At 36.7% G+C, this 242,436-nt stretch overlaps 3 protein-coding genes, 1 long non-coding RNA gene, 5 other non-coding genes and 2 pseudogenes across 15 annotated transcripts; all 11 read right to left on the reverse strand.

Moving 5' to 3' along the window:
• Positions 1-8,371: 8,371 nt before the first annotated feature.
• Positions 8,372-152,585, reverse strand: BMPR2 (bone morphogenetic protein receptor type 2). Of its 4 annotated transcripts, XM_036023049.1 has the most exons (15): positions 151,513-152,585; positions 78,524-78,691; positions 77,244-77,414; positions 47,129-47,239; positions 46,044-46,135; positions 43,906-44,136; positions 43,132-43,246; positions 38,623-38,783; positions 37,784-37,931; positions 27,951-28,087; positions 22,409-22,581; positions 18,690-19,969; positions 17,372-17,374; positions 9,557-9,658; positions 8,372-8,794 (listed from the first exon to the last, which is right to left on the reverse strand). In XM_036023049.1, the coding sequence occupies exons 1-15, from the start codon at positions 151,586-151,588 to the stop codon at positions 8,787-8,789; spliced, it is 2,976 nt and encodes a 991-aa protein (XP_035878942.1). In that variant the 5' UTR covers positions 151,589-152,585; the 3' UTR covers positions 8,372-8,786. The 4 variants fall into 4 exon arrangements, with proteins under 4 accessions (XP_035878942.1, XP_035878941.1, XP_035878943.1 ...); XM_036023048.1 differs by lacking the exon at positions 8,372-8,794 and having other exon boundaries at positions 9,222-9,658; XM_028510586.2 differs by lacking the exons at positions 8,372-8,794; positions 9,557-9,658 and having other exon boundaries at positions 10,003-17,374; positions 151,513-151,590; positions 151,695-152,585.
• Positions 28,778-30,386, reverse strand: LOC114494001 (annotated as a pseudogene).
• Positions 145,032-145,260, reverse strand: LOC118500023. The gene is made up of 2 exons (XR_004902548.1): positions 145,186-145,260; positions 145,032-145,141 (listed from the first exon to the last, which is right to left on the reverse strand). It is a non-coding gene; the product is annotated as an uncharacterized LOC118500023 (long non-coding RNA).
• A 7,338-nt stretch (positions 152,586-159,923) lies between the features above and the next one.
• On the reverse strand, positions 159,924-160,030 carry LOC114495777. The gene has a single exon (XR_003684453.1). It is a non-coding gene; the product is annotated as a U6 spliceosomal RNA (small nuclear RNA).
• An 18,210-nt stretch (positions 160,031-178,240) lies between these two features.
• Positions 178,241-178,975, reverse strand: LOC114494786 (annotated as a pseudogene).
• Positions 178,976-197,245: 18,270 nt separating this feature from the next.
• On the reverse strand, positions 197,246-221,018 carry NOP58 (NOP58 ribonucleoprotein). 4 transcript variants are annotated; one of them, XM_028509479.2, is made up of 15 exons: positions 220,735-221,018; positions 218,130-218,206; positions 215,546-215,598; positions 211,265-211,386; positions 209,726-209,862; positions 208,217-208,281; positions 206,948-207,082; positions 206,061-206,206; positions 205,500-205,626; positions 204,104-204,267; positions 203,176-203,310; positions 202,855-202,916; positions 201,475-201,608; positions 199,385-199,569; positions 197,246-199,089 (listed from the first exon to the last, which is right to left on the reverse strand). In XM_028509479.2, the coding sequence occupies exons 1-15, from the start codon at positions 220,777-220,779 to the stop codon at positions 199,039-199,041; spliced, it is 1,638 nt and encodes a 545-aa protein (XP_028365280.1). In that variant the 5' UTR covers positions 220,780-221,018; the 3' UTR covers positions 197,246-199,038. The 4 variants fall into 4 exon arrangements, with proteins under 4 accessions (XP_028365280.1, XP_028365281.1, XP_035878944.1 ...); XM_028509480.2 differs by having other exon boundaries at positions 198,803-199,089; positions 199,385-199,554; positions 220,735-220,985; XM_036023051.1 differs by lacking the exon at positions 215,546-215,598 and having other exon boundaries at positions 198,803-199,089; positions 220,735-220,985.
• On the reverse strand, positions 205,269-205,353 carry LOC114495895. Its single transcript, XR_003684554.1, has one exon. It is a non-coding gene; the product is annotated as a small nucleolar RNA SNORD11 (small nucleolar RNA).
• LOC114495896 lies at positions 205,920-206,003 on the reverse strand. Its single transcript, XR_003684555.1, has one exon. It is a non-coding gene; the product is annotated as a small nucleolar RNA SNORD11B (small nucleolar RNA).
• Positions 215,361-215,445, reverse strand: LOC114495888. The gene has a single exon (XR_003684548.1). It is a non-coding gene; the product is annotated as a small nucleolar RNA SNORD70 (small nucleolar RNA).
• LOC114495887 lies at positions 216,135-216,223 on the reverse strand. The gene has a single exon (XR_003684547.1). It is a non-coding gene; the product is annotated as a small nucleolar RNA SNORD70 (small nucleolar RNA).
• Positions 221,019-232,316: 11,298 nt separating the features above from the next.
• Positions 232,317-233,726, reverse strand: LOC114495512 (60S ribosomal protein L4-like). Its single transcript, XM_036023053.1, is given in 1 exon segment — positions 232,317-233,726. A coding segment is annotated over 1 exon segment (1,278 nt). The 5' UTR covers positions 233,675-233,726; the 3' UTR covers positions 232,317-232,396.
• Positions 233,727-242,436: the final 8,710 nt, after the last annotated feature.

Here is a 242,436-nt window from a genome sequence, read left to right on the forward strand (position 1 = left end):
GTGGCTCTGCCTAATACATAAAAACAAACACAGGGGGGCTGCTAAAACAAGGAGACAAAGAAACATGGCCCATATGAAAGAACAGATCAAAACTCCAGAAAAAGAGCTAAACAAAAAGGAAATAAGCAATTTACTAGATGCAGAATTCAAAACACTTGTTATAAGGATACTCAAGGAACTTAGTGAGATCCTCAACAACATAAAAAAGATCTAGTCAGAAATGATGGATATGATAATTGAAATAAAGAACAATTTATAGGGAATCAACAGTAGATTAGATTAGGCTGAGAATTAGATCAGTGATTTGGAATATAAGAAACCAAAAAACAGCCAATCAGAATGAGAAGAAAAAAGAATCCAAAAAAATGATGGTAGTGTAAGGAGCCTCTGGGACAACTTCAAGCACACCATTTGCATCAAGGGGGTGCTGGAGGGAGAAGAGGGGGAGAGCAAGAAATTGAAAACCTATTTGAAAAAATAATTGCAGAAAACTTCCCTACCTTGGTGAAGGAAGTAGCATTCAAGTCCAGGAAGTACAGAGAGTTCCAAACAAGATGAACCCACAGAGCCCCTCATCAAGACAATCATAATTAAAATATCAAAGATCAAGGACAAAAAGAGAATCTTAAAAGTAGCAAGAGAAAAGCAGTTAGTTACCTAAAAGGGAGCTCCCACAAGACTATCAGCTGATTTCTAAAAAAAAAAAATCTTTATAGGCTAGAAGGGACTGGCAAGAAATATTCAAAGTGATGAAAAGATCACTTACAACCAAGATTGCTCTACCCAGCAACACTATTATTTAGAATTAAAGGACAGATACAGAGCTTCCCAGACAAGGGAAAAAAAAAAAAAGCTAAAGGAGCTCATCACCACCAAACCAATATTATATGAAATGTTAAAGGGTCTTCTTTGAGAAGAAAATGAAAAGATGAACAATAAAATGACAATAAATACATATCTATCAACAATTGAATCTAAAAAAAAACAAAATAAACAAACATAACAGAAACAAAATCATAGATACAGAGAATGTTTTGATGGTCGCTGGGGTGGAGGGGTGTCAGGCAGATGGGCAAAAAAGGTGAAGGGATTAAGAAGTACAAATAGGTTGTTATAGAATAGTCATTGGGATGTAAAGTAAAGCATAGAGAATAGAGTAGCCAAAGAACGTGTATGTATGACCCATGGACATGCACAATGGTGTGGGGATTGCCTGAGGGCTAGGTGGAGGGTGACAAAGGGGAATAATTGGGACAACTGTAATAGCATAAACAGTGAGATATAATTTATTTTTAAAAGCACATTTTTTATTTATTTTCAGAGAGAGGGGAAGGGAGGGAAAAAGAGAGGGAGAGAAACATTGATATGTGAGAGAAACATCAGTTAGTTGCCTCTCACATGCTCCCAGCCAGGCTTGGGAGCCTGGCTCACAACTCAGGCATGTGCCCTGGCCAGCAATTAAATGAATGACCTTTCAGTTCATAGGCCTGAGCTGAATCCACTGAGCCACACCAGCCAGTGCCAGTGAAATATAATTAAAAAATATATATTTGCAGGCCAAACAAAACACAGCTTGCTGCTGAGTTCAGCTCTAGGCTCATCATGGTTCTTACTCTTTTCCTAGAGAACAGAAATTAAAGTGTTCTCCTTTTGGCCTGGTTGGTGTGGCTTGTGGATTGAGTGCCAACCTGTGAACCAAAGGGTCACCGGTTCAATTCACAGTCAGGGCACATGCCTGGGTTGCAGGCCAGGTCCCCCAGCAGGGGGTGCACAAGAGGCAACTACACATTGATGTTTCTCTCCCTCTCTTTCTCTCTCCCTTCCCCTCTCTAAAAGTAAATAAAAATAAAATCTTTAAATAAATAAATAAATAAGTGTGTGTGTAAAATATTCTCCTTTTGTATGTAGAAAAGAAAAACTTATTAAGAGGAAGATCTAGATAGAGCATGATTTACTGAGATTCTACATACCTTAGTAGAGGCTATTTCCAGAATTTTAGTTGAACTGTGAATTACAGAAATCCCAGTTCTACGTTGCAATGTACTGATATGAAAACAAACAAACAAACAAACAAATCCTGGTTCTGATTTCTTACTTTAATTCTTCAAATCTGTTTTGAGCTGGAAAAATAAAATATTTTTGTGTAAATTTCTTTGAAATGATGGAGAACCGCCCCCCCCCCCCCCCCCCGCCCGCCCTGACATAGATCAAAAGTAAATTACTGACCTTTTTGGCCAGTAATTGCCTACACAGACTATGTGAGGATATCATTCTTGATGTTCCTAAAAATTTTCCTGTTGAAAGAGGTCCTGTTTTAAAATACATGAAAGTCCTGAATTTGTGTGTTATAGTAGAAACAGCCTTCAAATCCAAAAGGATTGCTGTTTGGGAGATGGAGAAATAATTTGTCTTTTGAGAACATGAGAAAATAGTGGCTCAGATTTAGGTTAAAAATAGTAATATTGAAAATTAGCCAACCTTTCTAAAATAGGTAACCTGAAGTCATGTTTGAGTCAGATAGAATCTATGATGCTCAACACTCCCCTGATCATTTGGGGGTATTTTCAGTTAGGACAGGTATAGTGATGTCTCATTCTTCCCTCACTATTTCATTTTCACCTTTCATAAAAGAATTATCAGTAGCTGCATTTACCATCTAAAATTTCCAAGTAAGTTCTTATAATTAGGGAACTGTCAGTTTACACACCTGAAGGTATCTTAACAGAAACTTAGAGAACATATGAGTTTTATAGTAATAGAAAAATGGTATCCTTTTTTCCTTCTTAATATATGGAATAATACTGAAGGCTGTTCAACAATTCTTAAGAATGCAATTTTAAGGTAGAAAATGATCAGAGAAAAGGAAATGAGAAAAATCAAGAGTTCCCTCAAAAATTAAATATTAAGGAAGCCAAAGTCAATAATGATTTTAAAAATTTAAATACTAAATTTACTCATTAATTGCCTTCATAGAACTCTGCTAAACTTTGATCGAATCCTGGCAAATTCCAGTATTCCATGAGACTTTTTAACAACTCTAGATTAGACACCTCTTTCAAAGTCTCAAAAATTTTAAGTTATGTTTCAGTCCAAGACTAAAGTGAATTCACAACAAAATCATATTTGTTAAGTTCTGGCTTCTGTATGTGTGTTGTTCTGGAGAGAAGAGGTAGCCTTTAAGACTTTCTCATTGCCCAAACCGTGTCAGCCAATAAAAACACTGGACTCTCTTAATGTAAATAGTGTTCACAGAGCCTTCCTGCTTATTATTCATAATCAATAGGAAACATTATGAACCAAATTTGAGAAGAGACATCTATCTAGACTTTGAAAAATATGGAGAGGCCTCCAGTCTTTGAACATGAAATAAGAGAGACGCCTGGTGGTCAATGTGGTGCACAGACTTGACCTAGGCACCCCAGCATCAGTGATTTTACTGTTTCCTTAACAGGACTGAGGAAAGTAAGAAGTAAAAACACTATAGTAAAAACCAACAAGATAAAAGCATTTAAGTGAAGGATCTACTTTCCAAACCACTTATTCTAATTCATTTTTTATTTAAACCGTGCTGGCTGAATGTAGTTTATGGATAATATGGGTACTCATTTAACATTATATATATATATATATATATATATATATTTATATATATTACATTCACACGTTCTCTCAGTGCTATCATTTATCATTTTTGGTAAATTTTAACCTTAAAAATGTGCCACAAATCTCACAGAATAACTTAATAAATGACCTGCAATTAAATTACTTTCAAGCACATGGAGAACTCAGAGGGACTAAGATGCTTATTAAAAGAAGTTAAAAGAGAATCTCCTTTTAAAAAATTATAAAGACTATTTTGGTATCAATATATCAATTAAAATGGTTACTTCAGAAAAAACTCGTAAGTCTCTCACTGAAAGCTGACAATCTAGTAAGGAGATAAAGTAAACAGCAGCTATAAACTATAGAGTAGAGTGAGAAAAAATAAAGCTGAAAATGGAAGTCGTTGCTGGATGGTAGACAATCTGGAATTTCAATTGAGGAGCTTGAACCATTCACCAGTAACCTGACAAGAGTACTGACAAGATGATTGGCAGCAAAATATAAAATGACTTGGAATAGGAAGATATAAATAAAACACTAAATGCCAATTGTAACAGGTCACAGTGGGGTTTTGAAACTCAGTTAAGAAAGTGCATTGGAGTTAAGAGGAGATAGATTGATTGTAAGAGTTCTTACTTTTAAGTTTCATTGAAAAAAATGTTCACTTTTCTAAATGTAAGAACATGTGACTCCTAGAAGGCATCACCAATGTTATGGAAAGGGGTTTAAGAAACTTATTTACTTCAAAAACTAAAAGAAATTTTTACTTTAAAAAACTCAAGTAGTTCTAGTGTTCTTAAAGAGAATAATTTGTTTCCTTAAATATATTTTCCTCAGGAATTTACGCATATTTTTCATGATCTCTTACACAAATTATAGAGTGGTTCAATCTATGGAAAGGTTGCTAAGGAAAGGAAAATCTACCTTTGTAAAAATCAATAAACAGAATCCTTATTCAAAGTGAAGCAGGAAGGCTGGAAGGGGGAGCTCTCACACCCCACCTGATCACAAAGCCCAGGAGGGGAACCTTTGTGTGTGTAACAGCCGTTTATGTAACAATTTTTCCTCTCCTTTATTTTCTTCAGACTTGAACATGGCCCACCATAATTCCATGTTCCCAATTGCAATTCTGTGTTGTTTTAGAATAAAAGCTGGCTGACTTTTTGTTTACAATCAGCACTTTAATTTTTTCCATTTATCACAATTACCAACAAAACAAACACACATTTGAGATGCTTGTTTTCCTTGTATGGGAAAGTTTCTGGGCTTTTTTTCCTTCCTTTCTAATTAAGCAGAGAGGGAAGGAAGAGCTCTAGGACTGAGAAATTAAGCTGATTGAGAACTTCATGGGAGAGGCAAGCCTGGGTAAGAGAATGGTAGCTCTTAAAAGATCACATCTCTAGTCAACACACCCTCCTCACTACCTTTCCACCACCCACCATTTTAAGTCCATTCTTGATACTCATTTTTACAGAGTAGGGACAGGGCCACCCTCAAAATGTCCTAGCACAATTCTGTATGTGACAAATTGTCCTAGTAAGGTACTAACTCAACAAGAACAAATTGAACTTCTGTGTGACTTACCTAAGGCTCTGTTCTTTAAGCATTTCTACACATAACAGGTAAAAAGTGTCTGCACATATTTTGGGAACCCATTTGAACACATGATGACAACCTGTTCTATTTTTAAAAGCTGTAAAGGCAATCTCCTCTATTAGCTGCACACTCCTGAGATTTTTTATTTCTCTGAAAGATGACCAGTCCTTTACCAAATTAGACCTTGAAGTTACTGTTTTTGTCTCACCAATGCTCCTATTAGTGGTCCCACTGAATTCTCTTTAACCCTGACCCAATCTACTTCCTCTTCCCTACCATCACTGACTCAACCTTGGTTCAAGCTCTCCTTATCTTTTCTCAATACAATACTAGCCTCCATGTTTCTATATTTAACTCCCCCTCAATCCATCTTTGCATACTACCTGCTGAGTTACCTAATTTGAAACCCCCTGTTTAATTCTTTCATTGACTTCCAGAATAAATCCAAACTCTTAGCATAGTATGCAAGCCCTTCTGTGACATAGTCACATCTGAATCATCTAGGTTCCTCTGGGTCATCTCTTTCCATACTTTCCTTTAGCCTCTCAAATTCTACTCTTAACCAACATCCTCCCATCCCCTTGAAAAAGCTCCACCCTCTCAGGCCTCTAGAACTTTGTGAGTGTTGCAACTTCTGTTTAGAGGGCCACTGCTCATCTCTCAACTAATTCCTACTCATATTTTAAGAATTAGGAAAATTACCTCAAAAAGGGGAAATTGCCTCCGACTCACGAATTTGGATTAGGTGTCCTTGCCATGAACTTCCATAACACTCTGACCTTTCACTCTGTCACAATACTTAATATCTGTACTATAATTTTCTCCAAATCTACCTCGAACAACTTGAGGGTTGGACTGTATCTTTATGTCCTACAGTTCTTACTACACATTAGGTGTTCAAAAAAGTTTTAAGACTTTATTTATATATTTTTAATATAATTGATTATGCTATTACAGTTGTCCCATTTTTCCCCCTTTATTCCCCTCCACCCTGCACACCCCCTCCCACCTGCATTCCCCCACTTTAGTTCATGTCCATGGGTCATACATATAAGTTCTTTGGCTTCTATATTTCCTGTACTATTCTTAACACCTCCCCCCATCTATTTTCTACCTACCATCTATGCTACTTATTCTCTGTACCTTTTCCCCCTCTCCTCCTCCCACTTCCCTGTTGCTAACCCTCCATGTGATCCCTTTTTCTGTGATTCTGTTCCTGTTCTGTTTGCTTACTTTTTTTTTTTTAGGTTTGTTTGTTAATAGCTGTGAGTTTGTTGTCATTTTAGTGTTCATATTTTTATCTTCTTTTTCTTAGATAAATCCCTTTAATATTTCATATAATAAGGGCTTGGTGATGATGAACTTCTTTAACTTGACCTTATCAGGGAAGCACTTTATCTGCCCTTCTATTATAAATGACAACTTTGCTGGATAGAGCAATCTTGGATGTAGGTCTCTGCCTTTGATGACTTGGAATACTTCTTTCCAGCCCCTTCTTGCCTGCAAGGTTTCTTTTGAGAAATTAGCTGACAGTCTAATGGGAACTCCTTTGTAGGTAACTGTCTCCTTTTCTCTTGCTGCCTCTAAGTTTCTCTCCTTATCTTTAATCTTGGCTAATGTAATCATGATGTGCCTTGGTGTGTGCTTCCTTGGGTCCACCTTCCTTGGGACTCTCTGAGCTTTCTGGACGCCCTGAAAGTCTATTTCCTCTGCCATATTGGGGAAGTTCTCCTTCATTATTTGTTCAAATAAGTTTTCAATTTCTTTTATTTTTTTTTAAGATTTTATTTATTTTTTAGAGAGGGAAGGGAGGGAGAAAAAGAGAAACATTAATGTGCGGTTGCTGGGGGCCGTGGCCTGCAACCCAGGCATGTACCCTGACTGGGAATCGAACCTGTGATGCTTTGGTTCGCAGCCTGCACTCAATCCGCTGAGCTACGCCAGCCAGGGAGTTTTCAATTTCTTGGTCTTCCTCTTCTCCTTCTGGCATCCCTATGATTCGGATGTTGAAACATTTAAAGATGTCCTCGAGGTTCCTAAGCCTCTCCTCATTTTTTTGAGTTGTTTCTTCATTCTGTTCTGGTTGAATGTTTCTTTCTTCCTTCTGCTCCAAACCCTTGATTTGAGTCCTGGTTGCCTTCCCCTCACTGTTGGTTCCCTGTAGAGTTTTCTTTATTCCACATAATGAAACCTTCCTTGCTGCCTGGATCTTTTTTATGCTGTAGAAGTACCCAGTGAGTACCTGGAGCATCCTGATAACCAGTGTTTTGAACTGTGCATATGATAGGTTGCCTATCTTTTTGTTGCTTAGTTGTATTTTTTTTGGAGCTTTGAATTTTTCTTTCATTGGGTCATTTAAGGGGGGGGGGGTATCTGGGTGCGCCTGTTACATAGCAAGGGGTGGAGCCTTATGTGTTCACCAGGGCAATGCAACCCAGGTCACACACAACCCAAGTGACCCTGTATGTAGGGGAGGGGTCTGAGAGGGAACAGTGCTGTTTGCTCTGCTCTTGCCTGTTTTCAGTCACTTCCCCTGCTACCCACAATCAAATTGGGACCTTCTGGTGCTGATTGCTGGGTGGGTGGGCTTTGTGTACATTCTAGGACCCTGTGGATCCCTCCAGGAAACTTTCCTGTGAGGCTGGGAGTTTCTCTTGCTGCTGCCTCAACCCCCGCAGGTGTTTTCTGTCAGAGGCTTTGAGGCTTTATTTCCCTGCACAGGAACCCTGGGTTGAACCCTGTCTTGCTCCCCAGTTGTTCCTCCCAGTTTATCTGCACACAAATGTGGGACCATCCAGTCCACAAGCCACCACCTTGCCCAGTCTGCCAGCCACCCCCTTGCCTGCCCTGGTCCTCCATCTGCTGCCTTGCTGCAAGTCCTCTCCACCCAGCAGCCTATCTCCATCCCCTCTACCAGTCTGGATAAATGTTTAAGTTCTTGGTTGTTGGACTTCCATACAGTTCAATTTTCTGTCAGTTTTGGTTATTTTTTGTTTTGAAATTTGTTGTTGTCCTTCTTTTGGTTGTGGGAGGAGGCACAGTGTGTCTACCTATGCCTCTATCTTGGCTGGAAGTCCCAAGTTTTTGGATGCACCTCTGAGAAAGGAACTTATTGGTCACAATGCAAATTGCTTTTCATTTGCAGTTTCTCTTGTGACCCCACACATTTGCTCTCCTTTCTAAATCTATCATGCACGTCTGTCAGTGTAAACTTCAAATTACCTCTATCAAGGTCCTTCCCTTCTAAGAAACTTTTGTCTCCCTACTGTCTATGACAGTAAGTCTAGACATCTGGATCTGGCTTTCAAAAGTCTAATTACCTGTTTGGACTTACTTGTTCTACTTTATTTCCAGTCCCTATACTCCTTTATCTCTGGTCACTTCAAATATTCTGCCTTCACTTTTCCTATTGAAATCCCACTTGTCCTTTCAAGATCCTGCTCAATAATCATTTCCTCACTGAAGTCTTCTTTGGCTCTTCAAACATATATTGAATATTTAGCTTGTCACTTATCTGGGCACTTACATGTCATCTTGTTGGGATGTAACCATTTCCTGGGTAGGCCTTCTTTCCTCCACAGGATGATTTAAGTTCCTGGGGGTGAAGGGAAGGGCAGGAATCATATACATTTTTATATCAATGCAACAATAATGATTCAATTTTTAAAAAGTAATAATATATTATACCAATAAAGTGAAAGCCACCCAAATATAGAATTTGGCCTTTAATTTGAAAAACAGTAGACAGTAAAGAGGAATATTAATCACTAGCTTAAATTAGTCCTTTGAAAAGAAGAATGTTAACTTGGAAGATGAATCAGATGGGCACAGGTGCAAATAAGAATAATTTTACTTGTGGTTATTGAAACAATCAACAGGTCATTGTTACACATATTTTCCTGGTCATCATATTTTCTGTAAGGACATTTAATTACCATCTTAAATATGACCATAGTAGGTTCTGTACAGAATTACAATGGTACCCTATAACATACTATACATTGTAAGATTTGGAATGTGAATCAAAAGGAAAAAGGTATCCCAAATCTATTATCTCTAAAATGTTATTTAAGGTGACACAGAGCCAATGGAAGTAGGCTATGGTTTTCCTCAAGCAAAAATTCTTTTCGCATCTAGGTTAAGTGATCTAGTACTCTTCAATCATGGTTGTCCTATGGATGGACATAGGATTCTACTCCAGGACACTTTGTTAATACACTGAATTAACATAGAGTCAAAAACTCTTATCCCATTTTAACAAGGCCTCCTGAAAATACAAAGATCTAACTAAAAAGATTATTTAATGATGTGAAGCATGAACAGAATGTTAGGCCCATAGAGACCATTGTTTTTGTACCTGGGAGCTTTTCAGTAACTTCAGGTTGCTTCAAGTTCTTAGATACTACCACTGAGCCATTTTCATTTTTGAGTTTCTCATGCCATAACCAGAGACTGAAAACTGTAGTTCAAGGCAAAATGGAAAATACATTAGAATCTCATTTTTAACAGTTCTGTGGCTTTGAACAATGTATTTAATCTCTCTCAGCCACAGTTTTTAAATGTATAAAATGAGGACAGTAATATGTATTCAATATGATTACTGGGAGAAATAACTAAGACAGTGTCTGGCATATAGTAGGTGTATAACTGTTACTGTAATGTCAGTTGATTTTTTTGATGTATCACACTGAACAATGAAAAGTCATATTAGAACATTTAATATCTTTACGCAAAATACCTAGAATATTACACTATCAATCATAATTTCTGGTGACATCATAAAATCAACAGATACGATTACTGTTGTCATTAATATGATCTTTAATAAATGGAATAATGCACCATTTACAGCAAGCCTTTTTTAAACCTAAAGAACTGTCTTAAAATCTCCTTCTCCAATGTCTCTATATCAATACAATCTTTTTGTTTAGGTTTATATATATCAAAGCATTACTTACAATTATTCATAGAAAACTCTTTAGTGGCTTAATGTCAGCTTTCATAGTGGCATCCATAGATAATACAAAAGAAAAGTGATTTGCTTTATTTCATACACTGACCCATCAAACACAACTTATACAGCATAGCAAGGTCTCAGACAGCTATACAAAAGCAAAATAACTGAAATTATTCATAAATCCATATATGATATTTTATCTGTAATGTAAGAGAAAAACACACCAACAAAAGATACCCGTTAACAAGAAAGAGGGTTCTGAGGAACTGACAATATTTTTCAGCCTTTCTTATTCCAGAAAAGCATCCTCAGAAATGAATACTCTGTAGCTTATCTCTCATGTCTGTTCAGAAAAGCATGGCAGCTACACATCTCCGTGTTCCAGCTACAATACCCCAAGTTAGTGTATTTTACAATTATTCACTTATCTTCATTTGAAAACTATCAACAGAAGATTAAGGATGATTCCAGCTTATACGAACACTTATACAATATAATCTCCATGACAACAAGGCATAAAAAAACTGTTTAAATAAATAAATGTGACCAGAAAAAGAGAAGCCACAGAAGCCAAGCAATTCAATGTTAAACTAGGACCTATCTTTGAATTGCATCTTTTAGTAATTTAGTTTTCTCTTATTGTTAAAATTTTTTTAAAATGTGTTTCCCTACCACATTTACAAGGATTGGTAATAAGGTGGAGAGCCTGAGACAAGAGACTGGTTACAAATAACTTTACTGCTAGGATTTTAAGTATATACCATACCAATTTGGGGCCTGAACTTACCTTTTAAAGAAAAATTTCATTTGGCTCTAACAATGGGATAAATAGGTTATCATAAGTTACCTTCTCAAAATCACCTAAGCTGTTACTAAAGCCACAAACTCAACAATTCACTTTTAGAAGAGTTTTATAATGTTAAATTACCTCCTGAGAAGACGTTATCTCAGAGGAACTACCTTACTAAGTTCTTCCATTAAAAAAATAAAATAAAATAATTTGTCCCATCATGTACAACCATTTGACCAAAGAACATGAATGGTTTGAGGATGGTGCTTCAATTCTAAGACCTAAATATGGTGCTACATGTAGCCAAGTAGTTGAATCATTTCCATCTCTCTTCAGTAATTGTAGAACTGGGCATGTTTTTCTGCTTAATGATATTGTGTCTATGTAAATTAAGTAAAATTATAATATGAAACATTAAATGAACTGTGTGTACAATAAGCACTTTAAATAATCAACTGGATCTAAGTGTTTGTTTACTACTAGTTGAAGTTTTGCAATGTGCAAAGGGATGAAAGGGGCCCTGAGTTTTTAAGTAATATTATGTCTTTAGAGTGAGTCTAAACAGGAAGATGTTTCTGAAATCTTAAAAGTACAAATAACATAAAAATAAAACATATTACCTTTTAAAACAACAAAAAACCAAGTTGTAGTTTAAAAGTTATTTGCTTTAAAATTCAGTCATAAACTGGGCACTCTAATGATGTGATTTGTTTCTAAAGATTCCTCCTCTCTTACTCAGATTTTAAAATCTGGGTTTCAAAATAAGTCTAAAAATATGACTGTCACATGTTTAATAATAACACTACAAACATCAAGTAATAACAGAATTGGAATTTTTAAGATATGATAGATTTATTTTGGGCATAATTTTAATACACAGCATAAATTCTTCTTACATATTTACTTTCAAATGCATCAGCCATGAGATAAAATCCTAAATTTTACTTTATATTCACAAACACTCAACTTTAACCAGTCACTTAAGAATTAAATGAAAGCTGTTATGGTCTAGTCTATGTTGCAAAACAATGATAAGTATTTCAAAAGTGGTCTGCAAAAATGTTCATAGATAATACCTGATTATTGTAGGATTTGCTTTTGAAAGTTAATGTTGCACTTTGTGTTTAATATTTGATACAAATAAATATGTAAAACACGTTTTATGTGGCTCAATCATAATGCTAAGCTTGCTGCAATATAGATGAAATGATATACAATTCTGTATGCATGGCTTTTTAGTTATAACTAATTAGAATATAAAATCTAAAACTCAACAATTTAACAGAAAATGTTAGATGATACAAAATTAGGTGATTTGCTGACAATTTGATGGCTCCATTGTCAAATGGTAACATCCTAATTCTCAGTTCTATCTTATTGAACTATTAACCAGAATAATAAATTTGAATATAACATAACCTATAATTTTAGTGTTCTTAAATATAAAATTATTAAAATAGGACTGAGGATAAAATGCTAAAGAAACTAAAACAATTTTGTCTGAAGAACTGAGACTGAAGGACTGAGAAGCCTGAAGCATATGGAAGAATACAATGTTGAAGAGGATAGCCTATGGCTTTTTTTGTTTTTACTACTGGATAAGAGAAATGGGTATAAATGAAAACAGGAGAGAAGCAGAATAGATAGGAAAGAAAACTTTCCTGATACAGAAGATTGTGAGTCACATAACCAAGGGATAGAATAAATCAGACACAAACTAAGATGTGATTGAAGAAAAGTAATGTTTAGGTGCACTACAGAACCATGTCTTCTATTAGTTTAATCTGGGAACCTGTAAAAAAGCCTTCTTTTGATAGTAACGTTTGTGTAACTAACTCAACTGTGATCTGCCAGATTTATTTAATCAGGGACTATATTTAGGAATGGTCATGCAAGGTAGTTTTGGCTAAAGTTTGCAAAGTTCAGAATCTAAAAGTTAAAATGCAATATCTACTGAAGAGCAAACTGACAGTAAAAGGTATGAATATTTAGGAATATCCTAGTCTGAAAAGACTTCTGGGGTATATGCGGGAATGTTATGCAATTTCTAGAGTTAACTGGTCTAGATAATCAACTAATGTTGATTGTAACTTTAAGGAGTAGCTTGGGAGAGAAAGTAATATATAAAGCAATCTGAATAATTAATGTAATTGCCTGTACTTCACTGGTAATAAGTTCAACATAAATATTTAAAAGTTGTATAGAAATATAAGGAATCTCAAATTTTAGGAACTACCTCCAATTAAATATTCTTTTCTATAAATATGAAAAAAGAAACAAAAAGTTTATTAAAGTATATTTCTATTTTAAATGACTTTGAAAAGAGAGGTTTACAGAGAATGGACAGTATATAGCTTCAGCCTACCAGGTATGCCATATGGCTTTAGAAGCTAAATTTGAAAATATTTTAAATAAAAACACTCATCAAATTTTGTGGTAATTCCCACTGAAACACATATTTAAGTGTTCCTACCTTTCTTTGTTTTCACATTCAAAACCAATGTACATTTTCTGAAGCATGCAGATACATGTAAGGAAATAATACAAATTGCTTTATTAGAAGGACATTATCCTTGTATCCTTCTTACATCCACCTCAATTTGTTTTCTGGATTAGTAAAATTTTCCAAAGTCAGTAAAAGCAGAAATTTTCAAGATGGAGTCAAAGGACTGATGAAACTGAAAGTCCATGTTAAACTAATTCCTCCAAATCAAGTATGGAATCGATTTATGAAAAAGTCTCTGTTCCTATAAGCCACCTTCACTTTACCCTTAACATTTACTTTACCTTAGTTATTCAATATAAGAATGTTATGAGTGAAGAGAAGTGAAATGATTTTAAGATCATGATGGCAGATAAGGGATTGAATTTTGTCTTGAATTAGTCATTATTTCTCAAGCAACAATCAGCATAGATAAATCTATATACCTTCTATGGCTGCCTAACTTTTAAAGTCATTAAGGTATCTGGATTTGGCTTATATACAAGCCCCAATTGTGCTGGAGTATAATGACTAGATTTCTTACAAAATGTCAGTACATTATACATATTTTCATACAGTATGTAGGCTATATGGTATGGATGAGAGATGTGGAGAGAGGCAAACCTAGGTTAAAATCTATCTTTGTCTATTACCAGATGTTGACCTAGGGCAAACTGCTTAGTTTCTCCTCGCTTCAGTTTGCTCATCAGTAAACAGGGCATATTAACTATAATCCTTCCATGGTTGCTGTGAGAACTAAAAGATAGTGTTTGTATAACCCAACATTCAGCATACAACAAATGGTCAATTAGGACATTTCACTCCTGCATCTTCCCAAAACTTTTTTATGATATTAGGGCTCCCCCCCCCCAATTATGCATCTAAAAATGGGAAACATTTTTATGAATAATTAAATCATTTTTGTCTAAACACAATTCAAATCAAGATTTTTCAGTGGCTACGTTGTGGTGTACAATTACAATAGTTAAGGGAATATTAGACTTTGATTATCTATTATTATACTTTGAAGGTTGTAATACTCTCTTACAAATTAATTTAATGTTTTTCATTAATAGCCTTTTATTCAAAAGGAATCGAATGTTTTTATACATGCAAAATATTGTGATAGCAGTTTTAAATCATTAGCTTTAAGAAACATTATTAAATGAATAAAATTGGCAAGTATTTTAAGTAATTTTGCGTGTTTGTATATTATAAACAGATTCTAAAATTAAATCAGTCTGATGTACAATTTAATTTAAAATTTATTAAAATGATTTATACTTTACTATTTTTTTAAGAGTCTACTAAAAAACTGGGGAAGAAATTATTCATTTTAAACATGTTTGCATTAAATGGGATACTATAAGGAGTTCTTTAAATTTGGTACATTAATTTTTAAAAGTATTTTATTACTAAACATCAAAAAATGTTGGAAAACTTATAATCAAGTGGCCCAAATACAAAGTATAGTAGAATGAAACATAACTCTTCCTCTGTGAGGAAAAAATCAGTTAGATCTCAAATGGTCACTTACCCTCAGTGCTTCTAATTGGAGGACTATCATTTATTTTTATTCAAAGATGTCCTATAAATGTTTGAAAATAATATCCTGAAATACACACTGAAAGTCAAGGAAACTAAGTGAAAATTTACTGGGAAAAATATGAATAATTTGTTATGTGATAAAATAGTTAACTAAATGGAAAACATTTTATGCCAGAAGATTGAACATATATTAAAGTTCTGAATCAAAATAAGGGCCAATAAAACATAAAAGGTGGAAATACTGGGCATTAATAAAAGAATCTTAGCTAAGAATTCAAAACTGTGTTCAGCAATCTAGCTGAATACAAGCTAAGTGCTACAATATCTAACTCAAGATTCTAGCAGATGGCAAACAAAAGAAGGCTTTTATCTATAAGTCCTAAGTATTTTGGACAGCAAATTTGGAAATATAGGCTGTTTTTGACTAAATGATGACAGAGGAATATGAGTAAGAAAATATTTTTCAGGGGATTTTTGTTTTTCTCTTAGCTTTTTATCCCCCAGAGAAGTCCTAGAACTTAATTAGATAATGAGTACCAAGTACTCCAAGAATCTGTAAAAAATAAGATTATCACTGTTTGCAAATTGATAGAAAATAATTTGTGCTTATAAAAAAAGTCCCTTACTTGACATAAAGTGCTTTATTTCAAAAAAAAACACGCAGAGGTTGTTGTTTTAGAGAAGATTATGAGTAATGAAGAAGCAAAAGAAGCTTTAAAAAAGTATGACTTGAAGGATACATAACATGTTATCACTAAAAGGTATATTCCAATATAATATAAATAATAAATGCTGCTCATATATCAAAAAATCATGTGAATATTGGCAAAAGGAGAAATTAGGAAAATAGGAGTAGTAAAAAAACAGTTTTGAGAAGAGAGAGGTAAGTCTCCAGCTGCTCAAAGATGACAGGTTTGGCAGCAATCCTTCCTTTCGCAGGGATCTCGCACGCCAGTCGAATGATTTTTTCCACACAGTGTTTTAGGTCATGGGAAGAGGAGAGGAATCTTTTTCAGACAGTCACCAGGCTTTGCTTGGGAAGAGGATATAAAGACACTACAGGATCAAAACTATGGATTACTTTTGAAGTTATTTTAAACAGGAAATGTAATTTTATTTGAGTCAAAGATTGCTTACTCAGAGAATAAAGGATATAACACTATATTGCCTTAACCATCTACCTACTTAAAAATTCCATATAAGTATAGCTATATAAGTTTTCTGATAAAAATGTGCTTCTTAAATAAATGAAAATGAAATATAACATACATATAAAAATAAAATAAAAGAGAAAAGGTTAATATTTGACTTCTATTTTGTTCTATGCTCTCTTATAAACTTCCAAAACCAGAACCAAATATGTTTATTAAAATGCCTGGAAGGAAATGTTTAGGATTTGGAAGGTTAAAAGCATTTCAGATTAGGTTTGGTAGTTCCATCTTTACAGCCCTTTGAGACAATGTTTCTGCATTTTTCATAAGGAGAGAGAAAGCAAAAAATCAGGTTTCTCTTCTGCAAAACTCACAGTCATAGAGCAGACCTGACAGAAGTTTGGGGGAGAAAAATGTTCATATTTTGGAAGAGTGTGTGCTCTATTAGGAAGAGAGCTTACAAGAAAGCTTATTTGTGGCCTACAGACTATTGCACATTCAAACAAAACACAAGGGAAAAGAATGTTCAACAGATAATATGTTAGGAACATAACAACATATAAAATAAACTAGCTTGTGCCCAGAAATAAAATATGGATACCAGACACCACTGAAGTCAAACCTGTCTTAATCTGCTTCTGTTTTAATGACCTTTAGAAACTGTTTCAAACTGATTATCAGTAATACATTGTTTTTGCTTTTTTTCTTAAAAAAATATTTTGAGACCACTTTTGATACACACACATATAATTCTGTGGTCATAACAGACAAATATAACTTTAGCGAGACTAAACAAAAGTGCAAAACTTAAAACAAAATTAAAAAATATGGAAGCATAAGCTAAATTTTCTGCATAGCTGAAATCTATTTAAAGCAAGTCCTTACTGTAGGGGTGGGAGGGGTACTAACAGGAAGATAAAGCAGTTTTTAAAAAAAAAGTCTTCTGCGTGTTAAATGATGCAAAAAATAATTTCACTCCATAGGCCTGAAAACATTTCACAGACAGTTCATTCCTATATCTTTAGACACCATGGTTGTAGCAGTGCCTCCTTCTGCAAGGTAAACAGCGGTGCTAGATTTGGAATGAACTGCTCTGTCACTGCCATTGTTGTTGACCTCACAGTCCAGTTGTTCAGTGGAGATAACCCAGGTGGAAGGGCGCCACCGCTTTAGAGAATAAGGAGTTTTCACACGTTTCTTGATCTTTTCACCAGATCCTGTTTTGCCATCTTGTGTTGACTCACCTACTAAAAAAAAAAAAGTATAGAAGAATGAACTATTATATAAAGAAACCATTAAAAAGTAAAAAGTTAGGATTACAACTCAAGAACAGGTCAAACTAATGTCTGTAGGAGGTGCTAATGAACATTTCTTGAAATTGATGATAACAGACAATATTTTCCTAGGCAAAAATTAAATAACTTATTTTTGAGACTCTTGAAGCCCAGTGTTTTTATAAGCAGTTAAATTATTCTATAGGGCAAAGAAGAAAATATCTAAAAACCACAAAAAGCAAAAACAGAGGAGAAAATTCAAAGCTCTCAGCTGTACTCTCTAATCTTTTGGTTACTGGTAGCAATCCTAACTTGGCAAAATGCATTTAATCATTCAACTTAATGCTCAAAGTGAATGAAATTATAAAGGCACTTGGCATATGATATTTTACAGAAGAATTACCTGAATTCTAGAATACAAATTTTCTAGTAATTCCCTCTTCCCATCTGACAAGACATTTTACTGATCTGGAGCCCACCATAGGTGAAGCAGTCTATAATACAAACCACTCAAGCAAGAGGCTAGATTCTACTGATCAGTTTTTGAGAGCTGAATAATCCCTTTCAGCCCATTCTGTAGTCTTTGACAACAACCATAAAACATGGCTTTGTTTTTCCCTGTAAGTACTGTCTGTCTAAAAGAGAAATTATTTTGTGTAATGACCACTGTTACAGATTCTGTTGAGCTCTCCAAGTATCCTTTTAGGGCCAGAAACCAAGTATCAAGTTATTTGTTTAAGTTGTTAGGGGGCCCATAACACAGTGCTATAGTCACATGAGAGACTCAACATATAATTCTTGGGAAAAAACAATAATAAAAAAACCAACAGCAATTTTATAGTAACTTCTCTGAATTTTCTCTGGACTTTTCAGATTTATTAAGTCTGATAAAATCTAAATGTGTATTTAATAGATATTAATATGCTCAACAAACTTTCAAAACTTATACTGACATCATTTTACTTGGAGGTTATAATTGTTGAGTATCTATTTATCTTAACCATTCATAGCAAATATGAGTTGCATTGCAAATCAGCAGCTACATAAAGTACATATTACATTGGTACTTATTCTATTGTGATACTGACTTTTTAATTATCGACAACAAAAGAATTACTTTTTTCTTTACAATAGTCTAATTACTTTTGAGGCCCAGCCAAATGGCTTATTTCTAAAAGTGGTAAAAATAAAAAATTGCTAGTTGCAACACAATCTGATTCTATCTAAGTAGTTACTTAAATGGTCCAAACAGACAAGCAGGAGAAATTACATGACCCTGTCCACTTACATTGCAAACCACTGTCATCAAGAACATTTGTGGCTGAAAGATCCAAAGAATTAGGCCTCTGTGCTCTTCTGGGTTTTGATGGTCCAGGATCTGCTACTGTGCTTGGAACACCCTGTGCAAGAACAACTTGCTCTAAACATGGATTACTGTTGTTGTTATTAGAATTAGTTCGGCCACCTTCCAGTGGACGTTCCCTCCTGTCCACAAGACGATCCAGAACACCTTCATCATGGCCAGCCTGTTGCTCTCGCCTCAATAAAGGTTCATGTTCATCAGGGCTGGAGTTAATATTCAGCCTGGTATCCTCACCAATGAATTGATTCTGCAGCATTTCTTGGGCCCTAAGTGCCACTGTGTTGGCAGTCTGGCCAGATGGTACTGCCCCATTGGCATACTGAGCAGCAGCAGCATGGGAGTTAACACTGTGGTTTCTACCTGCCACACCATTCATGGTGACTGTAACCACATGAGGTTCTACAGCATTAATTGTATTCATCTTGGCAACTCCAGTTTCTACTTGTTTCAAATTGGATTTGTGCTTGCTGCCAAATTTCAGACGGGGCTCCTTTGTTGAATTTTTGGTGTTTAAAGGCAAACTAGTAGGTCTCTTAGGAAGGTTCTGTTGCTTGGGGAGAGGATAGAGCTGAGCAGGTGGGACATCAGGAATTAAACATGCTTGGCCATTGGCAGCCTGTGTGAAGTCCTGCTGTCCAGTCACTTCTACTGCAAGCTTTATTAGTGGGTAAAGCAAGCTAGAACTGGTACTGCTCAGTGGGTCTGGCCCACTGAACTGTTTAAGAGAATGCTCCATGAGATTCTCGTCTGAACTTTCCTTGAGGTTCTTATCAACTTCTTTTGGGTCTAGCTTGTTGGTCTCCAAGTCTTCTTCTGTCAGCTGTAAGCAGACAGGGGTTGGCCCAATTGGCTGTGAAATATTTGTGGCATGAAGATTTGTTTCATCTGAGTATGGCATCTCAGATATAGTGGTCATGCCAGTGCTTGGAGTGAGGCCAGTGGTGTTTGTGGTGGTTGTGTTGGTGGACAGGCTGGTGACACTTGTTTCAGGGCTGGGGATTCGAGCTTGTGCTTGCTGTCGTTCATAGTTAATGGAGTTTCGGTTCTTTTCCCCTGTAGTCAAAGGTGTGCTAGACATTGAATGCTCAGAGGAAATATTCTTCACAATGCTGTCAGTGTGATGGATGGAGTCTTCAATGTATGAGGAAGAAGAATAATCTGGATAAGGGCCAATCTTTGGCACACGCCTATTGTGTGAAAGGTTGCTTAAAGAAAGAAAAAAAATGACATATTGACAATGCACATTTATGACAAACTGACTCCAAGTTTAACATCTCTGATTTTAAAGGAAAGGGCTTTTTATTTTATTCCTAATCCACATCATTCTAGAGGTTACTAAAAATTCTAATCAAATAATCAAGTGTCAACTTACTAAATGCTAATTTTATGATTTAAGCCTACTGAAAAATATATGCAGATCTAGGTGTGATTTTTATAGTTATTCATTATTTTGATTTATAGAAGTTATTTAAAAATCTCTCCTATTGTTTTACAACATTACCAAATATATTTTTATGAATTGTATACTTGTACAACCAGATACAAAGTTTCATGAGAGGCAGACCCATGGCATATATTTCTTTTGTATGCTCATAATTCTAGATACATAGTGCTACTGAACAAATGTTACCAATTAAGTTCCAGTGGCCAAATGGTAACAACTAATAGGTAGTTTCAAAGTGCTTCCATGAAGAGATACAGTCTATCAATGGAATGTATCTTCCTGGGTAGACTGAGCCACATCAATGAAAGTCCTAGAGCTTAGAGTATAATGCAGAATGTGACGCTCAGATAAAGGATCAAAGATTCAGAAATGTTCTCCGGTTATCAAGGGCTCTTCACAGTCACTGGCACAACTTGAGAGTGATGGTTTTTGAGCATCACACTGTATGTAATATATTTGTTATTTAAAATAAAGATCAGGGTTAGCTTTAACAATCAAAGTATAAACACTGGGAATATTAATAGATGCAAGTGTTATAGGAGAAAAGCAGCAGCTAAAGGAGAGGAAGTACTACAAAGAAAGACTGATGAAGTTATGAGGGGAGTGAAAAGAAGTGGTAGGAAGAAGTAAAAAGCTGATGTACTGCATAAGAAAAGGAAGTTCAGGAGGTATGGAGGGTAAGAGTCAATACAATGAAACCTAGAGTGGAATGACTAGCATGAACTATGATTAAGCCACCTCAAATAGCATACTAGAGAGTCGGTACAAATAGCACACTAGAACACACAGATAATACAAAGATAAGGTACGAAGAAAGCAGAAAGCTGAAGACTATCCTTAGGTATGTGTAAAGTGAGAAAATTTATGTTTAGAATTGCTACTTTCTACCTTCCTTGATTTGCTGATAAAGAAAGCATAAAAGTTTATATACTGAAGGTAATTTAACCTAAACATAACTAGTGTAAACCCAATTTTGGACTTATAGTTCATAATACAAATTATTCTTAGAAATTAGAACAATCGCCCTGGCTGGCGTAGCTCAGTGGATTGAGCGCGGGCTGTGAACCAAAGTGTCGCAGGTTCGATTCCCAGTCAGGGCACATGCCTGGGTTGCAGGCCATGACCCCCAGCAACCACACACTGATGTTTCTCTCTCTCTCTCTTTCTCCCTCCCTTCCCTCTCTAAAAATAAATAAATAAAATCTTAAAAAAAAAAGAAATTAGAACAATAGAAATAGCACAGAAAATGATTCAAGGGTCAAGTGTATTTTTATCTCATTTTTTTTCTGGTAATTTTCTCCTTGATGCATTTCTGAAAATTTTTAACTTGTATTAGATAAAATGGCAAATTTGTGGGAACACTTTTCCTCCAATCATGAAAAAAAGAAACACAAATAACACCAGTCTGAAAGTTCCAAGTTTTAGGAATTTTTTTTTAAAAGTCCTTTTAACCCTGACTGGTGTAGCTCAGTTGGTTGGGCATGTTCCTGCTAAGCGAAAGGTCACTGGTTTGATTCCCAGTCAGGGCATGTGCCTGGGTTACAGGTTTGGTCCCTCCCCATCTCTCTAAAAATAAATATTACAAAAATAAAAAGTCCTTTTATTTAGAACCAAAATTCATAGTTCTAGCAAAAAAAAGTCTCATAAAATAATGCTCATGATGGGATGGAGAGCTCGTATGCACTGCTCTCATGTGAAAGTAGTAGTAGTATATTCTCTAAGAAAGAGCATTGGATAAGAAGTCTAGAAACAACAGTCTCCATTGAAACAGGTTAGATACATAGGCAAGGTAATAGGTTCCATTTCCTTTAAACAAACAAACAAACAAAACAGCAGAGGAAGGAGGAATAATAACAACAAAGGATAAATATGACAATATATATAGAAGTACTTACATACTTTTGTAACTATGAAAATATTTTACCTTTGTTATTGTGGGGAAGTTGGAGCATTAAAAGAGAAAAACTAACCTCTTTTTCTACATCTTTAGATATTAAAACTCCACAGATTTCATCTTGCATTTATATCAAACAAAATCTTCGTAATAGAACAGGAATATTGAAAGAAAAAGTACAACTTTAGATTGGATGAGTTAATCACTGTACTACTGGACTGGTTTAAGAGAATTTATTTCCTGTTCTCTATTTCATCTCAGTTTCTCAATACTGACTGATGGATGCCAGACCCCCTTGGTTCTTACCGCTCATTCTGCATAGCAGTAGACATTGGATTGACTGTTGGGCTCACAGATTTGTTTCTTTCCCATATCATCATAAGTTCAGCCATCCTCTCCTCAGCACACTGTGCAGTAAGCCGAGCCTCTGCATCCTGGTCCCAACAGTCTTCTATTGTCTCCTTGAGTGATCTCACTGCCTGTAATAAAGCACATGTCAAATACTGTATCTTAAAAGAAAAAGTATTGAGTTTCTTAATGACACGAGGTAGAAGAAATATCAATTTTCTTTAACAAATATTTTACATAGCTCCAATAAAGTCTTTTAGACTTCAGAGATTTGTAAAGTGTCACATTTCTCAAACAGTAAGTAGCAAGGAAGGAAGGAAGCTTTAACCTAACTCTTCACCTGAGAACATGTTTCCACTGATTTTTACAGAGGGAGGGAGGGAGGGAGACAGAGGGAGAGACATATATATATGTGGTTTGAACACACCCCAGTTGGGGATCAAACTGTAACCAGGAATTGAATAGGCAACCTGGCTGTTAAAAATTTTGAGGAGAGGAAATATGAATAAAGAAAATATTGAGGCAAAATCAGGTAAGTACTTTGACAGGGAACTCTATAGTAGAAATATATAAATAATGATATCTAACATTTGGGTAAACAAGATAAAGGGGGTATCATTAACATTGATGAAGAAAGACAAACAAGAAAGAAAGAAAAGAAAAACAAAAAAACTTTAAAACTCTTTTCTACTTAATGACAGGAAAATGCAAGTTGGGGTTCATAGGTGGGTCATAAAATCAGATTACTGGGTTGGGACCAGATTTAAAATAAATGACTACCAAATCCCCAAACTAAAACACTCTAGACTAGAAAATAGAAAATACCCAGATGTAGAGTAGATAGTAAGATTAAGCCTCTTACAATACCATGTCATGATGTAAACATGTATATTTCTTTTTTTTTAATTGGGTCTTTTTTTATTTTTTTAATTTTATCTATTTATTTTTAGAGAGGGAAGGGAGGGAGAAAGAGAGAGAGAGAGAAACATCAATGTGCGGTTGCTGGGGGTTATGGCCTGCAACCCAGGCATGTGCCCTGACTGGGAATCAAACCTGCGATACTTTGGTTCACAGCCCGTGCTCAATTCACTGAGCTACGCCAGCCAGGGCAACATGTATATTTCTTAATGTGTGAGAAAAAAATTCTGAATTCTAGATCACATAAAAAATTTGCAGATTTTGTCAAGAGAGAAAATGGAAAAACTGAAATAAATATGAAAGAAGAACTGGTAGATTCTGGAATATACAACATATTTTAGAAGACTGGGTTTAATGGGTAGAGAAAGAAAAAGACTAAAGGAAAAATCCAACTGTGGAAGAGTTCTCAACTTTTATGTAACAATACATTAAAACCATTGCACAAAAGATGTTATGCAGAACTAAGATTAAGGGATAAAGAGAAACTGGACAAGTGATTTTAAGAAAGGAAAGAGAACAAGCCAGTATTCAAGACAGATTAAGAAAGAGAGGATAAGAATTTGGAAAAAAGATGAAAAATATGAAGAATGGTGATGTGGTTGAAGAAACTATACCTGAATGTTTTACATATGAGAAAAAGGCTATTAAAAAAAAAAACAAACTAGGGCCTATAATTTTTGTTTTTCTAATTTAAAATATTTTAATATTAAAAAAACCTTAAACTGTATGTGTGATTGTTACAACAGTACACTTTTACTATAAATTCTAAAAGTATAGAAAAGGTTATTCATAAACTCAATATTCAGAGGTAACTATGGTTAACATTTTCATATAGTTTCCTCAGAAAGTATTTTCTATACTTTCATTTTCATCAGAAAAACTATTCTTTCCCCATTTACTGACTGATCTATGCTTTTAAACTAGTTTTTTTACACTCAATAATATTTGGAAGATTCTCAGTTTTGTTACTATAAATATATTTTTTTAATTTCAATGCGACTATATAGCAAAAGTGTCTTAGGCACAGGGGAATTTCTCTCTTTTTATAAACTATGCACTTGCCATCTGACTCTAGTATTGGATTGTCACTACAGACAAGCTGTAGCATGGACTGTAGCACCTTAAAGCTAAATGGATTCGCTGGAAGTGAACCAAGCATTATTTTATCCCTTACTTAGCAACCTAGTTTAAATCTGGAGTAAATAGTTTTCAAGTAAATATGCATACGAGGCATATCCCACAATGGTAAGGTTGACAAGAGAGACTTCAAAATGATGAGTTCAACATCTCTGGTAAAATAAACAATTTAAGGAAGATGAGTTGTATTTTACTAGATAAAATTTCAAAAAGAGATTTTCTTTTCCTTTGAGGGATGCTGCACTATAAGCCTGGCACGTCTAATGAATCCTTATAAAGGATTCAGCCTCTCACCTGCCAGGGACCTCTTAAAGATCTATCCTACTTTCCATAGCAGGGACTGCAGTTTGGAGGCAATCTTGGGAATATGTGCTTGGCAATAGGTCTTCAACTGCCTCAAACTTGAAGCAGATTTTAATTTCATTTGAAGTAGAAGCCTTCCTTGAAGGTAAGATACTGACAAAGATGACCAGTGGAGAAAATATTCAATCTAAATACATCTGTATGAAAATATAGAACATCTCTCTAACCTCTCTCTGACATGCCACCACCCCACGTAAGTCATGATACAGAATGAAAATATTCTAATCCTACTAAGACAGCCTAAAATTAAAATGTGAAAATCTATAGTAAAAAAGATTTAAGTTGATTAATGAAATTTTCTTTGTTCTTGTTCTTTAACTATAAATCAAGAAAATTGTACAAAGTTTCAAAAATTCAACTTTATACCCTCAGAGATAATCAGATTCCTATTACAGTCTTAAAACAAGAACTAACTGCTCTGGGAGGGTAGAGGGATGGAACGAAAAAGACAAAGAACTCATGGATACAGATGACAACATGGTGACTGGGGAGGGAAGTGGACAGAGATGGAAGAGGGTATGGGGGGATAAATAGCAATGGAAAAAATATAATGAAAAATAAACAAAAAAGTAAAAATAAAAATCTAAATAAAAAAGAAAAGATTACTCTGGAAAAAGCAAACAATAACAATTTCTAGAAATTATAAGTATGAATGTGGAAAGCAAAATTTTAATGAACAGATAACAAATAGAATGATAAAGGTGAAAATAAATGAGTAATTTGAAAGGTAAAGCTAAGTAAATCTTAAACAATGTACAACAAAATACTGGAAAATACAAGGGAAAAAACCAAGACCTGAAATGTCAGGTGGTCCAATATTTGTCTAATGGAAATTTGAGAAGAAAGAAATACAAGAGAGGAAACAACTTTTAAAATAAAACATAATAGAACAACTATAAAGGACACACGGATAATAACAAGGTGGGTAGAAATGGGCAGGAGGTGGGGAAGGCTGGTTGGTGGGAAAGCATGAGAGGAAAACCCAGAAAACTACTTGAACAACAATAAAAATCAAAAGTATTTAAAATACAATACAATACAATACAATACAATGATATAAGAAAATTCCTCTGAAATGAAGAAACTTCTGAGTTTTCAAGCTGAAAACCTGTCCAGTAGAAAGCAAAAGGTATGAAAAGATCCATGCCTACACACATTCAGGTGGAATTTCACAATTCCAATAATACAGTAAAATGCTTAAAAGCTTACAGAGAAAACAAAACAAGATAATAAAATAAAAAGCAATAGAATGAAACTGGGCCTGGAATTCTCAATAACACACTGGAATACTACAGCACAATTGAGTAGTGGCTGCAAAGTTGTGAGGAAAATTATTTTGATCTTGAAAAGATTACCTAGCCAAATTATTACTTAAGTGTGAGAGCAAGATAGAAACATTTTTGAATGTGCAAGAACTCATAATATTTACTACCCATGCACATATCTAATACACATTACTTAAAGAGGAACTTCCTCAAAGAAAAAGTGATTTACAAGAAAGGGAATGACATGAAATTTTTTAAAATGTTGCTTCTTAGTAGAACCTCTAAAGAAAAATAGAAAAAAAAAAGATGACAAAGAAAAATCAAAGAGAATCCAGTGGATGGTGACTTTTGAAATACTCTTCCTTAAGAAGCAGGGTTTTACACTAACTAACATAGTATTTCTATTTCCTTTTCTATGAGTCTAAGCACAATACTACGTTGTGCAGTGCATGTTTACATAATCGTAATTCTGCAAAATTCTAATGTTATTTCATTTAAATATTTAAATCTGTAGACAAAACAAAAATTTATTTAATAAACAGATACAACATTACAAAATTAGGAAGGAGTAAATGAAAGATAACAAGAAGTAAGAATAGATATAGCACTTTAAGTTATAATGGTAATTCTAGGAGAAAATTAAACATAAAACAAAAACTGCAGAACAATGTTAACAGGAGTTATTGCTAAAGAGTGGTGGTAGGGGCAGGTAGTCTTTTCCACTTCCTTTTTTATGATCTTCTATTTAGTTGGGTTTTATTTACAATACACGGGTATAACTTTAATTCTTTAAAAAAAACTGTTTAAAGTATGAAATACAGGGTACTCTCATCAAAAAGGGGTAATAATACAATGGAATACTGACTAAATGGAGAGAAAGAGAAACATTTATATGTATGGACATGAAAAATTGTCCATAATAAAAAAATAAAGCTTCACAAATGACAGTAGATAACGAGATAAATCTACTTTTGTTTAAAAATATATATATATGAGATATACTGTCCTGGCTGGGTAGCTCGGTTGGTTAGGGCATCATCTTGATATGCCAAGATTGCAGGTTCCATCCCTGGTCAGGGCACATACAAGAATCAACCAATGAATGCATAGAAAAAGGGAACAACAAATCAATATCTAACTGTTTGTCTCTCTCTCTCTCCCTTTCTCTCTCTCTAAAATCAACCAACAAAAAAAATATATGAGAGCGTAGGTACATGTGTGCATGTAAATATTTATAAGATATTTTTAATGTTGTAGCAACAATTTACTGAAATGATGGGTGCCTTTGAAGATATTGTTGTGAATTGCATTTTTAACATACAGAATTTATAGGTTGTACCTTGTTTTCTTTTTGGTGTAGCTTAAATTTCTATGAGACACTGAATATGTAAGTCTTCACAAATTATCATTTTTGGTACCACACTCAAGAGAGTATGATGGAATTTCAATAACCTTCAAAATGTTAACTTGTTAATCATTCCACTTTTTACCCAATCTGTCAAACTTCACACACAATAATTATTTCACACAATTTTATACTTGGAAAAAACTGAAATTCAAGAGGGGGACTTTTTAGGAAAAACCTGAAATTGGAAAGGGGGGTTTTTCAGTTGAAAACCTTAAAAAGGGGAACTTTTTTAGATTGAAAAACTAAAGATTTTTTAGGTTTTTTAGATTTTAAAACTAAAATCAAGTAAGATGAATTTATGCATTAGACAACTCTAAAAACTATTAACATTATTAATAGTATTTTTGCTTCAAATAACATTAAAACACACTCAATCATAAGTTGTCTTTTTAATAATTTAGTTTCTTACCAGGCTGTTTTCTTTCCAAGCTTCTGGGAATTTGGGTCTCTGTTTTTCCCTAGACACCAGAACCTGCATATCTTCAAATGTGGGATGGTTTCCAACTTCTGTCTGAAAAGCCATTTGGTATTCTGGTACAGATTCACCTGTAAATTTTTTTTAAAGGATGGAGTAAAATTTCCAATTATCATAAAATGATAGAATAATGGGAGTATTTCTAATACTACCCGAGCAAAGAAATTGTGTCACAATCTTTTTTTTTTCACCCTTTCAGACATATTTAGAAATTCTACAGAGACCCTTTTGTGGGTATAATGCATTAATAATAAATGTTTTACTTAGAATAGTCAGTCTTAGTTTGATAAATTATTTTTTGGTAAGTTAAACAATAGTTTCAATGATGAAAAGCTATTTTTATGTGGTTTCTAGCACTACTAAATTTGGAGGGAAAAGATTTTGTATATAGAGAGAGTTTGTCCAGAAAAATTTCATTCATTGTTTTTTAAAATTTAAGTATATTTTATTGATTATGCTGTTACAGTTGTCCCAATTTTTTTCCCTTTCCCCCCCTCCACCCAGTACCCACCTTCCCTCCAGCAATGCCCTACCGTTAGTTCATGTCCATGGGTCATGCATGTTAAATTCTTTGGCTTCTCCCTTTCTTATACTCAACACCCCCCTATCTATTTTGTTCCTACCAATTATGCTTCTTGCACCACTGCTTCCTTTCTTCCCCTTCCCCCTCCCAGCTGACAACCCTCCAAATGATCCCCATACCTATGATTCTGTTCCTGATCTGGTTGTTTACATAGTCTGCTTTTGCTTTTGTTTTTATCTTTCCAATTCAGTTGTTGATAGCTGTGAGTTTGTTGTCATTTTATTTATTTATTTATTTATTTAGCAGCAAGACTTTATGGTTAGGCAAAATAACAAAGGTTACGGTGAACTCCAAGTTATACACTTAGCTTCTAACTTTTGTTGAGACACATGGACCTGTTCATGGCATCAGATGATTTAAAGGGATGTCTGCTGACATCAAAGGTGACTCCTGAGAGTGACTGCGGTTTGCAAATGAATACCTTGCAGATGAATACCTTGTTTCGCAGGCCGGCAGTCAATCTACTGAACCACACTAGCCAGGGCTAGAATTTCTTTTTATCACACTGCAGTTTTCCTTCAAGATTTGTGTTTGGTTGGTTGGTTGGTTTTATCATCAAGCATCAATACTGCATTACCTGTCGCTTTCCAGTCTTCACTGGGCTGCCATGAGACCACTGCATTATCCACACAGGGCTGGAGCTGCTCCTTCACCACAGGGTAGAGGTACAGGTGCTCCATGGCCTCTTTGGCAGTCAGTATCTGTCAGTGGTTGTATTGTAGAAGTTTGTCCAGAAGATCTAGGGCCTCCGGGCTGACGAGGTGTCTGTTCTCACTATAGATAAAATTCTCCCAGCATTTCTGTGAATGTTGTCCCAGGATATTCATTGGAAGTGCAGATCTAGGTCTAGGTGATACTTCTTCAAATACCCATACAGCTCATCTGTACCTGGAACCTTGGCAATGTGAACAAGCTGGTTGTAGTTGTCCTGTCTGTGAAAGAAGGATTCCTTTTGAAAGATCATGCTCGCTAACATACTGCCCAAACTCCACATGTCCAAGCTATAATCATACATCTGGTAGCTACAAGGAGCTTGGTCCCTTGAAGTACCTGGAAGCCACGAGAACACTGTACTCCTGAGCAGGATGGGTGAACTCTGCAAGACCCCAGTGCAGCTTTTTCTGTTGGTGATCTATCATGACATTCCGAGGTTTCACATCCCTGTGCATGATTCCCTTGCTGTGGCAGTAATCCAGAGCTTTAAGTAATCCGTACATACATAACTGATATCAAAGTCCGTCAGGATCTGGTAAAGTTGCTCAAAATCTGAATTATTGATATATTAGAATACCAAAGCTGGTGTCTTTGACACAGTGTCCTTCGCAGTGTCAATCAGTTTAATGATATTTGTTCTCCATGAAGGTTCTCCAGAATCTTAGCCTCTCGTTTTATTTTCTTTTTCTTCACTGGCTTGAGAATTTTTACAACCACTCTCTCATTGTTGGTGATGTTAATGGCTTCAAATACTTTGCTGTACTTTCCCCAACCAAATTTTTGAACCAGTTGGTAATCATTTTGATTAACTCAGCTTGGGACATGAGCCACATAGTCCCAGTACTCTTGGCTCCTCAGCTGTTCACCTTGGTGTAGACCCGGGCCCTGCTGTCTGCAGCTGGGCCAGACAAGGCAGGTGAAACCAGGGGCATCGCTGGGAGCCAGAGGAGGAGGAGGAGTCAGGCAGTGGCGGCAGCTGAGGCTGCTGGCTGGGCTGTTGTCATAAATGTTCACAGTTTTGATCCACTTCTTTTTCTTAAATAAGGCCTTTTAACATTTCATGTAATAATGGCTTGGTGATGATTAATTCCTTTCGCTTTAACTTGTCTAGGAAACACTTTATCTGCCCTTCCATTCTAACTTTTTTTTAAAGATTTTATTTATGCCCTGGCTGGCATAGCTCAGTGGATTGAGTGTGGGCTGGGAACCAAAGTGTCCCAGGTTCGATTCCCAGCCAGAGTACATTCCTGGGTTGCAGGCCATAACCCCCAGCAACTGCACATTGATGTTTCTCTCTCTCTCTCTCTCTCTCTCTCTCTCTCTTCCTCCCTTCCCTCTCTAAAAATAAATAAATAAAATCTTTAAAAAATAATAATAATAATAAAATAAATTAAAAAAAAAGATTTTATTTACTTACTTTTAGAGAAAGGTAGGGCGGGAGAGAAACAGCAATGTGTAAGAGATACATGGTTGCCTCTCACATGCCCCCAACTGGGCACCTGACCCCACAACCCAGGCATGTGCCCTGACCAGGAATCCAACCAGCGAACTTTCGGTTCACAGGCCGGGACTCAATCCACTGAGCCACACCAGCCAGGGCTGCCCTTCTACTCTAAATGACAGCTTTGCTTGGATAGAGTAGTCTTGGATGTAGGTCTTTGCCTTTCACGACTCTGAATACTTCTTTCCAGCCCCTTCTTGCCTGCAAAGTTTCTTTTGAGAAATCAACTGATAGTCTTATGGCCACTCCTTTGTAGGTAACTTTCTGCTTTTCTCTCATTTCTTGTAAGATTCTCTATCTTTAACCCTTGGCATTTTAATTATGATGTGTCTTGGAGTGGGCCTCTTTGGGTCCAACTTGATTGGGACTCTATGCTTCCTGGACTTGCATGTATATTTCCTTCACCAAATTAGGAAGGTTTTCTTTCATTATTTTTTCAAACATATTTCCAATTTCTTGCTCTTTCTCTTCTCCTGGCAATGATGAAAATGTTGGACCTCTCAAAGCTGTCCCAGAAGCTGCTTATACAACCTTCGTTTTTTTGGATTTTTTTTCTTCTTGTTGTTCTAATTGGTTGTTTTTCACTTCCTTATGTTCCATATCATTGATTTGATTCATGGCTTCATCCATTCTACTGTTGTTTCCCTGTAAATTGTTTATTTCAATTAATGAATCCTTTGTTTCTGACCGGATCTTTTTTATGCTGTTGAAATCCTTACTAAGTTCCTTGAGCATCCTTATAACCAGTGTTTTGAACTCTGTATCTGATAGATTGCTTATTTCCATTTTGTTTAGCTCTTTTTTTCTGGAGTTTTGAACTGCTCTTTCATTTGGACCATGTTTCTTTGTCTCCTTGTTTTGGCAGCCCTCCTGTGTTTGTTTCTATGTATTAGGTAGAGCTGCTTTGACTCCGTGTCTTGCAGTAGGTGGTCTAGAGTGTCTAGAGTAGGCGGTCTGTAGTAGAGTGGTCTAATGTAGTAGGTGCCCTGTAGGGTCCCGTGGCACAGCCTCCCCTATCACTCAAGCTAGGTAGTCAAGGTACACTCTTTGTGTGGGCTGAGTCCACCCTCCTCTTGTAGCTGAACCCTGGTTTCTGTTGGCAGGTCAATGAGAAGGATTTACCCAAGCCAGTCTGTTGCAAGGACTGGCTACTGACCACCAATCTGTCCTCTGTGGAGGATCAGCTGTGCAAGGACAGGGTGGTGGTTCTCTGACGTAGTCTGTAGCTGTCCATGGGTGTGTAAGCTCTGGGGTTTCTGGAGTGGTGCAGGCCAAGGTCAGCCCCCACCTGTGTTTTGCCCAGGACCACCCTTCCTGAGCTCTAAAGCAATCTGAGAAGATTGCTACTCATGCTGGGCTTGGAGTTTCCCAGGCAAAACCAAGCTGTGAAACTAATCTGGCTGCTGCTAGTGCCCGGCCTAGAGCTCACTGAGGACAGCTGTGGCTTGTTTGACAGGATTTAGGAAGTTGTGAAGCAGAAACCAAGATTATTTATTCATATGAAAAGTAGCTTGGGTGGGTCCACAAGTTGGGTGGGGTGGAGTCTCTGGAGATCTCCAAGGCACATCAAACAATGTTAGCCAGGTTGATGGAGTCTCAGATATGGCACCAGCCTGCTGGCTCTGTGGCTCTGCAGGGGGCACAGGGGCTCAGAAAAGGGACAATGGCCTCTTGTCACCTTGATGCCAGACATTTCAGCCTTTCCCAGTATGCCACTAGTGCCCTTCTAGCTGCCACCGTGGCGCTAGAGGTCAGAGGGAGCAAGTCTGAGTAGGTGAGTCTGTGTGTGGATTCTTTAAGAGGAACTGCTTGGGGCTCAAGAAGTTTCTTCCACTGACTCAATCCTCACTGGTTTTTGAAGCCAGAAGTTGTGGGGACTTATCTTTCTGGCACTGGAAGCCTGATGTGGGTTGGGACTCCTTGCCCATAAGATATCCCTCCTGAATTTTTAACCACCACACATGGATAAGAGACCAGCCTGTTCCATGACTGCACCCCTCCTACCAATCTCAATGGATACAGTTTCTTTAATACCATAGTTGTCAGACTTCCATTCACCTCAATTTATGACGGTTATAAGTGATGGTTATTCTATATTTTAGTTGTAATCTTGATGTAGTTGTGCAAAGAAGTGAGCCATGTCTACCTATGCCACTATCTTGACTGGAAGCCCAGTCATTGTTAATATAATGAACATGGTTTGTGAGACATCGATGTCAACTGGCAGCCAAGGAGAGTGCACTGGAATGCGCATTCATTAACAATGACGACTTCACTGTACTAGTCAGTGGAGGCAGTAGACGCTGTTGAGTGAACATGCGTACTGTGTGGTCATCACATTCAAGATGACTAAGCAAGTAGAGCAACGAATCTGCATCATATTTTGTGTTAAGCTTGAACGTTCCTCTGCGGAAACTATTCAGATGATTGAGAAGGCCACAGCTATGGGCAACTGGTGATTGGAAGCTTCATTACAACAACGTGCCTGCTCATGCATCATGTCTCATGCAGAGTTTTTTGGTAAAACATCAAATCACCCAGGTGACTCATTTGCCCTATTTTCCATATTACATAGCTAGATACCCTCTGGATAGACCTTGTACACTTAATATTTAAAAATATGCTTGATCTCTTATCCCACACAGGGATCAGGAACAATGAATATGAGATGTCCAGATCTAGTGCAACAAACATGTCTGTAGAACCAAACATAATGTGGAGGGTTTTATGGTCATCACATCTAATCACATCATTTTTGTTATTATAATACTGCCAGATTGTATCAAATGTCACAAAAATTTTAACAATAATGGCCATTTGACAGAGAAGTCAATATACTGATTTTTTAAAAAATTTCCTCTTAGCAAGCAATATCTATATCAAGGATTTTTAAGTGTTATTAATTATTCCACCCTATTCATCAACAAGCACAATCAGGGGCTTATAATGAAAGGCCTATCATTTTTTAAAAATGTGATCAAATTAAACTTAATAAACATATTGAGCCACACAGAAGACCTTTGGGACCAACACTTAGAAAACCAATGGCCTAGTAAATATTTTGGCGAAAAACTCGGGAAAAATAGAGGTCTTTCTTTTCCTTACCCCTTCCGCCAATTTATTAAAATGACAGGATAAATTACAAGGAAGAACTCCATGATAAGCACTTAGGTTCTAATCCTGGCTTCCTCTCTACTTCAGAAAAGTAATTTTTAACTCTTCTATGTTTCAGTTATCACCTCAGCAATATGGCAATGTCCGCCCTTGTTACTTACAAGGAGATAATACAAAAGTTAATGACTGAGATAGAAAATACAGTATGAAACATGTAACTTAAGTTTTATGTTTCAATTTGAATATTCAAAAGAACATATAAATACTTGTCCTCCACCAGTATTAAAGATGATTTACAAAGATTAATTCTGTAATCTGTGCAGCAACCCAAATTATTTTGGAATATCATACTATCTATAAATATAAGTGATATCTTTACATACTCTAAACATTTAAGCAGATACTTATTTTTGATCAATAACTGTCAACATTAAACTTGAAAGACAAAACTAAAGGATTTGATTTTGCCAGTTCGTATATCACTTTCATAAAACCTCATGTGATAAAACCTCAACCCACACCATCAGTGAACTTAGTTACTAGTTTATCTTATCTGTCTTTTTGATACATATACACAACTCACATAATACCTTTCAAATGTGATTGATTAGTTTTTTTCCTCTAAACGCTGGTTTAGTAAAATTAAAGTTCAAGTTCACAGTTTTACTTATTTGTTTTAATCAGTTCTAAATTAAAATGAGAAAACTTGCTAAATGAAATTGATGAAAAATCTTGTTTTCTGATTTGAATAACATTAAGAATTATTAAATTTCTACTAAGTTTTGATGGTTCTAAATCTAATTGTTCCATAGATGCTTGTTTAGAGCTAATTTCTATTAGGCACTGGAAACACAAAGATGAATGTTCATGACAACATTATCATGGAAGAATTATCATGGAATGTCTTGCTGGATTTCTTAAAACTTGATAATTACTGAATTACTCAAGGGAAGTTTTATAATCCCATTTCCTTTCAAACTGTCTAAAATAGATAAAATATCTAAAAATATCAGATGCCATCCCATGTTTCTCACTTCATTGCTACTTGTTAATCATGCCTCTAAAGAATAATTATCCCTCCAAGGAAGCATTGAGGAATTTTTGTCCCTTTCTTAAATTATACTTGTTTTCTTTCTTCCTTTTTCTTTCTCTTGCCTTTTTTCCCCTTCCTTCCTTCTCAGTCCTTTATATAAACTTTGTAGTATTTCATTCTTCCTTTGTAAAAGAAATACCTAATTCATTTAAATTGCTAATATTTTACAGAGAGTCAGCCTACATAGTGTTCCCATTTATTAATAAAACATGTACTGCATTTGGAGGTATAGCATAATAGTTTTAAAAATGTTTTAAAAAATTTTATTATTATATGCTATTCTTTAGGCTTATTAGTATATTTATGGATCCTTTTTTTCAACTTTCCCCCTATTTCATTGTTAAAATTTTTGAGTGCCCTGTAACCTCTACCTGTGCTTTCTTAATGCGTCTCCCTCCTATACTCTATAATATTTGTCTTCTCTATTCTACAGAAACTCCTCTAAGAATACCAGCGACCTCCTCTTATTCAAATTCAAAGATTATCTGTCAATTCTATTTCCTTTCAATGACACGTATTCCTGTCAAATCTTAGTTCTTAACACTTTCTGACGCTGACTTCCCAGATACTATGATTTCTCAGTTTTCTCACTATTTTTCTGACCATTTGGCTTCAAAACTAACCTATTTGGGGGCTCTCCTAATATTCAGTCTTTATTCAACAATTTTTCCTCTGTCTCCATGTGTTCTCTTAGGGGAATGTATCCAATCATAAGTTCTCAATTACCATGTGCATGTACACAATTCCCAAATAATCATTTTAATCTTAGCTCTTCATTCTTTTTTTTTTAACCCTCATCCAAGGATATTTTCATTGATTTCAGAGAGAGAAACATGAAACAGCTGCATCTCACATGCACCTGACAAGGAACTGAATCTACAGCCAAGGTTTGTGGCCTATCTGGGGATCAAACCTGCAACCTTTTGGTGTATGGGATGATGGTCCAACCAGCTGAGCCACCCAGCCAGGGCTCCTTTCTATTCTTTGAAAAATTATCTTCAGTTATCTGCCAATGCCTCATCCAAAAGTCTTCATAATTAACTACTATTTCCAGTGTAAGCTAGTATTTTTTTGCTAAGTTCCTGGCTGCCACCCTCACTGTTTCTCAAATCTCTGAATATTTCTCAGTTCCTTAAACTTTCTTCCAAATGTTAATCAAAACCACAGGTTCCTTCTCTACATTTTTTCTCACATGTGCATCTTCTCCCTCATTTCCATATCCAAGATTATAGGGTATCTAATGCAACTCTTCTTTCTCCTTTACTTTTATCGTTTATTGTGGTTAAATGTATATAATATAAAATTTACCATTTTAACCACCTTCAAGTGTATAGTTCCATGGCACAAAGCATATTCATGATATTATGTAAGCATCACCACCATTGATCTCTAGAACATTTTTCATCTTTCCAAACTGAAACCCTGTATTATTAAATAATAATGCCCCATTTTCCTTTTTAAAACTCGTTCTAGTTCTATTACAACTCATCCAAGATTTAATTGCTGTTCTCTTTTCAAACATTGAGTATTGCTCTTTATTATTTATCAAAAACAATATTCTTTGAATGCAGTAGTTTAAAAATATTGTTGATGTCAGTGTACTAATGCTATGACTATAAGAATCATTTTAGTCAGACATACTTCTAAAAAACAACAATCTGGATTAGAATATTTTAAAAAACATATATCACCTAAATTCTAATAATACAAATAAAAAGTTTCAAAATTCCAATACTACCAAGATTCTACTACAATTCCTGCTATTTGCAGAAAAACATCTCAACTGAACACTCTGTATTGAAAAATATACTTCTAAGTAAGACCTATAGTTAATCTAAATAATTATTTTATTTCACTGTATTTTAGAATTATAAACTAGTGTTAAATGCTTAATGTTTTAAGAGCAAAATATTCAACCCCACTAATTTCTGTTTTTATTAAATAATTCTATTTCATAGATTTGTCCAATGTTAGTTCAGTTGACAGTTTTTCTTTTTTTTGGTGCTTTTAATAGTGTTTTTCCTATAAAATAGAGACAATAAATATCAAATCATTTTGTATATCATCTAGAAAAATGCAATGCACATATTGGTAATGTTTCTATATGACAATTAGGATAGTGATTAAAAAGTCCTAACAAAAGGAGAATACTTATAAGCTCATTTGGTTGTTTCAAGTAAGCCTCAAAAAAGCATTTATGTCAAATGAGTGTTCTTTCATTGAAAGGAAGGAAGAAAGGCAGGAAGGCAACAAGAGAGAAAGGAAGAAAAGAAGGAAGAAAGGGAGGGAGGGTGGGAGGGACAAAAGAAAGAGAAAGAAAGAGAGAGAGAGGAAGGGAGAGAGGGAGGGAAAAGAAAAGAAGAGAAGAGAAAAAAGAAAAGGAAGAGTTATCCATTGGAACACTCATTGCTTCTAATTATTTATTGGGTCAATTCAGTACACAATGTAAGTGTAGGTTTTCAAATGCTCAGAGGGTGCATAAGGCAAACAATGACTGCTAAAGTAATCAGAACCCAAACTAAACACAATTAGATAAGTTATTATGAGCAATTAATGAAATTGCACTCAGATGCAAACATGGAGTCCTTTTAAAAAGTTTTTCCTTCTGGCTAATAATATTTCTGAACACTAGATGGCAATAAACTAAAAGTTTAAATGAAAGTAAAAACAGAAAAGTCGACTTACTTAATATAGATAGGAAAAGAAGCTATAATTACTTCACTTCAAATTCATATATCAACTTTTGGTAGCACATCTCTTACCTGGGAAGAGGTCTGTGCATCTCATAAATATCTCCCAATAGATTAGTCCAAGAGCATACATGTCTACTTGTTTCAAAGCTGATTCACAGTCCCTCAGGTTCACAGCTCCTTCTAGAACTTCCGGTGCCATATATCTGATTGTGCCAACCTGATTTTTAGAGCAATATTTTTTAGAAACAGAATGAAAGGCATATATTAGACAGAAGCTATACATAAATTTCATATCAACAATGTCAATGATAAGTTACTTTACCCTACCCATGTCACTGAAACTGTCTATACCAGATTTTTCAATCTATAAAATGTCCTTCTTGATAAACTATGACAAGTATCCTATTGAACAGAACCAGTCAAAAAGAATGAGCTAGATCTTTCTATGCATATCAATATTTAAAAACCTGTAAGACACTGAGAAAACTACAAAACAATGTGTACACTATTTAATATTTTTAAAAATTCACAAAACATGAAATGTAAATATATGTATAGATATTGGTAATGAACTCAGAAAAAGATCAGGAAAGAAATGTTATATGTTGTAATAGTAATTATCAGAAGGAAACTGTCCTATTTCACCTTGATAATTTTAACCCTTGCTTCAAAAATCAGTTCCTACCAAAAGTTCCTTCTAATACTTATCAAAAATGAGGTAGAATGCCAGTGGACTTCCATGATGAATTGATGAACTTTATGCAGTGTCTTTTTAATTTTGTAATGCTTAATATGCTACAACTGGTAGTATCTAGAATAGTTATCCTGAGTAGTTAGTGAATTCTCAAATGCAATTCATTATGTTTTCAAAGTATGCCCAAAGTGTGATACCTTTTGTATAAACTCACCTCACTTATGGCTGCATTATCTTCTTCCCCTGGGCGCACCAGTCTATTTCCAGTCAGCCTCATGGACAACCCAAAGTCACTAATAACACAGGTTCCATCATTTTTCACCAGAACATTTCTGCTGTTTAAATCTCGATGGGAAATTGCAGGCTTATAATGATCTGTTTGGATAATTTCAAGTATTTATTTATACTTAAAGAGCACTATTGGATATAAAGTGAGCACCCAAGTAATAGGGACTACCACATAAATAAGATAATGTTAATTTTCTACCTATTAATTTTCTAATAACAAAAAAGGACATAAGAAATCAAAATTTCAACTCACAATATCACTATTTCTACTATATATATTTTATAACATAACTCCCATTGTATGTATAATTAATTAACCTTTAAATTTCAGCTGCAACTAATAGCCAACATGCTGCTGCTTCTAATTTTAGCACATACTTGTTATTTTCTCTTCATTTTATGGTAGCAAAAGACGGCAACAGAGAAAGGGATATTTGGTATAAACAACAACAAAAGTCAACATACCTGAAACAGTGTTGATAAAAAAAAACTGACAGGCCTCCAAAATTTGTGTATGTCCCTTACACTTTTCTCCTATGATTTAACAGATCAAACCTGTGACAGAACATCCCAGTTCTGCCCTGACGTGCAGCCATGTCTTTAAGCCCACCTCAGTCCTTCAAATCAAACTAGAAATAGTTTTACAATAGACTGGGAGAACAAGTGATGGAGCTGGTATTTCTCAGCAAGATATGAAAATCTGTTTTCTGACTTTACAGAGAAGCAAAGAACTATTATGCTTATTCTATTACTTGTTTATCACTAGACTGTATGTTCCATGAAGGCAGAAAGAATGTATTTTTCCTGAATTCAAAAGGGTTGACACAGAGAAAATGCTTGCTGACTAAAAGAATGTACCTAACCTAAGCCCCTCATTAAAAACACCACATAATTTTTTCCTTTCTGTAAGGAAACTTGACATAAGTCTTTCATTAGGGCCATAGCTCTTGAAATGAAAAAAAAATTATATAGCACAATTTCTAAATTTTAAAATAACTCACTAGTTATACAAAGAAATACAGCAATTTAAACAAAGTTAATGATGTTTATTGAGTATTTATATTGAGGCACAGATAGACTCAGTATTTATTTATTATTCTCATTAACAATTATTAGATTGCAATTTTGCCAACAATGAAACTAAAGACAGGAAAATGATTCCTTTCATATAAAAAAAGGCAACAGCACTAGAAGAAAAAAATAGTAGTTACCAAGTTGCTTTATCTAAGAGTTGATTTCCTTTTTTATTTATTTATTATTTTTTTAAGATTTTATTTATTTATTTTTAGAGAGGGAAGGGAAGGAGATAGAGAGAGATAAACATCAATGTGTGGTTGCTGGGGGTCATGGCCTGCAACCCAGGCATGTACCCTGACTGGGAATCGAACCTGCGACACTTTGGTTTGCAGCCTGCACTCAATCCACTGAGCTATGCCAGCCAGGGCTTTGATTTCCTTTTTTTAAAAAAGATTTTATTTATTTATTTTTCGAGAGTGGGGAAGGGAGGGAGAAAGAGAGGGAGAGAAAAATCAATGTGTGGTCACTTCTCATGCACCATCCACCCCACCCACCAGGGACCTGGCCTGCAACCCAGGCATGTGCCCCAACCAGAAATCAAACTGGCAATCCCCTGGCTCCCAGGCCCACACTCAATCCACTGAGCTACACCAGCCAGGGAAAAAGCTGATTTATTTTGCATTTTCTCCCCTTCTCATTTCCTAGGCCCACCTTCCAAAGCTTATATTAACATGGCTCAACTCAGCCCCTAAATAAAGAGCTGCTTTTCTTATTCTGGATAAAACAATAACACAAATATATATGGCATAATCTCAAGCTTATATTTATATAAGAAAACTTATGAAGACATTGTAAAATGTTTGTATAATAATAATATAAAATCAATACTTAAACTAAAAGATTTTACACATAAGGAAGCCAGGTTAATAATGGGAAGAATATGCAGTGGCTCAGTGAGACAGCCAGAGGGAAAAATTGGGTAGTACATTCTGAAAAAAAAAGAAAGAAAAAGAAAACAAAAGGAGAGAGAGAAAAATGAGGAAACCAGGAAGAGAGGAGAAGAGAAAATATGAAACAAGATAGAATTTATCACCAATGCAAAGGGTAAAACTATAGACTGTCCTTTTGAGGCTTTTCTCCTTTAAAGATCTCCTCAGTATTCTTTTTAATCTTTTTTTATTGGAGGTGAGATGTTACATAGAAAGGAAAATATACAATGATTTTGCCCTGGTGTAGCTCTGCACCAAATATCATAAAGGAAAGTGAGGACATAATATTAATTATGATTTTTAAAAATCTAAATGAAAAAGTTTCTGTGGACATTCATACAGAGAGAGAGAGAGAGAGAGAATATGATACGCAAAGGACATGGAAGGATATACATGAACTAGTTAATAGTAATTTTCTGGTTAGGTTTGAGTGATCTGTACATGATCTTTCTTAGATTTTTTGTGGTAATAAGTTACATTTTATATTATCACTAGGAAAATATTCATAGGGAGAACCAATTACAAATAAACAGGTTCAATTCCATATATTCTGGAACAGCTGAATAAATAATAATAGCATTATTCCTTATTACAAAATTTCTATTCTAAATTGGCAGTATTGTATCTGAAGATAGTGGGATGAACAGAGTTCTCTGAAAAAAAATGAAATGACCTTTTAAATGTTTTGAAATATTCAGACTTTTTAAAATAGTAAAGCTGTAAGTTCAAATAGCTACTGAACATATTTTTTGCAATAGCATGTATGTGTGTATACTCATTTTTTAAAAAGGTAAACCAGTAAAAATATTAAGTAATGTTTAAGAGTAAGATCTGCATTTAAATAAAACTCTTATTTGATGGCAGTCATTTTTTCAGCCAATGTTTTCAACTTGAAACCTTGCTGCATTAGGCAAGCCTTGACAAGGGGGATTAGAATGGTATTTTAAGTTCTGTGCTAAGCCAGCTCTTTAAAGGAGCTATAATAATACTTAAGAGTAAGGAAACACAGTCCAAATGGTTAATGTGCTAAAGCACTAAAGTGAGTGAGTGCATCAAGTTGCTGACATAGGTAATGACTATGATCAATTCTGTATTCAGGAAAAGCAAGATGTCAAGATAAATGAACTGATAAATCATTCAGGAGAAATTATTTATATATGAAGCAGAAGCTAAAAAAGATGATCCATGCTATTATGCAATGAAACAAAGATCTAAGAAATTGATACATTAAGGATTTTCTTCACTACAGAGGTCAGAGAAACTGAAAAAATAATGTTCTGGGCTATAGCATGACAGGAAAATGCTGTAAGGCATAAAAGCCTAAGAAAACACAAAGGTAGACTTTTGCAGCAAAGCTAATTTAGAGGTGCCTGTGATATGAGGTGTATCTTGAAACAAAGTGAGAAAGCAAATGTATTAAGGAGATGCTCTGAACAACTAGCAAAAATGTACATAAAAGCTGAAGAAAACCATAGTTCTGAAACACTGGCAAAGACTGATTCCTCACCATGCATTCTTCTTTTCCTGGTTAGTAACAGAACACAGTATTGTCTGAGCAATGAACTCAGCTAAAATAAAACAAAACTATACTCTCAGCATCCCTTGCAGCTAACTGTAGTGACTAAGTTCTGGGAAACAAAATATAAACATAAGAGTGAAACTTCTGGAGACAGAAAAAGGCAATTCCTTCTTCCTTTCCCTCCTTTTCCGTGCTTATTAGAATAGAGTGTAATGAACAATGAGGTGACCTTAAAAATATAAGCCATATATAAATAATGGAGGAGAAATACAGGAGCCTGGTGCTGCCAAATTTTAGACTGTCTCCCTCTAGATTCTTACATGAGAAAGAAAAAAACCTATTCTTATTGAAGCCTGTTATTTTTCTCCTGATAGACTTGACCAAACCTGGCTCTGCGAAGCACTGACTTATAAAAAGATACATTTAGGTTTTATACTAAAGTCCAACCAACCTATGGAATAAAGATCTATCTGAAGTTAAAACTAAACAAGTGATAATGTACTGTAGTTCACTTAAATAAGCAAAATAAATACAAGGAAAATATAATACAGCCTAGTTAAGAGGTTCTTAACCAAGATTGACAGATGAACTTCTGAGAGCTTAAAACCCTCTAGAATCAAAAGAACATACTTAAAAGAATTGCCTATACATATATCTTTGCAGGGAGAGTGTTCGGAGCTTTAATTAAATTCTCAATGGCATCCATAACTCCTCTAGAGTCCTTAAGTTCTTTTTCTTATTCTTCCTATTAGATTTAAAATACATTTCTCATAGTAAATCTTTCAAATAGCTGGCTAATAGTAAAGTTACTATAGATAATATATGCTTTTACTTTGATGATATGAATAAAATTTCTCTTTGTTAATCCTACTCTACATGAGTATCATTCATTTCCCCTTCATTGTCTTACCTCCTCGTGGTAATTCTGTATGAAGATAAGCCAGTCCTCTAGTCACAGAATGAGCCAGACGGCATGAGCTTACCCAGTCACTTGTATGGAGACTAAGATACTTGCATAGAGATCCCTGTATAGAGGAAAAAATACAACAACAACAAAAAAAATGAAATTAATATACTTGAACATAAGAAGGCAAGTTAGCAGCTTTATAAAGGATTTGCATATGTTAGGATTCCATGAAGATCTAATACATTATGACATTTCAGAATCTTGAAGGAGTTAATAAGACATTTCTGTGGGTAGAGTGGAGGAGAAAATGAAAAAACTTGAATGTAAAATTTTTATTTTTTCAACATTAAAAATTACGGTTATTTCATAAAAGAGTCCTTTAGACTCTTTCTTTACACAGTATCTCTTCCCAGTACAAATACAAATTACATTGTTATGTTTTATAAGCACAACCAGGAGATTTTTGTAAGTATATGTGTCAGTGCTAATCAAGGTGTTCTTCCACAAACTATTTATTACCAATCATTCTGGGATAAGGAGCTTGCACCAGAATGAATGTCAGTCAAAGCACTGCTTCATTCATCAAGAAAGTCTTGTGCGGGGCATTTGTTGGGGGGGTACTAAAAAGTTAACTAGTGACTTAGTTAATTTGCACTCTGGTACAAGATCCTTATCTCATTGTATACCCTTAGTAATAACCAGTGTGCAAACAGGCAATGCTCTACTAAATAACTGACTGTTCATATAAATGCCAGTTTATATTTATTAAGAACTTACATTGGGATAATACTCCATCACAAGCAAATACTCCATGCGTCCATCTGCAGTGACTCTCTCATCTCCAACTATAAAGCGAGCAATGCTATCATGTTCCATCAAAGGCACTCTGTAAATGTTCTTCTCATTGATAAAATTCTGACGATTTGCAAAGGAAAACACTTTTACAGCAACAGGACGCTCATCTAAGGAACCTTTATATACTGCTCCATATCGACCCCGGCCAATCAGCTGTAAATTTGTTTTGAAGAAAGCAAGGTATTAATTCAAATCACAATGGAAAAATCAAATTTACTAAATAAAGTGCAAGTCTACATGTGTGCCATAGTTCTCTATTGCTCAAAGGTTAAATTACTCCATTATCAAGGAACTAATAAAGTGCACCTTTTAAAATATGTGACTGAAGAAGCTCCTATTAGACCCAGCCCTCCCAAACACAGCAACTATAAACTCTAAAAACAAGTTGTAAAAAGAAACTAAAAGTGCTGGAGAATGAACAAAAGGAAATAGACTATGAGAGGAGTCAACACTGAAAAGAAAGGAATAGGATATGAGGATTTACCCAATTTTATAGCTTTTAGCCTGAAAACAGGCTGAAATCAGTTTTGTGCAGTGGAGCTAAAAATGCAATAGGAAATCCACAATCTCTCTGGCCCCAGGAACAAGAGGACAGAATTTGGGGTAACCACAGCTACAGGAAAGTAAGGAGAGAATTCCAGAAGGAAGAATCAAAGAGGGGGAAACTGAATGAATGCATGGGACAAACTCCAGCCAGAGACAAAATAACTGAACTGAGATTTGAGCTTCCGCCTGAGATGAGTTTGCAGTATGTCTAACCAAGATAACTGCCTACTAAAACAAACATTGAAAGTGAACACACTTCAGAAGAATCTAAAGAACACAGGCTCTGCACAATATAACATTCACAATGTCTAGGATATAATTAAAAGTTACTTAATACACAAAGTACCAGCACAATGCAATCTGTCTTTTAATTTTTGGCTGCTGGAGTTTTCTCTTACTTTACTGAAATAGGTTAGGGATTTACCATAATCTATTTAAGGGTATTTGTTATATTTCACTCAGTGTGTCTAGGTTAAAATTTAACAGATAGATTGTCCTTTAGAAAGGCTGTATAGTTAACAACCTTTTAACCATTCAACATATGGTCAAATCAGCAGTGTTTGAGAGTGGTTCATTTACTCAGTCCAGGATAAAATCCTATGGTTTTAATAAATATTTCTTTTAATTTACTGATTTAGACATCTAGTTATAATACATATTTTAGCCACACTTCTATTGTGAATTGACAGTTAATCCTTTTTGTCCATTTTTATTATTTATTTCATATTGATTTATATTAGCCCTGTATAAATTCTTTGTTTCTGTGTTGAATTTAGCTTTTAACTTTGTTATATTTTTCTCTCATACGGAAGGTTCTTAAAATGTTTTAAATTATCAAATCTACCACATCTACTATTTAAACAGTCTCTGTAGTTTTAGGACCATAGTTATCTATTACTTAACAGTCTCTGGTTTAGGGATCATAGTTTATTTATACTAATAAAGAATAAAACATTAATCATGATAAAACTTTTAATACAGACTCTGAGAAATTACCAAATGAAAATTAAACTCTATGGAATACATAATAGTCCTATGTGCCTATAAAAATATATACTGCATGCACAGACAAGTAATATTTATTTTGCCTCTACTATGGATTCCTTGCCTGGAACGTTCTCAGAATTTCATGACTTTATTCCCATACTTGAAAGTTCAAGTCTGTACTCGAAAGGTCATTTCCTTTCTAAATATACTTTGTTTTAAATAACTCCCTTTCCATAGCTTTCTTATTTTCTTATCTGTTTTATTTTTCTCCATAGCACTTACTACTGCTTGATATAATATAGATCTGTTTACCTGTTTGTAGATTCTCTCCTGCCAGAATATAAGCCTCAAGAGGGACAGCTTTACAGTTCAGCTACATTCTCAGTGCCTAGAATAGGACTTGGCACTAAATTGGTACTCAATAAATGCTTGTTGAATAAATAAACAAATGATTTAGTGAATGAATGAAGTCACTGTCTCAAACATGGGAGCAGAAAGAACAGTTCATAATCTAAGAACAATCTTACCTCCAAAAGTTTCAGATTATCTAGGTCAAGAGAGGGCTCTGATGCTGCTGCCTCCATCATGTTCATACTGTGAAGACCTTGTTTACGGTCTCCTATAGGAATAGACAAAAGAAGTTACTGTGTGCTTCTCTTAAAATGAAGATTTTATTATACTTTTTATTATATTTCCATTAAAAAGAAGAGCTACAGAATGGTAGGCAACAAGACTAATGCCTAATGTCAATGGGAGTAAAATTATTTACTAAACTAGGAATTATCTATAAATGAAGATGAATGATGACTAAGGTGAAAGCTGAATTCTGTGAGATGATTCCAGGAACAGACTTAGTTTAAAACCTTAAAGAATACTACCAAGACAGTTTCATTAAAGTTATTCAAATTAATACATAAATGATTTCCTAAAAAGCTCATCAAACCTAAAGTTTATTAGAACCAACTGAATATTTAATGATACTGAGAAATTATTATTTTTAAGGTGTAAAAAGGATATTGGGGTTATATATATATTTTAAGTCCCTCTATTTCAGCAATAATACTAAAGTATTTATAAATAAATGGTATTGTGATTTCTTTAAAATAATCCAGTGGCTGATTGTGGAACAGAAAGAAGGTATTAGTGGGAAAACTGGGGAAACCCAAATAAAGCCTGGTGTTTATAATTAATAGTGATGTACCAATGTTGGTTTCTTAGTTTTGCCAAATGTACCAAGGCTATATAGGATGTCAATAATGGGTAAAGCTGTGTAATGGTATATGTACTATCTTTGCAACTTTTCTGTAAATTAAACTTTATTTTGAAATAAAATAATTTGAAAAAGCAAATTAAATTAAAAAGTGGCATAGACGAGTGCAGTGAGTGGAGCTATAGATGATATATAGATGTAATCACTAAAGCTGAGTGAGGGGTATTTTGTATACATTTGAAGATTTATAAACACTGAAGGAAAAACATTTATTAAGAGAGAAAGATGTGAGCTACTGTAGCATGGAAATGTTTTTTAGCATGGAGATTTTAAAAAGGAGAAAATAAATTTCAATTAAATAGCATGTTTAATAAACAACAGAACAAAAGGTGACATTTTTACCTGTCAGCATCCTGTATCCAAAGTATAAGGCAACTATCAAAACAGCTAATACAGAGACTGATGCTAACGCAATGATTATTGTCTCATCTCGGTTAAATGAGTGAGGTGGACCTAAAAGCAAACAAATTTTAAAATAGTTATTGTTAAAGAAGATGTGGTACATAGAAACAATGGAATATTTCTTGGTCATAAAAAAGAATGAAATCTTACCATTTGTGATAACACGGGTGGACCTAGAGGTATTATGCTAAGGGAAATAAGTAAGACAGAGAAAGACAAATACCATATGATTTCACTTATACGTGGAATCTAAAAAACAGAATAAACGAACAAACAAAACAGAAACAAACTCAAATACACAGAACAAACTGATGGGTGAAAAAGATGAAAGAAGAAAGAAATACGAATTGGCAGTTACAAAATAGTCATAAGGATGTAAAGTATAGCATAAGAAATATAGTTAATAGCCCTGGCTGGTGTGGCTCAGTGGATTGAGTGCCAGCCTGTGAATCAAAGGGTCTCAGGTTTGATTCCCAGTCCAGGGCACATGCCTTGGTTGTGAGCCAGGTCCCCAGTAGGGGGCATGTGAGAGACAACCACACACTGATGTTCTCTCCCACTCTTTCTCCCTCCTTCTCCTCTCTAAAAAATAAATCTTTAAAATAAATTTTTAAATATGAAAGGCTGTATCAATACATAGTCAAATCAGTAGTGTTTTTATATCAAAGGAAATATAAAAAATATATTTTAAATATTTTATTTATTTATTTTTTTAGTGTGTGGTTGCCTCTCACACGCCCCTTACTGGGAACCTGGACCACAACCAAGGCATGTGCCCTAGACTGGGAATCAAACCTGAGACCCTTTGATTTACAGGCTGGCATTCAACTGCTGAGCTACACTAGCCAGGGCAAAATTAATAAACTGTTAATAACTGAAAATTATATATTTCATCATACAGCTTATTTTATATAGATTATATAGATTTAGAACACTGAAACACCTATTAGTTAGTCCTGGCTGAGTAGCTCAGTTGGTTAGAATGTTGTCCCAATATGCCAAGGTTACAAGTTTGATCTCCAGTCAGGGCACATACAAGAAGCAACCAAAGAATGAATAAATAAGTGGAACAACTAATCCATGTTTTTTCCTCTCTCTCTCCCCCACTTCCTCTATCTAAAATAAATCAATTAAACAAAAACCTGTTAGTTGTGCTCTCAATTATTAAAATATTAATTATAATGGAATAGCATAGATGGAACAGTATATTAAGAAAACAGTCTTTGGAATCACATTTGGTTTTAAACCTTGACTCTACATCAGAGGTGTCAAAACTCATTTTCACCAGGGGCCTATCAGCCTCACAGTTGCCTTCAAAGGGCCGATTATAATTTTAGGACTGTATAAGTACAACTACTCCTTAACTAGGGGTAAGGAGCTCTACATTCGGCAACTGCGAGGCTGATGTGGCCCCCAGTGAAAATGAGTTTGACAACCCTGCTCTACATTACTCTCTCAGTAGCTTTTAGCAAGAAGCTGGTCAACACGTTTTTGTCTATTCACTGAGTAGTTCAAACCTTCTGTTTATTGAATTTTTGACTGCTTATCAATTACTAGAAAGTGGTGTTAAAATCTTCCATTATAATTAACAATTTGTCTCAGTTGTATCAATTTTTGGTTCATATGTTTTAAGGCCATATTATTAGCTATATACAAATTTTAAATTGTTCTATCTTCCTATTGAACTGAACATTTGTTACTATGAAGTGACCCTCTTTGTCTAAAACAGGCCCATAATAAATCAAATACACTTGACTATCCATATCTTAGAAGAATCATCAATATAGGATTATCAAATTATTTCTTTAGAGAGAACTAGAGAATAAGGGGTGGGGGAATGGACAAAACCATCTAGAAGATGTTCTTAAGTATAGTTAAACTGTTTTTGTGTAGTTGTGGGCTGCTGAGGCAGATAAATCAGCCTGATATGAAACCAAAAGGTCTGGGATGTTTATGAGAAGAAACTTGGGGCTGATCATGAAGTCAACAAGGATCCTGCAAACAACAGATTCTATAAGGAATGAAAGCAGCTGTGAATCAAAGAATGTTCCTCACATGTGCATGTCTGTTCAAACAGCAGTCTTTTAAGCTTATCTATATGTAGATAGCTTTGTTAATGACACCTGTAGATTACAAAGCAATGCTAGCATCAGAAATATATAATCTGGTAATTTTCTTCTACAAAAGATCCCTACTTTATTCAGCAAAACTAATAAATATGGCACTACCTTTAAAATAAATAATGATATCAAACTCTTTATGGATGACATCCATTAAAAAACACACACACGAGGGCCAGCAATCTAAATAAAAAGCCAGTTATTCTACAGTGAAATTCAACAGTCTTTTGCAGTAGGCATGCTCTTCTACTACCAAGAGGAAACTTAAAATAGTTGAGATGAGAACAGCTACTTCCAGTCTTAAAAATGGCAGTTAGCCTTGGCTGGTGTGGCTCAGCGAATTGAGTGCTGGTGTGAGAACCAAAGGGTCACCGGTTGGATTCCCAGTCAGGCACATGCCTGGGTTGCAGGTAAGGTTCCCAAGAGGGGCATGCAAGAGGCAACCAACTGCACATTGATGTTTCTCTCCCACTCTTTCTCCTCCCTTCCCCTCTCTCTAAAAGTAATTAAAATCTTTTAAAAAATGGTAGTTAGGCAATAAACAAAAGTTGTTGGGGGTATGATTTAAACACACTTCATAAGAACTTAAGTGCTGGTTTTGGTTAGAATAAAAGGCAAAACAGTCTTGAGTGATGTTTTCCTTTACACAGCAGTTGTACACAATCTATGAGAAAAAACTACTGGGATATAAATGTGTGATACTACATTCTACATTTGACCTAATTGAAAACATTCTTAAGCAGGGAGCTAGAGGCAGAGTCAAATACTGGGTACCTAAACCAATGGTGAGGAGCTAGAACTTAAAAGCTTGGAATAATCTCTGTAACAGAAGACAGGGAAAGAGACCTCTGCCCTAGACCTGACTCAACTGTTAGCTGTATAGGTAGAAATGTATGTGTCAGAAAAATCTCTTTGATGTGGACATACAGCAGCTAGAAAGATTTCTGAAATATGTGGATTCAAAAATTGCATTAATCAATTCATATACATGGAGTTTCTTTAACAAATATATCTTATATGTCCCGTTGAATATTTTAGAGATATCTAAACAACACACTAAAAACTAAGTTACTTATCTCCACCCAGCCCAAAAAGGGGGGCAATTTCCTTGTCTGTCAGTGCCATTGATAAATGATTAGTACAGCAGAGCTAAAAATGTCAGAAAAGAGGCCAATGAGTATCTACAATTAAATTTAAAAAAAAAATGTGAACCATTTTGTACAAAATACTCCTAAAACCAAAGTATACTTTTCTCCTGCTTTCATGAGTTAAATACATTGGAGCAATTTTTCTTTTTTTTTATCCTCATCTGAGGACATTTTCATTTTCATTGCTTCTAGAGAGAGAGAGAGAGAGGAAGGGAGAGAGGGAGAAAGAGAAATATTGATGTGAGAGAGAAACATCCACTGGTTGCCTCCCATATGCGCCCAGACCAGAGCAGGGATTGTACGTGACAGGACCAGGGATGGGACCCGCCACCTAGGTATTCCCTGATTGGGAGTGAGCTACAACCTTTAGGTTACGGGACAAAGCTCCAACCAACTAAGCCATACCAGCCAGGGCTGAAGCAATTTTTCTTCTACATGATTAGGGACATAATTTTGAAAATCAATTAATTTATGGGGATACTCTCAAAGCCTATTTGAGATTGTCAGAGCATTATGTTTTTACAAATTACTGAAAATGATTTTCAATTTTTCCATCTCATCTTTGGATATTTGTGATGTTGCCTTAATGTTTTTTTTTATAATCTAATTTGGGCTTTAAAAATCGATGACCTAACCTGTTATAAATGAATGTAAAGAATACAGACTAAAAAGACTGAGGGACTTTTCTAAATAATTAAGAGTTTTAATACAAAAATTCTGTAGCATCCATCTTGGCTGATTATAGTGAAGAAACTTCAATAGCTACAGGCTTGGTACTGTGGTAGTTCGTGAAATTAGACATTATCAGAGTCCACTTAAATTCTGATTCCCAAACATATCTTTCAGTGTTTGGTATGAGAAATTGCTAGGATGTCAAAAGGTCTGCACTTCCACAATGCAGCTATTGGTGCTTTGCAAGGGGGCTAGGGGAAGTGAGGATTGTCTAGTTGGCCTTTTTTGAGAACACCAACATGTGTGCTATCCATGCCAAATGTGTAACAATTAAAAATGTTGCAATGAACAAGTTTCAGAGTTGTTTTATAACAACTATAAATAAATAAGCTTGTAAAATGTTTCTGGACAATGTCAGAAACTGGTTTTAGAAAAGTAAATATCTTAATGACAGCATAGAGTAGATTCCATCCACTTACTATACTTTTCTGAATTTTCCTACATGCAAGAACATTTTTGTAATGTTTGTCTTCTGTGCTGTTCCTATAACTTTGCTACTGAAATATATTAAACTGCTTTAAAAAAGTTGGTTATACTAGGTGACTTTTAAAGTCCTTTTAATCCCAAAATTCTGTGTGACTTTTCTAGTGTTTCTTGAAGCCTCAGCATTCTCTTTGATTTTATTTGCAAATTTACAAAGAAAATGCAACATAACTTTTACATAAAAATATTCATTAACCCCAAATCTGCAATGGAAAACACTAATTCATATACAGGAAAGTCTTAAGTAGATTTTTAAATATGTTTAAAAACCATGCTAATGGTTAAATACTTCAAATGGAAAACTTTCCAGGACATGTGACATGGTCTAAAAATATGAGGTCCCTGAAAAACTGCCAGAGAAAAATATTTCAATGTGTATTTACATATCTGTACAATAAAAGAGGCCTTAACCAGGAAACTCCTAATTTTTGTTTTTTTGGGTTTTTTAAAATTATTTTTCTTTTTTACATACATATGCTATACCTGAATTGTTTTGTTTCCCAAGCTCATAAACCCTTTTCTTCCTCCCTTTTAGTTTTTTCAGTTAACTACTCAGCCAAATGTAAACACTGCTATGTATGCCTGCGTGCAATGGCTCAGATTGTACAAGCAAGCGCTTCCTGAATGCAGAACAGACAGGGAACCGCTGTCTGCCTTATTGGAGCCTGGGATGTTTCTGTTTACAAATCCTGGAGCCAGGCAGGGGCCACTACTGGAGGCCTGCTGTTTGCTTCCTTGCTACACTCAGCCTTTGTCTGGGTCTGTGTCAAAGAAAGAACAACTTTGTTGCATATGCAACAAGCAACAAAGGAAATCTTAAATATAACACACTGGCAGTGATGGTGACTCCTAAATCTTTTACAACTCTGCATGAAAAAGCAAATTAGGGATTAGTGTTTTTTAAATTTTTTAAAGCAATATACACTTCATAAAAGCAGAGAAAACAACATTTAAGATAAAAATAATGTGATCAGAGTTAAATGAATTCCTTAGCAAAATAATTCAGATTGCTAAATATTGTTTCTGTGATGATAATATATTTGCACGGCTCAATGTTTTGAACAAATATTTCTACAAGGAATAAGCAATTTTGATTTATTTTAATTAATATGTTTAGAATGGCAATTATACAGTAATCATAATCAGATTAATGTTTATGTTTAATGTCCTAAAAACAAATTGAGAAGAGGCAGATTTCTTGTTTTTTTCCCAAATTGGTATTTAATACTATTTAAGACTTTTAAATTTAGCATACCAAAATCATTGTGAATAGACTAAACTTGTAAGAAACAAACACAAGTAACTACAATAAACACAATCAGTCCATACTCTGCTGAGTCCAGGCATTTTATGGCTGAATTATAAAAGGAATATGGGACAGTTAAGGGAGAGAGAAAGAGGAACAATCTAAATTAAACAACCACCAAAAAACAAAACAAAACATCTAAAAGGAAAGGAAAACAGGAAAGACATTCAATCCCTAGTTTTCTTATTACCTTCTAGCTTTGTAAGATTTATACATTTAATTTCTTTAAAATAGGTGTTTTGTGATTAGGAGACTGAATTTCAGCATTATGTTTCTTTATTAAAGAATGGATTAAAACTAACAGTTAATTACATTTCACTGGAATAGTAATTAAATAAGTAAAAATATAATTTAATAGATTAAGAATTTTTAGTAAATCAAAAAAAAGATAAAGATTAATCTGCAGACTATCCTTACATTTTAAAAAAATCCATTAAAGTATAGTGAAAACACCATTAAATATGTTCTCAAACTATTTTTGCTATAATTCTATCAGGCCTAATTGCCTGTATTCTGTTCAGATTTTATTTTTGCCTTTGTACATAAATAGAATAAAACAAAACGGTGTTATTGCTCCATGTAACAGTTTTGAAGATGCTTTTTTTTTTAATTTAGCTTTTAATATCTTTTTTTTTTCAATCATTGTTCAAGTACAGTTTTCTCCCCCCTACTCCCGTTCCAGCCCCTCCACCCAACCCTCCCCCCTTCCCCCCATTACCCCCCACCCTTAGTTTTTGTCCATGTGTCCTCCAAATTTGTTCCTGTAATCCCTACCCATTCCCCCCTGAAATTCCCTCTTCTCTCCCCTCTGGCCACTGTGAGACTATCCCCTATTTCAGTGTCTTTGGTTATATTTTGCTAGTTTTTTGTTTTGTTTTGTTTTGTTGTTTAGATTCCTGTTAAAGGTGATATCATGTGGTATTGAAGATGCTTTTTTTAAAGATGATTGTTTTAATACTTCTTAGAAAACATCAATCAAGATCCTCAAAACCCAAGAAACGTCAATTTCAGCCTAAATTAACATTAGAAAAATAGAAATCTAATCACTGCAATATTTGTCATTTAAAACAAAACAAAACCACTCAAAAATTCTCACAATTCTCACAGAATCATACCAGAGTCAAGTCACCCAGAGATCCTTAGCCTATTTTCCTAACTGGCACACACATGACACAGATAAATTAGAATTCATACATAACACCCTTGTTCTCAGAAAATGACCATGAAATAATTTGACTATAAAAATGGAAATCACATTTTGCAGTTATTCACTGACTGGACCAAAAAATATGAAGTGCATTGTATAGATAACCACCGCCCCCATTTGATTTCTTTAAATTATGATAGTAACTTGTGCTCACTTTTATAAGAAAAGCAAGATAGACATATAGAAAAAATAATTAGCTTTTTTCTAGTTTTCCCATTAGTTTTTTTATTTTTTAAACCATTTTTAAAATTATAAAACATAAGCCATATACACAAAAGTGTTTATAATACAAATGCACAGTTTGGTGAATTATTATGAAGCAAACGTTCACATAAGCTACCACCTGTACCCAGAAGTAAAACATTGAGAATCCCCGAAACCACCTATCTGCTCCGTGTTGGTCATAACATCTTTTCTCCTCCCCAGATACAGCCATACCCTTACTTTTGTGCTAATTGTTTCCCTGCTTTTCTTAACAGCATTACATTCTCTGTGTGCTTAGCTTTGCCTATTTCTGAATTTTATATAAATGGAATTTTTGTTTAATAACGTTTTCAAGACTTAACCATGCTATTGTGTGTAGATGAAATTCATTCAGGGTTACTTTTCTATATAACAAATGCAGTTATTTTCCCCTGTATTGAGTCTGGAACTTATTATAATGATAAGTAAAGATCAATGTAGGCAATCCCTATTAAGCATCATAAGAATATTCCATAAATATATATATATATATATTGTTATATTTAGTATTTTTAAATTATCCAGTTTCGTTGGCAAGAGAAAGTATTAAACAAAGCAGACAAATGAAAAGGCTGTGCATCCTCTTGCTGTTCCTAATTTTGGGGCAGCAGAGGTACTAGCTAGCAACCAAGAAAGCCAGAGTTAATAAAAAATGAACTCTAGGGTAGGGACAGAGCAGAAATAAAAGCTTTTTGAAAGTTTGCTTTATGCTACTCCAGTTTTACAAAAGAGCTATATTAATATGTTTTCATTAACCAAAAGAAATCTGTCCTGGTTGGTGTGGTTCAGTGGGTTGAGCGCTGGCCTGCAAATCAAAGGGTCGCCGGTTCCATTTTCCAGTCAGGGCACATGCCTAGGTTGTGGGCCAGATCCCTGGTTGGGGGCTTGTGAGAGGCAACCAGTGGATGTATCTCTCACATATTGATGTTCCTCTCCCTCTTTTTCTCCCTCCCTTCCCATCTCTCTAAAAGTAAATAAAATCTTCAAAAAAAATCTGATGAGGGTTTTCACTTTTAGGGAAAAAGGCAAAAAGTATACAATGTTCAGTGTTTGTTTTGCAGTGAACCATTATGGAGGCAGTGTGGAACCCAAACAGAGGAGGAGGGCACTGCCAACCTCCTTCCACAAGTACTACACTCAGCAGCTCAGCATCAAGCTTCTACAGCTTTGAATTATGTCTGTGAACATCTATGCTTTATCTTGATTCATTTTGTGCATCTGTTAGTAGTAAGATGTGTCCTAAGGTTATTGCTTCTTTGCTTTACACTATTTCAGCTTACACAATATTTCATAGGAACACTCTACTTTCAGATAGCGGAGGAAACCTATATCTAAAACCATTGAAATCCTTGAAATTCATCTCTTCCATAGTTCCCAGATTGTTCCCTTATCCCCTATTCTCAAAGCACATACTGTATCTTATTTGACAATTCTTTAAAAGGACCTTCTAAACATATACATCTAGTCTTCCATGAAAGGATAGTAAAAGGAATAGTGTCTTCAGCAGATCATCATTGATTATTCTCAGCCAAACTGCCCATAAATATTTGTTCAGTTCCTACAAATCCCACTACCTATATAGTGAGAGTAGAGAGTTAAAGTGACAGAAACCCTGTGGCAGTGATGAGGCCAATGGAGTTTTAAATAATTGCTGCTGGTACTGGATCATTCTCCAACACTTTTTCCCACTCCTTAGCTCTTCTTGAACCCAAGCTTGCTCTCTATCTCTTGCTCTCTGCCTCACTCTGTATCTTTTAACTTTCCTTTTTTCAAATGTTCCATTCTTTCTCCCTGTATATTTTTCCTGTCTGAAAACTTGTCCTAGAGGCACCCACATGTTCTGCTTAAAAGCAATGATAATATTCTGGGCAATACTGGAAGTTCTATTTCTAGTTCAACTCTTTTCATGGTTTTTCAACAAAAACACATACAAAAATCCATAGTTATGATCTTTGTGAAGTAAAGGTGAGATAAAAGCAATTTAAGTTAAAAATATTTTAGTATTGTATCAAATTGCAAAAGAAACCACATTAATCTTTTTTTCCTTTTTATGAAATTTATTGGGGTAACACTGGTTAACAAAATTATAAGGTTTCAAGTGCACAGTTCCACAGCACATCATCTGTATACCCCACTGTATGTTCACCACCACAAGGCAAGTCTCCTTTCATCACCATTTATTCTCCCCATATTCTACTCTACCCACTGGGACTCCCCTCCTGCCTTGCAATCATCACACTGTTGTCTGTGTTCACAAGTTTTTTCTCTTTTCTCTTTTTACTCAATCCCTCTATCCCCCCAATCCAGACCCCCAATGATGCCCTTCAAACAGCTGTCAACTTACTCAATATCTATATTAATCTTTTTAAATGAGTGACTGTTCAATAGCTCCAATCTTTTGATAGATCCAGCACTTTTATTTTTTTTAATATTTTTAAAAGATTTTATTTATTTATTTTTAGAGAGGGAAGGGTGGGGAGAAAGAAAGAGAAAGAGAGACATATCAATGTGCAGTTGCTGGGGGTCATGGCCTGAGACCCAGGCATGTACCTTGACTGGGAATCGAACCTGCAACACTTTGGTTTGAAGCCTGCGCTCAATCCACTGAGCTATGCCAGCCAGGGCAGATCCAGCACTTTTAATAATCATCAACTAAAAACTCTGACCTAACAAAAAAGGAAAAATTACTGATCCTTACAATAAGAAGGCTATTTCTTTCCTAAAGGGCTAACATTAAACAATGTAGAAAATTATGTAACTAAAACATTTGTACTAAAAGCTAGCAGAGTGGGAAATAATTTTGATTTATACCATTTTAGGGTACATTTTGGTTACCCCTTTTATATGCAACCATTTTTATTTTAAAAGGAGAAATTTATAACACACAAAAATGAGTTGGTACTAAATATACAGGTGCTAAAAAGCTGACTTTTAAATTTAGGAAGTAACTCTTGTTTCCTAATATTCTCACTTGCTTGTAATAGAAATATATCCACATAGCCTCACGGTAGATAGAATGTACCTCTTCATGCCTGGACTTGGAACTTTGCCATGTGACTTGCTCAGACCAATGGGAAACTGGCAAATACCCTAAAACTAACAAATGATCTAAAATATGCTTGGATAGCTGTGTTTGTGCTCCTTGTGGTCAAGTAAACCACTATAAGAACTAATTCTGAGTAGATGTTCCCTTGATTCTGAGACCCAGAAAGAGAAAAGCTGGACTGATCCTATAGTCTGGGGCTGAGGCCAGTCTGTATGGGACAAACTACAGACCTGTGATCATGAGAATAAATTCTTGTTGTTAAATCTACTGAGTTGGGAGGTGGCTTATTGATGAAGTTTACTGGTAATAGCTGACAAATACATGAACAAATATAAATACCTACTACTGCCTACATAACAACTTATGGACATATGTACAAATACATAAAACTTTCAGTTATCTAAAAATTAGGAATAGTTCTGCCTGTGGTTTTTTTCATAATTATAGACATACTAACATCCAGACAAAAGAGTCTGTAAATAATACTTATAATAATACCTATAAAATAACTCCACTACTAGCTACAAAATGATTTTTAACACTGAAAAAATTATACTTAAAATATAGCACTTCAGTGTTTTGTGGAATAAAACACAATACAAAGATAAACATTTTATTTGCCTTCTGTGAACTTCAGTTTTGCAGGAGAAAAGTTTTGTTGACATTGGTTGCAGAACAATGTGAATATACTTAATACTACTGAAGTATACACTTAAAAATGGTTAAGATGGTAAATTTTATTGTGTATTTTACTGCATTTAAGAGAAACAGTCTAAGAGAATGGTTCTCACCTTTTTTAGATGACTTAATTTTTAAAATATCAAATATATATACAGAAAACAGAATTCAGTAACAAAATTTTCAGTATTTATAAAATGCTTTATAGATACTGTTAGCATTCATTTCAGTGTATTTTTAATCTATGATAAAGAAAATTAAAATGTCAATTTCCTGTTCCTTCACTTCAAAACACTGACCCCTCTGGTCAGCAGCTTTGGCAGCTGGAAATACCATGTGATTTGCTCAGGGTTTTGTTTCTGAAATGTGTCTGATTAACTTTTTTAAAGAGAAAAAAAAGTAATCTTTTACTTCCTCAAAATACACAGTAGTGGACAAAAGTCTTCCAAAACATGGAATGAAGGAACTCAGGGAGGACACCAAAAAAATTTCCTGGTAGTGAAATAACTACAAATTACTGTTTTAAACATAAGTATACATTTTTATTGAAAAAATTATTAATCTTTTTAAGGCCTCACATAAAAATTAATATAAAAAACTCTACATCATGGTAATAAAAAAAAAACAGGCAGAACAAAAAACTCCATAAACTCTGAAACAGAATTTTAAAAAATGTCTTCTGTTTTCTCCATCTTAAAACACTTCAAAATTAATCAACACGAGTTTTTTTCTTAACATATATACATTCAAATGTTACTATATCGTAATACTAAACCAATAAATCTTGTTAAGGAATGTTCATTTTCACCGAGCCTGGTCTAGCTACATCAGTTTTCCTACTAATCAATCGCTAATTCATTCATTAATTTAACAAATTGAACATCTGGAAATGCAGAGGAATGAACAGAGAACATAGGGATATGTAATAAAATAGGTTGAGACCTGTGGAATGATCCTAGGATTGACCAGTAATCAAATTAATTGGCAAGAGTATCAGAAAATTTAAATAACTTCAAAAATTAGTTAAGATTTTTGGAATTAACAAATGATTGAGGGAATAAATGGAAAGTGAAGTTGTCAACAAAAGAAAAAATGGTCCAATGATATACATAGTTTGGTGACTGCATCCTTGATAATGTAACTTCTCCTTACTACTTTAAAAAACTTCATAGTAGACTTGAGGATATGGATGAAATTGGGAGTAGAACTGTAAAATGGCAAAGAATATCTGGAAAGTACCTCTATCTTCCACCTTTTACCCCAATTCTTACATTCATATATTAACTCCAAAGCTCCCAATGTCCTCCTCCTACCAACATTCCCCATTACTAATAAAATTAGCAAAGAAACAAACCAATGAACAATATGCATAAAAGAAAAAATAGATTATGCCCTCATGTACAATTTTGAATTTCAAAAAATGTCAGGCATCAAATCATAAACAAAAATGATGAAACTAATCAAGAGATCACAGTAGTTAAAACACAGGATCACATTTTTCCTTCAAGCACAAGAAAATTTCAAACTTTACTATGTGCAATTAAATCTTCCTAATACAAATGCCATTCTCTGGTGTACAACACTATTTATTCAGAAAGCCAGGTCTTCATCTGTTCTGTATTAATGCTGTTTCTGAAGTTGAAACATCTTTTCTGGATTTCAGAATAACTGAAGAATAGTAGCTGGAAGCTACACTCACCCACTCCTGGCACCAAACCGGATTTAAAGCTATATTATAGAGCAACTAACCACACAAGCTACACACCCAAAAGGGGATTCCGGAAGGCTCCAGACTCTGCTGGGAACAACTCTGTCTGTGGCAGGGGGCTGGGGAGGCAGCCCTTGAACACCCTCTCATACATGGTGATAAAGGTTTACCCTTATAATCAGCCAGCCTAAAGGATTAATTCCATCCACAAAAGGGCAAACAGCATTCAAGACTCACCTGTACAACAGGAGGGTGCCAATAACCCACAAGACACATTCCTAGAGCATGGAGCTCAAGTGATCTGGAAGATTGCAATACTGAGCCTAACAAGACACCATCATCAGAAAGCCATCATAACAAGTTTGGGGTCACAGCAGATCAATCTAATATACAGAGACAAAATGGGGAGACAAAGAAATATGCCCCAGACAATACGAAATAAAAGCCAAGGAGGAAGTAAAACTGTCATTACATGCAGATGACATGATACCGCACACAGAAAACCCTTAAGACAACTAGATTTATAAATACATTTGGCAAAGCAGGATACAAAATTAATATTCAGAAATTGGTGGCATTTTTATATACCAACAATAATCTATCAAAAAGAGAAATTAAGAAAATAATCCCATTTACTATTGCCACAACAACAACAACAACAACAACAACAACAAATAAGGTCCCTAGGAATAAATTTAACCAAGGAAGTAAAAGACCTGAACTTGAAAAATTACAGAACATTAAAGAAAAAAAATATGGAAGCTACAAATAAGTGAAATGTAAACTGTTTGTGTATTGGACTAATTAACATTATTAAAATGTCCATATCACCCAAAATCAATCTATAGATTCAATGCAATTCTTATTAAAATACCAATGGCATATTTCACAGATCTAGGACAAATATTTCAAAATTTATATAGAACCAAAAAGACCCAGAATAACCTCAGCAATCTTGAGAAAAAAGAACAAAGTTGGAGGTACCACAATATCAAACTATACCACAAGGCTATTAATAATCAAATCAGCCTGGTACTGGCATAAGAACAGGCATATAGATGAATGGAAGAGAACAGAGAGCCCAGAAATAAACTCATGCCTCTATGGTCAATTAATATTGACAAAGGAGGCAAGAGCACACAACGGAGTAAAGACAGATTCTTCAATAAATGATATTGAGAAAATTGGACAGTTATATGCAAAAAAATTGAAACTAGACAACCAACTTATACTGTACACAAAAACAAACTCAAACTGGCTTAAATTTGTAAGTCATGAAACCATAAAAATCCTAGAATAAAACATAGGCAGTAGAATTTCAGACATCTCTCACAGCAATATTTTTGCCAACAAATCTCCTCAGGCAAGGGAAACAAAGGAAAAAAAATAAACAAATGGGACTACAAACTAAAAAGTTTTTGCACAGGAAAAGAAACCATCAACAAAAAGAAAAGGGAACCCATGAATGGGAGAGCATATTTGCCAGTGATACATCAGAAAGAGGGTTAATTTCCAAAATATATAAAGAACGTATAAAACTAAACACCAGGACGACAAACAATCCAATTAAAAGATGGACAAAGGATCTCAATAGACACTTCTCCAAGGAGGACATACAGACAGCCAACAGACATATGAAAAAAATGCTCAACTTCATTAATCATCAGAGAGATGCAAAGTAAAACAACAATGAGTTATTACCTCACACCTGCCAGAATGGTTATCATCAATAAATCACAAACAACAAGTACTGGCGAGGATGTGGAGAAAAGGTAACTCTTTTGCACCACTGGTGGGAATGAAGATTGGTGCAGCTACTGTGGAAAACAGTATGAAATATTCTCAGAAAATTAAAAATGGAACTGCCTTTGCATCCCACTTCTGAGAATATATCCAAAGAAACCTGATAATATTAATTTGAAAGAATATATGCACCCCTATTTCACTGCAGTGTTATTTACAATAGCCAAGATCTGGAAATAGCCCAAATGCCCATCAGTAGATGAGTAAATAAAAAAGCATGGTACATTTTCATAATGCAATACTACTTGACTGTAAAAAAAAAAAAAAGGAAATCTTACCTTTTGTGACAGCATGGTTGGACCTGAAGATTATTGTGCTAAGTGAAATAAATCAGTCAGAGAAACACAAATACCATATGATCTCACTTATATGTGGAATCTAATGAATAATATAAACTGATGAACAAAATAGAAACAGAGACATGGATACACAGGACAAACAGTTGTCAAAGGGAAAGGGGGTGGGGAGACTAGATGAAAAAAGGTGCACGGATTAGCTAAGAATATATATATACATATATATATATAAAAATATACATATATATAAAAATATATATAAACTACAAAGAAATGGACAACAGTGTGGTAACTGACAGGGAAACTGGGGGTGGGGGCTAAGTGGAAGTGAGCAGAGTGGGGGTAAATAGGGATGGAAAGAGACTTTGTTAGGGGCAATGGGCACACAATGCAGTGTGCAGATAATGTTTTATTCAGTCATACACTTGAAACCTGTATGATTTTGTGAAACAATATCACCCCAATAAATTCAATAATAATAATAAAAAAACTCAAGGAGACATAACAAAATGTTACTTAATTGACTCTGGATCCGGAAATAAAGATCTACACAATACATTTTGGAAACAATTGGGAAAGTTAGAATATGTGCTTGGTATGGATTATATCATAGAATTGTTAACTTTATTAGGTATTATAAAGAAATTGTGGGTATAAAGGGGGATGTCTCTATTCTTAAAAGATGCAGGCTAAAATATTTAATGTTAAAGAGTTACGGTATCTACAATTTATTTTCAAATGACTCAGAAAAATGTTGTATTATTTAAATATAAAGAAAAAGCAGCCCTGACTGGTGTGACTCTGTGGATTAAGCTCTGGCCTATGAACTGATAGGTCACTGGTTTGATTCCCAGTCAGGGCACATGCCTGGGTTGCAGACCAGGTCCCCCATTGGGGACGTGCAAGAGGCAATCAGTCAATGTATCTCTCACACATCGAGGTTTCTCTCTTTCTCCTCCTCTTTCCCTTACCCCTCTCTAAAAATAAATAAATATTATACTTCAACTTTTCTATAGATGTAAATTTTTTTAAATAGAAATTGAGAATAAAATAAACAAATGTCTCTTCTATTTTTTAACTTTTTGAACAGGTAATATACTAACATGAATATCTGTATATTTATTGAATGACAGACTCCTTCATTAACCCACATTCCCACATACACATACAAGTTACATTCATACATATACAAGTAATTAATATTTGTACTTTTTTGTGTATCCTTTCATAATTTTTACGTGTGTAGAAGCAAATTTGAACACATGATCATATCCACCACTGCCCACATTTGCAATACTTAATAATATGCCAAGAAGATCTTTCTAAATTTGACCAGAGAAAGCTTTTAATTCTTTTTTTTAAAGCTTTATACTATTTCATTATGCTGTTGTAACAAAATCTTTTAACCTGTTCTTTATTAATGCACATTTAGTTATTTCTACTATTTTACTATAATAAACAATGCTGCAATGAATGACTTTGTTTACAATCATTTCAAAAATATATGTAGGATAAATATGTAGAAAAAAATTCTCAGAATTGGAACTAGTGATTTTGGAATTTAGATATCCTAACTCCAAAAGAACATACTGATTAGAAAGATTAAACATATGATACAATTCTAATATCTTCTGGATGCATTCTCTGATATTTATTTCCCATTAAATGGATTAAGGAATAGAAAGTGTGATATGCAGTGCATCTCAACACTTTAAAAGAGCTGTTACTCACAAAACACATAAATGGACAAGAACAATCACATGTGCATCATCAATAATAGTCCTGGGAGATCTCTGTAATTATCTGTAATATCTGTTTCACCCAGTCTATAATCACACAAATTGTGCTTCTGTGACATTACCAAACAATTTGAACACCCTGCAAACCATATCATTACCATGCACTGTGTCTTAGCTAATTGGTACTTATTTATTACCATGGCATGAGTTTGAAAATGGATAATCACTTTTAAAAATTCATTTAAGAACAACATAACCATTGAATGCCTTGGGCGCTTAGCTTCTCAAATATTTGGGGAGCTGAGTGAACTCAGGCTGTATTACATTATATTACATTATATGCCATGTAGAACAGACTAAGAGAGTTGACTTACTTCCTAGAAGAAGTTATACAAACAAATTTCTTGAGAATTGTTGATTACAAATTTTGAGGCTGCTTAAAAATCTTCTAAAGATCTCATGCTACTGCCTCTAGGAGTAAATGCCCATGCTGAGATACAGGCATAGGGATAAGCAAGTAAAGCAGTGAGAAAAACGGAAGTCTATGACAATATCCTGAGGATGTTTGTATGTGCTTAATAAAGCATATCACTACAGTGCAGGTCTAGAAGTACTAAAATGTGCACAAGGCCCTGGCTGGGTGGCTCAGTTGGTTAGTGTTGTCTAGATAAACCAAGGTTGTGGGTTCCATCTTCAGTCAGGGCACATACAGGAAACCAATGAATATACAAGTAAATGGAAAAACACTCTCACTTTCTCTCTCTCTCTTTCTCTCCTGCCCCACCTTCCTCTAAAATCAATGAATAAAATAATAAAATAAGCCTGAGATAAGGCACCAGGAAACAGGTGGCAAGGAAAGATCAAGGAGCTGAAGGGCAGTGGCACTGCTGAACTGTGACTGGTTCTTGGGAGAACAAATATAGAGACAGAGCAAAAGACTTTGGATTGGAGTAGAAACACCTCCAACCATTCATTTCACCCCCTGGTCTGCTTACTGACTCTCTGAGAACCCCATTCTCTCAAAAAATTACATTGTGTAGCTATAAAAAAATAATGTGATAGATATTTTGATATTGTAATATAAAGGGAAATGTTATCCACTCTGCCTTCATTCTAGTGTGCCTTCCTAAAATGCAAAGGCTAGAAAGCAAAAAGCCTCCATTTCTTAGAGTCTTCTGCAGGAGCTCAGATCTGATTTCAGTTTTTACTGCTTTTGTGATTGTATTAAAGTGATTGAATAGACAGAAAGTGGCCCCTAAAGATGGCTAAAAAGGCTTTGCTTAGTAATTTATGAAGCATTTTAAAAAGAAGCAAAGCAAAATATATTGTTCCTTTTTATACTTATTAAAAAATATAATGGTCAGAGCCCTGGCTGGTGTGGCTCAGTGGTTGAGTGCTGGCCTGTGAATCAAAGGGTCACTGGTTCGATTTCCAGTCTAGGGCACGTGCCTAGGTTTCAGGCCAGGTTCCTGGTAGGAGACACGCTGGAGGAAACCACACATTGATATTTCTCTCCTTCTCCTTCTCCCTCCCTTTTCCTCTCTAAACCTAAATAAATAAAACCTTAAAAAAATTAATTCTTGCCCTGGCAGCATAGCTCATTTGGTTAGCGTTTCATTTCCATAAGTCAAGGTGCAGGCTCAATCCTCAATTAGACACATACAAGAATCAACAGTGAATGCATAAATAAGTGGAACACCAAATTGATGTTTCTCTTTCTTTCTCTCTCCCTTCCTCTCTAAAAATCAATAAATAAAAAGTTTTAAAAATATATATTAATTCTTTAATGCAGTAGTAGCAAGATTCCATTTATACATTGTGTAGCTTTGGTCAGTTTTTATTCTGAAGTTTTGTTAGCTCTGCCCTGATTATCAATTTCATCCCATATCTACCTGCTTTGCCTGTATTTTCTTTTTTTTTTTAATATATTTTATTGATTATGCTATTACAGTTGTCCCATTTCCCCCTTCACTCCCCTCCACCCTGTGCCCCCTCTCCCACCCACATTCCCCCCCTTTAGTCCATGTCCATGTGTCATACTTATGAGTTCTTTAGCTTCTACATTTCCCGTAGTATTCTTGCCCTCCCCCTATCTATTTTCAACCTACATTCTATGCTACTTATTCTCTATACCTTTTCCCCCTCTCTCCTCCTCCCACCCCTACTGCTAGCCCCCCCCCCCCCCCGCCGTGCCCTCTATTTCTCTGGTTCTGTTCCTATTCTAGTTGTTTACTTAGGTTCTTTTGGTTTTGCTTTAGGTGTGGTTGTTAATAATTGTGAGTTTGCTGTCCTTTTACTATACATGTCTTTTCTTTATCTTCTTTTCTTAGATAAGTCCCTTTAGCATTTCATAAAGTAAGGACTTGGTGATGATGAACTCCTTTAATTTGACCTTATCTGAAAAGCACTTTATCTTCTCTTCCATTCTAAATGAGAGCTTTGCTGGATAGAGCAATCTGGGATGTAGGTCCTTGTCTTTCATGACTTGGAATATTTCTTTCCAGCCCCTTCTTGCCTGTAAGGTCTCTTTGGAGAAATCAGCTGACAGTCTGATGGGAACTCCTTTGTAGGTTACTGTCCCCTTATCTCTTGCTGCTTCTAGGATTCTCTCCTTCGTTTTTACCTTGGCTAATGTAATTATGATGTGCCTTGGTGTGTTTCTTCTTGGGTCCAACTTCTTTGGGGCTCTCTGAGCTTCTTGGATTTCTTGGAAGACTGTTCCCTTTGCCAGTTTGGGGAAGTTCTCCTTTATTATTTGTTCAAATAACTTTTCCACTTGTTGGTCCTCCCCTTCTGGTACCCCTATAATTCGGATGTTGGAACGTTTAAAGGTGTCCTCGATGGTCTTAAGCTTTTCTTCGATTTTTTGAATTCTTATTTCATCATGCTCTCCTGCTTGGTTGATTCTATCTTCCTTCTGGTCCACTGTGTTGTTTTGAGACTCAGATTCCTTCCTTTCACAATTGGCTCTCCTCCGTGTGTCTTCCTGCATCCCTTTTATGGTAATCCGCATTTTTTCATGTAATTTGGATCCAAAATCAACCAGTTCCGTGAGCTTCCTGATCACCAGTGTTTTGAACTGTGCATCTGATAGATTGGCTATTTCTTGGTCACTCAAAAGGATGAGTCCTGGGGGACTGATCTGTTCTGCTGGAAACATGTCTTATGTCTTTCCCTATCTCTCCTATTATTTTACTTATTTATTTATTTTTTCTCCGGTCTGGTTGCTCTAGTTACGGTGGGGGGCGGAGCCTTAGGTGTTCACCGGGGCTGGGCGCCCCAGTCGCTAGCTTGTGACGTTATATGTGGGGGCAGGGGTGGGAGCGGGGACAGGAGGGATCAATGGCGACCGTTCCGTTCTCCTGGAGCCAGACACTTCCCTGGGCTTCTGGGCCGTGAGCTCTGCCCTGGTCCACAATCGCTGCCCCACTGATTCCCCCAGCCGCTGCTTGCGTACTCAGGGATCACCGCTACACTGCTGCGCTCTCGCATCCCAGATTGCTGTCGCGCCGATTTGCCGATTTTGCGCCAAATTTCCCCCGACCTACGCGTGCCTGCGGCCCACGCCAGCCCCACGCCCGCCCCACGCCCGCTCGCTCGGCTCGTCGTCCCCTACCAGTCTGGATGTACGGGTCTACTTCAACTTCTTGGCTGTCCGACTTCCATTTAGATAAATCCTCTGACAGTTCTGATATTATGACTGCAAATCATTGTTGTAAATTATTGTGGTTCCGTTCTTGGTTGTGCGAGGAGGTACGGTGCGTCCACCTATTCCTCCATCTTGCCGGAAGTCCCTTGCCTGTATTTTCTTAAAAAAAAAATCCCTCTTCATGTTGGTGTTTTAAAATACTGTTACTTGACTGTATGGATATACAGGGTAAAGTCTGTTGATAAACCTTGGCTTTACCAGCAAACTCCATGGAAACTTTTGCTCTGTGAAATCTAAGTCACAAGCATATATTGTGGAATTGACTGATATTTAAAAATAAATGTCTAATGCCCTTGTTGGTGTGACTTAGTGTACTGATTGCCTGCCTTGTGAACCAAAGGGTCGCTGGATCAATTCCCAGTCAGGGCACGTGTCTGGGTTGCTGACTAGGTCTCCAATAGCAGGTGTGTGAGAGGCAACCACACATTGATGTTTCTCTCCTACTTTTTCTCCCTCCTTTCCCCTCTCTCTAAAAATAAAGAAAATGTTTAAAAAGAAAGTCTCCTGAACTACTAGACAGATTTGCATGTAGATCAAGAAATAATTTCCATGTCTTTATTTTAACAATCAATTCTTATCTTTTATGATTTCTAGTTCCATGTGTGTTTCCTCTTTACCTTCCTTATCTGTGCCTCATTTCCTTGTAGTATCTCTGATTACTGAGAATTTTCTGCATATTTTCATGTTTACAAAATTGAATATCCATCTAACAAATATTTAGTGGTTTCAGATGTTGGTGTACCATAAAAAGCAGAATAATAGATAAATGAAAGCACTGAAAATATTTTTAAAACCAAGATGGAATTAGACATCATTTGAATAGCAACTGTCTTTAAAATAATATGTTGTTTTTTGAAATGGAGGTATAATTAACATATAAAATTATATTAGGTTTAGGTATCAGCATAATGATTCACTATTTTTATATGTTGCAAAATGATTACCACAATAACTCTAGTTAACTTCTGTCACCATATATAGTTACAAATATTTTTTTCTTACGATGAGAGCTTTTAAGATTTACTTTCAAATATACAATACAGTGTTAACTATAGTCACCTTGCTGTGTATTACATCCCCATAATTTTTTAATTTTATAACTGAAAGTTTATACCTTTTGACCCCTTCACACCTTTCAGCTAACTCTGCATCTTTTACAACCACCAACCTGTTCTGAGGTATTTATGAGTTCACTTTTTTTTTTTAACATTCCACATATTGGTCAGATCATACTGTATTTTGTGTAACTTACTCCACTTAGCATAATGCCCTCAAGGTCCACCCGTGTAGTTGCAAATGGCAAGGTTTCCTTCTATTTGTGACTGAATAATAATCCATTCTAAGAGTCTGTGCATGTGTCTGTATCACCATTTTTTTATCCACTCATCCATTGTTGGGCACATTCGTTGTTTCTGTATTTTGGCTATTGTGAATCATGCTGCAATGAACATGGGGTACATATATCTTTTGAAGTTAGTGTTTTTGTTTTCTTTGGAATTGCTGGATCACATGGTAGTTCTATTTTTAATTTTTAGGAAACCCTATAAATCTCTGCACCAATTTACATTTCTACCAACAGTGCAGAAGAGTTCCCTTCTCTACACATCCTCTGAAACACTTGTTATTTCTTATCTTTTTGATAAATAAAATTCAGTAGTAGTTGAGCAGACACAGTCAGTGTTGGCTGGGAATGCACTGACAACTTCAAAACAATGTCAAACACTTAAAGTGTCTCTCTAAAAAAAGACAAAGAGAATCTAGCTTGAGCTTTCAAGAATGACTTCCAAAGTCATACTACAGAACCTGGGGAAGGGAGTTAACATCTCTTCTGAGAAAACTTACTGCTGTAGAACCCTAATGCCACTCACATGATCAGGAATCCACCACACTCTAGAAACCATGACTGCTGCTGTCTCCAGAATATTGCAACACCTACCACTCCTTGTACCAGCAGAATACTTATGTGTTTTTTTTCTATACCCATGAAATGGGTGACTGGATACATGTCTCTGATGATACAGCATATGGTAGCTAAACTATGGTTCCCCAAAGATATCAGGTTGTAATCTATGGAACCTGTAAATGTGTCTTCATTTGGAAAAAAGATCTTTGCAAATGTGACTAATTAAATTAAGGATTTTGTGATGGGTAGATTATCCTGGATTATCTATGTGGTCCCTAAATGCCATTAGAAACGTCCTTAGAGAGGCAGAGGGAAGTTTGACACAGAGAACAGAAGGCAATGTCACTCTGGAGGTAGAGATTTTAATGGTGCAACCACAAGCTAGGAAATGCCAACAGCTACCAGAGGTGGAAAAATCCTAGAGCTCTGAGAGAACACAACCCTATGAACACTGTGATTCAACCCAGTGAAACTGATTTCAGACTTTTGTCTTCCAGGAGAAACATGAGAGAATAAATGTGTTATTTTATTTCATCAACATTGTACTGAATTTGTTATAGCAGCCACAGAAAAATTAAGTTCCACTAGCCATTTTTGCTTTTAGAAACAGCAGAACAGATCCATTTCAGTGCGGACTTCCAAATCTTTTGTAAGTGCATTCAGTTGGATTTATCACTATAAATTCACAACAGTTAAATATCTACCTGTGGCCCTACGCCAACCACTATCAGCTTCTTTAAACATAGGCTTTCTTTTCTAGCTTGGTATAAGATAAAAATTTGCTGTCACACACCAAAATTAGAATTTCTACTCTTTTTTTCTTTTTTTAAGATTTTATTTATTTATTTTTAGAGAGGGAAGAGAGAGAAAGAGAGAGAGAGAGAAACATCAATGTGCAGTTGCTGGGGGTCATGGCCTGCAACCCAGGCATGTGCCCTGACTGGGAATCAAACCTGCAACACTTTGGTTTGCAGCCCGCACTCAATCCACTGAGCTACGCCAGCTAGGGCAGAATTTCTACTCTTAACAGCACAGCATAAATTAGAATGTGATTTCTTAAACCCAGGTTTACATGCAATTCAATCTTTTCTCATCAACTTGATCCAACCATAAACTTAATGAATAATGTAAATAAAAGAAAAAAGTATATTTATACTGTGGTCATCCAAGAACCTTCAACACTGAATACAATGAATTGAGTTTAAATGTTTTTAAAAAATGACAAATTTTTGCCCTCTTTCCTACTAATTTAGTTATTCTGTTTACTTTATAGTTAGGGAGGTTAATTATACCAACTTGGGAAATCTTATCAAGAAATTGTTACAGCCCTCGCACAGTAGCTCAGGTGATGAGAGTGTAGTGCCCACATACCAAGTTTGCAGGTTTGATCTCTGGTCAGGGCATATACAAGAATCAACCGATGAATGTATAAATAAATGGAACAACAAGTCTCTCCCCCGTGTCTCCAAATCAAAACATTAAAAAAAGATTAAAAAAATAAATTGTTACAAAATAAGAGTCCAAATCTTGCAATAATTATACACTTCCTTCAAACTCTGGAAATTTACAAACACATTAGGAAGAATTAGGCATATAAGAAGGTAAAAGAATACTGTAATTATAAATTTATTTACTTAAAATAAAGACTGATTTTCTTTTTTAAACAGAGTAGGTTCTACAAAGTCTCTCATGATTGGAAGAGACACAGGAAAATATAGTTCACTTTCCCAAAGTGTCAGACTTCTGGTTTTAGGTTATATATGGACATGCAATAATAAAAGTTAGTTTTCTTTCTTTTGTCTGCTTATTAAAGAAAGTCTCAATTTGGTAACCGTGTTATCTCTATTACCTCTCCAACATTTGTTGTTCTCCTTTTGTAACAAAGAAAGCATGCTTTAATTAAGCGTTAGACAATTTGGCAAGCAATAATATCTAGCTAGTTAATAACACTGTTTTGTTTTCATCTTACTTTTGAATCATTAATTTTTAAAGTTACCCTCTACTTATGATACTGGTTTTATATTTATAGCAGTAATGAAAAGTTTCCCTTTAAAATATATAGTTTTTAAGGAGATGATCTAAACAAAAATATTAACTAATATATCATGTAAATATAGAAAACATTTGCAATATATACCTAGTGGTATACAGATGTTGTGAAAAAATCATGAAGGGGTCCTTGAATTTTAATTAAGTATTCTTCAAAAAATTTTTTCTGTGCCTTCCAAGTGAATGAACAAATGTAAACGGGTCCCCTTTTTGAGTGGAATGGTTATGTAACAATTGAGTAATGGTTAAAACCAATAGAAAGTAATAGTTAATAACACATAATATGGAAGCAAAACACCTAAGTTTTAATCTTGGCTCTACCACTTACTAGCTGTGTGACTTGGTAAATTACATATTTGCGCCTCAGTGCTCTCAATGTAAAATAAGAATATAAGAGTAACTATCTCATATGTTTCCTTAAGGGTTAAATAGGAAGGTTTAATGTGGAAAGAGCACTTAAAACATTGCTAACACATACTGAGTGCTCAAAAATGTTACTTAGCTAGTTTTGATTTCATTATATATTAAATGGCAGAATTCTCTGTATGTTTACTGAAAAAAAGACTGCTCATTCTAATAATCATAATTCTGATAAAGTGACTTAAGATTTCACTACTAGACTTATCCCATTTGGAATAACATTAAGAATCTTAAGTTTACTGCAAGTATTTTATGAAGCAAGACCCATTAAATAAATATCTAATACAAATATCCTTAAGGCCAGGAGGAAAGAGAACTAAGAACAACATTTGTTGCTAGGGAAAGGAAGGCCAGTGCCTGCAAAAGTTAACATACCATAGTGGATACAACAGAGGAAGGGTTTTTCTAAGAAAAAATAAAAGGGCCTCAGAAAATAAGATCCCAAGGGTTGAAAAGTACCTGATCTTAATTAATTCCAAAATCATGTCTAGAGTCAGGTCTACTTATGCACTAAATAGGCACAGAACTACTGGCAAGTATTTTTTAAGGTTCCCATATAATGAAAGCAGTCAAATATGGTACTAACTCCCTTAAAAAGACAGGCTACTATAGACTTGCCAGTAGGAAACATTTGAAAAATTAATAATTGAGGTATAAAGACACAGAATATGAATTATCAGCCCATAAATCTCCTTATCTCTACCCAGTTTTGTCTTAGAGAATTAATCTGATAATGTGGTTGAACACATGCTATAAACCTCTGGTGGCAACCTTAAATCTAAACCTCAGATCAGCAAAATAACTGACATGGATTTCTAAATATCAGAAGTTCTTTTCCATTCTTTTTCTTTTTTCTTAGAGGATAATAATTCTTCTAAATAGAGGAAAACTAAGATGCTGGGATTGAAGGAGAAAGCTTTTTTGAGAACAGAGAGCTAGTGTCTTTACTGGCCAATCATTAGTGATCTATAGCCCAAATAGAATCTTAATTTTTATGGCACATAACAATGGCTTATGTTCCTTTTTCCAACATTAGTAATTAATTATTTAATTATTTTAAAACAAACATTGTGTTCATATCTCAACAAAAAGCATCAGTAGACTTCCCATTCTGCTCAATTTTTTAGGAAACAGCCAGAATGAATAGCCTATGGAGATTTCATTTATTTGTGCCCTAATTGCCTACAAAAAAAAAACAATGCAAAACAGTTTTGTAAGACTACATAATATCTGAAATTAAAAGAAAAATAATTTTAGAGCGTCAGAGAGGTGGAGTAACCTTTTTCGAGTCCTCTAACTCTACATCAGCGTAATCCTTGAATGATTGTTACTGTGGGATTCTGTGGCTCAGCAGAATACCTACATTCACTTATGGTCATGTGATTAGTCGGTCAGCTTTTCCCTGTCAACTTCCCCCCACATTATTCTTAAAGATCCACTGCTATCATATGCTTTAGTTTATATCACTTAAGTACCTCATGGTCTTCACCTGCAAATGAAGGTGGAAAAAAATCATTTTTCTGAGGAAAGAGAGCTATATCTTGTTAGTCTCAGTAATCCATACATTCCTTCACTGTTGCTAGGTCTAACCCCATTCAATGTACATTATAGCAGTAAGAAGGCAAACAAATGTGGTGATACTGTGTAAATGCATGCTTGATGAGAAAGATGTAATTCCAGCAATGCAATGAATGGCTTGATCAGGAAGTAAGCTGCTCTTCTGAAAACAATCTAGAGAGACATGAGTAGGGCTAACAGAGAACATTATGTACCCTCTGTTTTTCCCTAGAGCAACAATTTCCAACCCTTTTCATCTCATGGCACACATAAACTAATTATACTAAATTCTAAAGCACATGAAAACATGTATTTTTTGCTGACCTGACCAAACAACAAGTATAATTTTGATTCATTCACATCGAACAGCTATTGTAGTGTTGGCTGTTGTAATTTTTTAATTTAACAATCTAAGGAAAAAGAGGCCCATGACTCTTACTACATAGTCAGGTATTACACGTTTTAAAAATTCTTGTGGCACACCAGTTGAAAATTGCTACACTACAGCATAACCTTACTGTGTGGCCTTTAAAAAAAGCAGTAACCTACTTATCATTTTAATGAATGAAAATACACTACAATTGTACTTTTGTACTTTTGGAGTAAGCTTCTTTGAAAATGAGATCGTGTTAACAGCACCTACTTAGGAAAAGTTTTCTATATTCCTGAATTACTTTAAAAATTAAAATCTATTTTTAGATTTTAATGAAGCAATCTCAAAATGCTTCATTTTGGTGAGAGAGGTGAAAGAATAGGAAGATTATGAATTTCATGTACTTTTTATAAAATTGGTATTTTAGAGAGACAGATAGAAACATCATTTTCTTGTTCACTTATTTATGCTTTCATTGGTTGCTTCTTGTATGTGCCCTGACCAGAGCTGGAACTGCAACCTTGGCATATCAGGATGACACTCTGACTATGTGAGCTACCCAGCCAGGGCTAGCTTTTTTATGCTTTTGCTATAATGATTACAAAATAAGGGAGTTAGCAATATTTTTGTTTTGTCTGCACTTGCTATCTCATGAACTATTTTGTTGCATTTGTGCTTTTAACTGACAGTAGAAACCAGCTTCTAATAAACACCTTGTCCATTAGTAAATGAATCCATTAAAATCATTTTTTGCTAGATGTAAGAAAAAAGCTTATTCTTTTCAAGCATTTTACAATACAGTCATGTGCTACACAACAATTCTTTGGTCAACAATGGACCTAATGATATACGATGATAGTTCCATAAGATTATAATGGAGCTGAAAAATTCCTATCACCTAGTGACATCTTAGCTGTCAAAATATCATAGCACCACCTATTACTCACATGTTTGTGGAGTGCTGGTATAAACAAACCTACTATACTGCCAGCCATATCAAAGTGTAGCACATGTGATTATGTACACTACTAATATATAATCATGGTAATAAATGACTATTACTGGTTTATATATTTATTATACTTTTTGTTATTTTAGAGTGTTTTTTTCTGCTCATAAAAAAAGCTTGTTTTAAAACAGTATGCCATGTTGCACTAGCAGTAGCCTCATACATCTCCTATTTAATAGGTCTTTTGATTACATCATTTCTCTTGTGCTTGATTTAATCTCTTGTTGTTTTATAAATTTAAAGTACCCTAAGTATGTATACAGTGTTTATGAAGTCTACAGTAATGTACAATAGTCCTAGGCCTTCACATTCATTCATCACTCACTGACTCACCGAGTGAGCAAGCATTCCTGGTAAGGGCCCTATACAGTTATGTCATGTTTTTTAGCTTTTCTACCACATTTTTACTCTACCTTTTCTGTGTTTAATTATATAAATACTTACAATTGGCCCTGGCTGGCATAGCTCAGTGGATTGAGCGGGGACTGTGAACCAAAGCATCGCAGGTTCAATTCCCAGTCAGGGCACATGCCTGGGTTGCAGGCCATGGCCCCCAGCAATCGCACATTGATGTTTCTCTCTCTCTCTATCTCCCTCCCTTCCCTCTCTAAAAATAAAAATAAAATCCTTAGAATAAATAAATAAATAAATACTTATAACTGTGTCACAACTGCCTATAGTATTTAGTACAGTAACATGCTGTACAGCTTTGGTAGCCTAGAAGCAACAGGCTATACCAAGCAGTCTAGGTGTGGTTAACCATCTAGGTTTGCATAACTCCCCTATGATTTTCATACAACAAAATCACCTAATGATGCATTCTCAGAACATATCTCCATTGTTAGGCAGTCCATGACTGTATTTCAGAATTTACACATAAGCACATATCCCTTTGTTTATTAAATTATTTACTCGACAAGCAATGCACTCCCACTATGTGTCTGACACTGCAGTGACACTGTGGAGTAAAAGAGAAATTAAAAATAAGTCCCTATCACCAAAGACTTTAGAGTTTAATAGAAGAAACAAAGAGATAACTACAAAATATGTAAACATTTAGATATGATGCCTGCAACTTATTTGCAGAAAGTGTAGAAAAAAGGTGTGCGTGTGTATGTGTGTGTGTGTAGAGAGAGAGAGAGAATAGGCAAATATAGCAAAATGTTACATTTGATGTATCTGGGTAAAGGGTACAGGGGAGTTTTTATAAGTTTGAAATAATTCAAAAAAATTTTAAAGATTTTATTTATTTATTTTTAGACAGAGGTGAAGGGAGGGAGAAAAAGAGGAAGAGAAACAAAGTGTGGTTGCCTCTCATGCACCCCACACCCAGGACCTGGCCTGCAACCCAGGCATGTGCCCTGACTGGGTATCAAACCGGTGACCCTTTGGTTTGCAGGTCAGCACACAACCTACTGAGCCACACCAGCCAGGGCAAAATAATTTCAAACTTTAAACTTAAAAAAAATTTTTGTTGGGACCCAAAATATTAAAGCTTGATATTTATTGTATATCAATACAATGATAGGCAAAGGTTAAGAAAGATAAGCTGTAAGTCAAATCTCCTGGAGAAAGAAAACCACTTAAATAACCATTCCTCCTGAGTAGTATGGTTATTCATTAAGACAGAAGGGCTTATTTTGACTAAACTACCTAAATACCAAGGAGACATCTTCAAAGATATTATACATGTGACAGCACTTTGAAAGTATAAAATGCTATGCAAATGCAAGGCTTTACCAACAGCCACTGGAAAAACGTAATGTGAGATATGGAGATAATGTTTCAGTGAACACTGGTCTTAGAGAATAAGCACTAAATATTTTATTGTAACACCTTTATTAAGGTATAATTTATACATTATGAAATGAATACTGAACTTTTACTGAAAGACATTAACAGTGTCTCCTTGGAAAGGGCCAAGGTTAAAAAAATTGTTTTAATCTGACAATTAAAATGTAGCTCCAGTCATCCCTATCAACAGAATTGTCAGTATCAACAGAAACTGGCAAGGATGAGATGAAATGGGCAGATTTTAGACTATTTTAAGTCATTTTTCTCAAAGCTAGTTAGCTGTATAGTTAGTACTCCATTACAGGTATATACCATAGTGTATTTCAAGTAATCTCCTATTCTTGGATATTTTGATAGCTCCCAATATTGTACAGCTATAACTCTATGCATATATATTTTTATACTGTTGGGGGTGTATCTTCAAGATAAATACCTACAAATGGGAGTGTTGGATGAAAGAGTAAGCACATGTGCAGTTTTCTTAATATCGCCCAAATTCCCCTCCATAGGAGCGGGAATGTACTACATATTGATTCACTTGGTAATATACCAATACCTTGGAAATCCTGGTGCACCGCTTTTAGATTTCAGGTGTTAGCTAGATATAGTCTCGTGATGCTGGAACTCTCCCTCTCACTCCTGCCAAACCTGGATGTTTCTATATATTTTTAAATGTTGCAAATCATGGGAGAAAGGAATTACAAGGAAAAGTAAGTTACTTTAACTACTTACTAAGTGGTGTTGTATCTGGAGGTGGAAAATTCTCAGTAAAGTTGACATTACACAAGTCTGTGCTACAGCAGCAGAAACGGTATGTTCCATTCTGAATTGAGGGAGGAGTGGTAGTTACTACGCATTCTTCATAGTGACACTCCTGGGGATCTCCAATGTGAGACCAACATCCTACAAATTGATATTAATGTAAACATGTTAAGGGACATATTTAAAGACATGTTAAGAGACAATACAAGCAAAAGCAAAATGAAAATAAACTAAAAAATAACTGAAATAGTTGCATCTAATGTGAAAGAATACTTCAGTTATAAATACTCTTGCAAATCAATAGGAGACACATTTTTTTAAATAACAGGAAAATGACAAAGTGTAAATAGGCATTCATGAGGGTAAAGCCAACAACAAACTGTTAAACTTCATCATTAATACAAGAATTATTAAAGCAACAGTAGGGTTTCATTTTTGTCTACATTAAATTGATCTAGGTTTAAAAGATAATGATATATAATTATAACAAGGATTTCATAACACTCTCATACACTGCTCGAGGGAATGTAAATATAAATAGCATTTCTAAAAAGCCACATAGAAATTTTTATGAACAGCCTTTAAAATATTCATGTTTTATAATCTAATAATTCTACTCCAAGGTATCTATCACAAAGAAATAATCAGATAAAATCAAAAGTTTATGTTCAAAGATGTTTGTTAAAGTAGTCTGTATTACAGTGAAAACCAGAAAACAACATAATGACCAACAACAGAGTAAAACATAAGTAAAATGTGATATGTGTAAACAATGGAACATTGTGCAGGGGTTAAAAATGTTTATTTTAAATGGGGAAACATTCATGATATAACTTAAGATAGAAAAAACTGGGTATGAAACAATTCATGCAGTATTATCCTAACTTTGAAAAAAAAACACACACGTGTAAACATAGAGGAACATCGAAACACACCTAATAGAATAGAGTAAAAAGAATTCTTAAGAGTACGGAATAGTAGATGTTTGTTTTTCTTAGTTCTCTGTATTTTGTAAACATCATACAATAGGGATATATTAGTATTATCATAATAAGAAAGGTGTTATTAAAATAAGCTAAAAGTCAATGTCCATTTACAAATCTGGAATTTGTGGATAAATATATACATAGATACATGCTTCTAAAATATTTGCATTTCAGGAGAACGTTTTAATCTACCTCCATGCTTTTCAGATAAACTTCGATTGTATGAAACACAAGGTTATTTCAGATAAGAAAAGTATTACTTGCCTTGTTTTACAAGATTTATGTCCCCTTTTGATTTTTCCCAGAGACCATAGCAGGTGCTACCTTTTGAACATAATATGGTTCCATTTTCATGAGAGATTCGACTCTCACCTATCCCAAGGTCTTGATAGGGATCTTTAAATGCACACAGACGTTCTTGATTCTGAGAAGCTAAATTAAAGAAAATGAAAGAATAACAAATTAATTTCATGATAAATTTGCAAAGCATTTTTTATTATATAAAATCTTAAGAGCCTTTTTAAAAGGCTTTGTAAATTTCCCTACTAAATCTCTAACAAGGGTCAGATAAATTTGTAATTTTATATTTATTCAATGACTTCTGTTTGCTCATTAATTAATTTGCACCCTCCAAATAAGAAGCAAACTTGAAAATTTATTTCCCAAAGACAATTCATTCTAACACAAATTATTTTCGTCACTTTTTCCTATTACATAATTTTGGTGTCTGAATAAAGAAATATATAGAAAAAAAAGTCCATGCTCCAAATTATCAAACCTCTAAAACAAACAAATGAACCAGCCTAGAGGACCAAATAATTTTGGGAAATTCTACAGTATTCATTCTTATCATATTTTACAATTAGTTGTAGGAAGCTAAACCTACATAATTAGGCATGGTAAACTAAGAATGAGGAGAGTGATTCCAGTTTCCTTTGGAGGGAGACAGAACTGTTCTAAAATTAGACTATGATAATACTTGCTCAGCTCTCTATATTTACAAAAAATAATTGTTCATTTAAAATGAGTGAATTTCATGATACATAAATTATATCCTTTTTTAATTTTTGAAAGATTTTATTTAAGTCCTGGCTGGTGTAGCTCAGTGGATCGAGCCCGGGCCTACAAACCGAAGGGTCACTGGTTCGATTCCCAGCCAGGGCACATGCCTGAGTTGCGGACCAGGTCTCCAGTGTGGGGTGCACGAGAGGGAACCACACATTGATGTTTCTCTCCCTCTCTTTGTCCTTCCCTTCTCCTCTGTCTAAAATAAATAAACAAAAAATATTTTAAAAAATGAAAAACAGTTTAAAAAGTAAAAGATTTTATTTATTTATTTTTAGAGAGAGGGGAAGGAAGTGAAGACAGGGAGAGAAACATCAATGTGAAGTTGCCTCTCAGCAGCCCCCCAACTGGGAACATGGCCTGCAACCCAGGCATGTGCCCTGACTGGTAATTGAACTGGCAACCCTTTGGTTCACAGGTCTACACTCAATCCATCAAGCTACACAAGCTGGGGCAAAAGTTATACCTTAATATATTTGTTTTTACAAACTAAGGCTAGCCCTAACTGGTATGGCTAGTAGGTTGGACACTGTCCTGCAAACTGAAAGGTTGCAGGTTTGATTCCAGGTTAGGGAACACACCTGGGTTGTGGGCCAGGTCCCCAGTTGGGGGCATGTGAAAAGCACCTGATCCATGTTTCTCCCACACATCAATGTCTTTCTCCCTCTTTTTCTCCCTCCCTTCTCCTCACTCTAGAAATAAATAAATGAAATCTAAAGTTAAAAAAAAAAAACATGGCTACTAGTGAACAAAAAGAAAATGACTTTCTGTTACTAAAAATATCAATATGATAACCATAAGAAGAAATGCTCAATAATCCCTCATACTTAAGGGTCAACCCAATTTAATTTCAATGCCAACCAAGCTTTCTTTGTATACATACTCTGATTTAAATTTCAAGAGAACATTTGCCACATAATTTATCATCTAACAAACATTTACCAATATTACTGAGAATACCAAATAAGTAAAAGGTTATCAAAAGCAATAGTTAATCTTTATTTGGTTTCTTAAAGTAGACTTTTCTAATGTGTTCAACTAGTCAGAATAACAGTCTATTATACTTGGCCTATATATATTCCTCATGGGCTTCTGATTTACTTTTTCATTTTGGGTGTATCTTATTTGGAATGGCTTAATTCACTAGCACCTTAGGACTGGAGATAATTCATTGACATGATGTTTCTGAACCTACAAAACTAAGGCTCAAACTTGGAGAATAACTGAAAAAGCCAACAACTCTGTGCCCAAGCCCAAGATGACAGCTCTAGGAGTCATCTAGGAAGATGACTCCTAGAGCTGTCATCTTCCAAAGTAGTAAACTAGGCCAATAGGGTATTCACAAGTAGGTAATACAGAATTCTCAAGCATCTTATACTGATCTTTTTGGACACAGACATGAATTACTAAATTTAGTAATCACAGACAATAATTACTGAAAAATAAATGTGACTTGATTTTTACAATTTAAAATCACTTCAGGCAGTCTTCTAGAAGATATTTATTAATATCAACTAAATGGCCAGAAAATACGGTAAAAAAAATAATTCTAGGACATTAACCTAATTACCATTCTGTCATATTTTTAGCACATGTACTCACATATTTAAATTCCTTTAATGACAAGCTTAATTATACTTACAAAGTATCTTACACATTTAATACCAGTATTTCCTTAGATTATCTCCTAATTTGAAAAATTTACCCATTATAGAAATTAAAGTCAAATATATTTCTATACAAAGTATATACAACACAAGATTCAAACTATGAACAAAAACTCTGTAATATAAAAAAACATAACTATCTATGAGGCATAATTCCTTTCTCCTGTCCCACTTCATTTCTTGACTCAATTTAAATGTTCCTTACCTACTACCAGACACTGAAGTTACATAACCCACTCTTTTTCCCTTTTTGTCCTGATTGTCAGAAAGGTCAGATGGATTTATAAACTCCATATCTCTTGTTTTCCACAACCAAGACATCCTAATTTTTCCCTCTTCTCTTCTTCTGTTACCCATTTTGACTAGAATTTTGCACTGAACACTGAGTTAATGAATAGGGATCTAACTGTATCTGGAAATACATAGAGCATACACAAATAAGTGCCTCATTTAATTAAAAAAAAAGAAAAAGAAAAGGTATATCCTTGTGAAAAAGAAGATACAAAACTAAAATTTTTGCTCTTCCTGGATCTCTTTTACAACTGTAAAGTAGCTAAAGGCCTGAATACATGTAAAAATTTCAGTGACATTATTAAATAACTTGGTGGTTAAAACCTAACATTCTTACAGAAAAATACAAACAAATTCAACCTCCCCTGTGTTTCCCTCTCCCCTGCCCTGCTGAATTGATTATCAAAGCAATAAAGGTACAATCAGAGGGGACTGAATTACATCTCTAATATCCCTCAGTTTTCACTAAATAATATTTTTCTTAAAATAACTTCAGCCTACTTTTCAAGAACTATTTTATGATGCTGGCAATAGTATAGGTCAATTGTAATTTGCTATTTTTAAGAGTAACTTTCAAATTATGATTCAACAAATTCTTATACAATATAAAGGTGTTCTAGCAAGAATTCTAACTAAACTGCACTGGTCCAAAAAAAAAAAAAAAGAAAATTTATTTTGTAAAACAGTGTTTGTAGCCTTTTATATGCTATTTGTAGAATCAGTATCAGCAATATATCTGTACAAAGGTTTGAATTCTTCATAAATAATGTAGAAAAGTAGGGATGGAACAAAGAGCACACGAGAAACAGTATAGCCTGGCATTATATTGTCACAGATCACACAGTACAGAGAGACCTGATCATTTACATGTTGTCGTTCTAAATTTGTCCTCAGCTAGACAAATTTTGTTCAGTCAAGTGTGGTCAATGAGATCTTTTAAGGGACATTCTTAACCAGATACAGTGATTAGACATGGATCTTTAAAAAAAAATTGTTCTCCTCACTTTAAAAAGTTGGTATTTGGTTATAATAAACACTAAAACCAGTTTGTTTAACGTTAACTACATATCTAAGCAATAATCATCTTGTCCTTCTACCACGTAACAATAAATGAATCTGTAAAATAGTATAAATGTAGAGGGAATACTATATTATTTTCCTTCACATATCTAGCCAAATTAATCATTTTCTGTTTATATATACTTCCTGGATCAGTATTTGCTAATCAGATGCAGCATTCAATGCCTAGGAACAGATGAGGCCTGTATGGTATACTCAGTTGTCTTGAATTTCCCACTTCATGCTCTACCACTATCAAGAAAGTAGGGTGTAAAGATATAGCATAGTCTGATCATGTCTGTATCAGTTAACTGTCATTATAGATATAAATCCATAGTAAGTACTATACACACACTGAAAAATACTGATTATTTGCTTTCATGAGGTGAGGAAAGAAAAAATTGGTTATTCTGAGTATTAATTATTTGTTCTTTTCCCTTTTTACTAAATGTGTATATTATTTGAATTTTCATGAAAATATATTCATGAATTTATATATTTCAAAAACGAAGGTGTCCTTGAATTACTTATTTTTACATTAAAATTTTTTTTATTTTGAAATAACTACATATTCACAGATAGGTAGGTAGTTGAAATGAGACTTCTGAAAAAAAAAAAACAAAAACTCAACAGCCCTGGCTGGTGTGGCTCAGTGAATTGAGCACTGGCCTGCAAACCAAGGGGTTGTGGGTTCGATCCCCAGTCAGGGCACATGCTTGGGTTGCAGGCCAGGTCTCTAGTTTGGGGTGTATGGGAGACAGTCACACATTGATGCTTCTCTCCCTCTCTTTCTCTCTCCCTTCCCCTCTGTCTAAAACATAAATAAAATAGTTTTAAAAATCAACAGAATTCTAAAAAAGAAAAATCATATCATATCAATGGATGCAGAAAAAGCATTTGGTAAAATACAACACCATTCCTGATTTTTAAAAAAAAACTCTCAATAAACAAGGAATAGAGGAGGACTTCTTCCAGTTGATAAAGCATATGTACAAAAAACCCTATAGCTAACATCATACTTAATTGTGAGAAAATTGAAGCTTTCCCACTGAGATCATGAATAAGATAAGGATGTCCCCTCTCATACAATAAAAGGAAATAAAAAAGCCCTGGCCGGGTGGCTCAGTTGGTTGGAGCACCATCCTGTACACCAAAAAGTTGCAGGTTTGATCTGTGGTCAGGGGCATATACAGGAGGCAACCTATCTATATTTCTCTCTCACATAGATGTTTCTTTCTCTCTCTCAAATCAATAAACATATCCTCAGGTGAGGATATTTTTAAAAAGGAAATAAAAAGCATACAGATTAAGAAGGAAGATATATATAAAACTGTCTTTTGGGGGGGATGAATATTAGAGCTAAAAAGAAATGAGCTTTAAGACATGAAAAGACCTGGAGGAAACTTGAAGGCCTATTACTAAGTGAAACAAGCCAATCTGAAAGAACTACATACTGTATGATTCCAACTATATAACATTCTGGAAAAAACCAAAACTACAAAGACAGTAAAAAGATCAGTGCTTGCCAGGGCTTCAGGGGAGAGAGGATGAAGGGACAGAGCACAGATTTTTAGGGAAGTTCAACTCTTCTAGGTATTCCAATGGTGGATACACTTCTTCATATATTTGTCCATAGAACGTACAACACAAGTGAACCCAAGAGTAAACTGCGGACTTTGGGTGATGATCATGTGTTAATGTAGGTTCATCAGTTCTAACAAATGTACCACAGTGATACAGGATGTTGATAGTGGGTCAGTTGTACCTAGGTAGGGAATAGGTTACATAGGAACTCTGTACTTTCTACTTTGTTTTGCTTTGCTCTAAAAAAATAAGGTTTATTAATTTTTTTAAATGGGGGACTTCTGAAAAGTGCAATAATTTATTTCAAAAAGAAATCTCTGATAAAGAAAACACAAAGTAACTTGTTAGGGATGATTTTTCAGGGACATGAAAGTAAGGGTTCTTGTGGCTTTACCACTCAAATCACATCTAAAAGGTGCTTCTCACATGGTCTAATGTGTTGACAATGGAATATTTATTGTTTCCTAGCATATCAAAGAATTATCATTATTTTATAAGAGGGAAATTCTGACTTTATGTTTTAGATAATTTTATTAGTTTTCTCTTAATTTATGAATAGAGAAAAGAACAAATGCTATCAATACTGAGTACCTATTCCATTTACTAGCTGCAGAATTATATGCATTTTGGAACACCTTCAATTTTGCAATGGTCAGCCATAGATTAAGAGACATCCAACCATATACTTCACCCTTCTCACACTCCATTCCTCTCTTTATCCCTTCCTCACATCAACCTCTCTCTTATAACCACATATACTCAGCATGCCAACTTCCTTTAGATGCAGTTTCACAAATATTTAATTCTATTATACAAGTCCTAGATATCACAAAAATAAAACCTGGAGTATACATGGGAAAATCCCCCACAGAGCATTCTTCTTCTTAACATAAACTAAGCTTACTCTTTGAAAGTCATGTCCACAAAGTAAATCTAATGGATTGAATACCTCACTCTGCTTAGGAGTTTGAGTTTATATCTACTGATTTATTTATGTCAAATTAAAGAGGATTTGTGTGTGTGTGTCCCCTTCAACTCACACACAAAAGTCCTCTTTAATTTGACTTAAATAATCAGTAGATTTTTAAATAAGTTTCTAAAATGCAGATGGTTCATATCTAACACTTCCAACAGAGTGATAACAAGTGTATTTCTGAGACAGTGTCTATAAAGGAAGAAAAAGAAATGACGCATTTATCCCAAACTTTAAAACCTCTATGGAAGAGACAGAAAGCACATGGATTGTTGCCAGGGGCTAGGGGAATGGGGGAATAGGACATGATTGCTTAATGAGTACAGGTTTTCCTATTGAGGTGCTGAAAAATGTTCTGGAAATAGTGGTGATGGTTATGAATGTACTAAACGCCACTGAACTGTATACTTCAAAATGGTTAAAATGGTAAATTATATGTTGTGTGTACATTACCATAATTATTAAACAAAGAATACAGTTGTCTATTAGTAAGCCAGACATTAAAGAGGTTTATCAAATCATAAGTGGAAAAATAAATAAATAAATAAAACCTCTATGGATATGTCAGGAGTTAAGAGCCAAACCACCATGAATACCAGTCTCTAGTTTACATTCAAAAAATTCAGCTCTCATCAACCACTAGAAGGTACCACCATTGCTTTATTTCCAATGTCAGAACTTCCATTTTCCCTCATCTGCCTCTCTAGCCAGGACTGATAGGAAGTTACAATGAAACACTGAAGATTTGTCTATCACCTTTAATAAATTATTCCCTGAAGGTTGACGAGGCACGTTTTCTTTTTTTAAATCTAGCTAATGACCATCCTAGAATGTCAAAATCAACTCAAAGCTGAGAGTACTTCTTTATTGCATTTCAAAATGTGTAACTTGGTAATGTATACTGTAGCTTTGGTCAAAAATTATACCCTTCTCTAAAACAAGCTAATTTCCTCAAATTATAGCAAAAATTTGTTTACTTGAGAAAGAAAAACATTATACATTTAACTGTCAAGTGGAAATTACAGTTGGTATCTTGGTGACCCCTCTCAATAACCCTATGAGGTGGGCATTCATCATTTCAATTTTACAAAGAAGGATACTAAGTCATACACAGGGCTAAGGAAGTTATCCCAAGTCACTCAGCTGTTAAGTATCAAGGTAAAGAATCAAATCCATGTTTGTCTGATTCTGGAACACCTATCAATTAGACATTTGGTTAACTTATCAGAAAAATTCAGATTTTTACTTTAATTCTTTTTCTTTTGAATTTCTAATAATTTTCAATCAATTTTTTGTATTTCAAACTGTTTAAAATAGCAAAAAGACAAAGATATAAAGAGTAATCAATTCTGAGTGGACATGACTGAATTAACAACAATAACTAATAATTAATTAGAACAATTAGAACAGCATACTGTAATAAAAGTTATGTAAATGGGGTCTATCTCAAAAAATCTTATTGTACTCTACTCATCTTTCTTTTCTTGTGATAATGGGAGATGATACAATGCCTACATGATGAGACAATGTGAGGTAAATGACACAGGCATTTGTGACATAGCAATAGGTTACTAATGATTTTCTCACTACATGGCTACTAAGTGACTAACAGGCAGGAAGTGTATACAGCATGGATACACTGGACAAGGGGATGATTCACATACCTGGTGCAACGGAGCCAGATGTTGCAAGATGTCACAATGCTACTCAGAATGGCATGCAATTTAAACCTTATGAATTGAAAGAACTTATGCACCTCTATGTTCATGGCAGCACTATTTATAATAGCCAAATGCTAAAAACAGCCTAAAAGCCCATCAGTAGATGAGTGGATCAAACAACTGTGGTACATTTGCACAATGGAATACTGCACAGCAGAAAGAAAGAACTCCTAACTTTTGCAACAGCGTGGATGGAACTGGAGAATATTATGCTAAGTGAAATAAGCCAGTCGGTGAAAGGTAAATACCATATGATCTCACTCATAAAGGACTCTAATGAACAAAATAAACTAACAAGCAAAATAGAAACAAAGACATGGAAACATGGAACAGACTGACAGCAGCCAGAGGGGTGCAGGGGAGAGGGAAAATGATGGAAAGAAGGGGAAGGGACTAGTCAAAGAACATGTATGAATGACCCATGGACATGGACAACAGTGTGGGGACTGACTGTGGGAGCTGGGGGCAGGATGGGTGAAGGAGGGCAAAGTTGGGATGACTGTAATAAAATAACAATAAATAATAAAAATTAAAATAATAAAACTTATGAATTGTTTATTTCTGGAGTTCGCCACTTAATATTTTTGAACTGCATGTTAACTGAAAGCACAAAAGCAAAACTATAAATAATGGGGAAAGTACTGTAATCAATAGAATTAAAGATGGCAGGTAGAACTTCTGGAAATCAAGAGACTATAAAGTACTTATTCAAAAAACCTGGCCATGGTATCAACTAGTCTGAGATCCACAATTTGACCAAGTCATTTCCTTGTTTAATTTTCATTTCCAAAATCCTTAAGATAGTATATAAAGACCTGCATACTCTAGCAACTGCAAATCCCCCTAGCTCCATGCAAAGAGCAGCCATACAGAATCATTCTCATTCTCACCTGAGAATCTTTGTGCATTCTCTGTCCTTTACCTAGAATGCATTATCTACTTAACTCCTATTTATCTTAATTTTTTTTCAAAGGATCTTTTCCTAATCACTCCAGACCAGTGAGGGTGGAACACCTACCAGATGCTCCATAGCATTCTATATATACTTTACACAATTTCCACATTTCTTAGTGTTTATAATGTGTCTGACTTATTCACCAAACTATAAATTCTATGAGAGAAGGGCTTGAGCTCTTGCTCACCACAGTGTCTTCAGCACACAGCATTATACATGGCATTCAATATATGTTCATTGAATAAGTAAATGATTGATGTATTTCCTTCCCCTATCTTTTTGCCAAGGACAAAAAGTATTACTAAAACAATATTTTTTTCATCAAAAAGGGTAGGGTGCATCAGCAAAATGAAACTCTACGTCCATGCAAAATCTAGTACAATAGTAGCTTCATTTACAACAGCCCCAAAATGGGAACAATTCAAGTGCCCATAAATTGGTGACTGGATCAACAAAATGCAGTACTATTCAGCAGTAAAAGGAACAAACTACTCACACATTCAACGACATGGATAAATCTGAATATCATCATGCTGAGTGCACGACACTACACACACAAGAACATATCATATGATTCAATTTATAAAAAATCCTAGAAAATACGAAGTAGTATCAGTGGTTGTCTGGTACTAGGGCCAGAGGAAAAATCAGACTACAAAGTACACAAGGAATCTTTGGGGAATGATAAAAATGTTTTGTATGCTGACTGTGGTTGTGGTTTTCACAAGTATTACAAATCATCAAATTGTACAGCTTAAACATATGCAGTTTCTACTTCAGCTAAGTCATTTTTTAAAAGCCAGGAACACAATATAAAGCTAAACAAGAACAAGACAACATAGTTCAAGTAAATTTTTCATGCATGTTATAAACAAATTATGTAGAGAGATGTTTTACTGAGTTACAGAATCTTGTGCCTAATCTCTAAGTCTCTTAAAAGCAGTTTTTATGGATGAATATAAATTTTCCCTTAAGTTTTTTTTTTTGCTGGCCAGAATTTTTTAAAACCTTCAGTCTGTCTAAGCAACCCAAGAGTCATATAATACTCACTTTTCAGTAGCTGTAATATATTTATCTGTACTGGAGAAGTCTAAATGCTTTATCTTTACCCTGGAACAAAGTTCAGGGACTAATTCTGGGTATGTGTATGTTTGGCTTCTGTTTATCTAAGTGTCAAAATGAACTGTCTAAAATACACAACACAGGAACCTTGCAGCAATGGGGAAAATAACTGAATAACTGAAGCAACAGTATCCCTTTCCTAGAATACAAATTTCTCAGGGCCAACACAACTAAAATTTCAGAGTACCACTACAATTCCATTATGAAAATTACAAAGGAAAGAGTGTCTTAAACTAATAGAAATGTCCCTATGAAATTTGGTATAAACTCAAATTTCTAAATTCAATTATAATAAATCAAGTAAGGAAGTTCTTTATTTTTCAATCCTTTCAAAAATGAAATAATTATCCCTTAATTTATATATTTCTACATCCAGATTAAAGAGATTAAACCATCATTCTACTGAGCATTCCCATAATACCAAAGAGACAGCAGAGTGGGAAGATTACAATCTACATAAGATACCTCCCTTCGGATGTTTCTAAATTTGATGCTATGTTGGGAGTCCCTGAAACCAACCCAGACTTTGGTGATTCACTGGGAGGACTCACAGGACTCAGCACATCATTTTGCTCACAGCTATGATTTAGTATAGCAAAATAATACACACAAAAATCAGCAGAGGGAAAAGTCACATGACGCTTCTTACAAGAAGAGTAAATTTTAGAATATCCTAAAAATAGTCTTTATTTACATAATTAAGCACAGCTTTCCTAGAAAGCAGCAGTGTTCCATATTAAAAAATTTTAATATGGATGCTTTTAAGCCCCCAAATTGCCATTCAAGTTTTTATACTAAGGAAATAGAGACTATGTAAGTATGTGTAAGTGTATTTAATGGAGCATCATTTATAACAGTAAAAATCAGAAATAATGAATTCATTAATCATAAGCATTAGGTTATCAAAATCATAGTACATCTAAAATAAATACTATGCAGCCTTGAAAAACTGTTTAGATTTGATTTGCTAACATTGGAAAAAGAACTAACTACATTTTTAAATGGAAAATACCATATTTAACGCCATCATAACATAATTCCATTTTTGTAAGTGTGTGTGTGTGAGAGAGAGAGAGACAGACAGACAGAAAGTTTGGAAGGATATATTCCAATATGTGCTGGGATTATGAGTTGGTACTATTTATATACTCTTGTAAACAACAATATAAATGGAACCTGAGCTGCCATGCCAGAGGAACTGCCTTGCACATCTCATGCCTCTGGGGACTTAAACATCATATAATCCTTTTGTAGCCAAATACTCATTTTTGCAATTTGGACTGTGATTTTGCCTGCATTACAAATAGCACTCTTTGTTTTTGCAAGATCCAAGGGAGCAGAAACCTTGACCATATCTTATTTTATAAAAGCCCTACTGGAACTAAGATGTTTGCTACATCTTGTAACACCACCTGCTGATACAGCTAGGCTTATTTAGCTGAGACTGAACAATCCTGATGCCCTCAACTAATCAGAAAATGTGTAATGTATACTTATTATTTCTCTTCTTGCCAACCAATCCCCTTAAAAATCAGCTTCTTGCATTTTTTGTCTTTAAGAACCCTGCCCTTACTCCCCTGCTCTGGAGCATATTTTCAGTTTATGCTGAAGGCTATGTCTCCCTGGTTTGCAAACCATATATAAATAAAACTCTCTTTCGTCTCTCAGAAGGGTCTTCTGGGTCTTTTGTTCACACTATTATATTAAACTAATATATCAAAACTGATATCAAAAACTAATATATCAAAACATGTCAAAATCAAAGGCCTAACAGGCCTATCATTATGGTTTACAGACAATCAACTAGCAAAAACAGAAACAAATGTAAAATTCTAGTAATTATAAATTATTGTGCATATTTAATCATATAGGATTCTTTTACTAGTATATTAATTTTAAAGTTTAAAATACTTTATAGAAATTATGCTTGTATATCTTAAAAAAGGAAATCTATTTAAAAATAATTGAGACACTATCTTGAAGTATTTGGTGATGGAACGTAGCAAGATTGTCACATGTTTACTTTTAAATATGTCTACTTCATTAAGAACGTTATTTGGGTTTGTTTTTTAAAAATTAAAAGCATAAGATATACTTCTAAATGGAGAGTTAATTCTAGAGATAAAGAAAGGCAAATAGAAGAATGGCTTGTTTAATCCAAAGTTATATTGATCACATTTCTAGGTGCTGTAAAAAAATATTGGCAACCTCCATAAAAACACTTTATTGAAACAAGTCTGACATACAAAACACACTCACTAAAGTCTTCAAAAATCATGATGTCACTACATATATAAATATAAACACAGAAACAACCCAGGCAAGCACATGGAGCAACTGAAACTCTCATACACTGCTGGTAAAAATGTAAGACAGCACAACCACTTTGGAAAAGTTGGATAGTTTCTTATAAAAGTAAACATATCAACCATGCTACTCAGTAATTTCCCTACGTACTCCATGAAATGAAAACATACTTATACAAGACATTTATTTATAGCAGCATTATTTACAATAACCTAAAGAATACTACTCAGCAATAAAAAGGCATAAACTACAGATCCACACAACATGAGTAAATCTAAAAACATGGTAATCAAATAAGTCAGACATAAAAGACTACACATTATATGATTCTTCATGTAAAACAATAAGCCAAAAAAACATGGTGTAATGTGGAAAACATTAAAGTAAAAATCAAAATAACAGGTCTTTCTAATGATATAATGGAACACAGAGTTTTGTTTTATTAAAAATCAAAAGGCCCAACTTTTATATTTTCAACTTATCAAGGTTTTCTTTTTCTTTTTTATTTTCCTATCACACCAATTCATAAAGGCCTTTTCCTTCTAGAGACTTGATGTACTCACTCCTATTTTTTTTTAATTTGCTTAGTTGCCCCCAACCCTTTATAAAGACTTTATTTTTTAGAGTAGTTTTAGGTTGACAGCAAAATTGAGGGGAGGGTACAGAGATTTTCCTTACACACTCTGTCCCCACACATGCATAGCTTCCCCTTATTATCGACATCCTCAGTAAGGAAAACCTTCCCTGAGAGTTATTTAGTGAGATTTTTAAGGAAATAACCCATTTTCCATTTGAAAGATTAAAATTTCATGAAATTTTGCTGAGTAACATTAAGTATTATTGTGAATAAAAAAAAAAAAACAGTAGAAATCTAGACTACCAAAAAGTATATGAACAGAGAATAATAGTGTTATTTCTTTCTCTAAGGCAGTGAACTTCTCAACCAGGGGCTATTTTATCCCTTGGGGGACATCTGGCAATGTTTGGAGACAATTTTAGTTATCACAACTGCAGGTGGCAGGGTCACTGGTATCTGTGGGTATAGGCCAAGGATGCTGCTAAAAATTTTAAACACACAGAACCCCCACACAGAAAAACTGTGTTTTTTCTTAAACTCTTCACCTTTTTCTCCTAGCTCCCCAACCCTTGTCCCTCTGACAACTGTTAGTCTGTTCTCTGCATCTATGAGTGTGTTTCTGTTTTGTTTATTTTGTTCATTAGATTCCACATATAAGTGAAACCACGTGGTACTTGTCTTTCTCTTATTGGCTTATTTCACTTAGCATAATACTCTCCAGGTCTATCCATGCTATTGAAAAAGGTAAAATTTCCTTTTTTCTTTGGCCAAGTAGTTTTCCATTGTGTTAATGTACCACAGTTTTTGTATCTACTCATCTCTAGATGGACACTTGGGCTGCTTCCAGATCTTGGCTACTGTAAACTAACACTGCAATGAACACAGTAATACATACATCCTTTCAAATTAGTGTTCCAGGTTTCTTTGGATATATTGCCAGAAGTTGAATCACTGGATCATAAGGCAGTTCCACTTTTAATTTTTGAGGTAACTTCAAACTGTTTTCCACAGTGGCTACACCAATCTGCATTTCCACCAACAGTGCACAAGGGTTCCCTTTTCTTGGACATACAAGTAAACATAAAGGCATATTCTTTCTTGAACCAATCCTGAATAATCTTTTCATGTGATACATACAGGAAATCTCATCGTACTGACAGGGATGGCCATAATGAAAATGACAAACATTCAAAATTGTTAGTGAGGATATAGAGAAATGGGAACATTCATACATCACTGGTGGGAAATAAAAATAGCGCAAATGCTTCAACAAACAGTCTGGCAGATTCTCAAAGGGTTAACTCTATGTTTAACCATTTGTCACTGTTCATAGTAATTGCTAAGACCAGTAACTAATTTCCTAGATATGTACCCAAGAGAGTTGAAAACATATATCCACATAAAGACTTGCACACAAATGTTCAAAGCAGCATTGATCATAAGAGAAAAATTTCAAAACAACCTAACTTTTATCAACTGATGAGTAGGTAAGTAAAAAAGTGATATAACCATACAATGAATTTTTGGATGATTAATAAAAAAGAAGTACTCGTATGGACTTTCTAAGAACCCCAAATAGATAAAACAATACTGAAAGAGAAAAAACAAAGCTGGATACCACAAACTTCCTGATTATAAAACACTGCAAAGCTACAATAATCAAAACAGTATGGGTATTGGCATAAAAACAGATTTATACAACACAACAGAATACAGAGCCCAGAAATAAACCCCCACATATATGGTCAAATAATCTTCATTTTGATAAGTCTTGCCAAGACTACACAATGGGGAAAGAACAGTCTCTTCAATAAATGATTCTGGAATAACTGAATATCCAAATGCAAAAGAAAGAAGTTGGATCCTTTCTTATCTTACACCATATACAAAATTAACTCAAAATGTATTAAAGACCTTAAATAAGTTAGAATTATAATATATTACTTGGAAAGCAATAGAGAAGTCAAATTTTCCATAAAAGTGCAAGAATTCTTCCTACATGAAACATCTCTAATAGATGATCTACTTAAATGTTTTCAGGGAATTGCTAATTCAAAAGATACACCATGTTCTGCTGCAAATCACAAGGCCAAGATGCAAATGAGATCTCTCTATCAAGATAAAACAGGTTTTTCATGAAAATGGTCAATCTATTATCATTATTACCAATAATGTGCCACTTTACAGTTAAATTACAACAGTATAAAATTTTTTTTCAAGTCATAACCTAGTACACACACTATAAAAACATGTAAGTGAAACAAAAACTTCATGAAACTATTTATTGTTTTCTTTCTTTTTCTTTATTTTTTTTAAGATTTTATTTATTTTTAGAGAGAGGAGAAGAGAGGGAGAAAAAGGGAGAGAAACATCAATGTGTGGTTGCTTCTCACACAAGACATACACTGGGGACTACTGAGGACTTGGCCCACACCCCAGGCATGTGCCCTGACTTGGAATCAAACCAGCGACCCTTTGGTTCACAGGCTGGCACTCAATCCACTAAGCCACACCAGCCAGGGCTCTTTTTCTTTTTTAATGCTAGTCACAGACCAGATATAACTCAGATGCTCAGGAGACAAAACTCTCCCAAACCACCATGGAAGTACAGCTCAGTATAAATTACATCTTTTTAAATGAAAACATGGTAGTAAACATGGATTCTTATTGCTCCCAACCCATTGGTTAGGTTAACTGCAACTGATTTTGCACTTACGCTCTTTAACCAGGTGGCTGTATTTTTAAAAAATTTTTAATTGATTTTAGAGAGAGAGAAATGAAGGAGGAGAAGAGAGAGACAGAAACATCAATTTGTTGTTCCACTTATTTATGCATTCATTGATTGCCTCTTGTATGTGCCCTGACCAGAGATCAAACCCACAACCTTGGCATATTGGGACAAGACTGTAATCAAATGAGCTAACTGGCCAGGGCTATATGGCTTTATTTGTTTTATCAAATTCAGGTTGACTCCCATCCCTGTGCTCATTATTAAAGAATTTGTTGGGGCAGGTGAGAGTGTGGTGATCTTCCATTCACACATACACTTTTTACACACATACAATACTGACGCATATGCCCATACATACAGCATAGATGGGTGAATATTTATTTTCTAGAACCAACACTTCTTTCAATTAATTTACATTATCTGCTATAATCATAGCTGTACATCCTGTGTAACCACATTTACAAATATTCCTGAGAATGAATGCAACCAGTTATCAGTGTGGGAAACGTAAGTTCACTTTTAAATAATTTCTCTCAAATTATATTTTTCTTCCTATTTGTAACATGTTCTCTCTCTCTTGCTCTCTTTTTCCTCAGAAAATAACAAATTTCAGCCTTTGATAAAAATTTAATGAGTTATTCTAACAGAAAAAAATATTAACATCACCAATTCAAAACACCAAGACATTAATTTAAGGTAGGTCCAGGGCCTTGTAACAAACCTTAGGATCTAAGCCATCGTTCCAGTCAGGAAAATATTACCACAAGAGCATCTTTGCTGTTCCCTTCCAGAGATGCTTACTATCTGCTGCTCTACCACAGCACTATAACTAGACAATGTCTCTAATGAACTGAGCTTTAATCTTTACCTCTATTCCAAAGGGTTTTAAATCTAAGGTCTTCAATATTTTGTACAGGTAAATATGTGCATTTTTTAAATGAAAAAGACAGAAATCAGAACGAAAAAGCAAGGACTGCCCTATTTTCTAAAAGGTTCCTGAATTAATATTTTAAGAGTGACTAATTTATTTCTAAGTAGAAGCTTATCCATATATATTTAATGTAAGCAAATGGAATTCCAACAAAACTTCCTAAAAGAATGGCTTTGTAATCCAATTTAATGAACATTTTTTAGCCCTCACTTCCATTAATTGGCCCCAAGACATAAGGCATTAATAGCTATATATACCTCTTTGGCTTTTAACCTTAATTTTTTTAATTTTGATTTTCTAATTTCTCTGGCTACTTCTTAGTCTATTTTTCAAGCCCTGCCACCATCTCTCTGGACTTCCTAAATGTTGGTAATCTCCAGGGTTTTACTCTGATTTCTTTTCTATTCACTCTATACTCCATCCCTTGAACAACTCACTCACTAGTTTCAAATACCAGCTATTCACTAATGACTTAAAAATCTCAAACTTAAAGCTTTTTCCTGAACTCCAGAATAATACATCAAATAACTGTTGAGACATTTTAACTTGGTAACCTCAGACTCAGAATTTCTCAAAATGAATTCATCATTTTCCCTCTCTCCATTTTCAAACCTGTTACTTTTCTTATAAACGGAGGGTGGGGAGGGTTGTGAAAAGGTGATAGTAAGGATGATATCTGAGAGGCAATACAGTTTTAAGGTTCAGAGCATAGAATTTAGAGCCAGGTTGCATGGATTTAAATCTCAGCTCCACAGTTACTAGCTGTGTGACCTTGTAGTTTTAGCAGTATATGTTTCTAAAAGCAAAAGTTAAGCCAAATATTATGACATCATTAGGCTCTACTTTTATCTATTCTCTCATGTTCTCCCTGAAATTTTCATTTTCATGAAACTCAATATAGATATGTTCCTGTTACCTACTTCTCATGATTTCATTTCTATCAGGAACCACCTTCACCCAAATAACAATATCCAATGAAAAAATTATACTTAATAGCCCTAAAGTGCCTGGAGGACCAATAAAAATAAAATTTACACATAAATCCTGCTTGCCACCAATCCAGTCAAGCAACACTCTTGAATATCCCAGACAGCTGCTACTTTACTGGCTGCATATGGTTATATAATTTTAACCTCACTGGCCTACAGAATATGGTCAGGTCAAACTTCAAAGTAGCCAAGTACAGTGAACAATTAAGAATCACTTTATCATTTTAGTTTAAGAAAAATAGATCTTTTGCTGCCTTTGGTATATTTTTGATTAAGGTGAAAACTTGCAAAGCAAATGCCAACACTACATAATAAAATGACTTTAAATACTTTAAATTAAAATCTAAGAAACAGATGTACATATCTGTTACACATTAGATATCATAATCTAGGATCATATTAGATTTAAAATTATAAAATGAATAGTCAACATAGAATATAATTACAGAAAGAATGAGAGAGGCCATGCCTTATAGTCAATTCATTATTGATGACTAATGCAGGGTTTTTCAACCTCAGCATTTCTGGTCTGTTGCGGCACATAATTCTTTGTTGTAGGAGTTGTCCTGTACCTTGTAGAATGTTAGGCAGCATCCCTGGCTTCTATCCAGTAAATGTCAGTAACATCCCCTGGCTGTTACAACCAAATAAGTGTCTCCAATTACTGCCAAATGTCCTGGGTACAAAAGTCACTCCTGGTTTAGTACCAACCACTGTGCTAATAAAGTGAAACAATGTGATACAGAATAACTTCAAATAACCATTCAGAAGTAAATCATTACCTGATATTAGGTAGTACTTTCTATTTATACGTGAATATGAAGAAACTTTTCTCACAGTTATGGTCTGAAAATTAACAGTATTTTAAACTATAAAATGAAAACAAATCCCAGAGGAATTTTCTGACTACACAATCCCTTAATAAGCCATCTCTTCCTAAAAAGGAGAAGGAAACTAACATTTGTGATATAAAATCTACCATGCTGTACTGCATCATGTTAGTTATTTTAAATAATTTATTATGGCCCTGGCTGGTGTGACTAAGTGGATTGAATGCCAGCCTATAAAATGAAAGGTAACTGGTTTGATTCCCAGTCAGAGCATATGCCTGGATTGGGAGCCAGGTCCCCAGCTGGGGGCTGCAAGAGACAACCAATTCATATATCTCTCCCTCTGTTTCTCCTTTCTTTCCCTTCTCTCTAAAAATAAATAAAATAAAAAAAGTATTATGTTTAATGATAAAAACCTTACAGTGATTAAGTATAATATTTATACATAAATAAAATACTTCTGAAAGAATGTAAGAAACTGGTATAATGGTTGCCTTGAAGTATGAATGCAAAGAATAAAATAAGAGATTTGGAATCAGTAAAAATTAGTAGTCATAAGCCCTTCTTCAGCACCTGACTTAACACATTATCAATCTCATTCTATAATGCAATTAATGTAGCCCATTCAACAATTCTTGAATATCCATATACTCAAACTCCAAGGAATATAATGAGGAAACAGTACTTCCTCTCAAGAAGTATATAATCTAATGGCAAAGACAGCTATGTAAACAGTGAATCATAAAAAGAATTTAACAATTCTTTCAACAAATATTAAATACTACTATGGACTGAGGTGAATCCCCACCAATTTGGTGTACCCCCTAACATACAGTATAACCCCTGCTGTGACTATATTTGAAGACAGAGCTTTTAGGGGGTAAAGTTACATGAAGTAAAAAGGGTAGGGTCCTAATCCAATAGCATTATCAGTCTTATAACTAAAAGAGAGACATTTCTCTCTCTTTCTACAGCACATACCAAGGAAAGGCTTTGGGGTCACGCACTGAAAAGGCAGCTGTCTGCAAGTCAGGACAAGGGCCCTCGCCAGAACCTGACTATGTTGGTAACCTGTCTTGGACTTCAGTCCTCCAAAACTGTGAAAAAATAACTTTCTTTTGTTTAATCCATCCAGTCTATGGTATTTTGTTGTATAATTAATTGTTTCTTTATTTTTAAATAAAGGGTAAGGAAGGGGGAAAGAGAGGAAGAGATACATCAGTATGAGAGAGAAACATCTATCAGTTGCCTCTCATTCATGCCCTGACCAGGTACTGAACCCACAACCTAAGCATGTGCTCTGACCAGGAATCAAACGGGCAACCTTTCGCTTTGTAGTACGTCACCCAACCAACTGAGCTACACCAGTCAGGGCTTATTCTGTAACATTGTATTAAGTAGACTAATACAAATAGTGTGTCAGAAACAACATTAGGGATTGGAGTTAAAAGATACTTATTCTGAGTTCAAGAAAAAAATTCTGCTTTCAAGGATTGCTTTCTTTAATAGGTAAGACTACAATGTGACAAATGCTCTACTAGAAACAAACAAACAAACAAATAAATAAATAAATAAATAAATAAATAAATGGACTAAGACAAGTCTAACATTGCCCCATCCCTCTAGGAAATATCAAGAAATGCTTTAAATGTCCACATCACAGAGATGCAGTTTGAACCGAAGTGTAATAGACAAGGAAGAATTCCCAAGGCAGACCAGCAGAGAAGAAAATTCCAAGCAAGAGGAATTCCAAAAACAAAAGCTTGGAGAGAATGTGTTAAGTTCCAGTAACCATAAATAGTTCAGTATTACTGGAATGTAGACCAAGGAAGAGAGAAGTAGGAAATGAGGCTGAAAATGTAAGCAGGAACCAGATGATGGATGTGCCATGATAAGGAGACTGAACTTCATTTTGTGGGCCACAGAGAACCACTGAAGAATTTTAAGCAGGAGAATAAAATGAACAGATTTGTATTTTAGAAAAGTACTCTGGCAGAGTATGAAAAAGAGATTGGGGGAGGGAGAAAAAAGAGGCATTGTACCAGTTGGAAAGCCATTGCTACAATAATCCAGAGAGAATAATGATAAAGGCAGAACCAGAGAGAAATAAAAAGAAAGGAATGATTAGAGAAATATTTATGAAACCAAATGAAACTAGCACAGGCCTTGAAGTCACACAAAAAATTAACATTTAACCTTACTTAGCCTCTTTGAATTTTAGTTCCCTTACCTGTATAATGATAATGTTTTTAAATCTCAAGGGTTATTGTTGAGAAAATTGTTAAGAGTTGAGAAAACAATTTCTGTATGCTACATATACTATGGTTGTCTCTAGATGTTAATTTCCTGAGAATGGCAGCATTACCTTGGTGACTAGTTGGATGTTGTGGTGAAAACAGATATGGAAGTTAAGAGAATAATCAAGAACCAAAGATAACCCCTGTGTTCGTGACCTAGGCAATAAGGGTAAAACAGCTGTATCAATAACTTGGCCAGGAAAATAAAGGAAGAATACTTTTGGAAGGAAAAGTGCCATGACAGAAGTAAATAAAATGCTACAGTCTCAAGCAGAAACTTCTAGCTAGAGGCATGAGAAAAGATGGAGTTGGTTTGTGGTAGACCCAAAAATTAGCCAAGAGGTAACAGGCATTCAAGAACATTATGAGAAGAAAATCACAGGAATAGGAACTTTAAATCATTAAGTTCTGATGAACTACAGAGAGAGTGACTGGTGTGTGTGTCTGTGTATGTGCATGTTAGGGAATGAGTAACAGGAAAAGATAAGGTTAGTAAGGGTGAATGTTATACTCTATCCTCTAAACTTTAGTCTGCAGATAGAAAGCTGCTATAGATCTTAGAGCATGTAAAAAGTGGCACTGCAATTACACATAGGGAAGATTAGACTGCACAAAATAAGGAAGAACTATAGTACAAATAGATGATGGATGAAACAACAAAAGGTATGTCTCATAATGATGCAATGGAGAAAAAAGAATGAAGCTGGAGGTATACTACTTGACCTCAGATTATACTACAGAGCAATGTTCATCAAAACAGTATGGTATTGGCAGAAAAACAGACACACAGACCAATGGAACAGAACTGAGGGGCTAGAAATAAAACCACATGTATATGGGCAAATAATCTTTGACAAAGGAATGATGACTAGAGAAATATTTAAGAGGCCAAAACAGACAACAGAAGAAAGTCTCTTCAATAAATGGTGCTACGAAAACTGGAAAGCCATATGCAAAAGAATGAAATTGGATTACAGTTTTCCCCCATGTACATTACTCCAAAATGTATCAAGACCTAAATATAAGATCTGAAACAATAAATTACAGAGCAGGAAACAGGTACTAAACTTGGTCTTAGAAAACATTTTATGAATTTGACCCCAAAAGCAAAACTTCTGCACAGCACGGCAAAACAAGCTGACAACAAAACAAAAAGGCAATCAATCTAAAGGGAGATGGTATTTGCAAACAACAGCTCTGACAAAGAGTTAATATTCAAAATACATAAAGAACTTATAAAACTGAACACTAAACAATCTAATTTAAAAATGGGCAGAGGACCTGAACAGACAACTCTCCGAAGAAGACATATAAGTAACCAACAGATATATGAAAAGATGGTGAACTTCACTAGCTATAAGGGAAATGAAAATCAAAACAATTTGATAAAATGAGATACCATCACATACCTGTTAGAATGACTATTATCAACAAGACAGGTACCAACCAACAAGTGTTGAATGAGGGTTTCCACTTCTCCACAACCCTCATTCACTACTGATGGGAATGTATACTGGTACAGCCACTATGGAAAACAATCTGTTGGTTCGTCAAAAAATTAAGAATAAAGTTACCATATGACCCCAGCAATCCCTCTTCTGGGTATCTACCTGAAAAACTTTAAAATGTTTTTGCAAAGATATACGCACACCTATGTTCACTGCAGCATTATTCACTATGGCCAAGACGTGGATGGAAACAACCAAAGTGTCCCTCAAAAGAGGACTGGATAAAGATGTGGTACATATATACTATGGAATACTACTTAGCCATAAGATAAGACAAAATACTACCATTTATGACAACATGGATGGACCTTGAGAATAGTATGCTAAGTGAAGTCAGTCAGAAAAACCTAAGAACCATGATTTCACTTATATGTGGGATATAAAACTGAAACTCATAGGCACAGATAACCAGATGGTAATTACCAGAGGGAGGAGGGAGAGGAGGTAGTAAAAGGAAAAGGGGACCAAATATATGGTAATGGAAGATGATCTGACTGTGGGTGGTGGGTGTACAATGCAATATACAAATGATCTATCATAGAAATGTACACTTAAAACCTGTATGATCTTATTAACCAATATCACCCCAACAAATTTAATAAAAATAAACAAATATGCCTGACCGGTATAGCTCAGATGATTGGGTGTTGTCCCACAAACCAAAAAGTCACCAGTTCCATTCCTGGTCAGGGCACATACATGGGTTGCAGGCCTGGTCCCCAGCCAGGGCATGTTCAAGGGGCAACTGATCAATGTTTTTCTCTCATATTAGTGTTTCTCTCCCTCTCTTTTTCCCTCCCTTCCCCTCTCTCTAAAAATAAATAAAATCTTTATAAAAATAAATAACAAATAAAGCTGGAGCCAAAGGTATTAAGACAGAAAGGAACCAACATAGGACAATTTTAGTGCCTGTGGCACTAAATTAGTAATACATAAATTATGGAATAATAGTTATACTCTAATGACCTATCTTTAAACCTATAGTCTAATGTGAAGAGTTCTAAGTTACTGACCATAAACCATGATTGTCATCTGTAATGTTGATGGGGTTCAGAACATGCTATTCCAAAATATGGCACCTTGACAAATTGAGTATTTTAAGCTGAAAATTTGAGAAATCACAGGTGCAGAAAGGACTCTGACTTGCCCCTTCTCCCCTGAAGCAGGCCATAAGATCCTCACATGAGAAGCACCCTCTCTTTAGTAAAGGAGCATCCTTATCTCCAAAAACAGAGGGACACCTAGAGAAATCCAAATGAATAGGCCTTTGGGATCCCCAAATTTATTAATTTATTACATTTAGCTCTTTTCATTTGTCCCATTACATTTTCTACAAATTTCTACTCTTCATCAAACCTAGTATAAAAAATGTTCATGCTTATCCACATCTTTGGGTCTTCATTTCCTTAGGAAGGCTCATGTGTCATATTAAATAAGTTTGTGTGATTTTCTTGTTTATCTGCCTTTTGTTACAAAATCCAAGCAAAGAACCTAGAAAAACAGAAGGAAAATATTTTTCCTTCCTTACAATATCATTCTATGTTTGCAACATGTGACAGTCAGAATCTCAATCTAAGATTTCAGGTTGAACTGAAAAGCCTATATAAACAAAGATAACAGAAAATAAGATAAACTGAGAATGCAATAGCTATAATGATTGGTGCATCAAGCACTGTTAGAAACTGATAAATCAGTAACAGTTGGAAATACCAAGATATATCAGAATTAGCACAAAGGAATCTTTTAAAATCTTAATAATTCTAGGAAGATATTGCTAATGCTCATGCTGTGCATAGATACCATATATCAAAGCACAAAGTTTTTCAGAGGCTTTTATTTTAGCCACCCTAAAATAACACAAACATAGAACAGAAGCACCTGTAAATGCGTACTAGTACAAGGGAAACGATGAATAAAACATAACATATTCAGCCAGGTAGAATCTTAATATGTCTATTTTACTGACTTAATTTTTTTTTTTTTTTTTTTTTTTTGCTGTTGCTTTCAGGTTAAATGAGAGCTGAAAAAGGATTTTAAAATCCACATAAAACAAAGTCTATTCAAGCTCAAAAATCAAAATTTGCATTTCAAAAATTCTGACAATACTAGAAATTTCTGCACTAGCCTTTATTATATTCAGAGGATACAGAAATGTATATTCAGTTTTTCTAACCTAAGCTTTTCTATCTTGATCAACACATTCACAGAAGTTCCCTTCAGCTTGCTCTTTCCTATCTCTCTTTCCTGTCTTATATTAAAACATTCCTAATAGCTTAACTGACTCTCCATCTTATGCAATCTCTACACCAAGTTAAAAACTCCTAATTTTTCCCCACAATCTCAAACTATTCCACCTGTGGAGCCTAGTTACTAATATCTCTTTCATTTACAGGGTTTAAACATCTAGACAATCTTTCTTCTCAACCATTTGCTTTCTGTATTCTAATACAGACCCCCTCCATCCACAACGATCTAGGGCAGAGAGTTTTAATTTGCTCCTTTGCTCAAATATAAAGGCTCAATCCAAAGCTGGGTTTATCTTCTTTTCTTATGTCTAAGATTTTAGTCAGATAAGACAGTTCCTTGTTTTAGTTTCAAAGATTTTATTTCCTAAATCTTACAGTAGGGCAGAAATTTTAAAGATTTTTATTTATTTATTTATTTATTTATTTATTTATTTATTTATTTATTTTTAGAGAGACAAGAAGGAGAAAGAGGAAAAGAAACATCCCATGAGAGATACATCCATCCACTGCCTCTCACGCACCCCTAACTGGGGACCTGGTCTACAACACAGGCATGTGTCCTGACCTAGAACCAGCAACCCTTCAATTCACAGGCTCAGACTCAATCCACTGAGCCACACCAGCAAGGACAAGGGAGAAATATTTTTAAAAATGACTATATGAACAAAATACGTAGGTAGAGTGAAAGACACCCTTTTTTTTTATTTTAATCATTGTTCAAGTACAGTTTTCTCCCCCCTACTCCCATTCCAGCCCACCCACCCAACCCTCCCCCCTTCCCCCCCATTACCTCCCACCCCTAGTTTTTGTCCATGTGTCCTCCAAATTTGTTCCTGTAAACCCTACCCATTCCCCCCTGAAATTCCCTCTTCTCTCCCCTCTGGTCACTGTCAGACTATCCCCTATTTCAGTGTCTTTGGTTATATTTTGCTAGTTTTTTTGTTTTGTTGTTTAGATTCCTGTTAAAGGTGATATCATGTGGTATTTGTCTTTCACTGCCTGGCTTGTTTCGCTTAGCATAATGTTTTCCAGCTCCATCCACACTGTTGCATAGGGTAGGAGCTCCTTCTTTCTTTCTGCTGCATAGAATTCCATTGTGTAAATGTACCATCGTTTTTGGATCCATTCATTTACTGATGGGCATCTAGGTTGCTTCCAGCACCTAGCTATTGTAAATTGTGCTGCTATGAACATCGGGGTGCAAAGGTTCTTTTGTATTGGTGTTTTAGTGTTCTTAGGATATAATCCCAGCAGTGGAATTGCTGGGTCAAAAGGCAGATCCATTTTTAGTTTTCTGAGGAAGTTCCAAACTGCTTTCCATAGTGATTGTACCAGTCTGCAGTCCCACCAACAGTGCACTAGGGACCCCCTTTCTCCACAGCTTCTCCAACACTTGTTGTTTGTTGCTCTGTTTATGATGGCCATTCTGACTGGTGTGAAGTGGTATCTCATTGTGGTTTTAATCTGCATCTCTCTGATGGCTAGCGATATTGAGCATTGTTTCATGTGTCTTTGGATTTTCTGTAAGACACCCTTTTTGTAATAACTTTAAGGTAAAATTTGTCAAGGATGAATGAATCTACCCAAAGAGTTAGTTGAAATTCAGTCATAAGCTATGATGACTTTATCATTTTACTACCTCAAGAACCCCTTCTACCACAATATTTTTAGATTTGGGGACTTCTGGCCAAGATGGACGCATAGGTAGATACACTGTGCCTCCTCCCACAACCAAAACAAGGACAACAACAAATTTAAAAACAAAAAACAACCAGCACTGACAGAAAATCGAACTGTATGGAAGACTGGCCACTCAGAAGTTAAAAGAAGAAACATTCCTCCAGACTGGTAAGAGGGGCGGAGATGGGCAGCCAGGTACAGAGGACTCTCAGAAAAGCAGTGGCTGGTGCAGCAGCTTGCAGACTGAGCAGTCCCACATTCACGTGCAGATAAACTGGGATGAATAACTAGAAGTGAGACGACAGACCACACAACCCAGGGTTCCAGTGCAGGAAATAAAGCCTCAAAATCTCTGACTGAAAACACCTGTGGGGGTTGAGGTAGCAGCAAGAGAAACTCCCAGCCTCACAGGAAAGCTCATTGGAGAGACACACAGGGTCCTAGAACATACACAAAACCCACCTACCCAGCAATCAGCACCAGAAAGGCCCAATTTGATTGTGGGTAGCCGAGGAAGTGACTGAAATCTGGCAGAGAGCAGAGCAAGCAGCACTGTTCCCTCTCAGACCCCTACCCACATACAGCGTCACAGCACAGCTACATGGGTTTCCCTGCCCTGGTGAATACCTAAGGCTCCACCCCTTACTCTGTAACAGGTGTGCCCAAACAAACAAACAAATGGCCCAAATGAAAGAACAGTTCAAAGCTCCAGAAAAAATACAACTAAGCGATGAGATAGCCAGCCTATCAAATACACAGTTCAAAACACTGGTTATCAGGATGCTGCAAGAACTCACTAGGTACTTCAACAGCATAAAAAAGACCCAGGCAGCAAGGAAGGTCGCATTATGTGAAATAAAGAAAAATCTACAAGGAACCAACAGTGAAGGGAAGGAAACCAGGACTCAAATCAAGGGTTTGGAGCAGAAGGAAGAAAGAAACATTCCATCAGAACAGAATGAAGAAACAAGAATTTAAAAAAAAAAAATGAGGAGAGGCTTAGGAACCTCCAGGACACCTGTAAACGTTCCAATATCTGAATCATAGGGGTGCCAGAAGAAGATGAAGAGCAAGACATTGAAAACTTATTTGAACAAACTTCTGGCTAAGATGGAGGCATAGGCAGACACACTGTGCCTCTTTGCACAACCAAGATAGGGATAACGACAATTTAGAAACAGAATAACAACCAGAACTGACAGAAAATTGAACTGTATGGAAGTCGGACACCCAAGACGTTAAAATAGACACGTTCATCCAGACCAGTAGGAGGGGTGAAGTCAGGCAGCCAAGCATGGGTCCCAATGCAGAGAGCGGAGAGCGTTGGGACCGGGTATGTAAGGCATCCAGAGCGTGCAAGACCACAGCGGGTGGACCCTGAATGCACAAGCAGCAGCTGGCAGACCCCGGCCAACGGGTGGCAACCAGGAGACCCAGCGAGGTGGTGATTGTGAAGCAAGGCACTGCGTACAACCCAGGATCCCAGACCTGGGAAACAGATCCTAGGGGCACGGATTGAAAACACTGGTGGGAGTTGAGGCACAGGGAGAGACTCCCAGCCTCACAGGAGAGGTCCTTGGAAAGTCCCACAGGGTGCACAAGCCCACCCACACAGGAATGGGCACCACAGGGGACCAGTTTGCGCAGGGGAAGGCACTGAAGTCTGACAGAGAGTAGAGCAAGCACCACTCTTCCCTCTCACACCCCACCCCCACATACGTCACAACCCAGTGACTGGGGTATTCAGCCCAGGTGAACACCTAAGGCTCCGCCCCTCATACGTAACAGGCACGACCAGACCAAAAGGGCGGGGGAGTGGGGGAGAGAGATGGCTCAAACAGAAGAACAAATGAAAGCTCCAGAGCCAGTACTTTTAAGTGACCAAGAGATAGCCAACCTATCAGATGCACAGTTCAAAGCACTGATGATCAGGATGCTCACAGAACTGGTTGATTTTGGTCACAAATTAGATGAAAAAATGAAGACTACAATATGTCAAATGAAGAAAATGCACAGGGAACTAATTGTGATGGAATGAAAGCTGGGTCTCACATCAATGGAGTGAACCAGAAGGAAGAAAAAAACATACAATCAGAAAAGAATGAAGAAATAAGAATTCAAAAAAAAAATGAGGAGAGGCTTAGGAACCTCCAGGACACCTTTAAACATTCCAACATCTGAATTATAGGGGTGCCAGAAGGAGAAGAGGAAGAGCAACAAGTGGAAAACTTATTTGAACAAATAATAAAGGAGAACTTCCCCAATCTGGCAAAGGAAATAGACTTCCAGGAAGTCCAGGAAGCTCAGAGACTCCCAAAGAAGCTGGACCCAAGGAAGAACACACCAAGGCACATCACAATTACATTAGACAAGGTAAAAATGAAGGAGAGAATCCTAGAAGCAGCAAGAGATAAGGGGACAGTAACCTACAAAGGAGTTCCCATCAGACTGTCAGCTGGTTTCTCAGAAGAGACCTTACAGGCAAGAAGGGGCTGTAAAGAAGTATTCCAAGTCATGAAAGGCAAGGACCTACATCCAAGATTGCCCTATCCAGCAAAGCTTTCACTTAGAATGGAAGGGCAGATAAAGTGCTTCCCAGTTAAGGTCAAGTTAAAGGAGTTCATCATCACCAAGCCCTCATTTTATGAAATGTTAAAGTGACTTACCTAAGAAAAAGATAAAAAACATGTATAGTAAAATGACAGCAAACTCACAATTATTAACAACCACACCTAAAACAAAAACAAAAACAAACTAAGCAAACAACTAGAACAGGAACAGAACCACAGAAATGGAGATCACATGGAGGGTTATGAACAGGGGAGTGGGAGAAGGAGAAAGGGGGAAAAGGTACAGAGAATAAGTAGCATAAATGGTAGTTAGAAAAGAGGGGGAGATTAAGAATAGTATAAGAAATGTAGAAGCCTAAGAGCTTATATGTATGACCCATAGACATGAACTAAAAGGGGAGAATGCGGGTGGGAGGAGATGTGCACAGTGGAGGGGGGAAAAAGGAGGGGAAATGGGACAACTGTAATAGCATAATCAATAAATCAAACAATAAAAATAAAATTATAAAACAATATTTTTAGATTTGTAAGGGACATATCTATCTTTTCAATGTTTTTAAGATTTTTATGTATTTATTTTTAGAGAGACAGGAAGGGAGGGAAGAAAGAAAGGGAGAGAAATATCGACGTGAAACATTTATCGGTTACCTCTCCTACACACCCCGACCAGGTCCGAACCTGCAACCCAGGCATGTGCCCTGACCAGGAATCAAATCAGCAACATTTCGGTCTGCAGGACGGCGCCCATCCCACTGAGTTACACCGGGCAAGGTTCAATGTTTTATTTTGAAAATATTTCAAACTTACAGAAAATTTGCAAAACTAGTACAGTTGTAGTATAACATTAACTGAGCTTCCCAGAATATTCACATTTTACACAACCATTGTTCAATTATAGAAACCAGAAAATTAACACTAATACAACTCATAACTTACAGACCCTATTCAAATTTCATTAATTGTCCTATTAATGTCTTTTTGGTCCAGAATTAAATCCAGAATTCCACAAACTATTATGTTTCCTTAGTTTCCTTCAACATGATAGTTTTGTGTTTGTTTTTGTTTTTGTTTGATAGCTTAAATGACCTTAAGACATTTTTTAAAAATAGTAAGTTATTTTATAAATGGTTCCTCCATTTTTGTTTCTCACTGTTTTCTCATGAGTAGATTGATATTAAGCTTTTCTGGCAAGAATACAATAGAGGTGAGGCCCTGTCCTTATGGGTGCATCCTTTTTTTTTAAGACTTTATTTTTTTAAAGATTTTATTTATTTATTTCTGGGGTGGGGGAGAGAAAAAGAAAGAGAAACATTAATGTATGGTTGCCTCTCTCACGCCCCCAGTTGGGGACCTGGCCTGCAACTCGGGCATGTGTCCTGACCATGAATCGAACTGGTGACCCTTTGGTTCACAGGTCAGCACTCAGTCCACTAAGGAACACCAGCCAGAGCTCAGTGCATCTTATCAAGAAACATGTAACATGTTAATGTGTCACTTGTGTACACATTGTGTACTTGTGTACACATTGTGTACTTGTGTACAGTGAAGAAGGCTTATAGCCTTCTTCACTGTAATTAAAGGTTTCCTTTTGTAATGAAAAATATCTTGAGTAGAAGATACTTTGAGATCATGCATATATCCTGTTTCTCACCATACTTTCATCCACTAATTTTAGCATCCACTGATTGGTCATTGATTGGTTCTTGCCTACAAGAAACTGTGTAGTGTTTGCCCATTGATATTTTTATTTCCATCATTTATTCTCCATTTGGAATGCTATTTTTTGTATTTTTCCTGTGTTTTGAAATTCTTTTTTTTTATTGTTTAGTTACAGTTGTCCCTCCTTTTCCCCCACTGCTCACCCCTATCTCATCCCACTCCACTCCCACAGTCAATCTACCCCATTGTCCGTGACCATGAGTCCTCTATCAGTGTTCCTTTGCTTGTTTCTTTCCCACCTTTCCCCCATTATCCCCCTCCTGCCTCCTGTCTGGTCACTGTCAGTTTGTTTTGTTTTGTTTGAATCTATTCTTATTATTTTATTTTAATTGTTGTTTCAGTACAGTTTTCCACTTTACTCCCATCCCCACTCACCCCCCAGTTTGTTCTTTATTTCCAAAGTTCCAATTCCATTTTGCTCATTTGTTTGTTTTGTTGATTAAATTCCATTTATAGGTGAGATCATATGGTATTTGTCTTTCACCACCTGACTTATTTCACTTAGCATAATGCTCTCCAGTTCCTTCCATGCTGCTGCCAAGGGTAGGAGTTCCTTCCTTCTTTCTGCTCCATAGTTTTCCATTGTATAAACATAACATGGTTTTTTGATCCACTCATTTACTGATAGGCACTTAGGCTGTTTCCAGCACTTGACTATTGTAAATAGTGCTGCTGTGAACATTGGGATGCATAGGTTCTTCTGAATTGGTGACTTGGGATTCTTAGGGTATAATCCCAGCAGTACAATCTCTGGATTAAAAGGCAGTTCTGCCTTTAGTTTTTTGAGGAAATTCCATACTGTTTGTTTTCAACCATGGCTGCACCAGTCTACATTCCCACCAACAGTGTACTAGGGTTCCCTTTTCTCCACAACCTCGCCAGCACTTATTGTTTGTTGGTTTATTAATGATGGCCATTTTGACAGGCGTGAAGTAGTATCTCACTGTGGTTTTAATTTGCATCTCGCTAATGATACTGAGCATTTTTCATGTGTCTATGGGCCCTCTGTATGTCCTCCTTAGAGAGGAATGCAATTTAAAAGAGCTGTTCCTTACTCTTCCTGTGAGCCTAAAACTACTCTAAAATATGAAGTTCATTAATTAAAAAAAATAAAAAGAGCTGCTCCTTCTCCATGGTTTGTTTATGGTAATATAGACTTATATTTTATTGTATAGATTCTGATCCAATGCCATCGCTAAATATTTTGTCCAGCATTGGCCAGAGCAAGTGCTTTCAATCTGGCCATAACCCTTCCTACATACCCTCATCATTTTTTAACACTTTCTTTCTTTCTGGTACCATTAAATATTCCAGGTTCATCTTTATTTCCTGGCCCCAGACCTGTGTTCCTTTTATTGAAGAATGTTATTTAGAAACCAAGATCTAGGCAGCATTGTGTTCACTGATACTATAGTATAGTTACTTCCGGGTCCTCTCAGTGGAGAGATTTAAAAACCTAGCTCTCTTTATCCACAATATTTTTATTTGTTTGTTCATTACAAGTATATATTAAAGTAAAATTGCTAATAACAATCCAGGAATGCTAACCCATCCCTCTATGAGAAAGAAACTTACTAACTGGAATACAATTTATTGTGTACATTTTGCCTTTAGCTTTATGATTTTTTCAAAGTAACTTAAGCTACTTCTTTTCTTTTTAACCCCTTTCAGTGTCATTATATTATTCATTTGTAAGACTATTAGGTTCATTTGTTATTTATATACCTTTTTGAGTTCTTTCCAGATCCTGTTTGATCTGAATGGTTTATTTATTTTTGAAATCACATACCTGTTTTAATGAACATGTAAGAAGAGTACTTTGTTTCTTTGACTAATGAGTGGGAATGGGAAGGAAAGTCATTATCTTCTTGACAATGAAACACACTGTTCCTGATATTAATGAATCAATTCAAGACATTCCACACATGTCCAGGCATAGGACACTCCATCCCCAGTATCCTAAAATTAAAATATACTACAAAGTAGATAAAGATATAGATAAGAAGAAACAAAAAAATACTTATACAACCATTGTTTGATGCCTTACCCTGTGTTTCCAAGATAGTTCAAGTGGAATGTGAAATAAAAACATGGGTAGACTTCCTGTTTCCTTGTAGGTCCTACGCCCTACTTCCTGCTTCTTTCTAGTCTCAAAGATAGAAGACTGATTAGTGCCTGAAAATCTCTAATATAATTAATACTGATGCCTACAAGAATCTAAATTTGTGTTTATTTTAAAAACACTGTTGCATGCATCCACTGTCACAGGCACAGTGGTACATACACTTATCTAAATAAATGAGAGTTTGGGGGAAGACCCATTAATTCTGCTATGGTTCACATTGATTTGTTTCCTCCCTAGATTTTACATAGTATTGTGGCTATACAATCAAAATCTAGTGAGACATAATGAAAAGCTAACAATATAAAAGCTAACAGCATAAATTTGTCACAACCAATATTTTATGAGAAGTAATTTAACCTACTGGTGCAAACAGGTGAATATTTAAGTTAGAGCTAAGAAGAAACTATGTAATACATGGTATCTGTGAGGAAATGAGAATATGAAATTATTTTGCTACCTAAAACTGCATAGCTTTTAAAAATTAATTCACAGAAAATAATTTTGTAACAACCCATAGACCTTTGTACATCAAGACCCAGCCATTAGATCTTTTACCTTTTTATTCATAATTGCAGCTATAATTATCATCCAGTTATACTTCATTTTCATACCACAGATTCATTTTTCTCAATCAATCCTCTATGTTTTCTTATGAAATCCTGAGTTAAAAGAACCTCTTCAAAAAACCACTAGTTGTGGAACTCCAATTTATATTTATGAAGAATGCAATGTAAAGACAGTATTATTAAGGAGTATCTGAACTAGACTGATCACACCAATATTTATTTACAGTAACCAATAAGGTGCCCCAAATGGACAGAACAAATATAAGCATGGAAAATGATGGCTGAACAGGACAGCTCAGGTATACTTACCCAGATGACAGTCACTACTAATTATCAATTACAGCATCACCACACCTTTAAGTTTATTAGACCATTCTTGCCATCCCTGCGTAGCAGCCAGGGCACAGTAGTGATAAACAGAAACACTTGAATTACCAAGTCACAACCTCTAACATGTGCTTAACTCCAAGCTGGAATGACACCATGACGCAAAAAGTATGCCAATCTCTGGCACAGAGGTTTACTTATTCATTGAGGCTTTGTCTGGTTTCACCTTAAAACCAGGGTCAAACCATAATAGATTAGTCAGCTATGGCTAGAGTGCAATTTTAACTTGCTAAAAATATTCCACACTCATGAAATTATGTGAAGGTCCCAGAAAACAGAACAGTAAGACTCCTGTTCTGGACTGATTTTAAATTTCTACTAAACAATTTAATTCTGTGCAAATGGTTAAGAGCATATAATCAATCTCCTTAACTTAATGATTACAACATGGGGTCTTTCTGATGACAGTCTACTAAAGGACTGGCAAGGATCCTTAGAAAAACAAGTCTCTTCTTCAACTACAACATACAAAGAAAAACTGTATTAATTACCATTTTAGGAGGAGGGTGCTCACAGCCCCAAGAGGCCACAACTTATTAATACTTGAAACACAGAAGACAATGGTGTTCTAGAAACAAATACAACCAAGGACTCCTATAATACTTTGTTACTCCTATTACTTGCAGGCCTCTTTGGGTTCATCTTCTTTGGGGACTTTCTGTGTTTCCCAACTTGCATGTCTATTTTCTTTCCTAGGTTGGGAAAGTTTTAGTCATTATTTCTTCAGTTAGGTTTTCAATCCCTTGCTTTCTCTTCTCCTTCTGGTACCCTGATGATACAAGTGTTGAGGCACTTGATGTTGTCCTAGAAGTCCTTCAAAAAAAATCTTTTTCTTAAAATTCTCACCTGAGGATATCTTTATTGATTTTAGAGACTGAGGGAGAAAGGAAAATTGATGTGAGAAATGTCGATGGGTTGCCTCCTGTATGCATCCCAACCAGGGATGGAGCTCACAACTAGGTATGTGCCCTGGCAAGGAATTGAACCTACAACTTTTGGTGTATGAGATGACACTGCAACCACTGAGCCACACTGGATTGAGCCTACTTTCTTTTTGTTCAGCTTAGGTGTCTTCTGCTTGGGTGTTGTCTTACAGATCACCAATTTGATCCATTGCTTGATCTAATTGGCTATTGATTTCCTCTAATATATTCATTTCAATCACTGTATTCTTCATTTCTGACTGGTTCTTTTTTGTGTTCTATTATCTTTATTAAACTTTCCACTGAGTTCATCTATTCTATCCCTAAGTTCATTGAGCATCCTTATAATCAGTGTTTTGAACTCTTATTTAGTAGATTGCTTGACTCTATATCATTTAAGTTTGTTTCCTGGAGTTTAGTCGTCTTCTTTCATTTGAGACATGGTTCTTTGTCTCCTTATTATGGCTAACTTCCCGTATTTATTTCTAAGTATCATGTAGATCTACTATGTCTCCTGATCATGATAGAGTGGCCTTATGTAGGTCCACTGTGGGGCCCAATGGTGCAGTGTCCTCCATCACCTGAGCTGGGTCCTTCACAGGTGTCCCTATGTGGGTTTTATATGCCCTGCTGTTGAAGTTGGCCTCGAATGCTTGCTATTGGCATGTCAGTGGGTGAGGTTGGCCCTCCAGCTGGCTGGTGGCTGTGAGGGCGGGTCACAACTACAGTGGATGAGCTGTGGTGTGGGGGCTGACCCTACAGAGGAGGAATAGCTTTAGGGGGGCTCTGATAACAGCCAAGACCACCCTTCAAGTGTGTCATTTGTAGAGCTGGTTGGGTGGTGCTGTGGTGTGGTCTGAAGAAGGCCCCTGAGTGTGTTGAGTCTGGAGCCTTCTGGGAGACACTCCAGTAAAAGACAGAATCAGCAGCCACTAGTGTAGAGCCTGGGATTGCTTGGTAGAAGCTACAAAGTACTATGCATCATTGTGCTGAACTCGGAGATGCTTTTAAGAGGCTATACCATGTACTGAGCTCAGCTATTACTTACACTGGGCTTGGGACCTTTTGGAGAACAACACGGTAAGATGAGCCCAGCTACCACTTGTGCTCAGTTTGTGGCCACTTAGTTAAAAGCATGATCTAGGCTAAGGCTGACTGAATGTCAGGCTTGAGGCCACCTAATGGGACTTAAAATGCAAGCTGCTACCAGTTGCTACTTGCGCTGGGTTTGGAGCCACTTAGCAAGAGCTATGAAGTGTAATGAACCAGGCTGCTGCTTGTTTGGTGTTTGCGGACCTTTGATACATTTAGGGAAAGTCCGCACAGTAAGCCAAGACATGCCCACTTGTGTGGAGGACCCTCTAATAGACTCTAGCGAGGTGAGTGAGTTGAACCTCTGAGAGGCTCTGGTGGGGTAGGGTCTCAGGGAATCACCAGGACAGGATGAATGGTGTTAGCCAGGTTAATGGAGAACACAGATTTGGTATCCACCTGCACCTGACAGTCTGATTGGAGGAAGGGCTCAACAAATTAACAATAGCCCCTCTAGCCCTCACACTGATGCTAGTCAATTTAATTCCTCCCTTATATCACTTTAGTATATCTCTGGCATGTTTTTCAGCTGCTGTCCCTGTAATGGAGCTTAAAGTGAGTGAGTTTGTGAACAAATGAGTACAAGATCCCTTTAAAGCCAGCATCCTGATCTCTGGCAGCCTTAAGTCTATCTCAGATACAATACTGGCTGTTTTGCACAGCCAAATGTTATGGGAACTCTTTTTCATGATACTGATGCCCCAGTTTAGGGAGCACAGTGTGGGGTTGGGACCCTTCACTCTTCAATGGGAACCTCCACAACAGAGATATCCTTCCCGACTCTTAATGACCACAAGTGTAAGATTACCCATTCTATGTCTCTGCCCCACCTGTGAGTTTCAATGTGGCTTCTTCTTTATATCCTTTGTTATAGAGATTTTGTTCAGCTAGTCTTCATATGGTTCTTGGATGATGGCTGTTCTATAATTTAATTGCCATTTTGATATGGTCATGGGAGGAGATGAGCACACAGTTTATCTACTCTGCCATCTTGACCAGAAGTCTCTAAAAAGTCTTTAAATACTTATCAACCTCCTAATGAGAAATACAAAATTTCTAAAACTCTAATTTTTCACTTTGAAAGCTCAAATTTTATTACTGTCAATAAATTCTATTAGCTGAGTCCCTTCAAATCACAAGGTCACTTCATTCAAATTCAAGAAAATGTCTGCCAAAATCTGAATAACCATGGTTTATCTCTCCTGTTCTTTTGAAGTTAATATAGTCTTCTGTGAAAAAAGATTCTACGCTCAATTAAATTACACAAATATTTTTGCTCAATACAACATCAAATTTTGGTATGCAGCAGAAATAGTTGTACTTCCCATTTTAACACAAAATACAAAAACACAATTACTCAAAGGATTAGATTTAATAAAATTAATAATTTTCATTGCCTCAACTAAGGATATTCTTGAGTGAAACTGATCTTTTTTTAACTACAAGTTCTTAGTGAAGATCATAACAAAAACTAGTATAATTTGGTGCCACCAACTTGACATGCTACAGAGCCAGAATTTTAATGCACTATTATTGCTTTTTCACCATCAGTGTTTCAGATATCAACATAGTAAAAAAATGAGTATCTTAGAACTATTATGAAAATATGTTTGACCTTGCAGGTCTTCTGAAAAGGTCTAAGATTCTTGAGAGATCCATGAACCCTTCTTGGAGAGTGAATGAACTGATGATGTATTACTTAGTTGCTCTAGTGCAGATATCACTATCCATATGAAATCTCTTTTCCCTTTGGTCAAGTGGTCATCTACATACCACTTACACACACACACACACACACATACACTTTCTTCTTGTTTACTAAAGAAACATTAGTGAAAAAAAATGTATTGTATATATAGAAACACCTGATAGAATGGGGTTTTTCTTTTGCAATAGAGTAACTTTACTCAAATTATTCATAACCATTTTTAAGGATACTAATAATCAAAAAGTTCAAGTGCTTTCAAACACATGCATTTAAGTGAAATATTCTTGTATTTTCTTTAAAATATTTTCTTCAAAAATCAATTAAAATCTCTGATCCACAACTATAAACTCTAAAAAGGAATGCATATTATCTCCAACATCTGCTGTTCATTTATTCATTTGTTAGATAAAGACTGGTTATCTCTACTGGACACTCACTTATAAATCCATACATGTGGGGAACAACAAAGTTTTAGCCCTAAAATGATTTTAAGTAAGTCATTTTATTAGGTTTTAATCATAGCAAAGACTTACAAATTTAGCAAAAAAAAAAACCCACAGCACCACAAAAACCTCAAGTACCACAGCAATGTAAAAAGTAGAAAATAAAAGCCTTTAGTATGTCACTCTTAAGTGTGTGCATATCCTAATATAGAAAAAGTAAAATGAACAAAATGTTTTTAAAATGAAAAATATAAAATCTCAGGAATCTAAACAAAGAAGATTTCCTTGCTATACTCTTGATTTTTTATTAAATATATTTTGATTATGCTATTATAATTGTCCCATTTCCCCCCTTTATTCCCATCCATCCTGCACATGCCCTCCCACCTGCAATCCCCCACTTTAGTTCATGTCCATGGGTTATACATATAAATTCTTTGATTTCTACATTTCCTACACTATTCTTAACCTCCTCCTCTTTTCTAACTACCATTTATGCTACTTATTCTCTGTACCTTTTCCCCCCCTCTCCCCCTCCCACTCCCCCACTGATAACCCTCAATGTGATCTCCTTTTCTATGATTCTATCCCTGTTCTAGTTGTTTGCTTAGTTTGTTTTGGTTTGGTTTGGTTTTAGGTTCAGTTGTTAATAGCTGTGAGTTTGTTGTCATTTTACTGTTCATACTTTTTTATCTTCTATTTCTTAGATAAGTCCCTTTAACATTTCATATAATAAGGGTTGGGTGATGATGAACTCCTTTAACTTGACCTTATCTGGGAAGCACTTTATCTGTCCTTCTATTATAAATGATAGTTTTGCTGGATAGAGTGTAGTCTTGGATGTAGGTCCTTGCCTTTGATGACTTGGAATACTTCTTTCCAGCCCCTTCTTGCCTGAAAGCTTTCTTTTGAGAAATCAACTGATAGTCTTATGGCCACTCCTTTGTAGGTAACTGTCTCCTTTCCTCTTGCTGCTTTTAAGTCTCTCTCCTTATCTTTAATCTTGGCTAATGTAACTGTGATGTGCCTTGGTGTGTTCCTCCTTGGGTCCAACTTCTTTGGGACTCTCCGAGCTTCCTGGACTTCTTGAAACTCTATTTTCTTTGTCAGATTGGGGAAGTTCTCCTTCATTATGTGTTCAAATAACTTTTCAATTTCTTGTTCTTCCTGTTCTCCTTCCAGCACCCCTATGATTTGGATGTTGGAACATTTCAAGTTGTCCTGGAGGTTCCTAAGCCTCTCCTTGTCTTTTTGAATTCTTGTTTCCTCATTCTGTTCTGGTTGAATGTTTCTTTCTTCCTTCTGCTCCAAACCCTTGATTTGAGTCCTGGTTTCCTTCCCTTCACTATTGGTTTCCTGTACATTTTTCTTTATTTCATATAATGCGACCTTCATTGCTGCCTGGGTCTTTTTTATGCTGTTGAAGTACCTAGTGAGTTCCTGGAGCATCCCGATAACCAGTGTTTTGAACTGTGTATTTGATAGGTTGGCTATCTCATCACTTAGTTGTATTTTTTCTGGAGCTTTGAACTGTTCTTTCATTTGGGCCATTTGTTTGTTTGTTTGTTTGGGTGCACCTGTTACAGAGTAAGGGGCGGAGCCTTAGGTATTCACCAGGGCAAGGAAACCCATGTAGCTGTGCTGTGACGCTGTATGTGGGTAGGGGTCTGAGAGGGAACAGTGCTGCTTGCTCTGCTCTCTGCCAGATTTCAGTCACTTCCTCGGCTACCCACAATCAAATTGGGCCTTTCTGGTGCTGATTGCTGGGTGGGTGGGTTTTGTGTATGTTCTAGGACCCTGTGTGTCTCTCCAGTGAACTTTCCTGTGAGGCTGGGAGTTTCTCTTGCTGCTACCTCAACCCCCACAGGTGTTTTCAGTCAGAGATTTTGAGGCTTTATTTCCTGCACTGGAACCCTGGGTTGCGTGGTCTGTCGTCTCACTTCTAGTTGTTCATCCCAGTTTATCTGCATGTGAATGTGGGACTGCTCAGTCTGCAAGCTGCTGCCTTGCCCGGTCCACCAGCCACTGCTTTTCTGAGAGTCCTCTGTACCTGACTGCCCATCTCCGCCCCTCTTACCAGTCTGGAGGAATGTTTCTTCTTTAACTTCTGAGTGGCCAGTCTTCCATACAGTTCAATTTTCTGTCAGTGCTGGTTGTTTTTGTTTTTAAATTTGTTGTTGTCCTTGTTTTGGTTGTGGGAGGAGGCACAGTGTGTCTACCTATGCCTCCATCTTGGCTGGAAATCCTTTAATTTCTTAACATGACTCAAAAATATTAACTTTCTAGAGTATGATTCTAATCAGAATTCTAATTTAAATTGAAAAATCAATATTACTTTGTTCAAAGGTATGCAAGAAAAAATGCAAATCTCCTATCAATATCATTTCTCATTAACTGAAAATATGGGAAGGCCAAAAGTAAAAAAAAAATGCTATGTAGAAAAAGTTCAGAGGGCTTTAAATATTTAAATTAATTTGTAAAAGTATGCTAAATACATTTGACATAATAAATACATGAGTCATTACTATGTAAAAAAGTCTATTCTACCTCCCACTCCCAGCTCGCTCCCTTTTCCACCTGCTCCTCTTGGGTGTCAAAGAAGTCTGGGGTCTTGATCAACTCAACGTTTGGCTGTAATCCAATATTAGCTTGACAAAGTCCTGGCAAATATTAGGCATTGCAGTCTTTTCCTAAAAGAGAAGAACCACAGGCAAAGTTGTGCTGACAACAGAGCTCTTACAAAAAGCACCCCTGAATCCTTTTTGATGCATGTTCGTGCTAAACCACCATTGTGATTTCCAAAATTTTAATGTATCATAATTACAGAACAATCCTAAAAGAAAAAGTAGATAGTCTTGGAATAATTCAGTGATAAAAATTAAATTATATTTATTTGTTAAGAAGCTGGGTTAATTAATGTGTTGAGACTCCTTGGTGACTGCCACATGATCCCTTAATCTGGTACTTCAACAAACTTTTATAAACTATGTATTATATATTGTTAAAGATTAACATTTTGGCTCACTTTTTTTGCTTTAAAAATAAAACTCTAAAAATACTGCTCATTTATATCAACTTAAAATGTTACATAATATTTATGATCTTATTGACTTACACAAAAGACACTGACAAAATATATATTAGGAATTGCCAACCTATATAGAAGATGCAGTCATTTTAGTTAGCATGCAAAACTTGAAGTGTGGCCTTACTGAAAGATATCTAAAAATTCATTAACTCAATAAAATCATTGGTATCTATTCTCATTTCATAGTACTTTCCCTTGTAAAAATTCTCATTTCAAAATACTTTCCCTGTTCCCTTGTAACAGTTTGTATCAGCTACCAGAAAAATTTTTACTCACTGTAGTAAAAAAAAAAAAAAACTACAAGTGACTGAAAAAACAAACTTTGATTCGCTTTTAGAACCATGTTCCGTTGAGGTATTACCACCACATACCATCCAAGTTTATGATTACACATAAAGGAGAGATGAGATGTGAGGTACTGTTGGCAATCTTCATCAGTTCCCCCTCCCTCACTACTGCTGAGTTGGGTGGCAAGCAAACAAAAGACATTTGCATATTTGATAGGTTGAGTGACATCTAACTGAAAGAAAGCTGCCAACTTCTGCCTGGCTTAAATAATAAGAATGATATTAAATGTTCATTCACTGTATGCCCTTTCATATAATATGAATTCATCTAGTTATGTATTATTTTGAAACAGTTGTATTTTTTAAGTTACTAGTTCAAAACTATTATATCTAAATCAAGTATAATTTAAGACTTCAAAATTCAGTATTAGAATTCTAGAATACAGAAGTAGAATTAATTTAAATTAATTGGTTGAATTGATTTACATCAATAAAAGAAAAAATCTAAGACCCTAAAAACTAATAAAAAATAACGTTCACAAGTAGTAGCTAAATTAAGTATTAAGAGAATTTCTAGTAATAAAAGATTTGAAACTATGCACTATATATCTAATTTATTTTGAGACTGAGCATAAGTATCATTTGTTATGAAAATCACCATGTAGGAATAAAAACATAAATTTAAAATTTCTCTTTACATTTAGTATAACTATTATGTTCATTAACCACGAAAAGAGAGCAGCGTGTGCTATTACTATATTCTACTAAAATATAAGACTACTTCCTCTGTTAGGACTTCAAAAAGAACCTACTTTTTAATCAAGGCATAGTTAAAATCTGTCTGTGTATTATTCAATTTGAATCTAATTCTGCAAACAATACCGCATTAAACATTAGCTAAAGCCACTAGGCAATTGAGGAAAGGCAGGATATTCTATATTTTAAAGCTGCATTAAACTATCCTTTCAACCTGCTTAGGAGGGCAGAAAGTAGATATTATACATTAGGAAGAGCAGCAGGCTCCTCAGTAACTGAGTGAAAAAAAAATCACAAGGAATTTGATCTCCCTAATAGTATTTAAAATAGCACAAGAAATTACTTGACGGCAAAGAAAGTGCTGCGGTTTCTCCTGCTTCTTTGCACTTTAAGCAAATGCTGATAAAACTATTCTTACTTGTGTGCTAGTTATGGTTAATAGTACTGTATTATAACGATTAGTGTCAATTTTACCAACTATATAGTGAGGGTAACCTCAAAATATACTGACAAATAAACTAGGACCTGCATATAGTACTATAGGTCTTTAAGCCTTTAGTATGAAACCCTTATAACCAAATGTGTTTTAAATCCCGAGTTTCCAGATTTTAGAAAAATACCATGTGCATTTACCCTGTATTACACAACATTCCCAGAAGAGTCTAGGGATGCTCCCAGTAATTAAATACATTAAGAATTTCTTCAGCAAAAAGTATGAATATTCATACTTACATAAAAACTGTAAAAAACTTTGTATCAGGCTATCTAAAATCCATTTTGCTACCAAATGAGTATGCTACAAGCTAACAAAAAACTTAATACTGCCTTACATTTCAAAATTTCGTAAAAGATTATAATGTTAACATTCAATTAGCATTTTCACATCTTTAATTGCATTTAATCATTATAACACCTTAGAAACTGGGGGCTTAGCAGAGTTTAGTAAACACATACCTTTAATAAGAATCTAAAATTTAGGGCTCCTCCCAAAGAAATATGTTCGCTAAATCCCTGAATGGAATTAAAACCCACCAGTCCACACTGACATGAACAAAGAAATGAATAAAATAAATGTGGAGCCCTGACTGGTGTGGCTCAGTTGGTTGGGTGTTATCCCACAAAAGTAAAAGTGGTTCAATTCCATTTTTGGTTCGATTCACCAGTTCAACTCCCAGTTAGGGCACATGCATGGGTTGTCAGGTTCAGTCCCCAGTCAAGGTGCATTCAAGAGGCAACTAATCTATGTTTCTCTCTTACATCAATGTTTTCCTCCCCCTATTTTTCCCTCCCTTTCCCCTCTCTCTAAAAATAAAAAAAAAACTCTTTAAAATAAAAACAGAGAATGTAAAGTTCTTTCTTATAGTGGAATTACTAAATGTAGAAGAAACATTAGATTTAGAAAAAAAAATTTCCATTTGGCAAACATCATCAATGAATGCTGAAACTAGTCTGAAGAGAAAGGACATTCACAGAGTCTCAAATATCTCTTCACAAGTTGCATTTAGTTACAAAAGGAAAAATAGTAACTCTATCAGGCAGATATCACCGTAACCAAGTGATAAAAGTTAACTGCAGCAGTAATGAAGCAAATTGACACCATGTGCCTCTGATACGATGCACTGAGAACCCAAAATTATTTCTGATAGTTCTACTAAAAATGCATTACCTGACTTAAGCATGGGAAAACGCCAGATAAGTTTAAATTGAGGGATATTTGACAAAATAATTGAGCTGTACTCTTCAAATATGTCAAGGTCATAAAAGACAGATTGAGGAACTGAATAAATAAGACACAACTAAATGTTATAATGATACTGCAGTGGTTTCATGGGCCAGAAATTTTTTTTCTTTTGCTGTAAAGGGCATTATTACAGTATAAGAAATGGAGTAACCAAAAAACTTAAACACATGACACATGGACATGAACAATGGTGTCAGGATTGCCTGAGGGAATGAGGGGTGCTGGGTAAAGAGGGGCAAATGGGACAACTATAATAGCATAATCAATAAAATATAATTTTAAAAAAGAATGTACATTTTTAGAGGATTCTAATTAAATCTGCCTTTCAACATAAATACTATTACTATGATACAAATGGGTTCAAAAAGAGAAAGATTCAAAAGAGACTGAGCAATGACTTGAATTATCTACTTCTGGAAAGGCTGTATTATTAAAATTAAAGAGATAATTGCAAAGGATTGTGAAATCTACCAGTGAATATGATAAAAACAAGGAGCAACAAGGTCATTGTGTGTGTGTATCTGTTGTTTACCTATTTTGTTTCTTTGCTTTTTGTTTTAAGGATGAGAGATCTGGTTATGATTCTGTTAGTAAGATAATAGGGGTAAGGGGATAGAAGAATATACTAATTTAAGATGATCAATGGAATAAGCAGTCAAAAAATAAGATATGGAGTGAAGTGTTTATGAAAAAAATAAAGTGAGTTTGATGTACCAATTACTCTTTAATGATTTTATGCATATCATGCAGATGTCTTGGTCTGATATAGGTATGGTAATAATTCCACAGCTCTTCCTAATAGATAAAAATAGTAATTTATAGAAAATCCTCTCAACTTCATGAACATTTTAGTCCTTTATGAAATACTTCAAGCTACCTTGACTGGTGTGACTCAGTGGATTGGGCATCCTTCTGCAAACCAAAAGATCTCTGGTTCGATTCCCAGTCAGCACTCATGCCTGGGTTGTGGGCCAGGACCCCAGTTGGGGGCATGCAAGAGGCACTCAATCCACTAAGCCACACCAGCCAGAGCATTATATTCATTCTTTAAGTAGGCACAGTAATTACAGGACTAATAGAAAAATAAATGGAAGTTATCAGGAAAAGATATGTTGGATAACTAGTCAATATAAGGGGTAAAAATTAAGTAGTTGCTTTTTCTGATAAATACAAATTCACACCGAATTTTAATTAAATTAGTAGAAAACTACACAGTAATATTTCAAGAGTGCACTCCACTATGATGAATATCAAATCTAAGAATTAACATTCAGCCTATATTCAATACTAATCTGTAAGTCAGAATGGTGACCCTCCAAAAAGGCATAATAAATAGGGCTTTTGGAATCTGTAAATGTACAGGGAGCTAGTCATATGTGTTTTTACTCTGTGAAAATTACCTTGCGAAAATTCATCATGCTCTGTACTTAGGATTTATCCACTTGCCATATACCTTAAAAAGTCAAATATGGAAGAATTTGGCTCTTAAAAGCTAATCTCCAGTTTGTTTGGACTTAACTGTTTTTTCTTTATAAGTCTATAGTATGTAAAATAACCTTTATTTTTCCAAATTAAAGGTCTGGGAAGTGAATAATAATGCTGTCCCCCCTCAAAAAGGTACTAATTATAAATAATTCTCTTAAATTCAAGATAGTTTCTTACAAGACATGAAAATTTCCTGTGAGAAAACAATGAAAAGCTTTAATATTTTCGGATATTACAGGCTAGAAAAAACTTCTTCTGAGAGGCTAAAAACCTTTCTTTAAATTTATACTCTGTACATCCACTGGTTTTTTAATAATAGAAGAAAACAAAACCACTAAAGCTACATCTATTGTAAATTTTTAGAAATCTACAATTAAAATTATAAATTTTGCTGCTGAGGTATTAGGAAATGGACTCTTTCAGCCAAGTCAGATCTTCTGGCAGTTAGCCATAAACCTTCATTTTATTTAAATTTCACCCTAATTCTGACCTGGCTGGTGTGGCTGAGTGGACTGAGTGCTAGCCTGCGAATCAAAGGGTCCCTGGTTTGATTCCCAGTCTAGGGCACATGCCTGGGTTGCGGGGCAGGTCCCCAGTAGGGGGCCTGTGAGAGACAACCACACATTGATGTTTCCCTCTCTTTCTCCCTCCCTTCTCCTCTCTAAAAATAAAGAAATAAAATCTTAAATTTCACCCTAATTCTTGCCCCCATTATTCTATTGCCTTATAGAGCTTTTATTTACTATAAGAGAACTTTACTGGTCAAACTCTGTTATTGCTCATAATTTAAAGTCTAGTTAGATGTAAAATACTTTTATGAAGAAACATTAGAGACTGCAGTCATGTCAACTTCATTCTAGAATACAAGTACGAAAACTACCAGTCTTCAATATTATTTGAAAGTAACTAAAGATGAGAAAAGGTTGCATTGATGAAACATTACTAAGGATCGATGAACGAGCACTTCCTAGAAATGGGGGGAAAAGAAGAATATCAACAAGAACAACAACAAAAAATCTTGAAGTGGTATAATGAATGTGTATTTACATGGGGGGGAAAAAGATTACATGTGCTTTAAATCAGAATATGATTGAGACATGACCCAAGTCTTCAAACATTGCAATAATAAGCCTTTTACAAACAGGACAAACAGGAAAGTCCTCATTTACAAAAGGTTGTATGACTACAAATTATTCTTGTAGTCTGTATTTTCTGCATCATAAAGGGAGTACAGGGAAATGGACTCTACATCTATAAACTATTCCTTGAAGCAAAATATTTTCCATATTTACATTTTTCCAAATATAGTTTTTAAAGTACAGATATCACTAATACATATTTGTAGTGCTTACTGAAAACTTGAAATAACACAGATCTCTAACATAAACATTGAGGGAAACAGATTTTCAAAACTAATTCAACTATATTCTAAATCCAGAAAACAGTCAAACCTATTTAAAAACAAAACAAACAAACAAAAAAAAACAGTGTAATGCCCTAGTGGTGTGGCTCAGTGGATTGAGTGCTGGCCTGCGAATAAAAGGGTCACAGGCTTGATTCCCAGTTATGCCTAGGTTGCAGGCCAAGTACCCAGTAGGGGTGTATGAGAGGCAACCACACACTGACGTTTCTCTCCCTCTCTCCCTCTCTTCCCCTCTCTAAAATAAATAAATAAAATCTTTAAAAAACAAGTTAATTAAATAATTAAAAAACAGTGTATCACAGAAGTGAGTAATGATACCATAATGTTGACAGTACTATGGGAAAAACCTCCACCATCCTTGTCCCTCTTGACTGCTACAAACAACTGCCTACCAGTCTTCCTGTTTTTCCTATAGATCCTGTCTCACCCTTTGCCACCTCAAAAGGCAAGTCTATCTTTGGAAAATGAAAATTAGGTCATGAAATTACCCTGCTTAAAATTTTTCAAGACCATTTCCCATTTTCTAAGAATGAAATTCAAACTCTTCATCTTTCTACTGTGCCCTTGAAGGCCCACATGATTTGGCTTCTGCCTGCCTAACCCACTTGTCATGCCCCTCCCTGCACTCTGCACTAGCTACACCAGTCTTCTTTCTGATCCTGTAAAATACCAGCTCTTTTCTAACTCCCAGCCTTTGCACTTTGTGTTCCTCTACCTGAAATGCTCTTCCTGCAATTATTCACATACCTGGCTAATTCTTTAGATATCACCTTGTGAGGAAGGCGGTCGCTCCCCCAAAGTACCCTGATTATAGCCCTATGGCATTTATTATAATCTCTATTACCTTGTATATTTATGTATTTACTATTTATTTATGATCCGTCTTCTCAACAAGTATGTAAGCGCTGCTGGAGGCAGGGATCCAGATACTTTGTTAATGGCTACAAGATAGCATAATAATCTCTTAACCTAACACAAATCTACATAAATGCAACATGTAAAAGCTAGAATACAAAATGTAAGGGCTTCTACCTATTTTTGCTCTATATCTCCCTATAACACTACTAAACAGTGTTCAAACACCAGAAGACATGGAAAAACACGAGAATATTAAAAAATCAGCAGGTGTTTTTATCTTAGTTCATTCCAAGAGTGTTACAAATGCCTTCTCCTTAAACTTAGGAAGTCTCCAAACTTATTTTAACTGCTTCCCTATAGAAAAGCACTAGTCTGAATTGCCTCCCTGGAGGGCTAAGTAGCGTCCCCACCTCCTTCATTAAGTGTACTTGGCAACATTAGGTGCATCACAGCATATAATTTGATTCACATACAGCTCTTTTTTTATATAGCCAGGTTTTTTTACCTGCAATTTAAAAAAAGGTGAGAAATTTTCCACAAAACACTGCAAAAGAAAATCTTGAAAAATGACAGGATGAAGCTGATTTAAATTATCTACACCTTTCCCTATAAAAATGTAGTCACAGAACACTGACACCATGCCCTTGCTGGTGTGGGTAAGTGGACTGAGTGCTGGCCTGTGAACTGAAAGGTCACCAGTTCAATTCCTGGTCCCGGTACATGCCTGGGTTGTGGATCAGGATCCCAGTTGGGGGCATGCAAGAGGCAACTGATGGATATTTCTCTCACACATAGATATTTCTCTCCCTATATTTCTCCCTCCCTTTCCTCTAAAAAGTAAATAAAATCTTTAAGACAAAACAAAACACTGAAACCAGAGAATCATTTTCTCTTATTATTGTGATCCGCTTAAATTACATTGTAGAACAAAAGTTTGCAAGTTTATGTCGTGGCCATTGTGGCTCAGCTGTTTAGAGCATTGTCTCATAGACCAAATGGTTGCAGGTTCAACTCCCAGTGAGGGCACAAGCCCAGATTGCGGGTTTGATACCCAGTTGGGGTATATACAAAAAGGCAACCAACCAGTATTCTCTCTAACATCACTGTTTCTCTCCCTCTCTCTAAAATCAATAAGCATGTCCTTGAGTGAGGTTAAAGAAAAAGTTTTCAAGTTTAGTGAAACGTAGTATTTTTTAGCAGAAAAATTACTCACTAAACCTGTTCTCAACCTTAGTATAACAAAGATTTATCAATAAAAGTTTCATGCTCAAGGAAACTGTAAGGCATTCATCTTAAGAAAACATACTGGTGCTGCATCTGTAAAACCCCAAAAATTCAAGCATACATTATCTGTTATGAACCATTTAATATGTATCATAAAACAAATTACCTAGTAATAAAACTGGAACTTTTTCCTACATCTCTTTATGAGATCCTCTGCCTTTTATTATTTGCTATTCATTTCCAGTGTTTCCTCTTATCCGATGTAAATTCTGTGGTCAGACTACATAAGAGGTGCATCAAAACAAAACAAAAGTGGCCAAATGAAAGAACAGTTCAAAGCTCCAGAAAAAATACAACTAAACGACAAGATAGCCAACCTATCAAATACACAGTTCAAAACACTGGTTATCAGGATGCTCCGGGAACTCACTAGGTACTTCAACAGCATAAAAAAGACCCAGGCAGCAATGAAGGTCGCATTATATGAAATAAAGAAAACCAATAGTGAAGGGAAGGAAACCAATAGTGAAGGGAAGGAAACCAGGACTCAAATCAAGGGTTTGGAGCAGAAGGAAGAAACATTCAACCAGAACAGAATGAAGAAACAAGAATTCAAAAAAATGAGAAGAGACTTAGGAACCTCCAGGACAAGCTGAAATATTCCAACATCCAAATCATAGGGGTGCTGGAAGGAGAACAGGAAGAACAAGAAATTGAAAAGTTATTTGAACACATAATGAAGGAGAACTTCCCCAATCTGACAAAGAAAATAGAGTTTCAAGAAGTCCAGGAAGCTCGGAGAGTCCCAAAGAAGTTGGACCCAAGGAGGAACACACCAAGGCACATCACAGTTACATTAGCCAAGATTAAAGATAAGGAGAGAGTCTTAAAAGCAGCAAGAGAAAGGGAGACAGTTACCTACAAAGGAGTGGCCATAAGACTATCAGTTGATTTCTCAAAAGAAAGCTTTCAGGCAAGAAGGGGCTGGAAAGAAGTATTCCAAGTCATCAAAGGCAAGGACCTATATCCAAGACTACACTCTATCCAGCAAAGCTATCATTTATAATAGAAGGACAGATAAAGTGCTTCCCAGTTAAGGTTAAGTTAAAGGAGTTCATCATCACCCAGCCCTTATATATGAAATGTTAAAGGGACTTATCTAAGAAAAAGATAAAAAAATATATACAGTAAGATGACAACAAACTCACAATTATCAACAACCGAACTTAAAAAAAAATGAAAATGAACTAGGCAAACAAGTAGAACAGGAACAGAAACTTAGAAATGGTGGTCCAATGGAGAGTTATCAATGGGGAAGGGGAGGGGGAGAGAAAGGGAAAAGGTACAGGGGATAAGTAGCATAAATGGTAGGTAGGAAATAGACAGGGGGAGGTTAAGAATAGTACAGGAAACAGAGAAGCCAAAGAACTTATATGTACAACCCATGGACATGAACTAAGGGGATGGGGAATGCAGGTAGGAAGGGGTATGCAGGGCAAAGGGGAATTAATTAATTAATTAATTAATTAATTCTGTGGTCACAGTAGATGTGGCCAGATACTTCAAAAACTCCAAGTATCAAGAATTAAAAGTAGTAAAAGGAACATGACTCATAATCACAACCCTAAACAGTACCAGCAAGCTCTCACATGTATAACTCTGTTCTTGATTGTTACTTTCATTATTATTTCCTTAACTATCTATACTCCCCTCACAACCCTTAACTCCGCAAAGGATGATACGCATTAGCCAAATCTCAAGTCTTCAGAGCTGTGTACAATAGTTGAGCCAATCTTAAATAGGGCAGAATATATATACACCAAATAACCTAACCTTCATCATCCTCAGCTCATCCAGGGGCTCAGCAGGACAACAGAGGATTTACTCAGGTTGCTGAATTTCCCCTCCTCATTTTTTGTAGTTAACCTCACTTGACCAGGCCTGTTACCCTCTGTCCCTTGCTCTTTAGGGTCAGCTCACACCTACCTTAACCACAAATTAAGTCACCATGCCTTGGCCACCTGGCAGCTCTTCTAAAGAATATATCCATAATCAGGTCAGTTCCCTTAATCCAATCTAAAGAGAATTGTAAGCTCTACTACATGTTTGTCCTGCCACAATGAGTTATCCATTGCCCAAATTATTACTATCTTTTGTTTTTGTTACTGTCTATATGCATTCTGTGTATCTTACTTCAAATGTGGATTTTTTTTAACCCAGGCAACAGTTGAGCATGCACTACTGTGTTTATGGTCTTGTCCTATAACAGGGTACATTTGTCAGACATTGGCACCATGACTCCTACTTCTTCACACCCTAACACAGTTAAGGTATTCACATTCAATGTATATCACTTGGAAAGAGAAGTGATCAAGCAGTAGTAGTCTTTCTGTTAATGAATCAAATACCTCAGTATTCATTGGCTTCAAACCCTGTACTCATCGCATTTTGACAAGGAAAAAACATGTTTCAGCACTCGGTGCTTGCTCAGGACTCATCGCACTTGCTGGAGCTTATGTATGAGTCACGTTGCCCCACAAGATAAAATGTTTCATTGTTTAGTACTCATCAGTTTTGGCACTTGTCACGAGTTCTGGAACAAATTAACAGTAAGTATGGAGGTACCACTGTATTCTTATTACACAACTGATGTGAAGATATTAATTTATCCTAACTTTATTACTTTATAGAGAACAATTCACAGAATTCAAAGATATAAGGCATCTCAGTGTGATCAATTCTCTCTTATGACACAAAGCTGTCTGGAGAGAAAATATGATTGAATAGAGACTTTCAGAAATCAAGAATACCTCCCTGGATGGTGTGGCTCAGTCCTAGTGGACTGAGCACCAGCCTGAGAACCAAAGGGTCACAGGTTCGATTCCCAATCAGGGCACATGTCTGGGTTGAAGGCTAGGTCCCCAATAGGGAGCACCAAGCGGCAACCTCACATTGATGCTTCTCTCCCTCCTTTTATCCCTCCCTTCCCCTCTGTCTAAATATGAATAAATAAAATATTTAAAAATATATATATACCTTGGCTTGAATTCCAGTTCTGCCACTTTCTAAGCAAATGGCTTTGGGTAATTTATTTAACTTCTGTGCACCTCAGTTTCCTCATCAATGAAAAAATAATATATATTTCAGCAAATCTAATGTAAGGTTCATATAAAATAAAGTAAAAATCTTAGCATAATGCCTGTCACAAGGGGTTATTAAATAAATAATTCAAAAAGTAATTAGTTACTATTAGAAGTATATGCCATTAGACAAAGTACTTAGTCTGTTAGTCATCTTTTCTACTTCTAAAGTAGGAAAAATAGGGGGTAGGCGAAGGTAGAAGAGGGTATGGGGGGATAAATGATGATGGAAGGAGATTTGACTTGGGGTGGTAAATACACAACACAACATACAGATGATGTATTATAGAACTCTATACCTGAAACCTACATAATTTAAATAACCAATCACACCCCAATAAACTTGATTAAAAAGTAAGTAAATAAAATAGGAAAAATACCTACCTTTCAGCTATTTTAATTAGAGAAAAGCATATGTAAAAATACTCTGCATTATGACTGATACACAGTAGACATTCATGAAGAGGGATGCTACTGTTATTAAACAATAGTTATTTCATTTTGTTACTTACAACAGCATTACTGTACTCCTCTGTATTCAAGTATTACTTTATTAATATCACATATTTTTGGTAAATCTTTTATACAACAGGTTCTTTCACACGGTAATGAAATATTCATTAGCTATAGAAATTCACTGCTTCACCTATATAATTCTCAAGATAATTACTGAGGACATGACTCAGTTGTCTCTCACAGAAATCTCTCCAAACACCTGAAACAGATGCCATCCTCTAAACAATAAATTCTCTAATTATTACCCTAAATAAGTAAAATGAGCTGAAAAGGATTTCAGAAATCAGCTCACATAAGTGACAGGATGAAAAATGCAACTCACAGTAATTTTAATACTATTCATTGTATAAACTTCCGATATTGTCATTCATTTAATTGTTCAGAGTTCTCTTTTCAAATACAATTCTTTGCATTAAGTAATAGCCCCACAACTTTCCAATATCAAAGTTATTATTTAAAAATGTTTGAACTCCCAAACCCACAAGAGCTTACACAATCAAAGAATGGTATGCTTTTTTGCAGCCTATATCAGTACAGAGGTCAAAGACAAGGGCAACAAGGCCAGATCAAGCTGGGACAATTTGGGTGAGGAGAAACAGACAATATATCCCATATTTTGTGGTGTATAATGAGCACCCACATTTTTGGCCCAAACTTCCAGGAAAGATATCTTTCATTTTAATTTTTAATTCAATTATTTATATTTAGATACTTGTTTTTTGTATTGTAAAGGAATTTTAGCACATACCTATTTTGCATACAGAAATCATTATTGCTTTCTAGAGTTGCAGTTTTAACACATAAGCATAAATAAAGGAATTAAAAACATTTATATAGATATGGAATTAGTACTACCCACATATAATGCTCATCCTCATTTTTTCCTCTAAAACCTGGGCAAAAAAGTGCACATTATACATAGCAAAATAAAAAAAAGAGGAAATTAAGTAAATTACTTTTTCTCCCTCCTCCCTCAGACTTCATCCAACCCTGTCCCTTTACATTTGCTACCATTTTTCTTTCCTACATCTGTACCAATCTACCAATCCCGTGAAAGATGACTATAATGGAGATCTAGAATGACAGAAATATTCCAGTTAATTCTATGTATTCCCATACACTAACTGCAGAGAATAAATAGGTTCTAACTCAAACTTATTCTGAATACATTGATGAGTATACATGCTCAGGCATTTTAAGCCATTAATATTAGTCATCCTTTTACTTATTTAATGGTCTCCAATTATAAGGTAGAAACCCAAATAACCAAGGTTCTTTGAAATTTTTTAATTAATAGATAAGGCTCTATGCCCTGGCTGGTGTGGCTCAGTGGATTGAGTGCTAGCCTGAAAACTGAGAGGACACTGGTTTGATTCCACGTTGGGTCACAAGCCTAGGTTGCAGGCCAGTTTCCAGATAGGGATGGTGAGAGGCAGCAGATCCATGTATCTTTCATAAAATAATGTTTCTCTCCCTTTCTTTCTCCCTCCCCTCCCCTCTCTCTAAAGGTAAATAAATAAAACCTTTTAAAAAACAAAATAAAATAATAGGCAATGCTTTAAACTAGAGCTAAAAATGTCTGGGTTCCCAACTACAGCAACTTTAAATAACTGATATTAGTCATCTACTTACAATAATCAAAAATATCTATTATGAGATTTCAGAAGTATATTAAAAGAAGTATTTACTTCCAAGAAGTATTTCAAATTAACAGCACCTAATGATACTTTTCACTACTCAAATAGGACACTTTCTCTACTTGGAGTTCAGTGATTAAAAGACAACCTAGCTGTATAAGCAGCAATAGGGAATTACAGTTAGAAGCATGGGCTGCCTTTATCTATTATATCTCTCTCTGCCTGTGTCTATATTCCAGCTCTACTAGCTGTGTTGCCTTGGGCAAGTTTAATGCCTCTGTACCTAAAATTCCTCATCTTTATTTTTTTTAAAGATTTTATTTACTCTCAGAGAGAGGGGAAGAGAGAGAGAAAGAGAGAGAGAGAGAAACATCAATGTAAGAGAGAGAAACGTCAGCTGGCTGCCTCTCGAACACCCTTAAACAGGGACGTGGCCCACAACCCAGGCATATGACCTGACTGGGAATCGAACCAGTGACCCTTCAGTTCACTGGCCAGCACTCAATTCACTGAGTTACACCAACCAGGGCTAAAATTCCCCATCTTTAATAAGGATAATAGTATCTACTTTGTACTACTATTGAATTAATATATGTACAACACTAGGAATAGTTCCAAGGGGATCAAATTACCTAAACATTAAAAGAAACTATAGACCTACATATTATAAAATAGAATTTTTGGTAATTGTTAATATGATGAAGGTTTTTCTCTGATAACATAAAACCTAGAATGTCATAAATGAAAAGATAACAATTTTTTTAAGATTGTATTTATTTAGAGAGAGGGGAAAGGAAAGACAGGATGAGAAACATCAATGTGCAAAAGATACACTAATCAGTTGCTTCTCACATGCCCCCAACCAGGGAACCTGGCCCACAACCCAGGCACAAGTCCTGATGGGTAATCAAACTGGCAACCTTTTGGTTCACAGGCCAGCTCTCAATCCTCTGAGTCACGTCAGCCAGGACAAGATAAATAATTTTGATGAGAGAAAATAGTTTTTATTATATATCATCTTCAAATCAATAAGAAAAAGAAACAAATCATTAGAAAAATTAATCAACTGGCCAATGAGCATAAGATTAAACGGCCGGCCTCACTAATTAAAGCCCTTCACACTAAAACAGAACACAATGCTTTTTGCTTTGGCAAAAATTGAAAAGCTTGATATTATACAGCATTTGAAAAAGGTATATGAAAATGGAAATTCTGATACACTACTGATGGAAATAGAAGGGGAGGAAGTTTGGAAGTTCATATCAAAATTTAAACATGCAAATTATTTGACCAAAGAATTTTATTTCTAGAATTATTCTGTATGAATAACCACAAAAATTTGTGTATGATATACATAATTCCACCTTCATTTAAAAAACAAACTAGCAAAAGGTTAAAGGGGGCAAAATATATAGTGATGGAAGATGATCTGACTTTGGGTGGTGGGCACACAATGTAATATATCAATCATGTATCATAGAAATGTACACTTGAAACCTATATAATCTTACTAACCAATGTCACCCCACTAAATTTAATTTTTTTAAATAAAATAAAAAACAAACTTTAATAATTATACAGAATTGTTTATTTATAACGCATACCAAAAAACTATGAAAGTTTTATATGCCAATCTATTAACAATGTTGACATCTAGAGAATGGGATTAGAGAAAAGCAAAGAAGGAAAGGGTCTTTTAATTTTTATAATCATTTAAAAATATTTTTTATAATGATTTTGTATTACAAATTCAGGATTATAAAAAAAAGAAATATTTTTAAAAGAAATAAAGTCAAAGTATAAAAGCAAATAAAGAAAGTCATAAAATAAAAGGCAAAGTCAATAATTTATTATTTCTTTCAGTCATCATTGGTCCTATTTCCCACATTCTTTTTCTAAATAGAGAGATCATATTTCCTAGAGGTTGGAGGAAACCATAAAACTGAATACTGAGTTGTAGATAGAAGTGATGTGAATCTCTTCAGGGCAGAACACATAATTGTCGTGAAAGATTTTCTTATACTTTATTTTACCTCTGGCACACAAACCGGCAACTTCCAAGATGGGGACATTCTATCATCCCATATCCCTGAATGATGAGCAGAGTAACACTACCAGTCCTCAATGGATATATAGTGTGAACAAGAAGTAACCATTGCTATATTAGAATAACCTAGCCTATCCAATTGATAAACTTCCATAAACCATGATATAACAAACTGGCTTTTACTTGCAAATAACTAGAATTTAATCTGTTTAAAACTAATGAATTTAATCAATTGTCATTAACATGGTGAGGTGAAATATAAGCCTATTAGCTTTTTAGTGTACAAATCTAAGCTGACTTAATATAAATCTAAGATTACTATCTTGCTCTCAGAAGAGGGATTTAGCAGCAAGGATCAGTAAAACTGAATTTTTCATATACCTAAGTAGGTAGGTAAAACACTGATTACTGGAGAAGAGCTGGATGAATGGAAAAATTTAGTGCTAAAGGTTAAACTGAACTTACAGATCAACATTTTTCATGACATTTCATCAAGCTAACACATTGGTTTAGCCAAAAGAAAAAATAACTAAATATCCCACAAAAGTTATCTCCCACAAAAAAATCTGTTTCAATAAGTAACATGAATAATTTCACCTCTCCATATCATTTGGCTGTTTCTAATCTTGCCTTTCTTGTCATCATAATATAGCCCTTTGTGTAGTAACTAAATACAAAAAAGTTACTTTTCGCACTAGACTGATCCATAGGGATTCTAATCACTAACAACAGATGGAAACATTAAAAACTTATCCTCAACTAAATATGTCATCATCACTCTTCTGATCTATCTGGTGTTCCTTCTCAAAACTGAAGCTTTGAATCTTCAGTGAAAATTTTTATTATCCATTAACATTTGAGTAATACACACAAAACCTAAAACATCCATTGTGATTTACAACCAAATAAGAGGCCATAACTAAGGCATAGTTCAGTCTGAGCAAGGAATGCTGAATGATTAAAATGCCAGTAAGATTTTCACATGCCTAAAATATTCCACGTATTTTGTACCTTCAGGCTAACACTGTATATATCATATTAATGTTCTGCTCTGGAACTCCAGAGCTCAGTTTTACTCATCTGCAAAATTAAGGAAAAAAATAATAGTATGAATCAATCTGTTTAGAGATTAATGAAATAACAGAGTAAATATGTAAGACACTTATGGATATACAGGGTGGAGAAAAAGTAGGTTTATAGCTGTTTCTATCGGAAACAATACAATAATTAATAAATAAAAATACAAGAATAAACTGTGTCATGTACTAACAACTGTAAATCTACTTTTTCCCTACCCTGTATTAAAGGCTCAAGAAAGAAATGTTCATGTGTTGCCCCACTTATCCTCCAATATATAGATTTACTCACTAATTGCAGCCACAATTAAATTACATAAAGTATCTTAAGCCTAACTTTGTATAAAACATTTGATTTTCTGAATTTTTAATTATATGTAAGGTTTAAAACACAGTAAGAGTTCAGGAAGACAGAGATCAGCAGATGTGGTCAAAACTAGTAGGGGGCAGACTGTGTAGAATATTTTGAATGATTATGACTTTTATTCTGAGATGGGGAGGCCCTGGCGAGTTTTTAGAGGAATGTCATGATTTGACTTATGTCTGAAAAGGGTGACCCAAAATAGATATTGAAAAGGAACTATAATAAAAGCAAAGGTTTTAGAGAAAACACAGACTACTCAAAAATATCAAGCGAGCCCAGGCTCATGTGGCTCAGTAGATCAGGCATCAGCCTGCAAACCAAAAGGGTGCTGATTCACTTCCCGACCAGGGCATGGGCCTGGATTATGGGCCAGGTCCCCAGTTGGGGGTGTGCAAGAAGCAACTAACGATTCTCTCACACATCGATGTTTCTGTCTCTCTCTCTCTCCCTGCTTTCCCCTCTTTCTAAAACTAAAAATAAATAAAATCTTATTTATTTATTTATTTTTAGAGAGGAAGAAAGAGGGAAAAAACATCACCGTGTGGTTGCCTCACCTGCACCCCCAACTGAGGTCCTAACCCACAACCCAGGAATGGGCCCTGACTGGGAAATGAACCAGCGACCCTTCGGTTCACAGACCAGCACTCAATCCACTGAACCACACCAGCCAAGGTAAATAAAATCTTTAAAAAAAATAAATAAAAAATGAGGACGTCTGGCAAAGATGGAGGCATAGTTAGATATACTTTGCCTCCTCACACAACCAAAAGGACAACAACAAATTTAAAAATAAAAAAATAAGCCCTGGCTGGTGTGGCTCCGTAGACTGAGTGATGGCCTGCAAACCAAAGGGTCGCCAGTTTGATTCCCAGTCAGGGCACATACCTGGGGTACAGGCCCAGTCCCCAGTAGCGGGCATGCAAGAGGCAACCACACAATGATGTTTCCTCTCCCTCTCTTTCTCCCTCCCTTCTCCTCTCTCTAAATATAAATAAAATCTTTAAAACAACAAAACAGAACTGCCAGAAAAATCAAACTGTATGGAAGTCCGACAACCAAGGAGTTAAGGAAGAAACATTTATCCAGACTGGTAAGAGGGATGGAGACAGACAGCCCAGGTGAAGAGGATGATCGGCAAGGCGGCCACAGGAGGCCTGGGCAGGTAAGGCAGATGCTGGCACACCTGGGCAAGGCAGTGGCTGGCAGGCCAGGTGGTCCCACATCTGTGTGCAGATTAACCAGGAAGAACAACTGGGAAATGAGACAGATGGCACAACCCAGGGTTCCAGCACAGGGAAATAAAGCCTCAAAACCTCTAACTAAAAAAACCTGTCAGGGTTGCGGTGGCAGGAGACACTCCCAGCCTCACAGGAGAGTTCGTTGGAGAAACCCACAGGGTCCTAGAATGTACACCAGAAGGGTACAATTTGCTTGTGGGTAGCGGGGGAAGTGACTGAAACCCAGCCAAGAACCAAGCAAGTGGCACTGTTCCTTCTCGGACCTCTCCCCCACATAGAGCACCATAATGCAGTGATATGAGTTGCCCTGCACTGCTGAATACCTAAGGCTCCACCCCTTACTAAGTAACAGGCGAGCAGAAACAAAAAAATGGCCCAAATAAAAAAACAGATAAAAGCTCCAGAAAAAATACAACTAAGCAAGGAAGAGATAGCCAACCTATCAGATGCACAGTTCAAAATACTGGTAATCAGGATGCTTGCAGAATTAGTTGAGTATGGTCATTAAATAGAAGAAAAAGTGAAATAAAGGAAAATGTACAGGGAACCAACAGTGACAGGAAGGAAACTGGGACTCAAACCAATGGTTTGGACCAGAAGGAAAAAAAAAAAAAAAACATTCAACCAGAACAGAATGAAGAAACAAGAATTCAAAAAAATAAGGAGAGGCTTACGAACCTTCAGGACGCTTTTGAACACTCCAACATCTGAATCATGGGGGTGCCAAAAGGAGAAGAGGAAGAATGAGAAATTGAAAACTTATTTGGAAAAATAATGAAGGAGAACTTCCCCAATCTGGCAAAGGAAATAGGCTTCCAGGAAGTCCAGGAAACACAGAATCCCAAAGATGTTGGACCCAAGGAAGCACACACCAAGGCACATAATAATTACATTACCCAAGATTAAAGATAAGAAGAGACTCTTAAAAGCAGCAAGAGGAAAGGAGACAGTTACCTACAAAGGAGTTCCCATCAGACTGTCAGCTCAAAAGAGACCTTGCAGGCAAGAAGGGGCTGGAAAGAAGTATTCGAAGTCATGAAAGGCAAGGACCTACACCCAAGATTGCTCTATACAGCAAAACTATCATTTAGAATGGAAGAGCAGTTAAAATGCTTCCCAGTTAAGGTCAAGTTAAAGAAGTTCATCATCACCAAGACCTTATTATATGAAATGTTAAAGGGACTTACCTAAGAAAAAGAAGGTAAAAAATATGAACAGTAAAATAACAATAAACTCACAATTATCAACAGCTAAATCAGAAAAAAAAAACTAAGCAAACAACTAGATCAGGAACAGAAAGGATCACAGAAATGGATATCATGTGGAGGGTTATCAACTGGGAAATGGAGGGGGAGTATGGGGGAAAAGGGACAAGGAATAAGAAGCATAAATGGTAGATACAAAAGACAGGGAGAGGTTAAGAATAGTATGGGAAATGGAGAAGCCAATGAACTTATATGTATGAACCACAGACATGAGCTAAGGTGGGGAACGCTGGGGAGATGGGTGTCCAGGGTGGAGGGCAATAAAGCAGAGAAAAAAATGGGACAACTGTAATAGCATAATCAATAAAATATCTTTTTAAAAAATAATTAACAAAAAATTAAAAATAACAAATGAGAAAATGATGGTGGCTTTTAGATTATGTGGTAGTAGTGAAGGTGGTAAGGAGATAAGACTCTAAATATATTTTGAAGGTGGAGCCAAAACCCAGTTTTTGCATCAGACTGGATGTGAGTATAAAAAAAGGAGAGGAATATGGGGGGAGGGAGAGAGAGGTATTGGAGGAAAGGACATAAACATAATGAAGACTATATATGACAAACCCACAGCTAACAGAATAGTCAATGGTGAAAAATTCAAAGCTTTTTCTCTAAGATCAGAAATAAGACATGGATGCCCATTATAGCCACTTTCATTCAACATGGTACTAGAAGTCCTAGCCACAGCAATTAGGCAAGAAAAATAAAAGGCATCCAAATTGGAAAGGGAGAAGTAAAATCACCACTACTAGCAGATGACATATTACATATGGAAAACCCTAAATTCTCCACCAAAAAACTGTTAGAATAAATAAATTCAGTGAAGTTGCCAGAGACTAAAACCACGTATTTCACTTTTATGTAAAATATAAAAACAACAAAAAAGATTAACAAACAAAACCAAACCCATAGAGAGACATCAGAATAATGGTTAACAGAGAGGGAGGAGGCAGGAGGGGGGCAAAATGTGCAACAGAGGCCTAATGTATGGTAACAGAAGGAAACTAAACAAGGACACTAAAATCCTCAATAAAATATTAGCAAACCAAATACAGCAATGCATCAAAGAGATCATACACCATGATCAAGCGGAATGTATTCCCGGAATGTAAGATTGGTACAACATACTCAAATCAATAAATGTGATTCACCACATAATCCAGGGGTGTCAAACTCATTTTCACCAGGGGGCCACATCAGCATCTCAGTTGCCTTCAAAGGGCCAAATGTAATTTAAGGACTGTATAAATATAACCACTCTTTAACAGTTAAGCAAGAGCTCAGCACTGCCGCCAGGTAGAAACAAAGTGCTGAGTCAGATACAACAAGGTGGAGAGCAGATTCGGCCCAAGAGCCTTGTGTTTGCCACCTGTGACATAATCAAAATGAAGGATAAAAACCACATGATCACATCAAGATGCAGAAAAAGCACTTGATAAAATCCAGCACCCATTTACAATAAAAACAGCAAAGCAGAACTAGAGGGAACATACCTAAACATAATAAAGGCCATATATGACAAACCCACTGCCAGCATCATACTCAATGGGCAAAAACTACAAGTGTTCCCCTTAAGATCAAGAACAAGATAGAAACAAGATCTGCTTTCACCTCTCTTATTCAACATAGTACTGGAAGTCCTAGCCACAGCAATCAAATGAGAAAAAATAAAAGGCATCCAAATTGGAAAGAAAATAAAACTGTCATTATTTGCAGATGATATGATACTGTATATAGAGAATTCCAAAGATTCCAACAAGAAACTATTTGAACTGATAAATGAATCAGCAAAGTGGCAAGATACAAAATTAATATCCAGAAGTCAGTTGCATTTTTATGTGCCAATATCAAACTAACAGAAAGGGAAATTAAGAAAATCCCATTCACAATTGCTACAAAAGGAACAAAATAGAAATAAACCTAGCCAAAAATGTAAAAGACCTGTACTTAGAAAATTATAAGACACTAAAGAAATTGAAGAAGATACAAATAAGTGCAACCACATACCATGTTCATGGATAGGAAGAATTAACATCATTAAAACGTCCATACTACCCAAAGCAATCTACAGGTTCAAGGCAATTCCTATCAACATTCCAATGACGTATTTCACAGAACTGGGATAAATATTTCAAACATGTATATGGAACCACAAAAGGTCCCACATAGCAACAGCAATTCTAAGAAAGAAAAACAAAGTTGGAGGAATCATGCTACCTAATATCAAACTATGCTACAAGGCCACAGTAATCAAAACAGCATGGCACTGGCATAAAAACAGACACAGAGAACAATGGTACAGAATAGAGAGGCCAGAAATAAACCCACATCTTTATATTCAATTTATATTTGACAGAGGAAGCAAGCACATACAATGGGCTATACATAGTTTCTTCAATAAATGGAGTTGGGAAAACTGGACAGACACATGCAGAAAAATGAAACTAGGTTACTTCTTACACCGGAAGAATAAATTCAAAATGGATCAAAGACTTAAATGTCAAACCTGAAAGCATAAAAAACAGAAAACAGGCAGCAAAATATTGGACATTGCTTATACCAGTATTTTATCAGCTATATCTCCCCAGGCAAGGGAAATAAAAGAAAAAATAAACAAATGGGACTTCTTCAAACTAAAAAATTTTTGCAGAGCAAAGGAAATCAACAAAATTAAAAGACAAGACAGGAAATGGGAGAACATATTCGCTGATACAGCTTATAAGGGGTTAATGTCCAAAATTTATAAAGAACTTACAAAATTCAACACCAAAAAAACAAACCAATTAAAAAATGGGCAAATGGCCTGAAAAGATACCTATCCAAAGAGGACATACAGATGGCCAATAGACATATGAAGAGATGCTCAATCTCATTATTCATCAGAGAAATGCAAATTAAAACCATAATGAGCCCTGGCTGGTGTGGCTCAGTGGACTGAGTGCTGGCCTGCAAACCAAAGGGTCACTGGTTCAATTCCTGATCAGGGCACATGCCTGGGTTGCAGGCCAGGTCCCCAGCAGGGCGCACGCAAGAGGCAATCACACATTGATGTTTCTCTCCCTCTCTTTCTCTCTCCATTTCTCTCTCCATTCCCCTCTGTGTAAAAATAAATAAACAAAATCTTAAAAAAAAAGAACCATAGCCCTGGCTGGTATAGCTCAGTGGATTGAGTGCAGGCTGTGAACCAAAGCATCACAGGTTCGATTCCCAGTCAGGGCACATGCCTGGGTTGCAGGACATGGCCCCCAGCAACCGCACATTGATGTTTCTCTCTTTCTCCCTCTCTTCCCTCTCTAAAAATAAATAAATAAAATCTTTTTAAAAAAAAGAACCATAATGAGTTATCTTCTCACACCTGTCAGAATGACCATCGTCAATAAATCAAAAAACAACACATGCTGGAAAGGATGTGGAGAAAGAGGAACCCTTTTGCAGTGTTGGTGGGAATGCAGATTGGTGCAGCCACTGTGGAAAATTATGGAGATACCTCAAAAAATTAAGAATGGATCTGCCTTTCAACCCATCAATCCCACTTCTGGGAATATATCCAAAGGAACCCAAAACACTAATTCTACAGAACATAAGCACCCTTATGCTCATTGCAATGTTATTTACAATTGCCAGATATGGAAGTAGCCCAAGTGTACATCAGTAGATGGAGTTGATATAACAACTATGGACCCAGGCTGGTGTGGCTCAGTGGATTGAGTGCCGTCTTGTGAAACAAAAGGTTACAGGTTCAATTCTCTGTCACGGCACATGCCTGGGTTGTGGGCCAGGTCCCTGGTTGGTGGCGTGAGAGAGGCAACTAATGGATGTTTCTCTCCCTCTCTTTCTCGCTCCCTTTTTCTCTCTCTAAAAATAAGTAAATAAAATCTTTAAAAAAAACAACTATGGGACATTTACACAATAGAACACTATTTGGCTGTAAAAAAGAAGAAAGTTTTACCCTTTGTGACAGCATGGATGGATCTGGAGAAAATTATGCTAAGTGAAATAAGCCAGTAAGATAAAGACAAATACCTTATGACTTCACTCATATGTGGAATCTAATCAACCAACTGAACTAACAAGGAAAATGGGGACAGATTCATAGATGGAGAGCAGCAAGACAGCTGGTAAGGGGAGGTTAGAGGGTGGAGGGATTGAGCAAAAAGGAATAAGGACTCATGGACATGGAAAACAGTGTGGTGATTGCTGGGGGGAGGGGAGTTTAAAGGGGCTAATTGGTAATGGAAGAAAATATGATAGAGATTAAATATTTTTTAAGAAAGAAAAAAGAAGGAAGCTAGGCTTTTTAGTGGTGAGCTAAAGTATATCAAAGTATATCAAAGGTATATCAAAGTATACACACATGAAGCATATAATGTTATTGACCAATGTCACCTCAATTTTTTTTTAAATTTTAACATTTTCACATCAAAAGATATTATTAGGACAGAAAAAAAAACAACCTCAAGAATAGGACAAAACATTTGGTTTTTTAGTCCATTCAGACTGCCAAAACAAAATACCACAAACTGGTAGCTTATAAACAACAACAGCTATTTTTAACGGCTTTGGAAGCTGGTAAGTCCAAGATCTTGGTTCCAGCAGATTTAGTAACTGGTGAGAACCCATTTCCTAGATGACCATCTTTTTGCTGTAACCTCACATGACAGAAGAAGGGCAGGATCTCTCTGAAGTCTATTTCATAAGGGCACTAACCCCAGTCATGAAGGCTACACCCTCATGGCCTAATCACCTCCAAAAGGCCTCACCATCGAATACAATCACCTTGGGGATTATGATTTCAACATATAAATTTTTGTGGGGACACAAACATTCAGTCCTTAGCATCTAGAAATCATCTATCTGAGAGACTGTTAATATTTGGAACATAAAAAGAACTCCTACCACTCAATAACAAAAAAGACAAACAACCCAATTAAAAAATGGACAAATGCTGGCTGGCGTAGCTCAGTGGACTGAGTGCAGGCTGCGAACCAAAGTGTCGCAGGTTCGATTCCCAGTCAGGATGCATGCCAGGGTTGCAGGCCATGACCCCCAGCAACCACACATTGATGTAGCTCTCTCTCTCTCTCTTTCTCCTCCCTTCCCTCTCTAAAAATAAATAAAATAAAATCTTAAAAAAAAAAACGTTTTAAAAAATAAAATAGACAAATGTTGTTTAAGGGTACAAACTTGCAACCAGTAGATAAGTCCTGGAGATATAATACACAGAATAGTGATTATAGACAACAGTATTGTTTTATAAACTTCAAAATTGCTAAGAAACTAGATCTTAATTATTCCTATTTCAAAAAGAAGTAATTATGTGACATACCAAAGGTGTTAGGTAACTCAATCATATTGCAATATATAAATGTATCAACTCAACATTGTATACCTTAAAAGTATACAATGTTATATGCCAATTATATATCTAGAAAAGGAAAAAGAAAAAATGGACAAAGGACTTGAATAGACATTACTCCAAAGAAGATATACAAATGGTCAATAAGCACATGAGAAGATATTCAACATCATTTATCATAAGGAAATACAAATAAAAACCACAATGAGATACCACTTCACACCCATTAGGATGGCTATAATAAATAACTTTTTAAAAAATAATACAGAAAACAATGAGTGTTGGCATGGATATGGAAAAAGTGCAACACTTGTATATTGTTGGTAGGAATGTAAAATGGTGCAACAACTATGGAAAATAATGCGGTGGTTCCTCAAAATCCTGAACATAGAATTACCATATGATCCAGCAATATACTCCTAGGCATATACCCATAAGAATTGAAAGCAGGGACTGAACAGATACTTGTACATCAATGTTCACTGCAGTACTGTTTACAATAGCCAAAAGGTGACAACTCAAGTGTCCATTAACTGATGAACAGCTAAACAAAATGTAGTATATACACATAATAGAATATTATTCAGTCTTAAAGAGCAATGAAATTCTGACACATGCTACAACATGGATAAAACTTTGAAAACAGGCTAGGCAAAATGAACCAGTAATAAAAGAACAAATATTATATGATTCCACTTACATAAAATACCTAGCATAAGCAAATTCTAGAGACAGAATGCAGATTAGAGGTTACCAGGGACTGAGAGGAGGGAAGAACTAGGAGTTATTGCTTAATGGTTACAGAGTTTTGTTTAGTGTGATAGAAAGGTTTTGGTGATGGTTGTACCACATTATGAATATAATTAATGCCTGACTTGTACACTTAAAAATGGTTAAAATGGCAAATTTTATATTATATTGTATGATTTACCATAATTTTAAAGTTAATAATGTAATATGTCAAAACTGCTAAATTGTATACATTACTAAAACAGTAAATTTATGGTTATGTGAATTATATCTCAATAAACCTGTTTTAAATGTTTACTAACCTAAAGTTAAAATGATATTAATTAGATCTCATTGATTTTTAGAATATAGACTAATTCTGTCAAAAATTCTACTGAAACTAACCTTGGCATTATTTACCTTAAAATTAAAGACAAGATTGTGAAGAAGCATAAACTTTTAACTATTTAAGGTCTACCCTAAGGTCTTTTCCAACTCTAAAATTCTAGGATTCCAACTATTTTAAAAGCACCCTCCCCCCCCAGTGGGTGTGGCTCAGTTGTTTTGGTGTCCTCCCACACACAGAACACTGGTTTGATTCCCAGTGTTCTGGGAATCACTGGTTCCCAGAACACTGGTTCACTGGTTTGATTCCCAGTTGGGGCACAAGCCTGGGTTGCCATTAGGTACTGGGTTGGGGTGCATATGGGAGCAGCTTTTCCATGTGTCTCTCTTGCATCAGTATTTCTCTTCCCCTCTTTCTCCCTCCCTTCCTCTCTAAAGTTAAAAGAAAATTTTTTTAAAGCACCCTCTATGTTTAGGTGTTATTGTTCTTCTATTTTCATTAAAGCATATTCCTAAAGAACCTTTATGTACAAAACTTTTGTGGTCCTAATTCAAAACAGATAATCAAGATATAAAATATATTTGTGCCCTGGCCAGGTAGCTCAGTTGGTTAGAGTGTTATCCTGATATGCCAAGGATGCAGGTTTGATGTCCAGTCAGGGCCTATACAAGAGGCAACCAAGGAACACACAGATAGGTGAAACAACAGATTGATGTTTGTTTCTCTCTCAAAAAAAAAAAAAATCAATAAATAAAAAAAATTTTAATGTACTTGCAAAAATTAAAGTTATATTTCTTTCGAAGTACTGCTTTTACGATTTCAGAATGACCCACGGTCTTCCCCAACCTAAACCAAATTCAAAGAACCATATACTCAGTAATAACAAAATATAGCATTTAAAAAGTGCTATTCACTTTCCATTAACTAAGAATACCACTGGCTTTTCTCATACCATAAACAAAAGTGCTGTAAGTACTTTAAGCATCTTACAGACATATACCCTTACTTTACAAAAGAGGCAATTTACCCAAAATACCGATAAATAGCTAATGGTGCCACTAGCAAGAAATTCAAATATTCCTAGCTTCCAAATCTGGTTGCCTGTTTGACCTAAAAATTATCTGCTTTTAAGGATAATTAAAGCTTGGAAGAGGAGTAGCAATAAGAAAAAACAACTGGGGGCAGGGAGGGAGATAGCACTAAGAGAAGACACAATCTAGGGAGATTTAAAGCAAAACAAAACAAAAAATACTGAGGGAAAAGAGAGGATGGAGAAGATCTAGAACTAGGGAAATGGAAAGTCACTGAAGTCAGAAGAGGAGAGTTTTAAGAAAGGGGTGACCAAAACTTGTCAAATTCAGTAGTAAAGTCAGAGAACAAGGTTAAAAAGTTAATGGATTTGGCAATTAAGAAGTCACTGCTGACCTAACAATATGTATACATTGCATGAGAGGGATAATTAAGAAGTTAAAAATAAGGAAGTCAAGTGTTCAATGCTCTTTCAAGAAGGCTGACAGAGAAGAAAGACATAAAAGAAGAATGGAGATCAGTTAGAAGATACACAGGAACATAGTCTCTTTTCCTGTGTTGCAGAATACCTACAGGAATTTCTTGAAAGGATGGACAGAGAAGAAATAATACAATGCTAAGGGTTTGCAAAACACCTACCTTTGCTTTAAATAGCATGAGATCTAATTCTCTTTTGTAAAGTGATATAGGCTATGGCATGAGATGGTTGGGGGAGGAGGTGTAGCACTTATTTTTCTTTGTATCCACCTACATTTAAAAAAGAACTTTGCAAAAAGGAAGCATTAATAAATGTTTGTTAACTGGACATTTTATTTCTCCTTCTGTATGTCATCTATCCCATTAATTTCCCCTACCTGTTCAGCTGCTCCCATGGGTGAATATTAGAATAGAAACTGGGTCTGATCAAACACTATGTTAAGTGCAATTAAGAGCAAGCAATAAATGTTGTATACTAATAGTTCTGATAAGGCAATGTATTCTAAAATGTTCATGTCATTTATTTACAAGCCAATTTCTAAGCTGACACAGACTATATAAAAATTTAGATGTGTTCTTGTAATATAGACAACAAAAAAAAGTTTAAGAAAAACAAAACAAATCAAGTTTACTGTTCTCAAAATTCTACCAATGTCATCTTTATTGCTCTGGAAGAGATTCAAAGACTAGGGGAAATGTTTGGTAACATAAGAGTCTTTTCAACACATATAAGTGTTATGTAAGTTGGTGAAAATGCATGGTTTCCTAGATATCATAGAACTCATATTTAATTTTTTTCAGCAGACATCAATCAAATCAAAATACAATTCTTCTTTGGTGGAGAGAAATTTAATATATGCAGTTTATCTACCTGTAGGGCTCCGTGGAATATTAATTTATAACCAAAACTGAAACAGTCTTGTCTAATTTAGTTTAGCACTAACTCTTTTGTCAACAATTCTCATCCAAATGTACTAAAAGTAAAACCAAATGTACTAAAAGTAGAAACTTGTTTCTACTACCAAGTAATTTTTCTTCTTTGCACAAGGAGAGGGAAAATAAAATGGCCAAAATAAAAGCATAAGCTAGCCCTGGCTGGTGTGCCTTGAGTGTCGGCCTAACCAAAAAGGTCTAATTAAGAGTTTGACTCTGTTCAAATGGTAAAGAGAAGCTCCCTCCTGGACTATCTTCCTGTTCATATGTGGTAGATTAAAGGTCTGGTTTCTTCATGCCCCCAGTAGAGTATTACGCATCCATATAATACCACAGCCTCACTATAATCAAAGTGTACTTTGCTACCCCTTGTCTTTGGGTTTGGCCAGTGAAATGTTACAGGACCAGAGTCTCAAAATGGGCTCTTGGGATTCGGCTTATCCTCTCGTACTTCTGCCATTGCCATGAGACAAGTTTCCCCAGAGAGATTTTACCCTTCCCTCCAGCCTGGGCCTCAGAATGAGACAACTGAAGCAGAATAAATGCTTATTGTTATATAGCATTATGATTTTGTGGATGCCAATTATTATTCAGCAAAAGCTGACTGAATCACAGTATTTCAAAATCTGAACAAGACTGATTAATTACATAAAGCAGTAGTTCTCAAGCTTGCCTGAGTGAGAATCTTTGGGATTTAAGTTTTTAAAAAATATATAGGTCCCAGAGAGATCCATTCAGTACATCTAAACTGTGGGCCAGGAATATGCATTTTATCAAGAAGAAATGGTGATCCTGTTGCAGTGCCCATATCTTGAGAAACACCAAAATAAAGATTATTAAATTTCCATTTCCTCAACAATATTCATTAACTGTTCAAGAACACTAGTAAGTGAATCTTGCCTGAGAATGTGTGTGTTCGTTCATAAAGAGATGTACGTAAAACTGAAATTTAGTCAAGTGAATTACTTCAAGTGCAGGAAGAATCAGGTGCCACTGATGTCAATTCAGCCATGGACACATCTGAGCCAGCCAAGGAGGATTATAATGTGATGCAGGACTCCCAGTTCCTTCAGAGTGTCCTGGAGACCCTTCCAGGTGTGGATCCTCACAATGAAGCTACTCAAAATGTCATGGGCTCCCTGGCCTCCCAAATGACTAAGGATGGTGTGGTAGTCAGGAGTAGGTTCCTCAAAAATATGCCACACTGGCATGCAGATTATTTTTTACCTGAAAACAATTAAAGCCCAACAAACTCAAAAAGAGTTTGTTACTTCCCCCTTACCTGCCTAAAGAGATTCAGATAGAAAAATCTGCTTCAGGAAAGGAACCTTAGCATTTTAACCTCTTCACATATGCATTGACTACCTCACCCCTCCTCAGTTCAAAATTATACACAGAGTACATCTCATTTTCTCTATCTTCAGAATTTTCATGTTTATGTGAATTCCTCATGCACACATATTAAATTTGATTTTCTCCTGTTAATCTGCTTTAAATCATTTAAATTATTCAAGCAGCCAGAAGAACTAGAGGTAAAGAGAAAGTTTCCTAGGCCCCGACAAAGGCAAGGACAAGAACTAAGACTGGAAGTATAGGGTAGCTAACCTGCTCTGGGGGTTGCATAGGGTGGGGTGGGATATAGAGTTAGATTTGTTATCTGTAACAATTACAAACTAAATAAGCTTGGTAACTTTCTTCTTCCAAGAAAAAAAAAATTGTACAGAGGCTTACCCTTCAAAAGGTATGGCATTGTACTGTATCTTTTTATTAAAATAACTAATTCATTTAAAAACCAAGCAAGCATATCATATTTTTATAAATTCTAATGTTCTGCATACCCATTGTTCTTAGAATTAAAGAATACAAGAACTATATAGAGTAAGTGGCAAAGAGGGATTCAAAATAAATAACCATGACCCCCCCCCAAAGGGGGATGTGATATCAGTATGTCTTCTAGTATTTTTTCCTTTCAGCTGTACTATTTGCACCTGTTTGGTTACATCACTGTATCTGTGTATCCCCAAATCTACACATGCCCTCTTTAGTTACCTTGCACTTAGTGAAACTGCACTAGCCACTCCAACATTAAGCAAAGCAAACGTTTACACATTTAGAACCATGACATTTGCATAATCAGTGCAATACAAAGATCATGTTAAGTGTCCCTGCTCTTTGCAAAGGCTGATCTGGGTGAAGACACTACTCTATCTCATGTTCTCAATTAGAGTAAGAAGTTGTTGTTATCATTAATGTTGTAGGTAAGGGTGCAGGCTATAATTCTGGCTCCACAATTTACTGACTGTGTGGTGAGTTATTTAAATTCTCTGTACTTCACTCGCACTCTCTATAAAAAGAACATAATTAAACCTGCAGTATAGAATTGAGGATAAAATGAAAAAAACATGTAAAAATATTAGAATAATTGCTGGCACATAGCAAGCAATAAATACTAGCTGTTACTGCTGTTATAGATCTGAAATCCAGCTTCACAAATGTGGGCATCTGCTGCTATCTACTGCTAAAGAAGACTGAACCACTTTGTAAGCAGTAATTCTTTTAATTCATCCCTTTGAAAGGACATTATTCTAATATTTTATTTATCAAATAGAAATTAAGTTCATTTTAAAAATCAATGTTCTTTCTTTTACTTTTATCAGTTCTAATTATAAAACTAATAAGCCTGTCAACTATAAATGAGAATCTAGATGCTAAAAAAGGTAAAAAATAACAAAGAACACTGAAAAATCTATGCTTTGAGACTTCTGCTCTTAGAATGACTGCTTAAGCTTAAGGCTTTTATGTTCTGTATGTTTTACAGGAACCACATAACTTATGGCTACAGAATTGAAATAGCTAACACAACATAAAGAAATCTAGTAAAAATAATTCATTTTTATCCCAAAAGGAACTGTAATGACTAAGAATATTTAATATGTTTTCAAATGTAGTTAATTCAGAAGTTCAAATATTTTAATGCAACTATATAAATTTATCACAAGCATAATAGACATTAATCGAAAACATCAAAAGTACAAACAAATTTTCAAATTTTCTTTCAATATTTTCCCAATGCAGATTTTTGTGTCTAACATAGCGATGAGAAATTTATTGAATATGAAAATTACTTACAAAAATAAAAAGCAGTTGAAAAACTGTCATGTTGTCTTGACTAGTTTTTAAAGGCATAATCTATTAAGCCATCCTAAACCAAATTTAAGAATTTTATGTATAATCCACTCCTAAGAATTTCTAAAAAAACCTATCATCCAAAGACTGCTTGAAAAATAATTGCAAAAGGAACATGGGGCTTTTTTTGAGGTGTCTGAGAATGAAAAAGAAAATATTATAAGGAAAGGATGACTAGCATTTTTGTTTAAACTTCAGTAAAATGACAAAGAACTTTCAGGACTCAAATCTCCTAGAAGTCTGATGTGAGGTCAAAGTTGTTTCAATGACAGGACTGCCAATAAATGCCAGATGACTAAATGTAAAGAGATCACAAATATCTTTAAACCTGTATATTTCCAAAAGTATATAAAATAGCAGTATCCAGATAGAAAAGGTGCAAATATAATCTAAAATACTTTGGAACAAAATAACACTAATGATAAAAATAATTAAAGTATTACATAATGTGTTAAGAATCTCACATTTTATTCAATTCATTCAGTAACATTTTTGAATAATGAAAGGAACATGGATTCCCAAAGAGTGTTCTAAATCTAAAAATAAGGTTCAAATGTGTTTTATAGTTGATGTCCTTTTTACTGTAAGTCAAATCCTCTTCTTTATATTAAAAAAAGAAAAAGAAAATCTACAGCTCTGTTTCCAAAGATCTCATAATAGACACTATCCACTGGTGATTAAAATATTTTTAATCTTTGCATTACCTCACAGCTAAAAATGTCAAGAAACCACACCCAATATGTCTTTTTACCCCCAAGGGAGGTGTGAGGGGGTGGGAAATATGGGAGTGGGAACTCAAAACTACACAAAAGCACAAAAGGTTATTTCCCTGGATGGATCGGGAAAGGAGTGCAGGTACACGGTCGCGGTTCCCTCTACACTGATCTGGGGACGCATCAAAGGGCGATCGCAGGCCTCGGCCTCTGCGGGATCCCTCCCTCGCCACCCGCAGGGTAAGTGGCCCGGACGCGCCAGCCTGGGCTACTCACCGGCCGCAGTGCTGACCAACAGGACGGTCCACAGAAGAGAGGGCACCCGCCAGGGCCGCTGCTGCAAGGAAGTCATCCCTGGTTCGGCCAAGAAGCAGGAGAGCAGAGAAAAGAAATATGGAAAGTAAACACAGGCGGAGAAACACGGCCGGGAGGCTTGCCTTCTTTCCCGTCTGACTTACCCGGCCGTATTACAATGCAGTTTGAAAGGACAAATGGCAAATGAGAGGACCTAGCTGCAGAGGTTTCATTCCGCTGTAGGAATTCCCTTCATTTCTCTCCCTCGCAGCTCGGGGGGTTCATTCGCCTAGGACCGGGTGCCTCAGCCCCGCAAACTGAAGGCATACCGTGGGGAGAAGCAGGGAGACAAGAAGCAAGCCCCGCAGTTATTTCCCTCGTAGTTTCACGATATCAAAAAAATATCCAGGTCTAGGAGAAAACATATCCAGGGTGCAGAGGGGTATAGAGCGGGGATTCGATGGGGCAGCCGAAGATCAGAACTAGTTCCCCACTGCCGGGAAAGGCGAAGCCCGGCGAGCGGCAGCGGCGGCTTCGGCGCCCGGCGGCCTGAGACGCATAGCCCGCGACTTCGGGAGGGCAGGGTTCCTTTGAGTTTCGTTTCGGTGCTTCCTTCACTCCAATTTCGAGAACACCAAATTCTCTTCCTCCAGTGGATCGAAAAAGGTGTCTGCCTCCATGGACAAACTCACAGCCTCCACGCCTTCGTGGAACGATCCTGTGAGGGTCTGGCCGGGGGGCTCAGGGCAGTGGGAAGCGGGGGAGGGGAAGGGTCTGCAGGCTGGGCCCTGCGCTCCCAGAGACAGCGGACGGAGAGGTACCGGGAGGAGGCTGCCTTTTCTAGCCCTCCCGGGTGCGCTCCTCTTTCTCTTTTTTTATTGCTACCGCTCGATGTCTCTTGAGGTAAATTCCACCATGAAAGCCTTGTCTTCTCCCGTCAATGGCTCCCGTAAGCGAATCACAACCCTCCCACCCACCCCCCTTCAGAGGAAGCCGCCGCCGCCGCCGCCGCCGCCTCGTTCTCCCGCAGTTCTGAGCTCCGGGCGGAGCTCGGGCGTCGGGGGCCGAGGGCGGGGGACGGCGGGAGAGCGGATGTAGATGGCTGGGAAGGGGAGGTGGACACTGAAGCGGCGAGACACCCAGCACCCCTCCGGGAAGCACTTCCAGTGGCTCCGAGCAGACCAGACACAAAGGGGGGAGTCGCCGCAGCTGCCAGTCTGCGGCGCTCGGTCAACGGAGACGCCCCGCCTCCGCCGCCGCCGCCACCGCCTCCTCCTCCTTCTCCACCTCCTCCTCCGCCTCCGGCTCTTCCCGGCCCAGTCTGTCTCGGGCCTGTGGTGCAGCAGGGCCGTCCGCTGCAGCGGCGGCAGCAGCGGCTGTGGCGCGAGGCAGCAGCTCTGCGCTTGCGCGCTTGCGGCCCCGCCTGTCCCCGCCCCTCGGTCAGGGGCTGGCAGAGGCAGACACGACGGCCTTCGCGCGGCTCGTCTCACCCAAATTGGCGTGGGCCGGGTGGGGCCGGCAGCTGGTGATGGAAGTGGCTTTTCTGCTTCTTACACATATACTTCCACAGGCGAACACTTCTTTGGGATGTGTGTGTGTGTATGTGTTTGAGAGAGCAGCCACATTTTTCTGCCCAGGCTTTGGCAAACTCTTCCTAGCTGGGTGATTTAGCTGGAGTCGCTGTCTTCTCTGTGACTGGGCGTAAAGTCCTGAGGGGCAAAACTGCTCCTATTGTTTGCTGATGCTGGGACTTCCCTCTCCGTAGCCTTAAGAATCCAGCCGGTCACGCTTTTCCCAGACTCGAGACCTCAGCTTCCTCGGCCTCCCCTCGCGGACTGGAACAAAAGCCGGAATTGGAAAGACCACACCTAAATTGATATTTTTGTTCTTATCCGTGTCCGGCTTTCCTCAAGCACCCATTCCGGTGGCCCTCCTTAGATGACAGGAATACTGAACATTTCAAAGGATGCGAGGCCATAAAGGAAACTCAAAATTCTATACACCGTCCTGCTGTTCATCTATGTACACATCTGTCTGCAGCGAGGTTTCCACTTCGAAGGTGGGCCTTTATTCACAAAGGCTGGAGGGCTTCAGGGGATCTGGGGGCCATGGGAAAGAAAAAAATTGCTGTAAGGAGTTGCTGCCTCGGGGTAGAGTGGGATCGAGTCTTCGCACCCAAGGAAACAGAAGGTCCTGTACGTAGCTCCCTTGAATTTGGAAAGGATCGGCTTGGTCGTTTTTTTCTGTTGCAAAATCCCAAGAAATCAAAATAGGGGAAGAGATTCCACCACCTACCTCGCCTGCAGCCCTTAACACACCCCTACGGGATCAGACCAACTTGGGTGGGATTTTGCTGGGGGAGAAGGTAGAAGGCAAAGTGCGTGGCGCCATGATCGGAAGTCTGGGTTTAATTCTTAGCTGCTAGGAGGAAAATTTGCGTGGGAGGGCGATCTTAGAGATGAAATCTAGCCTTCCCTTCTCATACTGAGCGGAAGGGTTATTCTGAAAGCTGGTTTTGCTGGTCTTTCATTCTGGCTTAGGGCATTTGCAGAGATGCATTACTCACTGCTGGGGGACTCTCTTCAAGCCCTCTTTTATCTCTTTCTCTGAACTTGATGTAAATAAATCTCTACATTCCATAAACTAGTTGCTGTTATCACACTGAATATCTTCTATAATTAGAGGTTGTGTATTACCAGTCTAGGATTCTCAGACTCTTTGTAGTGGAAATACTTTTATACGGCATACCCTTCAGGCAGAGAGAAATATTTCTATCAAGTAAAATCCTCTTTTTTAAAAATTAGGAGGTGCATATGCTTTGATTCACTAGCTTTATTATTATATTTTGTTTTGCCCAAGAGACCTAAATTTTTTTTAAAAAACTCTTGGTATTGTTTTACCACTTGACTTTCAAGAAATCAAATCTAGCACTCAGAGAAATAGGATGTTAAGTATGTTCAAGTACAGAAAATTTATTAATTGATAGCTTACTGTTTTGGATTCTCATATTGGGATCAAGTATATACTTGATTATTTTTATTTGCATAAACATTTTCCTAAGAAACAACAAATACCCTTGTACATACTGTAAATATGTGATAAATTATATAGAAAAGAAGAAAGGGTCCTAGAAAATTCACATGAAAGAAATATGTGCCACTGACATGATAATTAGTAGACAACCATTTAGGCAACCCTCTTCCACTTTTGTTACTCCATTTGAGACATGGCTGTTAACTCACTATGAGAAAAAACATGAGAGAAGAACTAGCATTTGACAGTCTGTTCACTAAGACAAGAGAGTTCATTCTGATAAAGACAAAGGATTAGCACAGCAGGCAAGTTTTGGTATCTGTACTAGTCAGGATAAACTAGGTTTTAACAAACATCTCTGCAGCTTATTGCAACAAAGGTTTATTTCTCACACATCATTTTTTTGACACAAGTTATCAGATAGCCTACCACAGTGGAGTTCACCAGGGAACAGACACTAAAACTCAGATTTTCATGCAAGAGATTATGGGGTAGTGTCCTCAAGAACAATCTCTTTGGAGATGAAGGGTCATAAGAACAGGCAGAGGGAAAAGTTGCAACCAAGGCTTTTACCAAATTCTGCGAAGCGATGGACCTTCGGTGTCCTAAATTGAGGCAGGGGGCCAGGTCTTTATATTCTCATATCCAATAGGGCCGCACCTAGAAAAGGGAGATGACCTGGGTATAGAGAGCTTTCTTCAGCAAAGAACAACCCCAGAAAGGGACCCAGCTGAGAGAGCTGTCAGCCTCCAACATTTCCAGCGACTGGGAACGGTTGTGCTTCAGTCCTAAAGGGTAAATCTGAGTAGTTCAGCACAATATCCACTACATAGACTCTGCTGATTGTAAGTCACTGAAGTCCCCCGAGTGATGGAAGCTTCAAACAGATAGTACATGCTTTCAAGATTGCCACTGTAAAGATCATGAAACTTAATTGCTAGTGCTGCAGTGTCTTGGTATATCCGAGGAATGAAAAGGAGGCCTGTTTATTGGAATATAGAAGATCAAATTAGAGAGGTAGGCATGTGCCACATCATACAAGGTGTGAATCATTTGCCTACTTGCTCAGTTCCACTCCCTTACCTGTTCTTCTTTTTCCATGGGCTGACTCCTGCAAACCAAATTTCCAACACTCCCTTGCCCACTGGCTTCCGGTTAGGTTCAATGGGAGGCACAAGATTAAGTAAATCCAGGCTCCCTAAAATGGAACAGTGGCTCCTTCTCATTCCTCCTTTTGTTCGGCAAATATTTATTGTCCACTGTGCTCCAGGCTCTGTACTAGGCAACTCTAAATACAATGAGAAAAACAGTCTGCTCTCACAGAGCTCTGTGATATCAAAAAATGTATAGTTCCTCAAACATAAATGCCTTTGTGCCTTTGCATTTTCTGTTTTGTCTGCCAAGAATGCTCTTTCCTCCTCTAATTGACTCCTTATTATTTTTTACCATTCAACACCCAGCTCAGATGGTACTACTACCTCTGAGAAGATTCCTCTGACTCCAAACCCCAAACAGAATTAATTAATTTTTTTGTGTTGCTTTTCTTTTTTATAATTTATAATATTTTAATAATGAACATGCAATAGGTTTATAATCAGAAAAAAATGGTGCAGTATTTTTAAAAGAACAGATGTGAATGATGCCTGTATGGTGCCTGAATTTCAAATTAGACAGGTTTTTTTATTTTCTTCAGTAGAGATATTTTCCTTTATTAAATGTTAGGTACCTCCACCTATCCCAAAATAATTTCATAATCAGTCTTTTATTCCTTTTGTATGAATTAGTTAATAACATACCTTCTAACAGTTAATCCAGAAAACATTTGTTAGGGTAGAAAAGAATATAAGGGTATTGATTGGGCTTGGGAGTTGTCCAAAAGGAAAACAGATACTGAAAGGAAAAAGGGAGGAAGCATAGAGAAACTTGATTACTTCATAAATTTCCATAGGCTAGCCATGTCTGTGGCTAAGGCATAATAGATTATCCCCATTTTATTTTGAAAAGTGAAATACATGTCTTTCCAAAAAAGCAATAACTCAAGTGTATATTTCAAAGAACTAGAGTCAAATATTGAACTAGGGCCTCCTAACTCAGAGTTCATATTCTTCATCTTGTTATCTCTTTCTATTCAACTTTATTATTAATCTACTCTCAATTGCCAGAATTACATGTCTGTTATTTTCAAATCTGTACTAAAGTGTTACCTACTCATTTATTCCACTGATATTTATTAAGCATCTGTTATGTACCCATAAGTGAATAAAACATGAAGATTTCTGTTCTCTTGGACCTTCATTCCAGCAAAGGGAAACAAACAATAAACAAAAAAAAAGAAAAATAAGTAAAGTATGTAGAAGGTGCCAACTATATGGGAAAAAAAAGGAAAACAGGCTATGAGTAATTAAAATATTGGGGTAGGGCCCTGGCTAGTGTGGCTCAGTTGATTGAGCACTGGCCTGCGAACCCAGGGGTTGCTGGTTCAAATCCCAGTCAGGGCATATATCTGGGTTGCAGGCCAGGTCCCCAGGGATGTACAGGAGGCAATGGACTGATGTGTCTCTCACACGACAGTGCTTCTCTCCTTCTCTTTCTCCCTTCCCTTCTCTCTCAAAATAAATAAAGAAAATCTTTTTTTTTAAAGATTTTATTTGCTTATTTTTAGAGGGGAAGGGAGGGAGATAGACAGAGAGAGAGAGAAACATCAATGTGTGGTTGCTGGGGGTTATGGCCTGCAACCCAGGCATGTACCCTGGCTGGGAATCGAACCTGGGACACTAAATAAAGAAAATCTTCTTTAAAAAAAGAAAAAATATTGGAGTAGGGAGGCCAATCAAGTCATAGTATAACATATGATAGGATAAGTCTTTGTTGAAAAAGTAAAATTTGAATAAAGATGTGAAGAAACTGGCCTCTTTGGAAGAACTAAAAAGCCTGCATGACCAGTCACCAAGAGTTTAGAAGACACTGGCAAAAAACAAAAACGGTAATAGATTATGTTTTGTATTTCATCTTTATCCTACCAACATTGGACAGCTATTTAAGGATGTTAGGAGGAATACCATGATCAAATATACATTTTGAACAAATCATTCAAACTAGTAGAGGGAGACTGATTCAGAATGAGTTGATCAGGAGATCATTTGGGAAGCCACCTAGCCCAGCAGGAGAGAAGGTCTATATATACAAATAAGAATCCTTTAGACCAAGAGAGTTATGTATCCAGAAGTTTATATAAGAGCCAATAGCACATAGCCATAGCTAGTTATTAATAATTAGCAACATTTTCAAAGATACTTCAGTTCTGACTTTAGACTAGTTATTTGCATCAGCCTCAAAGGTACCAAATCTGAAAATTACCAGTTACGATAGGAACTCTGGCACCAGGAATAAAATATGGATGAAATGGCCACAAGGAGGGCTGTTATAGTTTCAGAAAGAGACAGAAACCTAAAACTGAAGTGAGTTTAACACAAAGGTTAAAATACTAAGCCCCAGAACTATCACTGCATAATCCTTTCCTGTCTGTGATCATGGGAGGAGGTGAGACTAAACTTTTAGCTGGGACCCAGGTAAACTGTGGTGAGAAGAGTCTGGACAACAAAAGCAGTCAGTGCTACAGGAAGTTTGGCTCTGACATGTGTGACAGAGACATGGGTGCTCCAGAAATATATCATCTGCTTCCTAATATTTCTTGTTCCTTTGTGGAGATGTAGTAGAGGTAACTTGTGTCATTTCTAACCAAAGCACAGAAGAGTCAGTATTATACTCCAGCTATCTTTTTCGCTGCCACTAAGCAACTAAGAAGGTCAAGTATTCCAGGTAGTGCAGCCACCATTAGCTTGGGTCCCTGATAATAAAGCAGAGCCCTCTTTAATCTACACTGGACATGGATCTTAAGTATAAAAAAAAACTTTTATATTAAGCTACAGAAATTATAAGATAGTTATTGAGCATAATCTAGCCTATGCAGATGAGTCAACACGTTACCTTCGACAGATACAGTACCTTGTCAGCACATTTTTATAAAACAGGGCTATGATTCAGATATGAGAAGTATGAAGGAGAATAGCTAGTTTTTTTAATACTGAAACAAATAATCCATTAAATAATATGTAATTTCATGAGGATCAACATAATGGTCTGGAGCACCTGACTTTTTTTATGGGTATCAAGGGTACATCACATACAAGGCAAATAACAAAGACTGATTCTTGGAAGAAAACTATCTGAAACTATGTATAGTGGTTTCAGCAATCAAAGTAAGAAATGGAAGACTTTGCATGTGGAATGTTTGGGTTGTCTTGCAGTTTTAAGATTTGATTACTTACATAGTAGGAGAACCATCTCAAGTTGTGCAGGTACTGGATCAATTCAAAGAGCATCTTTTCTTTTTTTAACCAAATGGCAAAATACAGTATCCATAGAGTATCTCCTTATGTTATAAATCATCTAAATCTCTCACGTTTGGGATTAAAAGAAACAATTGCATATAGTGGGGGGGGGCAGGGAATATTAAACCAGGAAACCAAATTTTTAGGAACAGCTCTGCTCCTGATTCTATGACTTTGAATGAATCATTTCTCCTCTAGGCATCAATTTTTTATCTGTAAAATAAGTTGGGATGAGATAGTTCTGTTTTCTTTTAGCTTTAAAACTCTTATTGACATCACTGACATTCCTATATTTAAAAAATTACATATAATGACAAATTTCATTTTTACCCTAAAGAATACAAGTTGAAAACAAATATTTGGGAAAAAGCATTTCTACAGCATATTACTTTACATTAATGGAAATGTAGTGATTCTTTGTTTAAAATTATTTTATGAAATAGTTGAAGCTATTTGTATAATTTTGAGTCCTAAGTTATGCAATCTTATAGGAATCTTTGGTTTCTACACTTTTCTTCTTACTGTTGATTCCCACCGTTCATAGCAAGAATGTAGAAGCAAGATATTTTTCCACATACATCCTAATATGTGATCAAAATATGCAACTTGCCCTTTATGATCCCCAAAAAGGTCTGAATCACATCTTATAATTTATTCAGAAATATTATGACCTGTGAAAGTTACTAATCAATCAATAAGAATTTGGTAAGTCCCTTCTGGGTGAATGACTTTGTATAAATGTTATATCAATATTAAATTTTTTATGCTTACCCAAGGAAATTTTTTTAATTGCTTTCAAAGAGAGAGGAAGGGAGAAAAAAAGAAGCATTAATTGCCTTCTCATACACGCCCTGACAGCTGATTGAACCTGAAACCTGGATATGTGCCCTGACCTGAAATTGAACCTGCGACATTTCTGTCTATGGGACAATGCCCCAACAAACTGAGCCACACTGGCCAGGGAAATATTAATTTTTTTAGTGCTTCACAAATTTGCATTTCATCCTTGCTCAGAGTCCATACTAATCTTCTCTGTATCATTCCAATCTTAGTATATATGCTGTCAAAATGAGCACTCAATATTAATTTTTAAAATCTCCGTGTATCAGTATGATGAGTGTAACATACTTATCTAATGCTCAAGTAATAAAAGCATAAAGTATTTTTCTCCAATTATTTCATGTATAATTATATGATATGTGAAAATATCATTTCCCCAGAAATATTTTATAATATTAAAGAGCAATGACTAAATCATATGCTCTTATACACAAAAAAAATGTTCAATAAATTGTCACTGGAGTGAAAAGCCAGACAACTGAGGACACAGAACAAGGTGAAAATATTTTATCCTGCAAAGGCTATTTGTACCTTGAGTATCAGAAAAAATCATAATGAATATTTTTTTCTTACAGCACATTCTACAAATGTTTGAAACTTTTGCTAATTGTTAAGCATGTCAATATTATTCTCATTTAGATGCTGAGGCAGTTGCATAAACATTGAAATGCACAAAAGTTAGAAAACAAGTCTGTCTTATGGCCTTGCATTCCAGTTTTTCTGGCTTTTGATAAATATTTATCTGGCCTCTCATAATGACTGCCAAACAACTGCACTACACTATCTGCTTGCAGAAAGTACACAAATAATTTCAAGAGCAACAGAAACTACTATAATACCCATCCTCACAACTTTCACCCTGTGTAAGGTTTACACATTCATTCTTCTTAGAGGCTTCTGATATACTGAAATATCTACACCAAAACTTTCCTCCTCTTCTTTTTTTTAATTGGCTTTTTTGAATTGTTGTTCAAGTACAGTTGTCTCCATTTTCCCCTCACCACTCACTCCCACCCTTCCCTTGTTCTTACCCCTCTTTGGCTTTGGCCATGGGTATTTATACATGTTCCTTGATGACCCTTCCCATTCTTTCTCCCATTATCCCATTCCCTCCTCCCCTTTAGTTACTGTCAATTTGTTCTTTATTTCAATGTCTCTGGTTATATTTTGCTTGCTTGTTTGTTTTGTTGATTAGGTTCCACTTATAGGTGAGATCATATGGTATTCATCTTTTACCACCTGACTTATTTCACTTAGCATAATGCTCTCCAGTTCCATCTGTGCTGTTGCAAAGGGTAAGAGCTCCTTTCTTTCTGCTGTGTGGTATTCCATGATGTAAATGTACCATGGTTTTTTGATCCATTCATTTGTTGACAGGCACTTAGGTTGCTTCCAACACTTGGCTATGGTAAATAGTGCTGCCATAAACATTGGGGTGCATTGGTTCTTTTGAATTGGTGTTTCAGGATTCTTAGGGTATAATCTCAGCCATGGAATTGCTGGGTCAAAAGCCAGTTTCATTTTAAGTTTTCCAAGGAAATTCCATACTGTTTTCCACAGTGGCTGCACCAGTCTGCATTCCTCCCCACCCTCCCCGCAATATGTACTAGGATTCCCTTTTCTCCACAGCCTCACAGGCACTTGTTTGTTGATTTGTTTATGATGGCCATTCTCACCAGTGTGAAGTGGTATCTCATTGTGGTTTTAATTTGCATCTCTCTTATGGCTAGTGATGCTGAGCATCCTTTCCTATGTCTCTGGGCCTTCTGTATGTCCTCCTTGGAGAAGTGTCTGTTCAGGTCCTTTGCCCATTTTTTAATTGGGTTGTTTGTCTTCCTGGAATGGAGTTGAGTGAGTTCTATATGTATTTTGGAGATCATACTCTTGTCTGAGATGTCATTGGCAAAAATGTTCTCCCATATGGCTGAATCCTTTTTTTCATTTTGCTGATGGTTTCTTTAGCTGTGCAGAAGCTTTTTACTTTGATGTAATTCCATTGTTTTCCCTTTATCTCCTATAGGGGACCGTTCCATGTGGCATGGGGAATGTAGCCCAACCCCCACTCGGAAAGGCCAGTAGGGAGTGAGGTCCAGTACACAGGACCCACACCCACGGATAGGTTCTCCTGTGGGGAATCAGGCCTGCATTGTACCTAGGCTGCTATGAGACTTGCTTTTGCTAAAACTCCCTCACCCAGGATTGAGGCACAAGTGCTTACTGCATATCTCTAAAGTAACTTCCTAAAATCTGTGCTAAACCTCCCAAGTATGGAGTGTAACCAGTTTAACCACTTCTCCCCTTGATCTGTAACATCCTTCTCTTTGAAGTAATTAGCAACATTCTTTCCTTTGTTATCTGTAAAAGGTAATCACCTACAGCAAACCTGTGCTAGTAAATGAGGACCATGCTTGCTGTAATGTACCCAGAAAAGCAATAAAAGCCTGTCCAGGCTGGGGTCCAGCCCTCTCTCTCTGAGAGCAGCCATGCCACCCCTTTTTCTCCACAGGACTTCTGTAGTCCATGTGAATTTGTCCGTTGCAGCCACAACATACTATGGATCAGGGTCCACATCAATCTCCCTTGTCCTAGGAGATATATCAGCAAAAATATTGCTCCTTGGGATATCTGAAATTTTACTGCCTATGTTCTCCTCTAGGACTTTTATGGTGTTGTGACTTATGTTTAACTCTTTTACTCACTTTGAATTTATTTTTGTGTATGGTGTAAGTTAGTGGTCAAGTTTCATTTTTTTGCATGTAGCTATCCAAAACTTTCTTCTTCTTAATTTAGAATGTCCCTAGTTAAAATAAGTTAGATATTTAGAGCTAAAAATGTGATGTTTTTATTTTCCAAACACTAAACAAATCATGCTTAAAATTTGAACCTCTTCCATTCAAATGTATTCTTTACTTCAACTAAAAGACTAATTTTAAACCCCCAATGCAGTAGAAAACAGAATTATACAACAAATTTAGAATAAAATCTTTGTCTATATTTGGTCTCAAAGATGTTCAGAAAACAAAATGACCGCCCACTCTTTTTTATGGGAAGAAATCCAAGTTCCACTTATAAAAACAACAATTTAAAAGAAGCCTGATCATGGGCAGCCCTTCTTAGAGCATGTCCCTATTTCATCCAGCAGGAAGCTCACAGTATCTCTGGCATCTTTAATATTCATCATTGCTTTCTCATGACTGACTCATTTCTCCTGGGGGGATTCTCTTGCAGTATATACTTCTAATATTAATCTAATCTTTCAGTATATATTTGCTATTATCCAGAAATTGGCTATATTTATTCTTCTTAAAGCATAGGAAAAAAAATGAAACTACCAGACTGGGGGAAGGTTATTTTTCAAATATTACAGAATAACCTTTCTGTATACCAAAAATAAATGCCTTTAGGGAAAGGCAACAAATACAAATTATTGTTAAAATGGTTTCACAGCTAAGGATTACTCATACACAGTCTGTTTGCCAAGTTTTATGTAGAACATCTGTCAGAAATCTTATTTGCTATTGTCTTTCTTTCCTACATCTTCCTCTAAGGAATTTTTTTCTCTTGGCACAAAACTTCAATAATAGGAAAAAATGGGGCGGAGAGGAAAATTTGGTGGGGTAATTAGCCTCTGTAACAATTTCCAATTAAAAGGCTAATGATCAGTATCACATAACTAGTTGTCCATTACCCCACCTATCTCTAACCAAGGATAATTCTATAGGATAAACACTAACTTCATAACTCATGAACAAAGGTCTTCACAATCATAGAGTCTGGACACGCTGAGCCTTTTACAGTTTGCTAAACATACCAGGCCCTTTCCCAAATTACACCTCCTTTTTAATTAAAAAAAACGCAGGAGGAGGTCTATCATTTTCTACAAATTATTCCCTTCATATTGAATGCCTTTGCCTGCATCTTTTCCAGGCAATCTCCTACTCTTTTTTCAAAACCCAGTATAATTTTCACCTCCTTGGTGAAATACTTTCCACTTCCCAGGTCAACATTACCTGCCTTTTCCTTAGTGTTCCCAAAAACCTTTGTTCATACTTCAAAGTAGTGTAACATTCCTTTTCCATTTTTATAGTTCTTTGTTTTGATTTCAGAAGGGAGGGAATGATGGGTAATTTTTAATATTATTTTATTCTTTATACTTTTCTACATTATTTGACTTTCTACAATATATTACTTTTTAATTAGAAAAATATTAAAATTATTTCAAAATAGTAGGTCAGGACAAAGAAAATTTAAAAAAAGTAGTCTTTAGTATCCAAACAAAAATTATATTCAAGTAAAGAAATGCAAAAAAATAAGCAAACTCTGCATATTATCAAAAAACAAATCACTTCATATGTGATACTTTATCATTGGCATTATATCCTAATAGTTATCAAAATCTTCTGGATTTTTTAAAATATTCTATTTAGAACTCTAAATTATTACCAGTTAGATTTGGGACCTTTTTTTCTAGTTTATTGTACTATATCATTCATGTAAGCCTCCTAAAGTCCTTGGTGGAAGAGAAGTGGCATGAATAATCCATTTGGGCACTAGATTGTTAACTGTCCCTGGCAGTTTCCACAAGATCTACATATTTATCTAGGTTGGGAATACTTCTTTAAGGCAAGACATCATGAACACAGCAAAACAACTAATCACGTGGCTAAAACCCATAATGTAAAAGAGATCCCACATGCAGTCAACAAAAGTGCAACTATATACAAAATATCATAAATTCAGAAGGTTCTGATGTTTATTTTCATCTCTTCTTCATTAAAGAACTGATAAAAAACCTTTAGCTGCAAATGGCTAAGCTGTGTTTTCTTATGTGTTTTACGTTATCCTCTTCTGCTGATATGCTTTTATGTGTTCTGTTCTTGCGCAATGCACATCTAGCTAGGATGCCAGGTGGCTTATGAGATCAGTGCCTTTATTATTATTTGCAAAAGCAGTGATTCTTTCTAAACCTGTAATTTATGAGTGATTACTTCAAATTGTATTATCTAGGAGATTTGACCAGCGTTATGCCCTAACCCATTGTCACTCAGCTGTTTCCATGTCTGATGTTACCAGTAATGTTAGACCTCAGTTCTTAGGTTCAGTTAAGAAAGAATTCAGAGTCCAAGCTCTGAATTCAGAACTCTAGTGCAAGAAGTTTGTTTAGAAAGTCACAGAGGTTGCAGAAGTGATCCAGCTGGGCTGTATGGACTCAGGAAACAAGTTACAGAATCAAAAGAAGGGCCCTTGGAGCTTAGGAGAAAGAAAGCAGAGGATGCATGCCTAAGGAAAGAAGTGGGTAAGAGGCAGTGTGGGGATCTAGAGAAAGAGAGCATCACTGGATCCTTCGACTTAAGGGTTTTTTATCTGTTCTCTAAAGCTGGGAATTTTAAAGGAAGTCTCAGTGGAGGATGTTCATAAAAGCTTTATCAGCTTTTCAGGTATGTCCTTTCAGGGTTGTAGTCTCTACTGACTGCTTGGTGCTGGGGGAGGGGGGTCATCAGTCAGTGCAGCTGGTCCTGATGTCAGGCATGACATTGCTTCACCTGATTTTGCCGCTGGGCCTGGAGCTGAAACACAGCTGAGTCCTACATGTTATCTCTATTTTGACCAAAACTCTGTATCTGTGGTCAAAAGACCCAAGGTTTTGTTCCTAAGATTCTTTGATATGGATCACAACCTCATTATCCTGAGGGCTTAATGTTTAAGGGAGTGGTCATGCAAAGGAGAAGGCAGGTTACTCAGGCTGCAGAATGGGGACAGGGAAGCAGCTATTTGTCTCAGTTCTCCCATTCTGCTTGAAGGAAGTTAGTTGCCTGGCTTTTTACTGTCCTTTCTGAACTATGTTACTGATGAGAAGCATAATTTGTATACTTTTGACTTTTTCTAACCTTGCACAAAAAAAGTGGGCTACATTGTATTTTCTCTGTAACACCAGTTAAAACCTTCTTGTCTATATCCTTGCACATGTTTTACTCTTGAGCCATTTAAATCTCCCACTTGAGGTCTACAATAGCATTTACAACATTATACTGCAAATTATCTCCTTGGGAAGCCAAGATATTACAAATTACTTAAGGGCTGGGACTTTAGCCTCAGGATTTAGTGCTAAGTCTGACTGACACATATTAGGTCCTCAATAAATGCAGTACTTACTTGAATTAATAAATGAAAAAAATAAAGAATAACTTTTTAAAAAAAATTAATCCTCACCTGAGGACATGTTTATTGATGTTGTTAGAGAGAGAGAGGAAGGGGGAAGAGAGAGAGGAGCAATGATGTGAGAGAAAAATATCCATCAGTTGCCTCCTGTACACGTCTTGACCAGAAATCAAACTGGCAGTCCTGTGGTATGTGAGACAACACTCCAACCAACTGAGCCACCCAGCCTGGCAAGAATAACTTTTGAGGAGCAGAGAAGCATCAGGAGAAATTTTCAAATGAATTTAAGATATGAAATGAATTTCCTGAACTAAAAGTAAAACTGTCACAGAATGGACCTGTAGGGGGACCCACACAGATACTGTTACCAAAACAAGCCCTCTCCCCTGGAGTCTTTCCATACTTGTTTCATCTTGCCTGCTGCCCTTAGGAATTGTGGCTCTCAATGCCAGTTTTTGTGAAAAGGAAAGGAACTATTTATTCAAAAGTTATACAGGTTTAGAGTAATGGCAGAATGTCACCATTAAAATCCCAATATTCCTTTAAAACACCTGCCAACACACACACACACACACACACACACACACACACACACACAGTCCTGTCTTCCTCCCATTTGCCTGACCAGGGCAGTCAGGGGTGCGATATCTTAGGAAAAAGACATAGAAGTCTGTAGCTCGGCTATGCTCCCGGTTCCTCTCAGTAATGCATGCTTGGCTAGCAGGTCTCCTGCAGTCCCCAGCATCATCAGCTGTGTCACTGTGATCTCCAGTTCTTAATCCAAGACCATGTGGCACCTTCTCATGGTCCACCAGCAAGAGTCCTTTCACCCCTTTTCTTCCCTCATGGTCTCACATTGTCCTCCCACACAGTCCTGCATTGTCCTTCTGCATTCTTTCAAACCATTAAGAGACAGCTCTTCATGGCTGCTACACCTTGCCTTCCTGCTTCCTAAGACACGTGGTCAAAGGAGCCCCTTCTCTGCTTCCAAAACTGTGTGGTTAGTTTCCAGCATGGCTGCCATGTCTGGGTTTAAATCCCAGCCCAAATCTTCCTCTGTAACCCCATTTCCGACTCCTTCCACAATTGGCTACACCTGCTAGCACCTGCTAGCACTCCGGCAGTTTTCCGCCTTTCTTGGACGCCATGGTAAGTCTGGGCAGGCATGGCCCCGTGGCCTGGAGCTAACTATCTCCAAGCTCTCATACAGGTGTTGTAACCAGGGGGAGCTGCCTCCTAGTTGCATCATGGGTTAAGGTCACAACCATCTCCCTAGCTAGACTCGTTGATATGCAAAATAACTATTTTTGCATATCAGGTATGAAGCTATCCTGCTGTTATTGATATGTGAAATAACTCTCAAAGACTCTGCTCCATGTGTCCCATCCCCCATGTCAGCCCGCCTTGTGTGCGAGGGGATATATTATATTTTCTTGGACACCCCAGGTTCTGGACCCCATTACAAATCCCCCCTTTGGGGGAGCCTGGCTCTACCCCATTACAAAACCCTATTTAAAAATGGGCAAAGTATCTATATAGACATTTTTCCAAAGAAGGTATTCAAATTACCAGTAATGATATGAAAAGATGCCACTAACGAAATGCAAATCAAAACCACAATGAGATCCACTTCACACTTACTAAGATGGCTAAAAAAAAGGCAACAGTGTTGGTACAATGTAGAGAAGTTGGAACCTGAATGCATTACAGGTGGGAATGTAAAGTGGTATAGCTCTTTTGGAAGATAGTTTGGTAGTTCTTCAAAAGCTAAGCATACAGTAACCATATGATCCAGTAATTCTAATCCATGGAAACATTTCTATACAAAAATTTGTACACAAATGTTCACAGCAGCACTCATAATGAGCAGCACTCATTATGTTCATAATAATCATAAAGAAGAAACAACTCAAATGGCCATCAACTGATAAATGGAAAAACAAAAGTGGCATATCCAAGTAATGGAATGTTATTTAGCCATAAAAAGTAGTGAGGTACTGATATACTACAACATGGGTTAACCCTGAAAACTGAGTGAAAGAGGCCAGACACAAAAAACTCTAAATTGTTTGATTCTGTTTATATGAAATATCCAGAATAGGCAAATCTAAAGACAGAAAGTATACTAGTGGTTGCCTGGAGCTGGAGGGAGAGAGAGGTTGTGGGTAAATGGAGAGGGACCCATAATGAAAATGTTATAGAACTGATTGTGGTGATGGTTGTACAACTCTATGAATACACTAAAAACTATTGAATTTTCCTCTTTAAGTGAATGTATTGTATTCTATATGAATTATATCTTAATAAAGCTGTTTTTAAAAAGGAACTGAAAGAGCCCTGGCTGGCGTAGCTCAGTGGATAGAGCATGGGCTGCGAACCAAAGCATTGCAGGTTTGATTCCCAGTCAGGGCACATGCCTGGGTTGCAGACCATGGCCCCCAGCAACCTCACATTGATCTCTCTCTCTCTCTCTCTCTCTCTCTCTCTCACTCTTTCCCTCCCTCCCTCCTCCCTCCCTTCCCCCTCTAAAAATAAATAAATAAATAAATAAATAAATAAATAAATAAAAAAAATCTTTTTAAAAAGGAACTGAAAGGCACTTGTTAGTAATAATTAAAGTGCTAATCCTCAGACTTTCACTTCTTTTGCAGGATATAACAACAGAACCATACTTGAGAAATGCAGTAGATCTTAAAGAAAAAATTTGAGTCCTTATATTAACCACAGAAGCTGGAAAAATCAAGATGATAGATGGAATCATTCCTTTCTCATGGGTCTTTACCTGATATTATCAGCATTTTTATACACAATTAGGTTTGTTGAAAACAATGACTGAATCTTAAGCTGTTTTAATTTATATGAAGGGAAGAAAAACTCTTAACTTTCAACTTTAGGCCTTAAAGTTTACACTAGACTTTGTAAGCTTTGCTTACACTACCAGTGGGCTTCCTACTTCCTTCCAAACTCTTGAAAAAGCAAGTGATGTATTAAGCAAGAGATAGAACTGTGATGACAGAATTTCTTATAATATTGTTACCTGCATCTCTGTTGAGATATCATCTATTTGGTGACAGGCTTGTTTTAAATTTTCCCAAACAACTGCCAGCCGATAATACTATCATTTAATCCTATGCAACAATTACAGCAACCAAGGTGATGAAACCGATAACCAATGGTACTAATCTATTATAGTGCTAAACCTGGGTGCTGGTCTCTACATCACAGAGCATTTTGTATTAAGATTAGAGAAAAAAATATTAATGATGTCAGAATGGAAAACAAATGGCAAGATAAAAATAAGTGAAGTCACTAGGATTTACTTAAAAAACCACCTGAAGTTTTCAAGCAAAATTTGCAAATAACATCATAGCAGGAATAGGAAGGTGCTTGCTTGCCTTCTAGAACAATTCCAGGAGGATGGATTTATATGATATGTTTCAACAATATTAAAGTGACATTTACTTAACTTTACAGATTACAAAGCATTTTTATAACTATTTTTGCATTTGAGCCTTCCTCCCGTAGGGTGGCTAGAATAGGTATTTCAGTACTTTCTCATCATTGCTATCATAACAAATGGCCTATATTGAGTTCTTGTATCCCAGGCAAAAAGGGATGTTTTGACTGTGTCACAGGGAAAAATAAAATTTCACAGAAATAACAGCTACGAAAGAAATCTCACCATAGTAGTAGTTAACATAGACAGAATTTTTAAAGATAAAAATCTGGTGACTGAAATGAATCTCATAGTAAAATGTGCGTGAAAAAAGTGGGTCTTGAGCATAATCGTTTCAGTAAAATAAAAATGAGAACAGAAAAATATTGGAATAGTTTCACTGTCACTGCATAGAAATTTGAGGAAGAATTAGTGTCACAGGTTCGATTCCCAGTCAGGGCGCATGCCTAGGTTGTAGGCCATGGCCCCCAGCAACCTCACATTGATGTTTCTCTCTCTCTCTCTTTCTCCCTTCCTTCCCTCTCTAAAAATAAATAAATAAAATCTTTAAAAAAAGAAATTTGATGAAGAATTAAATTGGTTATAATTCTTCTTTAAATGAATATAGTAATAAAAATATGGTTTAAAGTGGCAGGATAAAATTATGCACCTATTCAAGTGGGGGTAGGGTATGAATAAAAAATAATGAGAACTAGTTCTGGCTGGTGTGATTCAGTGGGTTGAACATGGGCTGTGAACCGAAAGGGTCACCAGTTTGATTCCCAGTCAGGGCACATGCCTGGGGTTCGGGCCAGGTCCCCAGTAGGGGGCCACATGAGATGCAAACATACATTGATGTTTCTCTCCCTCTCTTACTCTCTCCCTTTCCTTCTCTCTGAAAATAAGTGACTAAAATCTAAAAAAAAAATATTGAGAAGTAAATGGCAGGATCAGATTGGCATTATTGACTTGATTCTTAGAATCCTTCCTGACTGCTTACCAATTTAACATCACTATAGAATGTAAATAAATCTCATCGAGCTCTCTATCTGTAAAACAGAAAATGTAACTATAGGAACTACCTCATCATGTTGTGGAATAAGTGAGACAAGGCTTACAACATGGTTAGCATAGTAGTAATACAATGGAGGGTATGTTAACCCTATCTTTCTCAAGGATTGATTGTATTTTTTCAGTGAGCCAGTCCATTATCTTTAAAAATAGGTCTTCTACTCACTAAATCACATTACTTCATCTGTAAGTACTTTCTTGTAATTAATGAAATACCCAGAGAGATCTCTGATGACGCTACAACAGAGTTCTACCTCTGACTACTTATATATGTTAAAATAGACATTTTAATTTAGAAACACTGTCCCAAGCAACTACTGGAGTACAGAGTTAATTAAATGTACTGCTGATTGTTTAGAATACAAAAAAATAAAAATGCCTATAGTTTTGGGGTTTTTTTTCTTTAGTTTGATACATGAATACAAGTTATTTGAGTTTGGCTTATCCACCCAAAAATTACTTTATCTCTCTTCAAAAAAAAAAAAGGTAGACCACTCTGACTGGTGTGGCAAAGTGGGTTGGGCATCATCCCGCAAAGCAAAAGGTCACCAGTTCGATTCCTCTTCAGGGAAACAGTCCTGGGTTGCAGGCCAGGTCCCCAATGGGAGCAGTTGGGGGCATGCTAGAGGTAAGCAACTGATGTTTCTCTCACACATCAATGTTTCTCTCCCTCTCATTCTCCCTCCTTTCCCCTCTCACTAAAAATAAAATAAATAAAATCTTTTAAAAAAAGGTAGACCAATGGAGCAATTTCATTTCACTAACAAAAATGAAGTATGGGATACTGGGAAATCATTCAGCCTATCAGTCTTCTGATATAGAAAACACACATAAATAAAATACACCCACTTCAGAATTGTTGTGAGGACTAATTAATATCTTTAAATTGCTTTGAAATTCCCACAAGAAAGAGACCTAACCTGATCTTTATCTAGAAGATCTGGATAATACATATATGGGAAGACAGCATTCATGTAGAAGCTAAAATTGGCTTTTACTTGTGAAACTTGAACTTCTACTTGGCAACAAATGTAATTTAGCAGAAAGAGTTCTGTCATACAATTTTTAAAGTGCATGCCTCAAAAGCATAGAATACTCATTCGGTTTTTTATTATTTCATTCTTCACATATGATACCAACCACAGGTATGCAAAATACTCAACTTAGTATTCAGCACATGGAACTCTTTTGTGTGCTTACACTGTTATTTTAAAAAATCTTTCTTGCTTTTTCTATAACCAAAAATATGCAGTTGTTACTGTTTTTTTCCAGGTTCAGAACTTATGGTACAAATTGAATATCCCACAATGAGTTGACATTAACTTCTCCAGGCATGGGAAATTAACAATTGAGGTACAGTTTAGAATCCTTTTGGGTTGCTTTCACAGCTGGAGTTTTTGAGACCTTAATTTGAAGTATAAAAACAACAGAGCAAGGCTTCCATATGTGGTAAGTACACAATTAATTCTACCTGTGATAGTGTAAGAGTTGAAATATTTTTTGACACCTGTGAAATGGAACTGGGCAGGAGTTTCTGGATTTTTTCCATGACTTCTACCTTGCAAAAAGCACAACTCCTGCAGGCTCCATCCTCCACCTCCCTCTAAGAAGTTGCTTCCCCTGCATGTGTCCAACTGACTATTAATGCTTTTTTAACAGAAGATTTCAGAAGTGTATTATTTTGAAAGTGAAAATTCCCCATATTCCAACACCCCAGAAAAAAACACAACTACTAGTAGTTTGGTATATATAGCATGGGGCAAAAGTAGGTTTACAGTTGTGAGTATGCAAAACAGAAAAGTTAATTCTTGTATCATTATTTATTGACTATTGTACTATTTTTCATATGAACCATTGTAAACCTACTTTTGCCCTATCCTCTATTCTTCCATTTTTTCCCTTTAAAACGCATGCACACACACAAATATATATAATATATATACGCATATGTATATATTGTATACACATTATATGCCTCCCAAAATATTTGTATTCGATATCAATTTACACAATTATATATGTTTATTTATATATGTAATTAGTATTTACAAATGTGGGATTATATGACACATACCATATTGCAGGGCTAAGATTAGGATAAAGCAAAGAGCAGAGAGACTAGAATGTAAAATTTAAAGAGATACTCACTTTCGGGGGCCAACCCTGCACTCCTACACCCCTAACAAAGAGAGGTGCCTTAATATTGTGGCCTAGGCCTAGGCCTTGCTTCCCTAGTCTCAGTCTCTCCTGAAACTTGCTTTTTATTTTCCCATTTAATTAATCCTGAATAAATTTCATATAGAATTATTTCTTTTCAGTGGCTGCATACTCTTCCATTTATGAATAGATAACTTACTCATCCAATCACCTTTTGAAAGATATTTGTTTCTAATTTCCAGTGAGCATCCTTGTGCCTAGTTCTGTTAAAATTTCTGTGTTGAGGGGACTTCCGGCAAGATAGAGGCATAGGTGGACGCACCATACCTCCACGTACAACCAAGAGTAGAACAACAACAATTTAGAGGCAGAATAACACCCAGAACTGACAGAGAATTTATCTGAATGGAAGTCAGACAGCCAAGAAGTTGAAGTAGACCCGTTCATCCAGACCAGTAGGAGGGGCAGAGAGGAGCAGCCGGCGTGGGGCACGGTGCATGGAGAACAGGGAGAACTGGGCACATAAGGCAACCGGGAGCACGTAAGGCATCTGGGGCGTGCAAGATCACAGCAGATGGACCCTGAGTACGCAAGCGGTAACTGGCAGACCCAGTAAGGCAGCGATGGTGGACCAGGGCAGAGCGAACAACCCAGGATCCCAGAGAAGGGACTGAGGTCCCAGGAAAACGAAGCTACCGCCCTTGTTCCCTCCTGCCCCCGCCCCCACATACAACGTCACAATCTAGCGACTGGGGTGCCCAGCCCTGGTGAACACCTAAAGGCTCCGCCCCTCACCGTAAAAGGAGCAACCAGATCAAAAAAAAAGAGAGAGAGAGATGGCTCAAACAGAAGAACAAAGCAGTGCCCCAGAACTCATCCTTTTGAGCGACTAAGAGATAGCTAACCTATCAGATGCACAGTTCAAAACACTGGTGATCAGGAAGCTCACAGAATTGGTTGATTTTGGGTGCAAATTAGATGAAAAAAGTGCAGGTTACCATAAAAGAGATGAAGGAAGATGCACGGAGAACCAATAGTGATGGGAAGGAAACTGGGACTCAAAACAATAGAGTGGACCAGAAGGAAGGAAAAAACAATCAAACAGGAAAGAATGGAGAAATAAGAATTCAAAAAAACGAGGAGAAGCTTAGGAGCCTCCAGGACATCTTTAAACGCTCCAACATCCGAATTATAGGGGTACCAGAAGGGGAAGAGGAAAAGCAACAGATTGAACACGTATTTGAACAAATAATAAAGGAGAACTTCCCTATTCTGGCAAAGGAAATAGACTTCCAGGAACTCCAGGAAGCTCAGAGAGCCCCAAAGAAGTTTGACCCAAGAAGAAACACACCAAGGCACATCATAATTACATTAGCCAAGGTAAAAAACAAAGGAGAGAATCCTAGAAGCAGCAAGAGATAAGGGGACAGTCACCTACAAAGGAGTTCCCATCAGACTGTCAGCTGATTTCTCCAAAGAGACCTTACAGGCAAGAAGGGGCTGGAAAGAAGTATTCCAAGTCATGAAAGACAAGGACCTATATTCCAGATTACTCTATCCAGCAAAGCTTTCACTTAGAATGGAAGGGCAGATAAAGCGCTTCTCAGATAAGGTCAAGTTAAAGGACTTTATCATCACCAAGCCCTTATTTTATGAAATGTTAAAGGGACTTATCTAAGAAAAGAAGATACAGAAAAAACATGTATAGTAAAAGGACAGCAAACTCACAATTATTAACAACCACACCTAAAGCAAAACCAAACTAAGCAAACAACTAGAACAGGAATAGAACCACAGAAATGGAGATCACATGGAGGGTTAGCAACAGGGGAGTGGGAGGAGGAGAGAGGGGGAAAAGGTACAGAGAATAAGTAGCATAGATTGTAGGTTGAAAATAGATAGGGGGAGGGTAAGAATAGTATTGGAAATGTAGAAGCTAAAGAACTAAGTATGACACATGGACATGAACTAAAGGGGGGGAATGTGGGTGGGAGAGGGTGTACAGGGTGGAGGGGAGTGAAGGGGGGGAATGGGAGAACTCTAATGGCATAATCAATAAAATATATTTAAAAAAAGAAAAAAAGAACCCCCCCAAAAATTTCTGTGTTGAATTTCAAAAGAGAACAACTGGGTCCAAATGTAGTATGCACTTAACTTTTTTAAATAACTAAAGGTAATTTTGACCTAATTGTAGTAGCACTGGCTGGTATGGCTCAGTGGATTGTGTGCTGGCCTGTGAACTGATAGGTTGCCAGTTCAATTCCTGATCAGGGCACACACCTGGGTTGCGGGCCAGGACCCTGTTTGGGGGCATGCAGGAGGCAACCCATCAGTGTATCTCTCACACATTGCTGTTTCTCTCTCTTTCTCCCTCCCTTCCCCTCTCTCTAAAAGTGAGAGAGAGATTTTCAAAAGTGAATAAATAAAATCTTTAAAACTAAATAAATAAAATCTACCTATATCAAAGAATAAAATTAATCAAATATCATCACACTTCTTTAACACCAAGTACGACGAAAAGACAGCAAAATTATGTCCACAAAATTTGATGGGAAATTACTGTGATCCAAAAATCCTATAGCCAGCTAAGCTGTTCTTCACATACCATGCAACAGAAAGTGTTCTCTCAAATTCTTCATTCTTTCAAGGACCCAGAAGGTATGCTATCCATGTGCCATTTGTACAACAATATTACTGGGAGGATTACTCTAGCCTACCTCCAAATGATTTAACTAAAAAAAATTCTTGAAAATGAAATGCTGTGATAAAAAAAGAAGTAAACATGATCAAATAGGATAGAGTTTAACACAGATCAGTTATAATTTTTTTAAAAATGTTAACTAAATTTTCTATTTATTTACTCAAAAGTTTCCTGAGGAGAAGAAATTAGGACTCATCACTCCCTGTTAAGCATTTTTTAGTGAAGTTATTTCTTGGCAAATAACACCTACTCACTTGAGAAATTTTCATCACAAAGCAGAGGTGGGAAGAAATCAGCCCTCAGGTGTTTGGGCTGCATAGTGTGATCAACTGACTTTAGTAACTCAAGCCAAGTAATAAACAAAGAGTAAACCTGAATGTCTGTGCAGGACCCAACTTGATTGGGAATCAAGGGAATTCTAAAGCATTCATCCAACATTACATAGTTTGGGCTTTTGTTTTTTAGAACACTGTAATTTTTCATAATCTTTGCCTTGAATTTTCTGTTATTGGATATATCTCTTCCTGTGAATTCTTCTGAAAGTCTCTCTTCATGTCATCCTGAGGGTCAGGTTTGTTCTAGAAGTGCAATGAAAAGAAAGCTAGACCTAGTCAAGATGCCTGGATTCTAGTCCAGCTCTGCCAGTTAGGACAGGGTCCCCATCCTCCAGGCCATGGAACAGTACCAGTCCAGGCCTGTTAGGAACCAGGTGCACAGTGCAGGGTAAGCTTGAATGTGCCTGAATCATTCCAAAACCATCCCCACCTCAGCCCACCCCCAACTTGGTCTGCGGAAAAATTGTCTTCCATGAAACCAGTCCCTGGTACCAAAAAGGTTGGAGGCTGCTGAGTTAGAAGATTGATCCTATGGCTAATGATTAAAACACTCTTACTGAGCCTAGTGTCTTTATTCCTCACTACCATAGTTAGGGTTGAAAAATTAATGGATGTGGGAGGGGGGAGAATGGGGGAAAGTTAAGGGAATAAAAAGCATAAATAGTAGGTACAAAATAGACAGGGGGAGATTACGAATAGTATGGGAAATGGAGAAGCCAAAGAACTTGTATGTACAACCCATGGACATGAACTAAGGTCGGGGGAATGTGGGTGGGAGGGGAGGTACAAGGCAGAAGGGAATAAAGGGGGGAAATGGGACAACTGTAATAGCCTGATCAATAAAATATATTTTAAAATTTTAAAAAAGAAAAATTAATGGATGAAAAAATGTTTTGAACATTCTCAGATGCTATTGTAACAGTAAAATAGTATCATTATTCTTTTACTTTGAAATCACCATTTTTAAAAAGATTTTATTTATCTATTTTTAGAGAGAGGGGAAGGGAGGGAGAAAGAGAGGGAGAGAAACATCAATGTGTGGCTGCCTGCCATACACCCCGCACCAAGGTCCCAGCCCACAACCCAGGTACGTCTCCTAACCAGGAATGGAACTGGCGACTCCCTGGTTCGCAGGCAGCACTCAACCCACTGAGCCATAGCAGCCAGGGATGAAATCACCATTATTAGACCAGTCTTAATTGATTAGCACCTTAATTTGATCTTATTTCCCACTTTAAATAATGTTTTTTTCAACTACAGCTGACATACATATTATATTACTTTCAGTGTATACCTCAGTGATTGGCTGTTATTTAAGTTACTAAGTGATCATCCCAATAAATCTTGTATCCATCTGACACCATACATAGTTATTAGAATATTATTGACTATATTTCCTATGCTGTACTTTATATCCCCATTTCTATTCTGTAACAACCAATGTGTACTTCTTAATTTCTTTACCTTTTTCAGACATCTCTCCATCCCCCTCCCATCTGGCATCCACTAAAATGTTCTAGTATCTATGAGTCTGTTTCTGCTTTGTTTATTCATTTTTTTTTAGATTCAGTTGTTAACAGGTATGCACTTATTGCTATTTTTATGTTCATATATATTTTTTCTTCTTCTACAAGAAGTCCCATTAACATTTCATATAATATGGGTTTGGTGATGATGAACTCCTTTAGCTTCTTCTTGTCTGGGAATCTCTTTATCTGTCCTTCAATTTTGAATTATAGGTTTTCTGGGTAGAGTAATCTTGGTTGTAGATCCTTGCCTTTCATCACTTTGAATATTTCTACCAATCCCTTTTGGCCTGCAAAATTTCTGTTGAGACATCAGTTGGCAGTCTTATAGGAACTCTCTTGTAAGTAACTATCTTTCTCTTCCTGCTTATAAGATTCTGTCTTTGTCTTTAACATTTTTTAAAGATTTTATTTATTTATTTTTAGACAGACAGGAAAAGAGGGAGAAAGAGAGGGAGAGAGACATCAATGTGTGGTTGCCTCTTGCGCTCCCCTCACTGGGGAACTCAGCCTGCAACCCAGGCATGTGCCCTGACTAGTAATCGAACCCACGACCCTTTGCTTTGCAGGCCCATGCTCAATCCACTGAGCTACACTGGTCAAGACTGTCTTTAACATTTTGCTTTTTAATTATGATGTGCCTTGGTGTGGGTCTCTTTAGGTTCATCTTGTTTGGAACTTCTGTGCTTCCTGGACTTGTATGTCTGTTTTCTTACCAAGTTAGGCAAATTTTCTGTCATTATTTTTTCAAATAGGTTTTCAGTTGCTTGGGCTCTCTCCTCTCCTTCAGGCACTCCCATGACATGAATATTGGTATGTTTGAGATTGTCCTAGAGGCTCTTTACACTCTCCTTATTTTCTTGGATTCTTTTTTCTTTTTGTTGTCTGGTTGTTTTTTGCTTCTTTATATTCCAAATTGCTGATTTAATTCTCAGCTTCATCTACTCTACTGTTGATTTTCTGTACATTATCCTCTTATTTTTTCATTAAGAAAATTTTTGTAGTTTTATTATATCATGAGGCATTGAAACATCTGAAAAAACCGATATCTCAGTGGTGAGGCAGCTATTTTCTCCTTCACTTCTTTGGGTTACTAGAGCAACTTGTCAGAAGATTAAAAAAAAATACAATCTTTGGGCTGATACAACACAAACTTCTCCTGTCAGATGTAACTAGTCTAGTGTCCAAACATCATGCACAATACCTAGCAGCACTCTGTGCCCACTCCCACCACAGCCCTGCTCATCTGCGTATGGTATTTGGAGCATCTGGAGGAGTGTGAATAGTTATCGGGAAGAGGAGGGAAAAGGAAACAGCATGAGTGCCTGGCTGGAAGGAAGTCAGCTGAAGGTGTGCAGGGCAAGATGGAACATGTCATTGCTGCAAACCCAAGCATCATTGATATTCTTTAATAGGAACATCTGGGGGAACCCTATGATGGGGTCTTCATTGGCCTTAAGCTAGCTCACAACCATGCTGATGATTCAGCTATCTGGCTGGCATGGGCAGATGGTCTTCTGCCATGATGCTGTGCTGGATTTTCTAGAATGGAAGGCTAAATAACTTCTCCACAGTGGCAGCTTTCCCCTGGAATTGCTGTCCTTCCCATGCAAGGCATTATGTGTCAATGTAAATTGTGCCTAGTTGGGTCCTGTCATTAAATAACTGGAAGTAATGTTGAATGAAGCTGGATCCAATCTGCTCTCAAATTATCTTGTCTCTCATTCTGGAGCATCACCCAGCCTCACTGAGACCCGAGGGGCTGGCACTATGGTGGCAGCAGAGGTGGCAACACAGTGTGGTCTCTCTGTAAATTATTCTTTATTTCAGTGAATGTATCCTTCATTTCTGCCTAGTCCTTTTTTAAGCTGTTGAGGTTCTCACTAAGTTCATTGAGCATCCTTATAACCAGTGTTTTGAACTCTGCATCTTGTACATTGTCTCTATTGTGTTTAGTTCTTTCTCTGGAGTTATGTTCTGTTCTTTCATTTAGGACATGTTTCTTTGTCTCCTCATTTTGGCAGCCTCCCTGTGCTTATTTCTATGTATTAAGTAGAGCTGCTATGTCTCCCAGGCTTAGTAGAGTGGACTTATGTAATAGGTGTTCTACAGGGTCCAGTGGCACAGCCTCCCTGATCATACAAGCTGGGAACTGGAGGTGCACCCCTCCGTGTGAGCTGTGTACACTGTCCTTTTGTAGCTGAGCCTTTTGATTGCTGTTGGCATGTCAATGGGAGAGATTTGTCCCCAGGGCAATCAGCTGCAAAAACTGGCTACAACCACCAACCACTCACCTCAGGCCACCATAGAGGATCAGCTGTGCAGGGGCCTACCCCACAGAGCAAGACTTACTTTAGTGGGGTTCCGGTACCCACTGAGTCTGCCCCTTGAGTGTGTCACTTCTGGAGGTGGTTGGGTGGTGATGCTTCAACATGGTCTGAAGCTATCTACTGAGTGACCTGGCTCTGGGGCCTCAGGGAGATGCAGGCCAAGGTGAGCTATTGCTTGTATTCTGTCCAGGGGCCACCTGTCATGAGCTACAAAGTGATCTGCAGGTGGCTGCTATGTGTGCTGGGCTTGAAGGTGACCAGGCCAGGCCAAGCTGCAGACCAAGGCCAGCTGCTGCTAGTACCAGGACTGGGGCCACTTACTCAGAGGTATGGGGGCATGCTGAGGCCAGGTGCTGCTTGTTTGAGAGATTTTAAGATAAACTGAAGCATGAGCCAAGACAGCTCATTCCTATGGAAAAGGCACAGGAAACAGCTTGGGTGGGCCTGAAAGTTGGGTGGGGTGTGACCTCAGGGAATCACTGGGCAGGGTAAACAGTGAGAGCTATGTTGATGGAATTTGCTTTTAAAGTTAGTTTCACCCTGGCTGGATGGTTCAGTTGGTTGGAGCATCCACCCATACACCAAAAGTTTGCCAGTTCAATGCCCACTCAGGGTATGTACTTAGGTTGCAGGTTCAATCCCCTGTCAGGATGCATACAGGAGGCAACTGGTGGATGTTTCTCTCTCACATTGATGTTTCTTTCTCTTTCCCTCTTCCTCTCTCTCTAAAAATCAATAAACATATATTTTTTAAAAAATTAAAAGAATAGTACAGCAAGGTTATTTATTTATTTTTTTAAGGCTCATATGAGGACATTTTCATTTGTTTTTTCAAAGACAGAGAGAAAGGAAGAAAGGAAGAGAGAGAGAGAAGTATCAATTGGCTGCTCTTGCACACACCCAGACCAGGAATCCGCACTGGAACCGGGGATTGTTCACATCTGGACTGGGGGTTGCATGTGCCTGTGCCAGTCTGGGGATCAACCTACAACCTAGCTATTTGTCTTGACTGGGAATTGAACCTGCAACCCTTTTGCTATAGGATGACATTCCAACCACTGAGCCACACCTGTCAGGGTAAGTACTGCAAAGTATTAATAGTAATGACCATTAAATAATAAAATAATGGGTAACTTCTATGTCTTTTCTGAATTTTCTAATTTTTCAACAATGAACCCAGATTACTAGCATAAATTTTTCAACAAGTAAAAAGAAATGAAAGTTTAAAGATAACCATGACTTATTATAACAGCAGCACAATCAAATTAGGAAAACATTACCTTTTAAAATGAAATCTCTTCTGGGCTCACTGGGTGATTGCCAAGTTCATGTATGTAATGTTAAGAATAAAGTGCCTCAGAAGATAAGTGCTTATCTTTTGTTTGTATGTTTTAATGTTTTTATAAGGACAGGAGCATGTCAAAGGGATTTAAGAACCAAACTGAAAGAGTGCCAGATAGCCAGAGATGGCACAATTTGAGTAACAAAATTAATAACATAGTGTTAGATTGTAACTCAAAGGTACGAATGGATGGGGAAAAAAAACCAAATCTGCCCCAGCTGGTGCCGGCCTGTGAATCAAAGGGTCGCTGGTTCGATTCCCAGTCAGGGCACATGCCTGGGCCATGGGCCAGGTCCCCATTTGGGGACATGTGAAAGGCAACTACACATTGATGTTTCTCTCCGTCTCTTTCTCCTTTCCCTTCTCTCTAAAAATAAATAATAAAATCTTACAAAACAACAACAACAAATCTTCCTGTCAGAAAAATTTCATTTAGTATAGGTAGACACTCTCTCTTCAAGGACGCGAGCTTAACCTTCGTTCCCCCACACCCCTATACTCTGTTTACCCCTCACCTTTTTGTGAGTAGACTAAACTTGGTGATTTGCTTCCAAAGAATAGATTACAGAAAGGGAGAAATAATAACTTTACAGAGAAGAAAACTGGCAAACTCTGCTTTAACAAAGTGATGAAGGTTAACTTCATCAGGGATGTCATGTAATGTTATTTACCCCTGATATGATGAGAAGGGCAGCTCACCTTTAAGGCATTTTTTCCAAAACCCCATAGTGCCCATCTGATTGGAGGAGATAAAAAATCAGACAATCCTAATTTGAGGGACATTCTACAAAATATCTGACCAGTACTCCTCAAAACTGTCAAGATCATCAAAAACCAAGGAAAATCTGAGCAACTCTCACAGCCCAGAGGAGCCTAAAGACACATGATGATTTAATCTAATATGGTATTCTAGATGCAATCTGGAGTGGGAAAAGTTAGGGACACTAGGGAAATTCAAATAAAATACTGAGTCCAGTTAATAATAATGGACCAGTGTTGGTTCCTTAGCTGTGACAGGAGCATCACGGTCATTTCCGATGTTGGCAGTAGGGGAAACTAGGTGACAGGTCTCTGGACACTCGTACTATCTTTGTCAATTTTCTACACATCTAAAATTATTCAAAAAGTAAAACTTTTGTTTAAAAAATTCCTATAGAAAATGGGAGAAAAGGTAATTCTTTGGAGGAAGCTACATATTGTAAAATACACTTTAAAATAAATTATTCTCCCTTGAAAATGGTCCTACCAAGATACTAAGAGATGTGAGAGTAAAGGTGAGATGCCCTTCAAAAATATCCCTTAATTTTTTTCATCCTCACTTGAGGATATGTTTATTGATTTTAGAGAGAAAGGAAGAGAGAAAGAGAGAGAGAGAAACACATCAATTGGTTGCTTCCCTTAAGTGCTCTAACCAGGTATTGAATCCACAACCTAGGTATGTGCCCTGACTGGGAATTAAACCCACAACTATTTGGCTCACAGAACAACACTCCAACCAACTAAGCCACCTGGCCAGGGCGATACCTTAATTTTATAAATTGTGTGTGTGTGTGTGTGTGTGTTTTATTTTATTTATTTTTAGAGAGGGAAGGGAAGAAAAAAGAGAGGGAGAGAAACATCTATGCGTGGTTGCCTCTTAAGTGCCCCCTACTGGGGACCTGGCCCACAACCCAGGCATGTGCCCTAGATTGGGAATTGAACCAGCGACCCTTTGGTTCACAGGCCGGCACTCAATCCACTAAGCCACAGCAGCTAGGGTTATAAATTATGTTTTAAAGTAAAACATATTAGCATTTGGTCTAAAAACTCCAAGCTAAGCATTTATGAGGAAATTATTAGAATGTTCACATAAGCAATATAAGGGCCTGCCTGTCCTTGCCTGTGGCTTTATTCATCTGCCCCTATTTTCTGGTAGAAGCTGAGGATTTGACATTAAAGGAACATTTTCCCAATGATTTCTCATGCTAGCCTGGGGCCTCTGAGAACCAGCAGGGTGAGTCTTCTAGTGGAGTTCTGAATTTGGAGAGGGCCAGCAGCGGGGGTGATTATGCAGACAGAACTTTCTGCATTTTCCCTTCCTCCGCTTGGCAGCACAAGTACAAAGTTCTGAAAATAAAAGGCTTCCATTAATACCAAATTGATGCAAGTCAAAGAGATTTCTTGACTACGGTTAGGTCATAACCACAATCTTTTCCTTCCTTCCTTCCTTCTTTCCTTCCTTCCTTCTTTCCTTCCTCCCTTCCTCCCTTCCTCCCTTCCTTCCAAAACATGTTTGTGAATCGAAGTCAGGATTTTGTCTCCCCTGGGCTATTTTCCAGCTTCTATGTTCTAGGAGTGTGGCAAAGATTCAAATGCAGTTTTAATGGTTTCCAAAAATGAGTAGAAGCAAATGCCTTAATCCTTGGCAGCTCCTTTTTCAACTTCCAAGAAAGGAGGGCAATAGGAAAACAATAGAAACTGTCGTTTCCTCCTTTGTCACATAGTGTTTTGTACTTCATAGATATCTACTTCCTCTATTTATAGTTCAAAGAGTTACCTCCATACACTTCAGGGACCCACACCCACTTTTACACCAAGACCTGGTTGTCATCACTGCTCCACTTCTTTCACTAATGTGCTCTCTGGCCACAGTTTCTTTCCTCATGTGCTCATTTATTCATTCAAAAACTATTCATTGAGCAGGTCCTCTTATGCAGAATGAGGTAGGTGCAGGATGTAGTGAAGTGCAGGAAGAAATAGATCCTGCACTCCAGGGATTTACAGTCTACTGGAGGAGGCAGACATACCTGCATGAATAAATTAATGAGATATGAGCCCTGGATTGAGTGCTGGCCTGCAAACCAAAGGGTCGCTAGTTTGATTCTCAGTCAGGACATGTGCCTGGGTTGTGGGCCAAGTTCCCAGTAGGGGGTGCACTAGAGGCTACTACACACTGATGTTTCTCTCCCTTTGTTTTACCCTCCCTTCCCCTTTCTCTAAATAAATAAATAAATATTTTTTAAAAAGATAAAAAATAAGTGAAATATGATATGGAAAAATTTTTGGTAGAGGGATGACAGAAGTGTTAGAAGAGTGGCTTGGGAAGTCTCCTTTGGGGAGGTAATTCATGTACTACATCCTGAATGAGGAATCAGCCCTATGGGCTGAAGGAAGAGTATTCTAGACAAAGGGAGCCAAGAGTACTAAGTCTCTGAGGCAGAAATGAGCTAACGTACTCCCAACTGGAAGGCCCTGGAAGGCCCAGATCAAGCAATGGAATGAAAGGAGACAGGCCAGAGAGATAAACAGGGTTGCATGTCAGGTCTTTGTATGTCCTAATAAGTCGAATCCAGTTTATTATCATGGGAAGCTATTACAGTTACAAGCAGGGCATTGATATGGTCAGTCACTTTTCTTTGGAGTGGGAAACATTTTCCAGATACACTTTACTAAAATTTACCAATTGTTTATATTTTCCCTCATTTGTTTTCTCTGTCTTGTACAACAAAACTGTCAACAACAAAAACTTCTCCCTGAACCCCCTATTTCCCTTCCACTTGCTGAGCTCACATCCTCTGGCAGCTTCTCCTCAAAGCTACCCACCCTCTACCTGGATTGCTACCCTTCTATTACTGCCCCTTTCACTTGGCTAACACCTATTTCTTCAGGTCTTAACTTAAAAGTTACCTCTTCAAGGAGACTTTAGAGGAGACATTTCCTGACCCCTAAATTGGAAAATCTCAGTGTCCCAGTCCTTTCCCATCACTTCATTCTTCACACCTTGTTGTGCATTACCCACACACCACTTACTCTCTCCCCTGTGCTCCACAAAAACAGAGGCTCCAGTTTTCTTGGTCATCACTATATTCCTAGCATCTGAAACACGGTGCTCAATAAACAGTTGCTGAATATACCTACAACTGATCTTCACTCATTTGGTAGCTTGCAAGGGCAATATATTATTGAAGTGAGTGCTGTATACAATGATGATGGGGTTTTTTTTGTAATCCCAAAGGTTTCTGTTAACTCTGCAAATGGATTGTTAAATTAGGAGATGAACAGTGAGTAATGAGGTTGCACTGAAAGCAGTGAGTGCACACAGGAGATTGGATAACTGGCAGATTTATGACCTTATTCTCTAGAAGCACCAACTCCCCACCCAGAGTCTCTTCAATAGCCCAGACTGGCTCATTCTGTTATGGATGTCTCTGTTTTCCAGGCCATAGTTCAAGTACAGGAGCTTTGGGATAATAATAGTTTGGCCTGAGGGATTTCAGTATCTTTGGGGTGGAGTTTATCCCTGGACCCTAGTTTCCCTGAGTGTGGAAGGTTGCCCTGCTGGAAAACCTCCTCTTCTTTTTGACTTTGGTCTTCACTGTGAAATCTTGGGCATAGACAACAGGTACAAAATGTTATGAGTTAGTCAAATAGCCTGGGCTCCATTCTCAGCTCTTGTGTTTTCTAGCTATGTGGCCTTGGACAAATCACTTTACTTTGCCTAGTCTCTAAGCTTGCCTCTCTTCTTCTGACACACATGCCTCTTTCAGAGAGGTGGTGAGAGGAGAAACAGATCATGAAATCAAAACTCTTAGCGCTGTGCCTGGTGCACAGTAACTTGCTCAATAAATATTACCCATTATTAGTACATTAGAGTAGGAGAGTGCATCTGTCACCTAGGGACGACTCCTCCCTCCAGAGTCTCTCAGACTATAAAGAGAAGGCACAAAAGTTAGCTGAGACTAACTGCCCACTTCTGAATTGTCCTTAGATTGCGAATTACCAAGTTCACTCGAAATCCTTATATTTTGACACCTCTGTAGTAACCAACACGTTTTAGAGTATGGGGGAGGAAGAAACTTTCCTCTACTCTCAAGGTTCTTTCACCTGGTTTAATAATAACATAGCCATGAGACAGATTAGGAAGAGGATTACATACATATGTATTGGAACCTTGCATAGATGAAAAGAGGCAGAGACACCACATAAAAAAGAGATTCAGAGACAAAAAGGGAATATAAGGTTTTCTGAACGCACCTTGGAACGTCAGAAGGTAATTGTAGGGATAACACATATTCAGTAATGTTTATTTATTTTTAGAGGGGAGGGAGAAAAGAGAGGGAGAGAAATGTCAATGTGTGGTTGCTTCTCACATGCACCCTGTTGGGACCTGGCCCTCAACCCAGGTATGTGCCATGACTGGGAATCAAACCAGTGACCCTTTAGTTCATAGGCTGGTACTCAATCCACTGAGCCACACCAGCTAGGGCTAATTTTAACCCTGGCTCCTAATTTAAAATTTTCTAGATAAGTTTAGGGCAGCAGAAATTTCTCTTGAGCCTGCAGGGTCTCAGTTGCCTTTAGCTCAAAATAGTCTGCATACCACTGAGGCACATCCTGGAGTGGCTTGCTCTGAGCCCCTGCAGGAGCTAGACTGCGTTCCCTCTGTTTCTGGAGCATTTAGTAGTCTCTGGATTCAGCTCTCAAGTACAGATGCCTGACTTCATAGGAGTCAAAGATGCCCTTGTGCCAACTTTTATTGGTTTCCCTGATAACTTTCAGATGTCCAGCAGGTAGAATATCAGCTAGCAGAATACTGCCCACTCGGCACTGGGGGCCTGGGTTTTAGTTATGCAAATGTAAAGACTCTCTTTTGAAATAAACATTTTAAATATTTGCTTAGGAATCAGATTTAGGTTTCAGAAAGCATGGGTCAGAGTGTGACTATTCTGACTTCTGAAGACAGCAAGAGCCTCCGAGGAGGTGGGGAGAGAGGTGCAGGGTCAGGAACTTCTAGGTTTTGAAATGGACAGTGATGGCAGTAAAGCAGATTTGGAGAAGATGAAGAAATTTTTGGGGGGAGGCACATGGTAAATTTGAGTTGCCTACGAGACATCCAAGTAGTAATACTGAGTATAGTATATGAAATTTATACATGTGTACGTTTACAGAAAAAGTTCTGAAAGGACACAAACCAAGTCTTTAATATCTAAGTAATAGAGTTATAAGTGATTTGATTCTCTTTTGTATACATATAATTTTTTCTATGATGAATTTCTATGTGTTGTTTTTTGTTATTTGTATATGAAGGTAGCATCTTGAGGCACCCATGTTGCCCTGTGCACCTATCCTAAACTGCTTGTTTTTATCTACTTCTCACTTTGCTTCCTGTGAAGATCTTTCTGGATTCTGACTTCAGGATTGGGATCCCCCGCCCCCAACCTCACCACAGAGGGATTCTTTTTCCTCAGACCAGATTCCAAACACAGTCTTTTGGCTTGTCACTTGTTTCTTTATGCTAGTACAATGTGGGCTCCCTCCTCTGGCCACAGTGCTGTTGGCCATCCTGAGTAATAGAGAAAATATACTGGAATACATAGAAAGGTATTCTCTCCTCTCTTACATATTATTTCACTTTGTGGAATTTGTTAAAATATCTTTTTAAAAAAGATTTTATTTATTTATTTTTAGAGAGAGAAGAGAAGGAGAGAGGGAAACATCAATGTGTGGTTGCCTCTCCCACACCCTCTACTGAGGACCTGGCCTGCAACCCAGGCATGTGCTCTGACTGGGAATCAAACTGGTGACCCTTTGGTTCACAGGCCAGCACTCAATCCACCAAGCCATACCAGCCAGGGCACTTTGTAGAATTTTTTAGTACTTTTGAGAATTTGGAGAGAAAGGTCACAAGTACAAAGTAAAGGTTTGGAATAAGGTAACAGACTTATGAAGTGTGGGAAAGGACATGGATTATTTAACCTTAAATTAAAGTAGATAACACACTATTCTCCAACTCCACTGAAGAAAGATTGTACATCTGTAATAGTGTCAACAATAAAAATAAAGGAAAAAAACCCAGCAACATAAAAAGAAAAAAATTTAAAAAGGTCTGCAGTTGCAGAAAAAGGGATTCTGGTTAGATCAGCAACTTTTACACTTTGGGTTATGGAACCTTTCCTTTCTATGAAAGAAAACCTGGGAGCCCAATATATTTATAAAAAAGAAAAAAAAAAGGGCATGGTGCCTATTGGAGCCTGAGTGGGGACTGCCTACATTTGCCAGCTCTTTCTCCCTTCAGAGGACTTGTCAAAGCAGTTTGAAAATCAGTGGTTTAGATCACGTCAACAAAACTATAGTCAGCTGTTTTGTACAGACCTTAAGCTAAGAATGTTTTTTCCCTTATTATTGTTTGATCCTCACCTTAGAATATGTTTACTGATTTTTTGGGAGAGAGAGAGAGAGAGAGAGAGAGAGAGAAACATTGATTGGTTGCCTGCCATATGCAACCCAACTGGGGAGCACACCTGCAACCTAGGTATGTTGTTTGACCAGGAATCGAACTTGCAACCTTTTAGTGCACACGATGATGCTCCAGCCAACTGAATCACCCAGCCAGTGTTGTTTTTTTCCATGTTTACATGGCAGGAGAAAAAGAAAAAAAATTATTTTATATGACATGTGGAAATTACATGACATTTAAATTTCAGTGTCCATAAATAAAGTTTTATTGGAACACAGCCATGCTTATTTGTCTGTGGCTACTTTTGCACTATGATGGTGGAGTTAAGTAGTTGCATTAGAGATCTTCTTGTCTGTAAAGTATAAAATATTTACTGGTCCTTTGCAGGAAAAGTTTGCCAAAGTCTTGTTTGGATGGAAGGCTTAAATGAAATTGTACTGTTTTTAACCTGTGATATGAGATTAACTGTTCATATGATTTCTCCTTTTGGAAGTCATTAAAGTTAGACTAGGCTGTGGTTTAAAAGAGGTCCTGTTTGTGTAGAGGAGAAATGACTGGTCTCAAAGCTCCCAGGATCCCTGAAAGTCTGTCTTCAGCCCTGGGAGGCTGTGGTTTCACCCTTGGGCTCCAGCCAGTCGCCTGCAGATGGCTAAAGGGAAAAGAAGGCAATTACCTGGCAGGATGCCAACCCTACTACCCACTCCATTTTTCCAGTTTGGAGCCTTATATTCCCGACAGTTAAGAAAAGGATTTCCTTCAGAAGAATACAATTGCAGTAAATCTCTGGCCAGCCAGTCTCTAGATTTCACAGGGTGAGAAAACATCTGTGATTTGGGAAGGGGAAAGAAAACCCAATCTTAGGAACTGTTGAGAGATGGAGGAAAGTGCTAAGGAAGACCATAACAAAGAAAAAAGCAGCCCTGGTTGGTGTGGCTCAGTGGGTTGAGCATGGGCCTGTGAACCAAAGGGTCACTGGTTTGATTCTCAGTCAGGGCACTTGTCTGGGTTGCAGGATAGGTCCCCAGTATAGAGTGTGTGAGAGGCAACCACACATTGATGTTTTTCTCCCTTTCTTTATCCTTCCTTTCCCCTCTCTCTAAAAATAAATAAATAAAATCTTGGGGAAAAAAAGAGAAAAGCAGATCTACAAGTAGAGAATGATGATAGTGCTTTTTTGAAATTATTACCTATCATTTAAGTCAAATCAGATAATTTGCATTAAGACATGACAATTCTTTGGTCTCCAATCCAGCATTTCACACATTATGTTTCTCCAATATATTAAAGAGGTGGAAGCTGGAGTTCTATTCTGTCATAATAACTCTTCTGTGATTCTTGTTCTTCTACCATAAAATGGGGATGAGACCTTAATACTGTTGTGGTCAGGGAAACTTTCCCCCTACCCCTTTAATTCTTCCACCTGGTCAGATAATTCAAATGACATAAGCAGATTAACAAGAGAATATCAAATTTTAATTCATGCACATGGGGAATTCACATAAGCATGAAAATTCCAGCAAGGCAAAATGATATACACCACATTTTTCAGACTATAAGATGCACTCCCCCCTTCCCCATTTGGGAGGAATAATGGTTGTTAATGTTGCTGTTGAGTTCTGTTTCCACTTACACTGGTGTAATATTATGTTACTTATGTTATTAAATATTTTACCACATTTTTTGCTTCAAAAAATGTTTTCCTATTTTCCTCCTCTAAAACCTAGGTGTGTCTTATGGTCCAAAAAATCCGGTGTATATAAAATGTTGGGCAGTAGGCAATTCTCAGGTAGATGAAAAATAGCAAACATTTGGTAAACAAATTCTTGCAGGGCCACCCAGAAACAATGGAACACAAAGGGGAACTTAAGGAACATATTTTTGCTTGGCTTCTCCTTGTTTGGCACTTTATTCATCTGTGTTAAGGTAAATATGTTAGGTTTCCCTTCCTGAAGAAGGTTTTTCTATCTCAATCTCTGTAGGTGACTAAGGGGTGGGGGGAGTTTGTTGGGTTTTAATTATTTTTAAGCTTGGAATAATGTGTATGCCAGGGTGGCACATTCTGGGGACTCACTCTGGACCCCCACAATAGTTTCAAAACCACAGGGTGACTTCTCAGCCTGAAGCATAGTGACTAGTAACTGGGGACTAAGGAGGACATGTGTGGGGAGCTGATACATTTCTAATAATTTATTCATTTCTACTTTATACTTCCCACTTTGTTCTTTAGTGTAAAAGACTTGGTGATTACAGTGGTGAACCACAAAGCTGTGAAAAAAATCATGCTTTCCGCAGGGAAAAAACAAATAGCTGGTATCATAGCTTAAAGTAAAACATATTGTGGTAGTTTTTGCAGGACGATACCCAACTGAGCCATACTAGTCAGGGATAGCTTCATTTTAGATTTTTATAAAATAAAAACAATACATGTGAAAAGTAACATAGGTACATGTATTTTTTTGAGTCTCTCTTTTTTTAAGATTTTTTTTTTTTTTAGAGAGGGAAGGGAGGGAGAAAGAGAGAGAGAGAGAAACATCAATGTGCGGTTGCTGGGGGCTGTGGCCTGCAACCCAGGCATGTGCCCTGTCTGGGAATCAAACCTGCGATGCTTTGGTTCGCAGCCTGTGCTCAATCCACTGAGCTACGCCAGCCAGGGCTGTACATGTATTTTTTTAAATTAAACAACACAGAAAGGAAAGCAAGTACTTTTTCCTATCCTGACCCTCAGATCTCCAATTCCTCTCTCCAAAGTGGCAACTGTTGATAGTATCAATTTTTCTCTTTCTAAAGTTAATAAACATATCCTTAGGTGAGGATTTTTTAAAAATATATTTTTATTAATTTAACCTCAGTATATGTTAAAGAAATCTTATCTCCTTATCATACTTTGACTATTTTACACTATTTTTGCCATACAAGGTTCTATGTGGTTAACTTTACCAATCTTTTCCTGTTGTCTGAATTTCATGTATTTTAGAACTCATCCCCCCATAATTATAAATTTCTTTCTATGTCTCTCTTTTAAGACCTTAACAGTTTAGTTCTTTGTTTATTAAAGAGATTCTGGCCCTCGCTGAGTAACTCCATTGACTGGAGCATTGTCCCAATACACCAAGGTTGTGGGTTCAATCCCCAGTCAAAGTACGTACAAAAAGTAACCAATGGGTGTGTAATTAAGTGGAACAACAAATCAATGTTTCTCTCTTTCTCTCCAAAATCAGTAAAAAAAAAAAAGAAAGCTTTATTTACAAAGATTTTTGTTCTTTTGACTTTGTTTAGTTTGGTTTTAGGTTTCTTCATTGCTACATTCATTCTGAGGGTGAAAAAACAAATGACAAAACTATTTAAATGCATGACAAGAATTTTTGATTCAGCAAGGAACCCAACTTTTTAAAACTGGAGATTATTATGTTAAGTGAATTACCATATTTTCAGACCATAAGACGCACCTAGGCTTTAGAGGAGGAAAATAGGAAAAAAATTTTTGAAGCAAAAAATGAGGTAAAATATTTAATAACATAAATAATATAGTATTTCACCAATGTAAATGTCAATAGAACTCAACAGCAGCATTAACAACCATTTCTCCCAAATTTGGAGGAAAGAAAAGAAGTGGGGTGCGTCTTATAGTCCGAAAAATACAGTAGTCAGCCAAAGTACCATATAACTTCACCTTTATGTGCAATCTAAAGAATGAAACAAACTATCAAAATAGAAAGATGCATACACTGACAGCTGTCACAAAGGAGGGAGCTTGGGGTGTTGGGTGAAAAATGTGAAGGGATTAAGCAAAACAAAGGAAGACAAAATAAAACAAAGTCATTAATAGACAACAGTATGGTGACTACAAGAGGGAAAGGGGACTGGTGGGGAGATGAGTTTATGGTAATAGAAGAATAAATGGTGATGGAATACTTGACTTGGAGTGGTGAACACACAATACAATATACAGATAATGTATTATAGAATTGTACACCTGAAACCTATGTAATTTTTAAAAATTGTATAAGTAGTTGTCTCCATTTTCACCCCACCACACCCCCACCTCCATCTCTGCCTCCCACCCTCAAACCTACCCCATTTGGCTTTGTCCATGTGTCCTGTATACATGTTCCTGATGACCCTTCCCCTAGTTCCCCCCATTATCCCTCTACCCCCTCCTTTCTGGCTACTGTCAGATTGTTTTTTTTTTAATTTCAATGTCTTTGTGGTTGTATTTTGCTTGCTTGTTTTGTTGATTAGGTTCCACTTATAGGTGAGATCATATGGTATTTGTCTTTCACTGCCTGGCTTATTTCACTTAGCATAATGCTCTCCAGTTCCATCCTTGCTGTTGCAACGAAAGGTAGGAGCTCCTTCTTTCTTTCCACTGTGTAGCATTCCATTGTGTAAATGTACCACCATTTTTGACCCACTCATTTACTGATGGGCACTTAAGGTTGCTTCCAGCACTTAGCCATTGTAAACAGTGCTGCCATAAACATTGGGATACATAAGTTCTTTTGAATTGGGTGTTTCAGGATTCTTTGTGTATAATCCCAGCAGTGGAATTGCAATCCCTATTAAAATACCAACGATATATTTCAAAGATATAGAACAAACATTTCAAAAACTTGTATGAAACCATAAATGACCCCAAATAGCCACAATTTTGAGAAAGAACAAAGTAGGAGGGATCATAATACCTGATATCAAACTATATTACAAGGCCACTATAATCAAAACAGTATGGTACTGGCATAAGAACAGACACATAGACCAATGGAACAGAACAGAAAGCCCAGAAATAAACCTAAGTCTCTATGGTCAATTAATATTCCATAAAGGGGACAGAAGTAAATGGAGTAAAATAAAAATAGCCTCTTCAACAAATGGTGTTGGGAGATCTGGACAACACCAAAAAAAAAAAAAAAAAGAAAAAGCAATGAAGCTCGAGCACCAACTTACACCATACACAAAAATAAATTCTAAGTGGATAAGAGACTTAAATATAAGTCATGACACCATAAAAGTCCTAGAGGAGAACATAGGCAGGAAAATCTCAGATATTCCACACAGCAATATTTTCAGTGATATGTCCCCTAGAGCAAGGGACATAAATGAAAGAATCAACAAATGGGACTTAATCAAAATAAAAATCCTCAGCACGGCTAAAGAAAACACCATTAAAATGAAATGAGAACCAAATGTAAGGGAAAATATATTTGCAAATGATACTTTGGACAAGGGTTTGATCTCCAAAATATATAAAGAACTCTCATGACTCCACTCCAGGAAGACAAACACCCCAATTAAAAAATGGACAAAGGACCTGAACAGACAGTTCTCTAAGGACATACAGAGGGCTCAGAGACAGATGAAATGATGCTCAGCATTACTAGCCATAAGAGAGATGCAAATTAAAACCACAATGAGATACCACTTCACACTGGTGAGAATGGGCATCATAAACAAATCAACAAACAAGTCTTGAAGAGACTGTGGAGAAAAGGGAACCCTAGTACATTATTGGGAGGAATGCAGACCAGTGCAGCTATTGTGGAAAACAGTATGGATTTTCATCAGAAAACCTATATAATTGTATTAACCAATGTCGCCAAGTAAATTTAAAAAACAAAAAAACAAAACTATGTTGGCCAACATTTTGTGGAACAAATCAAATATCTTTGCACAAATGGCAGGAAGTTATTGAGTTAGCCAAAAAGTCCATTTAGTTTTTTTCCATAAAATAAGACACATTTTTTATTTTCACCAATACCTTTATTGATCTGAGTATTTTGAGTATGTTGGCTATCTCCTCAGTGGTAGCACACTGATTGTTCTCAATTAATGTTTGATTTGATCATTATTAACTTTAACCCCCCCAATACAAAACTTCACAAACCACTTCTGACAAGTTCAATCAGTCCCAGCATCTTTTTTTATAAAAGATTTCTTTTTAAAGAGAAGAAAAGGGAGGGAGAGGGAGAGAAACATCAGTGCATGAGAGATAGATACATGAATGGGTTATATCTCCCATGACCCCAACTGGGGACCTGGCCTGCAACCCAGGCATGTGCCCTGACTGGGAATCGAACTGAGCACATTTTTGTTCTTTGGCTGGCGCTCAATCCACTGAGCCACATCAGCCAGAGTACCTTCCTTGAAATAATAAAGCATAATACACCAAAAATGTTGCATATTTTCTCCCAACTTTAATATTAAAATGCCTACACAAAAAAAATTCACCATTTTTTTAAATGCACACTGGTATGTCAGGTGTCACAATATAGTCTAACAAAATTGTTTTGAATGAAATTAAACAACTAAGCACTACTGGAGCCATCCTATGGGAAAAAACCAAAATGAACTTGTCAAACCAATAGAATCTGACCCACAAGATCAACAATCCTAATTTTTCTCACCTTTGAAAACATGGTTGTTAAAAATACTTTTTCTGCCCTGACTGGTGTAGCTCAGTGGAATGCGCATGGGCTGCTAACCAAAGGATCACCAGTTTGATTCCAGTCAGGGCACGTGCCTGCGGTGTGGGCCAAGTCCCCAGGATGGGGCACTTGAGAGGCAACACACATTGATGTTTCTCTCCCTCTCTTTTTCCTTCTCTTCCCCTCTAAAAATGAATAAATAAAATCTTTAAAAAAATACTTTTTCTAAGATGGTTAAGGTTACACTAGCTGCTGAAACAAAAATATTAGGTTGAATCATGTGACTTTTATACATCAAAAAACTTGGCAGTTTCATGTTTTAAACTAATATGACCCAAAATATAACAAGCTTCTTTCTTCCTCTATATAAAGTCCAAAATGGATGTTCCTAATCCGTGGGTAGTTAGTTGTCCTCCAAGCCAGTAGTGGCTTCAGAGCCCCAGGTTTCATACCTTATAGCTCCTATATCTTAACACCTGACTCCCAAAGTTGCTGTTTCTCTATCAACAAAGGGGGTGGGACAGAACAGGGCACTGAAAACTGTAGTGGGGGATTTTTATGGAACGGGCTAGTAAGTGACGTTACACCCCTACCATTCCATTATCTAGAACTCAGTACTATCTAACTGTAAGGAAGGCCGAAGAATACAGTGTAGTTGGCTGCCCAGGGATTAGAGATGGGTCTGGTAAATAAATGGCTGCTGGTGGCTACCATAGGTTCCCTAATCCCTTCCACGGACATCCCCCCTGGAATATGTAACTCTTGGGTCTCCTTGTTTTTAAGTAGAACAGATTTAGAGCGTTAATATTTTATATTTGTTCAGTTTATAAGCAATTCTTGAATAAAGATGAGTTTCCAAGAGCCCTATCAGTAAAAATTATTTCCATTTTATAGAAGAAACTAAGGCTTAGAGAGGCCTTGATTTGTCCAGGGACGTGAACTATGAAACCAGCTCATAACAGCCACAAGGATACTAATTTATATAGTACTTTCTGGCTTATGCAACACTTTCACGTATATTATTTTCTCTGACCACTAGTGCAGGGATGTTCCCATTCTCACACTTCGTGGCCTCTTCATCATGCCCATCTAGTTATTAGCATGTTGCTGGCCCAGCAGATTATAGGATATAAATAGATGCATTAGTTGTCTGACCAGCTCTTTTCCTGGAGTCAGGCACATTTACTCCTGCTAGAAACCAAGCCCTTGTCTGCTTCTTGGCTCAGGTTAGGAAGGCTGGAGTTTTGAGGCCCCAAGAATTCATGTAATGGCCTACCCACACTTATGGCACAGCACGGTTCTTCAGGTGAGCACCAAATAGCCAAATCTCAAAGGATGCTGGGAAATCTTAGGGTGCAGATGTGGAGTACAGTGACAGTGACAGTGCAATGATGGGGGTACAATGGCATACAGCTATACGTACAACTCTTACTACCTGCCCTGGGGTAGGCCTCTGCTCCTGTTTTGCACTTTGTTCAGTGTATAGTATCTTGCTAATAGAGCAAAAGGGATTTCTCTTCCATAAACTCAAAATTTCTCTTCACAGGTTTTGCTTTCAGAACATCTGTACGTTATCTTTAAAAAAAAATTTTTTTTTAATGTATTTTTAGAGAGGGGAAGGGAGGGAGAAAGAGAGGGAAACATCAATGTATGGTAGCCTCTCACACACCCACAACTGGGGACCTGGCCCACAACCCAGGCATGTGGCCTGGCTGGGAATCAAACCACTGACCCTTTGGTTCACAGGCCAGCACTCAATCCACTGAACCACATCAACCAGGACTATTTCTTATCTCTTCTGAGATCTCTACTTGTTGCTTCCCTTCATTCCCCCTTCTTCAAGCAAGTAAAGTAGAAGCCTTCTTTATCAGGAAGGTTTGAAGCTTGAAGTTCACTTTGTGAACTCCCTGAGGACAGAACCTGCTGTGGTCTTCTTCCCTGAATTCTCCCGGCTACCTAACAAGTACCTGGCCTCTCGTGGGTGCCCCAAATGCTTGCTGATCAAGAATGTTGTATAGCCCCAGCTGGTGTAGCTCAGTGGATTCAGCGTGGGCCTCTGAACCAAAGAATCACCAGTTCAATTCCTAGCCGGGACACATGCCTGGGTTGCAGGCCAGGTCCCTGGTAGGGGGCACTCAAGAAGCAACCACACATTGATGTTTCTCTCCCTCTTTCTCCCTCCTTTCCCACTCTTTAAAAATAAATAAACATATCGGAAATTTTCAGAGATAAAGAACTCCAAATTAAAGCAAAATAGTGTGTTATTGCTTTAAAAATAAAGACTTTTAATTATGATCACTTTCAAGCGTACAGAAAGCAAGCACAGCAAACATCCAGATACCCAACCACCATTATTTCAACAAGATCCCAACTTTCAGGCTATTAAGAAACGTTCCAACATAGAGCAACTTGCACTTTTCAGAATCATAGAGGTACAGCTGGAGACAGAGGATTAGCCAGAGCCAAGTTTTAAAAGATGGCCTTATGGCCTTAGAGATGCAACAGATGAACTGAAAACTCTTCATGGACAGAGAACTGCAGCAAAATGTTTCGACGTTGGAGCTCTGGAGAAGACAGTTCAGCCAAGGCCTTGATAAGCATAGTGAGGACCCAGAAGACAGTAGAGAGATATAAAAGTTAGTTTAAACCAGAAAATACAAATTTACTTTTTTGAAGAGAAAGGGGTACAGTGCAATGAAGAGTAAGTTTTTAAGGAGAGGTTATTTTATGTGGCCATCGCAAAAAAATTCTTCAAATTTACTAACCAAAATTAGGTATATAAAATTCACCCCAGCTTCCCATTTCAGACCAAGTTCCCAAGGCTCTACAAGTACTTCATTTTTAGCACAAAGAACCTAACTCACCTTTTGGTTAACAATTTAAACAGTTCAGACTTTACCATTTAAGAAAGCTGATAGCTTTGTGATTCAACTTAAGTTTTCCCCAGGCCTGTAGGAGACCACTCAAATTGACTAGGAGTTTAGTATTCTCCAAGTGTATCTTGTTTCAGATATAAAGCTCTGACTATGCACTAAAGCAGTGCAGTCTACGGGGCACTTTTGTGTAAAAGTTGTTGAAAATAAAAATTTGTTAAGTCCCCAAATCAATAAAGTGTCTGGGTGAGGCAAAATAACAACATTGTCTGGAGGGAAATAGAACCAGCTTTATATTTTAAAATTTTGTCCACAAATGGCTACATGTATTTCATGCATTTACGTCAATCAAAATATCTCGATTTGAAATGTACTTACATCTCTGAAATTTGCACCATCTTATTTTCTACAAACCAGTTATGAGAGGTAAAGTTGACCATTATTTCTGACTTACAAATAAGAAAAGCGAAGAGGGGCTGTTCACTTGCCCAGAGTTACATTAAAAGCACAAATGGAACTCAAGTTATAACCATTCTAACTACCTCAAACCCCTGAATGCTTTTACTGAACTGGGTATCAGCACGATCAGGAGCATCGTTGCTCCTGGCCTAAATAGAAATGCAAGACATAACAGGCCTATGAAAGTTGTGACTGTCATGACTATATGGCAGTCAATCAGGCTGCTGTTAACATATTAAACACTATCTTTTAGAAATAAAGATTTCTTTTGGTGCTCTATGTGCTGGTTTATACCTGTCTACTGACACTTTATTTTTTTGTACAATTTGTTTTCCCCTTTCGCCCCCATTCTTTACTATAAAATGAGTTTGTATTGGATTACTTTAGAAACAAATCAGGGTCTAGATTAGTAATAACTTTTTTGTTGTACTTTTTGAAACTGCAAACCAAGTGAATAAAACTAGGGACACAATTTTATTCTTTCTAAAGAGATGCCCAGCCCTGGCTGGCGTAGCTCAGTGGATTGAGTGCGGGCTGGGAACCAAAGTGTCCCAGGTTCGATTCCCAGCCAGGGTACATTCCTGGGTTGCAGGCCATAACCCCCAGCAACCGCACATTGATGTCTCTCTCTCTCTCCCCCCTCCCCTTCCCTCTCTAAAAATATATAAATAAAATATTTTAAAAAATAAAAAAATAAAAAAAAATAAAAGAGATGCCCAAAATGTCTGCTCACTTAATTTTAAAAATTTGAACACAAAACACAGCTTTATTTAAATAAAGAGGGAGAAAGAGAGGAGAAAAGGGAAAAAAAAGTCTAAAGGGACAACAGAAACATATTAGAGATTCTTAAATTGGTCCGTCTAGTCCCTGCCTTACCAAAGGGTAAGTTTCAAATTAATGATTCACAACTCTATTTTCAGATACAATAATCAAAACAGTAATTCAGATACAATTGAATAAAACAGAGATCACAGAACTGCCTTAAAATACAAAGAAAATATTTTTATTTATATAACAAAGACTAAGAAATAATGACATTAATAAAGTTAACAGAGCTGATGTCAGGACACAAACAGGTTTGAAAAGCTATAGATGAATAATCCCTGTTTCATCCAATCTTTGTTCATCCTTGCTTATTTTAGAAAGCATCTGTGGTATATTCCTGACTGAATCCTAAGCACGATGTATCCAGGTTATTCAATTATGATTCCTTTCCATTAGTCCTCATTATTTTTCTTTTTTTTCTTTTTCTTCTTTTTCTCTGGACTCTGAAAATAACCAAGAATGCTTTTGAGAGAGTTGTTAATGTATGGGTAATAACTTACCTCAAAAAAGGAAAGTAGATTTATTTCTCTTAGATTTTATTCTCTTATTGATAGCAAGTCCATTTTATAATAAAAGAAATAGCCTTTCATAATAAATACAATAATGCCATTTTATTTTTACCTCACCATGAAGAAAATTATTTTTTAACTGCTTGGTCATTTCTAATATACAGAGTAGAATAAAATATGGAGACACTGCCCATGCCAATAAAGTAGTGGACATTAAAAACAAACATACAGGAATTGCTGTGCTGGTGCATGGTTCTTCCTCAGAAAGTGGTTCTTCCTTAATGTGTTTCTTCTTGTCCTTTTTCTTCTTCTTCTTCACAGATATCTCCTGCTCTTCCACCACTAGCACTGCTTCTGCTGCTGCTGCTGCTTCTTCTTCTTCTTCTTCTTCTTCTTCTACTACTACTTCTTCAACTGAATAGGGTAAATGTAAAGGTAAAACAATTAACATGGTGAAACAATTAACAATTAACAGACCTCGCCCCCCCCCCCCCCCAATGATTTGAATCTTAGTTTTTTCCTGCCACTCTGGTCAATCATCCAGTGTTTTATATAATTTTTAACTGAAAAGGTCCTTTCAACACTTACTATAGTACCACTAACTTTACAAATGATATAAAGCTCAGACAGAAGTACATTTCTCATAATCATGCAGTTATGCATAGATATTAGAATTAAAACAGATCATCTCATCCACACACCCAGTTTTTCAGAAGAGAGTCAATTATATTAGAAATTTAAGAGTTTGTGCTACAGAGTCGAGGCATGCATTAATTCAACCTAAGCAATGGCCCTGAGTAAGTCATTTAACCTCCGTAAAGTCAATTTCCTCATCTATAAAATTTAGTAATGTGTATCTCATTGGATTACTAGGATTTACTGAGATAACACATACAAAATACTTTGCACTGTGCCTGGCACATTAGAACAAAGAGTAATAAGTAGCTATCATCAGAAATTCATTCACCATAGCATCTACTATATACTAGGCTCTATTCTTATCACTTGAAGATAGAGCAAGGCACAAAACAGACCAAAAGTCTCTGTCCTTATGAATCTTTTATTTTAGTAGAAGGGGAGTGACACGGCACATTCACTATACAGTCTTTTTACACAGAATCAGTGCCAAGGATAAAAATAAAGCAGAAAAAGGAACTCTTCTGTGTAAAATGTGGACATTTTACACAGAAGTCAGGCAAACACCTAGAAGATGTAAGTGAATAATGCAAAAATCTTGAGGAAAACATTCTAGGCAGAGATAACAAATGCTAAGGACAATCTGGAAGAAAAGGATGGATAGCAGGTTCAATGAATACTAAGCACAAGAGCAGTGTGGCTGTTACATTAAGAAGTGGTAGGTATTATAGGTGGTTAGGTTATAGGATACTTTCAAAGTAGAATTAAAGAGGACTTTCTGCAAGAACAGATTTGGGTTATAGGAGAAAAGATCCAAGAATTAAAGGTCAAAGTATGACCTTTGTTAAGATGGGGGAAACTGTGGAGCAACAGCCTGGGAGTAGCAAGGATCCATGAATGTTAAGTTTGAAAAGCTTATTGGATTTATAAGTGAACATATAAATCTGGAGTTTGGTGTTTTCAAATATTACCAATGGGTTTAGACAGCTCCTTACTGTTCAATAAGAAAATAGAAGCACAGTAGTTAAAGAAATGTTTGCTTCATCTAGGGCAGGAGCCCACATTTGCTGATAATACACTTTTGACCACTGAGTTATTTAGAAACCAAAAATTAAATCAGTCATTGCTTTAATGCCTGTCTCACAAGACTATCTGGTAGGCACTCAACATAGGTCCAGCTAATAAATGGATGGGGTTACTTGCTTACCAATTCTGTAAGACAGCGTAGTTTACTGGAGGGCACCTTTTAAATACTACTATAATGGCAGGCTACCTAATATGTTATCACTCTCTCTAGTCCATTCTATAGAACAGGAACACTGAAGAAAACGACTGCTGCATCAATTCTATACTTAACTGTGTAACAAAAATATCTCAGTAACTTATTTAGAAAACACGTATTTTTTCTTCTAATTTAAGCTGATTCTGAAAATAGCTCATTAGTATACTTAGTATAATATGCAATTCCAATATTCACAGAAATGCCTTCTCACATTCTTCTATGAAATCTGATAAATTTAACAATATCCTATCTATTCTCAGAGAACACAATGCTTATCAAAATACTATTAGCTTTCAACATGAGTGGTTTCATAATCAAGTCCAATGACATATACTTTCAGACTTACCAAGCCGGAACTTAAGGAGTAAGAGAATAAATGACATTTAAAAATTCAAACTAACCTTTAACTTTAACCTTAGATTTTTTGGCCTTCTTTTCAATTACTTCATCCTGTTGATCCACCTGTTCTATCTTGCGTTTTTTAGAAAAGGCTGGCAGTGTGGAGTCACCAGAAGGATCATAAGTCTTCACCTCACTGAAAGAGCAAAAGAGGTTTAAAAAATCTCTACAAATATTTGCAACTGCAATGACTCCAAAGAGATTGACACAAAATGCCATTAGATTAATACATGAGCTTTATAAACTGCTGTTTCATTTTAGTGGCTTTGGGGCACTTTATAAAAACTAAGTTTCCAAAAGGAAAAGACATATTAATATATTCCAGGTAGGTCAATTATACTTTGAGAGAAGTGCTGAGCTAAATGAATTCTGAGTAACCAATGTGACTCTGGTATAGAAAAATAGTCAATCGCCAAAGAGGAGAAAAATGGGAGAAAATTGCTTTACACCAAATGATTACACACCAGAAAAGCAAAAACTGAACCAGTTTAAGTTTTTAAGTTAAATTGGTGATTTACCTTACCAATTTAAGGTAAACTCAGTGAAAACCAACCAAAGCAAAAGACCTCAATCAGGTTTACTCTCATAACTGGTGCTTTAATACATGTGTTTGAAGTTACAAGCATAATGACAAGAAAGTATTAAAAATTGTACAAAACAAGCTAAGGAGCGTTCTATTTCTTAAGCGGACTTACAGGCTCATGACTTTCACTTTTACAGATTAAAACCACCTATAATTTAAAAAACAAAGACCCACATTTGTCAGCTAAGGACTACAAATCAGACTTGGAAAGTATATGAACTATAAAAGAAAACATTTTTTTCTGAATGTTTGCATTTAAACATATTTTTAAGGCTTTTGATGCATAGTCTGTTCCCAGAAAAGCTGTCCCACATTCCACCTCCACCATAACAACCTCATCAGTATTAAGCATCACCTCAAATAATAACCAAAACACCTCTTCCCACAAATATCTTTTTGTTAATTTTATGGTGAGGCCTAAAAACTTTACCATGCATCTTAGTTATTTTTAGACTTTTCTTTTGTCTTTTGTCTCTTAAAAAACTAGGCTAGATTAACTCTGAATGAATATTCTTTTTGATACATGGTATACTATACAGGAACTATGGATGACAAATATTTACTATCAACACTTGGAAATGAGTAAGGTAAATAATAAGAAAAAAGCCAAAACAAATATATGCGCTGATTACAGTGTAAATATGTGTTTCTGATTAAAAACCAGAACTAAATAGGAAAAACGGTAAATGGCAAAAAGGAGGAAGGAACAGAGGTGCTTCTGTTTACAATACAAAACTGCTGCCAACAATTAACACTTAAATAAGCAGGAACTGTCCATCCATCCTCCCCATGTACTCACCTTTTATGTTCGTACTTTTCTGCTTTTGCTAATGCTTTTCCTGTTCCACTTATTTTCCTTATCTAAGAAAAGAAAAATCATTAATATTCTAAGGCATAATCCCTTTACAGTATATACTCTAATATATATATCAATTATTGGTAAATATAAGGAAAACTGTTAACACTGGGCACAAAAATATATAACACTGGGCACAAAAATATATTAGACACATTAATATATATTATAAAACTGTTTAGCAGGTAGAGTAAGTACATAAACTACTCATAGTTGATTAATTTTCAACAGGTAACACTTCAATAGGCATGGTGCATTTCTTACCCCTCTATCTTCCAAGGCCCTCAACCTGGCCTCTAATTTGGCTCTGTTCTCAACTCCCATTGCAGAACTGGAATCTTCACCAAAAGCATCATACCGGATAGCCAAAACAGTTTTGGCTGCCAACATTCGAGAAATCTAATAGAGAACTTGAAGTCAGAAACATTCACACTAGGATTTTATTCAAACCAGGAATTACAAAAGTATTTTGAATCATACAACTCAAGCCATCTATCTTATATCTGAAATCTTTTCTGCAATATAATGGCTAACATGTTATATATAACCACCGTCATTTTAGTAAATGAAAAGATCTTTTAGTGGTTCACGTCTAAAATGAGCACAAACTATTTTTCCAAAGCCCCCTTTTAGTTTCTATCCAGGGACTTTAGTTCTACACCATGAGATCAACAAGAAAAAGTGTAGTCCCCTTTTCAAGCTAATTAAGATTTTATTGTATTAAACCCTTTTTTCCTCCTCTCTGCTCTGAATTTTATAGAGAGGGGAAGAGACAGATGAAGAGATGGAAAGAAACACCAATTAGTTGCCTCTCATATGCACCCAGAGGGGGACCCTACCCTGTAACCCAGGCCCGTGCTGTGACCAACAACTGAAATAGTGACCTTTCAGTTTGTGGGATGACGCCCAACCCATGAAGCCACACCAGTCAGGACTTTTGATGTGCCACCCACTCCTCCCTTACCAACAGGTAAACTCTAGGAAAACACTAACACAGTGAAAGAAAATAGCTTTAACAGGACCAATATACTTTCTTTAAACTTTTTCTTTCTGTATACAAAGTGCTTTTTACTTCAAGAATTCACCATTCTCTAGTCAATGAGGAAAAATAGAGTACTATAGAGTAAGAGGAAAATAGGTTATTTGGAGGGGAAAAAAGAGAAAAAGGCCAACCTCAGAACAACTAACTTACCTTTCCTTTGTGTTTGGGACTTGTCTGGCCTACAAGTGAAGCATGATAAATGAGACCATACTTAGGGGTATCTCGTCTAGACTTCAGAGCTCTGAAAAGGGCCTTTTCTGCTCCAAGAATCTGAACTGTAGAAGCTGCATGTTTGGCCAAATTCAAGAGAGAACCTTCAAAATAAAAGAAGTAGTTACAAGAAATCAATTTTTAATTATTTCAAAGTTCCATACACCTAACACAAGACCTACAGCCTAAGTGATACCATCCTTGCAGCTGAGGATATCTGAATGACGTATGTGATCAATGAAGGGTCTATTCTCATTTAAATACTTTGCTATGGACGACACATTAAGATCTTCTGTGATGGCCAGTAATATAAAATAATGAACTAGTATCTCACTGTATCACGAGTATTCAATTATACCATTTGTGTAGCATCCATCTTTATAACATCACCATACACATGCATTAAGTTTTATTATATATAACTCCTTCATTTAAAATATATTTTATGCCAAATAAATTAAAATACAAAACAGTATATTCAATTGTGAAACATTCTCAATGATGTTTCAGTTAATAATGGACTCCATATATGACAATGGTATGCCATATAGCCTAGGTTTGTAGTAGGCTATACTATCTAAATAGATTTGTACATTTCATGACGGCCACACAATGATGAAATGGCCTAACAATGATACATTCCTCAGAACATATCCCTGTCACATAGCAGTGCATAGCTGTATCATCACCGCCTATTGTGAATTCTTAAAACTATTCAAATTTTAATCCAGTGAGTTTTTTTTTATTTCATTTTTCAATGAAAGTTGACCTTCAACCATTATTTTATATTAGTTTCAGGTGTACAGCATTATGGTTAGCCAGTCATGCATTTGATCCCCCAACATTTCAAGTACTCACCTGTCACCTTAGCAGTTATTACAATATTATTGACTATATTCCCTGTGTTGTACTTTTACATCCTTGTGACTATTCTTTAACTACCAATTTGTACTTCTTAATCCCTTTAACTTTTTCACCCAACCCCCTAAACCCCTGGCAAACATCAGTTGATGACCCTGTAATATTATGAAATATTAACTAATTTATCCTCTTGCATTCATATGACTATTCTACTTAACCACAACAAACTTCTGACAATGGACAAGTGTCTCAGAAGAGGTAGTGACTTAAAGATGCCTTCATTGTCCAAAAGGAATTCAGGCATACAAATAAAAATCATCATTGAACACTGGTCCTTAGTCCTCGCCCATATACTACCTACTACTTCTATTATTTAAAATTTCTTTAACAACTGTAATTTAAAGATTAAAAACAAATCCTTGTTAGAACACTAAATTCTAAATACCCATGTTTACAAATTAATTAAAATCATCACCTGCATGAGCAATAAGTCGTGCTCCAACCAATTCCCCAACCATGACGGTAACATTGGGTGCAATGGCCATCATTCGGTTTTGTAGGTATTCATAGAGCTGGGTTCTATATTCTGAGATTTCAATCACCTAATATAAGGAACAAAAATGAGTAATTCATAAATGATTAAGGGCAAAAACAGGATAAAATTCACATGTCTAAAGCACTGGAGTTCTACACCTATCATTAGGGCAGCTGTGCAATCCTGGGAAAACTAAACTCTCCTTACCTGTTTCCTTTAAAACGGCTGCTGTGAAGATTTTTTTGGTAGATAATGTATTTAAACAACTTAGTATACTACTAAAAATGTTAGCCAATACAAATATATTACTACTCTTAAATTTATTTTAGTATACATTTCTCTCTTTAAGTATATAAATCAAGATGGCATCAGATGAGGTAGTGACTGAACACCCTCACATTATTCATCAGGTGAACAATAAGTTTAAAATCATCATTGCCATCAGAAAATTATTATTACAGTGCTGGTATCACAACTAGTTTCTCTATGTGTATAGTTTACCTGAGTGCAGAGATGCAGAATGTTGCAAATATCTTCTTCCGAAACCTCTGTTCCCATAGATATCTCTGCAGCTGCTTTCACTTCCGCTTCAACTTCCTCTGGCAGTAATTCAGAAAGTTGAGCCGAGGCATAATTCTTCCTATCGCCTATGAAATGTTTGCAGAGGATGAAGGAGAATCACTCTTCAACAAATTATACAAAATCCACCAGTCAAAAGAAAAAGTAGAGATAAACCAATGAAAAGGGTGCCTACACAAAACAAAAAGCAAACGAGTTTGACCTAGTAATTTTCCCTGCGTAAAGGCTTGATTTTAGAGATTGTAATCTCTTCCCATCATCTCCCTCAAAAGAGAGAGCAACCAACCACCATCAAAACCCCCCAAAATACCCCATTCAATAGGACTAATGACATTGTGACAATTTGTAGTTAAGATTATGCTGAAGCTAGGACCACAAATTCTTGAAGCAATATTGTAAAATGTAGTATAACTCATTTATTAGTACTCAGCATCCTCTTACTATTTTATTAGTACAGAACATATTGCTACAGATAGCAATATTACCATTAATGTTAATTATTAATATGCTTCAGGATACCCCCCCCCCCCACCTACAGTTGTCCCTATTAATGGCAAATCATGAGACACATTCACCAGAAAAAGCCATTTTAAGAAAAACCGGATTAGGGACCAACATTCTGTAGCACAGGCTCTCAAAATCAAAGTTAAAGTTAATTTTGTTTTTAAAATCTAAGAGATATTAATATGGCTACACTCCTAAAACATAAGTTATTAAAAACTCTGGGAAGTTTGTTAAGGAAAAAGATTGTAACTCAGGTTTTCGGATGCAAATAATTTTCAATGCCTTAAGACATAAAGTTAACTCACCAACTTTCTGCAAACACTTGCAGTATGTCAAGTTATCTGAAATAATTTTTCCTAATTCAGGAAAATGCCAGCCATACCATTCTCTACACCGCATAATGTAGTTGTTTAGCTCTTTATCTAAGTCATCCAACAAGGCTGCAGCAGATTAAAATGAAAAAACAAACAAACAAACAAACAAAAAAAACCCATGAAGTTAAATGGTTTAATTGTAGCAAAACATCCACAAAATCCACCACTTTAATGATTTTCAAGTATACATTTCAGTGGCATCAAGTACATTCACAATGCTATACAACCATAACCACCACTATCCATTGCCAGAACTGTCTTCATCCCAAACTGAAACTCTGTACTTATTAACCCTCCACCCACACTTTCCCTCAGGCCCTAGTAATCTCTTCTACCGTCTCTATGAATTTCCTATTCTAGGTACCACACGGCACTTGTCTATGTGTATAACTTATGTCACTTAGCATGTTCTCAAAATTCATCCATGTTGTATGTAGCATGTATTAGAATGTCATTCCTTTTAAAGAATATTATTCATATATACCATATTTTGTTTATCCATCCATCTGTCAATGGGTTACTTCTACCTTGTGGCTATTGTAAATAATGCTGTTATAAACAGGGGCATCTTGTAATTTGTTTGAGTACCTGCTTTCAATTCTTTTGGGTATATACCCAGAAATGCAATCACTGTTTAAATGGATTTTTTAAATTGAGAATTAAGACTCTGACATTTCAAAAATTCATTTAATGATACAGGAGAATAAACTAATAAAGCCAGGCCAAAAAAAAAAAAAAAAAAAAAAAACCAAAAAAACCCCCACAACACAATACAGATCCCACTATGGTTTTAGCATTTTTCACGGAAAAAGACAAATGAATTGGTTTACATTAACGGTGTAATTCACAATTATCTCCTAGTAGCCAAATTATGGGTAGTTCTTCCTTTTTCTAATGTGGATCCAATTTCTTATTAAGAATTCTGGTTATTCCCCTTGACAGGTGTGGCTCTATTGGTTGGGCTCTGTCCCACCAAGCTAGTGGTTTACATTTTACATTCCCGGTCAGGGAACACGCGGGGGTTGCAGGTTTGGTCCCTCTTCTCCTTCCCTCCCCCTCTCTTTAAAAATAAATTTTAAAAGTCTGGAAAAATTCTAGTTAGCCTGGCTTTCTCTAGAGAATTATAAAAGATCCAGTTTTAATAGTAGGAAAAACACCATGCAGAACAGACAGAATAGATCTCATATGCACTATACTTACAAATTGCCTGGACAATCATTGTGTCCACTTTGTCAGCACTAAATTTCAATCTGTAACGGGACAAGCTGGGGAGAAGAAAATAACAAACTGCTAAGATAGCATTGATGAAAAGCATTTAACTAACATCTTAAAAGCTTTTAAAATCCACCCCCCCCATCAGAGCTACATACCATTTTTTAATTTTTTCAACATGGGAAAATCAGCTGCAGCATCAGAAAATACACATTTAATAAGAAAATAATACATCTGTCCTGCTGTAACCTATAGTTCTGAAATACTAACTTATGAATGACATCTCAGATAATGCTGTGTAGTGCCGGTCATAGTGATTCATTTTGCAGCATGTTAATGCTTTAATCAGCAGATAGGGAAAAAATGCAGCACTCCAACACCTGAAAACAGAAAGCCACGGAGGAATAATACTGTACATAAGGCTTTCTTAATCTTGGCACTATTAACATCATAAGCCCCGTAGTCTTTGTTGGGGGACGGGGGGGGCATTCTGTGCATTGTAGGATGTTTAGCAATATACCTGGCCTCTACCCATTCATTATGTTAATGACAAATCCCACTTGAAGTTCTAACCACCAAAAATGTCTCTACACATTGCCAAATGTCTTCTAAGGAATATGTTCACACTGCTGTAATCAATGCCAATTTAATCCCAAACTTGAATCGACCCAGTTTAGTTATTTGTGCTCTTAGAAATGCTTATTACAAAGTTCTTCCTGCCTATCTCTGTAACTAAGCAGAGCTTTAACCCTACATCAATCTATGTTCAGTATTTTCTATTCAAAGGTACAAACCTTTGTTTACTATGTCTTTTTTCTCTGTGTTAATGTTTTTCAGAGCCACTGCTTCTGATAGTGCTCTGCTCACAGAGTTGCTAAGTTTTGAGTAGTCTACCCTTAATCTTACTGTTTCTTCACAAACCCTGTCATTTCAATGCAACTTCACAGAATGTCAAGCTTTTCAGGAACACATATATTACAGTACAGCACTAATGGACTTCTGGTTAAATGATAGGTTAATGTACTTTTCTTAGCCTTATTATAATAATAATAAAACTCAGAGTAAAACAAGCAACACAGACAGACACATACACAAAAAGGAGATCACAGCAGATGAGAAAATTAAGTGGACAACAGAGTAGCAAACGATGTAGCAGACATAAGGGGGGGGGAGGGAGAGGGGGGAGAGAGCAAGAGAGCGCAGGAGCACACGTGATCGAGCCCCCCCGAAAGTTGTGGGATCCAACACCAGAGAGGGTGGAGAATGCCTACAGTGAGGTTTAGAGTCCAAGCAATGAAGCCAGAATGCCTGGGTTCAAATCCTGGCCTCCTCATGTACCAGCTGCATTGATCTCAGGCATCCATTTCCTCATCTGTTAAATGAGGGTAGTACTACTGATTGTTATAAGAATTAAATTAGTATGTGTAACATGCTTGTAACACTACTACACAATTGTTTATTAAATGAAAGCCAACTTTATTTTCCAGTAAATCTCACCTGTGGGCCAATCCAAGACACATAGCTGTCATTTCACGTGGTTCTACACCAGGGATTAATCCATCCATCTGTGAACGAATTCCTCTCATGAGTTCATTGACAACAGGACTATGGATGCAACTGAGATTCAGCTTTTCCTATGAAAACAATAACATTTGTATTAAATAAATATAAGCTGTAAAACAATAAATACAGTTTAACTTAGTTTTGTTCTTTTTGTTGGTTTGAGAAATCTTTTACTTACATTATTTAACTTTTAAAAAATTAAAGGTAAAACACACAGAAGACTTTAATAAACAGTATTATAGAGAAGAGCACTGAATAGAAAACAAAATTCTGAGTCTTAGGCCTTTCCCCTACAGATAAGTAACTGTAAGCATCCCTTAAGTACTTCCAAATATGTACAAATGTTAATTGACACCAGCATTTTAGGCCATACCACCCTGAACTTGCCTGATCTCCAAACATACATGTGTTAATATGTATGTATACACACATATACACATTTTCATAATACAGTTTAAGGTTTTACACACCCCACATGGACAGGATAAATTTTTTCTCCATACCTTCCTTTCATCACATTGTAGCGTATTTGCTTCTCCTTCATACAAATCTACGGTTCTAGCCCATCAAATACAAATATACAAAATTTCATATATTACATCATGTTTAAGAAACAAAATATTTAGAACGTATGAGTAATATTGTTTGTATTTTTTAAATGGATAAACTGAAAATATTAAAGATGCCCACAATCCCTTTAATTCAACGAGCTATCATTCTGCATGCCTTTGTGGGTATATATTTATTATTCTAAAAGTTAACGTTTAACAGTAAATATAAACTAAGACTTAGGGGCACTTCAAAGGATGAAAATGAAAAGTAACACCATCACAGAAAACTTTATGACTTGACTGTATTAGAAATAATCTGTTAACACAAACCTCTTAAATTCAGAATCCTAGCTTAAAAAACCCTCAAATCTCTTTAGTGCTTTCCTACAAACAAACACATATACTAAGAAAGAAATGTCATGACTCCATTAATGTTGCGGGGTGGGAAATAGCTAAATCAAAGTATGGCAGGATATACACAAAGTATCAACAGACTATCTCTGGTTGGCAGGGTTAAAACTATGTTTTTAGAATCAATTTTTGGTATATTTGTACTTTCTTTTACTTTTTAAAAAATTTATTAATGAGAGAGAGGGGGAGAGAGAGAAACACTGATTTATTTTTACACTGATCAATTCTTGTATGTGCCCTGACCAGGGATTGAATCAACAACCTTGGAATATTAGAATGATGCTGTAACCAACTGAGCTACCCAGCTAGGGTGGCGTATTTGTATTTTCTACAATGAATGTATATGCTTAGTCTTGATAATCATATTGAAAATAATTATTATGTAGCCTAGGGAAAAAAGGTAAAGTATGAGAACTCATGACAAACAACTCACTGCAAAGACTGGGCTTTGTAGTCACTATGCTTATGGTGAGTTCTGATCAGCAAGCATGAAAGAAAATCATAACTTTACCTTTATGACCCCTCCTAGTTTAGCATCAGCTACAGCCAAGGGTTCATGGGCTTCTTTTACTATTTTCTTCAGAACTTTCTTCAGTTGCTTGTTGATTTTGCCCTCCATCAGGGCTGTGAATGCTTTTCAGGAAAAAGAAAAACAAGAGTTCTCTCTCAATTTTTTAATTGTAAGAGCTTAATATCTTATTCAAGTTAAAAAAAAAGGCAAAATAAATACTCCCTTTCAAAAGGGCTAAATTTAACATTACTTCTAAAATGAAATGATAGACATAAAAATATTTACAAGTTACACATTTCACAATATCATCTGATCTTGTCTCCCTCACTTCTACTCCAGGACCAGGAGTTACACCAGATCCAGCCTTCCTTTGCCTATACCACATGAATCTTCTTTTGAACTCAGACTCAGAATCATGTCAGAAACATTCTACTTTGGAATGACAAATAGATTCTCTCTTCTATATTATGACAGATTGGCCTGATGCTCTGGATTGTGAAATACCCTAAAATGTTGTCAAGACACTCTGGTTAAAAAGAAGTATATTATTTTGAAGGTTCTGTTGCTATTAAGTATATTTGAGTGGGATCTAACCTTTTCTAATACCCAATCCATAGGTGTCATCAGGCCAATGCTTATAAACCTTCAATGATGGAGAACTTACTGCGAAGGCAGCCTGTTCAATTTTAGGACAGCTTTCATTTTAGGTTAAGCTCTAAACCTGCAACTTCTATAACTCTCACCCTTCCTTAGACCTATGCTTACTTCTTCTGGACCCACATGAACACCTCTCCTGGTATTTGTCTGGATTGTAGCTGGATTTCAAGTAAGTCTGTCAGAAAGGAAGTCTGTCATAATGTCTAAGGCCAAGTATTCAGCCAGCCAGATACCTGCTCTTCCCTCCTGTCCATCTCTCTTGTAGAAATTGAATTACAAGTCAATTTCATCTGTTATCTGGGAAAACTAAAGATGAAGATAACATCTGGCTACCACACAGCTCTTTCAGAGTTCTCTACATTCTAAGAAAATAAGATTCCATTTATTTTTGTTGAGATCTAGCCTTTTACATTTTGTACAAAATTGACTCCTCAATAATCTTCCTTTCTAATTAAGAGTTGTATTCTTTCCTTAAAAGTTTATCTTTCATAATTAAGAATTTTTATTCAAATTCCTGCTCCTAGTTCTCAATTTTCCATATCTACGTTTGCATTTTACAATTTCTTTAAAGTAAAACTTTTGCCATGACCAGTGTGGTAAGTTGGCTGGGCATCATCTGTTGTCCCATTCCATCCCCAGTCAGGGCTCATGCTTGGGTAGTGGTTTGGTCTCTGATGGGGTATGAAGGAGAAGCAACTGATCAGTTTCTCTCCCTCTCTTCCCCCATCTAAAAATACAATTTTTTAAAAGTAAACTTTCTACTCTAGATCTACGGTAACATTTACATTTATCTTCCCTTTATCAAAAAGTGTGTTCACTACTGTCCATAACATGTACTTTTAAAAGGTGATATATAGATGGTGACAGAGAAGGGAAGCTGAGTCTTTCTCCTACTTCTCTTTCCTACTGGCCACTGTTCCTCATCCCGTAGCAGTTTTCTCACTTCATGGGAACGTGCGCTGGCCCCAAGTTTACTGTGACTATTCAGAAGGCTTGCATCTTGAAAATTTGACCAATAGTAAAAGTAAACTTCTTCATGCAGGTGGCGTATCTGAACTTCTAGGACCAATATAAAATCAACATTGCACCCCATCAGATTCTTAGGCTACAGGTTTTTTTTTAGTCCATACTGACATCTACAACCACTGAATTTTGCTCTGTCACACAAAACTGTCTTGTAATAGGCAGTTGGAAGTTGAATTCTCAGGAAGGACTCTGTTCTCTTAGTAATAAGCCAATTTTCAAATTTCTGATAAAAATAGATGGGAAAAGGCATTCATTGTACAAGTTTCTACAACCAGATTCCTGACAGAGCTCTACTTTCATTCATCCACCCCAAAATATTTATGTGCCAAAATCTAGGGGGTTGACAGTAAACAACATAGCCTACACTCATGGCTTAGATTAGGGAGGGTCAGAGGGTTCTCACCTAGTATGGCATTTCCCCTACCTATTTTATAACATTATACACTTGGTAGGGCAATGTGATACCTCTTCTCGTCTCAGTTTTATATGTAAAATAGTAATATTACCTACCTCACAGGATTGTTTTAAGATTTTGGAACAATAAACACAAATTTTGACAATCGCTATATAATCTTATTAGCTATAGCAAAAACTTGCTTCATGTTTGGGGAGAGGTTAGACCTCTCCACTTAATAGTTTAATAAGGACTGGTCAGAAATATCCTGAAAAGATTAAAGTTATACGCAAAAAGAAATGCTAAACAGGCTACTTGGGATCAGGACTAGAATACTTTACAAACTCTAGAAGGTGCTGTACAAATCAGTCGATGTGAATAATGCACTCACCCCAAACTGGGAATAGCTAATACAACCTTGCTTGGGATTTTACCAAAATTCTACCCATATTTAATTTTAAAGATGTGATAACAGAAGTATCTTTAAAGAAACTCTCCAGGCAAAATTTACCACAGGTATGCTTTACATTGCTATGAAACTTTTATTACCAAAACAGCAGCCCTAGAACTATTTATAAAAATTAAAAAATTGATTGCTGGGTAGGGGAGGGGGACAAGACAGATGGGGTTATAAGGGGACTAAGTGGTACTGGGAAAATGAACAATAAAATCGGCCCCATTGTTGGGTCTTCCTTTGGCATACCCCACTGCCAAGATTGGGATGGCCCATTAATATTCAGCATATTTAGTTGGATTCCTAATTTTCACAAGAGAACTACACCCTTCTCTTGTGGCTAATGAACAAAATTATTTGGGTCTATCAAATAATGCCTAATTTTAAGCCATATTCTTCCTTATGGCTCTTCATTTTCAAATTATATCACCAAGTAGTTGGCTGACTTGAGAATTTAAGCAACTGAAAAATTTATGACTAGGGTTTTATATATGGCCTTATTTTCCTAACATTAAAAAAATCTTTAAAAAAGCCCTGGCTGGTGTAACTCAGTGGATTCAGTTCTGGCTTGTGAACCAAAGGGTCACCAGTTCAATTCCCAGTTAGGGCACATGCCTGGGTTGTGGACCAGGTCCCCAGTGGGTGGCATGAGGGAGGCAACCACACACTGATGCTTCCCTCTCTAAAAGTACATTTAACACACACGCAGACACCGAAATCCCTCAAAAGCTCTGGCCAGGTGGTTCAGTTGGTTGGAGCAGTGTCCCATAAGCCAAAAGGCTATGGGTTTGATTCCTGGCCAGGGCACATACAGAAAGCAACCAATCAATGTTTTTCTCCCAGATCTCTCTCATTCCCTCCCTCCCTCTGCACTCTCTAAAAATCAATAAACACATCCTTCAATAAAGATTAAAAAAAAAACACAAAACTATTGAAGCCAAGCCAAATTAATAAACCCTATTACTATATATCTGCTGTCCTATCATGGGGGCTAATTGAAGGATTAGTCATCCATTCTTCTAAATCATGTGAAACCACACCCTTTTTAGATAACTCTCATGCCTTAGTTTTCATATTAAAATGCACACAAACCTAGAAGTACTAGTTTTCCTAAAACTTTCATTTTTTAAGTTTATTTATTTATGCTAGAGAGATGAGAAGGGAGGGAGAGAAATACTGATCAGTTGCCTGCCACACACCTGCACCCAGGGATAGCCCACAACTGGGGACATTTCTGTTTGCAGGATGATGCCCATCCCACTGAGCCACACCAGTCATGGCCCTAAAACTTTTAATAATGTGCTTTTTCAAACTAAAAATGTATATCCCTAGAGAACTGTTTTATTATTTCTTCAACAGTGATCCCTGGCTATTCTCAACTTTTTCCTTGTATTAAAATGATCAGAGCTCTGTGCTTGACCACATTACCTGGGTCCCTTGTAGAACAGCTTTTACTGAATTGTGCTTTAGCATTATGCTGTTGGTTTCCACAGGGAGATCAATTTACCCACTTCTCAGCTCTCTTCACATGGGGGGGAAACCAGCCCTATGGTGAAAAAAGCTAACTCAATGTTGTCTCAGTGGTAGTGACGAATTTGTTAGATCACTTAAATTCATTTCCAAAAACAATGCATCATTGACAACATTGAGTAAGGTTAACTTAGGCAACTGAAGCAAACAATTTTTTAAATAAGGACAACAAATTGTCAAGATTAAAAACAAAAACAAAAAAGCTAGTCTTTGACTTTACCTGCCAATGCTTCTGCTGTATCCTGAAATTTCTCAAAATGTTTTAGCTTAACTCTAGAATTAAGAAAGAAAAAAATGTTATGGAGGCACACTGATTTCTGCAAAAGCCATATACTTAGAAAAAGAGTGTCAGATTGTTTCCAAAGCATACACTAATAGAAGAAATTCAATGGATATCAGGGTACAAAGTTAGATATTCTTCACAAAAGGACCAGTTCTCTAAATGTACACTAGCAATGTTTGGACTATTATAGAGAAAGCTGTAGGCTTTGGAGGTAACATAGAACAGCCAAAAGGTTTGTTCTATGAATCTAAACCACAGGAAATATGTAGAAGCTTCAATATAATCTCTGCTACTTAAAGCTAGACACAGATGCCTTCTACTATAAAGCATACAAGTGGCCTAAGAAAAGGTGTGTCTGTCTGTCTTAGGTCAGCAATCTCATGGCACTGATTTGTCCATCCAGTAAAAATGCCATGATGCAAGTTTATTGTCAGGTCAGATTCCTATTACTCTTATTTTACCTTCTTCTTCCCCATACACTTATGTGCAGAGTAACATAATTTTATATGGAAATGCATACATTTAATTCATTGTTGTCTCAGTGGTAGTGACGAATACTTGAGTGAGATCACTTAGATTCAGTCCAAACAAGAATACATCATTGACAACAATGAATCAAGTTAACCTAGTCAATTAAAGCATATACCCCTTTAAAAAGAGAAAACTAGTCTGCCATTGTGTCTAAAACAGTATGATCTTAATCAAGGTTTTCTTACCTGGTCAAAGAATATCCTGGTGGTCCCTTACATACTCAACAACACAAAGATGCAAGGAAAAAATAATAATTTCCTCTATTCTGCCTCCCCACACCCCTACTTGCACCCTTCTGAAGTGGCATTTGTCCATATCTCTTTAACTGCAGGATGCACAAGAACATGGCGAAAATGGGAAGACATTATACAAAATCTGAAGCACGATTTTCTCAGTATATAACGAACCTCTTTCCAGATCTGTAAGAGATCTAGATATACTAAAATTTGTTTAACAATTACACTACTGATGAACATTTATTTCAAATTTTGGGTTTTTACCATAAATGTTCAAACTACGTATTTTGTTTCTCTAACTATTTAGTATGACATTTCTTGGGTTCAATACTCTTCAGCAAGCTTTAACAGTTTCCTTCTATTCTTGTAAGTTTTTCTTAGCACTAGCAGAAGAATTATTAAATGTCCCATAGCACCCAAGGACATACATAATTCAAATCCACATATGTCAAGAGATCAGTTAAGTCCTTGCTAGGATCACATTCACCAAATGGGCTATTTCAAAAGGTGATCCAGCTGGTGAAATAGCTGCCCAGACTACTCTGAAAAGCCAGCTCACTCTCCTACCACTCATTTCTTAAGCTGGGCATCAACGTTATACTCTATTTTCTACTTCAGAGAACTTGGGAAACTGAGGTATTCCTTTTTCCAGGATTTACTAGCTACTTATTCTAGAGGAAGCTAGGAAGTAGAAGTCATAAAGAATAAATAAAACTATAAATTACATTAAAAAACATTTGAATACCACTAAGAGAAACTGAAAGTTAAATCAATCAGCAGTCTATACTTTTGACAAGTATTACTTTTAATAGAAACTTATACTTACAATCAATTTTTCTTTTTATTTTTTACACTTACATTTTATTGATCATGACATTACAGCTGTCCTAATTTTTTTCCCCTTTGCCCCCCTCCACCCAGCAATCCCCCACCATTGTTCATATCCATGGGTCATGCATATAAGTTTTTTGGCTACTCCATCTCCTATACTGTACTTTATATACACCCCTGGCTATTCTGTACCTACCTATTTGAGTTTCTAAATCCCCTTACCTCTTTACCCATTCCCCCACACATCCCCATCTGGCAACCATCACTCTTCATATTCACAATTCTATCTGTTCTTGCTTGCTTAGTTTGTTTTTTTAAATTCAGTTGTTGATAAATATGTACTTATTGCCATTTTATTGTTCATAGTTTTGATCTTTTTCTTTTAAATAAATCCCTTTAACATTTCATACAATAATTGTTATTTGTTATCCTTTAGGGTTCTTTTTTTGTCTGGGAAGCTCTTTATCTGCCTATTTTCAAATTATCTTACAGAACAGTAATTTTGTGTTGCTGCTCAATCTAGTCTGCAACTAATACCAATTAATACTGATGACCTATGCTCCAAATAAGGAAATCTAATGATTAGACTAATTCCAATATTATTACTGAAATACATTTTCAAACAAAAGTTGTAAATATAGCCCTGGCCAGGTGGCTCAGTTAGCTGGAACATCATCCTATACACCAAAAGACTGCAGGTTTGATTCCCAATCAGGGCACACACCTAGATTGTGGACTCAATCCCCTAGTTAGGGCACAACAGGAGGCAACAAATTGATGTTTTTCTCTCTAAATCAATAAACATTTCCTTGGATGAGAATTAAAAAAAATGTTATGAATGTAACACATATGAAGGGGGGTGGGAAGAAATGTAAGAATGCCTAAATGTGAACTGCTAAATTCCTAGTTTTAAGATGACTTACATTTTATTTGCTTTTTCTGGAGTTTCAAATTCTTTCCACAAACTATCAACCTCTTGAAGTTTCTTCTCATTCAAAACCTGTAATAAATAGTTGAATAATTTTCTTTAAACAGCACAGCCTAGACAAGCATATATGGTTTACACTCTCAAGGACAACTGTACATGTAAAATGAGGGTGGTGGAAGCTACTTTTCTCTCTGAAATAATGAACCAGTTGTTTCACAAGCATAAATCTTAGGTCAAATTAGTAGCTCAAATAGCACATTTAATAACTAGAAGGAATTCAGATCTTATTATTTTCTGTGTGTGTGTGGGGGTATCATTACTGAAAACTTTCTATTTTAAGGACCCCTTAACCCCTCCAAAAGGCATCATATTCAGACTTTCTTTAGAATATGTTAAATATGCCATTATTTTATACGGTCAATTAAAGTAATCTACCATCAATTTGTAAGACATCCCAATTTCAGGGATGCTAAACATGGGGAAAAATGCGTATTAGGATTGATCCTTTCCTATCTTGTACTTGAGCAGTTGACTTATCACATAGAGTATTGGTGAAGGTATACAGAAATAACAACTTTTATTCACTCTTGATTTAAGATAAGAGACTCTCTTGAAGGCAATTTGGTAGCATCTGTCAACATCAAGTATAAATATCCTGTATGATCAATTAACTACTTTCTATAGAATAAATTGTTACTTACTGCTATAATCAACCTAACAAGAAAGTACTGATTTCTCTAAAACTAAGACACCATCAATTCCAAGTCACATCCTGACGTAAGGTAATTTAAAATGCAAAGAAAAAAGGGGTACTTTAAATCTACAAAAGTCATTAACATTTAGCGATATATTATTCAAGACTTTTTAATTGTGACATTTTATTTAGGTATAATTTTACTAATCTTACTGTATACTTAGCATATTATGGATGTACCATAATTCCAGGTTTTGACAACCTAGAATTTTGGTGTATTAATACACCATCATTTATGTTTTTCTTGATAAATAGGTTACTTCCAAATTTTCCTTATCCTTCAGAAAACACTTTTTTGTATGCACACGTGTTGCACTTCTATATAACAAACTGCTGGAAGTGGACTTAATTGATCACATAGGATATGCATATTTTACGTTGACAGATGTTACCAATTTGCCTTCAAAACATTGTTAGTTTCACTTAAATCAAGAGTGAGTAAAGCTGCAATTACAGACAACTCCAAAGAGGAAAAATGAGCAAAGCCAGCTTTTGGTTTTTAATTGCTGTTTTATTAATTTTCTTAAAAATAACAAGTATTTAATGTAGTAAGTGCAAACAGAAGTATATTTTCAAATATCAGAAGAGAAATTTGGGCCCTGGCTGGTGTAGCTCAGTGGACCGAGAGCCCAGACTGGGAACGAAAGGGTCACAGGTTCAATTCCCAGGCAGGGGACATGCTTGGGTTGCGGACCAGGTCCCCAGTTGTGGGTGCGTGAAAGGCAACCACACACTGATGTTTCTCTCCCTCTCTTTCCCTCTCTCTAAAAATAAATAAATAAAACCTTTAAAAATTATGAAAAGCATAAAAAAAAAGAGAAACTTGGACAGTGAAGATCTCTCTCAAATCAATACTTCGGTATGTGTCCTTTCAGACTTTCTACACCCATATCACATACAGTTTTTTGACTTACAACTAGAATCACACTATACATCTTACCTAACTTTTGGGGGGCCTTATATCAGCATGTGCGAAAATTTGCTTTTTATTGCTGTATTCCTAGAACTCAGAACAGTGCCTGGCATGCAGGCGGCATTCAATTTACCTCCTCCTTCCTAACATCTCAGAAGCATCCCACTATATGAATGTCACACTATTCAATCATTTCTGTGTTTAAGTCTTAACTTCAAACTTTCCCTATTAAAACAACCTGATCTCAACTCGATTACCACTAGCCCAGATTTCTCCCCTAGGCTTCAAATTTTAAATGACTACTACATTTCCACGTGTAATAGATACTGCAAGGTTCACAGGGCCAACCTGTTAACTCTTTAGTATCCCCCGTTCAAAAACCCAACAACCTGTTTCTCTTCTCTTATCATCACTCACCCACTTATGAAACCAAAACCCCACATTCAACCCATCAGCCAATCCTGTCAGTTCCACCTTTAAAACCTTACCGATGTTTTACCTTCACATCAACCTTAAAGTATATTTATCTTGTCTAGATTAACGCAAAAAGAAAAAACCCTTGCTTCTTTTCCTGCCCTTTGTAATCATTAAAACACAAAGTACACCATTGCTCTCTTTAAAACCTTTAAGTCATTCTTCAAAATACTCAGAATAAAATCCCTTCATAACTTGTAAAATCCCAATACGGCTTCTGTCCACCTCTAATTGCGCCAAATCCTCCAACCCAGAACCCAGCATCCCAAAAGGCAGGGCCACGTGTTTGCCAACACGTGCGCCTCCGAGGCCCAAAGCCTTCCTCTTTCTTTCGGAACAAGGGAACAGGAAAGGTACCCGTGCTAACCCGAGCAATGCCACTCTCTCTTCCAAGTCTCTCCGTTTCTTCGCCTGCCCAACACCCGCCTTCCCCCTCCAACGGCTCAATCTTCCACCTACCTTAAAGATGGCGTAGCCCACGGACGTTTCAAACAGCACCAACATGGTTAGGCAGGGTAGGGGCGCTGCGCAGCCCGCCTTGAGCGAAATCTTTCCCCAATAGAAAAAGACCAGATTTGCGGCGCGAGGCCGCAGCTGGCCAAGCACAAACGCGCACGCTTCCCTGCAAAGAACACCACCAAGTTGCGTAAATGTTCCACACTAAACTACCAGCACACCCCGAGAACGCACTCCTCCTCCAAGGATTCTGGGATGCGACACACTTCCGACGAGCGACGTGACGCACAGAGGGCCGTCACTTCCGCAATATTCCCGCCACAGAGGACGACGAAAATATCGCGAGATTTCTTAAGGCAACGCGTCTTTGTGATCTTGAGTGCACAGAAACCTAAAGAAAATTTCGCTTGTTATTTTTAACTCCGTTTTGTGATATGTTTTCCTTTGCGACACATGCGGAATTATCTCGATGCCTGCTGCAGGCATACGTAATTAGGGAAATGCCAGCCGCTAGACTTTCTCCTACCTTGAAATAAAATCCGCAGAATGAAACTACGGTTGTGACTGTTTTATCCAGCCAAACTTATTTTTTTGCACAGATGTCTTTCAAATATGTGTGGGCCTCTCCCATTTTTTTTCTGCAGTGACTTACACTATGAATTTAGAGTTTCTGTTCTTGGTGTAATTTGCTTTTCTGGTAACTTCCAGTCTCAGCGACTGGTTTAAATACCCCAATTCTTTCACAAATCTGGCAGTAAAATAGCAGTAAAATTTTACTGCTATTCACAATAAGCTATTCACTGCTATTGTGAATAGCAGTAAAATTTCTTTCCTCACTTCCCAAGGCCCTATACCCGGAGTGCCTGAAAATATTAAGTTGCAACCTACTGGAAGTTATAGAACACTAAGTAATTTGATTTTCACAAGCAGCTCTGCAACCTGGCATCAAGAGAAGTGAAAATCCTGAACTAAGTAACAGAAAAGGTGCAAATGGGGGAAAATGAAGGGGTAGAGGAACCTAGGGTACAGACAAGAGCTCGATTGATTATGCCATAGGATCCGGTGTGGTCAGGGAAGCAAGGGAAACCAAAACAGCTTGAGAGTGGGGGGTGGGAGGTGGGGAAAGGGGACTCAGATGAAGTAGAAACACTTCTCTTTATGGTGTTATAAAACTTACTTTTTTTCCCCCTTTGGCCTGGTCTCCTTAGTGGAAGTGCCATCTGCTAGAGAATGGAATCTATATCTTTCACTTACTTGTATCCTTATAGGGCATCATGTGCTGGTCATGAAGAAGTCGTTTGTAAATATTTAATGAATATCTACAAAAAGTAAAGTTCTTTTCCTTATGTCTAAAGCTTGCACCCTTCAAACAAAGAGAAGTGAAACTATTCAGTGAGAAACTTCTTTCCTGTACCATTTCCTAGAAGTTGTCTGCACAATGCCAATACATATCATCAGCTCAGGGGTTCAGAGCTGATTTTTTTTTATATGTGCATCTTGACCAAATGTGGTAATTGATGATTCCCTGTAGCAAGAAAAAAGTAAGAGTTTCAATACTTCGAGTACTAGATCCAGGGGAGACAACACAAAGAAGTATAAGGATAAGAAAATGAAAGAGGATAGATAACCCAGAAGGGCAGATAAATTTAGTAATGGTTTAATATGGTACAATGACAAGGAAAAGAAACAGTTCTTCTGTTCTCTCTCCACCCCCAACCCCATCCCTGTCCCAACTATTGTAGACTGTAAGCTCCATGAAAGTTCATTGCCAGAGCCCCAGTACTAGGCTAATATGTGGCACATAATAGGGGCTTCATAAATATGTATAATGAATTAGTAAATGAACAACTGGAACGAATGAATTGTTGGGAACCGCCCTGCCTGTTTTCAGAAGCTGTAACCTGCCCCTCCCCCCATGGCTAATCAATCAGTGAGTGATTCTTGGACCATAAGCCACTAAGCAGACAAAGCTTATCTCCCTGGCAGGAGTGCAGCTTCTGCTCCTTTTACTTCACCCTGCTTGGCCCCCAGTGCTTGATTGGTTAGCCAATGACGGGTGAGGTTCCCCAAGGGAGGGATGACCCAAGACAGGCAAGATCACATGGCCCCAGGGAAGGACTTTGGGGGCTACAGCAAAAGGGGGTGATGGACCCTCACCCTTGGCTTTGACATAGCCTGAGTCCTCATTCTGTCTGCGAGAAGTCTCCTAATCTCTTGTCTGCCTTACTTCCTCTGCCTGACTTAAGCCTGAAACAATGACAGACGGAGGTGCAGTCCTGTGCTGGAAAGGACAGGTTCCCTAGGGTGATCAGGCCTAAGAAAGAATGCATAAAATCCTGTGAAACCTGCTTTGCTAAGAATGCTCTCAACTAAAAGCTAAGGGTCAAAGCAGGAAGTGAGTTCATGGCCTTTTAGCTAACAGACCCTGACTCAGAATAAGCCCTCAGAGTTCTTTGTATGCTACCCATTGTTTGATCCTTACTGCCTAACAATGATTAATGAGCTTTACCTGTATTCCTGTGAAAATTGAAAGCCAATAAAAACCTTTTAAGGGAAGGGTTGGGGCTTTCTTCCATTGAGAGAGTAGCCATGCTGTCCCTTTTTCTCCACAGGACTCGGTAGTCTGTGAATGTATCTCGTCTCATTGAAAAATCCACGGACACTGCGGGCCGGTGTCAGAGACAATGAATGATGGGATTAAATTATTTCAAGGTGCTAGCAGAGGCTCCAGGTGATGCATGGGTCACCGGCCAGCAGTGATCACGGAACTCTGCGGATGGCTCGTCGAAACTCAAGAAAAAAATATGCACAGAGACAGACCAGTTTCTGTGGAGAAGTAGGGATAGAACGGCCACCCCCTCTAGTGGGGAGCGTGCCAATTTACCTTCCAAACTGGCTTTTATTGGGTTGATTTTGCATAAGAATTCAGGTAAAGCACATTATTCATTGCGAGGAAGTAAGGATCAAACGATAGGTAACAAGGAACTCTGAGGGTCTACTTTGAGTCAGGATCAAAGAGCTGTGAGACTTTAAGGAACAAACTAACTTCCTCCTTGGACCCTTCTCATTCAACTGAAAGCATTCTAAACAAAGAAGGTTTCACAGGAATTTACATCTTCTTTTTTAGGCCTGATCACCTGGGGAATCCGCCCTTTCCAGCACAGGGCAGCACCACCCTGTCATTGTTTCAGGCTTAGGTGGAGCAAGGGAAGTAAGGCAGCCAAGAGATTAAGAGATCTTCTTGCACAGCAGGAGGACTCGGGCTCTGTCAAAGCCAAAGGGCGAGAGTCCATCACCCCCTTTTGCCGTAGCCCCCAAAGTTCTTCTTTTGGGGGCCTCCCAAGTGATGGTGCCTGTCTTAAGTCATCCCCCACCTGGGGAATCTTACCCGTCATTGGCTAACCAACCAAGCATTGGGGTCCAGGCAGGGTGAGGTATGAAGGAGCAGAAGCTGCGCTCCTGTCAGGGAGATAAGCTTGTCTCCTTGCTGGCTTACAGTTCCCAGGGCATTCCCTTAGCCTTAGCGTAGGTGGGGGTTACAGCTTCTGATACCAGGCAGGACAGTTCCCAACATCCAGGTACTTTTTGAAACCTACTGATAGTAGCAAAAGATATCTTTTTGCTCAGAGACTTCCTATGTGCCTTGTGACTGAAATGAGATGTTCTGGATGGTGAACATCTTTCATGTATTTGACAAATATTTGAGTATCTACTCTGTGCCAGACATTCTTACAGGCACTTAGGATGTAGTGAATGAAACACAGAAAAATCTTTATACTATAGAACTTATATTCTAATGAAGAGAAGCAGAAAATAAATATCTAGTGTATTAGATAATACTAAGTGCTACAAAGAAAAACCAAACAGGATAGGGGAGTAAGATGTTCCAGGATGGCCAGGAAAGTCCTTATTGAGGTGATATTTGAGTAAATGACTGTATGGAGCTGTCTAGAGAAAGATCATTCCAGGCCAAGAGAACAGCATGTTCAAAGATAAAAAGGCACGAGTGTACCTGGTACATTCCCAGAACAATAAGACTGGTATTGGAGTGGCTTGTAAATGATTTACTTTAAAATGAATGAACATTTTTATCTACATAATGACTAATATATTTGGTTATCTTCAGTGCTCATTGTATGATGCAATGCTCACAACAAACGTAAACAGCAGTTACTCTTATTATCACCCTCATTTTCCTTGTCAGAGAAGTTAAATAACCCAAGATAATACAACCTCCCTCCCTGTTTCCATTAGGAGTTGCCAGAGGATGGAGATGGGGATTGTTTCTATTGTACAATCACAGAGGTACTGCCTACCATTCTGTATTCCCTTGCTCTGGTTCCAGCTAGTATTGCCATCCTTCTGCTCTGTTGACTGCTGCCACGTTATTGAATACAAGTGCTGCTCACACCATTTCCCATCTTCTGTAGATCACCACTTTTAAGCGTTCATGTTCCTCTTCAGGTAGCAGGGAATCAGCTTTTGTGTCTCCTAACCTTTTCTCTTAAAGGTGTCAGGTTGTTTTTTTTTTCAATTATTTTATTTTATTTTATTTTAATCATTGTTCAAATACAGTTTTCTCCTTTTTACTCCCAATCCAGCAGGTGTCAGGTTTTTGTGACATGTTTTTCTTTTTGCTAAAGACATTTCTTTCCAGGAGACCATGGGTGCTTGGAAGAAACAGGCATATTTGGACATATGTTGGGAGATGGACAGAAACAGGCTCAAACCTCAGACCATCTGTTCTAATAGCCATGCTTTCTTGCTTGGTCTGGCTCATGCAAATATATGTACAACGATTTTCTCTCATGACCCTATTATCTCTCTCTGTCCACTTCAGCACTTTCTGAGGATGTCCTGCCATCAAATCAGTACTGTTTGGTAACCAAGGTGGCTAAGAAAGGACTGGGAGCCAAAAAATTCCGATTAAGGGCTTTTATTTGAGGGGAGAAACTGCCATCAGGTAGGCTGAATCTGAGCAGACTACAACAGCAAGGGAAAGGGGAGGAGGGTTTTTAAGGGTGTATAGCAGACCCCAGGGAGGTGAGTCACCCTGATGATCTGTCCCAAGGTATAGGTGTTTGCAAGACAATGTCCTCTGGTCAGGGATGGCTGATTCGGTGACAGAGAGTCCAGGAGATTAATGGGCCTCGTTTCTGGGAAAAGTTCAAGGGAGAGGGGAGAGGCAGTGAGGATTCAACAGCTTTCCAGCAAGAGGCCTGAGGCTATGCCTGAGTAGCTTCTGATAACAGGGAACCTTGAAGTCAGGTATTCAGCCAGTGACACATACCTTCTTTGTTCCAGCATAGGTGGTGGCTTAGGTCCTCCATGCCTCACACATTCTAACAAGTTCCTGTAAGAACTTTGAAGTCTTTCCTTCACTTTACCCTGTGGTCTCTATAAATCAAGAGCATCTGTTTAATTGAGTTCCTCACTATTTCAGTTAAAAAGTTTCCTGAACATTGAGACATAAATGTTTGAAAGCTAATCTACCCAGGGAACAAATAACTAATTGTGATTCTGGTAAACTGTGTCACCTAACTGTACAGTGCAGCCCAAGAAAGTCTCATCTCTGACCAGCTAAAATATAGTTACACCCACTCATCACTTTCTTCTGTGCTTGGACAAAATGAGTCATTTCCTCTGAACTAATAATCAACTCTGGATGCATTGTCAAAATTGTGCTTCTCACTTGTAAAGCAATGGTCCACACCCTGACCTATATTGTGATTTGGCCCTGAACAAATGATTAGCTGGCCTCTTTCTTTGACATTCATATCTTTGCTCTAACTTCAACATTCCTTGTCCACCGGGACCTTACATTATCTTTTATAAAAAAAATAGTATCTATGCATGTTAAACAGTTGTAAGATACCAAAGGACAGCTCATTAGTTTATATTCCTACTACATGCTGGACCCTATAACTTGTTCTCATCATTTAAGGACATGCAAGGCATAATCCTTGCCCTCAAGGAGCTGACAATTGGCAGAGAAAGCAGATGAATACAAAAGAGTTACAATACAAAAGAAGTAAGTAATTAACAAAACGAGTTCAAATCTCAGCTTCGCCTCTTACTATTTATGGGTCCTTGAGTCAATGATTTAACTTCTCTGGCACTTTCCTTGTATGTAAAATAAGAATAATATCTACCTCACAGAGTTATTGTGACTATTTAACAAGATCATATTTTTATTTGACATAAATTAAGTGCTCACTAAATGGTAACCTTTTCCATACAATTAAATCCATACAATAATTCAAATAGACCAGAGGAGGGAGATATCAAGAAGTAAGCTAAAGGAATGTGGAACAAAATTGACACTACCTACTTCCACTAGGGGTAAACATGCATATAACATCTCACAGAAAGGAAACATACACACCAGTTTGTACTCTGAGAAACAAAAACAAGACACAACAAAACCAAGGTCTAGTTCTAGATCCTAAATTAAATGAAACCGTGAGCCTTTCTGTAAATTATTGACTCCTAAAGAAAATTAACTCTACCCCTGACTTCTGCAATGCTGATATCTGAAGATGAAAGAAAGTTTTACAGGTAAGATAAGTGTGTGAAAAAATTACTATTTTTCTTTTATTAACAAACCAATTGTAAACTTGGCAACCTTGGTAACTTTGTGAGTATTTTTCTTTTATTTATTTGTTCTATTTTGGTTTTTGATGAGCAAGCGATTTAGAAACTGGCCTTAGTAACTTCCTTTTCTTTTAAATTTTATTTTAATCATTGTTTTTTTAATATATTTTATTGATTATGCCATTACAGTTGTCCCCTTTCCCCCTTCTCTCCCCTCCACCCTGTATTCCCTCTCCCACCTACATTCCCCCCCTTTAGTTCATGTCCATGTGTCATACTTATGAGTTCTTTAGCTTCTACATTTCCCGTACTATTCTTGCCCTTCGCCTATCTATTTTCAACCTACATTCTATGCTACTTATTCTCTATACCTTTTCCCCCTCTCTCCTCCTCCCACCCCCCCTCCCATTGCTAACCCTCCATGTGACCTCCATTTCTGTGGTTCTGTTCCTGTTCTAGTTGTTTGCTTAGTTTCTTTTGGTTTTGCTTTAGGTGTGGTTGTTAATAATTGTGAGTTTGCTGTCCTTTTACTATACATGTTTTTTCTTTATCTTCTTTTCTTAGATAAGTCCCTTTAGCATTTCATAAAATAAGGGCTTGGTGATGATGAACTCCTTTAACTTGACCTTATCTGAGAAGCATTTTATCTGTCCTTCCATTCTAAATGAGAGCTTTGCTGGATAGAGCAATCTGGGATGTAGGTCCTTGTCTTTCATGACTTGGAATATTTCTTTCCAGCCCCTTCTTGCCTGTAAGGTTTCTTTTGAGAAATCAGCTGACAGTCTGATGGGAACTCCTTTGTAGGTGACTGTCCCCTTATCTCTTGCTGCTTCTAGGATTTTCTCCTTCGTTTTTTACCTTGGCTAATGTAATTATGATGTGCCTTGGTGTGTTTCTTCTTGAGTCCAACTTCTTTGGGGCTCTCTGAGCTTCCTGGATTTCTTGGAAGACTATTTCTTTTGCCAGATTGGGGAAGTTCTCCTTTATTATTTGTTCAAACACGTGCTCAATTTGTTGCTTTTCCCCTTCCCCTTCTGGTACCCCTATAATTCGGATGTTGGAATGTTTAAAGATGTCCTGGAGGCTCCTAAGCTTCTCCTCGTTTTTTTGAATTCTTATTTCATCATGCTTTCCTACTTGGTTGATTCTATCTTCCTTCTGGTCCACTGTATTGTTTTGAGACCCAGTTTCCTTCCCTTCACTATTGGCTCTCCTCCATGTATCTTCCTGCATCTCTCTTATGGTAACCTGCATCTTTTCATCTAATTTGCGCCCAAAATCAACCAATTCCGTGAGCTTTCTGATCACCAGTGTTTTGAACTGTGCATCTGATAGGTTAGCTATTTCTTGGTCACTCAAAAGGATGAGTTCTGGGGCACTGATTTGTTCTTCTGTTTGAGCCATTGCTCTCTCTTTTTTTTTGCGGGGGGGGGGGGGGTCTGGTCGCTCACGTTACGGTGAGGGGCAGAGCCTTAGGTGTTCACCGGGGCTGGGCACCCCAGTTGCTAGATTGTGACATTATATGTGGGGGCGGGGGTGGGAGTGGGGACGGGAGGAAACAATGGTGGTAGTTCTGTTCTCCTGGGATCTCAGTCCCTTCTCTGGGACCCTGGGCTGCGAGCTCTGCCCTGGCCCACGATCGCCGCCTCACTGGGTCCGCCAGCCGCCTCTCGAGTACTCAGGGACCCCCGCTGCATTCTTGCGCGCTGGATGGCTTTCGAGCCAATTTCGCGCCAAGTTTTCCCTGACCTCCGCGTGCTGCCGACCCGCGCCCGCCCGGCTCGTTCTCTCCTACCAGTCTGGATGAACTGAACAGGTCCGCTTCAACTTCTTGGCTGTCTGACTTCCATTCAGATAAATCCTCTATCAGTTCTGAGTGTTATTCTAGCTGTAAATTGTTGTTGTTCTAATCTTAGTTGTGTGAGGAGCTACGGTGCGTCCACCTATTCCTCCATCTTGCCGGAAGTCAATCATTGTTCAAGTACAGTTTTCTCCCTTTTACTCCCACTCCAGCCCACCCAGTAACTTTCTTTGGAAATAAATTTTCTGTCTAAATGATTTACCTATTGGCCCTGAGTAGTCTGTGCTGCCAGAGAAGAGTGCTAGAAGGACTCTTTTCACCTAGACATAATCTTTCTGGCTCTTGAGTTGACTGTCACGTGGCAATAGAACTTTACTGAATAAATCTCTTTCTCTGTTTCTGGTTCTGTTATGAGTTATAGCCAAGTCTGGATTTGTTCTGGTTTTGATTTGTGTTTACCTGCTGGTGGCAGCAACATGAAATCTGGTATTTTGTTTGTTTATGATATGGTCATTTGATGTATGTTAGATGGCAGTCAGATGGACACAGGGAATCTTGTTACAGTCGGGTAGCAGAAGGCAGAGGATCTAACTATCTCCTTATGTTTTCTTTTTGATTTTTTGTTCTCGCACTCTGTTTTATTTGTCTTGCCTGTAGGTCATTATGAATTAAATAACTGAAAATGTATTGAAGATTTATTGGTCATAAAAATCTGTCATTTATATGTAATCAGAAGTATCACCATCAAGGGGGAGAAAATCTATACAATGAAAGAAAAAAATTAAATAAAAAGAAAAAAATGGAAATTCTTTTCAGTGTATGGTAAATAATTTGGCCTTGCCCAAAGAGAGGTCTGGCCTTTGCCCTTGACTTCTGGGAGCTAATCTATATCATACCTGATAGGACCGTCTTTGTTTAGAGTAGGGATTGGCCATTAGAGAAAGACCAACTATGTGATCAACCAGGAGATGAATTGAGCCATGTGGGCAATCAATCAGTCAGTCAGTCAGTCAGTTATGCCTAGGTGATGAAGCCCCAATAAAATCCCTGGACCTGGTTGGTGATAATCTACGAATATTGTCACATCTTGATGCTGGGACGGAAACAACATCCTTACTGATGGGAGAAGACAATGGAAGCTTTGTGTTTGGAACTCTGCCAGATTTTGCTTTATGTGTTTCTTCCATTGGCTAATTTTGACCTGTAAGCTTTCCCTGTAATAAACTGTAACTGAATATAACAGTTTTCTATGAAATCTGTGAGTCTTTCTAGCAAACTTTTGAAACAGGGTGGTTTTGGGAACCCCAAATTCACAGTTAGTATCAGAGTTGAGAGCAGTGTTATGGAGGACTGCATACCCTCTAAACATGATAGTTGGTTCTAAACTTTGCAGTTTGGCTAACTTCAGGCAAATGCATTTAAAACAAAGAATAGAGGACTTTAATATGGCTTAATTTGGTTTATATAACAACTATATAAATGAGACTGAATGTGTGCTAGAATGAAAATCCAAATACAGGAGGACTTATTCTCCGTGACTTGAATGGAGTTTAGTAATCTCCTAGAAATCTAAGGTGTTCTGGAAGCATGACTTTTTCTTTCTCCTTTCTCAAAGGAAAATAGAAAAGTCCACAAAAATATGCAAATGAACTAAGTCAAGATGTGAGAGAACACTCCATGTGATCTACGTATGAACAAGGTGTTAATAAATCCTAAAGTTGTGTCCCCAGATTGATCCATAATCTACCTGAACAAGTATTTAAAAACACAGTCTATCCCCTGGCTGGTGTGGCTCAGTAGATTGAATGCCAGCCTGTGAACCAAAGGGTTGCTGGTTTGGTTCCTAGTCAGGGAACATGCCTGGGTTCATGCCTGGGTTTCAGGCCAGGTCAGACCCCCAGTAGCGGGTGTGTGAGAGGTAACCATACATTGATGTTTCTCTCCCTATCATTCCCTTCCCCTCTTTCTAAAAAAAAAAATAAATAAATGAATAAAAATATTTAAAAAATTAAAACACTGTCCATAATGGCACAGGGACAGGTCCAGTTATGAAGTTCTTCAGAAATCCCTAGTTTGCCCAAGATTTAGGTAATATTCTTCTATTGTGTGAGTGTGAAATGTAATAAAGAGTAATAAATTAGACTATAAATTATCTTAAGTTTAACAGAGCTCCTGTTTTAATTGGCTTACAAAGTTTAACAATTACTTATATGACAAGTTCATATCTTGTCCTCTCTGAAAAAATATCTTAAATATTGTCCTTTTCAAAGTTCAAGCTCAAATTAAAAATAATAAAGACAAGCCCTGGCTGGCATAGCTCACTCAGTCTGATTGAGTGCGGGCTGCGAACCAAAGCATTGCAGGTTTGATTCCCAGTCAGGGCACATGCCTGGGTTGCAGGCCACAGCCTCCAGCAACCGCACATTGATGCTTCTCTTTCTCTCTCTTTCTCCCTCCCTTCCCTCTCTAAAAATAAATAAATTAAAAAAAATTTTTAAAAGACAAAAAACTGTTATAAATAATCAAAGTAATATGTCTGTTCAAGTGACTTTTTTAAGTTTTTTAAAAAACATATTCATTCTTACAGAGAGAGAGGAAGGGAGGGAGAAAGAAAGGGAGAGACATCAATGTGTAATTCCCTCTCACAGAATCCCCAATGGGGAACCAGCCCACAACCCAAGCATGTGCCCTAACTGAGAATTGAAACCATAATTGAAAATAGCAAACTTTCACTTTGCTGGATGATGCCCAGCCAACTGAGCTGCACAGGTCAGTGATGTTCAGACGTCTTTTATACCTACACTTTATTTTGAGTTCTAGACAGCAGTGGACAACAACAAAGTTCTCTTTCACCTGATAAAAGGAGATGATGCTAGTTATAATTAAGTGTTTGACATTCTTCAGAAATTTAATTATTTCAATATTACTTGAAAGTTCTCTTGTATCTAAAGCTCAAAATTTGAGAAGCAATGCTAAATAAAAAAGGAAAGCTCAACTTCTGTAAGTTAATTATTTACAATCAAAATGATATAAATTATTGATATGAATGTTTTAATAATTATGTACTTTTTAGGTTGGCTAGAAATATTCTCTTGTTCATTTACAAAGACAGTGTATTAGTTTCCTATTGTTGTTGTAACATATAGCCACGAATTTAGCAGCTTAAAACAACATAAATTTATTATCTTTTTTTTTCACTGCCTTTGACATGTTTATTCAAAACTAGCTGTCCATAGTGACTTGACCATTATAGAATAAACAAATATAAGTTTATGCCACAGGCTTCTCTTCTTCTGTGGTGGGTTTCTTTTCTGCAGGCTTCTTCTCAGCGGCTAGTTTCTTGGTAGCTGCAGCCGTTTTTCCCACCACAGGCTTCTTCTGTTTCTTAATGCCAACAACCTTCTTTCCTTTCTTTCCTACCACAGGCTTCTTGCCTGGAACCCCCTTCTCATCTGATTTGGCTTTTAGTGCCGCTGCTGCTCCATCCACCTGGAGCTTGTGATTCCTGGTCTGGCGAAGAATAGTGTTCTGGCACACAGTCTTTGCATATGAATTTAACTTCAACATGATTCTCAGGTTTTTCAGTGGATTCTTCTTCAGGACTCTGCAATGAATCTTCTTGTGTGGTGCTCAGAGGGCTGTTTGGATCTCTGGACTTTTAAAAATTCTGCTAAGGTCTGTATTGAGCATCTTGTGCATGGGAAGGTTGTAGTTACTCTTGAGGGAGGCTGCTTTACGCCAAGTGCCATACAGATCATCTAACTTGCAGAAAGCACTTTTAGTCCAAATGCAGAAATGGCCCACATGCCCACCAGGAGCAAGTTTCAAAATGTTCAGTTTGCTTACATTAAGCAGAATAATTCCAGGAATGTTTCTGAAGGCTTTGTTGATACCATTGTCCTCATTGTAAATGATGCAGGGCCCCCTGCACTGGATACAACGATGGTTTCTCATTTTGCCCTTGCCAGCTCTCATTCTCTGAGGAGCATAGACCTTTTTGATATCATTCCAGGCCTTAAGCTTCTTAAGAAGCAAAACAGCCTCTTTGGTTTTCTTGTAGCTTTCAACTTTATCTTCAACCACCAAAGGAAGTTCAGGAACATCCTCAATACTATGACCTTTAGATGTGACCAGTGCCGGTAAGGCTGCGGCAGCTAGGGCAGAGCAAATGGCGTATCGTTTCTGTGGTTTCTGTGTTGTGTTCACTCTGTGGTGCCAACGGCACCAGGTTTTGGTTGGTGCAAACATGCGGCCCCCACAACACATATTTCCAAAAGCGCCCTGGCCAGAACGATGAGTTCCACCACCTTGAACTCTGGGAATTCGAGCCACAGCTCTTCCAGTACCCCAAGACTCAGCACTGGTTTGATGTCCTGCCAATTCACTGACAGCATGGGGCTGTCTATTGTTTTTGCGCAAGTTGGTGTGAACAAAGTTCACAATATCTGGTCGAATGGGAGCCTTGAACACAGCAGGCAAAGTGACATTTTTGCCAGATGATTTCCCCTTTTCGGAGTACACTGATATCAGTGGATGAGCACATGCCATGGCGTGGAGAGGAGAGAGCACACTCCTCTCAGCCCAGCGGCTCACACAGGAAAAGGCATACATTTATTATCTTACAGTTCTAGATATCAGAAGTCCAAAATAGGCCTCCTGTTTCCAGGGATCTGTGAGTGTAAAAACTTTCTCCTTCATGACAGTCATTTCCGTGTGTGCATGTCTTACCATAACTCATTAAAACAAATCCTGAGTACATTTTAAAACAAGCACATCCTTCCTAAAATAAAACCATATGAAGAGTTAGAAGAATCCTATAGAGTGTAAGCTGGATGAGAGCAGAGGCTTTATTTGTTTTGTTCACTGCTTGAGGTAGGATGCTTCTGAAAAAAACAAACAAACCTATGTGACATTTATACATCAGGTGGGTGGTAGACTGAATAAACCTCATATCAATGTCTGAAAAGATGGTAAGCCATGACGTGCAGTGGCAAAACATTTCGAAAAACTGTTGCCCATGATTACTTGAGAAGCAGACCATGTGTCTACTGAGCCCTGGGGGAAGAGAGTAGAAAATAGAAACTTAATAGATGTTATTTTTAGCAGTGTGTGGCAAGATATTATAAGAAAGAGAGGAGATCAGGAAAGAATTCTCTTATGGGTTTGTAAGAAGCAACAGGAAAGAAAATAGGACCTAAAATTTGGGGTCTTGTAGATAAAAAATTTTGACTGCTTCTAAATCTCAATTGTAAGAAATTAGCTAAGAAAAGCTTTGAGCTTTTCATTTTCCTCTTTCTTTTCCCCCTTCCCTTTCTCTTCTTTTTTTCTTTATCTCCCTTCCTGATTTATTCCATTTCAAAGTCAGTGGGTAGAGATGAGAAACTAAGTGTCAACATAGTGTCACCTGGAGAGGGGCCCAGTGAGAACTGTGTCTTCAATTCTTTCTTGTTCTGAATGAGAATGTATTTCACAGTTTTCTTGCTTTTGTTTCATTTCTATATGAAACAAAATATATCTGGCATATTATTTGTTTTTTTAGTTCATAGGTCACTAGACCCTAAAGAGCCATATCCGAATGTGGTGAACAAAACTGGGCATCGCCTGGAGAGCTTGGACTTTGAGGTGGATGTATTTACTGGGTAGAAGTTTGGGTGGTCCTGTTTGGAGATTGGATGAGTAATATCTATATAAAAGAAAAATAGTAAACACAATGTTTGGTAACTAAAAGAGCTTACTGTGACACAAGCTTGCTAAATAGTCACCAATCTCTTTTTTCTTTCATTGAGTCACAAGAAAATTACATATCCCAGTTTTATTTGGTTGGGACCATTTGTCTGGATTCTGGCCAATTGTAAATGGGTAGAAGTTGCATCCTGTTTCTAAAACTTTCTCCTTCTTTCTCTTGACCTCTTGAATGCAGACAGGATCCAGTCCAGTCCTGGAACAAGGACTGGTAAACTATGACCCATGGGTCCAGTCTAGCCCACCATATGTTTTTGTAAAAAAGTGAATGGGAACACAACCACCCTCATTCATTTACATATTATCTATGGCTCTTTTTATACCACAATGGTAGCATTGAGTAGTTGTGACAATATGTCCCACAAAGCCTAAAATATTTGCTATCTGTCCCTTTACAGAAAATGTTTTCAGATCTCTCCCCAAGAAGGTAGTGCCACCACAAGTTAATAGGAGACAGAATCCTTGAATTGAAGTATGAAAGTCTGACTACTTAACACCCAATTCAATCTGTGATATGAATGGAAGTTAAAGCTTAATCTTGTTAAGACATTCAGATATTTGAGTTATTTGTTTGTAGCTAGTTATCTTATTATTAAAACACTGCTCTTTCCAGTATTTGGAACGATGTCTAGTTCATGGCAGGAACTAAACAATTATTTGTTTATAAAACTAGTATATTCATAGTATATAATCATTGTTAAGAGTTTGATGTATATAATTGTAAACTTTGTATATATATGCTTACATACATATATCAGGCAACTTGGCATAGTAGGTTAAGAAGATGGATTCTAGAGCCAGATGGCCAGGGTTCAAATTCCAGCTTTTTGTCTATGAGATCTTTGGCAAATTAATCTCCTTGTTCTCCATTTTGCTCATCTGCAAATACTGGTAGTGTTATTATAGACTTACCTCATAGGGTCATTGTGAAGATTAAATAGAATAATTTATGTACACAGCTTAAGGCAGCGTCTTACCAATGGTAGGTGTTTGCTATTACTATATTAGTAATAATAATAGTACTACTTAATATCATTTTTCTTTTCCCACTGAAATGGAAATCCTAATAAATATGCGATATATTTTTTCCCACTAAATATAGCTTAGACATTTTCCCACATCAGCACCTGTAATCTCATTTCTTTTTTTATTGTATTTTTTCTATTACCATTTATCTAGATTAGTCTCATTTTAAAAAATAATGGCATAGGCCCTGGCCAGGTTCTCAATTGGTTAGAATGCAGTCCTGATATGCTAAGGTTGTGGTTTCAATCCCTGGTTAGAGTACATAGAAGAATCAACCAATGAATGCATCAATAAGTGGAACAATAAATAGATATTTCTTCCTTTCTCTTTCTCTCCTTTCCCCTCTCTCTCTCAAATAAATAAATAATTAAAAAGCAATCTCCATTGACAGACATAGAATTGTATATTGTGTTTAGCTATCAACAACAACTACACAAGGAACATCCTTGAATATTTATGTTATAAATATTGTGTCAGTATTACTAAAGAATAAATTCCTAGAATAGGAATTGCCATGTCATAATTATGTATGTTTAAAATTTTGATAGATATTCTAAAATTGTCCTCCAATAAAATGGTATCATTTATACTCTCACCATCCATTATTGAGAGTATTCGATTTACAACTCTTGAAAATAGTAAACATTATCTATCATTAAACTTTGCAAAACAGGTAGATGAAAGATTGTATCTTATTTTAACGTGCATTTCTTGTATTATTGGAGATGCTAACCTTTTCATAGGCATGAGGATTAGAATAAAAAGAATCACCCCTGGCTTGTGTGGCTCAGTAGACTGAGTACCAGCCTGTGAACCAAAGTGTCGCAGGTTTGACTCCCAGTCAGGGTACATGCCTGGGTTGTGGGCCATGACCCCCAGCAACCTCACATTGATGTTTCTCTCTCTCTCTCTTTCTCCCTCCCTTCCCTCTCTAAAAATAAATAAAATAAAATGTTTTAAAAAATGCCTTTATAAAAAAATCATCTCTCTTTTCATCTATTTTGGTTAGACTCATTGAGAACATAGGAAGCCACAATTCCTTCAGTTTTTAAGCAAATGAACCAATGGAGACTCAGCTGATACTTAGGAAAAATTGTTAACCCTTCTACCATAGCAAAGCTAACATTCATTCCTGTGATATAATGTTTTTTAGATGATAGTTTTGCATTATCTCAAGGTATTTCCATAAAAAAAATCATATCAAATCAATGACACTCAAATCACTATAATAAATAACATACAGTAAGCTTGGAAAATCACACCTAATTCAGCATTCATACTACATTCATTTGTTGATGGACATTTCACTTATTTCCACTTTTTAGCTATTATGAATAATGTTACTGTAAACATTTGTGTACAAGTTTCTGTGTAGACATATGTTTTCATTTCTTTTGAATATATATACCTAGGAGTAGAATTGCTGAGCCATAAATTAATTCTATGTTGAACTTTTTGAGGAACTGTTGAATGGTTTAACAGCAGGGGCACAATTTTACATTCCCAACAACTGTGTATGAGGGTTCCATTATTTCCACATCTTCAACAATACTTGTTATTTTCCACTTTCTAAATTATAGCTATCTATATGATATGTAGTGGTATTTCATTGCAGTTTTTATTTGCTATTTTTTAAATTTATTAAAACTAACTTTCTCCTGCAAAGAATCATATGTGTGGTACTTTTTGTATAAGTGTAGGGTAAATGGACAATCATTGCTATGGTTAAAATGTAGTAGAAAAGCTTGTGATTTCATTAAGACTGTGTATTAGTCAGGATAGGCCAAATTATTCTGTAGTAACTGATAACTCCAAAATTTCAGTGGATTAAAACACTAATGACTTATTCCTTGCTCACAGTACATGCCTACTGTGTGTTTGCAAGGGAAGGAGCTCTACTTGTCATGGTCACTCAGGCTCTTTGGCTAATGGAGCAGCCACCATGTTCAAAGGTGCTGAACTGTGTACTAGAGGAAAACAGGACTTTGGGCTATTTCACACTGTCAATATATATATTCTGTTATATGTTCTCCTATAGATGACATTTGTCACTTCCAATCACAACTCACTGGCTGATACTAGTCACATGACCTTATTCAACCACAGGGAACACTATTATGTGTCCAGAAGGTTGTGAGTTCAAAATATTTTATGAACAGCACTCACAAACACCAGAGTCTGCCCTCTGGTAATAAAAATACTTGACACACTGTCCTTTCTGCAGTTAAAGCACACTCACAATTCTAGGGAGGCAAAACAAAAGTGTCATGTAGTCATAGTATCAAGCTCAAAACCCAGGATTTCTGGATATTACACAGTAGTCTCTACATCAGGGAAGCTATAGGGACAACTTTACAGTGTGTTTATTTTTTTAATTTTAATTTTTAAATATATTTTATTGATTATGCTATTACAGTTGTCCCATTTTCCCTTCTTCATTCCCCTCCACCCTGCACACCCTCTCCCACCTACATTCCCCTCCTTTAGCTCATATCCATGTGTCATACTTATAAGTTCTTTAGCTTCTACATTTCCCATACTATTCTTACCCTCCCCCTGTCTATTTTCTACCTACCATCTATGCTACTTATTTTCTATACCTTTTCCCCCTCTCTCCTCCTCCCATTCCCTGTTGCTATCCCTCCATGTGTTCTCCATTTCTGTGGTTCTGTTCCTGTTCTAGTTGTTTGCTTACTTTGTTTTCATTTTTGTTTTAGGTGTGGTTAATAATTGTGAGTTTGCTGTCATTTTACTGTACAGATTTTTTATCTTCTTTTTCTTAGATAAGTCCCTTTAACATTTCATAAAATAAGGGCTTGGTGATGATGAAGTCCTTTAACTTGACCTTATCTGGAAAGAACTTTATCTGCTCTTCCTTTCTAAATGATAGCTTTGCTGGATAGAGTAATCTTGGATGTAGGTCCTTGGCTTTCATGGCTTGGAGTACTTCTTTCCAGCCCTTTCTTGACTGCAAGGTCTCTTTTGAGAAATCAGCTGACAGTCTGATGGGCATTCCTTTGTAGGTTTCTGTCTCCTTATCTCTTGCTGCTTGTAGGATTCTCTCCTTATCTTTAATCTTGGGTAATGTAATTATGATGTGCCTTGGTGTGTTCCTCCTTGGGTCCAACTTCTTTGGGACTTTCTGAGCTTCCTGGACTTCCTGCTATTTCCTTTGCCAGATTGACGAAGTTCTCCTTCATTATTTTTTCAAATAACTTTTCCACTTGTTGCTCTTCCTCTTCTTTTTCTGGTGCCCCTATAATTCAGATGTTGGAACTTTCAAAGGTGTCCTGGAGGTTCCTAAGTCTCTCCTCATTTTTTTGAATTCTTGTTGCTTCATTCTTTTCTGTTTTGTTGTTTCTTTCTTCCTTCTGGTCCACTCCATTGATTTGAGTCCCAGTTTCCTTTCCATCACTATTGGTTCCCTATGCATTTTCTTTATTTCACTTAGTGTAGCCTTCATTTGTTCATCTAATTTCCAACCAAATTCAACCAATTCTGTGAGTATCCTGATCACCAGTGCTTTGAACTGTGCATCTGGTAGCTTGGCTATCTCTTGGTTGCTTAGTTGTGTTTTTTCTGGAGCTTTGTATCTGGATCTGTTCTCTTGTATGGGCCATTTTTTTTTTTTTTGTCTTGACCTATCTGTTTGTTATGTAGTGTGGAGCAGAGCCTTAGGTATTCAACTGGGCGGGGCAACCCAGTTGCTGGGTTGTGACACTGTATGTGGGGGAGGGGTCAGAGAGGGAATAATTGGGCTTGCTCTGCTCTATGATGGATTTCAGTCACTTCTGCTGCCTACCCCAAGCAAACTGGTCCCTTCTGGTGCTGGTTCCCGGGTGGGTGGGTTTGTGTATGTTTTAGGACCCTGTGGGTCTCTCCAACAAACTCTCCTATGAGGCTGGGAGTCTCCTGGCACCTCAACCCCCACAGGTGTTTTCAATCAGTGTTTCAAGGCTTTATTTCCCCACACTGCAACCCTGGGTTGCTCGGTATGTCTTGCTCCCCATTTTCACCTGGTTTATCTGCGTGTGAATGTGGGACCACCCGGTCCGTCAGCCACCTTGCGTGCCAGTGCCCCTGCACAATCCACCACCTCGCTGGGTCCACCCACTGCCACTTTGTGTGCCTGGGTCTGTCAGCTGCTGCCTGTGTGCCGGGGGTCCGCCAGCCACTGCTTTTTTTGCTGAGATTCCTCTCCACTTGGCCACCAGACTCCGCCCTTCCTACTGATCTGAATGAATATGCCTACTTTGACTCCTTGGTTGTCGGACTTCCATATAGTTCAATTTTCTGTCAGTATTGGTTGTTTTTTTCTTCTAAATTTTTGTTCTTATTTTGGTTGTGCGAGGAGGCACAGTGTGTCTACCTATGTCTCCATCTTTACCAGAAGTCTAGTTGGATTCAGCGTGTTTAGATATGGGGCTTTTTTTACTTAGAGATGTATGAACTAAAGAGACCTATGAACTAAAGAACGGTAAGTCCTACTTTAGTGCCATTTTTCACTTCGTGAAATTTACTGACTCAAAGGTTATGCCTAAGAGGATGAGAAACTGAACAGAAAGCAGTGACAAAGATAGATGCTGAACAAAGACAAAAGCTGGAATTCAACTGAAAAGTATCATTTTTTTTCAAGCACATGTACATCACTTAGCAAGATTTACCACATGAGAGGCTGTAATGAATTCTCAACAAATTACAAAGCACTGAAATCATATGGAATATCTTCTCTGGCCACAGTGAAATTAAACTAGACATTAATAACAAAAAGACATAGAAAATCTCCATACATTTTGGAATTAAGGGATAAACTTATAAATAATCCATGATAAAGAAGCAATTACAGTAAATATTAGAAAATATTTTGAATTAAATAAGAATGAAAACATCAATACAGAATGTAAAATTTTGTAGGATGAAGCTGAAGCTGTGTTTCAATCAGGAAATCCAAAAGTTGATTTTTGAAATGATGAATAAAATTAATACACCTTTGATGAGACCATTCAATAAAATAGAGAAGGTACAAACAAGTAGTATTAGAAATAAAAAGGGGGCCTGTCATTGATTCTACTACAGACAGTAAGAGATAAAATTCAGGGTGTGGCAAAAGTAGTTTTACAGTTGTTTGTATGGAAAATAATACAATAATTAATCAATAATAATACAAGAAGCTCTGGGGGGATGGAAGGATTGAGCAAATAAGGAAACACACACACACAAAAAAAAGAAACTGAAAAAAAGGAATAAACTCTGTGCTTAGAGTACTCACGACTGTAAAAAGTACTCACGACCTTTGCCCACTCTTTATTTGTATGCTTTACTCTATACTTGATATGTAATAGTTTCAGAATAACAATACTAACATTATTATTAATATTAAACTCATTTAAGATTGTGTTTTTTGTCCTGAGAATATATTTCTAATGGGTAGAGAAGGCAGGAGAAATGCTAATTATTATAATCTGTAACACTGTCCTTGATATAACTCTTCACTAATGGATAAACCATTGATTTCATATACACTTTGCATTGAACTGTTTTTAAAGCTGAAAAATAAGATGTATTACTCTCACTATGTTCCAACTTTGTAGAGCAATTTTATGAGATCTAGAGACTTAGATTAAATATTTTGTTTGATAATTTCTACTTAATAAATACTCTGATAAATTCACTTATTCTTTTCCACTGAATAGGATATTTTCCTTTCGATTTTCAGAAAGGTTTACTTTGACTTCAGTCAGTATTTTAACAAAGTTTTATTTATTTATTTATCTGTTGGTTTGTTTTAGAGAGAGAAAGAGAGGGAAAGGGAGACAGCAAGAGAGAGAAACATTGATTTTTTGGTTCACTTACTTGCATTCATTGGCTGATTTTTGTATGTGCCTTGACCAGTGATCGAACCTACAACCTTAGTTTTTCAGGATGACGTTCTACCAACTGAGCTACCTGTCCAGGACTGGAACATCATTTTTTTATGTGACAGAACAAATGACAGGTGAATAATGATTATTCAGACTTGAAATATAGTGGACAGTTCCTCAAAAAATGAATAAGAGAAACTAACACTTAAAGAAAACAACTGATAATATTTGTTGTCAATGATCAAATTCAAGCTTTTACACTAAATTTAGCATTTTGAAAACTTTGTATTTATCACTGTGCATTTGACACTTTTCAAATACTTAAAGACATCTTCTGATGAATCTATGAAAATAATGAATAAGATTTTTATATATTGTATAATGAAATGTGTCAACATTTAGTTTTGTATAACTCCGTGAATCAATGTTTTCTAAATGAATAAGCCATGATGTTACAGAATTATGCATGGGTAAAATGTCTATCTAAAGTACAAGATAGATCAATGGATTTTTAATGTAATACAGCACAAAAAAATTCATTGAAATGATTTCAAGTTCCACATTTCCATTAAGAAACTACCACTTGTCGAGTTTGGGTTTGCCATCAAAGAAAATATTCACAATTATCTGAAAAAAAAAGCACTATTAAAACAGTCCTTCCCCCTTCCCAATTATATCTCT

The sequence above is a fragment of the Phyllostomus discolor genome, chromosome 4 (genome assembly GCF_004126475.2).
Source record: "Phyllostomus discolor isolate MPI-MPIP mPhyDis1 chromosome 4, mPhyDis1.pri.v3, whole genome shotgun sequence".
Classification (NCBI taxonomy): Eukaryota; Metazoa; Chordata; class Mammalia; order Chiroptera; family Phyllostomidae; genus Phyllostomus; species Phyllostomus discolor.

What these genes read in the sequence shown, in the direction of transcription:
- NOP58 (XM_028509479.2), bottom strand. Translation starts at nt 220,779, where the DNA reads ATGTTGGTGCTGTTTGAAACGTCCGTGGGCTACGCCATCTTTAAG. An exon ending in TGGGCTACGCCATCTTTAAG is followed by an intron (nt 218,207 to 220,734) that starts GTAGGTGGAAGA and finishes TATTTATTACAG; the next exon opens with GTTTTGAATGAGAAGAAACT. An exon ending in ATCTAAGGTTAAAGTTAAAG is followed by an intron (nt 199,570 to 201,474) that starts GTTAGTTTGAAT and finishes TACCCTATTCAG; the next exon opens with TTGAAGAAGTAGTAGTAGAA.
- BMPR2 (XM_028510586.2), bottom strand. Translation starts at nt 151,588, where the DNA reads ATGACTTCCTTGCAGCAGCGGCCCTGGCGGGTGCCCTCTCTTCTGTGG. An exon ending in TCCAGATACAACACCACTTA is followed by an intron (nt 47,240 to 77,243) that starts GTAAGTAGTTAA and finishes GTTTGCTTTTAG; the next exon opens with GTCCACCTCACTCATTTAAC. An exon ending in CTTGGAAAGAAAACAGCCTG is followed by an intron (nt 22,582 to 27,950) that starts GTAAGAAACTAA and finishes GCTTTATTACAG; the next exon opens with GCAGTGAGATCACTCAAGGA.